Here is a 288358-nt window from a genome sequence, read left to right as displayed (position 1 = left end):
GTGCAGATCTTATGTGCAAAACCTTTCAGCCTTATTTTGTATCTGGAGGCTTTTGATGTATCTAAGTACCTCTTAAGGCTTTTTACTCCATATCACATAGGGATTAAGCGTCCCACCACCTAGATCGGATAGACTCTGCCTAGCTGGAGCTACGCATTCGCAGAGAATGTGAACCGGCGTTTCGTCATCCAGCTCACAGAAACGACAAATTTGGGTATCAGATAGATTTAATTTACTTAGGTGATATCGTAGAACGCAGTGTCCCGTATAGTACCCAGTAAGAGTTCTTAGGTCCTCCCTGCTTAGGTTAATGAGTTTGGCAGATACTTTCGTTGCCGGAAGTATAAACAGTTTGGCCTGCCTTTGCCCTGGGCAATCAATCCAGTGACGTCTGAATTGTTTAGTTTCCCAGTTACTTATAATTTTCCTGGTGTGTGCTTTTGTACCATATAAGCTCTGGACCATAGAATGCTGATGTAGCACCCTGCTTTGCTAGGTAATCTGCATGTTCATTACCCTGATGTTCCTGATGTCCGGGAACCCATCCTAATAAAACCTTGCTTTTCGGCTCCCAGGGCATTAAGGATTTCAGTGCATTCATCCACTAGCTTAGATATAACTGTGTAGGATTGCAAGGTACGCAGTGCCGCCTGGCTGTCTGACATAATGTAGATGTTCTTCGATGTTGAGCCTCTCCTCAGACATTCTCTACCACAGACTTCTATATTGCATGAATTTCTGCCTGAAATATGGTGGGGTAGCATCCCATTGGTATCGATTTTTTGAAGTTTGGCCCATAGACGCCAGCTCCCGTTCTTCCGTCATCGAATTTCGATTCATCCGTGAACCAGACCTCTGAGTCAGGGTCGTTGTAAGGATTCCCTATTTCCTATTAGTCCTGTTCACAATGGACAGTTCAAAGTTCCGTGAGATTCTGAGCTTAGGGGAAATTACGTCACGCAGATGTAATGAGGGATTTCCTATGAATTTTCTAATTACTTTCATATGCCTTATCATATTTCCTTGCTTCAACTCAGAAACATTTGGAAGTCTTATGCCAACGCAAACTAGTCGATGCAGTGTGCTTAGTTTAGCCGTTGCTTTTCTTTGTGTGGCCTTCTGCCACCAAACATAGGGAAGACTATTGGCCTTACAACTGTATTAAATGTCCAATATACCATTTTTGGACATATCCCCCATGTTTTGCCGTAGAGACGAGAACAGGCCTTGTTGAGGATAGCATCCAAATGAGCATTCCACGTGAGGGTTCTATCCAGTGTGACACCTAGATATTTAGCCTCCATTGAGAATTGTATTTTTGTACCACCCAGAGATGGTTCTGGGATGGATACTTTCCTTCTCCGGGTGAAAGCCACTATAGCAGTTTTTTTAGGATTTATAGACAATCCTTTGGTATTGCACCACGTCACTATGATGCACTATAGCAGTTTTGTTAGGATTTATAGACAATCCTTTGGTATTGCACCACGTCTCTATGATGCAGAGGGCTTTGTTGCATGCGCTCTGATATTGTATCTTCGTGCATCCCTGTGATGCAAATAACTAGGTTATCTGTATATCCTTGTGTGTCAAATCCCTTGGTTTTCATTAACTGAAGGAGGTCATCTATGACCAGGGTCCTGTTGTGGCCGCAATTGGTTCAGTTGTCCCTCCTAGTTCCAAATGGATTTTTCTACTCTTTAACATGGACAGCGCCCATCGTATTATTATAGGGCTTATGTCCTTGTCAATCATAGCTTGTTCGATAGCTTGATGTGTTGTGCTATCGAAAGCCCCTGATATATCAATAAAAGCGCAGAGGGCTATATTTTTTGACTCTAGAGCTTTGTCGATTTTTACCCTGAGACTATGAATAGCCGTCTCCGTGGATTTCCCTGACTGGTAGGCGAACTGATTCCTACACAGAGGGAGTTTATTTAGATTGACCTCCCTGATATGCTGATCTAATATTTTCTCCATACCTTTTAGGAGAAACGAGCTCAGGCTTATTGGTCAATACGACGAGGGCAGTTGCTCGGGTTTCCCTGGCTTCCCTTAACCTCTGCTCACCTGCTCGGGATATGGCCGAGCAGTAGTGATGCATTATATAAAGTGGAAAGGGCTGGTGCTATATGCTTTATCCCTTGATGTAACAGACAAGAGTAGGCCCCATGCGGCCTTGGTGACTTGAATGGGCTGAAATTAGACAGAGCCCATTGCACTCGTTTCACAGTGGTGAGCTTTGTTGCTAGGCTTTTTTCATTACCGCTGATGGTTGGCAAATCTGCCATTATGGGTGGTGATTGCTAGCCTGCTGTGCAGGCAGGAAAGTGTGTCTCGAGTAATAGTTTGCTCGTCTCTTCCATCCGCGTGGTGTAGCTCCCATCTGTTTTTTTCAAGGTGCCAATTACATTTCTGTGATCTCTAGAAAGGGCTTTTTGTAGTTGAACCGCTGCTGGAAGATCATTAATATTTTCACAGTGTTCTCCCCAGGTAGCCCTTTTAGATTTCCCAAGTTCTTTATTGTAAGATGTTAGAGCGACTTTGTATGAATACCAGTCGCCCGTAGTTCTCTCTTTATTGAACAGCTTCCTAGCCTGGCATTTTAGCTGCCCAAGCTTTTTGTTCCACCAAGGCACATCGCGTTGTGTACGTATCTTTCCTTGGGCCTAACTCTCATTGAAAGCTGTTTTAATGTCTGAGTGGAGCTGTTCAGCTTCCTTCTCAAGCTCCTGCACGGTGGTTATAGGTCGCTGTAAGCTGTTACCAGCTTCCTCAATAATAAAATGGAAAAGCTCCTAGTTCTTTTTCCTGGGATTTCTAAAAAACGGCATGTGTTCCGGAAAGTGACCAATGTCGAGTACAATGTGTTTGTGGTCCGACATGGATTCCTCTCCTGAAACATGCCAGTTAGTGACGGTGCTGGGCGAATTATGGCTGCACAGAGTAAGATCTAAAACTTCCCCTCTAATAGCATTTACAAAGGTGGATTCATTGCCCCGGTTGATAATGCTTATATTATTACTACTGATAAACTCAAGGAGGTACTCATCCCTGTTGTTGATGTTCGTACTACCCCATGTTATATGATGAGAGGATCCATGGTGTGAAACTCTTCTTACAGTATTTGATGAGGGCGGGTGATAGAAAGAGATGTAGAATGAGACCACAATAGTCAATTAAAAATCAGGTGATCGGTTCTATTTGTAATTTTGACGTGTATGCATAAGTGATAACACTTGATAAGGTATTTTTTGGATAGGTTTGTTCCAACAGGGGAAAGTGGATGCCACTTTCTCCACTTGAAAACTTAAAACTTGTACATGTACCTCACGTATGTACCTCAGTGATATTAATTGATTTTTTGTTTTCACTTTTTTCTGCTTTTCTCTTCAATAGTGTGCTTCTCGCGCTTCTAATACGATTTAGAACTGGTGTAAGACCTAATCTACATATAAAGGATACCATCTTCATTTTCGTACTTAGCTTTACGATATTATGGATCGTTCAAATTCATTTTATGGCGCTGCCATTTATGAGGTGGGTTTTGTCTAAAGCTGGGGTAACGCTCAGGAAATCCAGAGTCGAATAAAGGTCCCACAAACCCCTACTGAATAAATACACAATATTTATGTGTTACGAACACACGCACACACGGCTGGTGATATTAGGAGGGCAGCAGCTTTCCGTCGCAAGATGGCGAGGGGGCGGAGCGGCGGCTAACGGTCGTTGGAGTAGAGGAGGTTCGGTAGGGCGGTTGAACGGTCGGGTGACGGACGGATTGGTACGGCGGTACGGAAGCAGCAGCGGGATAGGAGCAGCGGCTTGACGGCGGTAGGATGGCGGGCGGCCAACGGTCGTCGTAGCAGCGGCGGGACGGATGCAGCGGCTTAACGGCGGTAGGATGGCAAGCGGCTAACGGTCGTCGTAGCAGCGGCGGGATGGATGTAGCGGCTTAACGGCGGTAGGATGACAAGCGGCCAATGGTCGTCGTAGCGGCGGCGTGACGGATGCAGCAACTTAACGGCGGTAGGATGGCAGACGGCCAACGGTCGTCGTAGCAGCGGCGTGACGGATGCAGCGGCTTAACGGCGGTAGGGTGGCGGACAGCCAACGGTCGTCGTAGCAGCGGTGGGACGGATGCAGCGGCTTAACGGCGGGAGGATGGCAGACGGCCAACGGTCGTCGTAGCAGCGGCGTGACGTATGCAACGGCCGTGGGCTACGGAGCGCGTACCAGGGCCGGGGTGAGAGGGGAGATAGGCTGGCGACGGGGTTTACCTGGACAGCGGCTGGGTGTTCCGGGCGGGATAGGAGGGCGTACCAGCGGGCTTGTGTTGGTCGGTCGGCTTCGGCAGGATCGGGCTGATCGAACGTCTTCGGCATGCTCGGTAATCGGCGGGGTCAGTCACCTGCGGGATAAACTGCGAGGACTGAATTGCAAAAATTCAAATTCGATGTTTTTCTCTTCAATAGTGTACTTCTCGCGCTTCTAATACGATTTAGAACTGGTGTAAGACTTAATCTACATATAAAGGATACCATCTTCATTTTCGTACTTAGCTTTACGATATTATGGATCGAAACAATCCACCATCCATACCATGATAAAACGAGGCCACTTACTTACTTAATTGGCGCTTAACCGTCTAAACGGTTATGGCCGTCCAACAAGGCGCGCCAGTCGGTCACACCAAGGGAGTTTAAATCGTTTTCCACCTGGTCCTTCCAACGGAGTGGGGGCCGCCCTCTACCTCTGCTTCCATAGGCGGGTTCCGATAGAAACACTTTCTTGGCCGGAGCACAATCTTTCATTCGCATAACATGGCCTAGCCAGCGCAGCCGCTGCGTTTTAATTCGCTGGACTATGTTGATGTCTGCGTATAGCTCGTACAGATCATCATTAAATCTTCTTCGGTACTCGCCATCGCCAACGCGTAGAGGTCCATAAATCTTTCGAAGAACTTTTCTCTCGAACACTCCCAAAGCCGCTTCATCTGCTGTTGTCATGGTCCATGCTTCTGCCCCATATAGCAGGACGGGTACGATAAGTGACTTGTAGAGTATGATTTTCGTTCGCCGAGAGAGGACTTTACTTTTCAATTGCCTACCTAGTCCAAAGTAGCATTTATTGGCAAGATTGATTCTTCGCTGGATTTCAGTGCTGATGTTGTTGCTAGTGTTGATGTTGGTTCCCAAATAAACGAAGTCTTTTACTATTTCGAAATTATGGCTGCCAACAGTAGCGTGGTTGCCAAGGCGCATATGCGCTGACTCTTTGCTCGATGGCAGCAGGTACTTCGTTTTGTCCTCATTCACCATCAAACCCATCTTTACCACTTCTTTTTCCAGCTTGGAGTAAGCAGAACTAACAGCGCGGGTGTTTAGGCCGATGATATCAATGTCATCAGCATATGCCAGTAATTGCACGCTTTTATAGTATATTGTTCCAGTGCGGTTAAGTTCTGCAGCTAGTATAATTTTATCCAGCATCAAATTAAAGAAATCGCACGATAGGGGGTCACCCTGTCTGAAACCTGGTTTAGTTTCGAACGGCTCGGAGAGGTCCTTCCCAATTCTGACTGAGCTGATGGTGTTGCTCAACGTCATTTTGCACAGCCGTATAAGTTTTGCGGGTAAAAAAAATTCAGACATAGCGGCATATAGGCAGCTCCTTTTCGTGCTGTCGAAGGCGGCTTTAAAGTCGACGAAGAGGTGATGTGTGTCGATTCTCTTTTCACGGGTTTTTTCCAAGATTTGACGCATTGTGAAAATCTGGTCGATGGTAGATTTACCAGGTCTGAAGCCGCACTGATAAGGTCCAATCAGCCGGTTCACGGTGGGCTTCAATCTTTCGCGCAATACACTTGAAAGGACCTTATATGCGATATTAATAAGGCTGATTCCACGATAGTTGGTGCATTTTGCAGTATCCCCCTTCTTGTGGACTGGACAAAGAACACTTAGATTCCAACCGTCAGGCATGCTTTCGTCCGCCCATATTTTGCTAAGAAGCTGCTGCATGCGCCTTACCAACTCCTCGCCGCCGAACTTGAATAGCTCCGCAGGCAATCTATCAGCGCCCACGGCGTTGTTGTTTTTCAATCTGGTTATTGCTATTCTAACTTCGTCATAATCGGGCGGGGGGACATATATTCCATCATCATCGATTGCGGGATCGGGTTCTTCATCTCCGCGCGGTGAATTGCTGCCTCCATTTAGGAGAGCAGAGAAGTGTTCCCTCCATAATCTAAGCACTCTCTGGACATCAGTTACAAGGTCGCCGTTTTCATTCCTACAGGAGTTTGCCCCGGTCTTAAAACCTTCCGTCTGTCGGCGTATTTTTTGGTAGAATTTTCGGGCGTTATTCCTGGTGGCTAGCAGCTCAAGCTCCTCGCACTCACGCCTTTCTGCTTCTGCTTTTTTCTTCCTGAAAAGGCGTCTCGCTTCCCTTTTCAACTCACGATAGCGTTCACACACTCCTCTTGTCGCGCTCGCTTTTAACGTAGCCCTGTAGGCAGCGTCTTTTCTTTCGGTTGCAACGCGGCATTCTTCATCATACCAGTTGTTTTTTCATGGCCGCCGGTAACCAATTTTTTCCTCGGCGGCAGTATGAAGTGCTTTGGAGATATGCTCCCACTGCTCCTGTATTCCTTCAGGATGAGTTGTGCCCTCAGAGAGCAGGTGTGAGAGTCGAGTTGCGAAATCATTGGCAGTCTGTTGTGATTGAAGCTTTTCGACGTCTAGCTTTCCCTGTGTTTTTTGTTCCTTGTTTTTAGCCGCGTTGAGGCGGGTGCGTATTTTGGCTGCAACGAGATAATGGTCCGAATCGATGTAAGGTCCTCGGATCGTTCGCACATCTAAAACACTGGAGGCATGCCGTCCGTCTATCACAACGTGATCGATCTGATTGCGAGTATTTCGATCAGGAGACAGCCATGTAGCTTGATGTATCTTTTTATGCATGAACCTCGTGCTTGATATGACCATGTTTCGAGCACCGGCAAAGTCAATCAGCCTCAGTCCGTTAGGAGAAGTTTCATTGTGTAGGCTGAACTTTCCGAATGTAGGGCCAAAAACACCTTTGCCCACCCTGGCGTTAAAGTCGCCAAGCACGACTTTTATATCATGACGGGGGCAGCGATCGTATGTGCGTTCTAATTGTTCATAAAAAGTGTCTTTCACCTCATCGTCTTTCTCCTCTGTCGGCGCATGGGCGCAGATGAATGATATGAATGATATAACGAGGCCACTATTCCCCCCAAAATTGGTGAGTTTGACATGTTTTTGTTTTTGTTTATGTTTAAAATTTTATTTTTGATTAATATTTGTACAATAAAAACTGTGCAAATAACACGGGAAAATGATTTCGGTCTCTGATGGTTCACTTTTATCACAAGAAAATTGATTTTAGTTGTGTTTTTATGCACACGATTTTCAATAACAAAACAAAAATAAAGAAAAAACGGCCGAATATCAAAAAAACCTACCGAAATACAAACTGGCTCGTTTGTTTTTAATGAACTAGACTGTATTTTCCTTGTATTTCGTTAGTTGTTTGAAATATAGTTTACACACTTACACCAGTACTGAAACCGTATTAGGAGGGAGGGCGACAAAAGGTATAAGATAAAATACAAGAAAAATACAGAGAAAATAAAGTAGTGTCATATAGGTATAACAAAGGAAAAGTTATTTTGGGGATTTACAATGTCTCCTGTTCATCGTTCGTGCCATATTTCAACCAAATGTTATATTTAAAAGCCTTGAAACCAGGGGCGGAAAGTGTTATTCCTTTTATAATATAATTCCTTGCAAAACTATTAATTTTGGACTTTAAATTATATTTGGATCAAGATAAAAGTTATTTTCGGATTTTTATCTTTTGAATCCGATAGAACTAGTTAAACTCCAACTTTTAAAAATAAAAGTCCGGAAATAAAAGTTAAATCCGGACTTTTATTAAATAAAAAGTTCGGATAAGCCGTTTCTTTGTTATCAAGCCGGACTTTTATTTTGGCCTTAAAAAATAAAAGTCCGGATTTAACTTTTATTTCCGGACTTTTATTTTTAAGAGTCCGTGTTTAACTAGTCGGACTCAAAAAATTAAAATACAGATTTTACTTTTATATGTGGACTTTTATGGAAAAAGTTCGAAAAATAAAAAAGGATACATGATTCGACATGATATTGCTAGAGGGATACCTGGGAACTCAAACAGTTTCACCTAGGACAATTTTTTGACCGTCCTTTCGACTCCGAACAACAAAATAATAATTATTTTCCGTCCCTGCTTGAAACAACTAAAATATATACCTTAACAACAACAACACTCCCCTGAGCCTTCGGGGAGTGGGCTTATCGTTACAACAACAGCTTAAAGACTGCGACACTCTTGTGATTTGTCTAATTATGTTGGGAACGGAGAAAGCACTTTCGTTGTCGTTAAGAACTCATTATCGCCGGCACTTGGAGAATCACTCGACCCACAATTACTGTGGTAGGATATAGCATGCAATTGTGGTGCCGCTGCTCGAGCCCAATATTGAAAGTATTGTTCTAAAATCATGCCTATTTGCATAGTAAAAATATATCAACTTAACTTTCCACTAGCTTTGTGTAGCACAATAAACAGAAACTTATCTGTTCCAAAACTAATCTGTATTCATACAAAAAATGTGCTCCAATTACCATTGCGATGTCCTAGGAGAGGAGTATGTGATCCCACTCTGGCTTTGTTTGTGAGTATTCCATAGAGTACATACGTGAGAGTACTTTCCAAAGTACTTTCACTGTAGTACTCCATGGAGCACCCACAGAGGATCATATGCCAAAGTACTAAAGAGAAATTGTGTCGGAAAGAATTATCGGAGTGAATTTAATTTAAAATGAAATTAAATGAAGAGGGGCAAAACAACTTTTATATTTTTCATTGCGAATATTCTTATGTTATTTAGCATTTGCGTGAATAAAGAAACTAATATTTCTCTATACTATAGTATGTATAAGTATGTATACATAAAACCAGTGCGCGGTTGCATTTTATCAGAGTTGCCATAGTAAAATTTTATTATCAGTTATTTGTATGCAATATTTTACTTTTGGCAACTTTGTTCGATCGTCATCGTGTTGTGATCACGGTCGTTAAAAAACGAGCAATGATCGGCTGATGGTGCTCCGCAAACGCATTGCAAAGGAGTATTGTTAGAGCACTCCAGCATGAACAAAATGGAACACGTAATCCAACAATTTTTGCAGGGGAATCAAACTAAGTGTGATATCTTCTGCATAGACGTCAAAATTCCAAAGTCAAGACCGCGGTACAAAAGATAAAGATGCGTTTAACACAAGCTTATGCATTCCAATAACATCGCCACAATCAACCAAGTGTTAGGTTTGTAAATATGAAGGAACTTCAGACTTAGCAATTACGCCTTGCCCATTCACATACAAAATTTCGCGAAGCATTGATGTAAACATTCTCCCTATACAACAAAAATACTTGCTAACATATTTTCTGTCGTATTCGATTGTTATATTGCAGTTTTTAGTTGTGAAAAATGTTAGAAAATTTACCAACCAGTGGGAAAAAATAATTTCACTTGCAAAGTGTGGCAACACCCTTAGCCAAAGCAAATGTCAAATTCTTCTTCTTATGATTTGCTTGGAACAAAATTGGGGAGTTGGTTACTTTTCAATATCAGATGGCGCCAGTGTCGCTCATTCTACCATTCTCCATAAAAATACGTGGAATGTACTCATAATGCATAAGCTTGTGTTAAACTCATCTATATGAAAAACTGCTTATTTGTAATTGACTATCGCTGTCTCATTCTGTATCTCTTTCTATCACCCGCTGAAGATAGCCGGCCCTATGCGCCGCCATATTGAAAACCCTGTCAAAACGCTAAAAAGTAGCCATATTGAACATCCTGTCCATTGTGGATAAAAGAAGTGTGATATCTTATCCATCAACTGCCTAACAGGATGTTCAATATGGCTACTTTTAGCGTTTTGACAGGGTGTTTAATATGGCGGCGCATAGGGCCGGCTATCTTCAGCGGGTGATAGAAAGAGATACAGAATGAGACAGCGATAGTCAATTACAAATCAGGTGATCCATTCTATTTGTTATTTTGACATCTATGCAGAAGTTATCACACTTGTTTTATCCACAATGATCCTGTCAGCAGTTAAACTTAGTTTGATTCACGGCAAGGCGAATTCATACAGGTGGTGTTATCCCATCAGCTGATTGCTTCTTCTTGATAATTTTCCATACAAAGCCTTGTACAACAAAATGTCAGTTAATCGAAATCTATAAAAATTTTCTTTTGACTTGACATTCATCTTCACGGCGAATTGATTGAATTCGCTTTGCCACCACCTGGTATAGATTCGCCTTGATTCACGGCTTATGTAAACCCAAGGCGAATTCAGTACCAGGTGTTGTTATCCCAACAGCCGATTGCTTCTTCTTTATTATTTTTCATACAACGCCTTGTACTACAACATGTCAGTAAAACGGCGAATTGGTTGAATTCGCTTTGCCACCACCTGGATTCGCCTTGTGTAAACCCGAACATATGCTAAAAATATTCAAGCTTTGCTGCGTTACACGTTTCGAAAACTTTAGGTTTAAAAACATTGAACTTTGGGCCATTGGTAAAGCGTTCTATGTAACAGAGCTGTAAAAAGATTGAATCAATTGAGTGTGCATTCTCTCAGCATTCTTTTAAAAAATTGTGATTTATTGGCTGCATATTATAAATCTCCATTCCTGAATGGCTCAAAATACCTTAACTCTAATCTAAAGTGTATGTGATATTGAATGGTAAAATATAATTCAATATAGAGTGGGAATGTGGGAACCATTCCCAATCTTTAATGAATGTAAACTTGAAATGAATGCACACTTTTTTTCCATTCAGTACTAAATACTTTTGCCCTAGGGTTCTTTTTTGTATATTTTCATTGCCATCAGATATGTTAAATAAATTTAGGAGTTGGGTGCAAAAAGGGCGTTAAATGTATCAATAGAAATAATAGCCCCTTCTAATTATTCAAGTAGTTTAATATTTAAGAATTCATGAGCTTAACACCGGCTTATAGTAATTGAGTATTCAATCATTATTTACTGGCATACTGCGATTTTAACATTTCGAAAACCGCCACATAATCATCATCAGTCAATTTCGAATGTTATCAACAACTTCATTGATATTCGTACCGCGAATCACACGGTGAAACTGCAGTTGCCTTAAATCATCGAAATATGCCAATAAATTTTTCTTTCTTTTCAGTTTCTCTTTAAACTTCGCAAAGACAATCTATTGCTTTCTTGCTATATGTCAAAATGGTTCTTTATATCCTACTTATTTTGCTATTGTAGTAAAATGGATATTGTAAATGAACACATTGTGCATTGACCAAATAGAGTAAATTGTGGATATTTTTTGCTGATAATATAACAAAAACAGATACTTGAGTTTAAGTCGTTTAAATTAAAATACATCAAAGTACATAGGTCTATCAGCGATTTCGTTGGAGCTTCCTAATTCCGAGAATTTCGATAAATATATGTCTAATTCCATGGCATCATCCTACAGGGATTCAGGCTTTTTCTATTTACCTGAGTTACCTTCCCAGTTTTCCTTCATATGTGCCACGAAAAAAAGATGTTTCATTTGGGAGAAACTCTTCAGAGGTTATTAAGCTGCAGCTGATGTTATGACAGTGTTTGACGGAATATAAATATAGGACCAGAGTGATTGAGAAGGACCATTAGTCTCTCTACCTTTTTGCGTGGCATTTGTAGGTTGAATTCTATCTTACTTGAGCAAATTTGTATTTAAAGTTAATTTTCTTTGCTATCAACAAAGCTACATCTACCTATAGAGCCTACTTTAAATGACTGTACTTACAAACTATTGTGTTTAGAAGAATATTTTTCTTAGAAAATAGAGAAAAATAGTATATTGGTGTTACAATATGGAAACTCACAAACCACTATCTATACAGTATTTGACCACAAAACCGCTAGGAAGAATATATGAAGGAACTTAAGAGCTTTTATAATATATATCGTTCAATTGTTTAATCAACAAATGATGGCGTTCAAATGTAGATTAGTACTTTTTCCTGCAAGCCTCTTATATGCTACATTGGCAAAACTTATTTAGAACGATGACAATTTTCGGAACAGTGATGTTGAAATATTTGTCATTTGCTTTTTTTATTATTAAATTTTTAGAATAATTTTAGTAAAAATGCTTTTTCAGTTAACTTCTTTGTGCTTTATTACTATTTAAATAACGAAAAAATCATCACTGTCAATAACTAAATTTTTGTGTTGATATTTTGAAGTGGCTTTAATTAAATGCAACCATGTGATATTTGAGCGGATTTTGTGCTTGTACGACATTTTTCATAATTGATTGGTACTAGAAAAGTGTGTGCACACTCAGCAAAGGCTGCATTCATTTGAATGCTTATTCTGTGTTGAAAAATGTTCGTGTTTCATTCAATTACTTCATTCTTTCTTCGAAGAGTTCAAGAGTGTATTCTTTTTTTCCCACTACTGAATGAAGAGTGGGTTGACTTTTAAGCCACATTCCTTAACAAGGAATGAAAGAATAAAGAAACAGCATTTTTAAATCAATGATTTAAAATTTCAAATGATTGCACACTTTTACAGCTCTGCTCAGCTGGGCTTTAGGTCCGTAATTGCTCACAAATCACACACAGAAGATTGCGCATTCACGAGTTCAAAATTGCTTCGTTCTGCGCAGCTACGTCACACTTGACTGCTTGAGCGAATGAAAGAAAGAGAGAAAAAGAAAAGCTGAAGGAAAATTACGTAAAAATTGCCCATAAAAAACAGCTGATCTTTTGTTTACATGCGCAATCTTGTGAGTATGATTTGTCGTAATTGCTAATTGTATTGGAGTTGTTATTTAGTTCAAATTTCGAGCCCTCTCACCCACTGTACAATCAGCTGATGTTGTCGAGATACGCGGTAAAAATTCTCCATTGTTAAATTAATTCATATAATAACAAAATTTTGTTTACATCCGCCAAAATGACGGAATTAATAGCTATATTTATTAAGTTGAGTGAATATTTCGATCGTCAGCTACTTTGGGAGAATATTGAAGAAATTTATGAAAAGGATGCTGAAATAAATCAAAACCAAAAGAAAAATGCCAACGCCGGTACGGAACAACAATCAGATTCTGATGATGAACCACTAACAGCTATGACCGTTAAAAGTGGTGTAACAAATCTACCATTTGTGAAACGTGCAATTAATGATCCTCAAGTACTTTCGACATTACTAGAAGTATGCTCTACCATACGCAGTTTACGTGGAGAGTCCAGTGCTAGTTATGATAACACATACGATTGCTGGGATGAAGTGATAAAAGTATGTCCACGTGACGCCTATTTGTGTTTCATATATACATTAGCTGGGCTCGCATCAATAGACGCAGCATCTTCAGGATACACAAACCTCGCACTCGCAGCCGTGAACTCCTACTTTCTTTCGCTGACTATACCCGGCTCAAAGGGATTTCACATATTCGAACCCGATATAATAACACATTGCCTACAAGTATTTACGCTAATAGAACGCATACAGAGACCGGATGTAATGCGTCGCATGACAAAACAACAGCCATTCGAAGTATGGGTACGGTTTTCAACATTTTTAGATGATTTTAAATTGCTGCTAAGATATCTACACTTTAGTGATCATAAAGCAACGCGGGATGCACTGCTAAAGAAGCTAATTGATATATTGTATATGAACCATGAGCGCGGATACACAAACATGTGTGAGTAGAAAAACAATTGTAGTTATTAAATATTTTTAGTTAATTTTTAATTGTTAACGTTTACCAAATAGTTACCTAATACCAAACAAATAACAATCCAATTGTTATTAATATTGTTTACTAAAACTAACTTAATTTATAATAGCTAATTTTTGATTATATTCAACCCATAGCGCGCTTCATAAATATATTTTTTATCGGCGAAATACTATCGGTCAATTGCAAACCTAAGCTGCGTAATAAAACTACCGGCGTGAACGTGGTTGAGTAGAGCATGTGTAAGCCATGTACGCCTACCATAATCGGCACATTCTTGGCCAAGCTACGTTGTTCATATTTGAGGAGATACTGTTTATCACTTATTTTTGCACCATTGTATGCTGCCTCCGACAGGGCGTCGACTAACTCACGCGCATCACTGAATCCCAAGTTAACGCCCTGTCCAGCCAAAGGATGTACACGATGCGCAGCATCACCAATCAAAGCCGTGCCTGTGCACACATACGATGAGGCATGCAGAAAACCCAATGGAAACGATGCGCGTGACTTTTCAACGACACCACTCACGCCGGGTGGATATTGCCTCACCATATTCGGGTTTCGTCCAATAATCGAATTTAATGTGTTCATAGCATTAATAACAACACCGTCTTTTGGATATTCTTTGAAAAAGGCTTCATTTAATGCTATAGCAAAATCCTCATCAGACATATCTAGCAGTTGCTTAGCATGTGGTATAGTTGTACTCCATACTACCGAGCTGAGTGTATCGTTTAATGGTAATAAAGCAACAGGACCGGTGGGAAGAAAACGCTGCCATGCCACGGAATTATCGCTGGTATCTTCCAAGTTTACAGTCGCCACGATACCGCGACGTTCATAATCAACGCTAAAAACATCAATATTCATTTGTTGGCGCACCATTGAGTTTACACCATCGGCTCCAATTAGTAGCTCGCACGTCAATGTTTGGCCATCTTTCAGGTGTACTTGCGTATACGCATTACCAGTATCCACTGATAGGTTCAAGCCTTCAATGCGTGAATTATTGCGTACTGTTACATTAGTAGCACTCTTGCCATCCGACAATTGAGCGTACATTGCATCCAATATTAAATCATTTTCAACAATGCACGCCACATCATCGGAGAAATTTTTATCTTGAAACTGTATAAGTGCATCGCTGCATGCATCCCACACTTGCATTTGCTTGACATGCTTCACACGTCGCTCTTGCATATAATCCCAAGCATCAATTGATTTGAAAAGTTCTACACTATTGCTATTGATGGCCGATACGCGATTGCCATATTGTGCATCCTTATTGAAACCTTTGAATGCTGGTGCACCTTCTAGTAATAAAATGCGTTTACCACTGAGCACTTTATTTTTGGCCAGTGCCACGGCAAGAGTAGTGCCCACGAGACCACCACCACCTATAATTATATCGAAGTGTTGTGCTGAAGATTTTGAATTGTGCCCTTCCGTTTCAGTGTAGTAGCACTTAGAACCAAGACTGAAGGCACGCATTGCGGTGTGTTGTAAGATCATACGCAAAGGGTGTACGCCACAGTGCTTAACTAATGTCGTCATTTCAATGATGCCTAGTCTGAATTTGAAACAATATTAGATGATTGATTTATTATAAGTACCATTATTTTTCTTGATATAAGAAAGTTTTGGCGTATATTTCTCACCTTTTCGAAAAAAATTGTACAACTTGAAGTGAATTTCTTTCGGCTTGTTTTGAAATACAAGTTGTTGAACAGCTGATATGGGCCTTGCAGGGTTGTATTCTGTGTGAGAATAGTTTTCACTTATGTAGTAGAGAACAGTGCGGAACTGTTCCCGCATACAATTATCAGTTTTTCCGCTCCCGGTTGTTTTCAAATAAATATAAATAATAAAGGCAGACCTGTTAAATAATGATTACTATTGGTAATGATTACCCTTTGATTATTTCATTCAAAAGCCACTTAATGATTACTTACCATTATTTTCTATTTTAAATGCTTACTTTCCAAATGATCCAAAAAATAAACAAGAATCATGATTTTTTACAATTATTAAAAAAATCAAAAATAATCGAAAAAATTAGAAACAATCAAAAGTAATCAAAAAAACCTTTTTCGATTACTTTTGATTATTTTTTTCAATAATCGGAAAAAACATGATTTTTTCTAATAATCAATTAGTAATTGCTTTTTCGGAAAACCATTGAAATAATCATTGGCTATTAAAATAAGCATCTAATTAATTGATAACTAATGCTAATTCTCAAATTTAACAGGTCTGATTCAAATTTAGCAGGTCTAATTTAAAGGTATATGATTATAATGTGCTTTAAAAGGTGGAAGCCTGGATCTACTAAATTGATTATCTTGAATTTTCTCCCGGTCATGGGTTATTGCAGTGTATTGCTATTGAAATTGTTGGACTTACTCAGAAATGGTCATCCGGACCAGCTCCTTGCATGTTTCAGCATTTGATGCGGTGTGCTGCGAATCCACATACCCAACAACATCAGTTCCAGGGCTACCAAGCATGCGCCATATACCGTCGCCTTTCAAAATACTGCTACTTGATTGTAACGGCTTCAATGGGGATAGAGATAGTCGATTTTATGAAAACTCATCACATCCGAAATGATGCGCTCAATGATGATTTATAGACTTGCTATGGCTTCAGCATCCATAGAATGGTCGGGAATCTGACAGATGACATCTATATCTATTTGCCCCCGGCATCGTCAAAACGTCAACGTACTTATGTATGTTTGATCAGAAGACATTGTTAAAATTAAATCCTACCTTCATCTGCTGTCTCGTTGGCTTCTGCACTGGAATGACCCGTCAGGGACGAAAATCGCATATTTATTTCCTATTTTACGAAAGGGGGGATTTAGGGGGTTGAAAATACAGCTTCTGCAACCCAATTGTCAACTTCACCTACGCAAAGAAAATCCTTTTAAAAAAGTGAATCTATTTTAGACATGTTTATCAGGGGAGGCTCTCATGGAACTAGGGGGTAGGGGAAGGGCGTGCAGACCTAGAAGGTTCAATGTGGTCATATTAAATCATTGATGGTCCTTTGCCGGATATAGATTCGGTACGTTCCGGTAGCAAACCACCACTAAAGTGCTAGCTCGACCATCTAAGGGAACGATTAATATGACCACATTAAACCTTGTAGGCCATCCCGCCCTCCCCACCTCTTAGTGCCATAAGCAACTTAGGGCCGCCAGAGCCTTACCTGTTGTTGTTGTTGTAGCAGTGATTCGCCCCATCCAATAGGTGCGACCGAACACAAATTGTCATCAATATCCTATAACGGGAGTCCAAGGAAACTTGCAGTTTCAACAGGGGTGGACCATAATGAGAGGGGTGTTAGAGGCGTTGGTGTAGAGTTATCTACTTGTAACAAATATACTTGTTATATTTTAAATTTCTTATTATTAGATTATTTATTTTTAATTATCAAAAAATGAAAATATTTGAAGTCATCAAAAATATCTTTTAAAAAAATAAAGTTTTAAATATATTAATCAAAATTAAATAGAAAATTATTGTTTTCTATAATGGCGATCCTACCAACGGACCTAAATTTATCTAAGTGAATGTGGTGCTTTACGTATCGTAAAGCTACTGACCAATGCACTACCGCAAATAGAAGTGTAGCTAAGTGACGTGCTACCAACGAAAATTTGTGTTAGCTGCCTGAACAAATTGCAGACTATCTCTGGTTTCAGCAAATGTGCACACGATCTTGCCTCGAATCATCACATCGTTGAAGACTTTTTAATATTACTTTCATAGAAATTTTAAAATTTTATTCAATGCGTTTTCATACAACTAGAAGAACCAATAAAATTTAAATAAAAAAGTGCTAATACTAAAAACTAAATTAAATTTTGTGAAATTTACAATTATTTGATTTGTACAATCTATTACAAACAAAAATCCAAATTAACAAGATAAAATACTACTAAGAACATTGTGTTTGTGCCATAATTTTAATCATAATTAAAATAAAAGAAATTTTTCAATATGGAAATGACATCCAATAGCAGTGATGAAGACATAGTTCCAACGAATTATCATTGGGTGCGATTCAAATGGATGGTTATGGGTGGATTATTGAAAACATTGGAATAAACGTAGACAATTTCTATTTGCAATACTAATGCCTACCATTTTGAGTCCCATTGTTATTCTTATGCGAGTCGAAATATCAGCCGAACATATTACAACTACAACGTATCCAACTTCTGATCTTGAAACAGCATGGAGAAAATTACTATATGTAATCAAAGACCGTCAAAATATACTTGAGGATTATTTTGGAACAACATTTTCTTCTATTCAAAATAACAGCATTCAAACCCAATTTCAATTTATGTTTTAACGCCAGCATCTATCTACCCTCAACTTTTGGTGAGCTATTTTGTTCAAAATTTCCATTTTTTTTTTTAAATAGTACGTATTTTTTCAATAAAAGTTCGTTGTCTAAATCTTTCGTTGAACCAATTTACAAACAAAATACTAAATTTATATTTTAATACAAATGAATGATAAAATTATTAAATATATAAAAAAAGTGTTTATTAATTTTTCTAAATTATAGTTTAATTAATTACATTTGAATTATGTACACTTCCTCTCCAGTTTATATTCAAGAATATTTATCATCTACACATATAAGATATTTTACAACAACAGACATACATACTCCGCAATACAAATAAGTTCATTTTCAATTCGAAAGTAACACAATACTCTACAAAAAAAAGAAGAAACTATGATTTTTAAAAATCAAGCAAATTTCTACAATTTTAAAAAATCTATAAAGATTTTTTAAAATAGTTTTTAACGAAATATTTTCCTAAATACCAATATTTCACATTGAAATGTAAATCATGTTAAAAACGCAACATATACCTATTAACATGAGTCAATTAATGATAAATTCATATCACCCATGAACGAATAAAATATCCAACTTTTCATTCCTTATCAACAACTTGGACATACATTATGCAGTGTACAATTATAAATTGAACATATATTCTGCATAATACAAGTTTTTAAGTTTTGAGTGATTGTGCACACAAAGTTGCCATCTACTATCATTCAACCTCATTCTAGGTTCTTCAAACGCATCATTATAATTGACAATATTTCACAAACAACTATTAAGATATTTTAAGCCTCAACAACATAAAAATAACACAACAAAATATTAATATACATAAATATATAAATAATAACAACACCTACCAAAAATTAAAAAATAAAAATAAACTATTAAGTACATCGAATCATCAAAAGATTGAGTACTTACATCAATACCAACGTAAACTTAACACAATTACATAAACACAATATATTTACAACACAAAATTCAAACATTTTTCAAACTACAACAAAAAATTCTTACAGTAATCAATATACACTGTAAATTAACATTAAAAAAATAAAACCGTTTAATAAATTTTTCGTTTCACTGGAGGGGGAGTATATGTAGAGTTATCTACTTGTAACAAATATACTTGTTATATTTTAAATTTCTTATTATTAGATTATTTATTTTTTATTATCAAAAAATGAAAATTTTTGAAGTCAGCAAAAATATCTTTTAAAAAATAAAGTTTTAAATATATTAGTCAAAATTAAATAGAAAATTATTATTTTCTATAGTTGGTTCCACATTACAATTAAAGAGATGGTTGGTGTCATGTGGGGACACATTGCAAGCGGCATACATTTGTATGTCGGGGTTGATTCTGGATAGGTAAGAGTTGAACCTGTTACATTATCCAGATCGAAGTTGAGCTAGAGTGACTCGCGTTTCCCTGAGGAGTATGCGTTCCTCTTCCGCTAGTTTTGGGTACTGTTCTTTGAGTACTGGATTCACCGGGCAATTCCTGGCATAAAGTTCCGACGCCTGTTTGTGGAATTCGCTGAGGACTTGCTTGTGTTTTTTGGCTTCATACGGCTGAGTTCTCAGGTGTCGTATTTCCTCATAATGCTTACAGAGATTACTTCTTAAGCCCCTGGGGGGTGTTGGCTCATTAATCAGACGTCTGTGGGGATGCCCAGGTTTCTGGATATTCAACGGAACTGTATGGTTAGTATCTCATTTCTCTCCCTGATGAGGAGTATTCTCGCCTCATTATGTAGGTGGTGTTCTGGGGACATAAGAAGGCAGCCCGTGGCGGTTTTGGGAGCAGTATTTTGTCAGGCCTGTAGCCTCTTCCAGTGAGTAGTTTTTAGGCTTGGCGACCATATAGGGGGCACGTAGCATGCAATCGGGTGGCCAATTGCTTTGTAAGTGGTAATGAGCGTTTCTTTGTCTTTTCCCCAAGTACTGCCAGCAAGAGATTTGAGGATTTTATTACGGCTCTGGATTTTCGGTACAATTGCGGCTGCATGCTCGCCAAAATGTAGATCCTGATCAAACGTTACACCCAAGATTTTGGGGTGTAGGACAGTCGGCAGCGTAGTGCCATCGACGTGGATGTTTAACCTCTCCAGATCCTCACCTGCTAAATATGTGTATGATACATTGGGTTGCGGAAGCTTTGAAGCTATAGTTTTGTATTGTCCTTATCAACCACCTGAATCCCTCGAAATAAGACTCCCATCGTCAATATAACAACAACAACGTAACGCTCCCCAAAAATCGTTGATTTATTTTTGCAAGCCAGACCATTTTCCACAGAAAAAAGGTTTGTTGGATGTGATTACATAATTCTAACCTATCTCAAGGTTCTCATCCTTGTTTCTATTTGTCTTCTCTCCCTTTCCGGTCTTTTTCCCACCTCATCTTCACCGTATTGTTGTTGTTGTAGTGATAAGGTTACTCCCCGAAGGCTTTGGGGAGTGTTATCGATGTGATGGTCCTTTGCCGGATAGAGATCCGGTACGCTCCGGTAACACAGCACCATTAAGGTGCTAGCCACATTAAACCTTCAGGCCGTCCCTCCCTCCCCACCCCCAATTCCCATGAGGAGCTTGGGGTCGCCAGAGCCACGTCTGTTAGTGAAACAGGATTCGCCGCGGATAGGTAAGGTTGACAATTGGGTTTGGAGAAGCTATATATTGCGCTGGCAACCTGAGGGTTGCGCTACACAGACCTTCGAATATGGTATTTTAGTCGCCTGTTACGACAGGCATACCTACCGCGGGTATATTCTGACCCCCTAACCCGCTGGGGAACTTCACCGTATTCTCCGCCTACCTTGCTAAACAATCAACTTCAATTTTGTTCCTTCTTTCCTTAGATGCTGCAAATCTACATGCTAAGTGCTTTGAGATTTTCGAAGAAATGGTTAATGCTCATAACGGCGAACCGGAGGATACCCTGATGAAACTGATGAATATGACAGTCTTCCTGCATACGTATCCACCAAAACCAAAAAGCACCAGCAGCACTACAGTTAACAGCGATTGTGAACACATTTCAGATTGGTTTATCAAATGCATTTCGAAATATCCACGTATCCTTGTCAAAGTCTTAAGTTTCTATATCGAATGCATGATCACAAATCCCATTAAATCATGGAAAACAGAACAGACACAGCGTGCATTAGAGTACGCCGCCAAATATGATGCTGCGCTCTTTACCAAATGCAATGAATCATCTGTGGAATTTTTATGCGATGCAATTTATGCTGATGAAGTGATGATACGCTCACGCACAATTGAGCTAATGTCGCGTATATTGCAATTAGAGTCAAACGTTGATTGGCAAATGTTTCGACATGAAGTATCAGATATACCACGTGAAGTGTATTTCATAAATGAGCTTATAAAAAGTTTACAGGATTGCAACAACACAATTAAGTTGAAAGCAGCACAAGCTTTACAAATCGCACTCACAAAAGGCTCACCAAATACACTTAAAATAATGAGCGAAGGTGTGCGCTATACGAAATATCTGGATATAAATGTTAGGCTACCGGATGAGCCACGCGTACGTAAAAATGAAATACGTTATGAGAAACCTTTGGCATTAGAGCCACAGTATAGTTTCGAAGGACATGCTTTGGTGGAGTTGTCATTTTTGCATTTACCTGAATATGTTTATGCAAATCTCTTTCAAAGTCCGCAATCGTACATGCGTCGTGCTGGTGTAATGTTTATGGAACAATTGGTGCGCATAAATCCCTTGATTATATTTAATACGAATTTCGTGGCGGAGACAACACGTTTGGTGGATGAACCTACCGCCTTGGTGCGTAAGCAAACTCTGCTCACTATTGATAATACACTAGGATGCTATCCAAATTGTTATCCCGTTGTGTGGGTGTGGTGTAAAATTGTTGCACCCATGTTGCGTGATGCTGATCCGAAAAATATCGAAATAGCAATGGATGTGAGTATATTCGGCTGCTACTTCACGACGTTTTACGAAACCCATAATTTGTCTTTGATCTGCTTTTACAGTGTTTTCGTTCGCGCGTATTAGTTAATATGCGTGGCATTGATCAATCGAATCAAGCCGAGCACTTTATGCCTTGGGTAATAATACGTACTATGATCTCAACACAGCCGCGTCTTTATTTGCAAGAATGCTTCCATTTGGCACTACAGCAGCGACTAATAAAGTAAGTAAATGCTTGGGAGAGAAGCATGTAAGCAACAGGGGTAGCTATCAGGGTATATATCAAAATGATCTGGTCGAAAAAAGAAATTAATTTAGCCATATCCGTCTGTCCGTCCGTCCGCTCGTCCGTAAACACGATAACTTGAGTAAATTTTGAATTTCCTGGGCACTCATCTCAGATCGCTATTTAAAATGAACGAAATCGGACTATAACCACGCCCACTTTTTTGATATCGAGAATTTCGAAAAACCGAAAAAGTGCGATAATTCATTACCAAAGACGGATAAAACGGTGAAACTTGGTAGGTGGGTTGACCTTATGACGGTGAATAGAAAATTAGCAAAATTTTGGACAATGGGCTTGGTAGCGCCCAGTTTTAAAAGAAGGTAATTTAAAAGTTTTGCAAGCTGTAATTGGGCAGGAACGTTACTCCTATTGCTATATGTGTTCTAAATAAGAATTAGCAAAATCGGATGATGAACACGCCCACTCTTTAAAAAAAATTGTTAGTCATATTTTTACAAAAATTAAAAATCTTTACAGTATATAAGTAAATTATGTCAACATTCAGCGGCAACAAAATATAAAAATAAAAGAAAAATTTTAAAATGGGCGTAGCTCCGCCCTTTTTCATTTAATTTGTCTAGAATACTTTTAATGCCTTAAGTCGAACAAAAATTTACCATTCCATGTGAAATTTGGTAAGCGCATTGCTTCTATGATGATAACTGTTTTCTATGAAAATGGACGAAATCGGTTGAAGCCACGCCCAATTTTTATACACAGTCGACCGTCTGGCCTTCCGCTCGGCCGTTAACACGATAACTTGAACGAAAGTGGATATATCTTTACTAAACTTAGTTCACGTACTTATCTGAACGCACTTTATCTTGGTATTAAAAATGGGCGAAATCCGACTAAGGCCACGCCCACTTTTTCGATATCGAAAATTTCGAAAAATTAAAAAAATGCCATATTCCTATACCAACTATGAAAAAAGGGATGAAACACGGTGATTGGATTGGTTTTTGACGCAAAATATAACTTTAGAAAAAACTTGGTAAAATGGGTGTGACACCTACCATATTAAGTAGAAGAAAATGAAAAAGTTCTGCAGGGCGAAATCAAAAGCCCTTGGAATCATGGCAGGAATACTGTTCGTGGTATTACATATATAAATAAATTAGCGGTACCCGACAGATGATGTTCTAGGTTAGCCTGGTCCACATTTTGGTCGATATCTCGAAAACGCCTTCACATATAGCCCTAAGGGCCACTTGCTTTTAAAACCCTCATTAATACCTTTAATTTGATACCCATATCGTACAAACACATTCTAGAGTCACCCCTGGTCCACCTTTATGGCGATATCTCGAAAAGGCGTCCACCTATAGAACTAAGGCCCACTCCCTTTTAAAATACTCTTTAATACCTTCCATTTGATACTTATGTCATATAAACACATTCCAGTTTTACCCTATGTTCATTTTCCTACATGGCGATTTTCCCTTTTTTGTCTCTAAAGCTCTCAGCTGAGTGCGTAATGTTCGGTTACACCCGAACTTAGCCTTCCTTACTTGTTTTACTGTTATTACATTATTTCTGAAAATTAAATTGACAAAAAAGTATTAACGGATCTATTTCAGCTCACAAATTCTCGGCATAATCGAATCACACCTACTCACTTCTAACTCAACTGAAGCATGGAGCGTACTTAATTTCATTTCTGGAAAAATTAAAAGTAAAGAGCCCGATGCGCTTATACATCTTTTCACCTCATTAAAATCGGTATTAAGTGTTATAATATAAAAGGATCGAGCAGACAAATTTTCCAATAAAAAAATGAGTCAAGTTTAGTCTTAAGCTCGCTACTAAGACATTTCGCCTCATGCAAGGATTAATATTTTGGAAAATCTGGGCTTTTCAATCCTTCAATATTGAACATTTTCATTTGTACTTTTTCAGTCTGCTCATTACACTATTTTATTTTTTTACTCTCATAGTGGAACAAAGAACAAAATATGCTTATCGCTCTGGAAGTGATCGCCAATTGTATACAGGACTTTTCACATACTGCATTAAATCATGCCTTCAATCATATATTAACTCAAATACGCGACGGCCAAATAATACCTGTCCTTATTGGCAAAGCATTCGATTTGCTCATACACATCGATAACTGTTCACAATCACAGGCTTGTAAAAGTAAAAAAGTGAAAGTCAATCCTCTGGAGTTAACCGAAAAGCCTTGGTTACTCGAATTGCATGACTTACTGGAAGTCAATATCCTTACTGGTATTGCCGATTTTCCCGATAATCGCATCACATTTATGTCACATCTATATTCTTATTCGGAAGTTAATCTACAGACACGTTTGCGTCCAAGTCGTACTATTATAGCATTTGTTCATAAATATATGAGTGTTTGTTTAAGACTGCATGAATCAGAATTGGATTTAGATAATGAACGCCTGTTTAATTCAATGATATTGATCGCAGGTCGTTTATCACTGCGTGATGCTATGTCGGCAAGTACCAGTTGTACGTTGTATGGTTCAATTTTGAAAAATATTGATCGTCCACCAATTGTAAATACAATAATTATAACCCTTACCGATCTGTGTAAGAAGCATACGCAAATTGTTGAACGTATTATTGACAATGTGTTGGCCAAACTTGCATCGCCATATGTGGTGAACCGTATTGAGACTTTCAAATGCTTTGAAAGGTTAGTGTTGCAGGATCAATTAAAGCTGCGCGGTTCGCTATTATTGGCGCTCATGGCTGCTATTTTGGATGAAAATACCGGGCTGGCTAGACGTGCTTGTGACTTTTTTGAGGAGTTTCTTAGCAAAAAAAATTCGACGCTTTTTCAAAAATGTCTTATTGAATGTCCTTTCGTCTTTAATGAATATGAGGTGGCTTTACTCTTAATAAGTATTTAAAATTAAATATAAAAAAAGCTACTTTGGTTTTCTGTATCTTCCAGAATTTCGATGGTTTGGATAGTTTTTCAGATACAGGTATTAAATCACCATTGAAAGGTGAAGGAAAGCGTAAAAGCCGACAATTGCTGTACAATCATTTAATGGCGTCAGTTGATGAAGTAAATTTAATACTTTATTTTGGACAGCTAAAACTCATTTCTGGTAAGACTCTGTTCCTAAAAATTATAGATTTTATTTTCGTAGCCGATTTTGAAAAGCCACTACTTAAATGTTTTTCAAATTAAGAGTGGAATGTTGTCCCTATATTACTTACTTACTTAATTGGCGCTTAACCGTTTAAAAGATTATGGCCTACAACAAGGCGCGCCAACTGCGCCCACCTGATATACATATTACGCTTTCGTTCCTGCTAAACATTGAAAGCTATTCAAAATAGCGCCTTCGTATTATCTCGTCCAGTAAAAGCTAAGTGCGTATATTGTCATATTTTTTTATTTTTAGAAAAGTCACAACGTGATTGCAGTATGAAAAGTCCTGAAGGTGTCGCCTTGCTTAAAGATATCCTCTTTATTTTAAGACGCGTCTGTCAGTTAACTAAAGAACAAAAGCTTAACGCTGAAGGCAAAGATGGCGAAACGGAAACTGACAAAGTAGATGATGCCCTAGCAGAGTTGAACGAAGCAGCTGCATCTACAGAAACTACAGCTGGAAAAGCTGGTGCGCCTGCTACGACAGCAAGTTCGGGACGTGGACGTGGTCGTAGACGCGACATAGTCACGATGCCCGATGCGGTAAGTGTTATAATATTAAACTTAACGATTTCAACAATTTCATCAAATACATATTTCAAATTTTCAATACAGCTCAATCTCCTCGAAAAATCTTTAATTTTTATACCAACAATACATAAATGCTTCAATAATTATACAGATGATTCATTACAAAAATCATTCGATGATTTGGGCCATGCATTGGCGAAGCGATTCCCGCATCTAATACAATACGCGCAACCAACGGAATTTTGGCGCAAATATCACAACAGTATAACAACTGGAGCGAAACAAAAGATAAAAGCCAAACGAGTAAAAGGGAAAAACACTAAAGTGCCAGAAAAGTCTAAAGCAAATTCAACACAAAATGACGATGCTTTGAATTGTGATGAAAATGAGGTGGAAGTAGACGAAGATTTGGAGTATGATTCAGCTGCAGAAAGTGATTATTGTTCTGATGATGAGCTGCCGTTAGCGAGCAGAGCGATTCGCGGCGCTTCGCCTCAGAAGCGATTACGACTAAGCGGTGCCGAATTGCCGATGGAATATTTGTTTAATCCGAAAATATGAGAATTACAGTATTGTACTGGTACTAGCATACAAGCCGGGATATAATAACAAGCTGCTGGCGATAATTAAAGTTTAATTGAATATTTAACTATTTCAGTAATGCCCTAACAAAATATTTTGAGAACATAGTTTTTGAACGAAAGTATTGTGCTTATTAGCTGATGTTATTTGCATAAGTAGGGACAAAATTATTTATTCTAAAAATTGCGAAAGACTTGATAGCAAAAAGGAAAAAAACAGTACTAGTTTAGTTATTGTATATTAAGCTCAGATACAAAATAATCGATGTATTCCAGTTTTACATAAGTTTGTACTGAACAGGTTTGACACCGAGAATATAGATTTAAAAATATGTTTAGAGAAATTTCACTCTGTGAGTAAACAATTTTTGAAGAAAATAAAGCGAGAAGAACGTCTATTAAGAATGAATCATTTTTCGTATACTTTATTAATCCCGGAAACTGTAGTGAAAGAACTTGTTTCAATGGATGATGCTGGAGTAAAACGCAAATTCAGAAGTGGAATATTTATGTGTTTGCATTAAAATAACTGGTATTAATTATAAATTTATCAGGTGTAGAGAAAAATAGAGAATATAAATAAGTAGAGTAAAATTTTAAAAAGACCAGAAAAATTAGTAAGCCTTGCTGCTGTGACTACTTTTGGAACATAATTGGTCTTGGATTAGAGAAAATTTATGCTTTGACGTAGGAAATAGATATACAACCAAATTATATATATATATATACATAGTGAACTATATTAATATACTAATACACTTTCTGTCTTTCAACGTAGGCACCTAAATGATATTTCGCTCTCTTCTCGTTATATGTACAAAATGAGATGATTCAAATCTCTTAACGGCTTTTTCTGTAATGTATGTTCAAGCGTTTGGATTTAACACAATTAACATTACTATGACTGGCATCACGTGCGTTTCGTAAAATGTAACACATGTAGAGTATGCAACATATTCCAGAGTGTAATGGTGTTTTCTTTTCTGGAAATCTGGAAAAAAAAATTAACCCTCCTGTTGCACTCTTTAAGTCTAACATTTGAACAGTGTTACCTGGAGCTATGGAAAATGACTCTACTTATAGGTAATATTTACCCGACAACCTGCCATAGCTGCGCAGATAGATCCATTTCGAAGGGTGCTAAGCCTTCATCATCAGTACGCTTTGGGCACGCTGCGCTAACCATTTAGCTATACAGCGGTGGTTTGTTTGACTGGCAAATTTGCTACTTCTATTCCTTTTACCAACTATATTTATTCAGTGTTGTGCCATCTGGTGCAAATCACTGATAATGCTGGATTTTTGTTTATAGTCAATTACTTTGCTTGATGTATATTGGCACGATTTTCCGTCATCCCTTGTCAAATTTGGTTTTGAGACAAACCGGTTTCGGCGTTGTGCCATCATCAGTGTCGATTTTCGTTCTCTGATGATGGCACAACGCCGAAACCGGTTTGTCTCAAAACCAAATTTGACAAGGGATGACGGAAAATCGTTCCAATATACATCATTTATCCACCCTGTCGGAAAATCAACCAAACAAGATAAGTTACTTTGTTTGACATTCCCAAGTGCATAAAGAGTACTGATGATGAAGGAATGGATCTATCTGCGCAGCTATGGCGGGTTGTCTGAAAAATTGTCTAATTACTGTTCCAAAAACAAAATACAATTTCTCAAATTTAGAAAAATTAAAAAATAACAATAATTATCATTAGAAAAAAATTATTTTTCTGGTCTTGACCTCGAATCGAACCTTGAATCATTTATCAATAGGCCGATAAAAACAAAAACAATTGGTAATATTTACCTTTTCGCAATTCGCTTATTGTTCAGATTCGTACACATGACAAATGTGACACCTGATTGGAGTCTTTGCCGGCTAACAAAATAAAGCGATATACATTCGTACTTTGCAAATGTAAAACCAAATGCAAATAGAATGTACAAATACCAAACTAATTGGATTAAGCGGTATTTTCCATGTCAAGTTCTACAAAACGGAAAATATTGTGTGCAATGCATTTGAAATACAAAACGAATTCAAATTAGTACGAGATGGACTTTACTTAAATACGGACACGCTTGAGCGGCACATTGTTGTAATAAAAAATCGAATAACCATTATTGTGTTATGTAAAAAGTCGTTTGAATATTTGACAGAATTATAGAAAATTAAAATGAGCAACAGTGATGAAGTGCATACAAAATATAACGAAATTGGACGGAATTTTGATAGCGATTCGAAATTAAGTCCAGATAATTACGAAAGTGCTAGTGAAAATCTACTTACCGATTATGAAGTTGTGAGCAATGAGGAAGTAGATGATAATGATGGGTTCGAAGGAGCCTATCAAAAAATTCGTAGAGAAAAAACAGAAAATTCGGGTTTTTTGGAAACATTTCCTCATACAGGAAGTGCTTGCAAGTGTGAAAGTAATAACTTTCATATCAGTTTGAGTGCAGAAAAGATATCGTTAAAATCACAGCGGCCAAAAATCGATAAAACAAACGCGTCGCTAAAAACGGAAATTGCACAGCATAAAGAAAACGTTACAAGTGGCGAGCGTTGCAGGCGAAATACGAAGACTGTAATTGCGAATGCCACTTGCCCGCGACATAAACGACAGAGCGAACATTCACATGAAACGGAAAAGTGTAAACAAAAACCATATACTCCACTAAATTTCACTATAGTACCAATTAATGTGGCGGCTCATAGAAATCGAAATGAGCGTGGGCGTTTTGAAGATGAGCGTGATTTACCGGAAATTGTGCTGACATCATTCGAACAACACCAGCAGTACCAAAACCAAGGGGAAGGAGTGCTCAATATGACCACCACAAAGACAACGGGGAAAGCGATCACATCACCCGAACGTGAAGAAGCTGTACTTCACTATACAGCGACTCAAGGCAGTAGCAGAGAATATTTGCAGCAAAAGCAACAACATCAACATTATCACGGTGTTATGCTATCAAGAAAGGCAAAACCAGTTATGCCTCCCACACCACCACCACTACCCGCGCCACCATTGTCGCGATTACCCTTCCCCCCGCCAACAACTTCGTCCCAAACAAAAATAAAGAAAGTTACAAGGTTTTCCCGTGCGCCAGAATTTACTTCCTCAGATCGCTTTGAGATATTGCCATGTTCAAAAATAAAAACATCCACTCTTACAGCGAATGTATCGGTTAAGACAACAAAGAAATTACCCGAAACAGAGGACACAAGCATTAGAGAAATGAATTCACAGCCTGGAAGCTCTACCTCACCAGAATCGCTAATGGATAATGTGTTGAGCGCGGCTTCTTCTGTATCGGTGCGTAGCAGCAGTTTGAGCAGTGGTGGGGGCAGTGGTAGTGGTGGCAGTGAAATACGAAGTATTTTCAATGGAAAACAAAATCTTAATATGATACGTAGTTCTCTACCAACGCAGAAATCAAAAGAACTGAACGATCATCGTTCATTGAACTTAATATCGCCCTTATCAAGAGGCTTGTCACCAATTTCTCCGGCAGCGGCGACAACGACAACCAATAATGCAACCGCTACCATGGCACCCACACCGATTCTTACACTGCCATCCACATCGTTACAAATATTGTCGCCAGCGCGCACATTAGCACCTTCCCCTTCCTCTGTTCGCGCTTTAGGATCTTCAGTACCACGTTCAAATGAAGCGCACGCACTTCAACCACCCGAAACAATCGAAGGGACAGCAAATAGTTCAAGGTGCGTTAAAACGTTTACACTCACGATTTCAAACATAAGATAGGCTAAGGTCAACGCGACATACTACATATATATATAGCTATGACTGAGCATGACAAAAATAAAAAAAAAAGAAGGGAAAACCTTTGAGCTACTCGTAAAAATAGACCCATAATTCTTGAGCGAAATAGAAATATTTGTTGGCCTTAACCTCTGTTTAGATTAAGCATCGATAAAATAGCTTTTGATATCACAAACTTTTGTTTATTACCATACAGAAGTCCGTCACCCTCTAATAATATTTTAAATCATGACGCACTGGATACCTCCTTATTCCCTGATGAATTAAAATGTGCCATTTGCAACGAAGTTTTTCGTGATCCACGCACTTTGAACTGCTTACATTCGTTCTGCTTTGAATGCTTGGTTGATGAAAATTTCAAGCAGGACTCAAGTATACCGTTTTGGTCGCAACCAGGAGCCGAGGAACATTATTGGAAAGGTTAGTGATCAATAAGAATATTTCCCAGAATTTTTATAAATTATTTATATATTCAACAAAAAATAATAGTTTTTTTTAGTCATAACAATATTTTTACTTATCCATATCAAATTGGCATCAGTTATTGGTGCCTTAACCTAAAAATCGTGAAAATTTCATAAAAATGAAGAAAACGCAAAAAGTTACAAACATATACACGTATCCAAAACAATGAATAAAATCTACAAAAGGCTAATAAATTCGCCAACTCATATATGTTTAGGTTATGGATATGGCGATAAACCAAAAACCAATTGGTTGGCTATGGTATGGTTGTGGCTTTAGCGTTATGGTATGGCACCATTAATTGATTACATTGATTTCCATAAGGTTGGTTCGATCTGCTGTTTTATCTGGTTATCTCACCATTAACTGGCCCTTAATACATGTCCTGCATGCACCACAAGTCACACCTCAAGATTGCGCATTGCGCACGTAAACAAAAGATCAGCTGTTTTTTATGGGCAATTTTTATGTCATTTTCCTTTAGCTCTTGTTTTTTTTCTCGCTTTATTTCATTCGCTCAAGCAGTCAAGTGTGACGTAGATGCGCAGAACGAGGCAATTTTAAACTCGTGAATGCACAATTGAAATGTGGAACCTAACCCTCGAACAGAAACTTCGCTATGGTCCACCCCTGTTGAAGCTGGTAGTTTCCTTGGGCGTCCTTTAGAGATCTGTGATGATAATTTGTGAGCGATCGCACCGATTGAATGGGGCGAAGCCCTCTTACCACAACAACAGGAGCTGAATGGTTTAAGCAGTGTTTTGTGTTAGTTTCATAGAAAACAAATGCATGATTGCGAATGGCTTGGAAGTTCTTCCTGAGATGGTCGGGCTAGTACCATAATGGTGCTTTGTTACCGGAACTTACCGGATCTGTATCCGGCAAAGGACCATCAACATCGATAACACTCCCCAAAGCCTTCGGGGAGTGCCTTTATCGTTGATACAACAACAACAACAACAGGTTCTTCCCAGCTGGTGGTGTTGCTCATCGTCATTTGGCAGAGCCTTATTCACTTTTCAGGGCACTTAAATTCAGACATAAATACAAGCCTACAAGCAACTTCTTTTGTCGCTGTTATTGTTGTTTTTGCTGCGATAAAGTCATGGGGAAGCTATAAACTGCGCTGGCAAGCCCGTTAAAGGGTTACTCTACACACCCCCTTGAATCATCGCTTTCAAAGGCTGCTTTGAAGTCTAGTGAATATCTGGTCGATAGCGGTTTATTTTTGGACTGTTATGCAATACATTTGTATACTTCCGGTTTGTCGTATCGGACTGACCCACTATAACCACGGCGGACGCCAACTAACAACTTATTTCGTCCAAAGTTTGAATAACTCTCCCCCAACATTTAAGTATAGTCGATTTTCAGTCGTTTTCGTAAAATTGAGTTTATTAGTATTTCATTCGCGCTACGTAATTTAAAGCTATTTTTATATATATGTAAATATGTATGTATGTATATGTGAGTGAACATTTTAGTATATGTATATTCATAATTAGTATAAAGTAATAAAGTTTTATAAGTCTATATGATTTGTTTTAAGATATCAATCTTGTAATTAACTACGTAGTTAGTATATATGAAAATAATCCGAGTTGCTTGATAACTATCATTTCTTTATCTAAATATTGTTGCGTGTGAATGAGAATCCACTAAGTGGATTTTAATCTCGTATAACAAGTGATAATACTATTTGTATCATGGCTGGGCACAGTGCATTATATTTTTATTTCCATTTAAATTAAAAACTGAATGCCGTTGAAGTAGTTCGCTACAATTACTAAGCTTTTTAGGTATAATAAAATGCTTAGTACACCATGCCTTACCATGACTTTTACTTTAGAGAATTTTTTAATAAAAATTTAGAACTTAAATGCCGAAAATTCATTTTTAAATATGGTGAGAGTAAAAAGTTTTAGTTGTTACCTAATATCTAGTAGTTTTTTATTAGAGTAGCTAAAAAATTGGCATTATTGGAGTTATATTTTCGCAAATATCGACATTTTTGTTAAATATTTTATGACCGTTATACAGTATTTGTAAATGTATCTTTATGTTTATTTTGAAACGAAAAGATCAAGAAGAATTCACTTTAAAAAAAATTTTTGATATCATTACAAATGATAATTGTTTTTGTTTTATCGGCCTATTTATAAAGGATTCAAGGTTCGATTCGAGCTCAAGGCCAAAACAATAATTTTTTCTTTAATGATAATTATTGTTTTTTTAATTTTTCTATAATTGAAAAATTGCTTAAACGAGCTTTGTTTTTCACGAAAAGGTTTTGCAGTAGGGGATGTCATGGCGTATGAGTGACATAAATATTTGACTTAATTTGAATAATGTAATACGAATTATTTTATTTATTCATGCAGTTTGCACTACCTCCGGTCACATACCGAATCGAAAAAATTTTCAGAAAACGATATAAAAACTCGTTTTCATGACTTAAGTTAGGATAATTTAACTTAACTAGATTCTCCCGAGGTCGGAAATTCTATCAATCTAATTCCATAGATACGGGATATCAAACTTGTACTTTGTATGAAGATTTCTAGACGTTGGAAATACAAATTTCTCTTTATTTGAGATGTGCCACACACAGCCCTTTTCCCATAATTTCTACTCCTCTGTAAAACACGGTGTTTATATTCAGCCCAACTCTAAATATTCCCTCGGAATTTTGTTCTCGTGGGTTTTTTTATTCCGGCGGAAAAGTTCCTCCAATTCTTTTCTCCTAGGAAGAACAATAATTGGGGAATAGGAATTTCGAATCTTCGAAGTCAGCTGTTTGTCAATTGGAATTTCGTTGCGCATTTCTCATTTCGTGTAAAAAATAGAAACATTTAATTATTGTTGCGAATTTGTTTGAAAATAAGAAATAAAATATAAACAATTCACAGTATTGCATCTCATGTGGTGTTCACTGAAATGAGTAATGAATTGTTGCCACAGCAACATCAACAGAGAAGCATAAGAAGAAGAAGACGGCGGGATAACACAAATCCGCCGGAGTTGCCTGCTTCCATTCAGCAAAGCAATTTTCTAGCGGCCAAGTCTCCTTTCGCCATATGCCCAAATCTATTTAAGCCTTCTTAAAAAATCCTTGCGCAAATTCTGGATGGCTGCATCAAATATACCACGAGCTATTCCGCTGCTTATGATATACTTTTCGACTTAGAATGTATGTATGTACATATTTTAGCACAAATTTGTACAAGTAAGTGTTCTTTCTTAAAAGAACCAATTTCCCTTAACTATTTTGCTGCATTCCTTTCAATTTAACTAGTGAAAAAACTCCTATGAAATGGCAGAGAAATCTCCCTCTCCCTCACATTCATAATACCTACTTTTCTCCCATAACCGGTTGAAAAAACTCGCGCGGAATATTTGTTTAGAATTGGGCCGATTGAGTAGTTGTAAAACAAATTTCTTTACCAGGCGATGTATCGTTTTCGATATGTTAGCTCTTTGTACAGCATTTTCTTGAGGGGCGAATTAATGGTGACTTATAACCATAAAGCCATAACCAGATAAAACAGCTGATCGAAACTACCTTAAGGAAATCAATGTAATCGAGTTAGCGTTATGGTATGGCACCATTAATCGATTACATTGATTTCCATAAAGCGCCAAATACACGACACGAACATTTCCGCGAACATTCCGCAATCTTGTTCGCAGCTTTGGCCATACACCATACGAACTTTTGGCCGAACATTAGTTCTCTTTCAGACAGCGATGAATACGGACAACAATTTTATAACTGCATCCTTTGTGGCATCAGGATCTACTTCTTTTAATTTTTCGATTAAAGTCGCATAATCATTATTCTTTTTAATTCTATTACAATAATCTTTGCTTTTTACTTGCCACAATGATGGCAAAGATTTATACATTTCAATAAATTCACTCAGAAATGTTTTATTGTCCATTTTACTTTTCCGCGCACGTCTGTTCCGTTCAGAAATTACTACGATTATGAGCTATTCCGCCATACACGCACGAACATTTTAATTTTTGGCGAACATTTGCGCGAACTGGCAAACACCACCATACACGACAGAAAAGGTCGCAGAAACATGACATAACGGGAATGTTCGCGGAAATGTTCGTGTCGTGTATTTGGCGCTTAATGTAGGTTCGATCAGCTGTTTTATCTGGTTATGGCTTTATGGTTATAAGTCACCATTAATTCGGCCTTGAAATCGGCGAATAACTTAACCGTAAACAGAATAGGAAAACTGGCATAATATAAGTTGTTTGCACGCATTTCTTCGTTGAAGAATTAAAGTTGTCCGAAAATGAGCAAATATGAGCAAAAGTTTTCGAATGCGAATCTAATTTGAAATTAACAAAAAAAATATTGGATCGAATTTGGTCACTAATCAAATGCAAACAACTAGTCGATAAATGTTAATGGTCTATTTTACTATTTTACTAAACAACTTGTTATTCGACAAATCGATCTTTCTACTGCTGAGTGACCCTATAGGAAAAGAAAAAAATTATTTGTTATTTAGCGAGACATGCTCATATTGCTTTATACAATTGCTTTTGTTATGGATATAAGAGAAAAATTACAAAGTTTACAAACGGCGATGTTTACTAGGACATGTTTCTGAATCTCACTTCTTCAGCTAGCTTTTAGCCAGCCGAGTATTGAACTCGAAATCTCCAACATTCATACTTTATACTGGTGTAAAGGCAGATACCTTTATCCACTCAGCCATAAGAATGCCCCGTTGCTTTCTTTGCAATTGGTCTCTAGGTGTTGCCTTTTTGTTGCTATTCTTTTAGTCACCATTTATGTGCTTATTAGCCGTGTTTTTTTACACGTATATACGTCCACGTTTACGGGTAAAAAAAAAACACTTATCCTCACTTAGATAATGTTTAGGAGACCCATATAGCGACAGTAGTTAAATAACTCGCTACAGAATATGTTGTGCCGAGACACAAAGTGTAAAACCTATAGCTGAATCGGTTGAGTTGAATGGTGGACACACACCATTTGTAGAGATAAAACATAGACCCACATTTCAGTTGTATATGAGTATGATGCGTATTGAAATTTAGGAGTACCAATTTTCTGTGCAGCAATTTCAGAAGTGTAGATAAAGTTTAACGTTTAGCGGTCCATATAAAGTTTAAGCGTATATGTATATGGATGTAAAAACACAGCTATTGTATTTGCTATTTAATCCTAATTGAGTGGAATACATATAGGCGCGCTCCAAGAGCTTAGTAACATTATTCCACACAATTAGGATTAAAAAGCATATAGAATAAGCATGTACCTAAATGGTGAATAGCAACAAAGATGCAATAAGCATCATTGTGGATAAGACAAGTGTGATAACTTCTGCATAGACGTCAAAATTACAAATAGAACCGATCACCTGATTTTTATTTAACTATCGTGGTCTCATTCTATATCTCTTCTATCACCCGCTGAAGATAGCCGTTCCTATGCGCCGCCATATTGAACATGCTATCAAAACGCTAAAAAGTAGCCATCTTGAACATCCTGTCAGGCAGTTGACGGATAAGATATCACACTTATGTGCTTAGCATATTCTTCTTATACCTTTAAAATTAATATTTACATTTTTCTGCATATAAATTTATGTCAAACTTTTAAAATCTTAAGTAAAACTCTTTGTTTTTTTTGGATATTCATATATGAACAAGAAGTAAACTGCCAAACTGAAAAAAACTGCACATAGACACTGAAAACTTTAGTAACTTAATGAAAAGATCCTAACAGAAACTGGGGCAAATTACATATACAAAAATTCCGTGTGAGTTTTTTCCCTTCTTCCATTCCTCGTATTCTAAATAAAAATTCCTTGTAAGTTTTTTCACTTCTCCCTTTCCTCCTATTCTGAACAATGTTCGAAAAAGCGGAAACCGGTTATGGGAGAAAAGTAGGTATTATAAATGTGAGTGAGTGCCATTTCATTGGAGTTTTTTCACTTGTTAAATTAAAGGGAAAGCATCAAAATAATTAAAGAAAATTGGTTCTTTTAAGAAAGAACACTGAAGAAAGAACACTTTGTACAAATTTGTGCTAAAAAATTTACATTCTACCGCAATATTATTTGTTTTAAGTCGAAAAGTATATCATAAACAACGGAAGAGCTCTTGGTATATTTGATGCAGCCGTCCAGGAATGGCGCAAGGATTTTTTAAGAAGGCTCAAATAGATTTTGGCAACTGATGGAAGACGAATTAAACTCTACTTGGCCGCCAGAAAATTGCTTTGCTGAATGGAAGCAGGCAACTCCGGCGGATTTGTGTTATCCCGCCGTCTTCTTCTTATGCTCCTCTGTTGATGTTGCAGTGGCACCAATTTATTACTCATTTCAGTGAATAACACATGAAATGCAATGCTGTGCATTGTTTATGTTTTATTTCTTAATTTCAAACAAATTTGCAACAATAATTAAAATTTTAATTTTTTAAACAAATGCATTTCTTATGCGCAACGAAATTTCAATGGACAAAACAGTTGACTTCGAAAATTCGAAATTCCTATTCCCCAATTATTGTTCTCCCTAGGAGAAAAGAATTGGAGGAATTTTTCCGCGGGAATAAAAAAATCCGCGAGAACAAAATTCCGAGGGAATATTTAGAATTGGGCTGATAAACTTTTAGCCGCATTTCAAACACCATATTATATCTTCCTCGAACAGCGACAATTATTTTTACGACCAGTTGCAACTTCGAACAATCCTATGTCAGGAGCACTAAGAAAGGAAGACTTGAAACTTCCTAAGATTGTAGGTTCAAATTTTGCCTTAATTCATCATTTTGGGAACTACTTCCCAGAATTTGAAAAAATTTAAATTTCAATTAATTTGCTTTAAACCTAAGTAATTGATTAGTGCAATGGTATACAATTTTAATATAATTACAATTAGCAATCTGTGGCCATAAATATATACCTATGTAGATTATACTTAGTTACAAATATAATAAAGTTGTTTCATGCACAGCAAAATGTTTTATGGCGTTGACCTCTTTAAAATGACTTTAATAGAGCTATTCTACTTTTGTTAGATAAATAAATATATGTATGTATGTTCTTAAATAATTTTTATAATAAAGTAACCCCACCAATGTTCCATTATTGATTTCTCGTAGCGTTTTCAGGCATTTAGCCTGCGATATAAATTTTGCTAATGTTTTTTTTTTTTTTTTTTTTTAATATTTAGTTACAAGCTTAATTAATATACCACTTTACTTACGTATTGTTTTGTTTTTATATCCTTTGAGTTTTTTTTATAAGACAATTTTAATGTATAAATACCTATGTATGTGTGCGTTTTGTAATTAACAAATTGTATTATTTAAGAATTCATAACAATTCGTCTGACCGGGAACAGCAACAGCGGTCGCCTCATGACGCGTCTTTAAGAAATTTCCAACCCAATGTGTTGTTAAGTCTATATATTTTGTTTTACTGCCCGGATTATAATCCAGAAATCCAGCTTTTGGTATAACTTCTTCAATTTGACTACCATCCGGCCAGTTATTGTAGCTGGCTATGTTTATAAAGCCAACGTGATTTAGAATGGCCGTACGCCAAGCGACGCCGTAATACTACAAGTAGAGATGTAAGAGACGGTATGCGTTTTGGATTTAAGCGGTATTGATAACACTGTACAACAACAGATTAGCAATAAAGTAACCACGGTATTATTCCGAAAAGTGCCATCGTACTGAACAAACTTATAATCCAGCATGCCTACTTTATTATACTCAGCTGAGCAGAGCTCACAGAGCTGTCCGTGAACACGATAACTTGAGTAAATTTTGAGGGTATCTTAATGAAATTTGGTATGTAAGTTCCTAGACACTCATCTCAGATCGCTATTTACAATGAACGATATCGGACTATAACCACGCCCAGTTTCTCGATATCGAAAATTTCGAAAAACCGAAAAAGTGTGATAATTCATTACCAAAGACGGATAAAGCGATGAAGCTTGGCAGGTGGGTTGACCTTATGACGCAGAATAGAAAATTAGTAAAATTTTGGACAATGTGTATGGCGCCACTTTTAATAGAAGGTAATTTACAAGTTTTGCAAGCTGAAATTTGGCAGTCGTTTAAGATATCATGATGAAATTTGGCGGGATCATTACTCCTATTACTATATGTGTTTTAAATAAAAATTAGCAAAATCGGATGACGAACACTTTAAGTCAAATTTTAACAAACAATTGAATATCTTTACAGTATAAAAGTAAATTTTGTCAGCATTCAACTCCAGTAATGATATGGTGCAACAAAATAAAAAAAAAAAATAAAAGAAAATTTCAAAATGGGCGTGGCTCCGCCCCTTTTCATTTAATTTTTCTAGAATACTTTTAATGCCATAAGTCGAATAAAAATTTACCAATCCTTGTGAAATATGGCAAGGGCTTAGCTTCTACGACGATAACTGTTTTCTGTGAAAATGGGCGAAACCGGTTGAAGCCACGCCTAGTTTTTATACACAGTCGACCGTCTGTCCTTCCGCTCGGCCGTTAACACGACAACTTGACCAAAAATCGATATATCTTTACTGAGCTTAGTTCACGTACTTATTTGAACTCACTTTATCTTGGTATTAAAAATAGGCGAAATTCAACTATGACCACGCCCACTTTTTCGATATCGAAAATTTCGAAAAATGAAAAAAACCATAATTCTATACCAAATACGAAAAAAGGGATAAAACATGATGATTGCATTAGTTTTTTTTCGCAAAATATAACTTTAGGAAAAACTTTGTAAAATGGGTGTGACACATACCATATTAAGTAGAAGAAAATGAAAAAGCTCCACAGGGCGAAATCAAAAGCCCTTGGAGTCATGGCAGGAATACTGTTCGTGGTATTACATGTATAAATAAGTTAGAGATACCCGACAGATGATGTTCTGGGTCACCCCTGGTCCACCTTTATGGCGATTTCTCGAAAAAGCGTCCACCTATAGAACTATGACTCCCTTTTAAAATACTCTTTAATATCTTCCATTTCATACTCATGTCATACAAATACATTCCAGGGTTACCCTAGGTTCAATTTCCTGCAAGGTTATTTTCCCTTATTTTGTCTCCGAAGCTCTCAGCTGAGTATGTTATGTTCGGTTACACCCGAACTTAGCCTTCCTTACTTGTTTTTAATTTGTATTTATAGGTTAATCTACCCCCAAATTCCAACCTTCGCCAATATTAAGGCCCGGCTTTTCAGTAGTTGGTTAAGCTAAGCTTAAACTAAGCTTGCTTAAACTCTAAACAAATCTAAACTCCAGTTAAACTACTGAGCAGTTTTTCAGTCTCAGTTTAAGGTCGCCCTTGGGGTATGCATTTTTGTGCGGCATCATTGGTTTTTTCATTATCTAGATAATTTGGAGATACGGCAACAGCTGGATTTTGTTTACCCAACAAACATGGAAAACAACTATCCAGCAAAACATCTAGTTCCGGAAGTGATATCCAACATCATTATTTAATTATTTTTAAACCAGATACTTCGCGAGTTGATATCCAACTTCATTCTCCAATCACTATCCAACCTTTGAGAAATTTTGTAAAATTAAAAGTTTCCGAGTTGATCTCCAACACCATTAAATTTTCCAATTATTATCCTAATTACGAGAGATTTTGAGAACAGTTCTCAAATGAATATTCAACACATTTCTCCAGTTGATATCCTACATTGCATATCGAGTTGAGATGGAGTTGAAAAAAATCCCCAAGGTGGTACCACCAAAACCAACAGCTGTTTATTGTGAGAAATAAACACGAGGTTGATAGCAGTAATGAAGCGTAATTTATCAAAAATAAATTATATAGGCGGCCACCGTGGTGTGATGGTAGCGTGCTCTACCTACGCAGGTTTTTCAATTAGTACACAATTTTTCTAAGCGAGATCGCCCCTCGGCAGTGTTTGGCAAGCACTCCAAGTGTATTTCTGCCATGAAAAGCTACCACTGAAAACTCACCTGCCTTGCAGATGCCTTTCGGAGTCGGAATAAAACAAGTAGGTCCCGTCCCGTCAGCTTAAACTTCAGTTAAAGTAGACTGAAAAACTACAGAATAAGTTTAAGCGTAGTTTAGCTGACAAACTGAGTTCAACTTGTACTAAAACACCGGGCCTAAAACTGCATCGCCAAAAATATCTAAAATAGTAACAACCACACGGAAAAGTATGCAACATTTAGTACCATATGATCACCAGGAATAACAGTCTAACTCTTATACCTTTAAAACTCCATTGCTAAAAATATCTAAAACAATATCAAGTGCGCAGAAAAGTATGCAATTTTTAGTATCATATGGCCATAAAGAATAACCGCCTAAGTCCTATGTAAAAGTATTGTGTATTGATATTTTCTAGGATACCAAAGTTGTAACTCTTTCTAAACCTTTAAGTGCAAAAAAACGAACTATAAGTATCTTCAGGGAAAATAATATGGACGAAATCTCTTTTTTGCAAAATACCCTAGTCATTCTGTTGCAATGGAAGGTTGTTAATTTGTTGTACTGTGTAATTTTTCCAAACTTACCCTTCCATTACTTCGATGCCGTTGTATATCACCATGCCTTGGGAATTTATTACGCTCTGCAAAGCCTGGCCCCACTGTTGGGACAAATAGCATCTTATATGTTAAGGCGAATGATTTTAAATATGACCAATTTTTCCATGTGCTCGCAAATGTGGCACCATTGCTCGGTAATTTATTGTAGAAGCCCTCAAAGCAAAGTCGTTTCATGATATCAACGTGATTTTTGAGTCTGCAAAAGAAAGTAATAACAACCATCGTTCCCGTTATAACGGTGTATTTGTTTCGTCCAGCATTATTTTGATCATGACACCAAGCCGCCTCGCTACAAATCTACATCTTTCAGTAAACCTCTGCTCAGATTGCTCAAACACTTCATCTCTTGGCACACTAACACTACTACCGTCATCTTTCTGGTTTGCAGCTTTCAAAGTTCAAATATCTTCGCTATTGCGAGCCCCTAGTTTGTCACTTTGTACGAAAACATCAAATTTTGCTGCTCATCTCAGCTTAAGCGGCCGAGTTGTGGCAGAGTTAAATTCTAGTCAACTTTAACTGGCACTGAAAAATTGCAAGCTTCTTCTTTCCGGCCGGTGTTTCTTTCTCCTCAATCGAGAGTTATTCGCAGCAAAGTTCTTGCAGGACAACTGTCTTCGACCATGAAACACCCACGCTTTCACGGTCAACCTTTAGAAAATTCTCAATGCTGGTTGGTATTGTGGAAAAGCTTTCCCATCTCTGTCTTCTTCTAAAATCTAGTGGACGCTTTCTAAAATACAAATGAAAATGATGTGGTCTCCGTAGCCTGCTTGGCTGGCGCACTGCTGTCCCTGCTTGCTACACTATTTTTCTTCTCTCCTCAATCGTATCGTATCTAAAAGTTTTAGATTTAATCATCTTGGTCGTACGACCTGCCCGGCAAGTCGGTCTAAGTAGATTATAATGAAATATGGTCACCGCCCCCGTAGCAATACCATCTTTTCAAATAAGGCTAAATACATCGCTTGGCTGCAAATCAACCGCTTAACACCCTGGGTAGGGTTAGTTGGCAGTTTTTGGTCACCGACATCACGCTACCTTATTGACTCTACTATCAATCTTTTTTTACTGTGAATAATATACTGCAACTAAATCGTAAATGCATATTTCACAATAAAATCAATTTACCTAATGTGCCCAATATAGTAGGCATCGAAAATGTGTCGCAAACTCTTAGGATGTGTTTGGCATAGCGCACAGCCAGCTGGCGTTTCACTGAGCTTATAAGCATTACTCACATAAACCAGCGGAACCAATTGTTTGCGCGACAACGAATACACGCGATAAAATCCATCCGCCGTAGAGTAGCGACGCAGTGCCTCCAATTGCTGTTGTAAATATTCTGCACTCTGATTACCCGCCACGCTAATCTCAAATGTGATACTCAAATTATAACTAGGAGCCAACGACAACAGCTGTTGTGTAAGTTCGACATCATCTGCTTTAACGCTACAACAGCTGAGTATAAGTACACCAATACCGCAATTGCGAATATTATCGAAATGTTTCTGCAGCAGATTTGTGGTGGGCCTGTAAAGACCCAACGCCGGATAAAATGCTGTATTAAGTATACGCACCGGTTTCACAGTTGTTGTTGTGGTCGCTTGTAACGACGTTTGATAGACGGTATCTGAAACATCATTCAATAGCTCTTTGGCTGCACCACGCAATTGAAGTTGCGGCACAATTCGTTGCTGAAGATTTTGTGATTTTTTAGTTTTGTACCAAGCGACAGGCGCACAATAAAAGATATGTACGGCCGTTGTAACTGTATCCAGTGCAGTGTGCTCTTCGCCCGGTTCAACGTTGTTACGTTGCTGCTGCTGCCTCTGTTCCTGCCTTAGCTGCTGGACTCGCTCCTGTGCTATTCGCGCTTTCACTTTGTGCTCATCGTATTTCTCTGGCATAATAACACCATTCTGGCGCGGTGACTTTAGTGGTGGTTGTTCCAAGCGACCAGCACCACCAGCAACACCATTTCCATAAATACGTGCAATAAAACGCCCGTCGAGTACACGTTCAGTGGAGCTCACATTTGGTGAAATATTCAGAATTACCACAGTTAGCACAATCAGCACAATGACCATAAGCAAAAAGAGAATTTTTAATTTTCTACGATTTTTCACATATTTCTTGAGAAGCATTTTTTAAGCTGCCCACTTAATTGTTGCAGCATTTTATAAGCGTTTACTATTTGGTAAAAAAGCGTTCCGCATACGCTACGTATGACCGGTTGGCAAAGACTGCGTGTCGATTTTGTGTTTTGTCCTTCGTCCTTGTGGTGGCGCTGAAGATTTTTATACTCAGCTGAGCAGAGCTCACAAAGTATATTAATTTTGTTCGCATAACGGTACCCCGTAACGGCATAAACTAATCCAGATAGATATAGACTTCTATATATCAAAATGATCTGGGTGAAAAAAGAAATTCATTTAGCCCTGTCCGTCCGTCCGTCCGTAAACACGATAACTTGAGTAAATTTTGAGGTATCTTGATGAAATTTGGTATGTACGTTCCTGGGCACTCATCTCACATCGCTATTTAAAATGAACGAAATCGGACTATAGCCATGCCCACTTTTTCGATATCGAAAATTTGGAAAAACTGCGTTAATTCATTACCAAGGACGGATAAAGCGATGAAACTTGGTAGGTGGGTTGACCTTATGACGCAGACTAGAAAATTAGCACAATTTTGGACAATGGGCATGGCACCGCCCACTTTTAAAAGGTGATGAAATTAGGCAGGAACGTTACTTCTATTACTATATGTGTGCTGAATAAAAATTAGCAAAATCGGATGAAGAACACGTCACCCTTAAAAAAAATTTTTTAAAGTCAAATTTTAACAAAAAATTTAATATCTTTACAGTATATATGTAAGTAAATTATGTCAACATTCAACTCCAGTAATGATATGGTTCAACAAAATACAAAAATAAAAGAAAATTTCAAAATGGGCGTGGCTCCGCCCTGTTTAATTTAATTTGTCTAGACTACTTTTAATGCCATAAGTCGAACAAAAATTTACCAATCCTTGTTAAATTTGGTAAGGGCATAGCTTTTATGACGTTAACTGTTTTCTGTGAAAATAGGCGAAATCGGTTGAAGCCACACCCAGTTTTTATACACAGTCGACCGTCTGTCCTTTCGCTCGGGCGTTAACACGATAACTTGAGCAAAAATCGATATATCTTTACTAAACTTAGTTACGTACTTATCTGAACTCACTTTGTCTTAGTATTAAAAATGGGTAAAATCCGACTATGATCACGACCACTTTTTCGATATCGAAAATTCGAAAAATGGAAAAAATGCCATAATTCTATACCTATACTATACGAAAAAAGGAATGAAACATGATGATTGGGTTGGTTTTTTGACGCAAAATATTACTTTAGAAAAAACTTTGTAAAATGGGTGTGACACGTACCATAGTTCGTGGTATTACATATATAAATAAATTAGCAGTACCCGACAGATGATGTTCTGGGTCACCCTGTTCCACATTTTGGTCGATATCTCGAAAACGCCTTCACATATACAACTAAGGGCTACCCCCTTTTAAAACCCTCATTAATACTTTTAATTTGATACCCATATCGTACAAACACATTCTTAAGTCACCCCTGGTCCACCTTTATGGCGATATCTCGAAAAGGCGACCACCTATACAACTATCACCACTCCCTTTTAAAACCCTCATTAATACTTTTAATTTGATACCCATATCGTACAAACACATTCTTAAGTCACCCCTGGTCCACCTTTATGGCGATTTCTCGAAAAGGCGTCCACCTATAGAACTATGACCCACTCCCTTTTAAAATACTCTTTAATACCTTCCATTTGATTCCCATGTCATACAAACACATTCCAAGATTACCCTAGGTTCATTTTCCTACATGGTGATTTTCTCTTATTTTGCTCCAAAGCTCTCAGCTGAGTATGTAATGTTCGGTTACACCCGAACTCAGCCTTCCTTACTTGTCAAATTTAGTGCAACGCTATGTGCACTTGAATGTGTGTTTGTATGTATTTGCCTGCAAAAGCTGGTGCAAATCACTCGAGCGTTTTATTTTTAATGTACGGCGTTTTATGGTAGCAAGCTTCTTCTTCTCTTTCCACATTTAACCCTAATTATGTCGGCTTCCTCTTTTTTTCTATTTATGTTTTCGTCTTATCTTATCGTTTCCTTTCTTAGCACAACCCCATTACATCTATTTTTACCTGTGTTGGTGTTTGTTGCTTTATGTGTATTAGTGTATGCCATGTGCTTCCTGTTTGTATTTTTATTCTGTTTCTGTATACGAAGAATTGCGGTTCACGACCGGTTGGAATTGTTTACATGCAGTGCACATGCGCGCTTTAAGTGTGAGAAATTTTAATGGACATAATTGAGAGCGTTATCGCCTGAAAGTATTCTATCCGAGACGGGATAAAAACAAGAAATTAACCGATTCCATTTTTAAAAGCGAAACCGAAACCAATGCTTCGATTCGAGAACGGACCAAAACGAAATCATTCCAATCACAGGAGCCGAATCCAGGCAGTGCGAAGTCGGTCTGAAACATGTAGGGGAAATTAAGAAGGAGCAAGTATCTACTTTTTTATACTCAGCGTGCTTTGCACACAGAGTACATTAACTTTGATTGGATAACGGTTGGTTGTACAGCTATAAAGGAATCGAGATAGATATAGACTTCCATATATCAAAATCATCAGTATCGAAAAAAAAAATTGATTGGACCATGTCCGTCCGTCTGTCCACCCGTCCGTCCATACGTCCGTCCATCCGTCTGTCCGTTAACACGATAACTTTAGTAAATATTGAGATATCTTCACCAAATTTGGTACACGAGCTTATATGGACCCAGAATAGATTGGTATAATGAGCGAAATCTGGTGATAACCACGCCCACTTTTTATATATATAACCTTTTGGAAAACACAAAAAACCTGATTATTTACTAAATTATACACCTAGAATGTTGAAATTTGACGCGTGGACTGATATTGAGACTCTTGATAAAAATTTGAAAAAAAAAAATTTTAAATGGGCGTGGCACCGCCCACTTGTGATAAAATCAATTTTACATATATTATTAACCATAAATAAAAAATCGTTAAACGTATCGTAACAAAATTCGACAGAGAGGTTGCCTTTACTATAAGGAATGCTTTCAAAAAAATTTACGAAATCTGTTAAGGACCACGCCCACTTTTATATAAAGGATTTTTAAAAGGGTCGTGGACGAATAAAATAAGCCATATCTTTGCAAAAAAGAGCTTTATATCAATGGTATTTCATTTCCCAAGTGGATTTATAACATTAAATAGGAAAAACTTCAAATTTAAAAAAATGGGCGTGGTACCGCCCCTTTTATGACTGGGCAATTTTCTATGTTTTGTGAGCCATAACTCGAAGAAAAATTAACGGATCATAATAAAATTGGGTACACATATTTTCCTTATAGCAGAAAATATTTCTAGTAAAAATGGACGGCATCGGTTGAATACCACGGCAATTTAGATATAAAACCAGTTTAAAAGAGTCGTAGACTAGAATTATAAGCTATAACTTAAAAAAAATAGTTTTGAATCAATGATATTTCACTTATTAAGTTTTATTGTAAGAGCAAATGGGGAGACAGTTTTTTTTTTAAATGGGCGGTGCCACGTATTATGTAGAAAAGTAATTTATCTGAAATGAAATGTACAATTGAAGTTCACGCTGAGTATATAATGTTCGTTTACACCCGAACTTAGACACCTTTACTTGTTATTTTTATTTTTTGTATAAAAATAACCGCATGCCAGTGAGTTGCAGGAAAATTGTGCCGGACGAGATCTGTACCCACTGATCCCGCTTTGTCGGGCAGACTAACGTCTTACGACTAAAATAAATATCTCAGCAAATTATAACGAAGATAAAAGTAGGATGATAAAGGGAGAATGAAGGCGCAAGCCAGGGAAGATAAAAGTACTACATGCGATGAGTTAGACTTGGGGAGGGAAGGTGCTAGAACTTAAGTGAGCTCCACGCGGGGGCGCCCGGCAACTCCAAATACAGGAGAAGAGTGGAGAAGAGTACGAAGTAGAGGAGTAGCATACCCATCTCACAGTACCAGACAATATAAAGACTTGTTCAGAGTTTGACATCCGTTGTCGACCCAATCATCATACATATTATTTCTAATTGCTGTTTTTATGTACGGGTGCCTTTTTCGCTCTTATTTGGAATTAAAATCTGTAAATAAAGTTTTGGTTGTAAAGATGGAAATTCGGGCTATTAGCGAGCTTTGGGCAATTTTGGTCGTATTACTTTTCTTTAGCTATATTTTATTAAAATAATTTGTTAAAAATAAACGATTGTGAGCACACAAACAATTCTATTTGTACTATGGCACTATTGTGAATACTTTCACTGCATTATCGGCAGCTACTACCATACGCTAGATGGCAGCGCAATTTTTAAGTTTTAATTGATTGATAAAACAGCTGATTTTTGTTGATATTCTATACGAAACTTTTATATTGGTTGCGCAAGATGCGCATGGGTCCGGCTCGTATATGTAAGGGAAGTGAGCGCTTACACCGTAGAAGAAGGTCTAAGGCAGTTCCGAAACAAGACTTCGGGCAGACGTGTGAGGCAGCGATAGGCTAGATGCGATGAACGTGCTTTCATACGGCAGATAGCACCAATTTCCAGGACTGAGATACAGGCTAGAAACAGCGAAAAGACATGTAGGTCGAAAGCTGTAAGACATAAAGCTGCCACTAGCGATAAAGCAACATATCTAGCACGCTACAAGTGAGGAAGGCGAGATACAGAGATAACGGTTGAAGTTAATGATAAGAAAAAGTACATATGTAACATAAAAAAATTAAACCTGCAAAGGCACACAATCGCACGGTTTGAGGTTGGGGAAAGAGCGGAGATACCCACGATACCAGTGCCCAAGGTATGGTTGATATTCCATGTGGTTAAGTTAGAAGACTCGCTGTTCGTTCTGCAACGCTAAAACGTGAATATACCGACACAAAATTGATTGGTTTGGCAGACCGTCTGACACACACTTCTGATCAACAGGCTCTCGCTATTCTGCTCAGCGTTTACTTAGTTGACTCAAGACACTGTAAACAAGGAAACTACAAGTGGCCAGCGGTGCTCCCGTCTCCCACAGGCCGCCAAGTCTGGTCCACGAGTACACATCCGTACGAGATATTGCAAGGCATTACTGTCTACAGATGGTGCCCGCACTTAGATAAGCATGTTCTTGCATAGCCAAGCAGTTTAGGATTCGCAACGATAACATCGTGTCCGGTAGGAAATTCTAGGCAGTGGCATCAAAGCGGTACGAAAGAAGTCCTTTCCCAATTGGGACTGAGCAAGAGGCGTATCTGTAAACACTTGAGAAGCTTTAAGAGACTAGGTAGCGAGTGTACGATCATCAGTCGTTTGTCATTCCCAGGATGAATAAAAATGTCAAAAACTGCGATTAGTTTTATTACTCAACGAGTACTGAACTTTTATGGTTGATTGGAAACCGTAGAGATTTCGAATCGCCCTCTTTTGTCTATCTCAACTCAAAACCCTAAAGCACAGAAAATTTATAGAAATATGCATGAAAAAATTTGCATAAGCTTTGAAAAAAAAAGAAGTAGACGCAATCGAATAGTTCGAGAGATAGCAATTGGTGACACGAGAAAAATTAGAAAATATGCAATAGCGTATTGTCGAGCAAAACGGTTCAATTTTACCGTGTAAATCTCTTTAAAGCCCTTTCGCCTGAGAGTCGAACTCCAACTAACTGGTCCATGTATGTTTTACTTATTTATTTTCGCTCACTTTATGCTCTCATTGATCTTTCTATTTTCAAGCTTCCCGCAAATCGAGTTATAGTATACTATCGTCTTCTCCTGATATGTCGGCGCGCAGCAGTTCTTCTTCACCCTCACGACAGCGGCATTCATCCTTCAGCTTCAGGCGTAAAAAGTCGATTGAACGGATTTTATTCAAAGTGAGGGTAGGTAAAATTAAACACTAACACGATTAACGATGGCCCTCAGGCTGGTTGTCGACCTTGCTTTGAGTTGACTACTGACAGCCTGCCATCTCCCTACCTCAGAATTATGCACCTAGAAACAAATTCTGATAGGGTCTACACACAGTGAATCAGAGTCAAGAGTCAGTTTCGATGTATTAGTGCAAATATTTTAGTATTAGTCACACAGACATTACTCTGGTTGACACGTGAAAATCAAAATGAGTTGGATTTTGACGTCGAGTCGAGTTGCTGACTCGCGAGTCAGACGCACCGTGTGTAGACTCTAAAGGAGAACTCATTTTAAATCGTTTACTGAGATAGGGAGTTTTTCAATCGGCAGCCGAGATAAGATGATCTCTCACTCGGCTGACGATATAGGCCACTATAAAGGGAGGGCGATCGGAATCTGTTGTCATGAAATTGTATACAAAACTTTAAACTTTCTTCCTCTCAGTCCAAATCTGATGGCAAGAGCTCGGAGAGTTCTTCTTCCATGCGTATGAACGCAGCGCCCGAAGAACGTATGCGTTACATTTGCTGTAAGGTATGTAAATATGCTACGCCTATACCTGTGGGGGGAATACGACAGTTACCGCAGAATTTTTTGCTTGTACGCAAAGTCGAAGCAATCAAATTGGAAATAGGTGATGACGTGCTAACAAAAGTTTGGTGCAGCTTATGCTTCGAAGAAATAAATGTGAGAGGATATATGTTTTATTGAATTTGAAATGTGTTTCCTCTAAACTTAAGTATATTTATTATAGGCGACATATCACTGCATCAGCTGTACGTTGAATCTCTGCACGCTCTGCAAAGAGTCACATGAACGTCAACGTAATACAGCCGATCATCATATTCGAAATATTTTGGAACTGCGTCGTGCACGCAAAAAACAACAAACTGTATTTGATGATAACACAAAATTTACGTTGAAGTGTGGCATGCATCTGGGCTTTGAGATGAAATCGTTCTGTAATAATTGTTTGCAGGTTAGTTATATCACGGCTGTTCGTGTCTTTAGCGGTTGTAGAAGAAAGCATGGCGAGTAAAGAAGTTGAGATCGATTTTCGAGTACTCTTACTCTATGCTAGTCGCTTTCTATCGACATGCCGCCTTTAGAGACGCAAGTTGGCATGAAAAGAGTCCTCCCCTCGGAGCCGCTTACCAATTTACTTGAACAAAGTGTTTTCTCTACGTTAGATCGCCTGTGCCGATTGTCTTGTTCTACTGCATAAAGGTCATAGGCATGAATCGATTACAAAAGCTTTCAGCAATTATTCTAATTTACTACAAGACGCTATGGATCATACGCGTCCACTCTGCAACTATGCCGAGCGTGCGATCGAGCGTATGAGCGGAATTACAAAAGAAATAAATTCGAAATGCGACAATATTCAAACTCAAATTGAGACATTTATACGTCAATATTCCGAAGCGGTTGAAGTACATCGTAAAACATTATTACAGCAGGTGCATCGAGCGCGAGAGACCAAATTAGAGATGATCGTCGACCAGCAGTTGGATTTGGGTATGTATAATGGTGTTTCTTTTCTCAACTCCACTTATTTAATTCGCAAATTTCCCGATTTTTTTTAGAAAAACGCAATAACGAGTTTATTGAGGCATTACGCTTTGCTCAGGAGCTTTCCGACTACGGTTCCAACGTTGAAGTTCTCTCGTTCCTAAACATTTTGCTGAAGAGATTTGAATACTGTCAGAAATTTAAGATGCCAGCTGACCCTAAGGTACTGTTACGTATCTAATATATGAAATTGTATCCATACATTTATCGCTTGCTTTATTGTAAACAGATATAATTCAAAATTTCAACTCGTTGTGCAAACGCAGTTTTATTTTTTTATACAACTTCATTACAAAAATTTGTTTCGAAGTCCCTATCATCTTTGCCTCCCGTAAAACTAAAATTTTATATTACATCTGTTTACAATGAGCATATATACATATTCTAACGAATTTTGGGAAATTCCGCTTATTTGCAACCTTCTGATAACCTTCGAATGGCTAAACTGTTGAATAAATCACTCCAATATTCTGTATTGCAAACTGGGCTTTATTTAGATTACTTTGGGTGTAGTACAATTATACTGCACTTCGCAACTACTAGCGTGCTTTTATACTCTCTGTTGTCTTGGCCGCGTATTTATCCAAAGGTCTAGACTTTTCACCTTCTAGAACTCTTGTAGCTCATGCTTGGTTACTAGCTATATACGTGTATTTTGTAGTTTATAGCCATATGCGTGTGTATGTGTGAGTAACTATTTCGGCTGATTACTACATGTGTGTGTGAGAGATATATCTTCGTCGCCTTCTACATAAGTGTTGCTAGCTTTAATGTGGACATGTATATAAGAGTAGCTGCTATATATTTTTGTTGTTGCGTGATTATTTACTAACAGCCTAGTCATGTCAACATTCGCCACAATACATATGTATATTGTGCTTTGCAATGAAACTTTTAAATGAACCGCTTACCATCATCATTTAACGCTAATGGGCAGCTTATTTTACAGTAATCGTTTGTTGATCTGTCAGATAAAATGCCAGTTAGCGTTAACTGTAAATTCTCAAAACGGTCTTTATACATAACTAAGTCTACCTTTTATTTGTGTGCAAATTTTCTACCCGAATGTTGAATGCTTTGTGAGAATCCTCAGATAATGAATAAAAATGAACGGGAAATATGAGGAGAGGAAGACAGAAAGTGAGAAGGGAATTTAGCGAGGGAGTGTTCCCAAATTTTAAATTTATGAAAAAAACAAAACTTAAAAGACTCAGCCAACGACTGCTTGATCTAGACCCGCCTAAACCACCTTCGATAGTTCGCGCCGGTGAGCCCCGTTATCAGTATATACTATCCAACCTTTGCAGAGAAGTAAGCACTACCAAGGGAGACACGAGTCACCCTTAGACCAACTACGCTCTTGTGTCCCTATATGACACCAACCATCCTTTCAATTATAATGTGAAACCTAAGCCTCTAACAGCACCATCCCTAAGTCTACCACCGTTGAAATTGCTAGATTTATTTGAGCTCCGCTATAGGAGTTTGGGGACAATTTGTGAGTGGTCGCACCTGTTAACACAACAACAGAAGGTCCGCAGGTAGCCCCAACATGCATATTATTTTGAAATAGTTACGAAATTATCCAGAGCACAGTTTCGAAACCATCCGAGATAATTCTAAAACAATCCCAAAATGATAAGTATTATTTTTAAAAAGGACGGGAATTGCTCAAAATCCTCAAAAATGCGATCCCTAATGCAAAATCCCGAAACTAAATATCACCAACTATAAAAACTCCAAAATAGCAATCCCCAAGGTAGGAGTCAGTCTATTTCCACAATAACAGAGTGCCCCTGCAGAACGGTGTACCACACAGAAATGCTGTGGATGCCGTAGCTGGTGTTGAATCGGCTTAGGGTTCTTTTTTTGAAGTGCGGCCGAGGCCACCTACGCAAAAAGGTGTTCTACTAAGAAATACTCTTGTTCAAACATGAAATATAGTTTTAGAACAAACAAAAGTAATATTGGGGATTTTGAGATCTCGATCCCATCCCAAATGCACCTAAATTGATCACGAAATTATCAGGAGTTAGTTGCGGAACGATCCGAAAGTGATACGGTGATTCAGTTGGAAGCTGCAGATTTCCAAAAATGCTTTAACCTCAATCTATATTACCAACTTATCAAATATCATTGGTTCCGGTCCGATTTAAAAAAAAAAACTAGTTTAAGGGTCGAAGAGATATTGCATTTCCAAGAGCTATAACGATCAAGGAAATTATATAATAGTAAATGTTTCCAGGAGCGCAGGACCCTTCTGCATTCAAAAGCCATATCCAAATTATTGGCTATCTGAGTGTTTAATGTCATACAAATCCGCCCAGGCGTGATTGAGCCACAAAGGAAAACATTTGAACAACCAAAAAATCTCAAACTTTGAAATTTATACTAATATCAAGATTGAGCTACTCACAATGAAAATGATTTCGAAGGTGTTTTAAAATTACAAATATATTGTTCTACTTTTAGATTTCAGACACTCTACACTTTCTTCCTCATATACGTGCACCTGCTATGAAAGCGCAAAACGGTATACCTCTTTTTGGCATCATTACGATGCAACTTGTCGAACCTTCGCTGTGTACCCTACAATCTGAAGGTGAGAACGCGAATTTTCGTATACGAATGTATTATCATAAAGGCTTTGAAAGTCACATTTTCCAATTTCAGGCTTTTCAGAATTACGTCTTCATAAACGTGTTGAACTTTTGTTGCAATCACGTGATGTTGATGGTGTAGGTTTATGTCATGGCGGCTTAGAAATTCAGGCCATTATAAAGTACAAAGAATTAGATTCCAAGTTTCTGCCAGTTGAGGTAAGAAGGTGATTTTACTTTAATCTACATTAATATATAAATCGCTCATTTACTTCCATTTCGGGTAAAATAAGACAGGATTGGAAATTAACCTCATTAAAAAAAAAAAATTTGTAAATGGTCGACTCGATATTTCTAGCATTGTGGATAAGACACGTGTGATAACTTCTGCATATATGTACGTCGAAATTACAAATAGAACCGATCACCTGATTTTTAATTCACTATCGTGGTATAATTCTGCATCTCTTTCTATCACCCGCCATATTGAACATCCTGTCAAAACGCTGTAAAAAAGCTAAAAAGTAGCCATATTGAACATCCTGTTAGGCAGTTGACGGATAATATATTTGTATCTCTTTCTATCACCCGCCATATGGAACATCCTGTCAAAACGCTGCCAAAACGCTAAAAAGTAGCCATCTTGAACATCCTGTTAGGCAGTTGACGGATAAGATATTACACTTGTTTTATCCACAATGATTTTAGGCCCGGATTTAAAGTAGTTGGTTAAGCTAAGCTTAAACGAAGTTTGCTTAAACTCCAGTTAAACTAGTGAGCAGTTTTTCAGTCACAGTTTAATGCCGCATTTGGGGTATCCTTTTTATGCGGCAACATTGTTTTTTTTATTATCTAGATAATTTGTAGATACGCCAACAGCTGAATTTTGTTTACCCAACAAACATGGAAAAAAATTCTCCAGCGAAATATATATCTAGTTCCGGAAGTGATATCCAACATCATTATCTAATTATTTTTAAACCAAATACTTAGTTCTCGAGTTGATATGCAACTTCATTCTCCAGTCACTATCCAGCCTTTGAGAAATTTTGTAAAATTAAAAGTTTCCGAGTTGATCTCCAACGTCATTAATATTTCCAATTATCATCCAACCTTTGGGAGATTTTGAGAACAGTTCTCAACTGAATATTCAACACATTTCTCCAGTTGATATCCTACATTGGATATCGAGTTGAGGTGAAGTTGAAAAAAAATCTCCAAGGTGGTACCACCAAAGCTAACAGTTATTTATTAGCCGTGTTTTTTAACACGCGTATATCCGTTTACGCTTCAACTTTATATGGACTGCTAAGAGACAAACTATAAATACACCTCTGAAATTGCTGCGCATAAATTTTGTCCTACTAAATTTCAATACGCATTATACTCAGATGTAACTGAAATATGTGTCTTTGTTTCACCCTGTACACTAATTCTATGTATTATATGTGTGTCCACAATTCATCGCAACTGATTCAGCTATATGTTATACCCTATGGCCATCAGAGCGTTGCGTCTCCGCTTTTCGGTACACCCTGTTGCTGTAGCTAGTTGTTTTACCACAGCCGCTAGATGGGTCTCCTAAGGATTATCCAAGCGAAGATAGGCGTTTTTTAACACGCGCAAACGAAACGTATACGCGCGTGTTAAAAAACACGGCTAATATATTGTTATATTTTTATAATGCTCATGTACCGATGCGCACAGTTCAGCGAAAATCTCGATCGTGCCCATGGTTCAACAAAACTGCTCGTGACATAATATGTAAACGTAACAAAGCCTATGCAGTATGGAAACGGAATCGCACTGATATAAACTGGCTTTCATATACGAATATACGGAATGTAGCTACTGCTACTATAAAACATGAGAAGCAGGCATACTTTCGAAAAATGTTAAATTGTGAACTTCCTAATAATGTTAACATGTTAAAGACAATCCTGATTGCTCGCTCGACCCTGAAGATCTGAATGCAGTATTCGTTAATTATGCTACCTCTTCCAATGTCCCAATCACCCACCCGATACATTGTCCTGTGAGTTTTTCCCAGAAATTTGAATTTTGTGCTGTGTCGGAGCATGATGTGGTTAGATGCATTTATAAGGTACGCTCAAGTGCTATTGGTGAGGATGGTATTCCTGTAAAATTTATAAAAATTGTTCTTCCACAGATACTGCCAGCCCTGACCCACATTATCAACCACTGCATCACAACCTCGTGCATTCCTGATGTCTGGAAGATCACATCTGTCCTTCCTGTAGCTAAAAATAAGTCCGCCTGCCGCCTAAGTGATTTTCGTCCCATAAGCATCCTTCCTGCGTTGTCGAAGACCTTTGAGAGCTTGTTATCAGAACAGATCCATGCTTATATTGACAAGTTCAATCTACTTTCCCCATTTCAGTCTGGATTTAGAGCAAAGCATAGCTGTTCAACTGCAATTCTCAAAATCTTGGATGATATTCGGGCGCCCTATGATAGTAACAAGATAACTATGTTGTGTCTGCTCGACTTTTCCAAAGCGTTTGATTCTGTCAACCACACGTTGTTGTGCATGAAGCTAAAGTCTTATTTTGGTTTTGGGGACTCTGCATTAGGTCTCAAGAGGAGTTACTTGGGTGGTAGAGCGCAACGAGTGAAGGTGGGATCGCAAGTCTCTAGTCTTAAGAGGTTATCAAATGGTGTCCCCCAAGGTTCTATACTTGGACCGTTATTATTTAGCCTATTTATTAGCCGTGTTTTTTAACACGCGTATATCCGTTTACGCTTAAACTTTATATTGACTGCTAGTCGACAAACTATAAATACACCTCTGAAATTGCTGCGCATAAATTTTGTCCTACTAAATTTCAATACGCATTATACTCAGATGTAACTGAAATATGTGTCTTTGTTTCACCCTGTACACTAATTCTATGTATTATATGTGTGTCCACAATTCATCGCAACTGATTCAGCTATATGTTATACCCTATGGCCATCAGAGCGTTGCGTCTCCGCTTTTCGGTACACCCTGTTGCTGTAGCTAGTTGTTTTACCACAGCCGCTAGATGGGTCTCCTAAGGATTATCTAAGCGAAGATAGGCGTTTTTTAACACGCGCAAACGAAACGTATACGCGCGTGTTAAAAAACACGGCTAATATATTGTTATATTTTTATAATGCTCATGTACCGATGCGCACAGTTCAGCGAAAATCTCGATCGTGCCCATGGTTCAACAAAACTGCTCGTGACATAATATGTAAACGTAACAAAGCCTATGCAGTATGGAAACGGAATCGCACTGATATAAACTGGCTTTCATATACGAATATACGGAATGTAGCTACTGCTACTATAAAACATGAGAAGCAGGCATACTTTCGAAAAATGTTAAATTGTGAACTTCCTAATAATGTTAACATGTTAAAGACAATCCTGATTGCTCGCTCGACCCTGAAGATCTGAATGCAGTATTCGTTAATTATGCTACCTCTTCCAATGTCCCAATCACCCACCCGATACATTGTCCTGTGAGTTTTTCCCAGAAATTTGAATTTTGTGCTGTGTCGGAGCATGATGTGGTTAGATGCATTTATAAGGTACGCTCAAGTGCTATTGGTGAGGATGGTATTCCTGTAAAATTTATAAAAATTGTTCTTCCACAGATACTGCCAGCCCTGACCCACATTATCAACCACTGCATCACAACCTCGTGCATTCCTGATGTCTGGAAGATCGCATCTGTCCTTCCTGTAGCTAAAAATAAGTCCGCCTGCCGCCTAAGTGATTTTCGTCCCATAAGCATCCTTCCTGCGTTGTCGAAGACCTTTGAGAGCTTGTTATCAGAACAGATCCATGCTTATATTGACAAGTTCAATCTACTTTCCCCATTTCAGTCTGGATTTAGAGCAAAGCATAGCTGTTCAACTGCAATACTCAAAATCTTGGATGATATTCGGGCGCCCTATGATAGTAACAAGATAACTATGTTGTGTCTGCTCGACTTTTCCAAAGCGTTTGATTCTGTCAACCACACGTTGTTGTGCATGAAGCTAAAGTCTTATTTTGGTTTTGGGGACTCTGCATTAGGTCTCAAGAGGAGTTACTTGGGTTGTAGAGCGCAACGAGTGAAGGTGGGATCGCAAGTCTCTAGTCTTAAGAGGTTATCAAATGGTGTCCCCCAAGGTTCTATACTTGGACCGTTATTATTTAGCCTATTTATTAGCCGTGTTTTTTAACACGCGTATATCCGTGTACGCTTAAACTTTATATTGACTGCTAGTCGACAAACTATAAATACACCTCTGAAATTGCTGCGCATAAATTTTGTCCTACTAAATTTCAATACGCATTATACTCAGATGTAACTGAAATATGTGTCTTTGTTTCACCCTCTACACTAATTCTATGTATTCTATGTGTGTCCACAATTCATCGCAACTGATTCAGCTATATGTTATACCCTATGGCCATCAGAGCGTTGCGTCTCCGCTTTTCGGTACACCCTGTTGCTGTAGCTAGTTGTTTAACCACAGCCGCTAGATGGGTCTCCTAAGCATTATCTAAGCGAAGATAGGCGTTTTTTAACACGCGCAAACGAAACGTATATGCGCGTGTTAAAAAACACGGCTATTATCTGAAATAAACACCTGATTGATCGTGAAAATAATGTAGTATTGGAATCTTACACTTGAGTCCAGTCAAATAAGCACAAGTTGGGCACTATCATTTTTAAGTAATAGCATTTTTCGCCTTTTTAAAAAATTCCCTCTTTTGCTGAGTACACTATGATCCTCAAGTTCAGCCACTGTTTCGTAACAACTCTTGATATTTTAGAGGTATGCTAGTTATCAACAAGAGCTCTAATGGTACTTAAGCCCAAATGCTTGTTGGTTATATTCGACGCCATTTCGAACGAACGCAAATAACTGATAGGTTAACTAGAGTTTAACTCTGCCAGATCGGCGCTTAAGCTCAGCTTAAACTTCAGTTAAAGTATACTGAAAAACTGCAGAATAAGTTTAAACGTAGTTTAACTGACCAACTGAGTTGACCTTGTACTGAAAAATCAGGCCTTTGTATAACTAAAGTAAACAAGCCATTCTTTAATTAAAAAATCGAGTCTTAGAAAATGCTAAATTTTTTTGCGTGCTCAGTGTCATGATCGATAAAATAATAAATTTTTTAGTTAGGGTCATTAAGGGTCAAGGTAACGGTATGTATGAAAATGTTTAAATTTTTTTTAAATTCAGATTGCTGATAATCGCGATGGCACTTATGGTATTGGTTTTACGCCGGACGCTGAAGGCACTTTAGTCCTATTGATCAATATTAATGGCAAGCCTATACAGGTGAGATGAAAATCGAAAAAACTTTGAGAAAACTTAGATAATGAAAACAAAGTTGCGAAATAAATCTCTATACTTTCAGGGCAGTCCGTTCGTATTCCTCGCATGCAATGTACGTCCACATGGTGGCATTTATCATTGTTGCACCTTTTGCTCCAGCAAAGGTAACAAACTAGTGAAATGTTCCTGTGCAGGGCGTATGCCGGGCTATAATGGTTGTGGGCATGGACATGATGGACATCCGGGTAGTCGTCATTGGTCGTGTTGTGGTAATGTCTTAAAGAATTCCGAATGTACTGCGACAAATAAGTTATTGAATCCTTGAAAAATTTGCATAGACGTTGTACAAAAAAATTACGTTACAAATTAGGAATTATTTAAATAAACAACGAATGCTAAGAATAAACCTATTTTAATACGTACAGCTAAACAAAATATAATGAAATTAGAATTTATAATAAATAAAGTAAAAAAACTTGTTTTTCTTTAACAGCATATATGAACAAGCCACGTTAACATTAACATCTCTTAGAGTTTTACGTAAGAGCATGCCCTTTAGAGCTGGGTTTCGATTCGATTTTTAATTGATTTAATCGATCTTTTTCTAAGAAATGAAGAATCGATTTTCTTTTTAGAATCGTTTGATTTTTTTAGCCTTCGAAGTATTTATCATTTTTCAGCAACTGTGCCTATTTCATATTTATTGATAAGAACGTGCAGAAAATATATTTGTTGTATTTTTTTATAAATTTAGCTTTATTGGCGCATATTCACAGACCAAATAAAATAGTGTTTACATTTTCAGAAAGCTCGACTTTTTTAAAAACCATGAACTATGACTATGATGAGAGATTAATAGAGGGTTATAGCCAAAAGTTTTTCTCCTTGTGATTTCTAAGCTAACATTGCAGAGAATGCAGAACTAACTGAAGAAATGTCTGCGCACAAAATTGGAATATGTGGAAAAAACACAGAAAGCATGATATTTAGGTATCGAATACACTAGCAATCTCACTCCGATGGGAGGAACAAGTGAATTACCCTGTACTACTCCTTGATGTTGCCAAAGGGCCTCAGTCAACGAAACGAGAAAGAATTAGGCGAGATTTTTTACCGGTACAACCTTGGTAAACAACTGAGCAGCAACCAACTATTTTCAGCTCGATTTAATCAATTAAATCAATTTTTTTTGAGGATCAAATCGAAAAAATCGATTCTACAAAATATCAAATCGAATCCAGCTCTAATGCCCTTACCATTATAACCACAAGTGCTCAGATTTCAAACAAAAAATAGTACAGTCTTGGTTAACATCCCATTTTGCAGACAAGTAGTAACAATTGTGGTATCCTGCGATTTGTTGGGAAAACCAATCACCCAGCATCAAACTAATGAAATCGCACGACAGGGTGTCTGAAACATCGGCAGCGTCCCTTATTTCGGTTGCAAACGAAGCATCGTATTTAATATCTTATATCGTATATATCATGATCGCCGCTAACCAAATATTTTTTTGGCGGTATCGCGAAGTGCATTAAGGATTTGCTTCCACTCCTAAAAACTTTCCAATTACATTACAAGGAACGCCAAAAGTACTTAGAAATTTCTCGTTGCTTAAAGGTATGGCAAAATTACTAAGACACTCTCAGGCCCACCTGCGCACGGCAAGTTAACTTTTTAACTTAAAGTTAACCTGACTTGAAGGATTGACTCACACATTTTTGAAAACATTTTTAAATGAACTCTGAGCTAAAAAACTAATAAATGCCGTCTGCAAGTGGGTCTTAGTGTCTAAAACAGGGATGAAAAATAATAATTATTTTTTTTTTTCGGAGTTGAAAAAGTCCTGGTCAAAAAATTGTCCTAGGTGAAAATGTTTGAGTTCCAAGGTATCCCTATAGCAATATCATGTCTCCTTCCTTTTTATTTTTCGAACATTTTCCACAAAAGTCCATATATAAAAGTAAAATCTGTATTTTTATTTTTTGAGTCCGATAGAACTACTTAAACTCGGACTTTTAAAAATAAAAGTCCGGAAATAAAAGTTAAATCCGGACTTTTATTTTTTTATTTTTTTAATTCGGCTATGCCATTTCTTTGTTATCAAGCCGGACTTTTATTTTGGCCTTAAAAAATAAAAGTCTTGATTTAAGTTTTATTTCCGGATGTTTATTTTTAAAAGTCCGAGTTTAACTAGTACTATCGGACCCAGCTAATAAAAATGCAAAAATAACTTTTTATCTTAATCCAAATATATTAAAAGTCCAAAATTAATAGTTTTGCAAGGAATTATATTATAAAAGGAATAACAGTTTCCGCCCCTGGTCTAAAACATTTTTACGATTCAAAATTTGCTATAAAATTTTTATATGTATTTTTATATGTATGTATGTAATACTGGCAACATCCATATATCAGGGGAGGTGTGGTAAGATTATACCTTCACCGTTTTCATTTGCTGCTTTCAAGTATTTTTTCCAGAATAAAGTTAATAAGATCTCACTAGAGACGTCGGAGTCATCTTGCTCTAAACCGTATTAAATCTAGAATCTATAAGCGTTTCAAAAGATCTGGAAAAGCTATGGATATTTCGAAATATTTAGTGGCGCGCTCCAACTTTCATCGTCTTAACCAACAAAGCTGTGTTTTCTTTTCACGTCTATATACGTTTACGCTTAAAGTTAATATGGACTGCTAAGCGGCAAACTTTAAATACACATCTGAAATTGCTACGCATAAAATTATAAATGTAAAAATGTAAGGCGCGACAACCTCCGAAGAGATCTAAGGCCGAGCTTCTCTTCCAATTTGCGTCATGCTCCTCTTGATTTTCCCTACAAATTGGCCGGACGGGACATACATGATTTTATGCCGACAGGCAGATGAGTTTTCAATGAGAGCTTTTCGTGGCAGAAATACACCCGGAGCGCTTGCCAAACACTGCCGAGGGGGGAAAAATTTTCTTCTAATTGAAAAACCTTATTTCTAAAATGTTTGATGTTGCTTTGCCCAGGGTTGGAACCTAGGGCATCCGGTGTGGTAGGCGGAGCACGCTACCATCACACCACCGTGGCTACTAAATTTCAATACCCATTATACTCAGATGTAACTGAAATATGTGTCCATGTTTCACCCTCTGCACTAATTCCATGTATTCTATGCGCGTCCACTATCTATCACAACTGATTCAGCTATATGTTATACACAGAAATACAACAGAGGGCTGTGTCTCCGCTTTTCGGTACACCCTGTAGCTGTAGCTAGTTGTTTAACCACTGCCGCTAGATGGGTTTCCTAAGCATTATCCGAATTAAAAAAAACACAGCTAATGTTATAAAGGTTCCTTATCATGCTGCAAATTCCAATTTATTAATAACCCAAAACTATTTTACAATTTTGTTAATTCTAAAAGGAAAACTTCTGATTTTATGTTCTACTTTTATTTATGGGTGCAAAAACGCTAATTCCGATCATGAAATAGCAGATTTATTTGTTGAATTCTTTAAATCAACCTATTCATCCCAATGTGTCCAGTCCGATGTTTATCCATATAGCTTGGAAAGTTCTTATAGTATTTTGAACCCATTTATTGATAAAGATACTGTTCTTCAGAGTCGACTTGCATTGAAACGGATATCTTCACCGGGTCCAGACGGTGTTCCCGGTTGCGTACTGTGCTGTCAGCCTATCTGAACCTATCTTAAAGTTATTTAACACTTATCCTGTATAAGTGGGTCAAAATTGCCCAATAGTAAAAGGAGTATGTGTAACATACTCATATGTTTGTAAGTACATATGCCCGTGCACATTACGAACAATATCAATGAACCTCACGGCTGCCTGACATGTATGGATGTATGTACATATGTATGTGAATAAAAGTGTGAAAGTTCATGTTTATCTTGCAGCAATGTACCGCTAACTTGTTCGTGCGTGATGATGCGATGTTTACAATCTTCTGCGCAGTCGTAAAAAGTTCTTGAATTGTCAGGTTGCTTTTTTTCAAAGAATAAAGTAAGTGTAAAAAAGTGAAATCTATACTATTTTGTGAATTAGTAAGAAGTGTTTTTAGTGCGGTTGTGTCTTATTTATGTTTCATTATGAATAGAGAAGAAATTGAAGCCCTTCTAGAGAACTCCGATTTGGATGATGAAGCACCAAACGATACCGAAAGTGATGATGAAGAAGACCAGATATCAGAAGTCGAATCCCTTTACGATCTCAATTTATCTGATGAAACGGACGAAGAGGACAATTCTGCCCGACAGCATGATGTTTCAGGAGCTTCTCCGTCGAAGGATGGAAAATATATGTGGTATAACCAATCAGTTGCAAGCGGGCTGCAGAAAATGTTATTACCACCGCGCCAGGTCCTACACGGTAGGCCATTGCCCAGACCGATTGTATAAAATCTTCATTTATGTTATATATGCCGCCGGATATTGTGAAAATAGTCATTGAGATGACTAATATAGAAGGTAAGTGACTTGCAATTGAAAGATATAATTATTTAGAAGTATGTACCTGCATGTAAAGTAATACCTGGGTATTTGTTTCAGGTCAATCAGTGTCTGGAAATAATTGGGTCGAAATAGATAGTATTAGTTTGGAAGCATATTTTGGCCTTTTGCTCTTAGCAGGTGTATTTCGATCACATGGAGAAGCACTCGAATGTTTGTGGGATGATTGTAAGGGCCGTCCTTTTTTCAAATCGACAATGACTTTACGCAGATTTCAGAATATCACCAGAGTTCTGAGGTTCAACAAGAAATCTAACCGGAATGAGAGGCGAGCTCAAGATAAACTGGCACCAATGAGGGATGTTTGTAATCGCTTGGAATGTAACATACAAAAGATGTATAACCCTGGAGAGTTCGCCACAGTCGATGAACAATTGGTTACATTTCGCGGACGTTGTCCTTTCAAACAATATATCGCATCGAAGCCTGGAAAATACGGAATTATAATTTGGGCCTTTTGCGATAGCCGAACAAGTTTTGCATGGTCGCTGCAGGTATATACAGGTAAAGATCGAAGTTATAAGCCTGAGAAAGAGCAGGGGCGTCGTGTTTTACTCGATCTGGTGAAGGATATACAAGGTCGTACTATCACGTGCGATAATTTGTTTACATCTCACGAGTTGGGGATAGAGCGTTTGAAACGCAGGATGACCTTAGTTGGTACTGTTCGAAAGAATAAAATGTTTTTGCCTGTGGAAATTACAAAGTTAAAAAATAAACCGGAAAATTATTCACATTTCTTTTTTGATAACAAGAACAAAACCACATTAGTTGGATATGTGCCTAAAAAGAATCGAGCTGTATATCTACTCAGTACTCTTCACAATAATGTTGAAATCAATCCCAACACTGAAAAGCCTGAAATCATAGACTCTTACAATAAAACCAAATCCGGGGTTGACATACTAGACCAAGTTATCAGGACATACACCTGCAAGCGAAGGACAAATCGGTGGCCCAGTCCTTGTTTTACAATATGCTGGATATAAGTGCATACAATGCGTTTGTAATTTTTAGAGAAATAAACCCTGAATGAAACAACAATAAAAAACTTAAACGCCGTTTGTTCCTTGAAGAGCTCGGAAACGAACTTATTTTTCAGGAAATATCGCATAGAAGATCTTTTTGTACTTACTTAACTGAGTCGAATGAATTCCTAACAAGGACGCTTATGACTGCGTATAACAAAGCTTGCCCTCTAAGAAGATTCAGAGGAAAAGCAAAGCCGCCATGGTGGAGCAATAAGCTGAGTCTTCTAAGAAGACAGGTAAAAGAAATGTTTAAACTCGCAAAGACCGCGGAAAGCGAAGCGTGTCGGGACGAGTACAGGGATCTACTGAGGATCTACAAGCGTGAAATTACCAGGGCGAAGAGAAACTCATGGAAAAGTTTCTGTACGGACATAGAGTGCTCCAGTGAAACAGCACGGTTGAAAAAAGTCATAGCTAAGGGAAACATAGTCCAGGGACTAATAAAGAAAGAGAACGGGGAATGGTCACGTGATAGTGAGGAATCCCTTGAGGTGCTTCTCGATACACATTTCCCATCGGGAGACGGTTTAGAAGAACCAGCAGACATCACTCACACTTCGATCACGGAGCTAGTGGTGCCGGGCTTGGTGACCGATACCAAGATCGCCGGGCCCAGATGGTATATTCCCGGCCATGCTACAAGTCTCAAGTAGGGCGGTCGTGGAATGGCTTAAAATAATATTCGATGGGTGCATAAGACTGAATCATGTACCGCACTCTTGGAGAACTGCTCGTGTACCTTTTCTACCAAAGGCGGGGAAGATCGGTCACGTGTATCCCAAAGACTATAGACCCATTAGCTTAACATCATTTCTGCTCAAAACCTTTGAGAGGCTGATAGATGTGTACATAAAGTCCAACGTGGATGAAAAGCTGCTCTCCACAACACAGCATGCGTACACCAAAGGCAAGTCGGTAGACACCGCATTGCATAGGGTGGTAATAAGCATAGAGAAATCCCTGGAATATAAGGAGTATGCTCTAGGAGTCTTCTTGGACATTGCCGGGGCTTTCAATAATGTTGCAAAATGGGCGATTATGGATGGTCTTAATTACATTAAAGTACATCCTGCCTTAATCAGATGGATCGGCTGCATGTTAAATTGCAGAAAGATTACATCACAATGGAGATTGTACGAGGCCACGAAATCAGTGGACAGGGGCACGCCGCAGGGAGGGGTGCTATCACCTCTGCTGTGGACAATTCGATGCTCAGGCAATTCGATGAGGGACCCGTAAAACTTACGGCTTACGCAGATGACGTTGCAATTGTCATAAGTGGAAAATGCCTTCCAACGATTAGTTCTTTGATGGATCGGGCGCTTCGGGATATTCATACCTGGGCATCTAATGTCGGGCTGAAAGTCAATGCGGAGAAGACGGATATGGTCTTGTTTACAAAGAGGTACAAGGTCCCAAATTGGACCAGGCCTAAGTTAGGAGCGGTGACCTTACAGGAGAAACCTTGCACAAAATATCTAGGAATCATCCTAGACAGTAAGCTGTCATGGAAGCTCAACGTGGAGGAGAGGGTCAAGAAGGCCTCAACGGCACTCTATGCATGTAAAAGAATGCTGGGGTGTACGTGGGGCCTATCGCCCTCTCTTTCTCATTGGGTTTTTACAGCGATTGTAAGCCCTATTCTATACTATGGAGTTCTTGTTTGGTGGAAAGCCACACAAAAAACAACATACCTCAAAAAATTAGAGGGGGTATGCAGACTATCGATGCTTTGCATTACGGGAGCCCTGAAAACAACCCCGACGGCTGCACTGTATGCCATTCTGCACATTCCACCTGTAGACCTGGTAGCAAAGCGTTAACGACCGCAACCAGGCTCGATGCTTCGGGGCAGCTTGAGCGCCGACCATATGGCCATAGTAGTATAGCGTCCTCAGTCACAAGACGAACAGACTACATGATTCCCTACCTGCACTTTGAGGGAGATCTTAAGGCCACAATAGAGGTGGACGGTTGGCGCAAGGGTGCGCAAATGGCGGACGAGGCGATACATGTGTACACCGATGGTTCCAAAATAGTGGAAGGAGTAGGGTCTGCGGTATGCTGCGCTGATCTGGAATTAAGCAGATCCTACAGGCTGCCGGATTACTGTAGCGTTTTCCAAGCGGAAATATTAGCCGTAACCAAAGCAGTAGAAACCCTGGAAGAGAATAGCTTAAGCTGCAACCGTGTTAATTTTTATATTGACAGTCAAGCAGCAATTAAGGCAATAATCTCGCATAGCACAGCATCTAAATGCGTGTTAGAGTGTAAGCAGTCTCTGGAGAGAATCGGGACAGGGAGAAGCATACATCTATATTGGGTCCCAGGGCATATGGGAATAGATGGGAATGAAAAAGCGGACGAATTAGCTAAAAAGGGCGCATCCCTTGAAGCTTGCTCTGTAGACGTCCCAATTAGATTGGGCGAGATTAAGCGAAGGCGAGAGGTGCACATGATCGACCAAGCAGAAAAGGCGTGGGTTCAAGCACGGGGCTGTAAAGTGTCGAAGATTATGTGTAGGTCTTACAACCTTAGACTAACACAGTTGCTTCTATCATTAAAAAGAGAGGACTGTAGACTCATGACGGGTATTCTGACTGGACACTGCCTTCTGGCGTCACATGCCTTTAAATTAGGCTTGGTCAGTGATAGCAGGTGTAGGAAGTGCGGGTTGGAGGAGGAAACGATCGAGCACGTTCTGTGCTCGTGCCCTGCACTTGCCAGGTTAAGACTCCAGCTATTAGAAGTGATACAGCTGTCAGATCTAGAAGCAGCAAGTGGCTTAAGTCCTAGGAAGCTTCTAGTATTTGCCAAGAGGACGGAGTTATTTTATAACATAGGTCCTGGTTTTTGATAGGGTTTTTCAGTTTGGTCGTTAAACAAACTTCTGGTAACACTACGGACTCAATCAGTCTATGTGAGGTCCTAATGGACCGGCCAGTTCAACCTACCTACCTACTTAACTGAATTTTATTATTTATTGAATAAAAAAATACTTTAAAGCTTGAAATAAAATCAAAATCTATTCATTCCTCCGTTGGGCAAAATTGACCCATTTATGTCACGTACGTTACTTTTTTTGAATACAGGATAAGTGTTAAGCTGTCTCTGGATTATTCCCATCTATTTGGAAACAATCGTTTATCATACCTTTGCATAAAAAAGTAGTAGGTCTAATATTGAGGACTACAGAGGCATATGTAGCTAAGCTCTCAGCTATCCTAAAACTTTTGAGCAGATAATTACATACCAGCTTCAATATCTGTGTAGCTCTTTAATATCACCTTGCCAACATGGCTTTGTGCGTCGAAGATCAACAACTACCAACTTGCTTGAATTTACGTCTTTTGTTATAAATGGTTTTTTAATAAATAAATAAATAAATACGCAGCCAGCATTTTTTGAAAATTTTGATCAAATAATATTTAAATATCATACCCCAAGATGATTAAAAACGTTCAAATTTAAAAGCATTTTCTGTTAGAAAATTAACGTATCGTCGGGAGAAAAATGTACCATAAATGTGATTATTCTTGAATAATCATTTATGATTCATATTTCGAAACGCTTTTTGTTCATATTTGATATCATTGTAAAATTTAGCTTTAGTTGTTTTAGAGTAATATTTTAATGCTTTTCACAGTCATTTTCTGATCATATTCGTGAACATATTTCAATCGTTTTGGTTGAGATTTTTGAATCATTTTTGAATGCGATTATCATGCATTTATTCTTCATATCTCATACAAAATAAGATACTACATGATAATCTTATTTCATCAGGGGAAGAAAGCATGCGAAAGTGAGCTATTTGAAATAAGGTAATTCGCAAACAAACTAGACCGATATACACCTGCGACTACAACATCCAACATCAGCATTATCGTCTGCATCTTAAAATACCGATACGATATGGGATGTTGAAGCCGTATCCAGGTATGTCAAGATAGTTTCACTTACCTGGGATTCAAATAGCTCACAACCCATGTATTGTCCAATCATTACGTATATAAAATTTTTAATGAAAAGTAAAATTTCAACAAGTATAAAATTCATTATTCAGTCAACAAATATATTCATAAAAGTTCAGAAAGCTGAATGAAAAATAAAATTAAAGAAAAGAAAAACTTTTTTAAAAATAAGCTTTTATTATTTTGGTTAATAAAATTAACTAAAAAGTAAACAATAAATTGACTCTAAAGAAATATAACACTTTATAAGTTCATTGTAAGCTTAAACGATAATTAGGCTTTTTCGTCTGCGACAAAAAAATTCTATATCGTACATAATTATATATTTTTAACATTAAAACTTTACACCTAAATTATTAAAGCTTACAGTTTATATCACAGTCCAAATTGTTCTAATAAAAACGTGTTAAATTTTGATGGTATAATTAAGAACATTATGATCTCATTTTCTTGCTATCGCAATGTAACACGCTTTTATTAGAACAATTTGGACTGTGATATAAACTGTAAGCTTTAATAATTTAGGTGTAAAGTTTTAATGTTAAAAATATATAATTATGTACGATATAGAATTTTTTTGTCGCAGACGAAAAAGCCTAATTATCGTTTAAGCTTACAATGAACTTATAAAGTGTTATATTTCTTTAGTCAATTTATTGTTTACTTTTTAGTTAATTTTATTAACCAAAATAATAAAAGCTTATTTTTAAAAAAGTTTTTTTTTCTTTAATTTTATTTTTTACTTTTTAGTTCGTTTTATTAACAAGTAATAGAAGCTTGTTCTTAGAAAATCCTTTTTCTTAAATTTAATTTAAATATGAATTTTTTTTTTTAATTTTTAGTAGGGTAAAATATTGTTTAAATTAGTTACGTAAACTTTACTTAGTTATTTGTAACGTTCCTCATTCTATCCATTTCTTTTAATGCATCAACATTACAGGGTTTCTTCGAAGTCAACTTTGAACAGTCAAGTTCTTCGATTCGAATACCTGCTAAAGACCTAACTCGGCTTTTGACAGAGAGCACATATAAAATTGTGTCAAACAGTGTTAACTAACTTAAAATCATATTTTATTGTGACTTGGCCTATGTGGCTTTCAGTTTACAACTACTCATTGCAGATCTCTGCTCTGTGTGTTAAATCTGTTTTAAAATAATAGCCATATTTTTTTTTACACGTAAACGTCTATACGCTTATAATTTATATGGACTGCTAAGCGCCAAACTTTAAATACACCTCTGAAGTTGCTGCGCATAAAATGTGTACTAATAAATTCCAATACGCAGATGTAACTGAAATATGTGTTTTTGTTTCACCCTCTACACTAATTCTATGTATTCTATGTGTGTCCACAATTCATCGCAACTGATTTAGCTATATGTTATACACATGCATACAACAGAGGGTCGTGTCTCCGCTTTTCGGTACACGCTGTAGCTGGAGCTAGTTGTTTAACCACTGCCGCTAGATGGGTCTCCTAAGCATTATGTAAGCGAGGATAGGCGTTTTTTTCACGCGCAAACGTAAACCTATACGCGTGTATAAAAAAACACGGCTAATATTCCAACTTTCGCTTAGCTAAAATTCTATCGCCAAAAATCTGTAAAACAAAATCAAGTGCGCAGAAAAGTATGCAACACTTACCGATAAGAGCCTAACCGCGTTAGCATTCGTTGTACCACAGAATTTTTACACTTTGAAAATGACGGCTGTTGTTTGCAAGGTTGCATTCCTTTGAGTGTTCGTTTTCACTATCTGGATTAACAAAGTCATGAGCCTGGGCATTCGCGCAATTTTAGTGATGTAAATTGCATGGCGCCAGCGCCAATGCGGTGCCAGCTCAATGGTAGCTTATTGACGAAATGACTCCAAGCGAATTTTTGACTCTACTTAGTAGTGAGTGCGTAGTACATTTTACTTGCGCTATTGAGTGAAACGACTTTTGTGTGTCAGGCACGAGTTTGATGTTATTGGCGCTACTGGCAATGATGACACTGAGCTGTTGACGGTAGCGCTGGTAGTTCAGATTTTGAATCAGAGAAAGAATTGATGACCAGTGTAAATTATTATGGCTTTGGCCGTGTAAATTATTATGGTGTATTTGTATATTTTAGATTTAATGCACAATTACTATGTGTGTGTTTGAGCGGTCAAATAATAATAGTAGTATTGCTAAAGTGCTGCTTAGTTCATGGAATGTCGCTAATTGCCTAGCGATGATCATCAGATTGTCAATATTTCGTTCAACAAACGCGCGAAATTGCCACATCTGCTCAAATTTTCCAAGATTTTCCATTCTTGATTTAACTTAAGCTGTTATGCCAATATTTTTCAGCCAGCTTTTTTCAAATAGGTAATTTTTCCAAAAGCAAAATATATTACAGATAAGATTACAGAGTTAAACAGCCTTAAAAATTCAACTATGTTGGTTATACACAGAAATACAACAGAGGGTTGTGTCTCTGCTTTTCGCAAGCGTTGAGATTCACCACGCGTGATACGCGTGATTCACCACGTCCAAATATCACAATCCACGGATAGGTACCGGCGGGTTTGTATTGGACTTAGGCTGTTATGCCAAAGTAAATACAAATCTTTACCGATAACTGTGTTATCGATTAATTTATCGAATTCTAACAAAGTAATATTGCATTGTCATCGGAGTTATACATGTGTGCAAAATTTCAGCTCAATCGGACACCGGGAAGTGTATCAAATTTAACTTGCAAGATTCCATTACAGACAACAAAAGTGAAACTAAATAAAAGCTTATAATGATTATAAATTTTTGATCACCAAAAAAAAAACACATTTGATTCAAATATGATTCCAAAATGTGATTGAAAAACTATATTCAGTTTTTGATCATCAAAGGTAAGCATATTTGATTATTCTTTTTGTTGGTTTTTATCATATATGTGGAATATCATCATATGTGACCCGGCCTATGAAAAGGTGGCTTATGACTCAAAAAAGAAACAGTTGTTAAAGATAAACAATGCATTTCTTCAGTTTCTTAGTAGTTTTTCTTTTGCATTATTTTTTTTAGTCATAAGCCACCTTTTCATAGGCCGGGTCACATATGATGATATTCCACGTGCAAATAGGGCTTCATCCTAGTCTTCTTTGCGGTTTTTTGTAATGAGTCCCACATCCAGCGCACAACCCATGTTGAGCTACTTGTTTGCATAGCCGGCAGGTTTGCCATTTACAGGCACTGCCAATGAAATCCGCCAGCTAGCCCATAAATGGATTGTTTCTGCGTGGTCTGGCTAGACTGCCGTCTCATCGTATTGGCTCACCACGAGATTGAGGTTAAGTGCCTACCCACAAAACTCCGGAAGTAGGGGAATCGCTCTTGCCATTGAGTGCCAGTGAATGGCAATCAGAAGCTTTCTCCACTCTCGTAGACTTCTACCAGTTCCATCCACCAATGAAGCAACTTTGCTCAAATATCTAATAGTTGCCAAAGTTTAAGAATTTAGCGAAGTCTTATCTGACACCTGTTTTAGCAAACCTATTTAGGCACGGCATTTAGGGGAATTCCAACTAATTTTGTTGCTTAACTCATTATAGAGGCCCTCAAGTTTGCTCAATTGGGGTACTGAAATCGAGCGAATGTTAACGATTTTATTGGTAGAAATTTTCTCAACCACTCTCTGCTTTAAACAACAAATAATGTTGTTTTTATCGCTGCCAGGTGTACTCGATACTAATTGAGTATACACGAAAGAATGGACTGTGAAATAATTGCCCTGACGATATAAAAAAACCAAAATAGAAAATATCAGTCGTTTGTGAGCAATAAAAGTTAACGGTTGTGTGATGGGCACAACGAATTGACTATAAACAACAACAAATCGCGTTCAATTATAACAAAGTCTATATTTGTAGCTTTAAGTAATTAGAAAGTATTAATTTACAGAATTCAAAAAGTGCATAAATAAAATTTGTAAACGATTATGTAAAACACAAAAAAGCAAAGAAAACTAAAAAAATTAAATTGAAAATCTGGATGCCTAAAAAAATCAATGGAAAAGCGAGAATTCGCACCTGATGTGTGTGCAAATATGTGCTTAAATATGTAAATATGTACATACAAAGGTACATAGTACCAGATAAGAATGAAAGAAATACACTCCCTCAACGGCACCAAGTAACAAACGCCCGCATATCTCCACGGATATGAAATCAGTTTTGATTTAAAGCGGATAAAAACTAACAATGCCTACATACACGTGTATGTCAAAACATACATTTAGTTTTGCCTTAAGTATATACATGTGTATGTATTAGGGTGTGCCATAAAATGACGATATTTTTTTCGCTCGCACCCAAAAATATTAGAGAATATGTCCAGAAAAAAGTTCAGCCCGATTCTAAATATTCCCTCGGAATTTTCTTCTTGCGCATTTTTTTATTTCCGCGGAAAAATTCCTTCAATTCTTTTCTCCTAGGGAGAACAATAATTGGGAATAGGAATTTCGAAGTCAGCTGTTTTGTCAATTGAAATTTTTTTACTCATTTCTTATTTTGTTTAAAAAATTTAAATGTTTACTTATTTTTGTGAATTTATTTGAAATACAGAAATTAAATATAAACAATTGTCCACATATAAACAATTAATGCACAGTATTGCATTTCATGTGATATTCACTGAAATAAATAATGAATTAGTGCCACAGCAACATCAACAGAGGAGCATAATAAGAAGAAGACGGTGGGATAACACAATTCCGCCGGAGTTGCCTGCTTCCATTCAACAACGCAAATTTCCGGCGACCAAGTCGAGTTGAATTCGTCATATACTAAAATCTATTTAAGCCTTCTTAAAATATCCTTGCGCAATTTCTGGATGGCTGGACCAAATATACCAAAAGCTTTTCCGTTGCTTATGATATACTTTTCGACTTAAAAGAATATTGTAGTAGAATCTACATATTTTAGCACTAATTTGTATAAATAAGTGTTCTTTCTTAAAAGAACCAATTTCCTTTAACTATTTGTATGTATTCCCTTTAATTTAACAAGTGAAAAAGCTCCAAAGAAATGGCAGAGAAATCTCCCTCTCACTCACATTCATAATACATACTTTTCTCCCATAACCGGTTTCCGCTTTTTCGAATAGGAGGAAAGAGAGAAGTGAAAAATCTCACAAGGAATTTTTATTTAGAATACGAGGAATGGGAGAAGAGAAAACCTCGCACGCGTAGCTCTTAATTTTAACTTTTAGAGTTCCTCCGCAGAACTCGAAAGTTTTGCCATTTAATTAACAGGGGAAGTAGTAATTTTAACATTATTTTATGGTTAACCTTCTAAACGGTTATGGCCATCCAACAAGGCGCTCCAGTTGCTTCTTCGCTTTGTGTTTAAATCGTTTTCCACCTGGTCCTTCCAGCGGAGTGGAGGTCGTCCTCTTCCTTTGCTTCCATGGGCGGGTTCCGATAAAAATACTTTCTTAGCAGGAGCGTCATCTTTCATTCGCATAACATGGCCTAGTCAGTGTAGCCGCTGCGAAAATTGTTTTGTCCTGCAGCACTAAATTCTGATAAAAAATATTGTACGTGCCAAATTTTCATCGTCAATATTGAAGTTTCTACAGATCTTAAGATAAGAACAAAAATACACGAAAATGCTATTTTGTGAGCCTGTAACATTGTTTTCTGTGATTATACGAAACATTTATATGGGAATATTGTTTCAGCCGCCAATTAAACTACAAATCTGCTATTTATCCTTTTTTTCTATTTTCAATAGTTTAATTGGAAAATGCAAAAAAAAAAAAAATTATTTTCAGGATCTATAGAAACTTCAATAAAGACGATAAAAATATGGCTCGATAGATTTTTTAGTCCGAGTATAGTCCTGAATATAATTCATGTATTCATTTTATCAAAAAGAAAAAATAATTTAAAATAAATTCTTCGTATTTTGCAGGACAAAAGAATGTTTAAACTCCCAGTCCATTGTTATTTACCTTACCTTGAAAGCTCAGACTGTGGAACAATTTTTGTTTGGACATATTCTGAAATGTTCGGGCTAGAGCGAAAAAAAAATATCATAGTTTTTCGGTACACCCTAGTAATATATACCTGGTGGAAACTCTGGTAGTATTTTAAAGCCACCTTAATATTTCTTGATTGCAAATAAATAATTTAATATGGAGCAAAAAACATCTGCAATAGCAAGTGCATTAGCTAAATATTTAGCTAATTCTATTCTAAAATTAAATAAAAATGTAAAAAAATGTATATCATTGCAAAATAGAACGTGGGCGCTCGATGATGGCTAATGTAACTATTAGTGTAAAAAATTTATTTTCCTTCTTAATCATCATAATTTTTTTTTTTTTTCAAATAAGTCAAAATATTAACCTTAGTAAAAATGCTACCTTTCGAATACCGAATAGTGAGTAAAAAGTAAGTGCCAGGCTATTCAAAAGAAAAAAATCAGTAGGTATTCTTCCCGCTTCAGTAAAACCTTTGACTCTATCAATCATGAACTTTTAATTCTTAAACTTGATGTACCATGTTTTCCGAGGCATTTATTTGTTCGGCTCGCAAGTTATTTGGCTAACAGGACTCAACAAGTTTTGTTCAAAAATTTTCTCTCTGATATGTTTAATGCAACGTCCGCAGCTCATCAGGGTAGTCGTTTGGGGTTTAACGAAATCCACAGCTGGATACATAATGCCCGGTTCCGCCCCTAATTTCCTTAGTTGCTATAAATAATTAATATTTTCTTTATCGCCTTTTATTTTTTGTGAACTGAATTAAAAATGTCACCAGGCTTAAGTGGATGTGCCAAATGCATCAAAACATGGTGCACAAAATTATATTTAGCTTATCTTAAGAAGGTTTTGTAAAAGAAATACAAAAGTAATTTAAGTGAAAGTAAACAAAAGTAAAGTCAGCTAATGGACATTCGCAAATCAGATAACAGTAAAAAGCTTCAACACATTCAATTACCTACAAATTTAAACAAGCAAACAGCGATTTCTTTTGCTCTCAGGCACTTTCAACGTGTTTTACATGTCAAATTGACCACGCTGGTCAGTAATCTCTAATCGATATACAAAGCTACATAGTAACCTGAAATAACAAAAATTTAAATACGGTAAATACAAGTTATTTACTTTTGCCGGTGGCTTAACCGTTTTTGTCCTAAAAAACGCGCACGTCCGGCGTTTATGACATAAATTAAAGGGTAATTGTTTTGGTAAAATTATATCTATGTACGTTAGGGTGGTCCCATAAAAATTAAATTTACGACATATTTCAGTCTCACCCACTTCACACTACCACCGTTGATACTCTCATACTCTGTTCAGTGTGTCTCGTGTAAGGGATGGTTGCATCGGACAGGTTGTTCTGGGCTTGATCCCAAAACCCGACGACCACGTAACTTTTATAAATCTTTTTTGGCTCCTTGCTGTTCACGTCCAAGGGCGTCCCGTAGTCTACGCCTTAACGCCCCCCACTACCATCCAGCAGCCCAGCTGCTCAGCAAGCCACAACTAGTACCCGCTGCTGCTCGCGCCCCACTCATAACTACTATATTCGTAGTAGAGTCGGTAGCAATGCTGAGCATCAGCCCCTGCCCCCGTCTTCTCCCCCCCCCCCCCCCCCCCCATCTTTTCCGGCAGCAATCGGGTAGATCAGGGAAACAGACTCTTAGGTCCTAACCCCGTTTGCACCGTTTGCCAGCACAGAATATATATGTTTGCGCCATCCGCCCAATGCAGCTCCTGCCTTGGGCAGTGCGACTTTCCTAGATGTTCTGGTCTCCGCCACGGCAACTCCCCGACGGTTTTCATTGCGCCATGTTGCCAAGTCGGAAACCACAATCTACCGGGTACCCCAATGCTTGCCCAGTCCCAGGGCCACAACAGCAGTTGCGTCCTGGCCTTCCTCAACCCAGGCGTAGTCACCCGTCACTTACCCCAAGAGTGGCGATGTCTCCCCCTATGCAGTTCAGAATTCTGCAGTTAAACTGTAAAGGACTAACTGGGAAGATCACGGAGATAGTCGATTTCATGAAGCGGCACAACATCCGCATTGCTGCGATTCAAGAGACTAAAATCACAGCAAGATCTGCACTGCAAACCTGGTCTGGGTATAATGTCCACAGAAAAGATCGCATGAGCGGAAATGGAGGCGGCCTCGCGTTTATCATACACCACTCTGTGCAATATCATATATTTGAACCTGACATCGACCGCAGGGACAATGTCTTAGAACGTCAAGTCCTATCTGTCCAGTCAGGCGATGCAAACCTAGAAATCATCAACATCTACATCCCTCCTGCCACCTGTTGCCCCAGTGGATGCCGCCCTAATATTAGCGCATTACTCACTGGCAACAATCGCATTATCTTAACCGACTTTAATGCCCAATACGATCTATGGCATTCAAACTTGCGGCCGGATAGTAGAGGTGAGATGTTGGCGGATCAAATAGAAGAAACGACGTTCTGCACAATACACGGAGACGCCCCCACACGTATGGCAGGAAGCTGTCACAGTTCGCCGGATATCTCAATCGTGAACGCAGAACTCGTAAACTGCGTCAACTGGCAGCCGATGGTAACACTGGCATCCGACCACCTGCCTATACTTATTTCGTTCGAGCGTACCGCCGACTTCATAGTTACAGAAAAACGCACTTTCATAAATTTTAAAAAGGAAAGTGGGACGAATACAAATCTTTTACAGACAACCTCTTTGCTGCCCTCCCTATCCCGACTGATGCCCGCCAAGGGGAGCGTGCTTTCCGCAAGGTCGTTGAATCCGCCTCGGCACGTTTCATTCCCGCCGGGAGAATTCCCGAAATTCGGCCCCACTTCCCGGCGGAGGCCACAAATTTAGCGAGAGAACGTGACCTTGTAAGACAGATCGACCCAGGGACCCCCAAATAAGGGATATAAACCAACGCATCAGATTGCTTGTGGATGAACACAAGCGGGCAAAATGGGAGGAGCACCTAAGAGGTTGTAACTTCTCTGCCGGTGTGGGTAAACTTTGGTCCACCGTAAAGTCCCTGTCGAATCCGTCTAAGCACAATGACAAAGTTTCCATCGCCTTCGGCGATAAAGAGCTGTCGGATTCGAAAAAATGCGCGAGCGCTTTCTGCCGTCAATATGTAATGCATTCTACGGTCGACAAAGGTAGACGGAGAGCCAACAGACACGCACATAAACATAAATTCAGCGCGTCACCAATTACCATCACCGCCAGAGAGGTTGAAGATGCTATTGGTCACGCTAAGCCATCCAAAGCAGTGGGCCCAGACGGCATAGCCATGCCGCTGCTTAAAAGCCTAGGGAAAGAGGGTTTCAAATACTTAGCGCATGTCTTCAATCTGTCTCTTTCCACCTTTGTCATACCCGAAAAATGGAAAATGGCCAAGGTGGTCCCGCTACTAAAGCCTGGGAAACCAGTTAACATAGGAGAGTCGTATCGTCCCATATCTCTCCTATCGCCAGTAGCAAAGACGCTTGAAGCCATTTTGCTCCCCTACTTCCAAGCAAATTTGCAGCTAGCCTGTCATCAGCATGGCTTCAGAAAACTCCATAGCACCACCACCGCGCTAAATGCCGTCAGCACCCAGATAAATTGCGGTTTAAATCAAAACCCCCACAATAGAACAGTACTCGTAGCGCTAGACCTATCAAAAGCTTTTGATACGGTCAACCATGGCACGTTACTGCAAGACCTGGAAGGGTCTACCCTTCCCCCATGTCTTAAAAGGTGGCCCGCAAATTATCTGGGTGGTCGGCAGGCATCGGTGCAATTTAGAAACAAAACATCAAAACCAAGAAGAATTAAACAAGGGGTGCCACAGGGTGGTGTCCTATCCCCACTTTTGTTTAATTTCTACATATCTAAGCTACCTTCACCACCAGAAGGTGTCACTATCGTTTCATACGCCGATGACTGCACAATAATGGCCACAGGCCCAGGCCCACAGATCGATGAGCACTGCAACAGAATAAACGGCTACCTCCCTGATCTTTCCAGTTTTTTCGCCTCGCGAAACCTGGCATTATCACCCACTAAATCTTCCGCGACCTTATTTACATAGACGTCCCAAATGTCGACCATTTTAAACATCCACGTCGATGTCACTACGCTTCCGACTGTCCTACACCCCAAAATCTTGGGTGTGACGTTTGATCACGATCTACATTTTGGTGAGCACGCAGCCGCAATTGTTCCGAAAATCCAGAGCCGTAATAAAATCCTCAAATCCCTTGCTGGCAGTACCTGGGGAAAAGATAAAGAAACGCTCATTACTACATAAAAAGCAATTGGCCAGCCGACGCGTAGCACCGTCACCCGTATGGTCGCCAAGCCTAAAAATTAACCACAGAAAGAAGCTACAGGCCTGCCAAAATACCGCTCTCAGAATCGCCACGGGCTGTCTTCTTATGTCCCCAGAACACCATCTACATAATGAGGCGAGAATACTCCCCATCAGGGAGAGAAATGAGATGCTAACCAAACAGTTCCTGTTGAATACCCAGAAACCTGGGCATCCAAACAGACATCTGATTGATGAGCCAACACCGCCTAGGGGCTTAAGGAGTCATCTCCGTAAGCATTTTGAGGAAATACGGCACCTGATAACCCAGCCGTATGAAGCAAAAAAACACAAGCAGGTCCTTGGTGAACTCCACAAACAGGCGTCGGACCTTAATGTCAGGAATTGCCCGGTGAATCCTGTACTCAAAGAAAAGTACCCAAAACTTGTGGAAGAGGAACGCATACTCCCCAGGGAAACGCGTGTCACTCTTGCTCAACTTCGTTCTGGATACTGTAACAGGTTAAACTCTTACCTATCCAGAATCAACCCCGACATACAAAATGTATGCCCGCTTGCAATGTGTCCCCACATGACACCAACCATCTCTTTAATTGTAATGTGGAACCAACGCCTCTAACACCCCTTTCATTATGGTCCACCCCTGTTGAAACAGCAAGTTTCCTTGGACTCCTGTTAGAGGATATTGATGACAATTTATGATTGGTCGCGGCTGTTAGGTGGGGCGAAGCACTGCTACAACAACAGCAACAACAACAACCGTTGATCCTTTGATGAAAGACATAACACATACATTTTGGTTGCTATTGGACAGAGCTAAGCCATCAATTATCACATTTCACTACGGGGACCGAAAACATCATAACAGATGTAAAATTTGTTCTCGTCTTTACCTATGAGGACAGCAGGAGTTAAAGTTGAATTTTTTTTATCTGATATTCCAAACCGATATTACTAATTGCCGGTCTACTAAAGATTGTGACTATCTAATTTTTTTTCAAAAATGAGATATTTACAATGGGAACTTGAAAATGCGGATTTAAAAACACTTTCGTAATTGTAAAAAGCTGAAGTGGTTTCAAATTCACACTTTTGCAGTATCTACACATATTTTCCTCAAATTCTATTGAACAATGATTGCTAATTGTAATTATATCAAAATTGTATACCATTGCACTAATCAATTACTTAGTTTTAAAACAAATTAATTGAAATTTTTTCAAATTCCGGGAAGTAGTTCCAAAAATGGTGAATTAAGGCAAAATTTTAACTTAAAATCTTAGGAAGTTTCAAGTCTTCCTTTCTTAGTGCTCGTAACGTAGGATTGTTCGAAGTTGCAACTGGTCGTAAAAAAAATAATTAAAAAATTGTTTTAAGTTAAATGGTTTTATTGAAAGCAATACTTACATGAAGTAATTATAATACAAAAAGCTAGAAAATAAATAGGTAGGTCCTAGGTAATAGTCATCACACAAAAGCGCTGGACGCGTGAAATTTCTAAAAATGTGAGGCGCAGCATAATCTTATTAAGGTTAATTTGGTCCTACTTATGACTATCAAGAGAAATTTGATGCGTCCAATGCTTTTATTTAAATGTCTGATCAACGCCCTAGATTGATGAGGAGTGTGATGACTAGTACCTAGGATCTAACTAATTATTTTCTAGCTTTTAGTATTATTACTACTTCATGTAAGTATTGTTTTCAATAAAACCGTTTAACTTAAAACATTCTTTTTAATTATTTTATTTTCAAGTTTTTAGTCTTTATTTAATTGCCTTTTATTTCTTATTCTATTTAGTTCATTTAGTGACTCATTATTACACGGACTCTTTCCTAACAATTTGTTACAATCTAAGTCCTCAATACATAATCCTTCCAAAGACTTTACTCGACTCTGTGCCACGTATACAAATACGATTTTTTTGAATATCTCGATCCTTGCGCCATCTAGCGGCGATTTTTTTTTTCATAGCTCGATTTCTATTCATGTATGTATTATATGTTCCAAATATGAACCAAATCGAACCACAAATACGATTTTTTGAAATATTTCGATCCATGCACCACCTATCGGAGTTTTTATTTCTTATTATTACATTGTCATCGGTTTCTGAACTATATTCCAAATTTCAAGCTTGTAGCTTATCGGGAAGTTACTTAAATTTCAATTACAAAATTCGTTCACAACGGCCGTGCGGCCGGCCTGTCAAGTCAAGCTAAATAAAACCGTTTAAAAATAGCATATGTCGAAAAGAACAGGTGCAAACACAGGTGTGTAGTATCTCAGTTTCAGAGAAAACTGAATTTTTGAATAAAAAAAGGCTTAATAATCGTGATATTTAAATTACGCGTTAGATGAACACTGCAATAAAAACTTGATTTAAAATATAATTTGTTTGTTTGTTAAGTCCTTCCGAAACATCTTACTATGCTTTCCTTAAAATACCCATAATATCAAAAGTTATAGTCCAGTCAGGCCCTTGAGAAATTCTAGTTGAACTTTCTTGACAGGAAATGAAATACACAACACGCTTTAATCGTCTTCAGCGGAACTAAAATATATATGTATAAGATATCTTTAGCCGTAGCATTGCCGTTTCAGGGGCTGATACTTAAAATAAACTTTCAATTCCTTTGTAAGGACCACCCTAATATATGTACATGCAAATGTGCAGTGGTCAATCAATACCGCGAATGCAACTCCCTCTTACGCGTTCGCGCGCTTTTATAACTTACCATTCGCATTCGAATACTGGAAGGGCGCTGTAGATCTTAGTTGCATACTCAAAATGAAGATAAAACAGTAATGTTTGAGTTACATGTATTGAGGACTACCAAATCAGGAAAACATTGTCCTTTCTGAAAATTGGATTGCTTACGTTTGAAAATTTCCCTTCCTTACGCTCAGCCGACACTTCCTCTTTTTTCCACCTCCTTATTACTTCGTCAATAACTAGCCTTTTCCCTCTTCCTTTCTCTTTTCCTCTCCAACACTCACTTCTTTTCCATCTCTCTCTTCCTCGCCCTGTCCAAATTCCTATCTCCCAACCCAGCATACATGAAGATACCAACTATTGATAGCTGCCAGCGTAGTCAGAACCTACAGCATCCGCTCACTATAGGAAGTCGACTTGCATAAAATGTAGTATGAGGCATCTTAACTCTCATCTGAATTAGTTCTAAAATATGAATCATATAATCATAAAGTGCATTATTGTTTAAAAGGCAAAAAAGTGAAATATGTTGAAAAAAGTGTAAAAGACGAAATGGATCCAACCAAATAGTGAAAACTGAAAACCGTACCAAAAGTCTGAAGTGTACTTACAAAAATATTTAGCTTAAGTAAATAAATTGTGATAATAATTTAAATAAAAAATGTACAACACATCAAAGCGGAAATATACAAGGAGTATTCCGGGATTAATGCTGGTCTTATGGATTACAGGTAATTAAACCAAATATATTGTAACGAATTTCGGAGGAATTCCGCATATTCCAACCCACTGCTAACGTTCGAATCGCTAAACTGTTGAATAAATAACTCCAACATTCTGTATTGCAAAATGGTCTTTATTAGACTACGTTGGGAGTAGTACAATTATACTTCACTTCCAATTGATAGCGTGTTTAAATCAAACTGCTTACTGACTACTCAGCTTTCGCTGCTTTTATACTCTCTGTTGTCTCGTCCACCCATTTCTCCTAAGGTCTATTAACTTCGCGAAATTCATGCTTGGTTACCAGCCATATACATATGCCATGTATATTTGTAGTTTATAGTCTCTCGCATAGCCATATGCGTGTGTATATGTGAGTACTTTTTTGGCTGATGATTACATCTGTGTGTGAGTTATCTCTTCGTTGCCTTGTATGTATTTGGTAAATGATGATTAATGTGTTTATGTAGCTTGCTTTAATGTTGTTGTGCCTTTATTTAATAACCTTAGGGATGTGAGATCAATTAGTGATGCTAATATTCGTCACAATATACAAGCCACGGAGTACCTCCGAGGAGATTTAAGACAAGCTTCTCTTCCAATTGGTATAGTGCCACTTTTTAATATTTCTAATTGGCGGCGGAGGGAGACCTACATGTTTTATGACGACTCCGAGTTTGATGAATTTCGGATGAGAAGCTTTTCTTCGCAGAAATACACTCGGAGAGTTTGCCAAAATAAACTGGCGAGGGGCGACCCCGTTTGAAAGCATTTTTTCTATACAACAAAACGTTTTATTAAGATTTTGATGTTGCTTTACCCGGGTCATAAACCCCGGACTTTTAGTGTGGTAGGCGAAAAGGCTACCATCACGTCACGGCTGCTGGTTCAACGTGGTTGTTGTTGTTGTTATAACAGTACTTCGCCCCATCCAATCGGTGTGAACGATCACAAATTGTCATCAATATCCTCTAACGGGAGTCCAAGGAAACTTGCTGTTTCAACAGGGGTGGACCATAATGAGAGGGGTGTTAGAGGCGTTGTGGTTCCACATTACAAATGAAGAGATGGTTGGTGTCATGTGGGGACACATTGCAAGCAGGGCGTACATTTTGTATGTCGGGGTTGATTCTGGATAGGTAAGAGTTTAACCTGTTACAGTATCCAGATCGAAGTTGAGCTAGAGTGACTCGCGTTTCCCTAGGGAGTGTGCGTTCCTCTTCTGCAAGTTTTGGGTATTGTTCTTTGAGTAAAGGATTCACCTGTAAATTCCTGACATATGTAGAGATCCGACGCCTGTTTGTGGAGTTCACTGAGGACCTGCTTGTGTTTTTGGCTTCATACGGCTGTGTTCTCAGGTGCCGTATTTCCTCATAATGCTTACGGAGATGACTTCTTAATCCTCCGGGGGGTTTTGGCTCATCAATCATATGTCTGTTGTGATACCCAGGTTTCTGGGCATTCAACAGGAACTGTTTGGTTAGCATTTCATTTCTCCCCTGATGGGGAGTATTCTCGCCTCATTATGTAGATAGTGTGCTGGGGACATGAGACGACTACCCGTGGCGGTTCTGAGGGCAGTATTTTGACAAGGTTCAACGTGGTCATATACATTCGTTTCAGATAATCGGGAAAGTGCCTTAATTGCAGTGGTTACCAGAGGATACTGGATCAACATACCACAATGGCCCATTAACAAAATGTCTTTATCTTTCAAACAATAACAAAAACAGCACTCTAGGTCTCTCTTATTCCCTTAAATAGAAATAATTAATTAGCAAGTTGAAGCCGAAAGTAGGAGAAAATGTGTTAGAACCAAAGTCTTAACACTAAATAATTGCCTATTTTATTGGAGACCATATAGTCTTGGTCGCAAGAACGAACAGAAAATGCCTCAGCTGGCTGGGATTTCGTCATTCTTCTATATATATATAAAGAAGTGTACATTTTGATTGTCACTCCATAATTCGAGAACGGATAGAAAGATTGCCATGAAATTTTTAGGAAAATACAGGAAGGAGAGATGATGGTTAGTTGATTTTGAAATCCCAAATCGGTTTAGCCATTCTTGAGTTATGATTTTTTTTAGAAAAAATTCAATCTAATATATAAAATTCTTCTGTCACGGTTTTAGAGGCTTAACTCCTCCGAAACGGCTGAACCGATTCTCATGAAATTTTGTGAGCATATTGGGTAGGTCTGAGAATCGGTCAACGTCTACCTTTTTTTCGCTACGTGCCTAGGGTCTTGAGATGAAAACGTGGACCCGGGTACCCCTAGAATGTGTTTATACAATATGGATATCAAATGAAAGCTGTTGATGTGTGCTATAGTACAGGATAATTTTCATACCCCTGGGTGACTAAGGTCGCGAGATATAGCCCAAAACGTGGACCCGGGTACCCCTAGAATGTGTTTATACAATATGGATATCAAATGAAAGGATAATTTTCATACATCTGGGAGGCTAGGGTTTCGAGATATAGCCAAAAACGTGGACCCGGATACACCTAGAATGTGTTTTTACATTATGAGTATCAAATTGAAGCTGTTGATGTGTGCTATAATACTGAGTAAGTTTTACACCGCTGAGTGACTAGGGTCTCGAGATATAGGCCAAAACATGGACCCCTAGAATGTGTGTGTATTATGGATATCAAATGAAAGCTGTTGCTGAGAGCTCTAAAGTTCATTGTGATATTCGATTTAGTCGCATCAACCTGGCAAAACTGACAAATATACAAAGACAAAAATTAATAATACCCACACACCTATTTACATACATCCTATTAAATTTGCCTGAAGTTTCGTATATAAATTTGCCTATATTAGTATTTACGATGCTTTTTTCCGGGAAGTATACCAGAGATGAGACTGAGACTCGGAGTGGGACTGGGACTGAGACTCGGAATGGGACTGGAACAAAATACATACCACCCTCTGGGACTGGCAATAAGAGATGAAGAAGAAGGAGAAAAACTTGATAGAAGAGAAATGAGAGAAGGAGACTGAGAAAGACAGAATGAGACGAAGATGGAGATGAAGCGAAAAAGACGGAGGGAGGAGTGAATAAAAAGATTAGGAAAAAGTGTAGAGGGATAAGGCAGAGTTAGACAGAAAAAGCTTATTAAAATGTATGCAGATAGGCCAAATTTAGGGCAGAACAACGTCTGCCGGGTCTGCTAGTAGTTATATAAAACTAAAAGAAAGGGATAGCTATGACAAGGCTGAACATCAGGAGCAACTTCAGTGTACCAAATACGACTATGTTAGTGTAGCGTAATCTTTCATCTGACGAAAAGGCCACCTTGTACAAGGTTTTCGCTGACTTCAGGTACTTTATCGGTACATAGGCAACTCATTCCACATAGAAGGGCCGTATAAAGACATATGCAGGAAATGTAGACGAAAACTGTTTAACTTCTTTTTGTCTCTGCATCCATCTTTTTTTCACAAATTTGTACGGAATAGCTGATATGTTTCCACTCATCTTAGCCGCTCAGCATTTTTGCTATAGCATTATCGACAGAGATTTGGCTGGTCTGGCTTCATCGACAAAAGGTCCTCATGTATATCCCCATATCGCGTTGTTGAAAGCTTATCTTAAATCTAAGGTTGCAACTTGCCTGGATTTGGTTTTACCTTGCTGTGATACCTGGACGTTAGTAGTCCATCACTGAATGCCGCAGATCTCTTAATGAGATGGCCCAGCAATTCAGAATTAGCCTTGTATGGGTACCTGTAGCTGACGAGCTGGCCAGGAAAGGTACGACCGCCCACATCCTTCGTGAAAATGACTCGATAGGTATACCAATGACCTCTTTTAAGTTGCGTGTGAGCACGAGCACTATAGGTAGTGCGAATATGCTGTGGTCAGCGCTTCCTACATGCGAGGCACCAAAGTTGGTATGGCAATCCTATGATAAGGGTCGCGCTAACACTCTCTTGACCCTGAATAAATCAGGATTTCGACCCTGATAAGGGTTCTTACCGGTCACTGCTTGATAGGTACTCACGTCGCTAGAATGGACGTCGTATCGCACGATTATTGCCGCAGCTGCAGATGTATTGAGGAGGGAGAAAGCGTGCAGCACCTGCTGTGCCACTGTCCGGCACTGAGCAAAGGAAGGAGAGAAGGCTCGACATTAGGGCGTTAGCAAAATTTATTGATTCCACAAAGTGGTTTGAACCGCAGTAGCTGGTAGAGCAAGGGTTGATTAAACCGTTTCTATGGCATCACAATGGCCCCATTGGTGGCTTAAGTGTTGGACTGGGAAGCAGTCTTCTTGCCCCGGTCCTTTTAACCTAACCTAACCTAAGGTCGTCTGCGTTTGCGCCGTTTCTAGTCAAATAAACTGAAACGCAACTAATATTTTAAGTATGAAACGGGGCATTAATCACGCTTCTTACGGAGGAGCTAAAAAAAAATTCCATTTATCAAAACTTTTCATATTCATATATAAAGAAACTACAACTGCCTCCGAATGTTATATTGGAGATCTAATGGTTGCTTTCTTTCACAGGCTATGCTCTACTACCCAATTGCCATGCCAAATCATTTTTAAATTATGGCCAACATGTCAACCCGCGTGAACCATCCACTACGCAATCCCCATCTACAACAAGTGCGCCAGAAATGCGCGATATAGTAATTGGACCCTGTCGTTGGGTTACTGGACGGAAATGCCCCGACCACGATATACGCTTTTATTTGTATACGCGACGTAATCCAGTGGATCGACAATGCTTAGTAATAGATGAAACACTGGACAAATCGAACTTAACGAACTCTAACTTTAATCCACGTTCTCCAACAAAAATTATTATACATGGCTATAATGCGGATATGTTTATGAATTCATTGCAACGATTGCGTCAAGGTGAGGGGACTTTTAGAGAGTTTGGAATATATTGCGTATACAACTAATCTGTTTCCCCTTTCTACCTTCCTTAGAATACTTGATGCGTGATGAATACAACATCATCTATGTGGATTGGGCTATTTTGGCACCAGGTCCATGCTATTTGAGCGCAGTACATAATACAAAACACGTGGGAGCCTGTGTGGCACAATTGGTGGAGCGTATTCTGGAAATGGGCAGTTCCGATATGCATGTTATAGGTTTCTCTTTGGGTGCGCAGTTGGCTAATTATATTGCAAGAAATTTGGGGTCTTTTCAGCTACCTAGAATAACGGGTGAGTAACGATGAAAAAGCTTAGCAGGTGGGGGGTATTTATTATTGTTTTTTTTTTCAACTAATTTTAGGGCTTGATCCTGCCATGCCACTCTTCATCACCGCCGGAGTGAATGATAAATTGGACCCTAGCGACGCTACTTTTGTCGATGTTATGCACACCAATGCGTTTGTTCAGGGCAAAATAGAACGCTGTGGCCATGCAGACTTTTATATGAATGGTGGCATCATGCAACCTGGCTGCAATAAAGGGGGCTCAAGTAAGTTTAACATGAAAAGATTCGGCCTAGTTTCTTTATACATACATATCTGCTAGCGATTTACCTGTATTGACAGATCAATATTCTAATTTTATCTACCAAAAAAATCTAGTAAACGTTAACCATATACATTAGATTGGGTCGATTTATAAGCCGATATCGCGCCATCGATTTTTCGAAAGGATTTGGGCTCAGAAAAAAAATGTCCACTACGCATACCAAAAATAATAATTTTCGAGCCTGCGAAATTTTATTTTTTTTTTACTTTTTTTCGACTTTGATTTTTAAGGTTTTTTTCATGACCTACTAAAAAAAATTTCATTTGATTGTAAAATTTTCATGTATACCCTGTCCGACCCAAAAATGTCCGCTAAAAACGTTGTCGATAACAGTTTTTTTTTCAATCGTTGGCGCGACATCGGTAACTCTCGTCCATACAAATCGACCCACCCTAATATACATATTGAAGAAATTACTTCAAGTATCTAAACATTCAAATAAAAACGTCTTTTTCCAAATGTAGATCCATTTGCGTGCAGCCATCAACGTTCCGTGGAGTATTTTCAAGAATCAATACGTTCGCGCAAAGGCTTCTGGGGGTGGGCTTGCAGTTCATATATCTCATATTTGCTTGGCATGTGTCCACCTACCAATTACTTACTCGAAGCTGGCGAAGATATAAAACCCAATACAAAGGGTATGTTTTTAGTTGAGACCAATGATACAGCACCTTATGCTTTGGGTAAGTGGACCGATTTGCCCATACTTGGCAAACCGGCATCCAAGAATGCACCAATCACAATCACTGCGCCGCCAACGGTAACATTCCAAGATCCTTTGCTACGTCAAATTGATAAATGGAATAAATTGGACATGAATTTTAACAACATAGAACGGCCACCAATGGAGTTCTCACAATCTTCTACAGACGAAGATTGGACATACTTTAGTGTAGCTGTTACGCGAGATATAACAAATAACAATGGTTATGTGCGAAATTCTGTGGAAGATGATCAAAGTGAAGAGAAAGCCGAAAAAGGCCATGACACAGCTGTGGAATGGCAGGAATATCGTCGTAATTTGACAAATGGTCACATTGAAGATGATATCTTTAAAGTGCCTCATATTGTACGAGAAGAGCCGGAGAAGAAAAACTCAAGTAGGCAACCACGATTAAATGAAATAAACTAGTGAAAGCAAGCTTTTGTATGAGTTTTAAAGGAAATAGAAAGAACGTATTGGGTTAAAAATCGTTGAAAATTCGAGAAAAAACGGCAAATTATGGTTAAACCTTACATTGTGTTAGCTTAGGCTGAACCAAAGACCCACTGGCCGCATTCGTTAAGGCTTAAAATGGAACTTGGGGTTGGAACTGATATTTTCGTCTGCAATCCCAATTACTGTAATGTAGGGTTTCCGCGCTTCGGCGGGGATAGTGGGGCATTTGTTTTCGATTTCAGATGATCTGACGTTGTCGGGATGGTACACGTAGAATTTCAAAACCAATTTTGAGAATATATCTTGTTTTTACTGTATTTTTACTTTATTTACAACCCCAATGGGTAGAAAGTTTCTACTATAAACCATTAATATTACTCCACTTCTGCATTATACAATAAATTTTACTTTAAATACTTTTCATTTACAGTTAAATGCGCAATGCCGACAAAGAAAATGTATCTATTATTCCTTGAGTCTAATTTTCGGAAAACCACTCCGCGAAGGCTTTGGGGAGTGTTATCGATGTTGATGGTCCCTCCGGTAACAAGCACCATCAAGGTACTAGCCCTACCATCTTGGGAATGATTAAGTGTGACCACATGAAACCTTCAAGGTCATAACACCCTCCCACCCCCTAGATGCATGAGGGACTTGGGGTCGGCAGAGCCTCGGCTGTGGAAGAAACAGGATTCACCACGGGTAGGTGAGGTTGACAATTGGGTGAAGCTATATATTGCGCTGCCAACCCCTTGAGAGGGTTGCGCTACACAACCCCTTGAATCAATTTGGTGTTTTAGTCATCTTTTACGACAGGCATACCTGCCACGGGTATATTCCAAGCCCCCTAACCCGCTTACTTTTTCACTATTTTTGTACAATTTTTATTTTTAAGTCTTCTGCTATTTACTTTGGTTCGGAAGTGTTCACTCTATCAGGAAACTGTGAATGCGTTAAACATTCAATTACAGTAGCCATTGAAATACAAAACATAAAATAAACATCCAATTATTAAAACGATTAGCATTTTTCAGGATACTCATTGAAGTAAAATTCTTAATACACTTTTTTAATATGCACATATAGTTGCGCGTGAATATAACCTAGTATTGAATTAAAAACATTAAATTTTTTTAGTAAATTATCATTAAGTTAAGAATACGCGTAAACGCACGTTCTGTGAATAGTGCCTCTTACTTATTTTTTCCTAAAGCATTGGCCTTTTGTGCTGTACCTTTCGCTGGTGTTTTCACATTGCCAAGAGTTTTAGTGGCAGCTTTAGTAGCATCTTTCTGTAATTTCTTTTCTACATCAACTTTTTCAATTGATGGCGTCACTACATTTGGTTCTGTTTCAATGTCAATATCAATCTTCGAATCATCATTTGGTTCGGGTGAAGGTGTATCACGCGTTGCATCCAAATCCTCATCCTCTTCATCATGTTCTGTGGATTTTTTTGGATCTTCAATAATAGCTAAATGATAAAGTGCCTTCTCCTCATCCGAAATAGGTACAGGCGCTTTTGAGAGTGGATCGCGACCATTCAATGATTTGGGGAATGCAATAACATCTCGCATTGACCTTGCACGACAAATAATCGATATTAAACGATCAAGTCCAAGTGCAATGCCGCCATGTGGGGGACAGCCCGATTCTAATGCGCTTAACAAATGACTTAAATGATCATGTGGTATTTTAAGAATTTGTTCTAAAACAAAATGTTGCATGTCACGATCGTGTATACGTATTGAACCACCACCAATTTCCTGACCATTTAATACTAAATCGTAAGCTTGCGAGCGAATTGTAATCAATTCATCATCTTTGGCATTCATGAATTTGTCAATATCATCAAGATGAGGAGCAGTGAAGGGATGGTGGACACTCTCTAATACCTTTGTTTCAGGATTACGCTCAAACAGCGGGAAATCAATAACCCAAAGGAATTTATTTTCTCTTTTCTCTTTTTTTATAATCTCTGTATTCAAGCTATGATAATCAAGGCGTATGCGACCCAAGAGTGTTTGCTAAAATGAGAAATAATGTTAAGCTAAATGGTTTTTAACATACGTTTATATGGGTATATATACCGTTTCACGCTTTTCGCCAATACCGAGGAAAATCAAATCATTCTCTTCCAAGTCATATTTTTCGATTAGTTCACTTGCCACATCATTTGTTAGTAAATTCGTTAAACGATCGAGCACATCTTTATAATTCTAATAGGAAATTAAAATATAAAAACAATTATTTATTAACAGAAACACAAAATAGGTATTTCTATGTGCTTGCTTACCAAAAACTTACGCACAAACAATATGCCGTTGAAATCTTTGCTAAGACTTTCATAATGTTTACGGGCATGACTATTCCAAATAACCTCCGCGCCACGAACAATGATAGCATAAGCGCCAAAATTATTGTACTTATTTGAAATGCTCTCATTTTTCTGTATTATATTAGTAACATTGATCAACTATATTTGGGAACATAAGAAATATTATACATTAAAATGTAAAAAATAAAGTATGAATTCATACTCACAGTGTAATCAAATCGTGTATCTGGTTTATCTGTGCCATATTTTTCCATTGCTTCTTTATAGGTTATACATGGGAACTTGTTTTGAATTGGTGGAAATTGTTTTGGCCATGAATAACGCAACAACTCCTCAACTAATTGCATGATATCCTCACGAGTTGTAAATGACAATTCTATATCGAGCTGTGTGAATTCCGGTTGTCGATCGGGACGTGTCGCCTCGTCACGATAACAACGTGCAACTTGAAAGTAGCGATCTATGGCGCCAGCCATAAGCATTTGTTTAAATTGTTGAGGGCTTTGCACCAGTGAATAGAAGTGTCCAGGCTTACGTGTGGGTACAACAAATTCTTGTGCTCCGCCTGGTGTGCGACAAAATAGAGTCGGTGTTTCGACTTCAACGAAACCCAAATAATTTATAAGATACTCTCTCATATGCATAATAACTGTAGAGCGCATGCGTAGATTATTTTGCATATCTCTGAATCTGTCGTAGAATTTCAAGCAAAAAGGAAGTCAAAAGTTAATTAATTTTTGTAAGCGAACAATACCAAATTCAATAAAAACTCACCTCAAATCTACATAACGATGTGTTAACCGCAATCGTTCACCTGCACGATTATGAGTTCTTACAACAAAGGGCAAATTTTTTATAGCTGCATTTAAAAGTTCAATATTCTCGGCCTCTACTTCAATATGACCCGTTTTCATGTTAGGATTAACGGTGGCCGAAGGTCGCGGTATAACTGTACCTTCAACACGTAAAATTGATTCTAATGAGAAACCATCGTCATAGTTCTCTAGTCCTTTAACTTTATCCGTAATTAAAATTTGAGTTTGCCCATAACCATCGCGCAATACGAAGAATTTACCCATACGTTGAAATTCTAGCCAACCGCAAATTGTTACTTTTTCGCCAATATTGTCTAGACCCAATTCATTACATGTATGTGTACGCCCAGAAAATTTATTCAAATCGGCTATTTTTGACTTTTCATTTTTCGGTCGTTGGCCGCCACTGCTACCTTCAGTGTTATTGCCATTTTTATCGGCAGCATCATCTTCGGCCACCATATCATCGATTGACATCTTTTGCAACTTCTCTTTGATTTTAATGGGCCCATCGTAAGGATCATCTGGATTTAAAATTTTTATATCTTCAACTATTACTTCCACTTCGCCTGTGTCATATTTCTAAAATTTTCAACAAACGTTGGGTTTATTAAGTTAATATTTTGTTATATAAGTTGAAGTTACCAAATTTATATTTTGGCGTGGTCGACCTAAAACCTTGCCTTTCACCTGAAAAACAGTGCCCTCGGGTGCACTAACGAATGTGTCTTGCATCTACAACCAAAGGTATACCAATCAATTATTTTAGTAAAAAAAGTTTTACTAATGCAACCTACAGCTTGTTCTTCAACAATCATTTGCGTCTGACCATAACCATCTTTTAGCTGTAAAAATTTTGAGACTCTAATTGGCGGTACCCAACCGACCAGAGTAACCACCTTGCCAATATCATCGCGCCGTAGGTCGTTACAAGTTATATCACGGTTTTCGAAGTACTTAAGTATGTTCTCAGTTTCTGCGATAGGAAAGAATATACAATTTTAGTTAAACGCGGTTACATAACGGTTACAACGCTACATTGCTCCCAGACATGCCAACGCTACGAACCGACTGTAGTCGGAAATTATAATTCAAATTTAAATGTCTGGATATCTTACTGGAAATCTTGTATTCGGTGCTGGTAATACCGCAATTGTTTTTATTAGACATTGTACTATAACTACGTTTGTTACCACCCATCCCTTTGCCATTACTGGGAAAATCAATATTAATGATATCTTGTAGTTCGACTTCGACTTCACCTGTTGGTACTGTCTGGTTGTATGAATTACGCGGACGTCGGTTGACTACGCCTACTATAGTAATTAAAGCGTTTTCCGGCATATTTTGCACGCGTCGGGCCAGACGTGGATACTGCAAGAAAAATCAACCATTTTATCTTCTTTAAAATAAACCCATTTCTTTCATTTCACCTTATCTTCCAAAATAACTAGCTGTGCTGGAATACCATTACGATCACGCAATTCAACAAAACGTGATATACGTTTTTTATATAAACGTCCACTTAATTCGACTAGCATGCCGCAATGGTCGCCACGCAATTCGCCACACATCATACGCACAGGTGGAGGAGGAGGTGGATTCATATTAAAATTACTAGCCATTGCAGTCATTATTTGCATTAGGTCATTGGGTCCTGAACCTGTAGAACAATAAGATGCTATTATAACATGCATGTACACATGAGTGTAATTGCATAGTAAAATAATTTTGTTTTACTAACCGGCGAAGGGATTTACGTTACCAGCTCGACCATTATTACCATTGAAGGCGTTAGTGTTGTAGCCAGCATTTCCGCCGCCACCACCCCCACCCCCATAGTGGTGGTTATTGCCATAACCACCTCCACCGTATCCGCCGCCACCACCACCGCCCCCACTTCGGTATCCGCCACCACTCCCTCCATAGTTGCGCCCACTCATTATCTGTAGTAATTAATCATATAATCAATTTAATGAATCATAATTAGATTCACTAAAAAAGTTAGCCTTACATTGTTCACCGGCTGTGTTATTGCTGCCTCTTGAATATTATGTGCAAGTACAACTGCTGTAAGCTTAGCGGTCAATGGCTCGAATGCTGTTAATCTGTATAATTGTGTAATTTGTTGAGTACGCCAAACGCTCCTGGAAATTAGAAGCATTTTCTTACACAAAGTCTATAAAGTAGAGTTTCTTTTAGAATTTTCCTTCCCAATCACATGGGAAATAATTGCACATCAGTCAGCGCTGAAATAAATAAATCTTTCGCTCCTCTGTGGGGTTTACAAAGAAGTGAAAGAAAATTTTTTCCAGCGCAGCGCCGGCAGCGACAAACTATGCCAATAAACACACCTTAAAAGCAAATATACTTCGCTTTTTTGATGATTTTTTTGTCTGCTGTTTTTACTTCAATAAATCCATGAATTTTTACAAAAAAAAATTGTATTTAACTTGGTAGAACATATCTTGAAAAAATGCGGAGACAGACCAATTGACGCATTTGAAGTTATGAAGTTGGCTGTGGTTGGTTAACAAAAAAAAAAAAAAATTTGTAGCGTTTTTAACAGAGCTCTTGCATTTACATAGGCAATAATGTTACTTCAACAAAGCGCTCTGTATTTACATAGGGAATAATGTTAAAGTTTCGCGCTGTGTAAACTGTCAAAGGAAAAAATAAATATAAAAATTCGCGGACGCGCGTTTCTGGCCGATTTAAAGATTTACGCCAGCAACAACAGCTAGGCGTTGGCATTGCTGCTGCTGGTGGACCAAACCTTAGTAACCCCATTTAATTTGTTGCGTCCCTCCTACAAATTTTCATTCTCCCAGCAGCTCCTTGCAGCGGGACTACCCTATACTATCCTGCTCCGGGAAGGTATCTAACCCAATCCGGGTCCGTCTCCTGACACCGAGCGCCTGAGAGGTTTTGCTGCGTTTGTCGGAAAATAAACTTTTTAGAACGGTCTTACTCTTGTCAGTGTGTTACGTGCAAGGGATGGTTGCATCGGACAGGTGGTTCTGTCCCAAAACCCGACGTCCTCGTAACTTTTATAAATCGTTTGTGGCTCCTTGCTGACCCTACGGCGCCACCAGCTCATAATCCCGCTCCCACTCATAACTACAATCTCCTTAGTAGAGTCGGTAGCAATGCCGAACACCAGCCCCCCCCCCCCCCCCCGCCGTCTTCTTCCCCCCTCCTTTCCGGCAGCAATAGTGTTGGTCATGGAAACAGACTCTTAGTCCCTACCATCTCTTGCACCGTTTGCCAGCACAGAAGATATATGTTTGCGTCATCAGCCCAATGCAGCTCCTGCCTTGGATGGTGCCACTTTCCTAGATGTTATGGTCTCCGCGACGGCAACTCCCCGACGGGCTTCATTGCGCCATGTTGCCAGGCCATCAGCCGCAGGTACAGTGTCATAGAAATATATCCTCCTGCCAACTGTTGCCCCAGTGCAGGGATGCACCTTAACGTTAAGCTAATCGTTTATCAAAAAATTTCCACCGTTTCCGTTGAAACACTTCGAAATATTATCGATAAAGAAATTATCAAGATAAATTGTGTCTCGTTTTTAACCGAACCGAAAAGCTTTCGTTAACGTTAAAAACGTTAACAAAAACGTGATACTTTATGTTTGAATTGTGCTGGCAATGCTGTAGCCATGGCGAGGCCGTAAGGTGGTAACAGCGAGCGGACATACACGCAAACTCCATGTAATTTGTTTGTGTAATTCGTTGGTGGTAATGTCAAAAATACTCTGAGAAATGTTCGTACTGTCAAAATTAATGAGAAAAGTTGCAATCAGCTTGGCTAATGCTTTCACCTTTAATGACTCCGCCATCAATTAGCTTTGCCAGCATAGTTTGAAATTAATAATCAACATAAACGATTTGATTTCGTTTTGATATGGCAGAAAACGAAACAAAATCATTTCGTTAATTTGACGTTCTTAACGTTAATAAACGAAACGAACTGACTTTGTTTCCTTTATTAACGGTAATTATCGTAACGAAATGATATCGGTTCGTTGGTTAAGCATGCCTGCCCCAGTGGATACCGCCCTAATATCAGAGCCATACACACTGGCGATAATCGCATTATCTTAGGCGATTTCAATGCCCATGACGATCTATGGCATTCAAACCTGCAGGCGGATAGCAGGGGTGACATGTTGGCGGATCAAATAGAAGAAACGACGTTCTGCACAATAAACGGATACGCCCCCACTCGTATGGTACGAAGCTGTCACAGTTCGACAGATATATCAATCGTGAGCGCAGGACTAGTAAACTTCGTCAAATGGCAGCCGATGGTAACATTGGAATCCGACCACCTGCCTATACTTATTTCGCTCGAGCGAACCGCCGTCTTTATCGTCACCGAAAAATGCACTTTCATAAACTTTAAAAAAGAAAAGTGGGATGAGTACAAATCCTTTACAGACAGCCGCTTTGCTGCCCTCCCTATCCCGACTGATGCTCGCCAAGGGGAGCGTGCTTTCCGCAAGGTCATTGAATCCGCCTCGGCTCGCTTTCTTCCCGCCGGAAGAATTCCCGAAATTCGGTCTCATTTTCCGGCGGAGGCCGCAAATTTAGCGAGAGAACGTGACCTTATAAGACAGCTCGATCCCGGCGACCCTCAAATAAGGGATATAAACCAAGGCATCAGATTGCTTGTGGATGAACACAAGCGGGCGAAATGGGAGGACCTTCTAAGTGATTGTAACCTCTTTGCCGGTGTGGGTAAGCTTTGGTCCACCGTAAAGTCCCTATCGAATCCTTCTAAGCACAATGACAAAATTTCCATCGGCTTTGGCGATAAAGTGCTGTCAGATGCGAAAAAATGCGCGAGCGCTTTTTGCCGACAATATATAATGCATTCTACGGTTGACAAAGTTAGACGGCGGGCCAACAGACGCGCACATAAACATATGTGACCCGGCCTATGAAAAGGTGGCTTATGACTCAAGAAAGAAACAGCTGTTAAAGATAAAAAATGAATTTCTTCGATTTCTTAGTAGTTTTTCTTTTGCATTATATTTTTTGTGTCATAAGCCACCTTTTCATAGGCCGGGTCACATATGTAAATTCAGCGCGTCCCTAATTACCATCACCACCAAAGAGGTTGAGGATGCCATTGGTCATGCTAAACCATCTAAAGCAGTGGGCCCAGACAGTATAGCCATGCCGATGCTTAAAAGCCTAGGTAAAGAGGGTTTCAAATATTTAGCACATGTCTTCGACCTGTCCTTTTCCACCTTTGTCATTCCCAAAAAATGAAAAATGGCCAAGGTGGTCCCGCTACTAAAGCCTGGAAAACCAGCTAACATAGGAGATTCATATCGCCCAATATCTCTTCTATCGCCAGTAGCCAAGACACTTGAAGCCATTTTGCTCCCCTATTTCAAAGCAAATTTGCAACTAGCCTGTCATCAGCATGGTTTCAGAAAACTCCATAGCACCACCGCCGCGCTAAATGCCATTAGCACCCAGATAAATTGCGGTTTAAATCAAAACCCCCACCAAAGAACAGTACTCGATGCGCTAGACCTATCATAAGCTTTTGATACGGTCAACCATGGCACATTACTGCAAGACCTGGAAGGGTCTACACTTCCCCCAAGTCTTAAAAGGTGGACCGCAAATTATCTGTGTGGTCGGCAGGCGTCGGTGTAATTTAGAAACGCAACATCAAAACCAAGAAGAATTAAACAAGGGGTACTTCTACATATCAAAGCTACCTTCGCCACCAGAAGAAGTTACTATCGTTTCCTACGCCGATTACTGCACAATAATGGCCACAGGCCCAGGCCCACAGATCGATGAGCCTTGCAACAAAATAAACGCCTACCTCCCTGATCTCTCCAGTTTTTTCGCCTCGCGAAACCTGACGTTATCACCGACTAAATTATCAGCGACCTTATTTAAAATATGGACGTCCCAAATGTCGACCATTTAGAACATCCACATCAATGGCACTACCCTACCGACTGTCTTACACCCCAAAATCTTGGGTGTGACGTTTGATCAGGATCTACATTTTGGTGAGCATGCAGCCGAAATTGTACCGAAAATCCAGAGCCGCAATAATATCTTCAAATCTCTTGCTGGCAGTGCTTGGGGTAAAGATAAAGAAGCGCTCATTACCACTTACAAAGCAATTGGCCAGCCGATTGCATGCTACGCGTCCCCGATATGGTCGCCAAGCCTAAGGACTGCTCAATGGAAGAGGCTACAGAACTACCAATATACTGCCCTCAGAACCGACAGGGTTGTCTTCTTATGTCTCCAGAACATCATCTACATAATGAGGCGAGAATACTCCCCATTAGGGAGAGAAATGAAATGCTAACCAAACAGTTCCTTTTGAATACCCAGAAACCTGGGCTTCCCAACAGACATCTGATTGATGAGCCAACACCGCCCAGGGGCTTATGGAGTCATTATGAGGAAATACGGCACCTGAGAACACAGCCGTATGAAGCCACAAAACATAAGCTGGTCCTCAGTAAACTCCACAAACAGGCGTCGGACCTCTATGCCAGGAATTGCCCGGTGAATCCTGTACTCAAAGAACAATACCCAAAACTTGCAGAAGAGAAACGCACACTCCCTAGGGAAACGCGAGTCAGTCTAGCTCAACTTCGATCTGGATACTGTAACAAGTTAAACTCTTACCTATCCAGAATCTACCCCGACATACAAAACATATGTCCTGTTTGTAATGTGTCTCCACATGACACCAACCATCTATTCAACTGTATTGTGGAACCAACGCCTCTAAAACCCCTCTCATTATCCACCCCTGTTGAAACAGCGAGTTTCCTTGTACTCCCATTAGAGGATATTGATGACAATTTGTGATCGGGTGCAACTATTGGATGGGGCGAAGCACTGCTACAACAACAAGCAAAATTTAGTGGGGCATATTTACCACTCACCCCAGCAAGGTTTGTTAACAGTGCGAGTTTAATCCAGCTAAAGTTGACATTGTTGCTTTGATCTATTACAGACTATTTTTTTGCCGCTCATCTCAGCTTAAACGGCCGAAATAGCGAGTTAATTTTACAAAGTTATTTCCAAAGTTATATTTTGCGTCAAAAAACCAATCCAATTACCATGTTTCATCTCTTTTTTCGTATTTGGTATAGAATTATGGTATTTTTTTCATTTTTAGAAATTGTCGATATCGAAAAAATAGTCGGATTTCGCCCATTTTTAATACCAAGATAAAGTGAGTTCAGAAAAGTACGTGAACTAAGTTTAGTAAAGATATATCGAGTTTTGCTCAAGTTATCGTGTTAACGGCCAAGAGGAAGGACAGACCGTCGACTGTGTATAAAAACTGGGCGTGGCATCAACCGATTTCGCCGATTTTCACAGAAAACAGTTACCGGCATAAAAGCTATGCCCTTACCAAATTTCACAAGGATTGGTAAATTTTTGTTCTACTCATGGCATTAAAAGTATTCTAGGCAAATTAAATGAAAAAGGGCGGAGCCAGGCCCATTTTGGAATTTTCTTTTATTTTTGTATTTTGTTGCACCATATCATTATTGGAGTTGAATTTTGACATAATTTACTTATATACCTACTGTAAAGATATTAAATTTTTTGTTAAAATTTGACTTTTAACATTTTTTTTTAAAGTGGGCTTGTTCGTCATCCAATTTTGCTGCCAAATTACAGCCTGCAAAACTTTTATATTACCTTCTTTTAAAAGTGGGCGGTGCCATGCCCATTGTCCAAAATTTTACTAATTTCCTATTCAGCGTCATAAGGTCAACCCATCTACTTAGTTTCATCGTTTTATACGTCTTTGGTAATGAATTATCGCACTTTTTCGGTTTTTCGAAATTTTCGATATCGAAGTAGTGGGCGTGGTTATGGCCCGATTTCGTTCATTTTAAATAGCGACCTGAGAATTTACATACCAAATGTCATTAAGATACCTCAAAATTGACTCAAGTTATCGTGTTTACGGACAGACGGACCGACGGACATGGCTAAATGAATTTCTTTTTTCGCTCAGATCATTTTGATATACTTATAGAAGTCTATACCTATCTCGATTAGTTTATGCCGTTATGGATTACCGTTATGCGAATAAAATTAATATACTATATGAGCTCTGCTCAGCTGAGTATAAAAATTAAATTTAAACCCTAAACAAAAACATGTCAAACTCACTAATTTTTGGGGGTAGTATCGTTTTCTCATGATAGAAATTGTTTTTGTATTTTGAAGTTCCGATAAAGTTTCATCAGTTTTTCTAGCTTGGAATCCAAGCAAAAATAAAATAGTGATTCTCGGATTCGTCTCTAGTTGGAAGAAGAAAATAAAGAAGAAACGTAAAAACACACAGATTTGATAGCTAATAATCTAGCTCTTAGGAATAGAACTTATGTGAATGGGTAAATTAACTTTTTGTGAATAAATTGTAGATTATTGCATGGGTAAATATGGCCTGAAAGTTAGTGAAATCCAATACATACCTAAACGGTGATGAGGACGAGTTTATCAGCCATTATTGAGCAGCCGTAACATATGGATCTTCGATGAACTCAAGCCTTAATTTCTATGAAAGTAGGCCGCATTAAAACGAAAAAACTTTTTCAGGATTTACATAGTTTATCACTCTTCATATTTATGTACAAAACTTAATCCAACACGTATATATTTATCCTAAGGCATGCATTTTAACTTAATAACCAAGTATTATTTTAAATGTAAACAAATTCAGTTTATATCCAAAAGTCTATCAAATATTGCTTCATAATAATATTATTATCAAATAAACTTTTTAATATTATTTCTTCATTAGGAAAATAATTTGTAAAAAACCTAATTAATCGTAAATTTGGTTATACATATTAAAATTGCAAACTATAATAACTTTTCACATCAAGTTTCTTCCGGCCTTAAGCTTTTTAAAGCATTGTATTGTACCCGGCTACCAACGGCAACAATTTACATGAAATTTGTTCAAAGTACACAATTTATGCCCTTTCCATATAAATTGATTGATCTACTATGCTTTTGTTATTATAGATTCATGATAATGCGTCACAATATAGTCGTGGTAATACATCATTATGCAAAGTGGTTGACCTAATATAATTGACGCCCATACAATAATATTGCCCATGCGAGGCCCCATTTTACGTTCAACTGCTTTCGATATCGCAGAAAGTGGAATTTGTCCAATCATACCAAGAAAAGCCCATATTTTATAGGTTTGCAATGGAACGGATACCTTATCATGAAATTGAAGAAAGTTAAAAATTAACGTCATAATTTTATGATCTTACTTACTAAGTATTCATGGAAAAAAGCGCTCAAAAGAAAAACAACTGTAGACGCTTGCTTTGATGAATATCCCATCTTAACGACAGGAACATACAGATGTCTCACGCACCACCTGCATAATATTCAAAGATTAAAATATTAACAAAATGATAACGTAACGACTAAAAGTTAATCGTGCTTACCGATGCACCGGCATATTCCATGTACGCCAAAAAGTATCAGTATTGTTGGCATTCCACCAATCGTTATAGAAATTACGATCAGCGAAGTGCAGCAACTCGCCAGTAGCATTTAGAAATGAATGGAAGAGCAAGTAAAAGAAACAGAGCCAAACTAAATGGTTGGGTAACTGTACAAAGAAGAGGAATAATTTTAAATATTTTTCTAAAACATAAAATACGTTAACTCTCACCGCCAACTTAAGCAACCTCTCAGTCGCCAACCCAATTTCCATGTTTGAAAATGGTACGAGCGAGTTACGAACTGCTGGTATGATCCATTGTTGAAAAAGACCCATAATCACATTAAATCCAAAAAGTACTTCCAACAAACGTTTAAATAAAAACCGTTTACGTACGCGTGTTGTTCTGGGGAAGTTTAGCTCATAGCATAGCGTTGGTGCAAGTAGGAAGTAGAGTAAGTCCTTATAACTTAAATTTTCGGGGTATTGAACGAGCTTGGGTATATCCTCATCGACATCCGCATCGAAAAACACATTTTCTGTGAATATTATATGTAGTCTTGTACTAAATACTTTGTATTACATTGCGGATATTTTAAAACTTACGTAAGTCTGCCACTGATATACTTGGTCGCCTCTCACGTGGATTGTACTGCTTGAGATAATATGTCTGACGACACCACATATTTGTTTGCACATAGCTCCATAGCTTTAGGAATAGTATGGAGTAAATAAAACAAACAAGTGAAGCGCCAACTGTAGAGAAAAAATTTAGATTGAGTATTAAAAATTATTCAGATGTGGTATTTTTGTCAATTACTTAAACTGAACGCTTCGCCTTTTAAGTGTATTATCACCACCGGCAATGATATGACGACTATTATGTTGATAACTTGTACAAACATTCCAAAGGTTTCAGAAAGAATTTCCTGGAAGGAAAAAATATACATTTACAAAAACCGAGGAGGACGTCCAGCAATGGGGTGGGATCATAATGAAATACGTGCAAAATTCCTTGGTACACAAAATTGTTTCCTGTGAGCAACAACATTACAACAACCACATGAAAATTGCCAACTTTATCCCACACCATTGCTGTTTTCCTCCTTCGGATAATTTATACTCAGGTCCAAGACGTGTAGTTTGACACCTCTCCCGATATTTTTAGATGCTATTGTAAATTATTACTTAACTAGCAGACCCGGCAGACGTTGTTCTGCCTAAATAAAAATAAATTTAATAAGCTTTTTCCGTCTAACTCTGCCCTTCCCCTCTTCACTTTTTCTTAATCCTTTTATTCACTCCTCCCTCCGTCTGTTTCGCTTCATCTATATCTATCTTCGTCTCATCTCTGTTCAGTCTCCTTCCCTCTTTTCTCTTCTCTCAAGTTCTTCTCATTCTTCTTCGTCCCTTATTGCCAGTCCCTGGTGGGATGTATTTTCTTCCAGTCCCATTCCGAGTCCCAGTCCCACTCCGAGTCTCAGTCCCAGTCCGTCTCTGGTCTACTTCCCGGAAAAAAGGATCGCAAATACTAATAAAGGCAAATTTATATACCAAATTTCAGGCAACTCGAATAGGACGTATGTAAATAGGTATGTGGGTATTATTAATTCATGTCTTTATTTCGGCTTCGCATGCATATTTATCAGTTGCCAGGTTGATGCGACTAAATCGAATATCACAATTAAAATTACTTTAAAGCTCCCAGCTACAGCTTACATTTGATATCCATATAACACACACATTATAGGGGTATCCGGGACTACGTTTTGGCCTATATCCCGAGACCCTAGTCACCCAGCGGTAAAAAAATTACTCTGTACTAAAGCACACATCCACAGCTTCAATTTATTCTTTATTATTTATTTCAATTAGTCAATGGACTTAAATCCTTACAGACTATGATACAAACTAAAATTAAGAGATAGTTATTTCAAATATAATAACGAGCAATGGGAGCATTACTGGAATAGTGGGTTTTAAAATTGTCACAATAAAATGGATAAAAACTGCGAAGACACCTCCGAGGAATATTAAATCGAATCCTATCCAATAAACATGGACAGTCAACGGACCCATTAATAATATCATACGTAAATGACAAGCAGAGTATTGATCTGCGATTTTCTAAAGACTTAAGGCTTAAAAGCATAAGTCGCGCAGAGTAGGCGGGTATAGGATCAGAGAAGTTTAAAGGACGAAGGGCATATTTGAGAAACATTTTTTGTATTATTTCAATTCTGGTAATAGCAGTTTGACTACTTGGTCTCCAAATAAATACCCGTATTCAGATTAGATCTAACAAAAGACGTGTAAAGTAGCTTAAACGTGTAGGGATCAGAGAATTTGGCAGCATTAAGCCGGAGTCATTGGTGCCGTATGTCGTATCGCTGTATCCGTATCCCTAACGTAATCAGCTGTTTATCGTTACGACGGTAAACCAAAACCCAATTGGTTGGCTACGATACGGTTACGACCTTAGAGGCACCAATAATCGATTGCATTGATTCTCATAAGGTTGGTCGAATCAGCTGTTATAAGGTTACCGATACGGTTACCGATAAAGCATTAATGTCTCCAGCTTTACGCCCCAAAAAGCCAAGCATAGAATATGAGGTCATGAAATTTATGTGCTTGCTAAAAGAAAACTTATTGTCAAAGACAACACCAAGGTCCCTAATCTCATTAACACATTGAAGCTCACAATTAGAAATACTATAATTTGTAGTTAGAAGATTAATTGACTTCGAGTAGGTCATTTGAAAGCATTTGGACGAATTCAAAGAGATACCGGAGTTCAGGCACCATTGGTGCAACTAATTAATATCAGTATGCAACATTAAGGCATCATCTGGCGTCTTAATAGCAGAAAATAGCTTTAAGTCATCGGCGTATAGCAAACACTTCGCGAATGAAAAGCAACTACTTACGTCATAAATAAATAACATAAATAAAAGTGGACCTAATATACTCCCTTGGGGAACCCCAGAAGTGGCTACAAACGGACTAGACGATTGTCCATCAATGGAAACAACACACTGTCTGTTACTTAAATAAGACTTTATCCACAAAAGAAACGAAGTGTGGAAACCAAGGCTACCTAATTTTTTAATTAAAACACTATGATGGATTTTGTCAAAAGCTTTTGAAAAGTCAGTATAAATGCAATCAACCTGAAAACCTGCAGAAAAAGATTCAACACAATATTCACTAAAAACAGCAAGATTAGAAACTGTTGATCTACCAGCGACAAAACAATGCTGGAAGGGAGATATTAAAGACTTAACCGCAAAACTCAACTTGGCATTAACACCATGCTCAAAAATTTTGGAAATGGTAGAAAGCTTTGAAATAGGTCTGTAATTACGGACATCATTTTTGTTACCACTTTTAAAGACGGGGGTAATGGAGGTGAGCTTCCACTCGTCAGTGAACGTACCGGACGATAGAGATTTATTAAAAATTATTCTTAAAGGAAGAACTAGAGTCGGGCAGTTTTTTAACAGGACTGAAGAAAACCAATCAACGTCTGTTTGAGACGAAGATTTAAGTTTGAGAATAGTATTACTAATATCATCAGAAGAGAGACACAGGGCACCAAAGTTTAGAGCAGTGTTAAGATTCGAGGAGGCATCAAACGATTGATAGCTATCGTCGGCAGAAAAATTTGATTTAAAAACCTCCGCAAATAAGTTGGCTGTATCACCTGGTGTTCGCGCTGAGTGGCCATCAAGGGACACTCCAGACGGTATACTCGAGCAACCTTTTTTGGACTTGATATAGCTCCAAAATGTTTTCGGATTCAATTTAATATTAGACTCGATTTTATGAATATAGTTGGTGTACAGAAGCTTATCCAAATAATTAAATTTCTTCAAGTATTGCTTGTATTTAGTGAAGAACAAATGGTTCTTCGTAAGTTTAAACTTACGCATATATTTATTTCTGAGATTCCTCAATTTTTTCAACTCTTTCGTATACCACGGAAGTTTGTAAGGCCTTATTCTTCTCATAGGAATTTTATGCAGGCAATGATTTAATAGAATAGATTTGAAAGTTAGGAAACGATTAGAAGTATCCAGTCCCTCAAGTACCACTTCCCAGTCTATTTCAGATAAAAAACTATTAAAACTGGGAAAATCAAACGAATTAAAGTTAAAAGTAAATCTGCTTTCAGAAGTATCCTGTGCATAACTATAAAAACTAAAATTAATAACCAAGGGTAGGTGATGCCTGTCCTTGTGAGTGATTGGATTTGTACATTCACTGATTTCACAATTAATATTATCACTAATAATTATGAGATCGAGTAATCTATTTAAAGTATTAACACATTTGTTGATTTGCAATAAATTAAGACTAAGTAAATTATCAATGAAATATAATTCGTGATTTGCAGAGAGATTATTAGGTGTAGGACCAAAATTACAAACATTACAAATCGCCGCGATTTTAAACCTAATTTTAATGTTTTTCACACAAAAAATGTGGATTTCGTGTTGGGGATTTTGATTATGGGATTTCGATTTTGGGGATTTAGATTTTGGGAAAAAGGCGGTAACCCGCACTAAAGCACTCATCAACAGCTTCAATTTGATACCCATAATGTAAAAACACATCTAGTGTTACCCTGGTCCACGTTTTGGCATATATCTCGAGATCCTGGTCACCAATAGGTATGGAAACTACCCTGTACTAAAGCACTCATCAACAGCTTCAATTTGATACCCATAATGTAAAAACACATCCTAGTGTTACCATGGTCCACGTTTTGGCCTATATCTAGAGACCCTAGTCACCAATAGGTATGAAAACTACCCTGTACTAAAGCACTCATCAACAGCTTCAATTTGATACCCATAATGTAAAAACACATCTAGTGTTACCATGGTCCACGTTTTGGCATATATCTCGAGATCCTGGTCACCAATAGGTATGGAAACTACTCTGTACTAAAGCACTCATCAACAGCTTCAATTTGATACCCATAATGTAAAAACACATCCTAGTGTTACCATGGTCCACGTTTTGGCCTATATCTAGAGACCCTAGTCACCAATAGGTATGAAAACTACCCTGTACTAAAGCACTCATCAACAGCTTCAATTTGATACCCATAATGTAAAAACACATCTAGTGTTACCCTGGTCCACGTTTTGGCATATATCTCGAGACCCTAGTCACCAATAGGTATGGAAACTACCCTGTACTAAAGCACTCATCAACAGCTTCAATTTGATACCCATAATGTAAAAACACATTCTAGTGTTACCCTGGTCCACGTTTTGGCTTATATCTAGAGACCCTAGTCACCAATAGGTATGAAAATTACCCTGTACTAAAGCACTCATCAACAGCTGCAATTTGATACCCATAATGTAAAAACACACCGTAATGTAAAAACACATCCTAGTGTTACGCTGATCCACGTTTTGGCCTATATCTCGAGACCCTAGTCACAAATAGGTATGAAAATTACCCTGTACTAAAGCACTCATCAACAGCTTCAATTTGATACCCATAATGTAAAAACACATCCTAGTGTTACCCTGATCCACGTTTTGGCCTATATCTGGAGACCCTAGTCACCAATAGGTATGAAAACTACCCTGTACTAAAGCACTCATCAACAGCTTCAATTTTATACCCATAATGTAAAAACACATCCTAGTGTTACCCTGGTCCACGTTTTGGCCTATATCTGGAGACCCTAGTCACCAATAGGTATGAAAACTACCCTGTACTAAAGCACTCATCAACAGCTTCAATTTTATACCCATAATGTAAAAACACATCCTAGTGTTATCCTGGTCCACGTTTTGGCCTATATCTCGAGACCCTAGTCACCAATAGGTATGAAAATTATCCTGTACTAAAGCACTCATCAACAGCTTCAATTTGATACTCATAATGTAAAAGCACATCCTAGTGTTACCCTGGTCCACGTTTTGGCCTATATCTCGAGACCTTAGTCACCAATAGGTATGAAAACTACCCTGTACTAAAGCACTCATCAACAGCTTTCATTTGTTATCCATATTCTATAAACACATTATAGGGGTACCCGGGTCCACGTTTTCGCCTATATCTCGAGACCCTAGTTACGCAGGAGTACGATAAATACCCTGTGCTCCAGCGGGTTAGTGGGTCAGAATATACCCGCGGTAGGTATGCCTGGTGTAAGAGGCGACTAAATTGCCAGATTCAAGGGGCTGTGTAGAACAACCCTTCAGGTTGCCAGGGCAATATAAAGCTTCTCCAAACCCAATTGCCAACCTCACCTATCCGCGGCGAATCCTGTTTCACTAACAGACGAGGCTCTGAGGACCCCTAGCTCCTCATGGAACTTGGGGGTGGGGAGGGAGGGAATGGCCTGAAGGAAGTATAAATCCTCACGATAGTGAGGTGTCGTCAAAATATGTATGTTTTAAGGACTTGGGGGCTCTTCCCACACTAGAGCTAAAAACCTAAGCCATCTGAAAACACTTCAGTGAGCTTGTATACGAAAAAACGTCGCGTTAGATTAAATTCAACGCGGCATCATTTTCGATATTCCGGTTTTCAGGAGAAGAAAATTTGTTTGTTAAAAAAGGAAATTAAAGAACTTAGATTACAAAATCGGGACTTACGTCGTCGGTCTATAATTGCTGCCAAAGATGCCATTGCAAATGCGGTCACATTTGCGAAAATGATTGTACAAACTGACAAACGAGCATTTTATACCGACGACGAAAAGATAATTTCGCAAAATATAAATTTTATATCAACTAAAGCGTTTAATTTTAAGCGCGAAGAGTTGGGTTTCGCTTTGCTACCTAAAACTTCTCTTTTGCGATGGCGGCCCATTCGAGTTGTTGTACCCGGTATCAACGAGAACGTGTGTAAGAATTTAAAAGACATTGTAAAAAATATGTCCAGAATCGAACGTCATTGCATGGTACTTTTTGTCGAGATGCATATAAAATCAGATTTATGTTATAATAAGGCAAGAGACTTAATTGATGGCTTCGAAGATCTCGGTGGAGGCCATCGTACTTTGCAACTTGGAAGCAAATTCCTTTTTTTTATGATTAAAGGTATTACATCAAATTGGAAATACGTTTTTTCATATTATATCACGGATGGCTCTATGAATGTCAAAACCTTAAATTTCATACTTCGAGACAATCTTTCCAATTTGACAGATATCGGTTTAAATGTTAAATCTATCGTTTGCGACGAAGCAGGTATTAACCACTCGTTGTATGACAGTTATTTGGGTATCCAGATATCAAAACTATACTTCATGCATAAGAATACAAAGGTGTATGCCTTCTACGACTATTGCCATCTAATTAAGTCTATACGTAACACCATGCTTTTCTACCAAATTGAGACTGTTGATGGTATTGCGAGCTTCGATGTCATACGTGCTCTGTATGACATCGACAAGCAAAACTCCCAACTTCAAAATTTGTCCGAAACATACAGAGGGTCACGTTTACCCGTCAAATTTTGATCGTTCAAATGTTTTAAAGGCGGTACAAATACTAAGTAATTCGGTCGCGGCCGGCATTGATCTGGCATATAACCAAAATTTATTTGGTAAAAATGAGTATGTGAAAAGCCTTGCGAAGTCGACACAAAAGTTTGTAAAAAAGTGTAACGACATATTTGACGATCTGATGCTAAAACGTTGACCTCTACAAATCCATTAAAATGTGCAATCACCGGGATAGCACGAAGAAGATCCAAAGGCTGAAAGGTTACGTTGAACATTTGCTTTCCTGGAAGGTCTTGCAAATAGACTCTGAAGGTGAGAAAAAGTACAAGTTAGTTCACTGCATTGATGGTCTGCGACAGACAATTACTGCAATGTTGATGCTAAATGAAGACCTTTTCGAAACACAAAAAGAAATAAAGTTTATTTTACCGGGAAAGTTAAACTAAGATGATTTGGAAAATATATTTTTCAGTATAAGTGAAAGCCAAGGGATTAACACCAACCCTTCGGCGAATGAAATGCAATATATTGTAGCTCGGTTGATTTCTATGAAAATTCTGAGGCATCCATTCAAAACGAAAGACGGTAATTGTGAAGACGACCAGTACAACTGTCTAGATTGGACTCAAGAAGACAGTCGTCTTGAGACCGAAGAAGACGATAGACTTAAATTAACAAATGTGTCTGAAGATGATAAGAGTATGCTAGCCTTGAACGATTTTAATGTACCGAACGAAAGTTTCGTCAGGGCTCAGAACAAAGTAGAGGTACAGGTGCAGCGGTATTACACAGGTTACTGTTATAATAAGGTACTGTGTAAACTGAAATGCGAAAAATGCACCAAGTCATTGACAAAGACTCAAAGCGAGCTGACCCATAACTCGGAAGCGATGATCAAAGCCAAAAATGATAAGGATTCGAGTGATTTGAGGATTGTTAATCCTACCGATAGGGGGTTCGAGGTGTGTCATTTGCAAATTAAATGGTTTACTCAGCTTTTTCCTCTTCATGCACATAGGGTTGGTTTAAAAAGTTTGTTGGTGTCAATAATTCAAAATAAAACCGAAACCGCCTTTCCTGGATGGTTTTCCGATGAAGATGGATGTTTAAATCACCGACTGCAATTATTGGATTTCCTTATTACTGATCTACTCTTTAAATATGCAAAGTGGATTTGTCATGAAATATTGGATCTCTCATGAAACATTGGCTTGTAAGAGGAAACTCTAGGTCTAGGTCAGGGTACGGGTATACGCGAGGTTTTTTATTTCAATTTTTGCTTTACAGCTTTCGTAATTTAATATGTATACGTATATACTAATTCTTCTTTTTAGTTTACAGGAATTCTGGACTTGAGTCTAGATCTCATTTCAGACATTGTAAGTTTACTTAATCAAATTAGATTAAGCCATGTTTAAGATGAGAACGGGTGAATGGACTTAATTTAAACAAATTAAGTCTTGTGAGAAATGAAAAACAATTTCGCAATTCTTGTTCCAGTTATATTATATTTCATTTTGGTTGAACAATTTATAATATTTTTTCTATTCCAGATTGATCCTTTTCTTCTATTTTCAGTTTTTATTTCATTCCTCTCAGAAATATATTTATAATAGAATTATTTGTTGTTCTATTTCAGATTTTATATTCATTTAATTGTGCTATATTTCATGTTTTCTTATGCTATGTTTATTTTAATGTAATTAATATTTTTCTTCTATTTCAGATTTTATTAAATCATTCTATACATATTTCATGTTTTTATCTTATGTTTATTTTAATAATATTAATATTTTTTTAAATAAATGACTATTTACTAAATAAATTTATGATTTGTTATTTTTTATGCTTAAATTCTTGGTAAACCTGAAGTAAGCATCTTGGAAATATTTAAATCCGAGTAATGTAGACATGGTAGTGCAGTTGTTGTAGCGAAAAGGACACTCCCCGAAGGTCTTGGGGAGTGCAGTCATATTATTGGTAGTGCAGTCAGTTCATATTTTCTCTACGAAATAGGTGCATAAATCTTTAATTTCGCAACGTACCATAGTTCAACGATTCGATGTGAAGTCCAAATGATCAGAACCTTACCTCCCGATTGATTATCTGGCGAACTGTGACAGCTTCCTACCATAGTGGGGGCGTCTCCATTTATTGTGCAGAACGTCGTTTCTTCTATTTGATCCGGCAACATCTCACCTCTGTTGTCCGCCTGCAAGTTTGAATTCCATAAAAAAGCATTGAAATCGCCAAGATAATGCGATTGTCGCCAGTGATTAACGCACTAATATTAGGGCGGTATCCACTGGGGCAGCAGGTGGGATGTAGATGTTGATGATTTCTAGGTTTAAATCACCTGACCGGACAGATAAGCTATGACGTTCCAGGACATTGTCCCTGCGGCCGATGTCGGGATCAAATATATTGCACCGCCATTGAGCGGATGGTGCAAACATATATATTCTGTGCTGGCAAACGGTGCGAAAGGTGGTAGGGACTAAGAGTCTGTGTCCCTGACCTACACTATTGCTGCCGGAAAAGAGGGGGAAAGAAGACGTGGGCGGGGGCTGATGCTCGGCATTGCTCCCAGCTGTGATACGAAGATTGTAGCTGTGAGTGGGTGCGGCCGTGGAAGCTGGTGGCGCCGTGGAGCGTAAGCAGCAGCGGTAACCCCATTTAACCCCGTTTAGAATGCATATAAATGGCGGATGCACGTCCTTCCGTTCCAGCCTCAACCAATCGATAGTGGCAAAGAAACAATTCGCTTTTATATCAAGTATGCGATTTGGACCAGCACCCAAACGATTTTGTGGATTTCGTTTGAAGAGAGCGCGGAGGAGTGATTGTGCTTCAGGTGATAGATTTTCTGGCATACCTAACTTGGAACACAATATTTGATTTAATATCTCTTGTTGTGTTTCCCCATGAAATGGTAAATTGCATCGTACATAAGCACACCAAAGGACCACCAAATTACCCACTGGAAGAAGCTACAGGCCTACCAAAATACTGCTCTCAGAATTGCCACGGGCTGTCTTCTTATGTCCCCAGAACACCATCTGCATAATGAGGCGAGAATACTCCCCGTCAGGGAGAGAAATGAGATGCTGACCAAACAGTTCCTGTTGAATACCCAGAAACCTGAGCATCCCAACAGACATCTGATTGATGAACCAGCACCGCCCAGGGGCTTAAGGAGTCATCTCCGTAAGCATTTTGAGGAAATAGGGCCCCTGAGAACCCAGCCGTATGAAGCGAAAAAGCACAAGCAGGTCCTTGGTTAACTCCATAAACAGGCGTCGGACCTTTATGCCGGGAATTTCCCGGTGAATCCAGTACTCAAAGAAAAGTATCCAAAGCTCGCGGAAGAGGAACGCATACTCCCCAGGGAAACGCGTGTCACTCTTGCTGAACTTCGTTCTGGATACTGTAACAGGTTAAACTCTTACCTATCCAGAATCAACCCCGGCATACAAAATGTATGCCCCGCCTGCAATGTGTCCCCACATGACACCAACCATCTCTTTAACTGTAATGTGGAACCAACGCCTCTAACACCCCTTTCCTTATGGTCCACCCCTGTTGAAACAGCCAGTTTCCTTGGACTCCCGTTAGAGGATATTGATGACAATTTGTGATCGGTCGCGGCTGTTAGGTGGGGCGAAGCATTGCTACAACAACAACAACAACCACCAGAGTCCGCAACAAAGTCGTGTCCTTTACGATTAACTATCTCAGGCGCCATTTACACGACGGTTCCACAAAAACTGTATGTTTTTGAACCATCCAATGGTTGTTTCGATATCCCAAAATATGTAAGCGCTATGTGTCCGTGTTCGTCCAGCATAATATTTTCTGGCTTCAAATCCCTATAGATTATACCTAAAGAATGCAGATAATTCAACGCTAAAGCGCTAAAGCCGGCAATTAAAATTCGAATGCGATGATGTTCTAAGCTGCTTGCAATGCTGTTTGTTGCAGTTGTTGTTGCTGTGGTACTGTGGCACCGCCACTCTCTTACTGTGTGTGTCCATTGGCGTTACGCGGCTGGGCTACTGTATCCCGACGATGTGATGTGCACACGTTGACACAACTGTTGTTGGATTGTTTGTTAGGCATGCCATTGGCATTTTCCAAATGGGCTTAGCTCCACCAGCAGCAGCAATGCCAACGCCTAGCTGTTGTTGCTGGCGTAAATCTTTTTTTTTTTTGGATTATTAGTTTAATGGTTAAAGCTTAAGCTTAATAAAACACCAGGTTATCCCTCCATTGGTGTTAATCCATAACACCAGGTTATATATTCCGAAGTTTGCTGTCTTTAAATTGTACAGTTGCTACACCAACACACAGGTAATACACTAAGGCCAGAACCATGTGCGTAGGTTTCTGCGTAATTGAGGTTATTATATATTTAGATATATTCTGATTTAATGGTTTACTCCAAGTACGATAATTTTTTAGTTATTTAAATGTTTTTAATTTAATTTTTTGTCATTTTGATTCCCGCACTATCCGCCATTTTGTTCTCTACCGCATGAATAGCGTCCTTTTATAGCACGCAATTAAGTTGTGGGGAAAACGAACTTGACGCGACGACGTCAGAAAACTAAGTGCGTAAATCTTTGAATCGGCAGAAACGCGCGTCCGCGAATTTTTATATTTATTTTTTCCCTTGACAGTTCGAAAACGCAGTACTGCCACACAGCGAGAAACTTTAACTTTATTCTATGTAAGTACCAAGAGCTCTGTTGAAGTAACATTATTTTATTAGCTATGTCAATACCAGAGCTCTGTTAAAAACGCTACAAATTTTTTGTTCAGCAACCACAGCCAACTTCATAACTTCAAATCGTCAACGGCGGCGGCAGCGTTTTGCACGTTCATTCGTTGATTGCTCTTTTCTGATTGTGCGATTTGCAAAGTTAATATTTTCTTGTTTGTGTATAATTTGGTGAAGTTGTCGAAAAGAATAAATAGTCTCGAATAAAGTAGCGTTATCTTTTTATTTGTGTGTCCAATTTAACGAATAGTAATGGAGATTAATGAGACGAATTTGCAGCAATTAGCCGGCTATTTGCAGCAAACACTCAGCCCCGATCCAAATGTGCGACGACCAGGTAAGCAAGAACGCATTTATTATAGACCCCAAAATAGTGAATACTAGAATACTATTAATTTCTGCTTGATAACAGTGGAAAAATTATTAGAAAATATTGAAGTACAGCGAAACTATGCTGTGTTGTTGTTGCATCTCATCGACAAGCAAGAAATTGACATGACATTACGTGTTGCCGGCGCCATTGCATTTAAAAACTATATCAAGCGCAATTGGGCAGCACATGAGGTAAGCTTAATTTGTAAAACATATGCTGCACATTTCCATCTATGTAATGTTTTAATAGGACACAGATGGACCAGATAAAATTCATGAGGATGATCGCAACGCCATAAAAACGTTAATTGTTACGCTTATGTTGCGCTCCCCCACCGCACTACAAAAACAACTTAGCGATGCTGTTAGCATAATTGGCAAACATGATTTTCCAAAAAAATGGCCACAACTTATTGATGAAATGGTAGAGAAATTTGCCACTGGCGATTTTAATGTAATCAATGGGGTTTTGCAAACAGCACATTCACTGTTCAAACGTTATCGTTATGAGTTCAAATCACAGGCCTTATGGGAAGAAATCAAATTAGTACTGGACCGTATGGCCAAACCCTTAACCGACTTGTTACTTGCTACAATGCAGCTAACAAAAGTGCACGAGAACAATACTGAGGCATTAAAGGTTATCTATGGCTCTTTGGTGCTAGTATGCAAAGTTTTTTTGTCACTGAACTCGCAGGATTTACCCGAGTTCTTCGAGGATAACATGCCCACATGGATGAAGGCATTCCATGAATTGCTTACTGTTGATGTGCAATGCTTGCATACTGGCGAAGATGAAGATGCGGGGGTATTAGAACATTTGCGTTCCCAAATCTGTGAAAATATTTGTTTATATGCGCAAAAGTATGATGAAGAATTTGGTACATACATGGAAACATTTGTAACGGCCGTATGGGAGCTACTCGTGAAAACGGGGACTCAGACAAAATATGATGCGGTATGTTTTGAAGAAATTTACTTTTAAGTTGTATCACTTATAAAAAAATATTATTATTTTTTACTTATTTTCATCCAACAGCTTGTCTCCAATGCTTTGCAGTTTCTGTCTGTAGTTGCTGAGCGCAATCATTACCGCAAAATATTTGAAAATCCTGAAATACTTGCAAATATTTGCGAAAAAGTCGTCATACCCAATTTGGACTTCCGTCAATCGGATGAAGAATTGTTCGAAGATAGTCCCGAAGAGTATATACGTCGTGATATACAGGGTTCTGATATTGATACACGTCGACGTGCAGCCTGTGATCTTGTCAAGACTTTGAGTCAAAATTTCGAAGGCAAAATATTTGCCATATTTGGGCAATATTTGGAAATATTGTTGGCAAAGTATAAAGAAAATCCTGCAACTAATTGGCGCGCTAAAGATACGGCGATTTATTTGGTTACATCACTAGCTTCGCGCGGTGGCACCCAAAAACATGGCATAACACATGCCTCGGAATTAGTTCCATTGCCACAGTTTTGTGCACAGCATATTATACCCGAATTAGAGCGTCCAAATAGTAAGTACATGCATTTCAATTTTTCTATTTGCAAAAAGATGTTAACTAATTACGTTGTTCAATTGAAGTAAATGAGCTGCCGGTTCTAAAGTCTGCTGCCATTAAGTTTGTCATGGTTTTTCGCAGCCTTTTGGGTGCACAGACTTTACTCGCTTGCATTCCTCACTTGATACGTCATCTGCCGGCAGAAAGCGTCGTAGTACACAGCTATTCAGCTTGTGCTATAGACAAAGTGCTGGTAATGCGCGATAGCAATCAGCAATTGGTGATAACAGCACAGCACTTGGCGCCTTTTTCAAATGAGTTGCTTGGTGGTCTCTTTGCCACATTGTCCTTGGCTGGCTCCAGCGAGAATGAATATGTGATGAAAGGTTTTAATAACAAAATATCTATGAAATTTATATGTACTAACTGTGAATATATGATTTTTATTTTGCAGCTATTATGCGCAGTTTTTCTACACTGCAAGAAGCTACAATGCCATATATGGCTGTTGCCTTGCCACGTTTAACTGAAATTCTTACTTTGGTTGCAAAAAATCCATCACGACCGCATTTTAATCACTATCTCTTTGAAACGCTATCACTGGCAATAAAGTAAGTACTATTCAAACAGCAGGTAGATTAAAGTTGCATACAATTCTTAAATTTTTATAGAATCGTGTGCAAAACAGAGCCAGCAGCCGTTAGTTCCTTTGAAGAAGCATTATTTCCTGTTTTCCAAGGCATATTGCAACAAGACATATTGGAATTTATGCCTTATGTTTTTCAAATGCTTTCGCTATTGTTAGAAATACGCGAGGGCAGCGGCACTATACCCGAGCCATACTGGGCACTTTTCCCTTGTTTGTTGGTGCCAGCTTTGTGGGATCGTCCAGGCAATGTTACGCCACTTATACGTCTTATAACTGCGTTTATTAGGCAAGGTTCTTCGCAAATTTTAGCACTTGGGAAATTGGTAATTAATATTTTTATATCTTAAACGCATTCAATATGCTTAAAATCATGTTCACTTATAATTTGCAGAATGCTGTCCTAGGCATTTTCCAAAAAATGATTGCCTCAAAATCGAATGATCATGAGGGTTTCTATCTTATGCAAAATTTGCTCGCCTATTATCCCGCCGACCAATTACAACCTAATATGCGCCAGATATTTGCATTGCTCTTTCAACGCCTATCGTTATCAAAGACTACTAAATATGTACGTGGTATTATAGTATTCCTCTGTTACTTCGCCGCCAAAATGGGTGCACCAGCTTTGGTAGAATTAATCGACCAAATACAAGCGAATATGTTCGGTATGCTTATTGAGCGTGTGTTTATCCCGGATATGGCAAAGGTCACAACAGAAATGGATCGTAAGATTGTAGCTGTTGGTGTAGCCAAAATACTCACCGATTGTCCCGTTATGCTCACCCCACCCTACACTCAACGTTGGGCTCCATTACTACAAGCATTGGTTGAACTCTTCGAGCTACCACCTGATCAGACTACTTTAGATGGTGATCACTTTGTCGAAGTCGACGATGCGCCAGGGTATCAAGCAGTTTTTTCACAGCTTAGTTATGCTCAACCTAAATCACAAGACTTTCTTGCTGAAATAACTGATGGACGTAAATATTTAGCAGAATCATTGGCAAAATTAGCACAAACACGTCCGGGCGAACTGCCTACATTAATAGCTACCATTGGTGATAACCACAAACAGGCATTGCAAAAATATTGCGACCAAGCTGGCGTTCGCATAGTTTAAGAAAATACTTAGTAAAGTGATCATTTGTTATCATTAAAATTAAGTTGTAGTAAAACATGATGACATTGTGTTTGATTGGTCTATAACGATTCGATTTTATACATGCACATGCACGCAAGTTTTTTTGGCCAAAAAAATGCAGAAAAATCCTTCATTGTTATACTTTATTGTTCTAAGTGTGATGTTTTTGACACAAATAAGATATATTACAACTTTTATTGTCATCATTTGTCCGCTTCTAAAATATGAATAAATACCAATACTGTACTTTAAAAATTACTACGAAATTCATGGCTCAATGAAATAATGTTAACATAATTCGCAACCGTTACCGCAATTCTTTTGGTTTACTTGTCTTTGACATTTCTGATACGCAATTTACCAAGCATTGAAATATTTTTCCAGTATGTCAAACAAGAAACTTTTAACGATATTTATATTTCTCCGAAAAATTCTCCATTCATGTTAGAATAACAAATTAAAAAAAAAAACTCAAAAACCTTTTTCGGCAAAACAAAACTACGCAAAAATTAAAAAAAGTACACAAATTTGAAGTGAAGACTCAATGCAAATATATATATAAAGTCCTACTAATCTGCTATAGAGGAAAATGTATAAACGTTGGCAAAGAATTCTTCTATATAAGTCAAAATATATATCAATGCGGCGCGCATCGTGCTTGAGAAATGGAAAAGGTAAGTGCATGTTTCGTAACTTATGAGTAAATACGAAATAAAATATTTTATTGATTACTTCGAGACAACATCGGGATCATATCGGAACTGTAGATATAGAGATAGTTTCGGAACATTTTCCAAGAGAATATTACGCTTCAAGATTATTTCGTTATTGTTTTCCGTACGATTTGGGAAATATTTAAGAACCGCTTCGGGAATACTTTAGGGACTAGGATTGCTTTCGAAATAAATTTCAAAGCCGTTTCGGTTTTATATTCGGGATCATGTCAGGAATTTCGGTATTGTTCAAGACCTAATTCGGGCCTACCTCTAGATCGATTCGGGATTTTTTTGAATCATTTCCGGTACATGTACAGATCATTCCCGTTCGATTTTCGAGATAATGTCAGTTATATTCCGGCCTATCTGCAGATGACCTGAGGATTATTTTCGGGATCATAACAGGGCTATTTCGTGAATTATTTTCAGGATCATTTCGGGACTTTAAGGGGAGACTACTCATACATATGTATCTTTAAATCTATTGGCAAATCAGCAGAAAAAGATATTTGCGAACTCACCATTGCTAGAGCTTTTTCCACCAACAGACATAACGAGATGTGGACGAATGAGTCTGAAAATGAAAATAAGTATAAAAAATTTATGAGCTGAATGTAAAGATACATGTAAAATATGCAGTTGCGATGGAAAAAAGCTCCAAAATTTAAAAGGACATTGAAATTTTTGTGAAAAAAAAAAATTTTTTTGTTCGTCAGCAGAACGTAAGTCTTTCATTTTTTTTTTTTGGGATGCTTTGACATGATCGTTGTGTTACCTATGGATTGAGAACATAGCAACTAATGGCCGAGCCACAATCAACTTTTTCATATACATAGATGTGTTCAACGCAATCTTATGCATAATGAGTAGATTGCACGTCCATATTTTTATAAAGACACTAGCGCCATCTGACACACAAAAGTTGACAAAGTTCAACTTTGACATTTGCTTTGGCAAGTGAAAACATTCTTCTTTGGTACGTTTCCAACGTTTTTCACAATTAAAAACTGCATTTTAACAAAATAATAGGAGACAAAATATGTTAGCAAGTATTGTTCTTATACATATAATGAGAGTGTTTATAACAGTGTTTTGCAAAATTTTTTATGTGAATGAATAAGTCGAAATAAGTTTCATTTGATAAGTCTGAAGTTCCTTTATATTAACAAACGCAACATCTTGCGTGATTATGGCGACGCCTATGCTTAAGATTGCGTTGAACGCATCTATGTATATCTATAAATCTTATAAAATAAAGTCGCTAAATGTCGTTGTACGCACATCATTTCACACAGAATGCTCCGATTTTAAAACGGTATTTTGCATTTGAAAGCTTAGCTACGTGAGATGGATATTTTCAATATAATTTGTAGGTACTATTATAGGGGCGTGGAAAATTGCCAAAATGCAGTAAAAAATCATAAAATTTTTGTTTACACAGCTGTAACTCATAAGCGGATGGATGGATTTAAAAAATTTTACTTTGCCGTAAAACCTTGAAATATTTACCAGGGTTCTGCTTAAAAAGATTCCTTTCTTATATCAGCCTAATGTTTAAACAAAAGTAACATTTTTACCAAAATATGCGTGCGTGTGGTTGTTCGCTGTAAACTGTGCGCGCAAATTGGTTTTCGTACATACATAGCATTAGCTGCTATCTTATTAACTTCGGAAGTACATTTATATGTTTGGATGTATGTACATATGCATTTTCATATCATATCAGCTTGACATATGTATTAATGCAACATAAATAGTTAAAAATGCATACATCTCTTGAAAAATACTCTTTCGTTAAAAATATTGAACATTTCCTTAAAAATCTTAAACAAAAGTTTTATTTTTTGGTATGTTTGCATTCAATGAGTATCTATTTTTAATGTTTTTTATGGCAGCCCTAAAGGAGTTATTTTAGAGAGAACAGTTAGTTTTCACGAATTTTCTTATTAAAATTCCTACGTAAGTTGTTTAGGCTGTGCGTAGGATATAAAATGAAAGCAAAGGAAGGGAGAAGACAGGACCGGACCACGAACGAAAGGACAGGAAATGAAAGAAAATTAAAGGAAACGAAAGAAAAGGAACGGATGGAGAAAAGAGAGAAATTAAAGGATAGGAAAGGAAGTCAAAAGAAAGGAAGGGAAAGAAGGAAATAAAAGGAAAGGAAATTAAAAAAGGAAAAGAGAAAGGGAAAAGAAAGGAAATGATATGAATTATCTTTATTTTTTAATTAAACCATTAATTCAAAATGCAACAAAAAATTACCACTTCTAGATATTGCAACCTGTGTGAAACAAGTAAGTGAAGCTAGTATAAGCGTGTTAAAAAAAAGTGGTTCTAGCTCGTCCATAAAACATGCACGATAAAAACACCTACCAAGTATAACCGTTTCTGACAATATTGCCGTTTTTCCATAACGAAAAAAGTTTAAAATTTCTCAACTGCACACTTTTGTTTTGCCCTGAAGAATAGGCACAGACATATGCCCTCACATATAAATTCGATTCATATGAAAGTACCTGAATTTCATATGAAAGTGCAAAGAAAAAGCACTTCCATATGAAGCCAAGGCACTTCGGTATGATATTCAAATTTACACTAACAAATTGACAACAACAAATTTTTGAAAAAATATTGTAGCACTGGAAAAAATTTTAATACAAATTTTTTTTTTGTTTTCAGTTCAAAAAAGTTTCAGTGTTCATATAGTTTTGTATATGTATTGTGCACTTCAATATAAACATATTTTCTCAAACAAAAACAAATTTGAATACTTTACTTTGTATATTTTTTGATTTCCTTTTGTGCTGAGATCATATATGTAATACAATATACTATATTGCTACAAAAGGCTAGGTACATTCCCAAACATCAGAGTGTCGATATACTGCTGTTTAAACGTTTTTGTTTTTGTATTCAATAATCGAATGTACCAAAATTTAAATTTTTTCTTGTCACACTTATGCTGCTACAATCACAAAAATTTTATAGACTGTCTTGTTTTGATTTCGAATTCAAAACACATTGCGAGTATTTTCTATTAGCAATATAGGAGTATTACATATATGGCTGAGATTGACTTTTAAATATTATATCTCACAAAGACTTCAAAAAAATCAGTACATACCAGAAGAGAAAACGGTTATACCTTGTAAGTATTTTTATCATGAAAACATGTGAAGGGCACAGAACCAAAAGGATCTAAGTGACATTTTTTTTAAAATTGAGTTATACCCATATTTGTATATTTAATATAGTGTCTACATTTTGGACATTTTAGTGCCTTATATTTGCCAGGCCAAAATCGTACTAAATTTTATTGCATTAATGATTGGAGCCAAAAGGATCTAAGTGCGCTCCTCCAAGAAATAAAATTTAATTGCTCGGCCAAAAGAACGTAGAATTTTTTCGAGTATGCAGTCTTGTAGCCCGTTTAATTTTAGTATAATAAAGTGCTAAACTTAAGTTCGTAGGAAGTCTCGTTGATTTGAAAGAGTCTGTGCCGCAGAATTACCATACATCCATACATCATCGTATAGCAGTGACAAAATAAAATAAAATGAAGCTGACGTTTAGAAAGTCAGCTGTTATTACAAAAAATTGTCATCTAATTCGTGGTATCAAATTTACATATTTTGTGTGCTTACGACATTTTTGCTCAAATTAAAGTAATTTGAAATGATTGAACTAAATAACATTATTTCCCAAAAATCTACGAGACTTCCTACGAACTTAAGTTTCACACTTTATTATACTAAAATTAAAAAATTTTAAATGTTATTTTGGCCGAGCAATCAACGTTCGAAATTTTATTGCAACAATTTTTGGAGCCAAAAGGGTCTAAGTGCGCTTGGATCCAGAAAAAAATTGCCAAAAATCAGCGAGACTTCCAACGAACTTAAGTTTAGCACTTCTTATACTAAAATTAAACGGGCTACAAAACTGCATACTCGAAAAAATTGTAAATGTTATTTTGGCCGAGCAATCAACGTTCGAAATTTTATTGCAACAATTTTTGAAGCAAAAGGGTCTAAGTGCGCTTGGATCCAGAAAAAAAATTGCCAAAAATCAGCGAAACTTCCTACGAACTTAAGTTTAGCACTTTATTGTACTAAATTAAACGGGCTACAAAACTGCATACTCGAAAAAGTATTAAATGTTATTTTGGCCGAGCAATCAACGTTCGAAATTTTATTGCAACAATTTTTGGAAATTTTTGCAATAATTTTTGGAAATTTACAGTTATTTTCCATCTGCAGTAAACATCCTTTGAATTAGTTGACTAACCTGCATTTATTTAGACAGGAATCATTTCAAACGCATTTACCCAGAATTTACAATAAGTAATTTACATTAACCTTAATTATCTCAATTCAACGTCGATGTTACTTAGATCCTTTTGGTTCTAAGCCCCTCATGGGTGTTTCCAGTTAGCTGTTGACGCAATTGAGCGCCAAAACGACGTGCTTGTACCTCAATAGATGGCGCAAAAATAAATATAGCATTAACCCATAAAGGTTCACTTTAACAAAATACCAATTATTGAATTGTTTAAAGAAAACTAGACCAATCTCAAAAACGTTTCCGAAAAATTTTTTTTAAATTTTGTGTTTTTAAAAACTTATTGAAGTTTTAAATATTTTTAAAATGTTTTTGCAATTCGTGTACATTGATTTCGTTATACATTGCAATAAATAACCAAAAATCTCCATAAAGATCTTGAAATAATTGTTTTCGAAGTTTTTGAAATTGGCTCACATAATTTTCATAATACATTTCAATAAAGCTCATTTTTAAGTTAACGAAGATAAAAGACGACAAAAGAGAATATTCGATGACCGGGAACCATTTTGAATCCCCAAAGTGGTTTACCAAATGTCAGACTGGTGGAGCGTTCTCCCAGGGTATTTATCCATTTGAGAAATTTATAGAAAAATTAGATTTGATTTGATTTAGAATTTTAAGAAATTTTTTATTCTATAAAAACTATTTTTTTCATTGTGAAAAAAAAACGAAAAAAATTTGATGAAGATTTTTTTATTTAAAAAATATTTTTTTTTTATTCTTTGACTTTTTCCAAATTTCAAAAAAAAAACGATCATAGATAGCTTTGGGAGTTTCCACACTCGTCTGCCGCTAGCTCATTTTTAAGTTAACGAAGACAAAAGAGAATATTCGATGACCGGGTAATCATTTTGAATCCCCAAACTGGTTTTTCAAATGTCAGACTCGTGGAGCGTTCTCAGCGTTCTCCCGGGGTATTTATCCATTTGAGAAATTTATAGAAAAATTAGATTTGCCTGACACTTATGGACACCAAATAATTTACTTTCAGTTGCTGATTATTTTTAAGAAATTTTTTTCCTAAAAAAACAATTTTTTTCATTGTGAGAAAAAAAAATTTGATCGAAAATTTTTTTATTTAAAAAATATTTTTTTTGGTTCTTCGATTTTTTCCAAATTTCAAAAAAACCAACCATAGAAATCTAATTAAATTTGGGAGTTTCCACTCGTTTGCCGATAGCGAGCCCAAATCGACGCCTTATGAGCAAAAAAAAAAAAAAAACTACTTAGAAAGGAACGGAGACCCTAATGTATATATAGTTTAAAGTGATAAGCTCAATGGAAAAATCAGATTATTAGATTGATTTAAAGCGTATGTATATAAACAATTCACGTGATCTGTGCGTAGGTTCAAAAGATGTAACTTTTAAAAATCGTTCATGATTTCCCTTGCTGAATATGACTTTGTGGGTTTATTTCTTGAGCTACTCCCTGAGTGCCCTTACTGCTTTTAAATAAAGCTTTATAAAACAGATTGTAATACTCACATAAAATTAACCAAAGCGAAGCATGACCCTCTTGCCCTTCACTTCCGCCGCTCAGAAAGTAATACCAATCCAAAGGATTTATCCTGATGCCATATCTATAAAAATACAAGAAAAAAATATATGAACCTTCTTCGAATTTTCGTGATATTTCGAAGGTTTTGAGGCATTTTTTAAGTATAAATAAATGCAAAGCGCTATAACCTCCGAAGAGATTTTAGGCTGTGCTTCTCTTTTATATGCACAGAATAAACTTGTACACAAAAATTACTTACTTTAAAAGATTTTCTAAACATAACCGGAAACCGCCAATGCTTAGCAGCAGGAAACCCCAATTTACAAGACCCGTAAAATTACTAAATCCCGAACTCCATGAAAAAAGAGAGTCGCGCGGGCGATGGCAACTGTAGAAAAAACAAAAAAAAAAGTTATTTAATAAAAATAAATATGTGAGAAAATAAAAAGTATTCTGGCAAGCTGCATAAACACATTAATCATCATTTACTCACATACATACAACGGAGAGATACGCACAAACACATGTAATCATCAGCCTAAATAGTTCTCACATATACACTCGCATATGGCTATGCGAGAAGCTATAAACTACAAATCACAAGCATTATAGCTGGTAACCAAGTAGGAGATGCTAGAAGAAGAAACGTCTACACATTTGGAGAAATATGCGGACAAGGCAACAGAGAGTATAAAAGCAGGCGAGCTGAGTAGTCAGTAGTCAGTTTGATTTAAACACGCTTTTAGTTGCGAAATATAATTGTGAAGTATAATTGTACTACTCCCAAAGTTGTCTAATAAAGCCCATTTTGCATTATTGAATATTGGAGTTATTTATTCAACAGTTTAGCGACTCGAACGTTAGCAGAAGGTTTGGAATAAGCGGAATTCCCCAAAAATTCATTACAGTATGTTAGCAGATATTGATGATTAATGGGAATCGTTTATTATTAAAAGGGCATATGTCTACATTTTCAAATTGTTCAGAAGACACAAAAAACAGCCAATTTTAAAGTAAACGCAAAGTTCCATCGGCAATAAAATCGTATAGGGTAAAGGTGGATATTTTGTATGGCGTTTCAACAATAAAAAGGTGTTGATAAAAAGTATACATTGCAACCAAAATGTGATTTTTGCTAAAAGGTCGACATGTGCTTTAATAATAAACGATTCAAATGTAGAACGCGCTCTCTTAGTAAAGGATTAAAAAATACAATATTTGAGAATTTGGCTAAAAACACTGCATCAACATGCACCAACTAAATATAAATACGACTGTAAACACGAAATTATCAGTTTCGAACGCGGACTCAATTTAAAACTGAGATATATGAAGCTATTTTAAACGACATTCGAAGTTAGGAAGATGGAGTGTATTTCAACTTAATTCTTAGATATGACAAATTTTTTGGGAATTTCTGAAATTTGAATATTAGATCGTGTTATGATCTCAGTCTGTTTCGAACAAAAACCTCATACTCCCATAAAACTATTTTTGAAAATATTACTCACGACTTATCTGGCTGTTCTTTTCTTTGTTTCTCTTCTTTGCTTTGTATCTCTTCTGCCCGTGTAACACTTTGCGTTCGTCGATATTTCTGTTTCTTATCTGCATTGCCGTTATCGTCTTTGTCAGGCCGAAATCTATTAAGATCTATGGGTATACCGTTTGGATCCAGCAACGCTGTACTGGATCGTCTTTTATGTAATTCGCTGACATTGAAAAACGACGCTGAAGCTGAACGTGTTATCTTTTTTACGATGCCAATGCCGCCATTTTTTTCGCGATGCGACATAACTTGCTGGTTGTAGGTACGATGGGATGCGGGGTGGGTGTTGTAGAACCTTTGAAAGAAAAGATAAACGTATTGATATTAATAAAAGTGCTTGTTGTATTTCTTTGGGTTTATTGCAACATGTCAAGGGTTTTTAAAAATATGTAGGGAAGGACCGAACAAAATCCACACGTTACGAAATCTAAAAAAGCCTTCTAGATAACGTTATTTAAAGCTAGAACCTTCTACGTTACATTAGTTCCAAACCGAGCTGATACACAATTTGTTTCGTTTGTTTGAAGTTATCTGAGTTTTAGTCAGTCAAAGATATCGGCGCAGTCGACACAAATTTATAGGATATCCTTAGTTGTTTGGTTGCTAGGTCGCACCGTAAAATAAACTGCTGTTGTTATTTGATGCACGTTCAGTTCAAATTTTGACAAAGAGCCCTTTTTTTGCTTTTCTTGATCGCAGGTTGACTTCAAATCCAGCAGTATGCAAAGCACGTCATGAAAAGCCCCGTCCCATAAGCAGTTTTTCATATAGATGCGTTTTACTGAATCCTATGCATTATGAGCAGACTGCACGTATTTTTTATGGAGAACGGTAGATTGAGCGACTCTGGCGTCATCTGACATGGAAAAGTAGCCAACTCCCAAATTTTGTTGCAAGCAAAGCATAAGAAGAAGAATTTCACATTTAAGTTGGCTAAGGGTGCTTTCACTTTCGTGTGAAATTTTTTGCGTTTTCTTCATTTTTATGAAATTTTCACGATTTTTAGGTTAAGGTACTATTAATCGATCAAATTGGAGATGGTTATGGATATCGGTATGGTTACGACTATGGCGTTAGGGTTAAAAAAGTTTAATTAACCCTTAAGCCTAAGATTGCGTTGAACGCATCTATATGAAAAACTTAATTGTGACTCGGCCATAACCTGCTAAGAAGTTGATGGATGCCATTCTTGAACACCTTTGCGGGCATCCCATCATTTCTCAGCGCCTTGTTATTATTTAGATATTGTTTTTCTTATCGGGTTAATCATCTCCCTCGCTATGAAGCAAAAGGTAAAAGTGTTGTCTTCCTAATTTAAGCATACTCTGTACGCCGGCTATAATGGCGCCATTATTATTTCTGCAAGTATCGTCCTGGTCTTAAAACCTTTCGTCATCCGCCGGGTTTTTTTGCGTATCTGGCTGCTATAAGAAAATGTAAGAAAATCTTACAATACTAGAATGTTTTCGAAAAAGAAAGATATATGCCGATCTTCCTGAACCTGCTGCCGAGATAGGGTGTTATTCCAATCAGCTGTCGATATCATCACAGCGGCGATGCATTGGCCTTAAATTTAATTTAAAAAAATATGTTATTCAATTTTCGTTATTTATATTAGAGACGAATTACTAGATGTTTCTGACATTCACTTCTTCATCAGTTAGCTTTTGAGGTGCTTAGCTTTGAACTCGAGTTCACCGGCATTCATTTATTTCACTAACCAAACACATTAAATATTCCGTTTACTTTTTCAGTAAAAAAAAAAAACAAGTCATAAACAAGTAAGGAACTCTAAGTTCGGATGAAACCGAACATTACATACCCAGCTGTACGCTTGAAATGCTGTTGTTGTTTGTTTTGTGTGCTTAATAGTGTTATAAGGACGCGCAATAAATACATATACATACATATGGTTCTATTCTGAACTAATTTTTTTTCGAGTTATGGCTCCCGAAACAGAAAATTGCTTAGTAATAAAAGGGGTGGTGCAACGCCTATTTTTTAAAATTTGAAGTTTTTACTATTTATTGTTATAAATCCACTTGGGAAATGAAATACTATTGATATAAAACTAATTTTTGGAAGGATATAGCTTATTTTATTCGTCCACGACCCTTTTTTTCTTTATTAATTGTGTATACGTATAATATAATACATATCCATTCTCAAAAAAAATTACATTTTTGTGCGAGAATCTACTTCATCTAATTTACAGTTTCCGCGTATACAGTTGTGCTGATGAGCTTATCAAAGATAGTAAAAGAATAATACATTAATTATAATAAATAAAAATAAATTGTTCAATTAAAAATTAAGAGAAAAAGAAAGGGTCTTATATGTGGCGCGAAACGCATAACAGAAATTTCGTTTAAGTATTCTTTCCAATCGGTAGAAAAGGAATTTATTAAAATTGAGGAAGTTATTAAAATAGGTCGATGCCGAAATCATAGCTTTGAAGTATGAGCATTATCACATTTTTCTTAAAGGCATTAATATTTAGACATGCTCTGACCTCTTCTGGCAATTTATTGAACAGTCTAACACCATAATTGCGAATGGAGTTGGCATTTTTCCAGGTTCAGAAGAAAGTTGTCCTAATATTTGTAACACATCGCAGACTATATACCGATCGATCTATTATATTGAGTTCTATCCCTGCAAAAATTGCGAGTACTACATGCATGCATGTATGGAGTACTCGGTATGGACCAACCGAGTGATCCAAAATTAACCACAATTCATACAAAAAATATGGTCCAATTAACATTGCAATGTCCTAGGACTGGACCATATACTCCAGCTCCGCATTACATCAGAGTAATCCATGGAGTACCCACAGTCCAATAAACATCGTGTAGTGATTACAATCGTTAAAAACGAGCAATGATCCGCTTACAATATGTTCGTGTAGAAACAGGAGTTGGTCCATTGCTGCATTACAAGTACTCCAGTATGACACAAGTGAACCACATGATCCAACGACTTTTGCAGGGAAATAGCTGATCTGCGACATGAAATACGCGTTGTATAAAAGCCACAGTTGTTTTCGGGGAATAATGTTTCTATTTTTGTATAATTAGTTTCAGTTTTAAGTTATTTATTTGCTCGCTCCAGTTTAAGTTGGAGTCGAACCAAATGCCTAAGTATTTAAGCTTTTCTACCCTACGAATCTAAACATTGTTAAACATGATCCCGGAAAATTCATTAATATCCGGCACTGGTTTGAAATTTTTAAAAATTTGTTTTGAAAGATTTATTTTAAGCATGTTTGTGTCGAACCACCGTCTAATTTTTTCTAAGTCTTGTGATATACTTGTGACTACACCTTTTCCAGTTTAAGTTCAGAAAATTACAATTCAAGTTCAGAAAATTACAATCCAAGCTCAGAATTTCCAATTTAAATTCAGAAATTTACAATTCAAGTTCAGAAAATTACAATTTAAATTCAGAAAATTACAATTCAAGTTCAGAATTTTCAATTCAAGTTCAGAAAATTTGTCGGCTATTTTTTTTGATCCAATGGAAATAAATGTATGTAAGATGGTATCTATGTGTTAAGGAAGCATTGGACATCTCAACTCCTTTAAATCAATTTTGCGAGATAGTGAAGTAAAAAACTCTCGTTCATAAGAAGCAATTGCAATGCCATCCAGCTATATTCTTAGCGTCACAACCATTGATTTGCACTGAGTACGACAGCAGTGATGACGAATATCTCAACTTATCCGCCATCATCATCATGCATCATGAATTGCCACTTAATCGCGATTTTGGCAGTTTCGTAACAAATCATTCCAGCTTTCCCTGTTTCGCGGTAACTGACGGCGATTGGGAGCACCAAGAGAGGTCAAGTCCTCCTCCACCTTCGCAACTCTGTGGAGGTTTCTGCCTTCCTCTGCTTCCAAACTGTTGTTTCGACTGAAGTACTTTCTTGGCCGTAGCGTCATCATGCACTTGTTGGAAAGAATTATCCTCCATTTGATTTCAAGGTTCGGGATGTACACACCTTGAGGAAAACTTGGGGTGCACTATACCCAAGCCACCATTTTGGCAACATGGTTAATGAAGCATCAGTACTTCCGCAAGTAAGATATAAGTATAAAATTAATTAATTGAAATAACTTTTGAAAATTAACACCCTACTTATAAATTTCTGAATTCGAACTGTAATTTTCTGAACTTGAAATGTAACTTTCTGAACTTGAAATGAAAATTCCGAACTTGAATTGTAATTTTCTGAACTCGAATTATAGTTTTCTGAATTTGAATTGGAATTTCTGAACTTGAATTGTAATTTTCTGAACTTGAATTGGAAAATATGAACTTGAATTGTAAATTTCTGAACTTGAATTGTACATTTCTGAATTTAAATTGGAGATTCTGAACTTTAATTGCAATTTTCTGAACTTAAACTGGAAAAGGTGTAGTTGTTCAAACGATTCTTCTGCATACATAAAGCCACCGTCATCTGCGTAGAACTGCGGCGTACCGTAAAGATTAAGTTTCATTACGTTGTTTATGTATATAAGAAACAAAGTAGCTGCCAATTTATAGCCTTGTGGAACTCCTGTTTTGATTTTCTTTTTCACACTTTTTACGTTCTTTACCTCGACATATTGTTCCCTGTCTACTAAAAAACTTTCAAATATTTTAATTCCAATTTGATCTATACGTAATTCGGCTAGTTTTCGGGTCATTATGTACAGGTTTACGATAGGTCAATTACCAAAAGTGCTACGTACTTCTTATTATCTAAGTTTTCGTATATAAATTCTGTACAGGATATACATGCAGACAAGGTACTTGAAGTTTCAACGAAACCAAATTGGTGTTTATCAATGATTTGATTTTCAATTAGAAAAGACTTCAACCTATTTAGCAAAATGCTTTCAAAAATTTTGTCTAACGTGCTTAGCTTAGAGATAGGTCTGTAGTTAGAGCACAATTCTTTGCTTCCGGTTTTGTGTATTGGCACCAGTGCACCTATTTTCAATTCCTGTGGATATTCACCATTTCGAAAACTGTCATTGATAAGGCGGGACAAAGGTTCACTTATAAATTCCCTTTATTTATTCAATAAACGTGCAGAAAAAAATCTTTTATATAAAAATGGGGGTGGGCCTTAAACGATTTCGTTAATTTTTCTTCAAAGCATTCTTTATAGTAAAGGCAAGCTCTGCCGAATTTTGTTAGGATATGTGTAACGATTTTTGATTTGTCACAAGTGGGCGGTGCCACGCCCATTTCAATTTTTATTTTTTTTTATTTTTATCAAGAGTCAATATCAGTCCAAATTTCAATATTCTAGGTGTATTATTTACTAAATAATCAGGTTTTTTGTGTGTTTCTAAATTATATATATATAAAAAGTGGGTGTGGTTATCATTCCAATCTATTCTGGGTGCAGATAAGCTGGTGTACCAAATTTGGTGAAGATATCTCCATATTTACTCAAGTTATCGAGTTAACGGACAGACGGACATGGTTCAATCAAATTTTTTTTCGATACGGATGATTTTGATATATGGAAGTCTATATCTATCTCGATTCCTTTATACCTGTACAACCAACCGTTATCCAATCAAAGTTAGTATACTCTGTGTGCAAGTACAGCTGGGTATAACAAGCGTAGACAGTTGTTTTAATAAAAAAAAAAATATTGCAAGAAAAAAGTGATGATCTATAGATTTGAATAGATTATTTATTCGGTCCAATTTAAGACTCCTCGAATTCCAGATAAGAATTTTATGTTATATGTGATATTGTTGGTAAATATAATTATGTATATAAAACAATTTTCAGAACATTTCAGACATTTACTTTACGCTTTAATTTTTCATTATCGCCAGTATATTTAATGCTTTTTTATGGTTTTTCTGCGATAAGGGCCTAGAACTAAAATCACAATAAATTTGTTTGCAAATTATTATCATTATTTAGCGATCTTATGTATAGATGTGAATACTAAACTGCTTAAGTTCATTAAAATCGAAAGCTATAAAATGCTATAACCACAATTCACTTTCTAATTATGCGTTGAAAGTTAGGAGCATTCCACGGTTGGTACTCGACAAATCGTACGCATTTTTGCAGTTTTCTTCCTTAACCATAGACAAACCATAACTTTATAAAAGAGACTAATTGGCACATTAATATAGCGTCGTACATAAAATAAAAAAATAAATGTAAGGCGCGATAACCTCCGAAGAGATCTAAGGCCGAGCTTCTCTTCCAATTTGCGTCGTGCTCTTCTTGATTTTCCCTACAAATTAGGCGGACGGGACCTACATGTTTTATGCCGACTCCGAACGGTATCTGCAAGGCAGATGAGTTTTCACTGAGAGCTTTTCATGGCAGAAATACACTCGGAGCGCTTGCCAGTCACTGCCGAGGGGCGACCCCGCTTAGAAAAATTTTCTTTTAATTGAAAACCCTTATTTCTAAAATTTTGATGTTGCTTTGCCCGGGAGTTGAACCCAGGGCATACGGTGTGATAGGCGGAGCACGCTACCATCACACCACGATGGCCGCCAGCGTTGTACATGCCCAAACAAATAAAGAAATTTGAAATTGAAATATTTGTTTATTAAGCAGTGGTTACCTAAAGTATTCCTAATCAGGCTTCGTATTCACACACACACGTGCAAGACATTTGTATATTTTTCGCTCTTGCACATGAGCTGTGTGCTTTGTATATAAAATATTTATGCACATATCCATGTGCTGTGTAAAAAATAAAATTTGAGTTTTGTGAGCATTTTTCAAAATCAGCATCTCCTACGTTTACCTTTCAATGCTATGCTTTTTTAACTTATGGTTCAATCTCATGTGCATCGTTTTAGCTGCACTCGGCACATTTACATGAGTGAGTGTTTTGAATTCAAAGGCACATATACGAAGGTGTGCATAAATTTTTCGAATTAAAGAGCAAACTCGTGCGCATGTGCTTTATTTCATGTGCCACACACACGAGTTGTGTGCTCAATATTTTTTCAATTTTGGACAGCTCATGTGTATGAGCATTGAATTTATGTGTGAAGCAAGTGTGTGCAACTACTAACCCTGTTTTTAATGCACATTCTGAATTTTTTCAGTAATTTTATATTTTGAAACAAACAAGTGATACTAATCGCCCTCATAAAGTATTTATACTTGATTTTCTGCAATATTGAATTTTTTCAGTATCTTAAAAAATAAAAATTCATGCCATTCTGAAATGTGAAACACGTTCAGGAAAATAATGCTAGCGGTCTGTATTTCCTTTTGTTTTTGAAATAAGGCCCCCGGCTTAACATCCATTTTTCAGGCGCTAATTCCGCACTATTTAATTTCACCAAAATTACGGAGATAATAATAAACCCAACGGATTAATACCCTCCAAAGCCCGCCCATCCGACACGAGGGGCGCATCCGCATGACGCACGGATTTGTTTTTGTTTTTGCCGAGTTGTTGATAGCATTTCTCTACGACTAGCGAGAGTTGGAAGATTGAAAAGCTTTAACCGACTAGTATAAGGTGGAAAATTCCTTAAAGAAAAAAGTAAAAATTGCTTCTGTATTGACTCAAGCCTATCTGCATGAACTTGATATCGCGGATTCCAGACTATTGATCCGTATTCTAGTATCGGTCTAACTAATGTGCTAAAGAGGGCTTTGGTTACATAAGGGTCACTAAATTCTTTAGACCACCTCTTCACGAATGATAGAACACCTCTAGCCTTATTGGCAGTAGTCATAATATGAAGGTTGAAACTGAGTTTAGCATCCATAGTGACTCCCAAGTCAACAAAATAATTTACTGATACAAGACAAAAATTATCAATTACGTAAGAGGCTGCTGGGAAAGATCTCCGAGAGAGGCACATGAACTTACATTTATTGATGTTCGGCGGCATTGAATTCGCGTTGCGCCAAGCACTAAGCAGTTTAAATCCGCTTGAAGCAAGGGACGTTCTTCAATAAACGCATAGGACCTAAAAAGTTTTATATCATCAGCATAATTAAAATTTTGGAATATTTTATTATGGTACAGATATCATTAATAAATAGCAAGAAAAGAACTGGACCGAGATGACTGCCCTGTGGGACGCCAGAGGGAACAGTAATGACATCTGAAAGAGTTTTTTTTTAAATTACTTGTTGCGTTCTACCGCAGAGATGCGACGAGATCCACCGGGTGAGACCAGGTAGGAAGTCAAGTCGATCCAGCTTGTGGATAAGCAAGGAGTGGGAAACTTTGTCAAATGATTTACTGAAATCAGTGTAAATAACATCGGTGTGAAGTTTTTGTCTAATTCCATTAAAAACATGAGTTGTGAATTCAAGTAGGTTGGTAATGGTAGATATTTGCCTTTACAGAATCCATGTTGAGAGTCTGAGAGGAAATAAAAAAACATTTTTTGTTTTTATATCGAGTTCAAGGCTTAAATTAGAAGAAAGAAAAAATGTAGACCACTGCCAACGCTCGTTGTATAGATCCATTTCGGGAACTACCAAAGATTATCGAAAATAAAGATGTTGCAGGCGCAAACTTCGGTGGAAAACAGCGGAGCGTAACAAAATTCTTGTAGGTCACTTTCATAACACCAAAAACTTTAACACAATTTTTAACATAATTTAAGCACAGAAATACACTGATTGGAGTTTTAGAGAGTAAAAGTTAAAATTCTGAATTCATTAGCTGAATAAAAAGTGTACAAATGAGCCGTTTATTTTGAAATTGGCATAAGTCATTTCATGTCGTTTAGGTTCAGTGATAATTTGTTTGTATCTCTCCTCGCCTCCAGTTTGTTAGATTCCAATATCCAAAAGATGCAATTCTTATTATTATTTTATAATTGTAGAACCATCTATATATGCATTCGTTCAAAAATAACAATGCATTTAAGACCATGAGTTGGAAATGACTTATGCCACTTTCAAAATAAACGGCTCAAATAATTGTGGTAAGTGGTGAATGTGACCTACTAGAATTTTGTGAAGCTTGCTTCACACGATTTTTCGTCCCTGCAACATCTTTATTTTCGATAATCTTTGTTGCCAATTGATTTTCACAGCGCTGCGACATCTGCTGCAGAAACGATGTGAAAATTGGACTTGTTTTATGGCAATGATGTCATAGTGTCAAATTCATTGACACTTTTCCCCGTGTCTGGGATGTACAAACAGTTTGAAATGGAAAGATATTAGTCAACAGAACTTAATTAATCCAGCCATTCTACAACAACTAATGTATATGGAAACAGACTTTTGACGTCAATGAGATGATTGGCGATCTGAAACAATATCGTAAAGTTACCGATGAGTATATGGTAGTATTGTAAGACGAAAGCTCGGGTTTGTCGGTATACGGTCCCAAGACCCAACATTTATCTATGTAAACCATGCATTAAAAGGGAGGCTAATTCAGCAGAAAATGGTTGATGGTGTAAAAATATATATCAGCAGAGGTTTAACAGCAACGATGCTAAAAAAATCAGGGCTTATACATTTACTTGATGGCAAAAAGAAGTCTTGGGCTTATCAGATCTTGATTTCAAACAGTTCTGGCTAACCCTAGAAATGGTTAGACAAACTTGAAATACTCCCAACCGTATGATCATCTGACTTTATCTATCCCACTGCCTCACCTCTGTCTCACTCTCTTCTCCCTCTTTCATTTAATCTCCCCGTTCTGCGTTTTCCTTTTATTTATTTTTTTTCTTACTTCTGCTCTTGCCCTTGTCTAAGTCTTACTCTCTCTATTGCTCTTAATCGAATCCTCATGTTATTACTTGCTCTTGTTAAACTCTTTATACTACTATTTCTTAAATCATTGCCCTTATTCTTGCTTTTAAATTGTTCTCCCTTTGTACCTACCTTAAGATGTGATATGCTTAAAATATATTGGCATTAAAAATGAATCAGAATATTGCTCGGCAGAAAGTTTCGAATTTCCATGGAATGCTCGATAAGCATATCGAAATAAATATGAAGGAAGTCGGTCGTATTTTGTTTTCTTTAATATATCATTTGCACACCTTTGGTGATTGATTTCATATAACCACAAATCAGCTGTGCATGTTACATGAACATTCACGTGTAACTGATAATAGATCGCAGCGTTTATTTGGATGAGTCATGAGAAGCTGGCAGCCGCCGCATAATAGTTGGCTGGAAAAAGAAGCCAAAGTATAATTTGTCGATGTTCTATAAATTTTTTGTTTGGTTTTATACTATAGTTTCTTTGTCGATTTATAGATTTTACAGATATCGCACACCAACTACAAAAGAGTCACAACTTGAAAAAATGTAAATGTTCAGGAGAAAAGAAAAACGGTTTATGTGAGAACGTCTGTAATGTTATACTGAAATCCAGTTTTACAAAGAAGGATACCTTCATTATAAAATGAATTTACGAAATTTTATTGTAATTATTTGTTTACGGAAAAAATATATAACAATTTTGAATTATGACTATATCTAAGAAAACTTACTACTCGTACATTCACAATTATTTCATCAAAAAAGGCACATTTCACAATAATACAAGCAACTTTACTCACTCTTTTCGTATAAAAAGACACAATTTTAATTAATACACAACAAAGTTAAAAGTTTTTTGCAACAAGATAGTCAGAATTTAAAATAATACACTTTATGCGTAAAAAAACTGTTCACTTGTTCTTAAGCACATTGACACAACTAAAAATAGTAGGGGGACTCATGATAGCATATAAACTTATAAGGTGTAAAATTATATCTATTTACACACGCTGTTATATGAACGCACCTAGTAATACTCTTGATAAACTTGATTGTTTATCAGCTGTATTATTGCCGAACAACATTTTTTGATTGTTATACAAATTAAAAAATGCCAAGACTAAGTGAAAAATCAAAACTAAAACGCCTTTACTTGCTGATGTTGGAGATTTTTGATGAAAATGCCTGCTGTAATGTCTGCAAGGTTGCATTCCTTTGAGTTTACCGCGTTTACACAATGAAATGTGCGCGTAAATTTATACAAATTGTGTAAATGATTTTTCATACAAAATTTGACAGCTCGTGCGTAAACTAGATAAATTTATACGTTTACACACTTTATAAGGCATTAATACGGTTACATGAGTCCCCCTAGTACTCTTTATGCGGCAGTTACTCACGAACGTACGTACCAAAAACGTGTCAGCTGACGCGACTTCTCTTATGAGTGTGCAATGTAAACGAAAACTCACCGACGTGCAACGCCCGTACGTACGTAGCCCGGAACGTAGAAATCAAAACAATTCATACGGGCTTGAGGGTTCGGACGTTTGTCGTACGAAACACGTTTGACCGAACCCTCAAGCCCGTAGGAATCAATGTGTGCGTCTGTGTACATGTACATAACATATTTGTGTGTGTATTGTTTACAAATAAGCACTGTTGCCATTGACCATTTTGCATGCATGCTTATGGAAACATCAACTTTTTACAATTTAATTTTTGATGTTGTAAAAGGCTGAAATTATTAAATAAATATAAATAGATTACATAATTATTTCGAATTATTTTCACAGTTTTTCAAACTTTAATTAGGTGTTTTTGCATAAAACTGCAGACGGTCAAAAATTAGCGCACAAAAGTTTACTAGGCAACTCTGTCTAGTGAGAGAGCCATCAGCTGACACGTTCTTACGGAAAAAATCAAAATTGTTTTCATTTCTACGTTCCGGGCTGCGTACTTACGGGCGTTTTCGTTTACATTGCACACTCATAAGATAGGTCGTGTCAGCTGACACGTTTTTGGTACGTACGTTCACCAAAACTGGCATAACGGTAATTTTCCCGTTAAAGAAGAAAATAGTGACAACGAAATTTAAGGGGCAGTTAGAGATGTGTTTATGGAAAAAAACCGATTTTGAAAAATTTTAAGTTGTGACTCTTTTGTAGTTGTGTGCGATATGATCATATATATTATTTCTAATTGCTGTTTTTATGTACGGGTCCCTTTTTCGCTCTTATTTGGAATCCAAATCTATAAATAAAGTTTTGATTATAATGATGGAGATTCAGGCTATTAGCGAGCTTAGGAAAATTTTGGTCGTAGTGCTTTTGTTTAACTATATTTTACTAAAATAATTTGTTAAAAATTTACGATTGTGAGCACACAAAGAAATCTATTTGTAATATGTCACTATTGTGAATATTTGCACTGCATTACCGGCAGTTGTTACCATACGCCAGATGGCAGCGCAAGCTGTAAGTTTTAATTGATTGATAGAATAGCTGATTTCTGTTGATATTTGATAAGATATTGGTTGCGCAAGATGCGCACGGGTCCGGATCCTATTCTTTAAATCGGCTTTTGAATGTTAAAGAAAATAAGAAATGCATAACTTTACTAAAAATTATACTTTGTGGCACCAAAAAATACCTTGAAATAATAACATTTTGCTAGCAGCTTTTGAAGATCTAAGTATGACTGTATACAAGATTTTTCCTGAACACACCCAAAATCGTTTGTTACGGAAAAATCCGGATTTTCGTACCTTTGGACTCTTTGTTGGTTATAAACCAATTTCTTTTGGTATCTTGTAGGAAGGGATTGTAATTGGATAGTCGGTTCTATACTTCAGTTCGATGTCGAACGCTCAATGAGCCCTTTTTGGTTTCCGTATACTGATATGAGTTCTTTAGTATTCATATATCAAAATGAGTTCAGAAGCATTTTTGTACAGTACAAAACATCAATCGAAATGTTGATACATAAAACCCACTATAGTAAATGCTTACATATGTATGTCATTTACCGAGTTCGCAATAACTATGCCATTTTTGAACCGATTTGTTGATTGTTTGAACAAATATGATCTAGAATTGCCAAACATCATCAAACTTAAGGCGAAATACTTCCTACTTGTTGAGTTATTTTGCAATATACTATACGAATAAAAATTCTGCCCACATATTTCCCACATAAACGCACGAATATCTCTTAAGCTATTTGTCTGATTGAAAAACAATATAAGGCGGAATGTTAGGGCGAAAGAAGGTCTTTAACGGGGTGAAAATCGTTTACGCAGCTCTATACAAAAAACACAAAATTTTTAGAATATTACGAAAGTGGCGTTTTCTTGTGTTTCTCAAAATCTCAAGCCGAGTAAACTTTTACTGTTTTTAACCTACATACCCCATAATCTAATTCTATGAAATTTTTCACGTAGTAAATGTTAAAAGAATTATTCGTTTGAAATTTCCCACAGCTTACAAAAGCGAGTTGTGCTCAATAGCGGAGAGACGAACCTCTACTACGGCGTGTTTTTTAAACTATATTTATGTTATTTTTAGATCATGATTCATTATATTCTGCCCGGCAAAGCAAACAATTTTTTTTAATGGACAACTTAGTGAACAGTGTATGTTTTTTTACCTTTTCATTAAAAAAGTAGCATTAAATAAATATTTCAAAAGCATAAGTTTTCAACTTACAAATATGCAATTCGATAGCTAATAACTATTTCATTCCTTCTTCTTCGATAGCGATTTACGGAAAGCCACCTCTGAATTGAATTATATATGTATGTATATTTCTTATATATGTATGTATATTGAAAACTGAATTAGTTATTAAAATTTTGAAAAAACAAAATTTTGAAAAAAACAAAATTTTGAAAAAAAACATAAAATTGTATAGCAAGGACTCAGAAATGTTTACTGCTTTCATTGTTGTCTAAATTAAGAACCACCCTTTGCAGTCTTATATGACCGTAATAGATATCAATTATATCGATTGGGAAGATCTAAATCTCTGCTTAAAAGATCCTGAAAGGAACTGAAAATCTGTTTATAACAAAGTTATAGGGCCGTTTGTGTTCAAACTACGAAGAAACGATTTTTTACACGTAACTTACGATTTGAAGTCATTCTTAGATCTTTACTTCCAAGAAATTATAAGAGTTCGGAAAAATGTGATAACTTAATTTTTCAAGGATCCCTTAGCTCATTCACCCGGTTAAATAACGTCACAGAATCAATGTCGAACGTCACAATGACACATAAAAGCTTTCTAAAGTGCTGTGCTGACAATTTGTTGCCAAACAAATAAAAGATAAATAAATACTTATTGTTGCATATAAATTTATCTCAATGTAAAGCATGAACGTTGGTAAAAGTAAACAAAAAACCAAATGATATAATTTTTATCAATACAAAGTAGGTAGTGCAATGAACTTTAAAACGCGTTTCTATAGATACTTCGCAAATATTAATATGTAAATACAATTTTAATAAATAAGGAAAGATATAACAAATATAAATGTGAAAATATTAGTAGGACGCAGCTTGCGATGTAAATTTGTCCACTTTTGATGGTCCCGGGATTTTCGGGTTTTTTTCTCGAATTGTTTTTCAACAATATAATATTCTGTAGTGTTCATATTTTCTTCATAACTTTTTCAACTTAAAACTTGTTAAAAATGTATAAAATAATTTAGAAGTTATCTGTTAAAAATCAAATTGTTAAAGAAGAAAATTTTTATAAATAAAATAAATTTTGAATTGAAAAGATATATTTTATTGACCTTCAGTTCTTTTCAATTCGCCATAAATGACAGTTTAGTACAAATTTCATCTAGTTTGTAAGAAAATAAAGCACAAAAATGTCAAGAATGTCATGTAAATGGTGGATTTCCGGGATTTGTAATTCCGGTATTTGTAATTCCTGGACCGGAATTGACATCCCAGTAAGTACACATTGTAATATTATAAATATGTAAAAGCTATGAACAGATTTTGTATCCTCACATTGAAAAATATATACCACAAATATTTTACTGATCATCATACAAATGACATACATATTTTTCATAGTTGCTCAAGGTGGAATGCATTTTTAGTGCATACTGGAACGCATATCACTAAATTGTGTTATGTTAAAACTTTATTTTGCTTAAAATCTGCACTTACGTAAAGTGGGCGATAAAAACCTTTTGAGCGGTTAAAAGCTAATTAAGGGCCAGATTATGTATGACGCCATGACACTTTGCATCGCAGTGACTCACATTCACAGTCACCACTCTATGCCAAAAACTTCATAAAGGCATTCAAGTTTACTGTCACTCGCTGAGGTGAATAAATGCTCTTATATGATAGGAATTTTGGTTCACACGGTAAAAAATGTCTCCCTGCTTTCTCCATATTTCTACCCTAAGTAACTAAAATAAAGGATTAATTTTCCAATAAAACACATTTTTTTATTTTATAGCGTTTTCCTTTTTAACAATTTTTTGTTGTTATATCGGCCTACTGATTTGTAAGATCGCGGGTTTGAATCGATCAAGGCCTAACAATAATTATTTTATCATTCTTCTATTCTAATTTAAAATTTTTTCAATTAAGAAAAAATGTATCATAACAATAATAATGATAAAATAATTATTGTTAGGCCTTGAGCTCGATTCAAACCCGCGATCTTTTCCTTTTTGATAAAAACTGTTGCCTAAATTATTGGTAGAACCCTAATAGAGTTACTCCTACCCCAGAAAAGTGTCAACTCTTTTTCTTCGCTAAAAATGTGTGAAGTTACGAAAATAAATTACCACCATCAGCTGGTTTAGCACTGTCATTTAATACAGAGTAAAAGTGTAACGGTTTTACTTTGCGAGCAGGCAACAATTTTCACAAAAGAACTAAACACCTCATAAAAGCGTTGTCCGCTTTTTAGAATAGAACAAAATATATTTACAAAGCGTTACACTTTTTCCAAAAAAGAAATCGCTATTAGTGTAAACAAATGTGCACTGTGCCCAACTATGGAAAACACGAGTGTCAATGAAAGTTGTATTATCTCGCAAACCAAACAAACATTTTCATAGCTCCCCCGCATGATGACGCATTTGAATAAACGCGAAATCCATCGTGAATGACTTTCAAAAGTAGGGATTCCGTGGAAATGTTATCGTTGTAGAATTTATATACAGATGTACGACTCTTTTACTTACATATGTACATTGTCTAGCAATTGAAATGTGAGTCAGCATAAAAACTATTAATTCTGCAGACGGTTTTATAGATATTTCTGAACTAGCGCGCAATTCTTTTAATGCTTTGGTGTTTGATAAAAATTTACTTTGTGTTATGAAGCGAATGAGCAGACAAGTTTGTTTAGCTCTAGTTGTTTGTTTGTAGTTGTAGTTATCTGAAAATAGGTCTATTCCGGGTTTGTCTAAAATAAAAGTTATTCGAAAGTAATCAAAGTCATCGTCATATATATTGCATATATATCCCTGCTCCATATCCTTGTAGCTTTACTCCTGTTCTTCTTTAAGTTCCTTTTTATTCTCCACATTATTCACTGCCTTGCCCTCTGCCCCGTTCTCCTCTCTTTCGTTCGTCCCTTCTGTATTTTTCTATTCATTCGTTTCCTCACTTCTCTCTTCCCCTATCCCTTTAACTGCTTTAATTTTCGACTTCCTTTCTGATCTGTCTATTTTTTACTTTTCCTTCCTCTTTGCTGTCTTCTTATTCCCCTCTCATTTTTTTTTGTGTTTTGTGAAACGAGGTCCATACTTTAAAGGGCTACTACTCGAAGAAAGATCAATTATTATCAAATTTCGTCAATAATTTATTTTTATTTTGGATAATTTAAGAAGATAGTTTTGTGAATTTTTTAACTGAAGCTATGCAAACAAATCTCAAAAACGATTTCGAAAAATTTTAGACTTCGTGCAAATTTTGAAACTGTTATGTAGAGTTCTCTGAATTTTGTAGCAGAATTAATCTTAGTGTTTTTTCATATGGGTGTTTCCATGAAATGGTCCACCGTGACATAAAACATCAAAACGCTCGCAGAATTTTTATAGACACAGAAAATAGAAGAAAAATGTTGATATTTTACTATGCAAAAAAATTTTCAGCTCTTTATAATTTTAAGTTCCAAAGAATTGTATGCAAAACTTATAACTCTTTTATTCACTTTAAAAGCTGTAGAATGTATTACTTTTAATTGCTGCTGACGAAATAAATATATATGTAATATCGCAGTTTGATATGTAAGTAATTGATACAACTACAAATGAATATAAAAATGAGAGAACAGATCACACTGTGCATCAATAACGGTGTTTTTTCATTTCTATTTTGGCAACATTCGTATGTCACGTGCCTAATGCAAAAAAACTACACAGTACCATAATTAGCGCAATATCAGTTTAAGTGTCTTATTATTTTGTTTGTTAAGCAAATTTATTGTTTACTAAAATAATATATTAATATAAATAGCCATCTGCAAAAATTAATTTTTTTTTTTACTTTGAACTTTGTCACGTGCGTAATGGTAAGTACGAAAAATTTAATGCTCTTAATTAAAGTCCATTTGATAAATATTATTTTACTTTTAAAATAAATATTAGATATCAAGTAATGCTAAAAATCAAAATCGGTGGAGGGAGAGGCTTAAGCAAGATGAAAATAAGCTTAAAGAACATGCTGAAAGAATGCGTGAATATCGCAAGAGAAAGGCATGTGAGGCCAAAAATAATTCAAATATATTGAAAGAAAAAAGGAATACCCTGCAAAAATCGTTGGATCATGTGGTCCACTGGAGTACTTACCATTATACTCCACTGTAATGCAGCAATGGACCAACTCCTGTTTCTACACGAACACACTGTAAGCCGATCATTGCTCGTTTTTAACGATTGTAATCACTACACGATGTTTATTGGACTGTGGGTACTCTATGGATTACTCTGATGTAATGCGAAGCTGGAGTATATGGTCCAGTCCTAGGGCACCGCAATGTTAATTTGACCATATTTTTTGTATGAATTGTGGTTAATTTTGGAGTACTCGGTTGGTCCATAACGAGTACTCCATACATGCATGCATGGAGTACTCGCGATTTTGCAGGGTAGCGATTGCGTTCGACAAAAAAGTGTACAGCAACCAAGAAAAATTCAAATGCCCAATTCAAAAGTGGTCACAAGTGTAAACAAATACTATGCAAAGCTATAAAGAAGATAGAGAGGGCGTTACCAAAGAACGCAATGAAGAGAGATGAAGTTCTACCAGCTTTGTATAAAAAGTATCCCAAACTTTCGAATAATGAAGCTGAGATACCAGTATGTTCAAACGATAATATGTTGGAAAACATTAAAGCAGTCCACGAATTTTATATCCGAGATGACATAAGTGTTCAAGCTCCCGGCCGGAAGGATACCTTAATCTGCAATAAGCAAGTACCCTGCAAAAATCGCGAGTACTCCATGCATGTATGTATGGAGTACTCGCTATGGACCAACCGAGTGCTCCAAAATTAACCACAATTCATACAAAAAATATGGTCCAATTAACATTGCGATGTCCTAGGACTGGACCATATACTCCAGCTCCGCATAACATCAGAGTAATCCATGGAGTACCCACAGTACAATAAACATCGTGTAGTGATTACAATCGTTAAAAACGAGCAATGATCGGCTTACAACATGGTCGTGTAGAAACATGAGTTGGTCCATTACTGCATTACTGTGGAGTATAATGGTAAGTACTCCAGTGGACCACATTATCCAACGATTTTTGCAGGGTAGTTGCAAAGCGCTTTATAATTGTATCTGTATCAGAAGCTGATCAACTGTACAGAAGCGAGGTCACTTTAGAATATCTTTGTAAATCCCAATTTTTTCACCATAGACCCAAACACGTTAAATTAATGGACAAACTTTCGCACAATATGTGTGTATGTAAATATCATGCGAACTTCGCACTTTTGCTAGAGGGATGTCATAAAGCTATGCTTCAGTTTCCATCTCATTTTGAAGATTTTCGGAAAGCAACGTGCTGCAATGTATTGGACGAAAAAATGCATGATTAGTGACTGTGAGAATTTTTTTGTCAAAAACTTCTGAAAATATATGTAAAATTACTAAAATATGTATGAAGGTAAAAAGTGTCTTTTTTGTGTGTTTTTTTGTTAGCCAACCCATGATCAGTTGTTTTCGAAGTAAACATGATTATGAAGCTCCATTATTAACCTTTACAATTCGCTTACTTTCGCATTTTCTAAAAGCAACTTCCATTTTTTTCATGTGCGTAAGTCAACTTTGATTGACTGGAACTTGGAAAAAACCCATCACATGCAATGCAGCGATCCTAAAAGATGTGACTTCTTCCCATTATATTTCTATTTTTACAACATTCAAACGCAATTAAACGTGTACAAATGTCGCGTGCATAACCATGGAAACGCCCTTCGGAAAAAAATTGTCAGAAATAAATTCGAATTTTGAGAGATCTACAACTTGTATTTTGTGAGACTAAAATTGTATAATGGCGACCGCCGTGGTGTGATGGTAGCGTGCTCTGCCTACCACACCGAAAGTCCTGGGTTGAATTCCCGGGCAAAGCATACAACGTGTAGGTCCCGTCCCGTCAATTTGTAGGGAAGGTTAAAAGGAGCACGACGCGAATCGGAAGAGAAGCTCGGATGAGTCTCCTTGGAGGTAAATCTCGCCAAGTATTTTTATTATCTTTTTTTTATAATGACTGGGGTACAAAACCTGCATATTAAAAAAATGAGAGAACTCCAAATAAAAACTTTGAAAATTTCGTAAAATTTTCTCGAATTTTTTCGAAAATGTTTGTGAGTTTTAATTGGGGAAATTTGAAAAAAATTAAAATTGTCACTACTATTTTTCTGATCGCTGTTGTACAAGGACGATACTCTCAACACAAGCTTCAAATTAGGAGCTGTCTTTTTCTTCCACCCAGGATTTTTTTTATTAAAAAACTTAGTTTTTGGAAATACTTTTCGAAAGATCCTGCGAATTGTGAGTTTTGCAGACAGTGCACGTTGCGGACTCCGCTGTTTGTATGGGATGTAAACATTGAAGTTGTAGAAATATACATATACATGTATGTAAATACATATTTACAACCTGATCTGGAAATATAAAATTTAATTACATACCATTTACATACATACGTAAACAATGTCGTCTGGCACAATTTTGGTAATTTTCATGAAAGTAGCTCACCAATACAAGTACAGCGATTGTAATTAAATGCCAAGACTGATTTTTCTATGGACACACAAATATGTGCTCCTCCGCTTGATTGCTTTGTAGACACCTGTGACCCAGGCATGTCCAAACTAGAGCTGGATGCAATTCGATTTTTGAAGAATCGATTGTTTCGATGCGATTCTCAAAAAAAAAACATCGATTTAATCGAGTCGAAAACACAATTTTTACCATTTAATAAATTTCGCCAGTTTCTTCTTCGCTTGGCCCTCACATTGGAGTGGGACTATTGGTGTATTCGATACTGAAATATACTTTCTTTTTTTTTCAAATTTATAGTAAAGAAATCGACCTCGGGTACCATTATTATTTTTCTTTTTAAATATTCCAACTTTGTGCGCAGCAATTTCTTGCGTAATTTCTGCCTTCTCTGCAATGTTTGCTTGGAATTCAAACGGCGAATCCTCTTGTCAATAACCATCCATAAATACTTCAGCATAGCTGCCTTTATGTGTGGGTCGGAATCATGGACCGTGTCGAGAGTCGATGGGGCCCTTTGGAGTGCTCGAGAGAAAAGTCCTGCCCACGATTTTATGGTCGTCTCCATTATGCCAACCGAAAGATCATGTTATCGCAGTGCATGAAGACGCTTCGGCACAGAAACTATTCCTATCGGCACCCCTATTTGGAAACAGACCTCCGCCAAGGAGACTTGATCTCCCTTGATGTTCGCAATTGATGTCAGTTGTGTTTAAACAGAGATAGCTAGCCTGACTTGTTACGCAACGCAAAATATACAAGAAATACATTTACTGACCGTTTTTTTAGTAAAATGATCAAAACTTCTAAAGCTAAACAAATCGAAGATACTAAAAAAAAAATTCGATTCTTCATTCCATAAAAAAGATCGATTGAATCGATTAAAAAACGAATCGAAATCCGGCTCTAACCAGGACCATGAAATACTGCTTTACAAAATAATTTATTTTACTCGATAAATGAAGTTAAGTTTACTGCGAATTAGATCAGCAGTATAAGGCTACGCTGCAATGGAAATTGACTAATTTAGAACTAGTAACATTTATAAATAAACTCATTTTGCTAAGACTGATCTTTGAGCTGTTGTTATATAAATAAATTATTCTTAATAGCACGGGATGGGATAGCTTTGCATATAAAAATTTATATCTTCGTAGAATTGTAAGAAGGATCTAAAAAAGCATCCAAAAGAGTAATATAAAAAGTTTGTTTATTAAAGCACCCTCCTCCTGAGTGAAATGTGAAGATGGAGAACCATCCCTCAGATTTACATAGGTACAGCTTAGGTTCCAACAATTGTAAAAAATTAAAAGCAGTGCATCGCAAATTAAAGAGGATTGGCTCTATTTCCATTTGATTGCACACCACTCTACTTGTACTTATTCATACATATATATATGTATGTACACATGTTTGTTCTATGTTACGCTACATTAGCTGATTGAAAAAAAAAACATAAAACCGGCTTTTTTGCTTTCCTCTGGAGCTGTTTACATGAGCGTTTAACATTGCGCATGTAATGTTGGACGATCTGATCCAATTGTTGTTGACACATGTACATTAGAGTGGGTCGATTTGTATGGATGAAAGTTAACCGATATCGCGCCATCGATTTTTCGATAGGATTTAAGCTCAGGAAAAACGTTCCACTACGCATACCCAAAACAATAATTTTCGAGCCTGCGAAATTTAATTTTTTTTTTACTTTTTTTCGACTTTGATTTTCAGGTTTTTTTCATGACCTACTAAATAATTTTCATAAATTTCATGGCGCGATATCGGTTAATAAATCGACCCAGTCTAATGTAGATAGTTACTACGTGCCGGCTCTTAAGTGCTTATCTGCCAATGACATGCGATACGAGTACTTTTTATACTCAGTTGAGCAGAGCTCACAGAGTATATTAAGTTTGATTGGATAACGGTTGGTTGTACAGGTATAAAGGAATCGAGATAGATATAGACTTCCATATATCAAAATAATCAGGATCGAAAAAAAATTTGATTGAGCCATGTCCGTCCGTCCGTCCGTCCGTTAACACGATAACTTGAGTAAATTTTGAGGTATCTTGATGAAATTTAGTATGTAGGTTCCTGAGCACTCATCTCAGATCGCTATTTAAAATGAACGATATCGGACTATAACCACGCCCACTTTTTCGATATCGAAAATTTCGAAAAACCGAAAAAGTGCAATAATTCATTACCAAAGACAGATAAAGCGATGAAACTTAGTAGGCGAGTTGAACTTATGACGCAGAATAGAAAATTAGTAAAATTTTGGACAACGGGCGTGGCTCCGCCCACTTTTAAAAGAAGGTAATTTAAAACTTTTGCAAGCTGTAATTTTACAGTCGTTGAAGATATCGTGATGAAATTTGGCAGGAACGTTACTCCTATTACTATATGTACGCTTAATAAAAATTAGCAAAATCGGAGAAGGACCACGCCCACTTTAAAAAAAAAATTTTTTTTTAAGTACAATTTTAACAAAAAATTTAATATCTTTACAGTATATAAGTAAATTATGTCAACATTCAACTCCAGTAATGATATGGTGCAACAAAATACAAAAATAAAAGAAAATTTCAAAACGGGCGTGGCTCCGCCCTTTTTCATTTAACAAAATTAACCAATCCTTTTGAAATTTGGTAGGGGCATAGATTTTATGACGTTAACTCTTTTCTGTGAAAATGGGGAAATCGGTTGATGGCACGCCTAGTTTTTATACACAGTCGTCCGTCTGTCCTTCCGCATGGCCGTTAACACGATAACTTGAGCAAAAATCGACATATCTTTACTGAACTTAGTTCACGTACTTATCTGAGCTCACTTTATCTTGGTATGAAAAATGAACGAAATCCGACTATGACCACGCCCACTTTTTCGATATCGAAAATTACGAAAAATGAAAAAAATGCCATAATTCTATACCAAATACGAAAAAAGGGATGAAACATGGTAAGGTAATTGGATTGGTTTATTGACGCGAAATATAACTTTAGGAAAAGCTTTGTAAAATGGTTGTGATATCTACCATATTAAGTAGAAGAAAATGAAAAAGTTCTGCAGGGCGAAATAAAAAACCCTTAAAATCTTGGCAGGTATTACATATATAAATAAATTAGCGGTATTCAACAGATGATGTTCTGGGTCACCCTGGTCCACATTTTGGTAGATATCTGGAAAACACCTTCACATATACAACTACCACCACTCCCTTTTAAAACTCTCATTAATACCTTTAATTTGAGACCCATATCGTACAAACACATTATAGAGTCACCCCTGGTCCACCTTTATGGCGATATCTCGAAAAGGCGCCCACCTATAGAACTAAGCCCCACGCCCTTTTAAAATACTTATTAACACCTTTCATTTGATAACCATATCGTACAAACGCATTCTAGAGTCACCCCTGGTCAACCTTTATGGTGATATCTCGAAAAGACGACCACCTATACAACTACCACCACTCCCTTTTAAAACCCTCATTAATACCTTTAATTTGATACCCATATCCTACAAACAAATTCTAGAGTCAACCCTGATCCACCTTTATGGCTATATCCCTAAATGGCGTCCACCTATAGAACTATGGCCCACTTCCTCATCAAATACTGTTTAATGCCTTTCATTTGATACACATGTCATACAAACACATTCCAGGGTTTCCCTCGGTTCATTTTCTTACATGGTTATTTTCCCTTATGTTGTCACCATAGCTCTCAACTGAGTATGTAATGTTCGGTTACACCCGAACTTAACCTTCCTTACTTGTTTATACTCAGTTGAGCAGAGCCCACAGAGTATATTAACTTTGATTGGATAACGGTTGGTTGTACAGGTATAAAGGAATCGAGATAGATATGGACTTCCGTATATCAAAATCATCAGTATCGAAAAAAAATTTCATTGAGCCATGTCCGTCCGTCCGTCCGTCTGTCCGTTAACACGATAACTTGAGTAAATTTAGAGGTATCTTGATGAAATTTGGTATGTAGGTTCCTGGGCACTCATCTCAGATCGCTATTTAAAATGAACGATATCGGACTATAACCACGCCCACTTTTTCGATATTGAAAATTTCGAAAAACCGAAAAAGTGCCATAATTCATTGCCAAAGACGGATAAAGCGATAAAACTTGGTAGGTGAGTTGAACTTATGACGTAGAATAGGAAATTAGTAAAAGTTTGGACAATGGGCGTGGCACCGCCCACTTTTAAAAGAAGTTAATTTGAAAGTTTTGCAAAACGTAATTTGGCAGTCGTTGAAGATATCATGCTGAAATTTGACAGGAACGTTACTCCTATTACTATATGTATGCTTAAAAAAACAAGCAAAATCGGAGAACGACCACGCCCACTTTAAAAAAAAATTTTTTAAAGTCAAAATTTAACAAAAAATTTTATATCTTTACAGTATATAAGTAAATTATATCAACATTCGACTCCAGTAATGATATGGTGGAATAAAATACAAAAATAAAAGAAAATTTCAAAACGGGCGTGGCTCCGACCTTTCTCATTTAATTTGTTTAGGATACTTTTAATGCCATAAGTCGAACAAAAATTTACCAATCCTTGTGAAATTTGGTAGGGGCTTAGATTATAGGACAATAACTTTTTTCTGTGAAAAAGGGCGAAATCGGTTGAAACCACGCACATTTTTTATACACAGTCGACCGTCTGTCCTTCCGCTCCGCCGTTAACACGATAACTTGAGCAAAAATCGATATATATTTACTAAACTCAGTTCACGTACTTATCTGAACTCACGATGTATTGGTGTAAAAAAATGGCCGAAATCCGAATATGACCACGCCCACTTTTTCGATATCGAAAGTTACGAAAAATGAAAAAAATGCCATAATTCTATACCAAAGACGAAAAAAGGGATAAAACATGGCAATTGGATTGGTTTATTGACGCAAAATATAACTTAAGAAAAAAACTTTGCAAAATGGTAGTGACACCTACCATATTAAGTAGAAGAATATGAAAAAGTTCTGCAGGGCGAAATCAAAAGCCCTTGGAATCTTGGCAGGAATACTGTTCGTGGTATTACATAAATAAAATAAATGTAAGGCGCGATAACCTCCGAAGAGATCTAAGGCCGAAGTTGTCTTCCAATTTGCGTCGTGCTCCTCTTGATTTTCCCTACAAATTAGCCGGACGGGACCTACATGTTTTATTCCGACTCCGAACGGCATCTGCAAGGCAGATGAGTTTTCACTGAGAGCTTTTCATGGCAGAAATACACCCGGAGCGCTTGCCAAACACTGACGAGGGGCGACCCCGCTTAGAAAAATTGTCTTCTAATTTAAAAACCTTATTTCTAAAATTTTGATGTTGCTTTGTCCGGGTTGCGAACCCAGGGCATACGGTGTGGTAGGCGGAGCACACTACCAACACACCACGGTGGCCGCGGTATTACATATATAAATAAATTAGCGTTACCCGACAGATGATGTTCTGAGTCACCCTGGTCCACGTTTTAGTCAATATCTCGAAAACGCCTTCACATATACAACTACCACCACTCCCTTTTAAAATACTCATTAACACTTTTCATTTGATACCCATATCGTACAAACAAATTCTAGAGTCACCCTTGGTCCACCTTTATGGCGATGTCTCGAAAAGGCGTCCACCTATAGAACTTAGGCCAACGCCCTTTTAAAATACTCATTAGCACCTTTCATTTCATACCCATATCGTACAAACAAATTCTAGAGTTCCCTGGTCCACCATTATGGCGATATCTCGAAAAGGCGTCCACCTATAGAACTAAGGCCCACTCCCTTTTAAAATACTCATTAGCATCTTTCATTTGATACCCATATCGTACAAACAAATTCTAGAGTCATCCCTGGTCCACCTTTATGGCGATTTCTCGAAAAGGCGTCCACCTATAGAACTAAGGCCCACTCCCTTTTAAAATACTCATTAGCACCTTTCATTTCATACCCATATCGTACAAACAAATTCTAGAGTCACCCCTGGTCCACCTTTATGGCGATATCTCGAAAAGGAATCCACCTATAGAACTAAGGCCCACACCCTTTTAAAATACTCATTAACACCTTTCATTTGATACCCATATCGTACAAACAAATTCTAGAGTCACCCCTGGTCCACCTTTATGGAGATATCTCGAAAAGGCGTCCACATATAGAACTAAGGCCCACGCCCTTTTAAAATACTCATTAGCACCTTTCATTTCATACCCATATCGTGCAAACAAATTCTAGAGTCCGCCTGGTCCACCATTATGGCGATATCTCGAAAAGGCGTCCACCCATAGAACTAAGGCCCACTCCCTTTTAAAATACTCATTAGCACCTTTCATTTGATACCCATATCGTACAAACAAATTCTAGAGTCATCCCTGGTCCACCTTTATGGCGATATCTCGAAAAGGCGTCCACCTATAGAACTAAGGCCCACTCCCTTTTAAAATACTCATTAACACCTATCATTTGATACCCATATCGTACAAACAAATTCTAGAGTCACCCCTGGTCCACCTTTATGGCGATATCTCGAAAAGGCGTCCACCTATAGAACTAAGGCCCACGCCCTTTTAAAATACTCATTAACACCTTTCATTTGATACCCATATCGTACAAACAGATTCTAGAGTCACCCCTGGTCAACCTTTATGGCGATATCTCGAAAAGGCGTCCACCTATAGAACTAAGGCCCACGCCCTTTTAAAATACTCATCAACACCTTTCATTGTTCATCTCATACAAACACATTCCAGGGTTACCCTAGGTTCATTTTGCTACATGGTGATTTTCCCTTATTTTGTCTCCATAGCTCTCAGCTGAGTATGTAATGGTCGGTTACACCCGAACTTAGCCTTCCTTACTTGTTGTGTACTATTTTCAAGTGTACAAGTACAAAAGTCATAAAATTTCACCAGAACTATCTTAAAGTGATAAAAGGTCACAGAAGATATGAAAACCAAAATGGCGATTTTCCGTTATACATTTGTACATGAAATCCTGAAGACTTAATTTTCAATGCAGCTAATATTTCGTTTATTTTTTTTCGAGTGGATTTGTCTGCGCAACCATTTCTGATTATTGACCGTAATCCCGTAATCTACATATGTACATATCTACAAACATTCTTATCAGTATCTTTTAATTGTTTTTAAGTGGGATATGATTTTCTATATGGAGGTATGAGATTATTGAGGAGCATTATTATTTTACTATCGCATTCGAGGAATTGTGGTCATATGTCAATTGTACAATGCTTTCGGATTTTCTTATCAAATTGACTTGTGAGGAGTGCAAACCAGTGAAATTGGAGAGAAGTAATGAGTAGGATAGATACAGAAGTAGGAGAATGAATATTTGGTGAGGGAATATTAAGGCCGAACATAAAATTGGTTCTATAAACATTTCAAAAGCTTCACCTAGAGTTCAGTACGCTTATTATTTTAAACCCCTGTGAGAAAAAAAGGCGTGAGTAGCAAGTACTCATGAAATTCGATGTGTAAACATACATTTCTGGTCGAATCAGCTCCGATAATAAATCAGTAAACTTTAGATAACAAATCCATGACTTTTTAATAACATATCCATAACTTTTGGATAATTTATCGATAACTTTTCTATAATTAATCGGTATTTTTCGAAAGCAAAACGATAACTCATTGGCATAAGTACTTAAAATCAAAACCAAATTTATAACACTTTCATAACAAATTGATAACTCGTTTATACCTCTTTGATAGCACATCTGTTACAAACCTTTTCTTCTCTATCTTATTTTTCTTTTCCTCTTTTCCTATACGGCCTTTGCATTTGCTACGTCATGGCAAATACGCAACCTCAAAAACCGTAGTTTATTTTTGTTGATGCGTTGCAAACATGTGATATAAGTTATATATATGACCGATCTCTATGATGTTTTAGACAACATTTTTTGTAATATATGTAAGCATTGTTTGAAATTCGAAGCTTCTATCTGTTAAAATGTGGCAGAAATTACGTAAAGTTTCTTAGTTCAGGGAGTTCTACCCCTTGATGTGATAGTGATGGCCCTACAAACAAAACATAGCTCTGCTGTATATTTCGAAAATTGGAAAGTGATTTACTGCTTTTTTGGTTGGGAGATTTAAAATTTTGATAGCTCAATTGTATCACATTACCTGCTTAGTATAATCCACAGCAGGACTATTCAAAAATTTCTACATTGTAGTGCAAATCATATTTTTGGAAATTTGTTTGTTGTCAATTTTTTAGTGTAAATTTGAATATCATACCGAAGTACCTTGGCTTCATATGGAAGTGCTTTTTCTTTGCACTTTCATACGAAATTTTTTTTATGATTAAATACTGATTTATCATACAGTTACATAAAAGGATAAACAAATATGATCTCTTTATTTGATCAAAAATTGAAAATCATTTCTTAGTCACTTTTTGGAATCATTTTTGGACAGATTTTCCGATTAAATTTTACGCGTTCATAAAAATTAACAAAGAAAAATAATAAAATATCCTTATCACATTTGCAATCATTTTCGAATAAAATTTGTTTACGTTAGGTGATCAAAAATGAAAATCATTTTTCAGTACACTTTTTAGATCTTTTGCGGACTACCTTTGTTGGCTAAATGATGATTTTATACTTGTTAAAATTATACTTTTCCTTGAAAATCTTCTTATTTTCAATCATAAAATTCAGAAAAATATTAAATATAGAGAAGATTTTTGTAACGAGAAATTATCTAAATGCTACTACAGACAGAAAATAACCCCTACTATTTTCCCTCATGCGGGTTTCCAGAAAAGCAGATACTGGATGGAACCTACGGAAATTTTGAGCTGTTTGAACCGCAAGTAAGTGAAACTTGCTCGGCATACATATGGACGTGGACACGGCTTCAACATACCCCATCAATTACGATCGTCAAATACGTCCTGTTATAATTAAATAATGGTATTAAATGTGGTAAAATTATGATATGTATTTGTTTGGACTTCTTTAAGTTACCATAATCGATATCATAATTTAAGACGCTGATGAGCATAGCTTACGTTGGCCGTTGTAGTCGTGTGCGTATATCGATCAAGTTTGTTATTACCAATAAAACAGCTCATTTAAGGATGCTTTTAATGCCTGATGAAAGGGTTCGGCATAAAAACTTAATTTTGTTTAAATGTGTACATAAATATTTTGTGTTTGGTGTTTTGCGTTTGACGTTTCAGAGCACGCTGGCGCGAACAAAAGCGATAACTGATAAGAAATTTTCCTCAAACACTTTTTTCTATTAATTCGATCCAATTGGAACCACGAGACCCAGACAGTGTAAGTAGACAGTTGATAAGAGTCCGTTCAGTCGATCAAATATACAATGTTGGGAAAAAATTACTTTTAAGGAATAACATTTTTATTTTGCATTACACTTTGCCACCCTTTAAACAGTGTACTCATAGTTGGTGTAAGTTTACTTATTTTGATTTTTAATATTTTTTGCTATTATTCTTTTTTCGGACGTAAAAATATTCAGCATTTACAAAGTGCCCATCTATGCTTCTAACTTAACACTTTACTTCTGTACTTGCTGCTCAATACCTTTTGATCGCTTCATGAACGACGTGCATCAGAAAAGCATTATTTTTATTGTAAACTGGAGAGAAAACATTTGTTTGCTTTAGATTACTCATAAGAAACGATAAAACCGAACACAAAAAGAACTTCAAAATACATACAAATCTGTTGTTTACCGGCATTTTATTCGTTAAACAGATTTAGATTGAAGTCCAACTTCCTCTATTTGTAATTGCTTTAAAACTCATAAATAAGGTTGTATATTAGGGTGGGTCGATTTGTATGGACGAAAGTTAACCGATATCGCGCCACCGATTTTTCGATAGGATTTGGACTCAGGAAAAAAAGTTCCACTACGCATATACAAAAAAAATAATTTTCGAGCCTGCGAAATTTAATTTTTTTGACTTTTTTTCGACTTTGATTTTTAAGGTTTTTTTCATGACCTACTAAAAAAATTTTCATATGTATATTTTGTATATTATATAAAATATTTGTTTTTCTTTTTTTCAAAAAACTGTTACCGATAAAGTTTTTAGCGGACATTTTTGGGTCGGACAGGGTATACATGAAAGTTTTACAATCAAAAGAAACATTTTTTAGTAGGTCATGGAAAAAGCCTTAAAAATCAAAGTCAAAAAAATGAAACTTGGCAGGCTCGAAAATTGTTTTTTGGGTATGCGTAGTGGAACTTTTTTTCCTGAGCCCAAATCCTATCGAAAAGTCGATGGCGCGATATCGGTTAATAAATCGACCCAGTCTAATGTATATACATATATATTATGAATCTACATTAGGGAGAATCATCTAAAATTTTAGCATGGAGTTTAAAATTGTACTGCCAAAATCTAAAATCATACGCGTAGTTCGGGGAAGTATGTATGTAAATTTTACAAAAGTAGCACAGAGTACAGGGTGCCAAAGCTAAACGCAATAGTGGCCTACAGTTTTTGATCAGCTTTAATTTGCGTTTCCTTACTATTAACTATGACAAAAGAAGGAAACTAATTCATTCCGTGTAGTTAGCGGTTTTGAGAGGGAGTTAAAATTGTACAAAGCTAATTCAAAAGCCAAATGCATTGCTTTATTTCATCAGATAAATTTTTGTCTGTTATACTGGGTTGGAAAAAAAGTTGCGAAAGTCCGCGCCTAAGTTCGAAGCTTGTGTTTAGAAATTCTCAAAAAAATTTTTTAAAATTGTGTTGTTCCTTGCATTTTTGTTGTAACATGGTTATTCGACATACGGATTTTAAATTTAACTAGCAGACCCGGCAGACGTTTTTCTGCCTGCATACATTTTAATAAGCTTTTTCCGTCTAACTCTGCCCTACCCCTCTACACTTTTTTTTTATTCTCTCCTCCCTCCGTCTTTTTCGCTTCATCTCCATCTTCGTCTCATTCTATCTCTTTCTCAGTCTCCTTCTCTCTTTTCTCTTCTTTCAAGTTTTTCTCCTTCTTCTTCATCTCTTATTGCCAGTCCCACAGGGTGGTATGTATTTTGTTCCAGTCCCATTCCGAGTCTCAGTCTCAGTCCCAGTCCTAGTCCTAATCCCAGTCCCAGTCCGCCTCTGGTATACTTCCCGGAAAAAAGCATCGTAAATACTAATATAGGCAAATTTATATACGAAATTTCAGGCAAATCGAATAGGACGAATGTAAATAGGTATGTGGGTTTTATGAATTCTTGTCTTTATTTCGGCTTCGCATGCATATTTATCAGTTTTGCCAGGTTGATGCGACTAAATCGAATATCACAATCAACTTTAGAGCTCTCCGCAACAGCTTTCATTTGATATCCATATTGTATAAACACATTCTAGGGGTAGCCGGGTCCACGTTTAGGGCTATATATTGAAACCCTAGCCTCCCAGTTGTATGAAAATTATGCTGTACTATAGCACTCATCAACAGTTTTCATTTGATATCCATATTGTATAAACACATTCTAGGGGTACCCGGGTCCACGTTTTGGGCTATATCTCGAGACCCTAGCCCCCCAGTTGTTTGAAAATTATCCTGTACTATAGCACTCATCAACAGCTTTCATTTGATATCCATATTCTATAAACACATTCTAGGGGTACACGGGTCCACGTTTTGGGCTATATCTAGGGACCCTAGCCTCCCAGTTGTATGAAAATTATCCTGTACTATAGCACTCATCAACAGCTTTCATTTGATATCCATATTCTATAAACACATTCTAGGGGTACACGGGTCCACGTTTTGGGCTATATCTCGGGACCTTAGCCTCCCAGTTGTATGAACATTATCCTGTACTATAGCACTCATCAACAGCTTTCATTTGATATCCATATTCTATAAACACATTCTAGGGGTACCCGGGTCCACGTTTTGGTCTCTAGACCCTAGGCACGTAGCGAAAAAAAAGGTAGACGTTGGCCGATTCTCAGACCTACCCAATATGCTCACAAAATTTCATGAGAATCAGTTCAGCCGTTTCGGAGGAGTTAAGCCTCTAACACCGTGACAGAAGAATTTTATATATTAGATATGTATATCAAAATTTTTCATTGAAATCATTGCCATTGAAATCTGTTAAACCTGCTGCTCTTTTTTATTTTGTTGTGCCACCCATTTTCACAACAAATCCCGAGCCCCCAGCGGGTAAGGGGGTAAGAATATACCCGCGGTAGGTATGCCTGTCGTAAGAGGCGACTAAAATACCAGATTCAAGGGGTGTGTAGCGCAACCCTTCAGGTTGCCAGCGCAATATATAGCTTCTCCAATCCTAATTGTCAACCTCACCTATCCGCGGCGAATCCTGTTTCACTAACAGACGAAGCTCTGGCGACCCCAAGCTCCTCATGGAACTTTGGGGTGGGGAGGGAGGGGATGGCCTGAAGGTTTAATGTGGCCACATAAATCGTTCCCGAGATGGTCGGGCTAGCACCTTAATGGTGCTGTGGTACCGGAGCGTACCGGATCTGTATCCGGCAAAGGACCATCACATCGATAACACTCCCCAAAGCCTTCGGGGAGCAACCTTATCGCTACAACAACAACAACAACAACAAATCCGATTCTTTTCTTGCACTCAATTTTCCTCTTGAAATTTGAATCTAGTTTTTTGAGTGTTGTTCGCGTTGTTTAATATTTCAATTTAGCAGATTTACGCTCGTTAATTTGATTGCTTTACTTTTTATTGTTCCGTTATTGTATATATTCTTTAAACAAAGTACGTTGTATGTATGTATGTTTATTATCTTTGTATGATTATCAGTTGTATCTGGTATGCGGGCATTCATCTCCATATGTTGAATGTATGAGACCCAGTTATTGAAATGATTAGTTAAATTGACAATTACTTCACGTAAGAACACCACATAACAGACGTTATTTAACAGCTGGAGTGACGAATTAGTTAACTTTCTAGAGTATTCCATACATACATATATGACTAATCAGTCTATTTTCAACTCAAAAAAGTATTTGAAATGCACAACATCTTGAATTCCTTACGCCGTGGTAGAAACTAGAATTTCTCCTGACTAAACTTAACTATAGATACATATTAGGGTGATTGAAGTGCTTTATGCAAATCGCTATTTTGGACTTCTTCTACCACTAAGTGGACGGCTTTTTAAATCTAAATTGTTTCTTCACTTCACTTCTTCACTTCAATTCACTTAAATACGCAATGATTTGGGTGGGTGGCTTGGAAACACGTATTTTCCAACCATCCACACATCGCAGCCTTACTTATCGTGTGTTAAATATACATCAGCTGCTCGAAATTACGTCCACTCTGACAGCACTAATAAACAATTCCCGGTTGTTCGGATGGGTAGCTTGTAATCACGACCTTTGCAACTTCGCAGACAACGCAGTAATAATTAATTCCCGTTGCTCGGCATCACATTCCATCCCGACAACTGATTTTATAATATATGTACATACATATTCTATAATATAAATTTGTTCACCATGTAGTCTGGTTAATTGTTAAATTTGTAGACTAATGAATAAATAAATAGTATCAAAGACATTTCCAAAAAGGGGCCTAGATATCAAATCAAACCAACTCAAAAGGAAAAAATTCCAATGGCGAGTTTAAAAAATATGCGTGCACTCGAACACCCTAACACCCACCCTACTATTATCTATTATTTACAAACACCCTTGTCCACCTTGAACAAGACAATTTCTGACTTTTTGTAGAATATTCGCAAACAATATAAAAGTGCCATGATTAGGCTTAGCATGTTTGGATGCGGAAATTAGATAAAAACAAGTGGATATTATTTATTATATTTTTATTATTTATATATTACATATTAGAACGGAACAATCAAATATCTTTGCTATTTCGTTAACGACGCACATCGGTAACAGGGGAACAATAATACTACCCCTTCCCAGCCATCGCATACCTGGCGTTAGCTGTCAAGTAATCGGAATTTAGCTATTTCTGAAACGCGTGTTATGGTTTCTTTTTTTTTAACCTATGTGAAATCGCATGTTTTAACGTGAATATTTTAAGTTTTAAGACAATTAAATTGAGTAATTGTAATAGATTCTGATATTTCAGGTAAATACTAACATTATTAATGGTGTTTGTGATTTTTAAAAATTATACATTGATAAAGAACCTATTTTATTAAGGATGTTAAACATTTTTTTTTTGTTTTGATTTTTGGTGTTCAAAACCAGTTTTGTTATGTTTCCAAGTCCGTCCAAGTGAAAATTAGTTTTGGACATGGTACTTGGCACAATTAGCTTGCCAACTGCATTAAATTTAGCTGCAGATACTTGCAGATAGGGGTTAAGAATACAGGGTTTGATACACTCTTGTTGCTGTACAACATGAAAAATAGCCTCACTGCGCAGGTATTTTTTAGTGTTACACAGTGTAATATCTATTCTAATATAACCGATTAGTTACACAAATTATTATTATTTTTCATAACACCAATTAAAAATTTACCCTAGATAAAGACAGAACTAAGCTATTACACTTCTTGCCGTACAACAAGAAAAATAGTCTAGTGGAATATCTATTTTTTTAATATAACCGATAAATTACACAAATTATTATAATTTTGCATTTATTAAACAGTTTTAAGAAGATATAGACAATAAAATATTTTTGGCCGTCTAAAACTTGAAAATCTACCTATGTGCGACGTCTGAAAGCGATAAAGAGTTTATCAGTCAATTATATCTATCAACAATCGATTATAGGGTTGAATATTTATTCTGTGTTAATCCACGAAAACACGGTATTCTTTTAAAAACAAAATAAGAATAAGAAAACAAAAAAAAAACGACGTCTTATCGCTCTCTGTTCGAAATATTTTGAGGTGCTCTTTCTGAATTAGTTTGAAAAACTAGCGATATCTCAGATTTTAAATCTTCTAGATATACGGCTTTATGCCCAAGCCCAACTTGAGTGCTTTACAGATGCACTGTTCTTTAATAAGTTGGACTAAGATTTGATAACGGCATTTGACAAAGTTGGTGGGGTATAGGGGTCTTTATAATCGACTATTCGAAAAATCGATAAAAGGATTGATGGTACTTTTTAATATGATTTGAGACTTAAACTTCCCGCGAAGTACGATTTTGATATTAGTTCAACCAATTAAACAAGTAAGGAAGGCTAAGTTCCGGTGTAACCGAACATTACATACTCAGCTGAGAGCTTTGTGGACAAAATAAGGGAAATTCACCATGTAGGAGAAAGAACCTAGGGTAGATAACCCTGGAATGTGTTTGTATGACATGGGTATGAAATGGAAGGTATTAAAGAGTATTTTAGAAGGGAGTGGGCCATAGTTCTATAGGTGGACGCCATTTCGAAATATCGCCATAAAGGTGGACCAGGGGTGACTCTATAATGTGTTTGTACGATATGGGTATCAAATTAAAAGTATTAAAGGGGGTTTTAAAAGGGAGTGGCCCTTAGTTGTATATGTGAAGACGTTTTCGAGATATCGACTAAAATGTGGACCAAGGTTACCCAGAACATTATCTGTCGGGTACCGCTAATTTATTTATATATGTAATACCACCAACAGTATTCCTGCCATGATTCTAAGGGATTTTGATTTCGCCCTGTAGAACTTTTTCATTTTCTTCTACTTAATGTGGTAGGTGTCGCACCCATTTTACAAAGTTTTTTCCAAACTTATATTTTGCGTCAAAAAACCAATGCAATCACCTCATTTTTCGAAATTTTCGATATCGAAAAAGTGGGCGTGGTCAGTCGGATTTCGCCCATTTTTAATACCAAGATAAAGTGAGTTCAGATAAGTACGTGAACTGAGTTTAGTAAAGATATATTGATTTTTGCTCAAGTTATCGTGTTAACGGCGGCCGCCGTGGTGTGATGGTAGCGTGCTCCGCCTACCACACCGAAGATCGTGGGAAACAAGATTTTTCAATTAGAAGAAAATTTTTCTAAGCGATGTCGCCCCTCGGCAGTGTTTGGCAAGCATTCCGAGTGTATTTCTGCCATGAAAAGCTCTCAGTGAAAACTCATCTGCCTTGCAGATGCCGTTCGGAAAACTTAAAAAGGAGCACGACGTAAATTGGAGGAGAAGCTCGGCCTAAAATCTCTTAGGAGGTTGTCGTGCCTTAATTTTTTTTTTTTTTTTTTATATCTTGTCAAGAGGAAGGACTGTGGACTGTGTATAAAAACTGTGCGTGGCTTCAACCGATTTTGCCCATTTTCACAAACAGTTATCGCCATAGAAGCTATGCCTTTACCAAATTTCACAAGGATTGGTAAATTTTTGTTTGACTTATGGCATTAAAAGCATTCTAGATAAATTTAATGAAAAAGGGCGGAGCCACGCTCATTTTGAAATTTTCTTTTATTTTCGTATTTTGTTGCACCATATCATTACTGGAGTTGAATGTTGACATAATTTACTTATATACTGTAAAGATATTCAATTTTTTGTAAAAATTTGACTTATAAATTACAGCTTGCAAAACTTTTAAATTACCTTCCATTGTCCAAAAATTGACTAATTTTCTATTCTGTGTCATAAGGTCAACCCCCCTACAAAGTTTCATCGCTTTATCCGTCTTTGGTTATGAATTATCGCACTTTTTCGGTTTTTCGAAATTTTCCATATCGAAAAAGTGCGCTATAACAGTGCGACTTCGTTCATTTTAAATAGCGATCTGAGATGAGTACCCAGGAACTTACATACCAAATTTCATTAAGGTAACTCAAAATTTACCGAAGTTATCGTGTTTACGGACTGACAGTCGGACGGACGGACATGGCTAAATGAATTTCTTTTTTCGCCCAAATCATTTTATGATATAGAAGTCTATATCTATCTCGATTGGTTTATGCCGTTACGGATTACCGTTATGCGAACAAAATTAATATACTCTGTGAGCTCTGCTCAGCTGAGTATAAAAACAAAGTACATGGAATTCTTAAATATGTTTGTATGCATGTCGCGCGGCAGCCACTTTGTATTCCGCCATGATTATCACTAATCGACTAGTTGTTTGCATTCGAATATTCGAAATTTTTTTTGGCGTTTTTTACTGATTACTATCATACCTGGGCATCTAATGTCGGGTAGAAATTCAATGCGGAGAAGACGGATATGGCCTTGTTTACAAAGAGGTACAAGGTCCCAAAATGGACCAGGCCTAAGTTAGGAGGGGTGACCTTACAGGAGAAACCTTGCACAAAATATCTAGGATTCATTCTAGACAGTAAGCTGTCATGGAGGCTCAACGTGGAGGAGAGGGTGAAGAAGGCCTCAACGGCACTTTATGCATGTAAAAGAATGCTGGGGTGTATGTGGGGCTTTCTCATTGGGCTTTTACAGCGACTGTAAGCCCTATTTTATACTATGGAGTTCTTGTTTGGTGGAAAGCCTCACAAAAAACAACATACCTCAAAAAATTAGAGGGGGTATGCAAACTATCAATTCTTAGCATTACGGGAGCCCTGAAAACAACCCCGACGGCTGCACTGTATGCCATTCTGCACATTCCACCTGTAGACCTGGTAGCAAAGAACATAGCATTAACAACTGCAACCAGGCTCAGTGCCTCGGGGCAGCTTGAGCGCCGGCCATAGTAGTATAGCGTCATCAATCACAAGACGAATAGACTATCTCATTCCCTATCTGCGCTTCGAGGGAGATCTTAAGGCCACAATAGAGGTGGACGGTTGGCGCAAGGGTGGGCAAATGGCGGACGAGGCGATACATGTGTACACAGATGGCTCCAAAGTAGTGGAAGGAGTAGGGTCTGCGGTATACTGTGCTGATCCGGAAATAAGCAGATCATACAGGCTGCCGGATTACTGTAGTGTTTTCCAAGCGGAAATATTAGCCTTCACCAAAGCAGTAGAAACCCGGGAAGAGAATAGCTTAAGCTGTAACCGTGTTAACTTTTATATTGAGAGTCAAGCAGCAATTAAGGCAATAATCTCGCATAGCACAGCATCTAAATGCGTGGAGTGTAAGCAGTCTCTGGAGAGAATCGGGACAGGGAGAAGCATACATCTATATTGGGTCCCAGGGCATATGGGAATAGATGGGAATGAAAAAGCGGATGAACTAGCTAAAAAGGGCGCATCCCTTGAAGCTTGCTCCGTAGACGTCCCAATTAGACCGGGGGAGATTAAGCGAAGGCGAGAGGTGCACATGATCGACCAAGCGGGAAAGGCGTGGGGTCAAGCGCGGGGCTGTAAAGTGTCGAAGATTATGTGTAGGTCCTACAACCTTAGACTAACAAAGTTCCTTCTATCATTAAAAAGAGGACTGTAAACTCATGACGGGTATTCTATTTCAATCCGTACGCAGCTGCACTTTCTTTCTACAATTCAGTATTATTTTTAAATTATATTTTTTAATGACAAAAATTTGATTTAATGATATCGTCAGTATTCGAAAAGTTAGTTAAAACTTGGTTTTCTCCTCCGTAGAGGAGTTGGAGGAGTGCAACAACTTCTTATCCAAGGCGCTGACAACTGCGTACAACAGAGCTTGTCCTCTGAATAGATTCAAGGAGAAAGCAAATCCACCATCGTGGAGTAAGGAGCTGAATCTTCTTAGAGGGCAGGTAGAAAAGATTTTTAAGCTGGCTCTATAAACGTGAAATCAACAGGTCAGAGCGGGTTTCATGGAAGAATTTCTGTGCCGACATAGAATACTCCAGCGAAACGGCGAGACTGAGGAAAGTCCTATCTAAAGAAGACCACGTCTAGGTACTGATAAAAAAAAGGACGACAGGGAGTGGTCACACAATAGTTAAGAGACCCTTAAACCACTACTTAACACGCACTTCCCATCAGGAGATGATGCAGAAGAGTTATGTAACGCCGTCTACAGTCCTAATACAGAGCGAGAGGTGCCAATATTGCTGACCAATACCAAAATTGAATGGGCAATAAAAACGTTTGATATGTTCAAATCGCCGGGTCCAGATTATAGAATGGCTAAGAATAATCTTTGAGGGTTGCATAAAACTGACCAACGTCTCGCACGCTTGGAAAACGACTCGAGCACACGAAAGACTCCAGGTCTACTATGTTGACATTTTTTCTGCTCCAAACCCTAGAAAGATTAATAGATGTGTATGTAAAATCAAATATGAACTAGGAATTATTCTCTTCAGCACAACATGCTTACACCAAAGGCAAGTCAGTCGATAATGCATTGCATAGGGTGGTTATGAATATAAAGAAGGCCCTGGAATACCAGGAATATGCCCTTAAATCTTAAAAGAGAAAATAAAGATTCTGTTTGACAAGGGAGCGGAACAAAACGCTCCAGAGGTAAAATACCAAACACTAAATTTATAAATATCTAAAACTATAATAAACTTATGTGCGTGGGAGACTACACCAGTTAACAAAATTAAAAAAATTTTGATTTATTTTGTTTTGTTGATTTTTCGATAAGTTATATAACTGGAATGATTTTCCGTCATTTCTGATCAACGACGAAACCAAGTTGCCTTCAACACAAATTTGACAAGGGATGAAGGAAACTCGTTCCAACATACTACATACATTAGTAAAATTGTTTGAACCACTTAAAAGAATTATACGTTTTTTCGCTGGAGTCAAGTTTTTTGAAAGACAAGTTTTCTAGATATTGAAAAACTTTAGGATTGTGAGTTCTGAAAATATATAGTTCACGATAACTTTTGAATAAGCAAGGAAATTCTTAAAATTTCCCAATATTCAAGACAACAAACCACAACAATCTTATTTATATTTTTTTCTTCTTTTTAGTCGCCAAAGCTTTAAAACGTGAAACTTTGTCATATCAACACTTAACCTATTTTCTTACATTATGACTTAATATTCAGCTTGAGAGTTACACTTTACATAGTAAATGGAGGAGATATGTCAGATTTGTTGTCAACTGGTGTTTTTAAATATGTAACATGGCTGGCATACAAAATATAATGAAAATCAGCTGTGTTTATTTTTTTTCTAAGAGGCTTTCCGTGCGATACGATTTGAATAAGGACTTGCGGCAAGCACGCAAACACCGGCACATGCAACCAAAGATGCATGCAACTGAATGTGTTCGCGCACAAGCCAAGCGGGTTTGAGAAAAAAAAATATTAAGAGGGTTGCTTCTGAAGTTTTGAGTAACAAAATGTTCTTGACGATATAAGTGGCCGTTTTCAAACATTGTACACAAGTTCTGATCACAATTAGACACAGTTTGAGTGTGAAGTTTGTTTGCTTTTCATGTTATCTTCTGCTACCACATTTATATTTATTTGTATACATTTTTTTCAACTTCTTCAAATTTAGCAATTTGGCTCGGTTTTGCATTTTTTTGACAGCTTAAAATAAACCATATTTATTTTGCTACAAAAAATGTACGGCGTGCAGTTATTGTTTGTTTCAATGGCATCATAGGAACTAGAAAAAAAAAACTCCATACCCTGCTTTTTTTTCGGAGACCCGTTTTTTTATAGTTTTTTTTATTAATATTAAAGAAATGTATAATTTTTTTTTTTTTTGACAAAAAATTTAATTAAATATTTTATCTTTTAATGTTATGTCAATAGTAGGTTTGATATTTTTGTAAAATTGTTATATATAAAAAATTATTAAATTAAAAAAAAACATGAGCCTTCAATGTGTTTTGGAATAGTCGGCTATACGGTCTATGAACTTTGCTTTTTTTCTAATTTACTCATTTTCTATATATAATAATTTAATATACAATAACTTGGAAAATGTCCATTTTGCAAAAATAATAAACGTGGTCTTGAAAGCTAAAATTTAACATAATGGTTTATTGTATAATGACAAAAAAATTTTTACGACCCGTGATCGAAACCCATATTTTAAATCATAAGAAGTAGTTCGGGAATGAAGATTAATGTAATTGTGAACTATTGGCCATGCACGCTCATTAGGTCCATACTTGATTGTTATTGTTATAAAGAGTTTGAAAATTTCATATATATCCTTTGAGTGAAACTGGTTTTCGATATGTGATCGTATAGCTCGATACCGCCACAGGTCACGATTGAGTGCCCTTTATTGCTTTTAATGTATGGAAACGTTTTACAAAACAATTTATTCTTTTTATTTGCTTAATAATTTGGAAAAAATTTAAACAACTTGAAATCAGGACGGATAAGGCGGCAGCTGTTTCCAATATACCTTATCGATGCCCGATCCATATTATTTAAAACTGCAAAACTCAGGGGTTGAAAAAATTAATTCAATTAACAAAAACTTAAAAAACTGTTTATTATATTTTAGTTACGAAAAAAAAACAAATATCATCTAAAATATTGTTGTACCCAGAAGTTGGTTGGGCTAAATATTTATCGAAAATAATCTCAAGAATCTTGAGACCCATCGCAACACGTCTATATTTCGGTTCTTCCATTCACCCAGTTAATGTACGCTATAATAACATTGCCATCAACTTTTATGCATATTAGAGATAACAAGTTTTTCTAGAGAGGGCTTTTGACGTGGTCATGGCTATCGTCCGATTTTGCTCATTTTAAATAGCGTTGGCAGGAATCCTACGAACCAAATATCAATAAGATATCTCAGATTTACTCAAATCATCGTGCTCACAGACAAAGGAATGGACTGTCGGTTATGGCTTAATGAAATGTCATTGTATACAAATTCCGGACAGAGTTTTTTTTTCTTGTTCGTCCGGAATAATTTTATTTTTTTTCTATTACCATTGCTCTTGTTGCAAATAGCTTAGGCTCAACTGGCAGGTCCGTGAATGAGTTCGACCAAACTGAAAAAAAAAACGCTATTAGAAATCAGGATCGATGTTATAAAATAACTCCGTGCTTCTGGCAAATTCTAGAAGCTTTCTGGACTATGCTACTTGATACTTCTAGATAGCTGTGTCATTCCTAATAGCTAGAGCCTTAGCCTGGCGAACGCATGGCATGAGCACAAACTTGCTCCATCGTTGCACAACATTCACTTCCTACATCCGCTATGACTGACACTAGAAGGCAGTGTCCAGTCAGAATGCCCATCATGGGACTACAGTCCAGTCCCTCTTTTCAATAATAAGAGTAATTTTTTTTAGTCTAAAGTTGTAATACCTGCACATGATCATCGAAACTTTACGCGCTTACTTCCACGCCTTTCCTGCTTGGTCGACCAAGTGCAACTCTCGCCTGCTTTTAAGCTTGCCCAATCTGATTGATACGTCTACGGTACAAGCTTTGAGGGATGCGCCCTGTTAAGCTAGCTCATCCGATTTTTCATTTCCATATATTCTCATATGCCCAAAGACCCAATAAAGGTGTGCTATGACAGATTATAGCCTTAATAGCTGCTTGGAATTTAGTTTAAGCTATTTTCATCCAGTATTTCTGCTGCCTCAGTCTCGGTTTCTACCACCTCCTGAAAAATACTACACAGTAATCTGGCAGCTTGCACGATCTGTTTATTCCGGTCCAGCGCAGTATATCGCAGACCCTACTCTTTCCACTACTTTGCAACCATCGGTATACACGTGTATCGCCATCACCCAGCGGGTTAGGGGGTTAGAATATACCCGAGGTAGGTATGCCTGTCGTAAGAGGCGACTAAAATACCAAATAGATTTAAGGGGTTGTGTAGCGAAACCCTTTCACATTGCCAGTGCAATATATAGCTTCTCCAAACCCAATTGTCAACCTCACCTATCCGTGGCGAATCCTGTTTCATTAACAGCCGAGGCTCTGGCGACTCCGAACTACTCATGGATCTAGGGGGTGGGAGGACGGTATGGCTTAGAAGGTCGCATGTGGTCATAACAGATCGATCCCGAGATGGTCGGGCCTGGTACCGGAACGTACCGGATCTGCATCCGGCAAAGGACCATCAACATCGATAACACTCCCCAAGGCTTTCGGGGAGTGTCCTTATCGCTACAACAACAACGTGTATCGCCATTTGAGCCCTTGCTGTAACCTTTCACCTCTATTGTGACCCATCAAAGAGTAGGTAGGGAAGTACATAGGTATTCTGTTCGTTCACTATTTGATGACGCTATGCTTCTATGGCCGTATGAAATTGTTGTCGCATATAGTTTCACAACAAATCTGAAAAAGATTTTTCGTCCGAAGTTTTCGTATAAATTGGATCTAACTTTTGAAAAAAAAAAAATATTTAGTCTATTCACGTCATCATGATTACCAATTTATCTGTTTAAAAATTGTTTCTGTTAAGTGTATTTTGTTTATGTAATTGAATAAAAATTTCATGCACATAGCCACGTAAACTGACTAGCACGCCTACGTGAATAGCCCAATAATTTTTGTTTCCTAGAACCATGTTCTTATCAAAGATTTTTCTGAAACTAAAAAAGAGACCATTTAATATATCAAGAACTATGAAAGACGTGGAAAGTTTTCTTATTTCCAATTTTAATAGCTACGACACCGATAAGTAGTTTTATGTGGGTAATTAATCCGTACGGCTAGCGACGTCAAAACAACCACTGTGCCACAGTCATCTTTGAGATATGGATAGACCACGATTCTTTGTCACAGCACTTTTCAAAAGCTTCGAGAAGTTTTTTTGATAAGTTAAGTCAGACTTTGCGATGACGATTTTTTGCTATTTTGAAGGTCTTTAAACATACGCCCTTGTATGGTAATAAACAGCGAGGGTGGCAAGGGAATGACACTACCTTCTAACTTTTATGAATGTCAAATTCTTCACTTCATTGTATTTAAATTTAGTCTTGCTTAACTTAACATATCTGATATTAATCCAAATATTTTTAATACTTTTATTTGAATTTCCTTTTTTTTTTAACATATGGACGTTTGCTTTTTTTAAACAAAATTTGTGCACGCGCTAAAAATAATTGGCAATGTATATCAAAGAACAGTGGCAAAAGTAAACAGTAAAACTATCAAAAGAGAAAAAACAAAAAAAAAAAAATCGGCAAATTGACCAATTGAACGAGAGTCAGCGCCACGATCGTCGCGATCAAAACACTTTTACTTCAACAAGAACTAATTGCTAAGATTTTTTTTATCACTTCACGCGTGTTGATATCACTCAAATGATACGTACTTTTATTTGGTAGATTATTTATGATTTCACTAGTTTATTTGGTATTTTAAGTTACTCCACAAATCAGCTGTCACCACACCACGAACCGCATGCAATGCAAGCCGCAAACAAAAGGAATTGCACTTAAATAAAGGAAAGTCAAGATGCTACGAGATCATCTAAAACATAACCAATTTATCTACCAACGAACGAACGAATTAGTTCATAAACGAACTGCAATCGACGACGCTTTAAAAACAACTGAATTCATAAACGGTGCACGTCTCCTAGTGCTTGACAAACAGCTTGTGGAGCTCGTGGAGGGCTGTGCGACGACGAAATCAGCGTCACAGGCCGTGTAGTAATGCCAAATTCTTTGCTGGTCTGGTTGGTTGTAGTGATTCATAGAACCGTGGAACCGGTTACTATAGAGACCCGAGTGAGTTAAAGATCCCGATCCCGATAGTGCGAGTTTTCATATGAAGTTTTGAAAGTGTTAGTTCTTGTACGACCCGTCAATATGACCCATTACCAAGTATATTATTGAACCCGATGAAGAGTCTCAGAGTTATAACGAATTAAAACAGTTCCCAAGAAGAAAGAACAATAGGTTATAACGCCTAAAAACCATCCCGAAATCTTTCCCTAATAATCCCTAACAGTCGCAACGAAATCAATCGCGAAATGTTTTAAAGCTAGCTCGAAAACGATCCCGAAACAGTCTTTCTGTAATAATCCAAAAATATTCTTGAAAATAATCCTAAATGTTATCGAAATAGTCCCGCTATGATCCCTAAAACAATCTCATAATAGTCCTGAAACGATCGTGAAAGTTATCCTGAAGTAATCCTGAAATATATCCGAAATAATCAACAAAAAATTTCATAAATAGTCTCTGAAACATTCAAAAAATGGTCTCTAAATTATTCCTAAAATCCAAAACTTTTCGAAAAAGTCCGAAATTACCCCGAAAACCCGCCGAAGTAGTAGCAAAATGATTTTTCAGACAATCCTAAAATTTGGGGCTCATCCTTAAAAACGGTTATCGAATGATTCGAAACAGCTCGGAACTGCTTGAAAGCAATCACGAAACGATGCCAAATAGTGTCGATGTTATCCCGAAAAAATCCCGCAAATAATACCAGAATAACTTCAAAATCGTCCAGAAATCATTTCGAAAACAATCCCTAAATTAACCCGAAATAACTCCAAAATAGTCCTATCACGATTCTGACAATAATTCCGAAATAACTGTCGTCGGATCCTGAACTAATTTTCAAATATCTTCCTTAATAGAAAGAACGATTCCAAATTTCGTCGGACGCAGCGAATTTTTTGTATTGCTTTGTAATCGATGTTTTAAACTATGATTAAAGTTCCAGTCCTTAAGCTTGGAAGCGGTTGTGGTAACAGTACTTTGCTTAATCGCAATTGTCCTTATCTTCTGCTAGCCAGACCATATCGCTAACGATTTCATAAGATCCCGCTGAATCTTCCAGCTCATCCTACTTCATTTCGTGAGTTACTTGGATTCGCCAGAGCCACGCAGCAGTTTCAGAAACGTTGAACCAAAGCAAGATTGTTGTTTAAAGAGCTCCATCCACAGAACCGTTATGCAGGTCACACACCGTTGCGGCGGATTTGTGTCAAAGCAGTTGTCGTCCGGGGTATTCTGGTTTAAATGTAGGTAATTTTTTTTCTTTATCATTGAGTAATTTCACCTCACTATGTAAATGATTTTGATTCGTTTTAAGGAGACATACTGTACCAGTTTTGAGTTCGGTGTTTTATCAGGTCGTCAGCTTCCTCGAGTGCCAATATCATACTGTCATCTGCATAAAGAGCTATCTACTTCTGGTGGGAAGGAGGGTTTTGAATTCCATTTACGCCTTTCGATCCAGAACTTTATAGGATTTACCGTGCCAAAGGCTTTCGACAGGGGAGATACCGCGAATACTGTCTTGCGCAAAGCGCCGTTTCTTTGTCCTACAAAATAGATGCGCCAACATCCATATTGCTTTCCACTAAACTCGACCGAACCAGTTCTTCAAGTAGTTGGAACCGCATATCACTAGTTGATTTTCTTGCTGCTAAGATCATCTGGCAGTCGGTGCCTCTTCAAAACATCTCACTCCTCCATTGCCATTGTGCACACATGAGTATTTATTTTTTATTGTCGCTTATGGGTTTCTTTCTACTTTTGTCGTTACTAAGAGATATGATGGAACTATTTATATACAAAACACATGGACAAATACATATGTATTTGTGTACGTATATATTACATACAGTTACAACAAACGTCTTTAGGTTATCTATAATATAGATTCTATATCATATCATAGCGGAACGATACAAGGTGGCAGCATGTTGACATACCTACAAACATAAATAAAAATTTCATGTACTTTGTTTTTGTAAATTCGATGGACAAATGTAAAAATCGTACTGCGCCGTATTTTGATGTATCAAATCAAATAAAAAAAGCTTAAAATCAGCTGTCCCATGCTGCCACCTTGTATCGTTGCGCCATGTATCATATATAGCCGGTTAGCTCACGAGAGCCTAAATGAGTGGAAAAAGACACAGAGAGCGAAAGGCCGGTCGTTGATTTCGTTTTGCGTTCACTATTCGTTCAAAAAGTCAACAAATTGATATAGAGATCAAAAGGCAGACAGGCAGGCGGGTCAGAGATTGGTTTTTGTGATAGGCATGAATGCGGTAGAAAAATGCATAAACGGGATGTTATGTTTTATTAAAAAAATTAAACACAATTCTTCTCAAACTAAACATAATTAAAAACACCCTTATCGCGAGTTTTATTTTCACCCGAAAATATTCACAGTTTTTGTTCACCCTGTCGCAGAGGATGGCGAAAGAATTTTTTGTGTTCGAAAAAGATTTCACCTTATCGGCAACTCTTTGTTCGGGCGAAATGAAGAGCGGGGAAACGCAAATTTGTTCACTTATATTTTACAGGCGAACGAGAGGAAAACAAAATGTAAGTAATATTTTGTTTTGAAATTTGATACTCTTATAATTACATATATGTACTTTTATTATTGGAAATAAATCAATAGATAATGCACAATTGGAAGCTGAATGGAAAAAAGTGAAATTCCTGTATTGCTAAGTATTTAAATTCTATTTTTTATGACAATGTATCAGTCGGCCAAGTTATCCATTGTGGTCAAAAGAACGGTTCCAAAATGTGGAGCACCTCGCTGAAACAAGATTGGCTAAGCCGCACTCCTTTGTCCTTTAGAACGCCTTTCCCTATGCGAAAAAACGAACACATGTACTCAACGTTACAATTGGTGAAACTCCAAATTTGTGTTTCAATGGGGGGCAAGGAGTTGGTAAGATATCTAGCAAATATTAGAATGCCGGCTTGTTTACCCTGTAATATTGGCGAAAGCGAATTGAAAAAAATATAACTTGGTATTCAAAAGTGATGAAAATAGTAATTTTTAGCTTACAGTGAATCATTTAGCTTCAAAGGGTTAGAACTGTCCCTTAATTGCCCCCGAATCACTTTCACATTTATATTCTCCTCGCGCCCAATTTTACATTTTTTATTTCAATTTTTGTTGTATTTTAAGGAAATATATGCTTTACAAAATTTACACAATTGCAAGTAAATTATTTGTTCACTGCTAGTTCACAATAGAGCGTCAGCTGTTTCGGAGTGAACTTTTGTTCGCCAGAAATTGCCGATAGGCGGAAAAAGTTCACCCGAACAAAAAAAGTGAGGGCGAACACTTTTCCGCGTGAACTTCGCGATAAGGGTGAATAACAAAACGTCACTTGGGAAAAAAGGAGTTGAATTTATAAAAATCGTTCAATTGACTTAGTGGCCATTCGAACTGAACTTATGTCACCCCGCTTTTTTATCTCCCATTTTAAAAATTTGTTATCTACCTAATTATTTTCTAGATTTTAGTATTATTATTACTTCATGTAAGTATTGTTTTCAATAAAACCGTTTAACTTAAAAAATTTTTTGAATTATTTTATTTTAGTCTAAAGTTGTAATACCTCCACATGATCTTCGAAACTTTACATCCCCGCGCTTGGTTCCACGCTTTTCCTGCTTGGTCGACCAAGTGCAACTCGCCTGCTTTTAAGCTTGCCCAATCTGATTGAGACGTCTACGGTACAAGCTTTGAGGAATGCACCCTGTTAAGATAGCTCATCCGATTTTTCATTTCCATATATGTGATCCGGTCTATGAAAAGGTGGCTTATGACTCAAAAAAAACACAGCTGCTAACAGCTGTTTCACGCAACTTCTTTTTTGAGTCATAAGCCACCTTTTCATAGACCGGTTCACATATTCTCATATGCCCAAATACCCAATAAAGATGTGCTATGTGAGATTATAGCCTTAATAGCTGCTTGGATTTCAATGAAAAAATTGACGCGACTGCAGTTTAAGCAATTTTATCCAGTAATTCCAGAAACGATATAATAGAGAGACATTGCATAGACGAAAAATAGTGTGAGGCAAGCTTCACAAAATTCTAGTAGGTCACATTCACCACTTACCACAGCAGAATTTGTTAAACTACCACTGTCTGTATTTGTTATTTAATAATTATTTGTACACTTTTTATTCAGCTAATGTGTTTAGAATTTTAAGTTTTACTCACTAAAACTCCAATCAGTGTATTTCTGTGCTTAAATTATGTTAAAAATTGTGTTAAAGTTTTTGGTGTGGTGAAAGTGACCTACTAGAATTTTGTTACGCTCCGCTGCTTTCCACCGAAGTTCGCGCATGCAATATCTTTATATTCCAAAATTTTTGGTAATTCTGCTGCCTCAGTCACGGCTTCTACTACCTCCTGAAAAACACTACATAGTAATCTGGCAGCTTGTAGCATCTGTTTGTTCCGGACCAGCGCAGTATACCGCAGACCCTACTCCTTCCACTACTTTGCAACCATCGGTTTACACGTGTATCGCCATTTGAGAGCCCTTGCCGTAACCTTTCACCTCTATTGTGACCCATCAAAGAGCAGGTAGGGAAGCAGGTAGTATGTTCGTTCATGATTGATGACGCTATGTTCAGGGCCGGCTCTACCATATACGCGAACTATGCCACCGCCTAGGGCACCACATTTTAGGGGGCACCAAATTCGATAAACACTTTTGTACTAAAAATCCTTTTTGCAAAAAAGAAGATTTTTGTAGGGGCCCTATATTTAGTTTCATAAAAAAAATTTTATTTTCACCTTAGTTATATTTTACAACACAACTTGTTTGGTCTCGTGCCCAATTTATTATTTTGTTGACGATACCTATGTCGGTTGCGAGTGGCGAGCGTAGCTTTTCGAAACTGAAATTAATCAAAACGGACTCAAGAAAGGCTTGTCGGTTTATCATTGCTATCAATAGAGCAGGAAATTGCGCAAAAATTGGATTTAAGTAGAATTATATCAACTTTCTCTGAGTTGTAGGCGCGGAAAATGAAGTTTTAGTAAACTCTAATAGCGTTTTCTTTTCTGAAATGAATTGTTGCCTAAGTAAATGGTAGAGCCTTAATAGAGTTACTCCTACCCCTAAAAATTTTCAACATTTATAGTCATACAAAGAACATTTCATCTCACCATATTCGCTCATATCACAAATCACACTAGAAGATTGCGCATTGGGCATGTAAACATTATATTATTTCTTTTTTATGGGCAATTCTTACATCATTTTCCTTTAGCTCTTGTTTTTTTCTCTCATTTTTTCATTCGCTCAAACAGTCAACTGTGACGTAGATGCGCAGAACGAAGCAATTTTGAACTCGTGAATGCGCAATCTGGTAGGTGATCTCACATTAACAGAGTATATGTGGAACTCAAGAGCGAATTGAGCGTTTCACAGAGTTGCACTGCCACACCTCCATTTTATACAGGGTAAAAGTGTAACGCTTTTGCGTTGCGAGCAGGTAACAATTTTCACAAAAGAACGAAATACCCCGTAAAGGCATTGCCTGTTTTTTAGAATAGAACAACAACCCTTGCGCAGCGTACAAAAAGCGTAACACTATAGCCAGAAAAGAAAACGCTATAAGATTAAAAATACTTTTGTGTGTTATATTTTCGTTCTTTTGTTGAAAAAAATATATATATATTTAATATGCAAAAGAAATATTTTTTTGTTTTATTGACACTAAGTTTGAATTTAATATTTCTGATCTCCAATTTCTTTCTATAAATACGGGAGAAAGGGGCCGCAAATAATAACTCGCCTAGGGCCCCAAATTCTCTTGAGCGGCCCTGGCTATGCTTCTATGGCCGTATGAAATTGTTGTTGCGAATAATTTCACAACAAATCGGAAAAAGATTTTTCGTCCGAAGTTTTCGTATAAACTGGATCTAACTTTTGGGAAAAAAATAATAAAATTTAGTCTATTCACGTCATCATGATACCAATTTACAGGACAATTTTTAAGTAATACGAACGTGGCCAAATGGCCACGTAGTAGTCCGCCGTGGCCACGTAGTAATCATAATCTGGCCACACCTAAATTTCGAAATGCGTGAACAACAATTAACTAAAATAATGTCACAAATTTTCTGAATATACATGATTTCCCCAAAATGTCAAAAAATATATAACTTGCTAATTCTTATGAAGTTTTTTGGTGCTAATCGAAAAAATTTATCAACGAATGAATGATAGTTCATCAAATATTTGTATTGTATTGTATTTGTATTTTATTAAACATTTTCTAGATGCATACTTATTAACCTAAGATTAGAATATTACATTAAATAATTTCAAATCACTATGCAGCATAGAAAAAGTATATGGCATTTTTTATATTAAAGTTTAACATAGTTCTAATTGCCAGTCCTAGCTTTGATATATTGATTTGTGTGGGGTGTACAAAAATAAAATATCATGAAGAGTTTAAGTTATACATTAAATTAAATCATCAAGGATATGAAAGAGAATCAATATTAAATATTTGCAGCTTCCTAAGGTAGGTACGTCGTCCTCAGCCGCGTTTCTAATTCAAAGTGATTATAACCAAAAAGATACAGCTTAACTTCTTTTTTAAATAAGTTGACATTTCTTATTACCTGTACAGTGGCAGGAAGGGAGTTGAAAAATTTGCACGACGTGTATGTGTAAAAACTTCTAAAGTGCGACGTCCTGTCAGTGAAGATTTATATGGAAAAGAATATAGGTACTCACGACTTTCGTGACATATATAAATTCTACAAATTCTGCACGTGCTCGAGGATTTTTGTCAGCATATAATAAAAAAATTTTGGGCAAGTATATAATAAGTTGGATATGGAAAATAACTATTCCTGGGATTACTTGTTTTTTTGCAAATGTTTTGGTATGAGTGAGTCACAACCACGGTTGTCACAGCAATACGATACAATACCCTGCTAGACACCTGCCAGTCAATTGATTAATCAACTGACTGGCATGGCTGCTATTTACATCATGATTTACCATCATGTTCTTAATGGCAATATTCAAAAGCTGACCGGTATGGTCAGTCAGGTGTTCGAGGAGATATTTTGCTTTTGGCCACCTAGTGAAAAATCCTTAAAAAATGCCCTGCCAATTTATGTATCTGTTTAAAAATTGTTTCTGTTAAGTGTATTTTGTTTTTGTAATTGAATAAAAATTTCAAGACATAGCCACATAAATTGATAAGCACGCCTACGTGAATAGCCCAATAATTTTTGTTTTCTTGAACCATTTTCTTATCAAAGATTTTTCTGAAACGACCATTTAATATATCAAGAACTATGAAAGACGTCGAAAGTTTTCTTATTTCGAATTTTAATAGCTCCGACACCGATAAGTATTTTTATGTGGGTAATTAATCCGTACGGCTAGCGACGTCAAAACAACCACTGTGCCACAGTCATCTTTGAGCTATGGAAAGACCACGATTATTTGTCTGCATAGGACTCAGCAGATTTTGAAAAGATCTTCTAGAAGTTTTTTTGATAAGTTAAGTCAAACTTTGCAATGGCGATTTTTTGCTATTTTGAAGGTCTTTGAACATACGCGGCTGCCCTTGTATGGTAATAAACAGCGAGGGTGGCAGGGGAATGGCACTACCTTCTAACTTTTATGAATGTCAAATTCTTCACATCATTGTATTTAAATTTAATCCAAATATTTTCAATAAGAGATTTCTTTTTAAACGCTCTGTTACCAGTGGCTGCCAAACTGTTATGCGCCTGCTGTACCACGCCTGGAAATATGCAGTCTTTATTTGAAAAGTACTTATGAACATATGTACTGTACCCGTTAGGAATATTTGGTCATTAGATTGACACGTTTAAACTTTTGCTTCATTTCTGCAATAAATGTTACACTCATGTTGTAGTCTTAAATACTAACTTTTGAACTAGGAGCTCTGTGAAAAAGCTGAATTTGTAGGTAATGGCACCCTTTTTCTTATTCAGAGGGAAATATTTTGTGTAAGGAGCATACTAACTTACGAGAGAGCTGAGAAGAACCAACTGGGCGACATTTTCAGGAAAGAAAACGACATTAGGTTAGTTTGAACTGGCTGGTCCGTGAGGACCTTACATGACTGAATGAGTTCATAGTGTTACCAGAAGTTTGCCAAACGGCCAAACTGAAAAACCAGAAAGCAGAAGTTATGTTATAAAATCACTCCCGTCCTCTTGGCAAATATTAGAAGCTTTCTGGATATGCAAAGCATTGATAGTCTACATACCCCTCTAATTTGAGATACGTTATCTTCTGAGTGGCCCCTCACTACTCCATAGCATAGGATGGGCTTTACAATTGCTGTAAATATGATATGAGGCAGCGGGCGATAGAAAAACGCCATTGGATAGGCAGTAAACTTATATGTATGTAAACGGCCAACCTTGCTTAGAGCCATATTTTCTACATTATTTTTGATGTTACCTGTTCTGTAACTTGAAAAGACCTACGATACGTTAGGCTAGCACACTACCTCCACACAAAGATGGTCGCCGTTAAAGTATTGTCAAAGTAGACATAAAAATAGTTGTCAAATAACAATAGTTCCGACAGCTATGGGGACACCGAGTACCAGTTCTTGAATCGTATAACTCTTAATAAATCCTCTGGCATTTATATTTCTTGGTTTGTTTCAAGGTTAGGTTAGGTTAGGTTGAACTGGCCGGTCCATGAGGATCTCACATAGACTGATTAAGTCCGTAGTATTACCAGAAGTTTGTTTTAACTGGTTTGTTTCAAACTTTTGCGGAAAAAGTCTAAAGACTTTTCCGTCTTCCGCACCTTTATCTTTGCGTATTAGTTAAAAACTGCTTATTTATTTTTATTAAAATTTTTTTAGTTTGGTAAAATTAAGTTTATTTCGTTTTTATTAAGACTTAACACTAATATTTCGAGATGACAGCATTGAATACACGAAAATTAGCTTAGTAACATATATAATCACAAAATAAACGTGACGAAACTTAAGCGTAGTAAGTACATAAATCTTTGTCATATATAAATAAATAATTTAAATAAATACAAATAAAATACATAAATAAAGCCCTGTAGTATTTACACATATTCAAATTTATTTGAGCTACACCTTTTTCAGTTTAAAATCAGAATGCTTGGAAATTTGTTTTGCAGTTTTCAAAAATTAAAATGGAAATTCTGAGCTTGAGTAGTAATTTTCTAAACTTAAATTGGAAATTCGGATAAAGTTCTAAATTTCTGCGCTTAAATTAGAATTTCTGAACCTGAGTTGTGATATTCTGAACTTGAACTGTAATTTTCTCAATAATAATGTGGCGAATGTTGACATCACTAGGCAGTTAGTAAATAATCACGCGACAACAAAAACACGAAGCAGCCACACTTGTGTACATGAATACATCAGTCATCATTTACACACATACCTATCACAAACACACATGTGGTCATCAGCCGAAGTAGTTACTCACACATGCGCACGCATATGGCTATGGGAGAGTCGTGGACTACAGATATACATATGTATATGTAGCTGTTTACCAAGCAGGAGATACAAGAGTTCTAGAAGGTGAAACGTCTAGACCTTTGAAGAAATATGCGTGCGAAGCAACGGATAGTATAAAAGCAGCGCAAGCTGAGTAATCAGTATTCGGTTTGAATTAAAAACGCTATCAGTTGCGTAGTGAAGTATAATTGTGAAGTATTAATTGTACTACTCCCAAAGTCTAATAAACTTTGCTAAACTTAAGTTCGTAGGAAGTCTCGCTGAATTGAAAGGGTGAAGAAGCCTCTCCCCTCTCTCGTCTGTGCCGCAGACTTGGGTTCAATACTTGACTAATGTAAAAGCCGGCTTACATGTATGTTGTATTTTATGTTGTATATTTTCTGTAAATACTTACTATAATGTCACTATGCCGAATGTATGCCAAATTCGCGAAAATTTGCCGAATTTAACTTTTTTCTCAAGGTTTTTAGAACTCATTTGAGTAAGCAGTTTTTAAGGCAGTAAGTAAGTTAATCTTAGTTTTGTAAAAAATTTCCCTAATTTTCGGCAATTTTTTCTTGAGTTATACCCCATAGGAATTTTTTAACGTAATTTTTTTTATAGGGAAAAAAGTCCTTATCCTCGTAAAAAAAAAAAAATTGCCGCGAGACTTCTTACGAACTTAAGTTTAGCACTTTATTATACTAAAATTAAACGGGCTACAAAACTGCATACTTGAAAAAATTCTGCATGTTCTTTTGGCCGAGCAATCAACGTTCGAAATTTTATTGCAACAATTTTTGGAGCCAAAAGGGTCTAAGTGCGCTTGGATCCAGAAAAAAAATTGCCAAAAATCAGCGAGACTTCCTACGAACTTAAGTTTAGCACTTTATTATACTAAAATTAAACGGGCTACAAACTGCATACTTGAAAAAATTCTGCATGTTCTTTTGGCCGAGCAATCAACGTTCGAAATTTTATTGCAACAATTTTTGGAGCCAAAAGGGTCGAAGCGCGCTTGGATCCAGAAAAAAAATTGCCAAAAATCAGCGAGACATCCTACGAACTTAAGTTTAGCACTTTATTATATTAAAATTAAACGGGCTACAAAACTGCATACTCGAAAAAATTCTACATGTTCTTTTGGCCGAGCACTCAACGTTCGAAATTTTATTGCAATAATTTTTGGAACTTTTTGCAATAATTTTTGGAAATTTACAGTTATTTCCCATCTGCAGTAAACAACCTTTGAATTAGTTGACCAACGTGCATTCATTTAGACAGGATTCATTTCAAACTCATTTACCCAGAATTTACAATAAGTAATTTACATTAACCTTAATTATCTCAATTCAACGTCGATGTTACTTAGATCCTTTTGGTTCTAAGCCCTTCAATTATTATTTTCTTGACTTTCTTAACTTGGGTTTTAATTTAATGGACTTGAATTAAGTTTTTTGAATATCATTTAACAATTTCTGAATTCAAGCTGAAAAGGGCGTAAAATAAAAATGCTTAGACTGTGTTCACACGCGCCAAATTTACTTACTTACTTGATTGGCCGGCCATAACCGTTAAAACGGTTCAACGGTCCAACAAGGCTTCTTCATCGGGCTAACTGGCGCCAATTGGCAACACAAAGGGAATATCAATCATTTTCCACCAGGTTTTTCCAGCAGAGTGGGTGCCCTCTTTCTCTGCTTCTATATGCGGATGGCGACAAGCATACTTTTTTGGATGGAGCACAAATTTGGTTGTTAATATTTTGCTTCCATTTTATAAAGTTAGCTGCCAAATTCTTGTAGAGCAATTTTTAAAACTTAAAACTTTTCATATTTTTGCGAAATATTTAAAATTTTTGACATATATGTATACTAAATAACAACAGATAAATGAGAAATTAAAGCGAGCACCTGAGCAGGAATGATTTTTCGACTGCCTCTGTTTTTTCATATTTTTCGTTATGAGTTGTCGCATGTAAACACGGCCTTAGTAAGTAAAAAAAAATATATATATTAGGGTGGGTCGATTTATTAACCGATATTGTGCCATCGATTTTTCGATGGGATTTGGGCTCAGGAAAAAAAGTTCCACTACGCATACCAAAAAAATTATTTTCGAGCCTGCGAAATTTCATTTTTTTGACTTTTTCCGACTTTGATTTTTTTCATGACCTACTAAAAAAATTTTCATTTGATTGTAAACTTTTCATACATACCTTGTCCGACCCAAAAATGTCCGCTAAACAAATATTTTTTTTTTTTTCAAAAAACTGTTATCGACTACGTTTTAGCGGACATTTTTGGGTCGGACAGGGTCTACATATGAAAATTTTTTTAGAAAGTCCTGAAAAAAACCTTAAAAATCAAAGTCCAAAAAAAGCCAAAAAAAGAAATATAGCAGGCTCGCAAATTATTTTTTGGGTATGCATAGTGGAGCTTTTTTTCCTGAGCCCAATTCCTATCGAAAAACCGATGGCACGATATCGGTTAACTTTTGTCCATACAAATCGACCCACCCTAATATATATATAGTCCATAAAATAAAAGTTTTTTAAGTTTAGATTTGGTGTAGAGGCAGTACATGAATAGAGTGTAAATATTTTAATTGCAGTTGTAAATTACAATACAAATTGGCAATAAATTAAAATTTTTTGACTGAAACTATTTAACTGATGGGTAAGCGAGCTAGGCTGGGCTGTGCAACGCTGCTATGCCGAATTTTATTTGAACGCTGCCAGCGTCTATGAAATGTAACCTTGTCTATTTGGCTTTGGGTCTTTTATGGTAGTTCGAAGTTCAGTTAAGGCGCATATTTAAACACCTGCCATTATTTCTATGCCAATTACGCCAACTTCGTTTGCATGCGCACATCGCCCATATTCATCCCAAATTCCGTCAGCTTCACATCCTCATAATCGCCCACAAATTCACCCTCCCCCTCACCATCATAAATCAATTTATCATAGCGTTTGATTTGCGCTGCACTACCATTACCACCAACATCATCATCATCATTGTTATTCTCATCTTCATACTCATCAAATTCATCTTCATAGAAAGCGGGTGCACCCTCATCCGACGATACAACCGCCGCCGCCCGCACGCCATCTACGACGCTGTTAACTACAAAATCCTTAAGACGTATTTCCGGATGTTGATCATAATCAAATACCTGACGCACCTCGCGTGGTGGCACATCTGTGGTATAGCTGACCTCCGTTGACCCATCTGCATCGGCGACTGTTAAAATGTGATTAGCATTCGTACCGATACGCGCATTAGCTGCCACAGGTACTAAAGCAGTTTGTGACTGTGTTATGACGTTGTGCAAAGGTGTTGATGAGTTTAGTGCTTGTAAAATTGTACTGGGTGTAGTTAAATGAGCAGGCATTTCAGATAAATCTAATGTTGATTCAGCAAATAAGTTGCCCAGCGATGAGTCAAGCAAACTTAGTAGGCCTTGCATTCCAGTTGGCGGTTCATTGGGCAGTTCGAGCTTTAGTAGCGGCACTGCGGTTGTTGGCTTTGCAGTTGTGGTAAGAAGTTTAGTGTTTTCTGCTGCTGATTTCACAGTTGCATTGTTGGTAGCAGCGGTGCTATTGATTTTTGGAGTTGCAGTGGTAGCTGCTAGGCGTAGGGTTGTTGTTGTTGTGGCAGCTGCTTTTAGTTTTAAAGTGGTTTGAGTGGTGCTGCTCTTAGCGTCGAGCTTGCTAGTCAATGGAGCTTTCACAGTTGTCGAGGTTTTTGCTGTAGTTGCGGGCGTTTTCGGTTTCTCGGTTGTGATAGTGCTTGGTTTTGCCGTCGTGGAAGTACTTATTGTTGTTGAGAATTTCGGTGTTGCTGTCGAGCTTTTCACATGCAGGTGCTCTACCTGGAAAGTCTCTGGTGTACCACGTTTCTCTTCACCGGGTTCCGCCACTCGTACAACTGGCTCACGTTTGGGTACCACGGGCACTATTTTTGGAAGATTTAAGTTGATACCATTTTTTCCATACTTTTTAACTTTTGAGTGACCTTCAATGATCAGATACATCGGTCCTCTCATTGGCGCTTCAGGTTGTTTGTAATGTGAGAAAAGCGAGTCTGTGGTCATTTGCATTGATGTGACTGTTGGACGAGATGCCAAATTACTGGTTGTCGGTATTAGCAGACGTGACGATGTCGTAGTAGTTGGCGTACGAGGTGTTGTTGTTATTGTTGGTGTATAAATTACGTGCTTTGTTGTTCTTGTAGTAAAAGGAGTCAAAGTTGAGCTCATTAGCGGTTGGTAAGTACTCGATGAGCTGAGCGGTACAAATGCAGGTTGCGGTGCATGCGTTGTAGTTGTTGTTGTAGCTATCGTTGGTGGTGCTGGTACGTGTGTAACTGGTGTATAGGGAGTGAAACCACTGTGGTTATTAGTTTTCGTGGACGGCATGTGATCGTGAAATGGCTTTGTTGTCTCGTAAACGGGTTTTGTTGTTTCGAAAACAATTTTATTGGTTGAAGTCGCATAACTGGGATTTGCTGATGTTTTCACAACTTCCTTTCTTAGGAGCTCCTGTAACCAGGGCTTACGTCCTAGCCCACTTTGTTTCATATAACTAGAGCTGTGATGTAAAGAGTTCGGAGAATAGGGTTCTTGCGGCGCACGCGAACTCATGCTATTCATACTTGGACGCATAAAGCTGACGTAGTGATGTGTGTCTTGTGCATATGAGTCGTAAGGCGAATGAGTACGTAGTACGCTTGAGGTTTGCTGAGTTTTGGGCTTTGAGGTAACAGGCGCACCACTGCTGCTCGGCATAAAGTAATGATGATTTTGTTGTAGCTGTTGCTGCGAATGCTGCATAGCCGGCGGTGAGTTATATATCCACGACATTGAAGAAGGTGTCGACATTCCATTATAGTGTTGCGGCGCTTTCATATGAGACGCCGCTGATGCCGATTGCGCTCCCGTACTCAGAGGCGCCGGTCCCGACATGCTATGACGATATTCCATATTCACTTGTGTCTCAGGTGATGGTTTCATAGGTACATTGAACGTATTAATCGGAGGTGAGTTCATTTGCATGGGCGGTGGCATCAAACGTGTGGGCAACTGTTGTGCATAATAACTTCGACGCACCGATTGATATTTTGGCTGTAACAGCGGAGTTTCGCCCTTTGCATTTTTCATTACATACGGCTGGTGCGGCATGGCATATTGGTTTGGATGTGGATGTGGATGCTGTTGATACGCAAGGCTGCCGCTGCGTAAGTGCTCATTCGGTTTGACCAGCAGTGAATTGTGCTGTTTGTTGGGACGTGTGAAATGTATGTTGTTTGTTGCATCCTGTTTTCTTGCCAACTCCTCTTTACTGTTGCTCTCTTTTGTGGTCTCCGCCCAGTAGCGCACATGTTCTAACGTTGGCGGACTGTAGTCGAATGTTGGATCATTTTTGAGTGGATCACCACGGCCCACGGGACGCCATTCATTGCTGTAATCCAAACGCGGACTAAATGCGTGCACTGTGTGCGAGCATCACACGCAACCAAGTGAAGTGTGTGCGAGATGGAGAATTTGATGAAAAGGAATAAAAAGAAAACAAAAAATATATTAAAAATGGCATTAACTAGTTTTTGCATAATAATCTAATGCTTAGATGCCTTTAGTTGTGGCTCTAGAGCAATTTTTTGTTACTGAGGAGACTTAGAAGATATGTTAAGATAATGAAAGAATCGAACTGCAGACACTTAAGGAAAATATAATTTTATTTATCGAAGATTAAGAATAAGATAATTGCATTTCCTGCCGTATTTCCCAAATAGCAGGTTAACTAAAGTTCCTTTTTCTTTAGTAGCCTTGCTTCAGCGACGCTATTCCGACAATGCGCCTTATGTTTCGAAACTAGTATAGTATATCCATCAGAAGATGCAGTTGGTCCGTAAGGACCTCACATAAGTATGTAGATTGCATATGTCCAAACTGAAAAACATTTTCATGAACTAGGACCTATGTCATACAATAACTTTGTGCCCTTCGCAAATAGTACAAATAAGGAAAAGCTAAGTTCGGGTGTAATCGAACATTACATACTCAGCTGCCAAATTACACCTTGCAAATTTTAAAATTACCTTCTTTTAAAAGTGGGCGGTGCCACGCCCGTTGTCCAAAATTTTACTAATTTTCTATTCTGCGTTATAAGGTCAACCCACTTACCAAATTTCATCCCTTTATCCACTTTGGTAATGAATTATAGCACCTTTCCGGTTTTTCGAAATTTTCGATATCGAAAAAGTGGGCGTGGTTATAGTCCGATTTCGTTCAATTTATATATACAATAGCGATCTGAGATGAGTGCCCAGGAACTTACATACCAAATTTCATATAGATACCTCAAAATTTACTCAAGTTATCGTGTTTACGGACAGACGGACTAAATGAATTTCTTTTTTCGCCCAGATCATTTTGATGTATAGAATTCTATATTTATCTCGATTAGTTTATGATGTTATGGGGTACCGTTATGCGAACAAAATTTATATACTCTGTGAGCTCTGCTCAGCTGAGTATAAAAATATGTCTAAGACCTACCGTACTTCTGCAAAACTATCCCATTATGTATATTGAAGCGTTCCCCAATCACTAAGAAATCCAATGAATCCCACTAAAAGTTGAAGTGTCTGTCCCACATTTGCTTAGCGAACTTGATGTCCATCTGTTTAAAGTAGACTACTCTTGGTGTTCCGCATGTTGTGCAGGCAATGATACCGGCGTGACAGTTTCGTGGGATATTGCTATGCATCGGACCCAGATGATCATAAAATAATTCGGGACTACCTTCGATCGCACCACAGTCCAGCTCAGAGCCTGGATTTCCGCTTAGTTATATGAGCATATATTTAATTCTATAGCCGTATTAGCACTAACTAGCGTCACAGCCACTATGTCTTTAATCGCGGCGATTTCCGGGCAGCTTACAACTATGTCGCAAATCGAAATACTGACACAAAACCCTGCTGCCAACACCCTACTTTCCAATTTACTCCTCTCTCGAAGGGATGAGAGTGTTTAGGCCTGCACAGAGATCAGTTGTAAGTACACATATATGTAATACTCCTATATTGCTAATAGAAAATGCTCGCAATGTGTTTTGAATTTGAAATCAAAACAAGACAGCCTATAAAATTTTTGTGATTGTAGCAGCATAAAAGTGTGACAAGAAAAAATTTTTATTTACATTCGATTAAAAAAAAAATGTAAGGCGCGATAACCTCCGAAGAGATATAAGGCCGAGCTTCTCTTTCAATTTGCGTCGTGCTCCTCTTGATTTTCCCTACAAATAGGCCGGACGGACCTATATGTTTTATACCGACTCCAAACGGCATCTGCAAGGCAGATGCGTTTTCACTGAGAGCTTTTCATGGCAGAAATACACCCGGAGCGCTTGTCAAACACTGCCAAGGGGCGACCGCGCTTAGAAAAATTGTCTTCTGATTGAAAAACTTTATATCTAAAATTTTGATGTTGCTTTGCCCGGGGTGTGAACCTAGGGCATACGGTGTGGTAGGCGGAGCACGCTACCATCACACCACGGTGGCCGCCATTCATTTACATTCGATTACTCAATACAAAAAAAACACATTTAAACATCAATATATCGGCACTCTGATGTTTGGGAATGTACCTAGCCTTTTGTAGCATTATAGGAGTATTACATACATATATGTCAGTATATAATAATCTGCCCTGCTTTGAATAAAGTCGAAGTTGGTAAGAATGCTGGGGAGCAAGAAGTCAAAGGTCATTGCAAAAAGGCAGTAAAGTTCACTTAATGGATTTTTTAATCATTTTTGAATGCGATTACGATGCATTTATTCTTCATATCTCATTTTAAATATATACTACATAATAATCTTATTTCATCAGGGGAATAAAGCATGCAGAAGTGAGCTATACGAACCACTAACTCGCAAACAAACTTGACTGATATAAACCTGCGACTACAACATCCAACATCAGCATTATCGTCTACATCTTAAAATACGGATACGACACGGGATGTTGAAGCCGTATACAGTTATGTCAAGATAGTTTCACTTACCTGGGGTTCAAATAGCTCACAACCTTTGTATTGTCCAACCACTATGTATTTTCTAGGACACCGAAGATGGAGAAATGGTTGGGGAAATCTTCGGTCACATTTACATTATTTACATCTTGAAGAATATCTTTTGTAAAAATAATAAAATTTTTATATATTTTTTCTTAGCTTCATGATTGAAAAATATGTGTATGTAAGAAAAACAAGATTTTTAATGAAAAGTAAAATATAAATAAGTATAAAATTCATAATTGGGTCAACAAATATATTCATAAAAGATTCAAAAAGCTGAATTAAAAATGATTATAAATTTTTCATCACCTAAAGCAAACACATTTGATTCAAATATGATTCCAAAACGTAATTGAAAAACTATATTCAGTTTTTGTTCATCAAAAGTGTTCATATTTGATTATTTGTTTTGTTCAATTGTATGATAACTCATTATTTAGTCAGAAAGAGTAATCAAATTTTATTGATATATAGTGAAATTCAAAATTTATTCACCTAAATGCTGAGAGGGATGTTTGCAGCGCATCAACAAAAATAAACTACGGTTTTTGAGGTTGCGTATTTGCCATGACGTAGCAAATGCAAAGCCGTATCAGACAAGTAAAGGTGTCTAATTATATACTCAGCGTAAGCTTCAATTGTACATTTCATTTCAGATATATTACTTTTCTACATAACAAGTGGCACCGCCCGTTTAAAAAAATGTCTCCCCATTTCCTCTTACAATAAAACTTGATAAGTGAGATATCAAGGATTCAAAACTACAAAGGATTCAAAACTATTTTTTGCTAAGTTACAGCTTATTATTCTAGTCTACGGCCCTTTTAAACTTGTTTTATATCTAAGTTGCCGTTGTGTTTTACCGATCCCGTACATTTTTACTAGAAATATTTTGTGCTATAAGGAAAATATGTGTACAAAATTTCATTACGATCCGTTAATTTTTCTTCGAGTTATGGCTCCCGAAACATTCAAAATTGCTTAGACAAAAAAGGGGCGGAGCTACGCCCATTTTTTAAAATTTGAAGTTTTTCCTTTTTACTGTTATAAATCCACTTGGGAAATGAAATACCATTGATAGGAAGCTCTTTTTTCAAAGATATATGTTATTTTATTCGTCCACGACTCTTTTAAAAATCTTGTATATAAAAATGGGCGCGGTCCTTAACCGATTTCGTTAATTTTTCTTCAAAGCGTTCCTTTTAGTAAAGGTAACCTCTCTGCCGAATTTGTTTACGATAGGTCTAACGATTTTTGATTTATGATTAATAATATTTGCAAAATTGATTTTATCACAAGTGGGCGGTGCCACGCCCATTTTATAAAATTTTTCAAAATTTTTATCGACAGTGTCAATATCAGTCCACATGTCAAATTTCAACATTCTAGGTGTATTATTTACTAAATAATCAGGATTTTTGTGTTTTCCAAAATGTTATATATATAAAAAATGTTATATATATAAAAAGTTGGCGTGGTTATCATTAGATTTCGCTCATTTTCAGATAAGTGCGCGTATCAAATTTGGTGGAGATATCTCAAAATTTACTCAAGTTATCGTGTTAACGGACGGACGGAGGGACGGATATGGCTCAATCAAATATTTTTCGATACTGATGATTTTGATATATGGAAGTCTATATCTATCTCGATTCCTTTATACCTGTACAACCAACCGTTATCCAATCAAAGTTAATATACTCTGTGTGCAAAGGACGCTGAGTATAAAAACACAAAAATGCATCTGTCAGAAACTTTACAGAATGCAATGCATTGCTTCTGAAATGCAACGCTTTTGAAATTCAACGCTTTTGAAATTCAACGCTTCGAACAACTGATATTCCCTGCAAGAACACTTTCGGTTAGATAGCCAGTGCTCGCACTGAGGCTTTTTTTGAGTTAAAAAAATTAAATAAATAAATACATACATATATTCTACGTGTACGTATTCACTTTTGAGCTTCTCTCATTTTTTAATCTTGAACATATCTTAATAGTCATCCCTGTAGTCTTGTCTTGCAGGGCTGTTTCTGTTTGTTGGTTACTATGGTATTTGCTATGGTGATTTATTTAGATTGCTCACGAGATGGTGCATTTTCATGCAATTGCAAAACTTTGTAACCTCATATGCAATTAATTGTGACTTTCCGTTGACTTACCCTTGCAACAGGCATGCTGCACTGCCGATAGTAGCCTACGAGGAATCATGCCCTAAGTGTTCAGATCTATCAAATACTTCACCGTTTTTAGGAATGAAGATAAACTGATTACCTCGAAGTCCTTGGGATACACATGATAACTCTTTCCGGCCTATGGAAAGTAAGTGATCTTCTAAACGCTTAAATGCCAATTAAGAAGCAGATCAGTTTTCTCTTCCATCCTTCTTAATTACATTCAATGTACATACTTCAACTCACTTTTAATGGATTTATTATTGTTTCCAATTCGTTTATTATTGTATTGCATGAGTGTTATAATTGCCCATGCTAATGCGTACAACGTTGAAAACATTGAAAAACATCAACGCCGTCAAAACGTGCAAGTTTGAAAAGTAGCCAAGCGAGGTGGGCTTGTGTGGGTAATGCCACAATGTCAATCGGGCGGTATAGCTACTTGGGTTTAACATATCGCCGTTGGCCTCTCTCAACACCACACACTGACATTGCATCTGGTCAATTGACAATTGGCATTAGTTTTCTGCTTGTTCACTTGCTTACACTAGTTTTGAGTCAGTGCCCCCATGTGATGCTCCATCACCTCATCTATTTTATTAATTTGCCGCCGTGCTTTGTGCTGCTGGTCATGTTTTTTGTTGCGATCGTCTGTTATGCTTTAATATCAGATCGTATTTTTTTGCTTACTGAGCAATGGGGCATTGGTTATTGAATGGGTTTTATACCTGGTTGCGCTCGGGATAGGATATGAAAGGATTGAACAGGTATAAATCATATCTTCGTGATACAGAAAGGTTAGGTTAGGTTTGGTGATAGCTACCCTGATAGGAGAAGCTCACTTGGACAACATGAAGGTCCGTTGTGAAACCACATACAATAAAATAAAATAAAGTAACGGTGACATAGATAAAGCTACTTAGAGAATCGTTGGGTAGCAACGATAAAGTTACGAATGATACCGATCTCAACCTTGGATAAATCCTCGGCAGATCCAAGTGAGTCGCGACTAAAGTACCTTCGCCTTGTTCTGGCAAAATCTGGGCAATGAAGCATAAAGTGATGTGATGATTCCACCTCATCATCCTCCATAAAGCGGCAGCATGATGATGTTTGCAGTATATTGAGACGTACCGCATGGATACCCATGGGACAGGGCCCTGTCAGAACCCGAATGACCCCTGATAGGTGAGCCTTAGTGAACCCACTTATTTCAGCAGACCTCCTGCCATCCACTTTCGGCCAGAAAGATCTTCCTACCCTGCAAGACGTGGTGTCCGCCCAACGTTTGCAGAGCTGACCGAGGCCCAGGCATGGAGGAGCAATACACGGGTGATCAGCGGAATCCCGAAAATCCTACAACTACTTTCATCCGGTTCAGTTGTACCGATGCGGGCTAAGAGATCCGATTGACAGTTACCCGGGATATCACTATGGCCCGGGATCCAGATAATCCTAATTTTAAATTAATTCGATGCAATCGCAAGCGAGTTAGGCGCTCCCAGACCACCCTCGATCGCACTATGGTTGAGCTCAAGGCCTTGATCGCCGCTTGGCTATCAGAGTAGATCTAAAATTCCCTAACCGTAGTAGCACAGGATAGCATTTCATCCACCGCATCCTTAATCGCAGCAACTTCCGCTTGGAATACACTGCAGTGATCCGCCAACTTAAACTTGCGGCTTACTTTTAGCTCTTGACAAAAGACCCCCACCTTTCCGTTCAACTTTGACCCATCCGTCCGTCCGTATGGTTAGCCGGTTTTACCAGCAAATGGTGTAATCGGCGGCCTAGCAATCCCCTTACTCAGCTATTACCAACACATAATTATGTATTTATTAGAAACTCGACTCTGGATTAGCATAGTTATATTACAACCTCCGAAGAAATCTATCTTTGTAATGCCGCCCGAGTATGCGCAGACGACATGCCAAAAGCAACAAAGAGCACTAGTATGAGTGGGCTTTCCGAACACACCCGCAAAAAAAGACGTTACTTTGGTCAACGCTCAAAGCACCAACATGCTAAATATGAACTCTTAGTTAGACCGTTAAACTGAACTTTTTGCAGAATGCAAGCGGTATCAAATTTTCGCCCATCTGCGTAACGCATTAAAGGCTAATGTCTAATGCGAAAGGAACCAAAAGCCAAAATGATAAAGGTTTTGGAAATGAAAGATGAGTCCGCCGTATTGCATAATAGCTGACGCCATTTGCGAACACCAGGGGAGCTTTGCTCAAGCTTTCGCTCCGAACTCAGTGATGGTTTTTTTCATGCGCATAATATGACCAAGGCAGGATTCCCTTTGGGCTATTATTCGTTGTCATTAAACCTCCTTCTATATACGTACGCCATTGGCGTCATGGACAGTACCCATCTGCTCACTACGCCTTCGGTTAGGAGCTATAAATGACGATAGGTAGGATGAGAGATGGATAACGAGTGATTTTTATAAGTCGAGATAGGTCTTAAGTTATAGATTCTTTGTTTGGATTCGTACACTGAGAAAATTCGGCTCACCTATTGCGACTCTCAATTGAGGTTTGTAAACGGCACTGAATTTCAGAGAAAGGGTACACAATAGTCTATTTATGCAGTGCAATTAGAACATTGTCCTATCCAAAAGGAAACGAAATTCAAATAGTTTTTTGAACTTATTATCTCTTTTCCAAATTTAGCAAAACTTCTACTATTTACAAACTGGTATAATATTTTCCTCGAGTACGTGCAGAAATATAAGTTCAGTAAGCAGGCTTGGCATCGCCCTTACAACCAATTATTAATTTTCAGATCACGGTACGCAATATATCCCTTTAGTATTGAAAATAAAAATAAAATGTGTTAAGCTGCACTTAGGATTGCCACATTCAAAAAATTCACCTCACATGGCGACTGAGCAGGGACCTGTCTTGCGTATACACAAACAGAATTACGACGTAAGAAAATGAACACAACGAAACGTCGATTTCCTCAGTTGGGGGAATGCCTATATCAGCAGTGCATGGAGGCCACCATCACATTCAAAAGGAACTGATATTAAAATAAAGGTTCGGATCCATTTTTTCAACAAATCTTTGTAATGCATTTATTGTTACGAAAGATCACAACAGGATATATAATATTTAATTTCAACCGAACTCAGAAGAGCTTACCCTATTTTTTGTTAAGTCCTCGCCTACTACGCAATAATAGATATTCGTTGTAGTATAATCATAACTTGTTAAAGTGTTAACAAATGTTTGTGCTACCACCTCACCTTGCACCCAGTACTAGCACAGGCGCATCCTAGCATCCACTTACCAGCCGTATCGGGTACCTTTAATGGCTATCTGTCTGTCTCATTGCCTCACTTGCTGACACATTATTGCTCGCTGTGGGTGCCTGTTTGTGTCCACCTGCCAACTTGACTGCCTACCCGGCCGGCTTGCTTGCCTACCTCCCTGCCACTCTATTAGTTCAGCCCAGTTATTGCCACTAAGATCACTGTTGCGCTTAACAGCTCTACTAACCACTTTTGTTATTGTTGGTATCAAATGTCGTCTTCGTTTTCAACGTTTGTTCACTTTGCTGTGCAATCAGCCTAGCTTTGCTTTGCGCCTCATCCAGTGTGGTGTTTAGTTTTGAGGCGTCGATGCGAAAAAATTGTGCAAATTATTTTATGATGTATCTACAATTGCCACAACAATGTTGATTACCACTTTTAGTGCGTTAATAATGCCAGTCAATGAAATTGCTGGTTGGTTGGTGGTTTGGCTGCTTTTGTTGTTCTCTAGTTGTTGCTCGATCAGTTGGTGTTTGAGTTGATTGTTTGGTTACTCTACGCTATTTTTTGTTAATTTTTTTTTTTTTTTCATCCAATAGCTTGAATGTCTTCTTTGTTGTTGTTTTTGTAAGAGTTGCGAAAAAAGTATTGTTGTTGTGTTGATTAGTATTTGCAAGAAAATGACGATTGTTGGTTTTACGAGAGTTGGATTTTGAGAAATGTTAATAGTTGTCTTTATTGAATTTCTTTCATGAAATTACATGTAGTCCAATATGATTATAGGCTTGTGTAAGAGGGGTGGGTGAAGCTGGGGCACGTAAGGGGCATTTGGCTCCCCGCTCACTCCCTAGCCATTAAGAAGAAAACTGCACTCTTAGTTAAATTATTATTTATGAAATTCGGCGTTTGACTGTGTTCATTGACCTGTGACGTATTTTCACTTGTGTGTATGTGTGGTGGCGCTCATTAGCGCCAGTGTCCCTGCTCGGTCGCCATAAGTAAGATGGACTTTAGAGTGTATCGATACAGGTAGTTTTTCAGACGATATCATCTCCTGCCTGTCAGAAGATTGGATCTCTAACAAAAGCTGGTATGGAGATAACGACGTTTCTTTGAATTCCCTTAGTATCGCACACTATTCACTCAAAGTCGTTTAGTTAAAAGGTTTAAATTTTTTTAATTATTGATAGTAAAAAGCGGTGATTTTCGATAATTTGTCAAAGCTAATCGAAATGCTGTTCCCAGTAACACCCCTATCTCAGACTTCTATTTGTATTGGCAGTACGTAGATTAGGTAGGTTGAACTGGCCGGTAAATTGAAACCTCACTAAATGTGTCCATAGTGTTTTTAGAATTTGTTTGACGACCATTACATATAAAACCCCAACTAGGTACCAGGACTTGTTATAAAATAACTTCGTCTTTTGGCAAATTTTAAAAGTTTTTTAGGACCTAGCTTAATAGCCGACTTGAGATGTGACAACTTCGCCTCTCCTAGTAGATGGAGCCTTGACCTGGCGAGCGCAGGACATGAACACATAACGTGCTAAATCGTTTCCTCAGCTCGCACTTCCTACATCTGCTGTTACTCACGAGGCCTAACTTATAAGCATGTGATGCCAGAAGGCAGTGAGCAGTTAATATGCCCATCGTGAGATATAAGCAACTTTTTCAGTCTAACGTTGAAGGATTTGCACATGATGTTAGAAATGTTACAGCACTGCGCTTATGTCCACGCCTTTCCTGCTTGATGGATCATATGCAATCCCTGTCTTCTTTTGATTTCTCCCAAAACGGATGGGGACATCCACCGTCGACTCATTGAGTCCTCCTTTTCCAACTCATCCGCCTTTTCGTTACCTTCTATCCCTTTATAGCCGGGAACCCAGTAAAGATGTATCGTCTAAACAGAGCGAAGTCTCTCTAATGCTTCTTTGCATTCCAGGACACTTGTTGATGAACTACTGTGTGAGATTATTGCCGTGAGCGCCGCCTGACTATCAATATATAAATTGACGCGACTGCAGCTTAAGTACGCTCCCTCCAGAACGTCTGCTGCTTTTTTCGCGGCTACAATTTTCGCTTGAAAGACACTTATGTGATCTGTCAGCCTGTAGAATCTACTTATTTCTAGATCGACACTGATCTGCACCCTTGCGTCAACTCTACGGCTCTATTGTGGCACCATGATGTCCTTCGAAGCTCAAGAAGGACGTAGGCTTCAATAAATATCCTGACTAGGACACATCGATTCATACAAAAAACAGGGACTCCATATTTTTTTTCACAAGAAGTGGACAAACCAAATCATTTAACGAAAGATCGACTCATTATGAAGGGGATGGAATTGTACTGTATATTTCGGGCCAGTGCAATTTTGAGGTAATTTCAGTTTATATCTGTACTATTCAAATCAAATCAGGAAGGATTTATTTTGGTTATTACTTTGGGACAACTTCAGGATCATTCGAGACTATTTCGAAATCATTTAAGGAATGTTATTGGATAACCTCGGGATCATTTTAGGTAAGTTTATTCACTCGTAATACAAACTCCCGATTTATCGCCGACTGTTAACTTAGTCGTGTGTTTGGATGAATAAATGGATTCATTCATTGAAAAATTGCGAATTTGCGGGTTGGTAAAAAGCATATTGTAACGAATTTAGGGAAATTCCGCTTATTTGAAACCTTCTGCTAATGTTCGAATCGCTAAACTGTTGAATAAATCACTCCAATATTCTGTATTGCAAAGTGGCCTTTGGCCTTTATTAGACTACGTTGGGAGTAGTACAATTATACTTCAAAACTATACTTTCAAACTAAAAGAGTATTTAAATCAAACTGTTTTGTCATGCCTCAGCTTGCGCTGCTTTTATACTCTCTGTTGCCTCGTCTGCATATTTCTACTAAGGTCTGGAGGTTTCGCCTTCTAGAATAGTTGTATCTCCTACTTGGTAATTTCTATATACATGTATATTTGTAGTTTATGTTTATCTTATAGCCATATGCGGGTGTATGCGTGATTGTGAGTATCTCTTGTTGCCTTGTATCTATGTGTGTAAATGATGATTGCTGTGTTCATGTATATATGAGTGGCTGGTTTTTTTTTATTGTTGCGTGATTATTTATTTAGTATCAGCTTAGTGATGCTAATATTCGTCACAATATTTTACGGGATTCGAAGAACTGTTTAGGTTCATCGTTTAATGAGGAAGCAGTACACTCGCACATGTGCAGGGTACTGCTCAAGAAATTGGTGTTGGGGAGTGATATCGATGTTTACGGTTCTCTTCCGGATATAGATTCGGTACGTTCCGGTTACAATTAACCATTAAGGTACCAGCCCGACCATCTCGGGCACTATTTAATATGTCCACGTTGAACTTTATCGGGATGACCTGGAACGATGACCAAAGTGACGCAAAAGTCGAATGTGCTTGGACCTTAATACAAGAAAATGCCGATACCAACATTCTTTATAATGACGGCAGTATACATCAATTATCCCCATTGTTGGGAAATGAACAAAATTTTAAGATCTGCTCTCTGCCCTGTGGAGGTGTCGTCGAACTGAAGAGGGACCGAAAAAGCAGAATCCGATCATCAGCTTCCCGGACATTCTATACTATCAAACATGTTGGTACCGACAAGATAACTTCTGAGAGCATCTAACGTTTTTTTGTTTTACTCCGTGACAAATTCATAAATATGACGCCTGACCAAGTGCTAATGGCATAACAATAATAAGTATTAATAAAAAGAAACGAAGGACTCCACAAGTAAAACAGTGTAAATAAAAACAAAAATAAAATAGAACAAGTAAGGAAGGCTAAGTTCGGGTGTAACCGAACGTTACATACTCAGTTGAGAGCTGCGGAGGCAAAATAAGGGAAAATCACCATGTAGTAAAAAGAACCTAGGGTAGATAACCCTGGAATGTGTTTGTATGACATGTGTATCAAATGGAAGGTATTAAAGAGTATTTTAAGAGGGAGTGGGCCATAGTTCTATAGATGGACGCCATTTAGGGATATCGCCATAAAGGTGGACCAGGGGTGACTCTAGAATTTGTTTGTACGATATGGGTATCAAATGAAAGGTGTTAATGAGTATTTTAAAAGGGAGTGGGCCTTAGTTCTATAGGTGGACGCCTTTTCGAGATATCGCCATAAAGGTGGGCCAGGGGTGACTCTAGAATTTTTTTGTACGATATGGGCATCAAATGAAAGGTACTAATGAGGGTTTTAAAAGGGAGTGGCCCTTAGTTGTATATGTGAAGGCGTTTTCGAGATGTCGACCAAAATGTGGACCAGAGTGATCCAGAACATCATCTGTCGGGTACCGCTAATTTATTTATATATGTAATACCACGAACAGTATTCCTTCCAAGATTCCAAGGGCTTTTGATTTCGCCCTGCAGAACTTTTTCATATTCTTCTACTTAATATGGTAGGTGTCACTCCCATTTTGCAAAGTTTTTTTCTTAAGTTATATTTTGCGTCAATAAACCATTCCAATTGCCATTCCTGCCAAGATTCCAAGGGCTTTTGATTTCGCCCTGCAGAACTTTTTCATATTCTTCTACTTAATATGGCAGGTGTCACTCCCATTTTGCAAAGTTTTTTTCTTAAGTTATATTTTGCGTCAATAAACCAATCCAATTACCATGCTTCATCTCTTTTTTCGTATTTGGTATATAATTATGGCATTTTTTTCGTTTTTCGTAATTTTCGATATCGAAAAAGTGGGCGTGGTCATAGTCGGATTTCGGCCATTTTTTACACCAATACAAAGTGAGTTCAGATAAGTACGTGAACTGAGTTTAGTACAGATATATCGATTTTTGCTCAAGTTATCGTGTTAACGGCTGAGCGGAAGGACAGACGGTCGACTGTGTATAAAAACTGGGCGTGGCTTCAACCGATTTCGCCCTTTTTCACAGAAAACAGTTATCGTCCTAGAATCTAAGCCTCTACCAAATTTCACAAAGATTGGTAAATTTTTGTTCGACTTATGGCATTAAACGTATTCTAGACAAATTAAATGAAAAAGGGCGGAGCCACGCCCATTTTGAAATTTTCTTTTATTTTTGTATTTTGTTGCACCGTATCATTACTGGAGTTGAATGTTGACATAATTTACTTATATGCTTTAAAGATATTAACTTTTCTTTTAAAATTTGAATTAAAAAAAATTTTTTTTTAAAAAGTGGGCGTGGTCGTTCACCGATTTTGCTAATTTCATCATTAAGCAGACATATAGTAATAAGAGTAACGTTCCTGCCAAATTTCATCATGATATCTTCAACGACTGCCAAATTACAGCTTGCAAAACTTCTAAATTACCTTCTTTTAAAAGTGGGCGGTGCCACGCCCATTGTCCAAAATTTTTCTAGTTTTGTATTCTGCGTCATAAGTTCAACTCACCTACCAAGTTTCATCGCTTAATCCTTATTTGGTAATGAATTATCGCACTTTTTCGATTTTTCGAAATTTTCGATATCGAAAAAGTGGGCGTGGTTATAGTCCGATATCGTTCATTTTAAATAGCGATCTGAGATGAGTGCCCAGGAACCTACATACCAAATTTCATCAAGATACCTCAAAATTTACTCAAGCTATCGTGTTAACGGACAGACGGACGGACATGGCTCGATCGAATTTTTTTTCGATACTGATGATGTTGATATATGGAAGTCTATGTCTATCTCGATTCCTTTATACCTGTACAACCAACCGTTATCCAATCAAAGTTAATATACTCTGTGAGCTTTGCTCAACTGAGTATAAAAACAAAGCAAAGAAAATATAGAAACTGAACAAAAAAACTTCAAAACAAATAATTTCAAAAACTAGGTAAACAAGCTCCTGCCGTGCGACTTCACTTGAACTTGAACCAACAACAATGGCCACAAAAGACGCGCCGGCAAAAAGCGTTCAGAATTAAAGAGCTTGAAACAGCTTGGAATAAAAAAAGATGTTTGAAAACAACAACAGTAACATACAAAGGTACCAAAGCAAACGACTTTTTTCAAATTAAAAAAAAAAAACGTTAAACAATATTTGAAAGACAAAGATTAGTGCATCGCATCGCAAAACCATATTGGCCAATCACGATGAATTGGCCAATGATGGTGGCTGTAACTTCGTTTGTATGTGTGAGTGTTTATGCGTGCTAGGTGGCTTTTTGCCGCATTTGTGGCAATGTGGTTGTAATTGTGGCAATGCTATGATGAGAAACGAAAAATTACGCAGAACTCATAAAATGACAAATGAAATAAATGCAAAAAAATAAAAGCAGCCGTGCGCAGAAATGTTTATAGCTCGGGTCGGCTGATCGTCAGTCACTCATTCACATAAGAAACATAGCCGCGAATAATGCTGTGCATTACATTTTAGTGACAGTGGAGAGTCGCAGATTTGTGATACACTTTTGACCCACTGCGTAGCACAGTGTAATAACAACAGTCAAGTATCTTGCGTTCTCACTTTCAAGTGCCCAAAAATAACTGTCGTTATGTATTCAAAAACTGTAAAAATTGAAACCGAAAAAAAATTTCATTGAATAACATTTCAAGTCCCGAAAAAGAAATCAGACGCAAAAAAGTAATTGGTTTGAAACAAATATTTGGTTTCAAAAATTTACCCGGTTCCAAAAAGTGATTCGTTCCCAATAAATTCAAAAACAGTGGTTCTACAAAAGTAGTTGGTTCCAGAAAAGTAACCAGTTCTTTCAAAAAAAATTAATCAACTTCCAAAAATGAAGCATTTCCAAAAAAGAAGCCGGCAGCAAAAAAAACGGGTTCCACAAAAGTTTTCGTTTCCAAAAAGTGACTGCTTCCAGAAAAGGAACCGGTTCCCAACAAGTAATCAGTTCGTAAACAGCAACCAGCTCCAAAAAAGTAGGTTAGATTAGGTTGAAGGTGCTGCCCGAGGGCACACTTGGGCCAGTGAAATTAGGCCCATTGTGGTAATACGAAAATACACCATTTCCTTCCCTCTTCCAACCAGCAACAGATGAATGTCATACTCCATGACTTGCGCAGATTATCTAGAAAGGGAGCTCCCAGAAGGCTCTGCTTGCGCCATTTAGCGCTGGGCATTTGCAGATGAGGTGAACCACTGTTTCCTCCGCTTCATCCTTTTTACAACTGCTGCAGCAATGATGATAAGGCGCTCATAACCTTTTGATGCGTAGCTACCCACGAGACAGTACCCAGTAAGTACTTCTACAAGGATGGAAATTTCATACCTACTTAGGGTTTAAACGTGACGTGATATTTTAGAATCACATTTTGGCCAGGTTTCCTTCGATGTTCGACACCCCGGTGTTTGTAGTCATATTTCGTCGGCTTGACGGCAGGTGTGCTCTTATAGCATCAACTTGCATGTGACAAGGGTCGTATTCATCCTTCCTAATGAGGTCGTCTGCAAGATGTCCAGCGTTAGTTCGGAATTGAAGGAGTAAGAGCCAAGTAATTTGATAGCAGCCTGGCTTTCGCTAAAAATAAAGATTTAGTTGCCGATGTTGTGTGTTCATATCACAACTGCAATTTCCATGATGGCTGAGGCATATGCCTGGGGACACTACATTGATCGCGTAGTCTGAAGGAGAGTTGGACTTCTAAGTCCACCAACTCTGTCGTTTAGCTTAAAACCGTTGGTGTATAGGAAACTGCGCCCATCAGTAGCCGCCTAATTATTCCTTTTAGGGATGTTTACCGTAAAGTTGATATTCGCAAATGTTGTGTTCGCACAGCGATCTGTGCTAGGAGGAAGAAAACTGTATTTGCATAGTATGTTAGAGTGGCTTTATTTTACCAATTGGACAACTATCTTAAACGCAGGACTGTCGTTAGCGCTGCTCGATAACCTGCTAGATCTAATGGCAGTATGTCAATAATGATCTGAAGAGCTTTGATTGATGTTGTTCTTAGAGCACTGCCAGATCTGTGAATTTTACTCAACAAGTTTAGGTTTGACGCATTGCTCAAGGCTGGCTACCAAAAGACTATCCGATGAATGTGCAAGGTGAGCTGGCACGAACATTCGAGATGCCAAACCAACCCCCTCTCGCTGAAGTCGTTATAGTACTAGATCATGTACCAGATTCATATAAGTTACAAACCTCCGTTATGCGAACAAAGTTATATGAACTCTGTGTAACATTGCTACTCGATATAAAAAAGCCAACTCTTAAAAAAAGAGAAGGAAAAAAGTTAGGAAAACTGCTTTTATCTATGCCTGTACGCTAGGGTGTAGAGAGGAAAATAGAATGCGGCTTATGCTTGTATGGTTGGTCTTAGAAGTAAGATCAGAGAAAAGTAATTGTTGTGGTGTGTGCGTTTGCACTTGCTATGACCATCACAAGTACTTTACACAACAACAAAAACACACATGTGCTGAGCAGGCTGATAAATTATTTGGTAAAACCTGACAAATCGCTTTCCATTTTAATACGACAAATACACAAAAGATGCACAACTACACACTCCACTTCAATACCTGAAACACACACAAACATACACACACACACGCGCAAAAAGCTTGCACACAAATCATCGCTGAATTGACGAGTAAACGTATACTTGTACAATAAACTTAAAAAAAAGTATAAAATCCAAAAATACAAAAGACTTAAGACACGAACTCGCTTGTTAATATTGAGCGTGAGCGCATGCCAAAGTATAATACAAAATATGTAAAATACTAAGATAACAGAGCTTTGGCAGCACCAATCATAACACAAATTTGTCATTACAGAAGCAGACTTCATAATAGTCAACCGAAGCGACTTAATAGTCGTCAAATGACGGCAGCAGCTCAGCGTACAAGAAGGATCTTCAAGTATTAGATGATGGTTGGTGAGTTGTAGCAGCCGGCTTGTTGGCATTGCTTGCTTGCTCATTGGCATTTTGTTTTGAGTCACTGATACATGTGACATGCAAATCATTCGATTGCAACATCTCTTTAGATATTTTAGTATTCGCTGGCATGAGGAAAACAAATAGCAGCTGTTGTGCTGAGACTTAGTTCCAATAGCAAAAACAACAATGTACAGCAAATGCGCACATTCACATGAAATATGTAAACAATGAATTTTATTGTATTTATACAGTTAGTATTTGTGTGCATATGTATGTATGTACGAAGATAAATTCGTTGTGCTTTCTGCGCATGCGCAAAGTGTATGACAAACTCGACTAATGTCACACACAAAATGACGAAAAAATGTGTTTACCCCATGCCAAAAACAACACGAGCACTTACTCAGCGGCTAACAGTATTTGGCTGGGTACTCACACAAACCACCGACTGATGGTAAAGCTGATCTTTGACAGTCCGTAATACCTTAGTCGGTGTGACTATGTTTGCTGTCATAGACGGTCATTGGTGGCATTTGGTCTGCATCACTTTCGATTTTTATTGCGCCGGAACTGTTTTGCTTCTTTAAAAAAAAAGTGCTGCAAACAACGCCGCTAGCCTCGAAACGAAAGATGCGCCTACAATTTTAATAAACTTGCTAAGAATCGTAAGCTCGAATTTGGCTTTGAAGAATTCTTATATATATATACTTCAAGGTATTACTTAACAGAGAAAAAGCTCAGACGTGCTACAACTAATCTGCTCACTACGTTTGCAAGAAAATCGGGTATTCTATTCTCTTTAGAAGCAAGAAGAGACCATAAGAGAGTTTGGGATGATCGTGCAAGTCTTGGGGATACAATGGCGGCAGTTTTTAAAGAAGGGATGATAAAACCGAGTGTGCCTAATCTAAACTTTGAAACGACTTGGCTTCATATATGGTACAAAAACTATCACACCCCAGGAACTTCGAGGTCAAACCGACCAAATACAAGTTAAATTATAAAAGAGGCATGAGCTCGAGAAAGAATTTCATCGGACCAAAGATCTGAAAATTAACTAAAAAATAGTTAACTCTGCGCTATGTCTGACTTTGCTTCGAAACTACAGATAAGCTAGAGTAATCAGGAACATGTGGCGAATAACGGGAAGTGCAATTAAAGAAGTTGTGTTCCGCAACCTTCTCCAGGGGCCGACAGTGCCATTTATAGCTTCTCTAACTCATTTGTTAACCTCACGTATACATGGCGAATTCTGCTAATCTAGTAGACGAAGCTCTGGCGACTCTCAAGTTTCACGCGAAAGAAGGGGGTTGAATGACCTAAATGGTTCATCATAGTGCTGAGCTACCAAAATACGGGGGCAATAAGTTGGCAATAGGAAAGTTATGTTCAGTTCTCTTCTGGGTCCCAAAATATTACGATCTGTCCGCACTGTGTGGGGTGAGTGCGAAGGGCTTCAAGTTGAGGATCAGTCCTTTAAAACTTTTTACCTGGTATAGGAACCGACCTAGTATAATGTGGAAAGCAGCCACACTTATTTACCTGTACACAATAAAGCAAGTAGCTACACTTATGCACAAGGCAAAGAAGAATATTCTACACACATAACCAGCAGCTCGAAGCGAAGGAATTCTTTCACATTCACATATGTAGTCAGCAGATAAGAGCAGAAGCTGGTACTCACACATACACATGCATATAGCTAGAAGAAAAACATAAACTACAGATATACTAAATAAGCAAGGCATGAGATACACCTGTTCTAGAAGGCATGTTCGTGAAAGGTCTAGAGCTTAGGAGAAATGGGCGAACGAGGTAACCGAGAGTATAAAAGCCGCGCAAGCGGAGTAGTCAGTAATCAGTTGGATTTAAACACGCTATTAAAGTAGTATTATTGTGAAGTACTACTCCCAAAGTAGTCTAAATAAAGATCATTTTCCAATATTGAATACTTTAGTTATTTATTCGACAGTTCAGCGATTCGAACGTTAGCAGAAGGTGCATAGTAATCAAATATTCCCACAATTCATGACAATAATATTCCTCCATCCGGCAGCCATTAAGGGCATTCATAATGAACAGTGCGCATAGTTAGGTCCATAAGAAGCGCTTTCACCCTAGGTTGACTAACTTTTTCAGGAACTCACTCGTTTTGTGCTTTGTTTTATGTAAATAATTTCAGAAAACTTTGAACAACTTTTTTCTGCAGTCGAACTTCATGCGTAGTCTACATTAAATTGATTGCGGCAATTTTAAATTTGCAAATGAAAGAAGCTCGTCTTCTAAAGAAACATACTTAAACCAAATTGGTGGCAAAAATTGTCATTATCATGCTGAATAAATAAAATAAATTGCTATTGCTGTTGTTAATTATTATTGTACATACCCACTTCATTCGTCTGCTCATTTATGATCGCATTCGTTGCCTCTTCTTTATCTTTATTGTCGACAACTGATATCGTTGCGATTATCGCCTGTTTTTGTTTTTGTTGTTGTTGATGTTGTTCATTTGATTCCTGCTGCGTACTGCTCGTTGCTTGCGCTAGCGAAACGCTCGCAGTGGTAAGCAGGACGCATAAACCAAGACATATCGTAACAAAACTAAATTTGTTGCGATCGGTAATCATTGCTGTCAGGGGATCTGCAATGGAATAGATTTTAAAATTATTCATAAATTTAGATAAGTCGAATTAGCTGTGAGATATTTTGTAATTAGTTGAGTGCGTACTAAATTTATAGTCATTTATCTTAATAGTTGTGGCCCAATGAATTTAAGGAGTTAAAATAAATTGATATTTACTGAATATGTGGATCGAATAAATTGGTTGAAATAGAGAGCCAAAAAAAGAAAAGGATATTATTTATTTGTAGCAGCTCTTAGTAAGTGAGCATCTCATTATCAAATTGTCATCGTTTAGATCTACTATGCTCAGTTTTGTTTAGCTATGAGATGTTAGGGCTTAACCGAATTCCACAGCACAATACTGTTGGGCTGCTTCCACTTGAGGTTTTATGTTCGGCCTTCGGAAATTATGCTGAGCGAAGACTGCCAACCCCTTAATCGAATTTGTTATGCATACTATAAGATGATTTGCAGCCAGGGAGAATATTCTGCTATACATGAACGAGGCCGCCTTTGGAGTAAGGGAAGCCTTACCACAGTAAGGGGGGCTGCTGTGGCGGACGGTTCTTTAAGAGCACGCGCCTCATCAGACAGGTATGGCCAAGATGAATTGTGTAAAATATACTTAATAAGAATGATAAAAAGCACGAATAGAGCCCTATAAATAGAGATTTCGACCCGCAGAGCGACGATCACGATAATAAATTACCTTGGTGGGGAATCGGTGATGTTGACTTGCACGCATAAGCAGAGAGAGGTAAGAACGGAACGTAATAGAGAAGGGAAGACAACACTATTGTAGCACAAGGCAGCGCTAAAGATTGTCAAGTGCTTTGGAGCCGCGTTTGATAACCGATGTACGAGTGGATTGTGGAGGTAATAAAGAAACTCCAACTTACTGAAAGATATTAGGCATATCATAGCACACAGAGGAGGGACAGCACACGGAGTAGAGTCAGCAGACAGAGGAGGGTCACCACTACATCCTCCTAGTCAACAAGAAAGCACTGGTGCACCCGCCGCCATTGTAACTTCGGGCCATGGCCAGCGAATAAATTCGAATTTTGTTTACCAATTGATCCTTTATTTTTGTGTAATAGAAACAGAGAGGTACATGCAAACTACGATTCGCAGACAGTTGCGGCCGCCGCCACTTAGACATCGATTCACCGATCCACCGGCTCTTTTCTCTATTCGGTATACCATTGCTTCATCGGCCCTTTTGATTATCGACGAATAGGTAATCGATCCACGGCTTTTTTTATATAGATTCGCACATTTATCGATTATTCAACATCGCCTTACAGTTCGCAGATTTCCCCACCATCTTCTTCTTGTAGCAGTAAAGACACTCCCAAGGTTTTGGGATCTCGATGGCTTTTTTCCGCATATTGATATTTTATTAAGCCCGACCAACTGGGGAACGACTTGAAATGACTACGTCGAAAATTCTAGGTCTTCTCGTCACCTCCTTTCTAAATTTCTGTATACAAATTTTTTTTTTTTAAATACTTTGTGCAATTTACTTCCGAGGAGATTTAGGCCGAGCTTCTTTTCCCTTTTGCGTCGTGCTCCCTTTAGTACTTCCTAAAAATTTGCGAAAAGCTTTTCATGGCAGAAATACACTCCGAGTGTCGGCCAAATCACTGCCGGGGGGCGATCCCACTTAGAACAACTTTTTTCTAATAGAATAATTTTTCATGTTGATTTGCCCGGGACTTGAATCCTGTACCTACGGTGTAGTAAGCGGAGCAGGCTACCATCACACCACGGAGGCCGCCATAGGTGAGACTGACAATTGGATTGGTAAAGCTAGAAATTGCGCTGCACAGCCCCTTAAATCGCCAACCACCTTGTCTGATATAGCTTTTTACCTGTAAAACCACCGTTCACCAATCCCATCGAACTATTACCCACCTGTAACCTCCAACCAGTCACATATTCTGCCGTCATAGATCCCACAGATCGGTTCGACACCATTTAGTTGCCCAGCCAGTCACTTTTTATCGTCTCCACCGTCGACGATGTCAACCTCACATTACGGTTATGATTCAAACTGCTGGTTTATCTATGTTCAAGTATGACTTTTGACCAGGATCGATTTGAGATTATTGGGCCTCTGGAGCGGGTGATGAGTGGGAATGCCTAGCACGAAACTGACAACTGTTTAAAAGCGTATAAGCCTAAAAAATTTCAGAGCTTCCAAAAACATATATCATAATTAGGAGGCCTTTGATCCGCGGCCCATTCGGCCCACCCCTTTCTTCGGCCCTGCTTGTGACGCATGATGTGCTCCGCTGCCCGTGTCTTTTCTTATCGATAATGTACCGACATACAAATGAACATATACATACACATCTTTGAGCAATTCTTGGCAGGACCAACATGTATGACAACTTTATTAAAATTTATTACGATATCTAGAGAGTTGCCAACGAAGAAGATGAGATATTGCAGGGAAAGGTTGACAATAAAAATAAAAGGCGGCGTCTGATATGGGGGTCGAATAGCATACATACTCCTACATACATATAGCTGACCTCAGTAAATAATTGCTTATGGCAGTCAAACAGGGAAATGGACAGTCAAATAGTCTGCCACACACGTTTATTCAAAAGATGCGTATCTCATTTTGATTTTCTCGTTTATTGCGATAAATTGCAAGTAAATATTATAATCAGCTGTGTAGCAGGCATGCAAGCACTTTGTTGTAGTTATTGTTGTCGTTGCTGACGAAGATGCTGGGAAAGAAGATAAAGAAGCGCCAAAAAAGTGCTCACTTCGAAAACAGAAAAAACCGAAAAAAAATTGCGAATTTGACTTAAAAGCCACCGCAAGCTCCGTCGTAATGAAAAGTATTGTTGCAAATTGCTGAAGATCATCGTTGGTGGTGGCGTACGTGGTAATGGACAACTTTTTCGGTTGTCTCTGTTTTTGATTTTTATTTTTATTTTCATTAAAGCTTTGATATTATACAGCGAACCATTTATGTTGCGTCATTAAGTAGCTACACGTTTTCATTACGATACAATGCGAATCAAAAGAAAATTTGAATTGCTTTCTGACATTAACTGACATATTAAAGTACAAGGCACTGTATGGAAAATAATCACGGAGAAGCAATCAGCTGTTGGGATAACAACTCCTGGTACTGAATTCGCCTTGTTACGATAACATAGCACATCGGTACCTTCTACACTCAATAACATAACGAGCGCATTACAATAAACAGAAAAACCGTAGAACTTTTTATTACTTGCTCAATACCCCATTTCCAGTCTAAATGAAAAAACGACACTCGTAAAGTTCGATGTTTAAACATACAGGCGTACGTCTAGAAAACTTATATTTCAAGTTGCCCAGGTATTCCAATAAAAACACAATTTGACAACAAAAAATTTTTTTGAGAAGAGCTTTATCGGCTCCTTATTGGTAACAACCGATACCGACAGGTTGTTGTTTTATTATCGGCTTATTATCGATAGCGAATTATTATCGTCGAGTCGTCGGCTTGTTATCGCCCTTTCATCGGCTTGTAATTGGTTTCTTATCGGCTTGCTATCGATGGGTCACAAATTTGTCATTGCTTTTATATTGGAGTTTTATCGGTGTCTGTTTCATAAGAAACCGATGAGTCGTCGATAACATGTCAATAATACGCAGATAACAAATTGGTAACACCCCGATAAGAAATTGATAAATTTTCAGTAGCGAATCGAAAACTTTTTGGTAAAAAGCTGATAACTTTTCGATAACAAATTGGTAATATTCCGATACCAAATCGATAACTTGTTGATGGTATGGATAACTTCTCAACCAATAATAAATAAGTTTTCGATAACGCACCAATAAATTTTTGATAAAAAAATCGATAACTTTTCGATAGCTTATCGATAACATATCGATAAATAAACGTTAAAATTTCGATAATAAATCGATAACTTGTCGATAAAGAAACCAATAACGGTTATTTGACTATCCCGCATTTACAATTCACTATTCTTATTTCCATATGACTCCAAGTTTCATTTAACCCTTTCCCATGTAAAAGTAACTGTTCTCATATCGAAATAATGCCTTTTTCTCATTTACAGTTTTGAATGGTTTAAGCTTATCGTTAGCTTAAAGTGAAAATGTCCTAAGTCACTTTTTACGAATTTTACAGGAGACGAAAAAAACTGAATAATTTTTGAAATAACCTTTTTTTTCAAAACTGAGGATACCTTAGTTGCAATACTTTTGAGTGTAAAAGCTTTGAAAAAGATAAATAAAAATCATGTATGCTAACCCAGCAGCTATTTTATGACTTAGCACAATTTCCCCACTCAAAACAAATTTTTTCTCCTGACTTAGCACTTTTTACTCAATATGTTTCCCCATCACTCCTCCCCTTTAGGGATTGAAATATAACATTAAAACCATATATTTGACAAAAAATACTATTTATTTGTCAAACTAATTCTGTTCTGATCTGGACTCTTTTGCCGGATGGTGCGCAGACAATAACTTATTTTTAAATTCAAACAAATGCTGTTTTGTGTCTTATTCCATAAAGAAAACTGCCACAAACTATACCTACAAACGAAATGCTAAATCTCTTAATATTTGTCAAGAGAGTAAAGACTTGGGTGTAATTTTTGACTCCAAACTCTCTTTTTCTAGTCACATTGACTTTGTTGTTTCAAAATTTGTTGCAACGGTTTGGTTCAGCAGACGTAACAGTGACTTTAAGGAGCCTATGACGTTGAAGGCATTTTATATATACTTGGTCAGAAGTGGTCTTGAATATTGCTCAATAATATGGTATCCTTTCTATGAATCTAACTCCTATAAAATTGAGAAAGTTCAAAAAATGTTTACAAAAATTGCTTTACGTATGCTTCAATGGCCAGACGGCCTCCCATCATATACCAGCAGTCACAAATTGCTTGGTCTTCAGGCTTTGCATGACAAAAGAACTTTTATCTCACTCATGCTTGCCTATAATGTAATAAACTTTAGCACGAATTGCACTGATTTATCTACTTTGTTCATTCCATATATTCCACTGCGTGATCTTCGGCATAATAGATTATTTATCGAAATAACTCATAAAACGAATTATGATATGAACGAACATATAACTAGGACTATACATCTAGCAAATCGAGTCAGTAAGTTTAAGCTTGAATTGTTTTCTATTTTTAGCTAGTCTCTAAGAAAGCATGTAGTTATCGACATGTAAGAATTGAAATTGATTATGGTCAGCGCAAAGCATTTATCAAACACCAAAAACATGTCTTAATTTGGTGAATCCAATTTCAAGGGGTTGTGTTCGCAACCCTCTCCATTGTCAACCTCACCTAACCGTGGCGAATCTTGTTTCATTAACGTGGCGACCCCAAGTTCCTCATGCAGCTAGGGGGTGGAGAGGGCGGTATGGCCTAGAAGGTTTAATGTGGTCATATAAATCGTTCCCGAGATGGTCAGACTAGTACCTTAATAGTGCTTTGTTACCGGAACGTACCGGATCTATATCCGGCAAAGGACCATCAAAGCCTTCGGGAGTGTCTTTATCGTTAATGCAACGACAACAACAAAGCATGTACTTTAGACGGAATGAATTAACCAAGTAAATAAAATGCGCGCACAAAGAAATGACTAGTAATTCAGATTGATATTATTGACAGGTTGACTTAGCACTTTTTTTTAACAGCTGACGACTTAGCACATTTACACAACATTGCACACAGCACCTAAAAATGAAAAATGAAAATATTTTTTTTTTGTGATAGGTGTATTTTGAATTCAGTTATAAAACTGCATTAAAATAAAAATTTTCAAAAAAAGTGACTTAGCACATTTTCACATTAAGCTAACGTTATATTATTAACATCATAAATGTGAACGTTTAGATGTTAAGAAGACTTTGTCTTTGTCATTCAATCACACCAGAACGACTGGATGGCATTTGTTTGAAAGTGGCTCCAATAGACCGGAAAAAGGATTCTCTAATAAATAGGTATAACGACATCTCTTCAGCCTACACCATTGATGTCTTGATGTATGTGTCATATACAAAACTGGAGGTCTAAGCAGTTTTAGAAAAGTGCTCGCCTTCCATTTAGGGTCTACTTCGTGCGCATTTCAGGATTCATCTATACTAAATACTGCGTAATCCTTTTAGGACGATTTCGAGATTGTTTTAAGAATCATATCGGAACTATTTCTGGAATGTATGTTTGTTTAATGGTGTGTTCAGTTTATACTTATATTTTTAAGAATTCATGAGTTTAACACCGGCTTATAATAATTGAATTTCAATTATTATGTTTTCTAAGAGAAACTGAAAAGAAAGAAACATTTACTGGCATATTGCGATGGAACCATTTCGAAAACCGCCAACGTAATCATCATCAGGCAATTTTGTAATGTTGTCAAAGGTTTCACCGGGATTCGAACCGTGAATCACATGGTGAAACTGCAGTTGCCTTTAACTACTAGGCTATCCTGCTGGTATTTGTTTTCATGCTTAATTCAGTTTTTCTCATTTCTACACTAACAACACAATTGAAACATTTTGTCTCTATATTAATTTGTGTGCCATGTAGATTTGTTTTTGTAAAGTTCTTCTTCGTTGCTAATGAGAAGCTTTTCGAGACTGTATCCGTTTCATTTCGAGACTATTTCAGCATAATTCCGGATAATCTTCTACACCAATTCAGGATTATGCTTGGATGATTTCACGATAGTTTCAGGGAAGATTTAGCAACTATTTTGTGATTATTTTTGGAACAATTTCGATATAAGTTTATGATTAGTTCGGGAATGTTTTCGAAATAACTTTAAAATCGTTTGGAAACCATTTCGGGCCTAATTTGATTACCTTCGGGATCAATTCGGGACTATTTCAGCATGACTTCAGGATTATTTTTGGAACCATTTCGTGGTTATTTTGAGATACTTTCAAAAATGTTTTCAAATTTTTCCTTGGAACTATTTCGGGTTAAGATGAAACGGCTCTGGGAGTGTTGGAAAGAAAAGTTCTTCGAAAGATTTATGGACCTCTACGCGTTGGCGATGGCGAGTACCAAAGAAGGTTTAACGATGAGCTGTAGGAGAGCTATACGCAGATATAAACATAGTCCAGCGAATTAAAACGCAGCAGCTGCGCTGGCTAGGCCATGTTATGCGAATGAAAGATGACACTCCGGCCCAGAAAGTGTTTATATCGGAACCCGGCAATGGAAGCAAAGGTAAAGGGCGGCTCCCACTCCTTTGGAAGGACGAGGTGGAAAACGTTTTAAACTCCCTTGGTGTGGCCAATTGGCGCCGGTTGGCAGAGAGAAGGAGCGACAGGCGCGCCTTGTTGGACAGCCATAACCGTTTAAACGGTTAAGCGACAATTAAGTAAGTATATCTGGTTAAAGTTTTTTGAGGTTAACTGGGTTATGTACGTACAGCATGCAACAACTTTATTGGCGCTCGGTCATACACAATTCGTGCACTTCATTTGTTTTACACAGGTGGGCTGTCGGTTGTCAAGTTATTTCAACGAACAATTCATTCTGTTTCCTGCTGTAGTTAAGGCGCTTTTTCTCTTTCTTCTTCTTGATTTTACCGTTTCTTTACTTATTGTCTCTTATGTTTTGGTTTTTGTTGATGCATGATTACAGTTTTTTTCTTCACCCACATTGCGTGTGGCATTATGCGAAATTGTGTGTGTTGCTGTGCAAATTCACTTATCAATATTTCAACCAATTTTTTTCCTTTGTTGTGCGTCCTCCTTTAGTTGAATTTTTAATCAAGATCAAGTGTGGTCCGTATATCCTTAGTGCAAGTGAGTACAACGACTCATGTAGCCGGCGCCATTCGACAATGCCAATGTCTGACTTGGTCGAAAACTTAAGTTTGTGCATTTGTTGTTGGAACCTGTAGGTACATTTTTTCGGATATTGTTTTTTGACTTGTCCACATTTGCAAGATGGCCATTACTTCACTACTTTTCACACTCTTCCCTTTCCTCTTCTTCCCTATCTTACGTTTATGCTTCCCATTTTTTTAACTTTATTCATACGTTTTTCCATTTCCTCTCTCTCTCTCTTCCATTCCCACTATCCCTCACCATCTTAAGCCCATCTTTTAATCTCTCCGAATTAAGACCTTTCCTGGTAAGGGATGCGGCCCAGCTCTCTCTTTCCAACAACTTATTTAGGCTTTCAATTGTCTTTGTCTCAGAATATTTCTACAGGGTACCTGCTTTACACCATGCCTTTGTACTTATAGCATCACACGCATCATCATTTTACTTCCTTTATATGAGGTCGGTTAAATGTTTGTCCGCTTTTAATACAAATCTTGCAACCGATTTTAAGTAACTTCTCATTGAAAGGAAAAAAATCCGTTAGGTGGCGCACGGATCGAAATAATTAGATAGGAATTTGAAAATTTTCAAACCAGTTCGCTGAGCTAGAGACTTGACATTTCAAACTTAATTAAGAGGTCGATGACAGCCGATGACACGATACAAAAAGATTTGTTAGGGGGCGCACGGGATGAGATATTTAGAAAAATCATCCGAAAGGGAGGGAATTTTGGGATTGATTTTTATATAAGTTCTCATTGAGCTACAAGCATAAAACTTCACAGATAGGTTAAGACGCCGTGACAAAGGAACAAAAGGAGAAAATAAAAATAAAATAAAAAATGTTAAGCACTTCCTTTATATAAATGGACAAAAATCAGCGAAAAATGTCTCCTTATATAAAGACATATTCTTGCTAAACTTGGAATTTTAAATTTTGACATAGAAATTGCAAAAATATTTATGAGAAGTAAAAATATAAAGGTGGAGCGCAATTGATTGACTAATAATATCTCCTTTCCTACCAACTTTCCAATCCAAGTAATGTGCGCTCCACTTTTATATTTTTACTTCTCATAAATATTTTTGCAATTTCTATGTCAAAATTTAAAAATCAAAGTTTAGAAAGAATATGTCTTTATATAAGGAGACATTTTTCGCTGATTTTTGTCCATTTATATAAAGGAAGTGCTTAAAATTTTTTTATTATTTTTTTTTTCTTTCAGTTGTAATTTTTCCTTACTGAAAGTGAAAACATTTCCTTTTCACCGAACGTTCCCCAAATTAATTTTGTCTGTGCTTTCCTGGTTCCATTTTGATCGCGATGGGAACTGGTAAAAACAAACTCATGGTTGTTGGGCGCCCAGCATGCAAGAGTTTGTATGTATGGTTGTATGTGTGTCTGACTTGGTGTTTTATGATTTATGTTCGCTTTGTGTGCTGGCACTTACAACATTGATACAAAGTTGTTGTTCTCTTGTTTTTGACTGCGGCTTTGACTCATTACAGATTTTGTGAGTTCTTGCTGTCAAGCCAACAATTAAAAAAAATCTTAAACACGCAAAAATTTTAAAATTTTAATTACAAGTATTTTATACTTTGTATTTATGTAGATTTATGTGCGAAGCTCATGCAATTTGCGGAGATAATAAATCCTGCGTTGAAGTAGTTAAAAATATTTTAATACGAATATTAAAATTTCACATACAGCCATACAAGAGCATACTTCGATATATACATGGATGAAGTGCGGTACTTTGTGGCAAATCTAGCAAGAAAGTAAGCGCCTATGTGAAAATTTTTACTAGATAATACCTTACTATTTTCCTCCAAATTATTTTTGTATTTTATTTACTGCCATGTAATTAATAGTTTCTCTAAAAATTATGCGTATTTGACTAGCTGTGGTTTAATGTGAAAATTTCGTACAGAGACCTTATACGAAAGACTTAGGATACGAACTTGTTTTAAGGCGAAAAATAAGAATTATGTAGAGATGGGAAAGGGGTAAATACCCAAATGGTAAATACTCGGTAAATTGGTTGTATATGGTCAAAATAAATACCCAAAGAAGGATAAAATAATCTTTTGGAAAATGAGGGAAACAATCACACAAATTCAATCCAAAATGTACCCATTTTGTCCTATATTGGTGGGTAGTTATCCATTACGCTATCGATTGAATTTGTTTTAATCTGTAATTCAGGGTTTTTCAGAAATATTTAGCCAATAACGCTTGCCGTTGCAAAAATTGTAAGTTTACCCAGTAAACATTTTAAGACAAAAAAGAGTCGGAAAAAATATCTAAATTGGAGCGTTTACAGTCTGTATTGTATTTCCTTTTTGTAATGGTCCTTCTATATGAGCCTATTAAATCATATCATTTGAGCCTAAATAAGAGTCCGACATAAGTTTAAAAGGTGTTTAAGCATCTCATATTATACTCTACTGGAATTCTCCGGCGTCATTTTTAACTCTAATAAACTCTGATTATCTGACACCTATATGGCCTATTTATTAGGCATATTGTTGATGTTGTTGTTGTTGTAGCGGTAAGGTTACTCCCCGAAGGCTTTGGGGAGTGTTATCGATGTGATGGTCCTTTGCCGGATACAGATCCGGTACGCTCCGGTAACACAGCACCATTAAGGTGCTAGCCCGAACATATCGGGAATGATTTATATCGCCACATTAAACCTTCAGGCCATCCCTCCCTCCCCACCGCTAAGTTCCATGAGCGCCGTGAGCATGTTTGAGGGGTAGCTTTGTTTGCGTAAATATGTGTACCCTATAAACATTCTCTTACAGTTCTGGAGTTCAATATGGTTCCGAAAAATATCAGCTTCAAAAATCACCTTAGAGCCTTTTATGACTCCAATTTGATGAAATTATGAGCAAGCGAAAAATATTAAAATCAGTAAACGAGGCAACTCCGGAATTAAACCTCAGAAATTTTTCTGTGACAATTTATTCTAAATAAATAATTAATTCAACTAATACTTATTTCATTTCTATCTTATCCTCATGGGAGTTTTATCACAACAATTTTCTCCCCTGTGTTTTCCGCTTCGGATATATGTCAAAAATTCTTCCTTAAAGCCCTGAAGTAGTGTCATTAAAATACTCAAAATTAGCAGTATATGACGCCAATAAGGCTCATATATGATATCGGAAGGAGGCCTGTAAAAGACTTATGTTAGAGGACAATTCGCTTCAGGCTCCTAAATGAGTTCATAACGAGTGCAAACAATCCAAAGTTTGGACTCCTTTCAGACTAATTGTTGTCTCCAAGTGTTTGCTGGGTTGATTGTTTAAAATCAAAACGAAAATTTTTTAATTTGAAATGACGTATAAATTTAATTGCTGAATTGTCATTCCAAACTCTAATTACAATTTTTTAAATACCCAAAAAAGATACAAAAAAGGAATATTCCGGGTATTTTCCTGGTATTTACCCATAAAAATGGTAAATACCCGGTAGAATCACAACTCTAGAAATATGTGCACAGTACGGAAGTCACCTTGTGGAGAATATCTTTAGTTGAAAACTGGTCTACTTCTAGTGCATTTGGAACTTTTACTGTTTCGCCCTCTATCTATTTTACATGCTTTCAGCTGGCAAATTTAGCTTGGCGATTTTCTTGGCGGGTTGGTTTATTAGCATTATTTCGATATTTTCGAAAAATTTTACGGCTTAAATCTAGTTTTTTTTTTTGGTAGTACTTTTTTGGTTCCCAATGGGACCGAAACTCTACATGTTACTTCCAGTATGATATTATCCCCTTTTGAGAAGGCGTACTCATTGTCGAAACTCCTTGCAGCTGATAGTCGTTCTTTGATGGATTGACCATTTTGCAAATGTACGTATGTATAACGTTTTCTTTTCTGAAAAAAATTGTTGCCTAAATAAATGGTAAAACCTTAATAGAGAGAACATAAATGGCTACCCTATGTATCAGCTGATTTTCGCAAACGCGCTGTCAATAATAATAAAAATTCATTAGCAATTATTGCTTCTTTTTCAATTTTCTTCGCTTAAAATTTGTGAAGTTACGAAAATAAATTGTCACGATCAGCTGGTTTAACAGAGTTACACTGCCACACCATCATTTTATGCAGGGTAAAAGTGTAACGCTTTTGCGTTGCGAGCAGGCAACAATTTTCATAAATGAACGAAATACCCCGTAAAGGCGTTACCTGCTTTTTAGAATAGAACAAAATATATTTACAACCCTTGCGCGGCGTACAGAAAGCGTAACAGTTTTTCCAGAAAAGAAAACGCTATTAAATATGAAACATAAAAGCTTAAACTGTCTATATTATAACTGGAGAAAATTCAGTTATTATCTAACTAGAACTTATTTGCCATCTTAGGTTCACTGCCGTCCTTAGCGAAAAGAGAGTAAAGGTCACTTACTGTCATTTACGATTTTCGATGCCAATATATTACTGACGACCGCCGTGGTGTGGCGATAGCCTGCTCCGTTTACCACTCCGAAGAACCTGAGGTTCCGGGCTAAGCAACATAAAAAATTAAGAAACAAGTTTTTTTTAAGCGGAATCGCCCATCAGCAGTGACTTGGCGAGCACTCCGAGTGTATTTTTGCCATGAAAAGTTTACATCTCATTGCTCCGAATTACGAGAACTAAAGAGACCGCATAGCTCTGAAGAGAATGCTTTATTTTAAACTTCTAGAGCTGAAGAGACAATGAACGCTCCTCGCAGTTGCGGTGAAACCACAGCCCTCGCGATTCGCTCAGTTGAGGTCCAACCCAGGGACAGGAGATGAGACCTGTATACAAGTATCAATGGTACTGTAATGATTTTTGGGGGGATTATTATACACCTTCTGCTAACGTTCGAATCGCTGAACTCTCGAATAAATAACCCCAATGTTCAGTATTGAAAAATTGTCTTTATTTATACTACATTGGGAGTAGTACTTCACAATTATACTTCAGTAATAGCGTGTTTAAATCAAACTGATTACTGATTCCTCAGCTTGCGCTGCTTTCATACTCTCGTTTACCTCGTTCGCCCATTTCTCCTTAGGTCTAGACGTTTCACGCAATGGTCTTCTAGGACAGTTGTATCTCATGCTTGGTTATTTAGCTATATACATGTATATCTGCAGTTTATGTTTTTCTTCTAACCATATGCGTGGATATGTGTGACTAATAACTTCTGCTCTTACCTGTCGGCTACATATGTGTATGTGAAATAATCTCTATGCACCAGGCTGCTGATTATGTGGTTGTGATTATTTAATAACAGCATAGTGAGGCTAATATTCGCCACAATACAATATATAAAGACTACAACTGTGATGTACTAGTGATACACCGCGTCCACATTGTTCGCATTCGAGTAGAACCACGCTCATAGATTGGGTAAGCCATGGTATTATAATCGCCTTTTACGATCGGTACATCTACCGCGAGCATATTCTAACCCCCAACTGCAGGGGGAACACCAATATGAATGTAGTAGATTTCGAGCAGATTAAGAAGTGAAATTCAGAAACATTGTCGGGTAACCATCGCTGATAGTCAATCTTGCAACTTTTCTCTAATATCAATAATTTTTGAAAATATTTAAAGAAGCATTTTCGTGCTTGCGTTGCACTTTTATAAAAATTTTTGCTTATTGCGTTTTGTATAGTAAAGTATGTATAAGTTATGACATTATTCTCAAATATTTCTTGAGCTTTTTTTTCATTTCAACTGCAAAGTAGCCTCAAGATATATGTAATCAAAGTGAAAAATACAACTGTGAAGAAAACAAATATTTAGAAAAGTTATTTGATAAAAACGCATTTAGTAGACAAAGAAAAAATCTTGATCAAAAGGAAAAGCAACTGAAAGTAAAAAATAATAACTAGAAAAATCAATAAAAGCAGCATAAAACCACATTCGCCACATTTGATGCATTTGTCACTTGACGAGTGAGATGCTTTAACCACAAAACAGTTAACTGTTAACTATAATTCACATAAAGTGCAAGTGCAACGCACAACAGCATTTAACAACAAACACATGCACACGTACATAAATAACTACACATATACAAAACTATTAGCGCTTAAATGCAATTGACCAACTGTTGATGGTAGCTAATTTCATTTGAAGAATGTCATCTTCACTTTAAGTGAAAGAAGTTAGCACATGACAGTTGTCGCCACCGTAAAGGGAGTGGTGGTGTTTGTTCGTTTGAGCTTCTTCGTGCTATTGAAAGATAAAATGGCTATAACCACCACTACAAGCGCAAGGCAACAAAATTGAAATACAAAAAAATACCCTGAAGGGAAGTCAGTAAATAGTGATACAAAATTTCTGGATCAGAACTAGATCTAATGCACTAAATAGGTACTAGTGCGATTGTAACTGACGCCTCTATAAGTCTGGGGATTGCAGGGATTAACCGCAAAAAGAGCTCTAAGACTAAGAAAATCCAACATGTGGAAATCACCTAAGCATGGACTCGCGACGATTCTGGACGATATGACAAAGGGACAATTAAACGGAATAATAACCGACCTAACATCCAAAACCGACCATATCACAGCGGTTTTGGACTTTCAGGTTCAGAACATACGATATCCTTCAAGGGAGAAATGGGAAGAAGGCCTAGATAATGGCAGGTGCATTACATTCTACACCGACGGCTCGAAAATGGAAAAGGGAACTGGCAGAGATTAGGAAGGTGGACGTCTCTCTTCTTCTTGGGTTCATCTGGGAAAGCAAGTCGTTCATTGAGGACCACTAGGACTTACTGAGGGCACTCACAATGGATAAAAAACGCTCCGAGTGAAAGTGTGGGTAATACCCACGCACACCCTCTTAAACTAATCTAACTAGTTCCAAAATCGATAGTTTGGGTTTTTATTTTTCATATCTAACATATACTCGATAAATAGGCTATCCACAAAAAACCAAACTGCTACTAGCTTTAAGGAGATTCGACTAAAAGTATGCCCTTTTTCCTACACTTTAAACCATTTACCACTGATGCTCTCACTGGCTCTGAACTATTAAAAAGGGAATATAATCATACTACAAGCAACATGTAGAATTTTTTTATAGTTGGGGACCAACGAAATATTACCAATAAAAGAACTAGATCTAAACTATAAATTACAGTTCGGAAATATCGTAATAATGCCAATGAGCCAACCAGGTCTAAAGTGTATCTAGTTCAGAAAAGGGTGATGCAACGAGGACATCGCCATATTAAATTCGCCAGTTGAAAGCGTGTAAAAGAGATAGAGGACGAACTAGTAGTGTACTAGAAGTGCACCAGTTTTGAACTAGAGATTTTTCTTATAGGAAATATATATCTGTATGTATGTACAGGTATATTTAAGTTAATTTTCCGTATTGCACTCGGTAGATATCATTATTTGTATTCTTTTGTAAACGACTTGCAGAATTAGCAACAAATTATTGTTTTGGTGTGCGTTTCTATATAACTTTTAAGGGCATTTTTGTATACTAATTTTTTAGGGTGCGTTCATGTTATAGATAGCCCATATATCCCACAATCTTCCTCACAATATTGATTTAATTTAGCTAAATTTTTAGATTCAATGAGATAATGCTGCATTAAATGGCTTTTGATGTATCACGTTACTGGAAGATTTGGAAGGGAAGAAGGGTGGACTTCGCAGTATAAAAAGGTATATTGCATATTATCTGTGTGGTCGGCAGGCATTAGTGCAGTTCAGGAAAGTGATGTGGTATCCCCACTTTCGTTTAAATTCTACATAACGAAGCTCACTTCCCCAACGAAAGGAGTAACCATTGCGTCCTACGCCAATGACTGCACAATAATGGCAACAGGTCCCGGCCCATCCATCGATGAGCTATGCTACAAAATCAACGACTATATTCCTAGTATTTTCGTCGCGAAATCGGACTCTGTCACAAACCAAATCCTCGGCGACTTTATTTACAACGTGATCATGGCAAATATCGACCATATTATACATCCACGTCGATGGCTGCCGACTGTCTTACATCCAAAAATACTGGGTGCGATGTTCGATCAGCATCTGTATTTTGGCGAGCATGCAGCCGCAACGGTACCTATAGTCCAGGCCATTACAAAATCGTTAGGTCTCTTTCCGGCAACATTTGGGGCGTACCGAATTTGGTTTCCGAGGCTTAAATACGCACACTGGAGGAAACTACTTATGTCTCCAGGACTTTAAAGAGTTGCTACACAAACAGTTTCTGCTGAGTCCCCAAAAAATCTGGTCATCCCAACATACATCTGATTGAAGAGACCCCGACGCGCAGAAACTTAAGAAGTCATCTCCTTAAGCACTATGAAGAAATGCCGCACTTAACCATTCAGCATAAAAAGGCTCTCAGAGAAAAAAGCCGTCGGACTATGCCACGGACTACGCGGTGAACTCCGTTGTTAATGATAAATACCCGGAACTCGCAGTTGAGGAATCTAACCAGGGCAGACGCACGTCACTCTAGCGCAACTTCGATCTAGATATTAATTGTCCAGAATCAACCCCGTCATACCCAATGTATGTCCCGTTTGTAATGTGTTCCCACATGACACAAACCATCTTTTCAATTGCAATGTGGAACCAACGTTTCTAACACCTTGGTAAAAGTGTAAGCTTTCTCGAACTCCGATTAGAGGATATTGATGACAATTTGTTATTTTACGCACGTACCGAATGGGGCGAAGCACTGCTGCAACACAACAACAACATGGCTTTCGATATTTTAACGATTGTTATTTTGCAGCTCGTTTACAAAAGAATACAGCAACTATTGCACTGAGCATTATTTATTGCATTTCATGCACTCTTACGCTTTATTATTTTCCATTACTGCTAATATCAAGGTTACTTTTGGTTGCATTGCGGCTGTTTATAATTTTATTTGTTTTTGCGGCTGACTTTTTTTTGTTGTTGTTGCAAAAGCGCGTTGGCGCTTCCTCAATTCAATAAAATGTATAAAATGCTAACAAAATGATTGAGCCTTACTGGCTTTTGCTTTGCTTCTCAGGTTAGTTGGTGGTACGGACAGTCGTGACTTTCTGGACGGAAAGTATGTCAGTTTGTTGAATTGTCACTCTGTTTGTTGGCAAAGTCTTTCGGCGCGACTAAGTGAAACTAATGTTAATCACATTGACAATCGTATGTCGAGTTAGCTGAATGACAATCATTCGACGAGCAGACGCGATTAAATAGTTAGGTGTGGATGCATTTAAGTTCAGCGTTTGGGAAATTTTTTTCTTTGAATATGTGCCTTTTCTGGCTTATATACATTTGATAAGAGTTTAGGAAGATGGTTACATAATGCCATTTGCCGAAATAGAAAAGATAAATAAAAGGAAGGATAGTAAAAAAATTTAAAATTAAAAAAAAATGTTAAAGTCAAAATAAAATTCAATTTCAAAAATGAAATGAAATGAAATAATTAAAACGTTTGATTTTAATTAACCTGGGAAATCTTTAAATTGATTACTAGCCTATGATTATCTCCCTATTATCCCACAGCAATAAAGAAGAAAACATTTTGTTATGTAGAAACATCAGAAAAAAAATCAATTTCGACTTCTGAGTGGAACCTCGCCAACGGCTGCCGTCCGTCGTGCCTCAAAAAATGCCCTGTTTCGGAACGTTTGAAGAACGCCATATTCAGAATTCTATTCAAAAAAGTCGAATCAAAATTTTTTCTTTTCAAAAATGCCCCATCTGACTATAGATTTATTAGATTCTGACGTGAGACAAAGCTTTTATGACATTAATTCTAAGGTAGGGCGTTATTCAACCGATAAAACGTTTTCGAAACAAATCCCAAGTTTCGTTTTCGAGGAATATTATGGCGAATATTAGCATCACTTTGCTGTTAATAAATAATTACAACAACAAAAAAAGAAAGCAGCTACACTTATGTATAAGGCAACGAAGAATATTGCATACACATAACTAGCAGCTTGAAGCAGAGATATAATATCACATACATATATGTACCCGACAGCTAAGAGCAGAAGTTGTTACTCACACATACACACGCATATGGCTAGAAGAAAAGCATAAACTAAAGACATACATGTATATAGCTAAATAACCAAGCATGAGATACAACTGTTCTAGAGGGCATGTGTGTGAAACATCTAGACCTAAGGAGAAGTGGGCGAACGAGGTAACCGAGAGTATAAAAGCAGCGCAAGCTGAGTAATCAGTAATCAGTTTTCAGTTAAGTACGCTATTAGTTGTGAATTACAATTGTGTACCAAAGTAGTCTAAATAAAGACAATTTTGCAATACTGAACATTTGAGTTATTTATTCGACAGCTCAGCGATTCGAACGTTAGAAGAAGGTTTAAAATAAGCGTAAGTTTCCAAAATTCATAACAATATTCTGAGTTAGGACTCGCTTTGCTCGAGTTTGTTTTTATTTCCGTCCTTTTCTCAATGCCTTGTCAACAGAATGGTTATTTTTTGGGTGCGGGCTCGATCCTCACTTCCGAATAAAGAGATCTGCCATTTTCAATATCGAAAGTCTGATATCAAGTTTTATAATTCGAAAATCCACAACTGATAAGTTTCAAACAAATTTGCTAACTACTAGTTTTGTTTGCAGCTAACCAATGGTCAAACTTAGCACCTGTGAACATAACTTAAGCACAAAGTGTAAATAGACTTGCTGTTTTTGCACTTTAAGCACTTTCTCAGCAGGTAGTATGGAGGAAATTTAGTATTCATGCTTATCAGAGTCATCGGTAGTTATATACTTAGATTTGTAATAAGTTCACACCTGTCAATGGCACTTACCATAAACTTCTTAATCAACGAAACAAATTTCCTTTAGTCTCAGTTTCTTTATTCGGTAAGCAATTGTACACATTTACACAGACACCTTTCAAAAACTTTGCTTATCTCTTTTGGATTTTTATTTTATTTTCTGCTTATGTGTAGCACTAGCATTTCTACACTTATGCACTTTTAATAATTAATAACCTTAACACGTTGTGTCATTTTTTTTGTTTAATAAATATTCTTTCTTTGTCACTTATATAGACATTTATAATATTTATTTACTATGTGGCTAATATATTTTTAACCATGTTTAATGCTTTGAAATTATTGCGATTGTTAAAAAGTAATTTTATTTTTATTTATAAGCAAAAATTCATTGAGTAAAATTTCACTTTTGTTGTGTTGTTTTTTATGTGCAAACGCACCAACAAACAACTGACTACCGTCACATAGCCGCTCAGAGCCTGTCTGTTGTACGTCAAGCATAAGGCGACGAAGTGGGAGGAGCAGCATGCGCAACGTCTATCAGCAGTTGTTGCTGTTGTTGTGTATTAGAGTGCGTAGTCCGCGTTTGCGCTTTAATTGGTTTATGGGGTTTGATCGTCTTCCTTCGCTATTGCGGCTCTTTTTTTGTAATATTATTTTATGTGCAGTATTTTTTTAGTCACGTTGTGGTTTCGATATTTTTATTTTTTTCTTATTTGAATTAAATCGCTTAGATTTCCGCTAAAACAGCCGATTCAAGCGGTGTTCATTCGATAACTGATTTCGCGGTGTTTCCTCACACGGCCAACAACTTGTCGCGCGAAAATCAGCATAACGAAGAAGCAGCAACAAAGCAGAGCAGCAGCGCCACAGCGTCAACAGCAAGGTGCAAATCGATATGTTGTTGTTGTTGACGATGACAACAAATGAAGCGCTAAAGCAAGATGGTTTGCAACATAAACGCGCTTAAATCATCGTCATCATCGTCACACATACATGCATGCATATCAGGGATCGTTACAATTTTATCTAAAAAAAAGTAAGGAAGTCTAAGTTCGGGTGAAACCGAACATTACATACCCAGCTGTACACTTGAAATGCTGTTGTCGTTTGTTTTGTGTGTTTAATAGTGTTAAAAAGCTGCGCAGTAATATATGTACATATGGTTCTATTCTGAACTAATTTTCGTTAAAAAGAAGCAAAAACGATACAGAAACTAACACCAATGACCTTGAGCAGGTAATAATGCAGTTTTCCTTCAGATATGGGGATTTCCCTACTATTTATTTTAAAATAAAGATATAACAGAACAATAAAAATACGATTGGTACAAAACTATTTGTCGCTAAGATTTAACTTATTATTTTTGCCAAGACCCTTTTTAAAGTCATTTGTATAAAAGTGGGCGTGGTCCTCAACCAATCCATTAACCATTTTTACTAGAAATATTTCTTGCTCTAAGGAAAATATGTGTACCCAATTTTGTTACGATATGTAAAATTTTCTTCGAGTTATGGCTCCCGAAACATTGAAAATTGCTTAGACAAAAAAGGGGCAGCGCCACACCCATTTTTTTAAATTTTAGGTTTTTCCTATTTATTGTTATAAATCCACTTGGGAAATGAAATACCATTGATGTAAAGCTCTTTTTTGCAAAGATATAGCTTATTTTATTCGTCCACGACCCTTTTAAAAATCTTTTATATAAAAGTGGGCGTGGTCCTTAACCGATTTCGTTAATTTTTCTTCAAAACATTCCTTATAGTAAAGGCCACCTTTCTGCCGAATTTTGTTACGATAGTTTTAACGATTTTTGATTTATGATTAAAAATATTTGTAAAATTGATTTTATCACAAGTGGGCGGTGTCACGCTCATTTTAAAATTTGTTTTTATCTTTTTATCAAGAGCCTCAGTATCAGTCCACACGTCAAATTTCAACATTCTAGGTGTATTATTTACTAAATAATCAGGTTTTTTGTGTTTTCCAAAATGTTATATTTATAAAAAGTGAGCGCGGTTATTATCCGATTTCGCTCATATTCAATACCAATCTATTCTGGGTCCAGATAAGCTCGTGTACCAAATTTGGCGAAGATATCTCAATATTTACTCAAGTTATCGTGTTAACGGACAGAAGGATGTACGCACGGACATGGCTCAATCAAATTTGTTTTCGATACTGATGATTTATCTATATCTATATCGATTCCTTTATACCTGTACAAACAACCGTTATCCAATCAAAGTTATAATACCCTGTGTACAAGTACAGCGGGTATAAAAAAACGCTTCTAACAGTTTTTGAGTGTTTTCCTATTATTTTAGTTATTCTTTTAATATTTTCTTTTTTTTTTCTCAGGGCCTCTTTCAACAAGTCCATGTTTTGATCTATTTTTGACGTTCAATAAACTGGTATTAAACCCAACACCGGTCCAATAATATACACCTACTGCATTTGCCGTAAAAGATTTATATTGTGCGTTGGTATTCGGCTCAACATAACAGTTAGGCTGACGAAAGAGTGCACGCTAAAAGCTATGCTAGGCGATAAGCAATTTTTATTTTCATATATTTTACAAGCTTTAAACGTTTCTAGCACTCTGAGATCTTTTTGAATTTTACATAAGTAATAATTTTCATAGCTTTCTATCTTTATATTAATACAATGCTTCTCGCTTCCACTCTGTCGTCAGCCTAAAGTGCTAATTAATGGTGACTTATAACCATAAAACCATAACCAGATAAAACAGCTGATCGAACCAACCTTATGGAAATCAATGTAATCGATTAATGTTGCCATACCATAACGCTAACGCCATAACCATACCATAGCCAACCAATTGGTTTTTGGTTTTTCGCCATATCCATAACCTAAAAATGTTTGAGTTGGTGAATTTATTAGCTTTCTGTATATTTTATTTATTGTTTTGGATACGTTTTGACTAAGAGACTTATTCTTTGTGGAATATGTTTGTAATTTTTTGCGTATTCTTCATGTTTGTGAAATTTTCACGATTTTTAGGTTAAGGCACCATTAATCGATCACATTGGAGATGGATATGGATATGGGTATGGTTACGACTATGGCATTAGGGTTAAGGAGGTTTAATTTGGCCTTGACGTCGAGCTTCACCATACGGCAAACATACATCATAGTTTTCTTTTTCGACTATTGGATCTTAGGCATTGCTAGGGCAGGCAGCTTATCACTAGTGTGGGGCTTAGCCGCAGAAGAATACATTTCGCGGTACGAGGCTTCTTTGCATAGTAACCCTTACGGGTGCAGCTGTCACGAATTGCTAAATAAGCTGAAAGCAGGTAATAAAGAGACTCCGGTTTACTCACAGCTTCTAAAAGGAGCAAACGCTGCGACCCCGGTTGTCACCAAGAACATAAACAAAGCGACGAAGCAATTTCTCAGTTCCTGACTGATTTCTATCACGACTTGAAACTATGAAGATCTTTTTTTTAGCAAAGGTGGCTTAATGTCATGGTCAGAATGTTGCGGGGCGAACCAAATAAATCGTTACCTCTCTTCGATTCATGAGGTATACAGTGGAATTAAGTTGATACAACTGAATATTAGCACCTTAAAATAGTTATAGGGAGAGGCAAGAACTGAATCGCATGTGTCGTAAAGTCGGGAGATAGGCGAAAAATTGTATATCTGATAACTAACACAGTTTATGTCAAATACGCTTGAATCAAGGGGTTGCCAGCGCTATATATACCTTCTCCAACCCAATTGTTAACCTCACCTACCCGTGGCGAATCTTGTTTCTTTAACAGCCGAGACTCTGGCGACCCCAAATTCCTTATGAATCTAGGGGGTGGGAGGGCGGTATGACCTAGAAGGTTTCATGTGGTCATACGAAATCGTTTTTGAGAAGGTCGGGCTATCTCTCAAGGCCATCGGGGAGTATGCTTATCACTACAACAGCAACAACAACAACATGTCAAATACGTCAAAGTGGAATTACTTTGATGTATCATGGAATGAAAAATTACACTGATGATGGCACAACACCGAAACTGGTATGTGTCCAAATCAAATGGACACGGGATGAGGGAAAATCGTTCCAATCGGCAATTCAACAAAAAACTAAATGAAGCATCAATCCATTTATCGATTGACTGTCTAAAAAGAAAATTTGATCAACAAGGATTATTTGCAATCCCTGATCCATATTCATCAAAGCGAAAGCAACAACAAAGTAAAGCCAAAGCTCAAAACAAAGCAAAAGCAGTCACACTAACATCATTGACAAAAGCAACAAAAAACATAACGCAACTTATGCGCGCGTGCGCAACAACAAAAGCTTTGCAGTCGTCTTCAGCTGCTGCCGAGGCCATTGCGCCTACCTGCTGCCACAACATTGATCATCGCCAATCGATTGGTCGACATTGAGCAGGCAAACAAAATCGTCAGTAATGGCATGCGCAGTGCCAGGGGCGCTCACAAAAAAGTTGTTAAAAGCAGAAGCAACAACAACACCAATAAGTACATACCCACCACTCTTAACGACGACCACATTTTGGTGTTTTAAACTACACTGACAACAACGTCGTAGCGCCTCACAAGCTAAGCCAACATTGATGGCAGTGACTGCAGCTGCTGTTGTGACTTTGATTGCTGTTGTTGTAGGGGCAGCAGCATTGTTAAAATATACTTTACACGTTTTTTTTGTTGTTGTTATTAACGAATTTTCAATGCTTGTTGTGCGCTTCATGCGTGTCGTTTTGAGTTTTAGCTGCATCTTCTCACATAGTCATAAACGAATACTGTCATTGATGAGCTAGCTAACGGTACTCATAGTAGGTACTAACGTATTGTAAATGTTTTTTTGCTCTTACTAATAAAGTGTTTATAAAAATTATGAATTTGAAAGACAGATCTTTGGGATTCAGTGAGCATTAAATCATGGCTCTAGATAGGGGGTAGTAGTCCCTCATGGTGACAAATAATTTACGTAATATTCGCATCAGTATAGCACCAACATACACCTCTACATATCCTATTGAGATTCTTGGATTTTGTTCTGCTCAAACTTGGTTTCTCATATATTAAAAAACTTAGTGGCTATTCTACAGGGCATTATGGAAAACAGAAAAAAATAGGAATAAAAAAACACAAAAAAATTGCTTACCGAACTTTCCGGACGATTAGGGTCAGCCCAAAAACGTTCCTCAACCTCGTCTCCTCCTCCCGCTTCTATATTCCTTGATTCTTTTTGTTTCGTTAATTCTCCGTTATTATACCTTTCATGAACATGAAATGGTATATTAACTTTGGTCCGAGGTTTGTAACGTTGAGAAATATAGAAGATAGACCCACCATTAAGTATACCGAATTGATCAGGGCGACGTACTGAGTTGATATAGCCATGTCCGTCTGTCCGTCCGTCCGTCTGTCTGTTTGAACGCAAACTAGTCCCTCAAATTTTGAGACATCTCAATGAAATTTGGCACAAGGATGTATTTTTGTATTGTATTAGACATTTGTCGGATCCGGTAGGATAACATATATCTCCCATACAACCGATCGTTCAGATAAGACGATTTTGGTCATTCCTGCCGCAATTTAGAAAGTATAAACGTGAAACTCGGTGATATGTATTCTAATATATCATGGAAGATACCCTGAAAAAATCACTTTGATCGGAGCTATATCTAATATCTAATATATATTATAAATGGGAAAGTTTGGATGTTAAGATGTTTGGATGTTTGGATGTTTAGATGTTTGGATGTTTGGATGTTTGGATGTTTGGATGTTTGGATGTTTGGATGTTTGGATGTTTGGATGTTTGTCCAGACGTTTGTCTTTGTGACTCAATAACGCAAGAACGGCTGGACCGATTTGGATGAAATTTTGCACACATATAGCCAATAGTCTAGAAGGATCTACTAGCTATATATTTTTCAAAAGGGGCGTGGTCCCCGCCCCCTAGGAACAGTTATAATTTAATTATTATATTTTTTCGTCTTTGCGACTGAATCACGCCAGAATGGCTGCACGGATTTTGATGAAATTTGGGACACAGACAGTAGTCTACTAGCGAAATTTTGTTCGAACATGGAAAGAGGGGTGGGGGTCCCACGACCATTCGAGAAATTATTTTTCATAATTTTTACACATTATAACTTTACGTATACTGGCCTTCACCAATATCACAGACTCAAGGGGTCAAATAAGTCGAGGGCTTACAAAGTAAGCAGTGACACCCTCCGCCCACCCCCCTTTATCTCCCCCTCTGGTGTAAAATCCATAAATTGTTATAACTCAATCTAAATTTTCTCCTAAATCAATAGTTTTTGGTATCTGGTACATACAGAACGAGATCTAGACAATTTTGGAGGAACGATCAGTGGTCCTCTCCTCTACTCCCGCCATCCGCCCTCCATCAATTGTTTTTATTAGCACGCTTTTATTAGCTTTACCTGTATGTTTCTATCTAACTTTTTATTCGCTCCAATGCGCCTGCTGCCTTATTAACATGGTTTTATAATTAGCTTCACCTTATTTGTAATCCCGTAAGGGTCATATCGAGACCCTTCCGGGATCATTTCTGGATGGTTTTCGGGATCGGTCCGGGATTACGCCGGGGTAATTTCGGGACTTTTTCGGGACTATTTCGGGATCATTTTGGGACCCTTCCGGGATCATTTCTGTATAGTTTACGGGATCCGCCCGGGATCCCGTCGGGGTTATTTTGGAACATTTTCGGGACTATTCCGGAATCATTTCGGGACTATTTCGCGATCATTTGGGGACCCTTCCGGCATCATTTCTGGATGGTTTTCGGGATCCGTGCGGGATCTCGTCGGGGTAATATGGGGACTTTTTCGGGATCATTTGAGGGCTCTTCCGGCATCATTTCTGGATGGTTTTCGGGATCCGTCCGGGATATCGTCGGGGTCATTTGGGGACTTTTTCGGGATCATTTGGGGGCTCTTCCGGCATCATTTCTGGATGGTTTTCGGGATCCGTCCGGGATCTCGTCGGGGTCATTTGGGGAATTTTTCGGGATCATTTTGGGGCTCATCCGGCATCATTTCTGGATGGTTTTCGGGATCCGTCCGGGATCCCGTCGGGGTCATTTCGGGACTTTTTCGCGACTAATACGGGATCATTTGGGAACCCTTTCGGCATCATTTCTGGATGGTTTTCGGGATCCGTCCGGGATCCCGTCGGGGTCATTTCGGGACTTTTTCGCGACTAATACGGGATCATTTGGGAACCCTTTCGGCATCATTTCTGGATGGTTTTCGGGATCCGTCCGGGATCCCATTAGGGTAATTTCGGGACTATTAGGGGATCATTTGAGAACCTTTCCGGCATCATTTCTGGATAATTTTCGGGATCCGTCCGGGATGCCGACGAGGTCATTTCGGGACTATTTCGGGATCATTTGGGATACGTACCGGCATCATTTCTGGATGGTTTTTGGGATTCGTCCGGGATCCCGTCGTGGTCCTTTCGGGACTTTTTTCGACTAATACGGGATCATTTGCGGACCCTTTCGGCATCATTTCTGGATAGTTGTCGGGATCCCGTCACGGTCATTTCGGGACTATTAGGGGATCATTTGAGGACCTTTCCGGCATCATTTCTGTATTGTTTTCGGAATCCTTTCGGGATCCCGTCAGGGTCATTTTGGGACTTTTTTGGGGCTAATACGGGATCATTTGGGGATCCTCTAGGGGTCGTTTCGTGACTTTTTCTGTTTTATTTCGGGATCATTTGGGGACCCTTCCGGCATAATTTCTTGATGGTTTGCCGGATCCATCAGGGTCATTTCGGGACCATTTTGGGATCATTTGGGGACCCTTCCGAGATCATTTCTGGATCCGTCCGGAATGCCGTAGGAGCCATTTCGGGATTTTTTGTTACTTTTCCGGGATAGTTTTTGGACCCTTCCGGGATCATTTCTGGATCTGTGCGGGATCCCATCTGGGTCATTTCCGGACTATTTCGGGATCATTTTGGGATCCTTCCGGAATCATTTCTGTATGATTTTCGCGATCCGCCGTTGATTCCCTCGGAGCCATTTCGGAACCTTTTCTGGAGTATGTCGGGGTCATTTGCGGACTTTTTCGGGATCATTTGGGGCTCTTCCGGCATCATTTCTGGATGGTTTTCGGGATCCGTGCGGGATCTCGTCGGGGTCATTTGGGGACTTTTTCGGGATCATTTGGGGGCTCTTCCGGCATCATTTCTGGATGGTTTTCGGGATCCGTCCGGGATATCGTCGGGGTCATTTGGGGACTTTTTCGGGATCATTTGGGGGCTCTTCCGGCATCATTTCTGGATGGTTTTCGGCATCCGTCCGGGATCCCATCAGGGTAATTTCGGGACTATTAGGGGATCATTTGTGGATCTTTCCGGCATCATTTCTGGATAATTTTCGGTATCCGTCCGGGATGCCGACGAGGTCATTTCGGGATTATTTCGGGATCATTTGGGATACCTACCGGCATCATTTCTGGATGGTTTTTGGGATTCGTCCGGGATCTCGTCGGGGTCATTTCGGGACTTTTTCTCGACTAATACGGGATCATTTGCGGACCCTTTCGGCATAATTTCTGGATAGTTGTCGGGATCCGTTCGGGATCCCGTCACGGTCATTTCGGAACTATTAGGGGATCATTTGAGGACCTTTCCGGCATCATTTCTGGATAGTTTTTGGAATCCTTTCGGGATCCCGTCAGGGTCATTTCGGGGCTTTTTCGGGATCATTTAAGGATGGCTTTCAGGATTCGTCCGGGAACCCGTCAGGGTAATTTCTGGACTTTTCCGAGACTATTTCGGGATCATTTTGGGACCTTTCCAAGATCATTTCTGGATGGATTTCGGGATTTGTCCGGGATGCCCTCAGGGTCATTTTGGGACTATTAGGTGAGCATTTGAGGACCGTTCCGGCATCACTTCTGGATGGTTTTCGGTATCCGTTCAGATTCCCGTCGGAATAATTGCGGGACTTTTTCGGGATCATTGGGGTCCCTTCCAAAATCATTTCTGGATGGTTTTTGGGATTCGTCCGGCATCCCGTCGGGGTCATTTCGGGACTTTTTCTCGACTAATACGGGATCATTTGCGGGCCCTTTCGGTATCATTTCTGGATAGTTGTCGGGATCCGTTCGGGATCCCGTCAGGGTCTTTTCGGAACTATTGGGAGATCATTTGAGGACCTTTCCGGCATCATTTCTGGTTAGTTTTCGGGATCCTTTCCGGGTCCCTTAAGGGTCATTTCGGGACTTTTCGGCATCATTTAAGATTGGTTTTCAGGATTCGTCCGGTATCCGTCAGGGTAATTTCTGGACTTTTCCCAGACTATTTCGGGATAATTTTGGGACCCTCCCAAGATCATTTCTGGATGGATTTCGGGATCTGTCCGGGATGCCGTCAGGGTCATTTTGGGACTATTAGGTGATCATTTGAGGACCTTTTCGGCATCACTTCTGGATGGTTTTCGGTATCCGCTCAGGATCCCGTCGGAATTATTGCGGGACTTTTTCGGGATCATTTGGTGTCCCTTCCGGCATCATTTCTGGCTGGTTTTTGGGATTCGTCCGGCATCCCGTCGGTTTCATTTCGGGACTTTTTCTCGACTAATACGGGATCATTTGCGGGCCCTTTCGGCATCATTTCTAGATAGTTGTCGGGATCCGTTCGGGATCCCGTCAGGGTCTTTTCGGAACTATTAGGTGATCATTTGAGGACATTTCCGGCATCATTTCTGGATAGTTTTCGGGATTCTTTCGGGGTCCAGTCAGCATTTCGGGACTTTTTCGGGATCATTTAGAGATGGCTTTCAGGATTCGTCCGGGAACCCGTCAGGGTAATTTCTGAACTTTTCCGAGACTATTTCGGGATAATTTTGGGACCTTCCCAAGATCATTTCTGGATGGATTTCGGGATCTGTCCGGGATCCCGTCAGGGTCATTTAGGGGTGCGTTCGAGATCCCGTCAGGGTCATTTCGGGACTTCTTCGGGAATATATCGGGATCATTTCTGGATGGTTTATGGGATCCGTCCATGACCCCTTAAGGGTCATTTCGGGACTATTAGGTGATCATTTGAGGACCTTTCCGGCGTCACTTCTGGATGATTTTCGGTATCCGTTCGGGATCCCGTCGGAATCAATGCGGGACTTTTACGGAATCATTTGGGATTCCTTCCGGCATCATTTCTGGATGGTTTTCGGGATTTGTCCGGGATCCCGTCGGGGTTATTTCGGGACCTTTTCGGGTCTAATACGGGATCATTTGGGGATCCTCTAGGGGTCGTTTCGTGACTTTTTCTGTATTATTTCGGGATCATTTTGGGACCCTTTCGGCATAATTTCTTGATGGTTTGCCGGATCCATCAGGGTCATTTCGGGACCATTTTGGGATCATTTGGGGACCCTTCCGAGATCATTTCTGGATCCGTCCGGGATGCCGTAGGAGCCATTTCGGGATTTTTTGTTACTTTTCCGGGATAGTTTTTGCACCCTTCCGGGATCATTTCTGGATCTGTGCGGGATCCCATCTGGGTCAATTCGGACTATTTCGGGATCATTTTGGAATCCTTCCGGAATCATTTCTGTATGGTTTTCGCGATCCATCGTGGATCCCCTCGGAGCCATTTCGGAACTTTTTCTGGAGTTAGTCGGGATAATTTAGGGACCCTTCCTGGATATTTTCTGGATGGTTTCTGAGATCCGTCCGGGAGCCCGTCAGGGTAATTTCGGAACTTTTTCGGGATCAATTTGGTACCCTTCAGGCATCATTTCTGTGTGGTTATCTGGATAAGTCTAGAATCGTGTCGTTGTCATTTCGGGTTTTTTTGGGACTACTTCGGGAACTTTTGGAAACACTTCCGGGGCGTTTCTGGATGGTTTTCGGGATCCGTCCGCGATAGCGTCGGGGTCATTTCGTGGCTTTTTCTGGATAATTTCGTTATCATTTTGGGATCCTATCAGGTTATCAGCTCATAAAGTTCTTTTTTTTACTCAATTACAAAAATAAAATGCATTAGACAGAAAAAAAATTTTAAACAGATAACTTTATAAGCAGGCTAACGTGAATAGCCCACATATTTCATTTTCTCCTTGCGGACGGGGCCGCGGGTAAAGGCTAGTATATTATAAATGGGAAAGTTTGGATGTTAAGATGTTTGGATGTTTAGATGTTTGGATGTTTGGATGTTTGGATGTTTGTCCAGACGTTTGTCTTTGTGACTCAATAACGCAAGAACGGCTGGACCGATTTGGATGAAATTTTGCACACGTATAGCCAATAGTCTAGAAGGATCTACTAGCTATATATTTTTCAAAAGGGGCGTGGTCCCCGCCCCCTAGGAACAGTTATAATTTAATTATTATATTTTTTCGTCTTTGCGACTGAATCACGCCAGAATGGCTACACGGATTTTGATGAAATTTGGGACACTGACAGTAGTCTACTAGCGAAATTTTTTCGAACATGGAAAGAGGGGTGGGGGTCCCACGACCCTTCGAGAAATTATTTTTCATAATTTTTACACATTATAACTTTACGTATACTGGCCTTCACCAATATCACAGACTCAAGGGGTCAAATAAGTCGAGGGCTTACAAAGTAAGCAGTGACACCCTCCGCCCGCCCCCCTTTATCACCCCCTCTGGTGTAAAATCCATAAATTGTTATAACTCAATCTAAATTTTCTCCTAAATCAATAGTTTTTGGTATCTGGTACATACAGAACGAGATCTAGACAATTTTGGAGGAACGATCAGTGGTCCTCTCCTCTACTCCCGCCATCCGCCCTCCATCAATTGTTTTTATTAGCACGCTTTTATTAGCTTTACCTGTATGTTTCTATCTAACTTTTTATTCGCTCCAATGCGCCTGCTGCCTTATTAACATGGTTTTATAATTAGCTTCACCTTATTTGTAATCCCGTAAGGGTCATATCGAGACCCTTCCGAGATCATTTCTGGATGGTTTTCGGGATCGGTCCGGGATTACGCCGGGGTAATTTCGGGACTTTTTCGGGACTATTTCGGGATCATTTTGGGACCCTTCCGGGATCATTTCTGTATAGTTTACGGGATCCGTCCGGGATCCCGTCGGGGTTATTTTGGAACATTTTCAGGACTATTCCGGAATCATTTCGGGACTATTTCGCGATCATTTGGGGACCCTTCCGGCATCATTTCTGGATGGTTTTCGGGATCCGTGCGGGATCTCGTCGGGGTCATATGGGGACTTTTTCGGGATCATTTGAGGGCTCTTCCGGCATCATTTCTGGATGGTTTTCGGGATCCGTCCGGGATATCGTCGGGGTCATTTGGGGACTTTTTCGGGATCATTTGGGGGCTCTTCCGGCATCATTTCTGGATGGTTTTCGGGATCCGTCCGGGATCTCGTCGGGGTCATTTGGGGACTTTTTCGGGATCATTTTGGGGCTCATCCGGCATCATTTCTGGATGGTTTTCGGGATCCGTCCGGGATCCCATCGGGGTCATTTCGGCTCTTTTTCGCGACTAATACGGGATCATTTGGGAACCCTTTCGGCATCATTTCTGGATGGTTTTCGGGATCCGTCCGGGATCCCGTCGGGGTCATTTCGGGACTTTTTCGCGACTAATACGGGATCATTTGGGAACCCTTTCGGCATCATTTCTGGATGGTTTTCGGGATCCGTTCGGGATCCCATTAGGGTAATTTCGGGACTATTAGGGGATCATTTGGGAACCTTTCCGGCATCATTTCTGGATAATTTTCGGGATCCGTCCGGGATGCCGACGAGGTCATTTCGGGACTATTTCGGGATCATTTGGGATACCTACCGGCATCATTTCTGGATGGTTTTTGGGATTCGTCCGGGATCCCGTCGTGGTCCTTTCGGGACTTTTTTCGACTAATACGGGATCATTTGCGGACCCTTTCGGCATCATTTCTGTATTGTTTTCGGAATCCTTTCGGGATCCCGTCAGGGTCATTTTGGGACTTTTTTGGGGCTAATACGGGATCATTTGGGGATCCTCTAGGGGTCGTTTCGTGACTTTTTCTGTTTTATTTCGGGATCATTTGGGGACCCTTCCGGCATAATTTCTTGATGGTTTGCCGGATCCATCAGGGTCATTTCGGGACCATTTTGGGATCATTTGGGGACCCTTCCGAGATCATTTCTGGATCCGTCCGGGATGCCGTAGGAGCCATTTCGGGATTTTTTGTTACTTTTCCGGGATAGCTTTTGGACCCTTCCGGGATCATTTCTGGATCTGTGCGGGATCCCATCTGGGTCATTTCCGGACTATTTCGGGATCATTTTGGGATCCTTCCGGAATCATTTCTGTATGGTTTTCGCGATCCGTCGTTGATTCCCTCGGAGCCATTTCGGAACCTTTTCTGGAGTATGTCGGGGTCATTTGGGGAATTTTTCGGGATCATTTGGGGCTCTTCCGGCATCATTTCTGGATGGTTTTCGGGATCCGTGCGGGATCTCGTCGGGGTCATTTGGGGACTTTTTCGGGATCATTTGGGGGCTCTTCCGGCATCATTTCTGGATGGCTTTCGGGATCCGTCCGGGATATCGTCGGGGTCATTTGGGGACTTTTTCGGGATCGTTTGGGGGCTCTTCCGGCATCATTTCTGGATGGTTTTCGGGATCCGTCCGGGATCCCATCAGGGTAATTTCGGGACTATTAGGGGATCATTTGTGGACCTTTCCGACATCATTTCTGGATAATTTTCGGTATCCGTCCGGGATGCCGACGAGGTCATTTCGGGATTATTTCGGGATCATTTGGGATACCTACCGGCATCATTTCTGGATGGTTTTTGGGATTCGTCCGGGATCCCGTCGGGGTCATTTCGGGACTTTTTCTCGACTAATACGGGATCATTTGCGGACCCTTTCGGCATAATTTCTGGATAGTTGTCGGGATCCGTTCGGGATCCCGTCACGGTCATTTCGGAACTATTAGGGGATCATTTGAGGACCTTTCCGGCATCATTTCTGGATAGTTTTTGGAATCCTTGCGGGATCCCGTCAGGGTCATTTCGGGGCTTTTTCGGGATCATTTAAGGATGGCTTTCAGGATTCGTCCGGGAACCCGTCAGGGTAATTTCTGGACTTTTCCGAGACTATTTCGAGATCATTTTGGGACCTTCCCAAGATCATTTCTGGATGGATTTCGGGATTTGTCCGGGATGCCCTCAGGGTCATTTTGGGACTATTAGGTGAGCATTTGAGGACCGTTCCGGCATCACTTCTGGATGGTTTTCGGTATCCGTTCAGATTCCCGTCGGAATAATTGCGGGACTTTTTCGGGATCATTGGGGTCCCTTCCAAAATCATTTCTGGATGGTTTTTGGGATTCGTCCGGCATCCCGTCCGGGTCATTTCGGGACTTTTTCTCGACTAATACGGGATCATTTGCGGCCCTTTCGGTATCATTTCTGGATAGTTGTCGGGATCCGTTCGGGATCCCGTCAGGTTCTTTTCGGAACTATTGGGAGATCATTTGAGGACCTTTCCGGCATTATTTCTGGTTAGTTTTCGGAATCCTTTCCGGGTCCCTTCAGGGTCATTTCGGGACTTTTTCGGCATCATTTAAGATTGGTTTTCAGGATTCGTCCGGTATCCGTCAGGGTAATTTCTGGACTTTTCCCAGACTATTTCGGGATAATTTTGGGACCCTCCCGAGATTATTTCTGGATGGATTTCGGGATCTGTCCGGGATGCCGTCATGGTCATTTTGGGACTATTAGGTGATCATTTGAGGACCTTTTCGGCATCACTTCTGGATGGTTTTCGGTATCCGCTCAGGATCCCGTCGGAATTATTGCGGGACTTTTTCGGGATCATTTGGTGTCCCTTCCGGCATCATTTCTGGCTGGTTTTTGGGATTCGTCCGGCATCCCGTCGGGTTCATTTCGGGACTTTTTCTCGACTAATACGGGATCATTTGCGGGCCCTTTCGGCATAATTTCTAGATAGTTGTCGGGATCCGTTCGGGATCCCGTCAGGGTCTTTTCGGAACTATTAAGTGATCATTTGAGGACATTTCCGGCATCATTTCTGGATAGTTTTCGGGATTCTTTCGGGGTCCAGTCAGGGTCATTTCGGGACTTTTTCGGGATCATTTAGAGATGGCTTTCAGGATTCGTCCGGGAACCCGTCAGGGTAATTTCTGAACTTTTCCGAGACTATTTCGGGATAATTTTGGGACCTTCCCAAGATCATTTCTGGATGGATTTCGGGATCTGTCCGGGATCCCGTCAGGGTCATTTAGGGGTGCGTTCGAGATCCCGTCAGGGTCATTTCGGGACTTCTTCGGGAATATATCGGGATCATTTCTGGATGGTTTATGGGATCCGTCCATGACCCCTTAAGGGTCATTTCGGGACTATTAGGTGATCATTTGAGGACCTTTCCGGCGTCACTTCTGGATGATTTTCGGTATCCGTTCGGGATCCCGTCGGAATCAATGCGGGACTTTTACGGAATCATTTGGGATTCCTTCCGGCATCATTTCTGGATGGTTTTCGGGATTTGTCCGGGATATCGTCGGGGTTATTTCGGGACCTTTTCGGGGCTAATACGGGATCATTTGGGGATCCTCTAGAGTTCGTTTCGTGACTTTTTCTGTATTATTTCGGGATCATTTTGGGACCCTTTCGGCATAATTTCTTGATGGTTTGCCGGATCCATCAGAGTCATTTCGGGACCATTTTGGGATCATTTGGGGACCCTTCCGAGATCATTTCTGGATCCGTCCGGGATGCCGTAGGAGCCATTTCGGAATTTTTTGTTACTTTTCCGGGATAGTTTTTGCACCCTTCCGGGATCATTTCTGGATCTGTGCGGGATCCCATCTGGGTCAATTCCGGACTTTTTCGGGATCATTTTGGAATCCTTCCGGAATCATTTCTTTATGGTTTTCGCGATCCATCGTGGATCCCCTCGGAGCCATTTCGGAACTTTTTCTGGAGTTAGTCGGGATAATTTAGGGACCCTTCCTGGATATTTTCTGGATGGTTTCTGAGATCCGTCCGGGAGCCCGTCAGGGTAATTTCGGAACTTCTTCGGGACTATTTCGGGATCAATTTGGTACCCTTCAGGCATCATTTCTGTGTGGTTATCTGGATAAGTCTAGAATCGTGTCGTTGTCATTTCGGGTTTTTTTGGGACTACTTCGGGAACTTTTGGAAACACTTCCGGGGCTTTTGTGGATGGTTTTCGGGATCCGTCCGCGATAGCGTCGGGGTCATTTCGTGGCTTTTCCTGGATAATTTCGTTATCATTTTGGGATCCTATCAGGTTATCAGCTCATAAAGTTCTTTTTTTTACTCAATTACAAAAACAAAATGCATTAGACAGAAAAAAAATTTTAAACAGATAACTTTATAAGCAGGCTAACGTGAATAGCCCACATATTTCATTTTCTCCTTGCGGACGGGGCCGCGGGTAAAGGCTAGTATAGTATATATCCCATACAACTGATCGTTGAGATAGAAATATTTTTGGCAATTTCTCCTTTAATTTCCAATATAAAAATGTTAAACTTGGTGATGTTTATTCTAATATACCATAGAAGATTTTCTGTAAAAATCATTTCGATCGGAGCTATATATAATATATATCCCATACAACCGATCGTTCAGATAAGGGGGTTTTTTGACATTTTTATACTCAGTTGAGCAGAGCTCACAGAGTATATTAAGTTTGATTGGATAACGGTTGGTTGTACATATATAAAGGAATCGAGATAGATATAGACTTCCATATATCAAAATAATCAGGATCGAAAAAAAATTCGATTAAGCCATGTCCGTCCGTCCGTCCGTCCACCCGTTAACACGATAACTTGAGTAAATTTTGAGGTATCTTGATGAAATTTGGTATGTAGGTTCCTGAGCACTCATCTCAGATCGCTATTTAAAATGAACGATATCGGACTATAACCACGCCCACTTTTTCGATATCGAAAATTTCGAAAAACCGAAAAAGTGAGATAATTCATTACCAAAGACAGATAAAGCGACGAAACTTGGTAGATGAGTTGAACTTATGACGCAGAATAGAAAATTAGTAAAATTTTGGACAATGGGCGTGGTACCGCCCACTTTTAAAAGAAGGTAATTTAAAACTTTTGCAAGCTATAATTTGGCAGTCGTTGAAGATATCATGATGAAATTTGGCAGGGACGTTACCTCTATTAATATATGTATGCTCAATAAAAATTAGCAAAATCGGAGAAGGCCACGCCCACTTTTAAAAAAAAATTTTTTTTAAAGTAATATTTTAACAAAAAAATTAATATCTTTACAGTATATAAGTAAATTATGTCAACATTCAACTCCAGTAATGATATGGTGCAATAAAATACAAAAATAAAAGAAAATTTCAAAATGGGCGTGGCTCCGCCCTTTTTCATTTAATTTGTCTAGGATACTTTTAACGCCATAAGTCGAACAAAAATTAACCAATCCTTTTGAAATTTGGTAGGGGTATAGATTTTATGATGTTAACTGTTTTCTGTGAAAACGGGCGAAATCGGTTGATGCCACGCCCAGTTTTTATACACAGTCGTTCGTCTGTCCTTCCGCATGGCCGTTAACACGATAACTTGAGCAAAAATCGGCATATCTTTAATGAACTTAGTTCACGTACTTACTTGAACTCACTTTATCTTGGTTTGAAAAATGAACTAAATCCGACAATGACCACGCCCACTTTTTCGATATCGAAAATTACGAAAAATTTAAAAAATGCCATAATTCTATACCAAATACGAAAAAAGGGATGAAACATGGTGAGGTAATTGGATTGGTTTATTGACGCGAAATATAACTTTAGAAAAAACTTTATAAAATGGTTGTGACACATACCATATTAAGTAGAAGAAAATGAAAAAGTTCTGCAGGGCGAAATAAAAAACCCTTAAAATCTTGGCAGGTATTACATATATAAATAAATTAACGGTATCCAACAGATGATGTTCTGGGTCACCCTGGTCCACATTTTGGTCGATATCTGGAAAACGCCTTCACATATATAACTACCACCACTCCCTTTTAAAACTCTCATTAATACCTTTAATTTGATACCCATATCGTACAAACACATTCTAGTCACCCCTGGTCCACCTTTATGGCGATATCTCGAAACGGCGTCCACCTGGGGAACTAAGCATTACTCCCTTTTAAAATACTCATTAACACCTTTCATTTGATACCCATATCGTACAAACGCATTCTAGAGTCACCCCTGGTCCACCTTTATGGCGATATCTCGAAAAGGCGTCCACCTATACAACAACCACCACTCCCTTTTAAAACCCTCATTAATACCTTTAATTTGATACCCATATCGTACAAACACATTCTAGTCACCCCTGGTCCACCTTTATGGCGATATCTCGAAACGGCGTCCACCTGGGGAACTAAGCATTACTCCCTTTTAAAATACTCATTAACACCTTTCTTTTGATACCCATATTGTACAAGCAAATTCTAGGGTCACCCCTGGTCCACCTTTATGGCGATATCTCAAAACGGCGTCCACCTATGGAACTAAGCATTACTCCTTTTTAAAATACTCATTAACATCTTTCGGTTGATACCCATATTGTAGAAACAAATTCTAGGGTCTCCCCTGGTCTACCTTTTTGGCGATATTTCGAAACGGCGTCCACCTATGGAACTAAGGATTACTCCCTTTTAAAATACTCATTCACACCTTTCATTTGATACCCATATCGTACAAACGCATTCTAGAGTCAACCCTGATCCACCTTTATGGCTATATCCCACTCCTTCATAAAATACTCTTTAATGCCTTTCATTTGATACACATTTCATACAAACACATTCCAGGGTTTCCCTCGGTTCATTTTCCTACATGGTTATTTTCCCTTATGTTGTCACCATAGCTCTCAACTGAGTATGTAATGTTCGGTTACACCCGAACTTAACCTTCCTTACTTGTTTATTTTATATTTATCTTAAAAATCGTTTAGGTATGTACATCAGTTCACTATATATTTCTTATCTTATACATCCGATTATTTGGAAATTACGAACGGGATAAGATTATTGTTCAGCACCATTCATGAAAGGTATGAAGTCTTCGGCACAGCCGAAGACAGTCCCGTCCTTACTTGTTTTTTTTTAAGTTTTACGCTAACTAGTGGCACTTAAGGTGGCACAGCATGTTGTCCAAAGTACTAAATGGACATTGTGCCGTAAAGACACTATTAAGTATCTAGGGGTTATTTTCGACTCTAAGCTGTCCTTTTCCAACCATGTAGACTATATGGTGTCGAAGTGTTTTTTATGATGGGTTTTATACGCAGAAACACTGTCGATTTTGTTGACCCACTTACTCTCAAAGCGTTGTATATATCTTTAGTGCGTAGTCATTTGGACTATTGCTGTAATTTGGAACCCTTACCATCAGAATCATACTTTTATAATTGAAAAGGTGCAAAGGGTGTTTACTAGAATGGCTTTGTGTCCTCTGTCATGGCCTAATGGGCTTCCAAACTATATTGGCAGACACAAGTTGCTAGGTCTACAAAACTTGGAAGAGAGAAGGGCTTATTTTTTTCTATTAGTTTTGTGTATAATGTGATGAATTCTAGAATCAACTGCAAACTCATTTCTAATTTAATACATGTTCACTCATCAAGTCTTAATTTAAGGACAACTAGTTGATTCAATGTATTTTCTCATGCAACAAATTATGGTTTCAATGAGCTACTCACAAGGTGCGTTCGAATATGTAATACATATGCTAAAAATTTGAATTTCAGCTTAGAGATAAGTAGCTTTAAGACTAGTCTCTTTATACTTTTTAATTAATGAGTCTGTTAGAACTATTCGGTAGACAGTAAATAAATAAATAAATAAACTGACTCACTCTAGGAGATCTTCACCTCTCTCCTTCTCTGCCTTCAAATTCTGATGTCGATAGGAGAGCGTTTTTATCCCTTCTCCTAACATGATGTAGCCAGCGAACCCTGTGAGCCATCATTGCATTCTTGCACGCTGGCATCAGCTGAAGGACCATAAATGTTTCCGAAAATGTTCCTCCTGAATACACCAAGGTCACCCCATCTTCCTACGACACGGCCATACATCAGAACAGGTACAATTAAAAGGTACAAAAGCGTTTCTTTCGTTCGGCCAGAAAAGGAATTAGATTTTCAATTTACATAGTGTTGAAAAAAATCATATGGTGACCTGAGGTGGATATGATGGCTTCAAAAAAAATTTTTCTAACAAAAATGTATTCAAATGTACTTATGTAACTTGTATGTATTCTACTTCATCGTCTCATAAAACAAGAACTCGAAACTGGACTACTTGACCTCTGGAGACGCGTGTCACTATAGCTTGTAACGTGTCTTCTTATCTCTTTGGTCCAACTTTGGTGGAACTACAATGCGAGAGGCCATGATGTAAGAAATTTGTGTATTTGAATGAGGTCAAACAATAATGAACTGAATCAATACTGCTTTTTGTTTATATAAGCAAAAATAAAATTCACAAATTTTACTTCTTTCTTACAATTAATTGCAAATAAAGAAAAATACAATAGATAAAATTCGCATCCATTATAACTAACATCATTTGTAAACACACCTCATATAGCAAACAAAAGAAATTTAAGAAAGAAGAAAAAGAAGAAAACAAAGTTATTGCTTTCCTAAAAATAATTTGCTTGCACATTTATGTATGTATGTACTCGTATGTATGTTTATAGAATATTGTCACCTGTTACTTGTCACATGAACATTATAACATCGCCTTTCGGCATACATGAAAATAAAATCAGCTAATGAAAAAATCATTACCCAGGCACTCGACGGTGATGGCAATGTCGATTACGACGATGGTGATGACGACGTCCGTTAGTTTTGCCTTGCGCTGGGTAAAGCTTGATTATTGTGCATGTTGGTTTAGTTGGTATTGTTATTTTTTATCGTTGTAATATTACTCAAAAGTGTTACTGTAGCTACTGACTACCTAACTAAGTCAATGAACATTCGCGATTACGTTTACGATGCACATTATCAGTAAAAAGATTTTATTAACTTTCAATTTCTTTTATTTCGCTTCGACGTGATTTGATTGGCTTCGTTTCGGTTTAGCGAGCAAGGCATGGGAATGTTTGAAGGCATGGGAATAGCACAGAGGTCAATCAGTGTTTTTTTTTGCACGTTTTACAAATATAGCGTAATTTTCGGTGAGATAATTAAATTGCAACAAGAGGAGTTTGAAAAGTTTAGATCGATAGTTCGTATGTATGTTGTATGATATATCGGCAGATTTGAGTACATTTATGATTTCGGATATAAAAAGCAAAACAAAGAAAAACGAATGAAATTATGCTGCCTATGACGTAAGCTTTGTTATACAAATTTTTGGGTAGAGATGAAGAGAGAAAAGGCAGTTGTAGGCGCAAACACTTTTTTTGGTATCTAATAAGGATACTGCCTTACAAAGATAAAGTAACGAATAGGGCAGATATTGACCTTGGTTATTCCCTACGGAGAGCCAAATGCGTTTTGCCTCTATTACGGTTTACAACTCAACTTAGTTGGGTTGTAATTGAAACAACTCAACTTTAAGACAATTCAACTCCTGTTTGGTATTACGAATTACAACTTATATCAGTTGAAGTTGAATTGATGTTGCCAACCTAAAAAAGTGATGATTTGACAGATAAAGGAACAGCTGATAAATTTGTGGCGGAAATTCAAGCATTTTCAAAAGTGATTTTTTATTAATAGTTAATAGCAAAATAGATATCAATAAAATAATATTAAATTTTTTTATAACGACGAAAATTTTGGTGACAAAATTGACATGTCGCGAAAACGGAAATAATTCGCATGATCACTCCAATCCCTTGGAACTACCAAGCACGAAGTAAGAAAACGTTTAAGTGACGAATGATGACCTTCTAATAAAGTTATTTTGCGGATTTGTAAGTTATTTTCGGTTAAGTAAGGACGAATATTGCCCGAGGGACGGCTGTACCCCTATTTTAAAGCTACATTCCTTGCTGATGGCAGCTATCGAAAATGCTATGGAAATGATTTTACTGTTGGACTGGAGAGCATCTACAGTTAATAAAGAGGTTTTAGATATTGCGGAGTATATTTGTGCGAAGTGGATTAAAACCCAAATGACTCCAGAGCAAAGCGCTACAAAAACCGCATTTTACTCTAAAATAGGATTCCCAGCAGTAGTGGGCAGTATCGATGGGACTCACGTTCGCATTATTTCACCTATTTTGGCAACATCCGAACTGCACCCTGCCTCGTCCAACTTCGGGATGTCGCTCCAGAAGGTCAAAAAGTTGTTCAATGTATCCTTGGTTGAAAATATGTTTTTTCTATAAATTTGTACAAAATTGCTGATTATGTCTAAAGTTTGTTTAAATTAATTTAAAAAAGGTTTAATTACTCGCTTTCCATTTTTATACTCAGCTGAGCAGAGCTCACAGAGTATATTAACTTTGTTCGCATAACAGCAATCCGTAACGGCATAAACTAATCGAGATAGATATAGACTTCTATATATCAAAACGATCTGGGCGAAAAAAGAAATGTATTTAGCCATGTCCGTCCGTCCGTCCGTCCGTCCGTAAACACGATAACATGAGTAAATTTTGAGGTATCTTGATGAAATTTGGTATGTAGGTTCCTGGGCACTCATCTCATATCGAGATCGGACTATAACCACGCCTACTTTTTCGATATCGAAAATTTCGAAAAATCCAAAAAGTGCGATAATTCATTACCAAAGACGGATAAAGTGATGAAACTTGGTACGTGGGTTGAGCTTATGACGCAGAATAGAAAATTAGTAAAGTTTTGGACAATGGGCGTGGCACCGCCCACTTTTGAAAGAAGGTAATTTGAAAGTTTCGCAAGCCGTAATTTGGGAGTCGTTGAAGATAACATGATGAAATTTGGCAGGAACGTTACTACTATTACTATATATGTCCTAAATAAAAATTAGCACAAGCGGATAAAGAACACGCCAACTTAAAAAAAAAAATTTTTTTAAGTCAAATTTTAACAAAAAGTTGATTATCTTTACAGTATATAAGTAATTTATGGCAACATTCAACTCCAGTAATTATATGGTGCAACAAAATACAAAAATAAAAGCAAATTTCAAAATGGGCGTGGCTCCGCCCTTTTTCACTTAATTCGTCTAGAATACTTTTAATGCCATAAGTCGAACAAAAATTTACCAATCTTTGTGAAATTTGGTAGGGACATAGATTCTATGACGATAACTGTTTTCTGTGAAAATCGGTCAAAATCGGTTGAAACCACGCCCAGTTTTTATACACAGTCGACCATCTGTCCTTCCGCTCGGCCGTTAACACGATAACTTGAGCAAAAATCGATGTATCTTTACTAAACTCAGTTCACGTACTTATCTGAACTCACTTTATATTGGTATAAAAAATGGCCGAAATCCGACTATGGCCACGCCCACTTTTTCGATATCGAAAATTACGAAAAATGAGAAAAAATGCCATAATTCTATACCAAATATGAAAAAAGGGATGAAACATTGTAATTCGATTGGTTTATTGACGCAAAATATAACTTTAGAAAAAACTTTGTAAAATGGGTGTGACACCTCCCATATTAAGTAGAATAAAATGAAAAAGTTCTGCAGGACGAAATCAAAAGCCCTTGCTATCTTGGCAGGAATATTGTTCGTGGTATTGCATATATAAATAAATTAGCGGTACCCGATAGATGATGTTCTGGGTCACCCTGGTCCACATTTTGGTCGATATCTCGAAAACGCTTTCAAATGTACAACTAAGGGTCACTCTCTTTTAAAACCCTCATTAGTACCTTTAATTTGATCCCTTTTAAAACCCTCATTAGTACCTTTAATTTGATACCCATAACGTATGAACATATTCTGGAGTCACCCCTGGTCCGCCTTTATGGCGATATCCCTAAATGGCGTCCACTCATAGAACTATGGCCCACTCCCTATTAACTACTCTTTAATACCTTCCATTTGATACCAATGTCACACAAACACATTCCAGGTTACCCTAGGTTCTTTTTCCTACATGGTGATTTTCCCTTATTTTGTCTCCAAAGCTCTCAGCTGAGTATGTAATGTTCGGTTACACCCGAACTTAGCCTTCCTTACTTGTTTCTTTTTTTTTAATTTTTTTCCGGCAACGTTTTACAAGAAGGTGCCTCATCTAATTTTTTTCAAAAAGTATCAAATGTGGTATCAAAAGACACGTTTCGACATCCGTTTTAAGAATCCGAAAGCGGAAATTAAAAATTTTATTTCTATCGAAAGATATTTATAAAAAACCCATAAAATGGCCCCGAGAGGGTCAGAAATATGAGACCCGATCCATAGGTTTTTTTGCACAGAACACTTTTCTGCGTTGGGGGCCTTCGGCCGCGATTTGTAAAAATAACCATAGTTGGTTCAACGCCTTTCTGCATTGGTGTGTACAAAAAATCTGGCAAAATACAAAAACTACATGAAAATTTTAACCGAAATGATATGACAGAAATGAAATTTTTGCTTTCAGATTCTAAAAACGGAGGTCGAAACGTGTCTTTTGATACCAATTTTGAAAATGTGTGTTAAAAATTAGGTGGTGAACCGTCTTGTAAAACGGTACCTTTTTCCAAACAACTGCAAAATTTTATGAGATTTTTTTGATGCCTTTGACAACTACACCAACACAAAGTTGTAAACGGCAATGCCACAAAAATTTGTACGACTAAAAACTTCAGCCGACATTTTTTTTGACAGGTTGAGTTGTAATCTGTAAGACCAAATTGCAAAATTTCAACTGAAACTGTGTTGAGTTGTAAACGGCAATAGGGGCACATACATATATCGTCCTCCTCGTAAGACCATATTGATGACAATGTGTGAGTTGACACACCTATTGGATCGGGCGAAGCACTGCTACAACAACAACAACAATCTCGTCATTTTCCATGAAATTAACGTAGCTGGTGCTGTGCCGGATTTAGCCCCGCAACGCCATGAGCTCCCATCAGGCAATGGCTTCTTAACAATCTAGTTATAACGGATAATCGAACCTCAGTAAACTCTATTCGCTCCGCAGAGCGCTTTTATTCAAAAACTAGCCAGTAAGTCCTCTACACCTAGCAAGTGGCAGTGTGAATCCTGTGCTTATTTAGCGAACTCAAGGCGCACCTGTCTGTCACAATGTGTACCACGGAGTTAGAAAACGCAGAACACGTCATGTTCCACTGCCCCCATTTCAACGAGGAAAGACTTGCCTTGCAAAGAGTCTTTGGAGAGGAACTTACCACATGAAATTTAGTATCACAAATGTACAACAGGAAAGAGTGCTGGAGTGCAGTGAGCAAAATGGCATTTATAGTCATGACACGCCTGATGGATGCTAAGAGGGAGCGCAGAGCAATGTATATGCGAAGCAGTGGCGATTAAATCGACATTCAGAGCAAATAGCGGGAACCTGGGCGCAGGGACGACAGTAGGCTCTTAAAAAATTAGAAATATGGAACGCCACCCTAAAGTAATGCGAAAGTGGTACCGCGACGCTTCCAAAACGGTGCTGTTTTTTAGTCTACGGACACACGATTGCTGCGACGGCGGCAATTATGGTGCATTAGGCATTTTTCAGCCCTCCCGAAAAAAAAGGCCCACCTGTCTAGAAGCAGAGAGCAAATGATCAGTGGAGTCCCAAAGTGTCTATTGTCAGCCACGCTATATTCGCAATTGCTTCTTCAGTCTAAGAGTGAAGCATAGCAGGTTCTAGGGATATCCGAACGCCGAGGCACCCACCTACCAATTGACCTTGGATTCAGCTGTTAAAAGGTTCGCCAGACTTCCACCCATTTTAAAGTTTTTTGTATGCTACTTTTACATATCTATATACAAATATTTATGCATCAATATGTGTCAAAGTAATACATATTGATATTTGTAGTGAAATCAGTAAAAGGTTATGAGTTAATGTAACTTTCTTTAGCTAAATATTCGGTAGAAAAGTTGGCAGTCAATCAAAGGCAAAAATATATTGAACGCATTCTATTAATGTACATATGTGTTAGACACATACACACATGCATATATATGAACATGCTAGATAATATGCACCCGTGGAAAGTAAAATTATAATTTAACACAAATGTTTTGTTTGCAAATGCAGTTAAATAGTTTAACCAATAAATGAAATGCAAGCAAATATGTAAACAAATGTCTCAAGAGGGCTAGTCGTTGCAGGCCATTCATCTGTATTCGAAATCTGCAAGTTTGTGTGTAGTTAGAGCAGCAGCAACTTCACACTTCTAACTTAAATCCCTGTCACCTCGGGCATTCCATCACGTGTTTAATGTGTTAAGTGCGTATGCATACTTAAGGCCGCTGCACAATGAAATTTTTCATATAGATGAGTTTAACACAAGCTTATGCATTCCAATAACATCACCACAATCAACCAAGATGTTGCGTTTGTAAATATGAAGCAACTTCAGACTTGGCAATTGAAGTTTACTACGCCTTGCCCATTCACATACAAAATTTCACGAAGCACTTTTGTAAACATTCTCCCTATACAAAAAAAATATTTGCTACCATATTTTGTGTCGTATTCGATTGTTATATTGCAGTTTTCAATTGCGAAAAATGTTAGAAATTTTACCAACCAGTGGGAAAAATAATTTCACTTGCAAAGTGTGCCAACACCCTTAGCCAAAGCAAATGTCAAATTCTTCTCCTTATGATTTGCTTGGAACAAAATTGGGGAGTTAGCTCTTTTCAATATCAGATGGCGCCAGTGTCGCTCATTCTACCGATCTTCATAAAAAGACGTGCAATCTACTCCTAATGCATAAGCTTGTGTTAAACTCATCTATATGAAAAACTGATTATGTTTCGGACCTATTAGGGCCACTGCATAATGAAATTTTTCATATAGATGCGTTTAACACAAGCTTATGCATTCCAGTAACATCACCACAATCAACCAAGATGTTGCGTTTATAAATATGAAGGAACTTTAGACTTAGCAGTTTATTTCGCCTTGCCCAATCACATACAAAATTTCGCGAAGCACTGTTATAAACATTCTCCCTATACAACAAAAATACTTGCTAATATGTTTTGTGCGTTACTGATTTGTTAAATTGCAGTTTTTAACTATGAAAAATGTACCAACGAGTGGGAAAAATAATTTCACTTGCGTGCCAGCACCCTTAGCTAAAACAAATGTCAAATTCTTCTTCTTATGCTTTGCTCGCAAAAATGTTGCAAGTTGGTTACTTTTTCATGTCAGATGACGCCACACAGTGGTATTTTTGCATGATTTAGACGCGAAAAATTTATAACTCACTGAAAAATGAATATATTTCATTCAAACCAAGTGTATATGTTTGTATGCCTCACCCCCCATCAGTGAGGATAGGCGAAGTGGGGGTCGGCGGGCCCCTGTCCAAAAATTTTGAATTTACCCCAAACAAAAACTTTCTTATAGCCTTATTTTGTTCTTTTGTTCACAATTGAACATATCTATATTTAAATTTCTTATCTTCTTCAAACCATGAAGCAAACTTTCGAAGAAAATTAACTTTGGTGTAATTCACTTGAATCTATCTCATACCTAGTTTGATAAAAAAATTCGAACTTTACTGCAGCATTCATCATACAATCCCTCGTCTCTATTTACTCCCTCCCTAAAACAGTCACACGTGGTATAAAACGGCTTTATCTTTTTGATTTTGGCCACGTTCTGCAAACCACACCTCACTTTGTTATCGTCATTATATCAAAAGGGGTACGAAGAATCATTTGAGTTATAGGCAATAATATTGAGTTATTGTAGAAATTTAAAAATTATTGTGGTACAAACTTTTGGCAGGCTTTTCTTTCCACGGTTTTATATATTTACAGCACAAATATAATACACATTAAAAACTCAAAATTATGTAAAAAAATACTCAACCAAAAATTTTTTGAACACTTGTAAAAAAATATAATTACGTGTAGATTTGAAATAACCAAAAATATTTTAGCTTTGAAAGTTTTATTTAATATTAAACCATGCGTTATTTCACTTTTGTAAATTGCACTACTTAGCGCCTTATCAACAACTCACAGTTTGACAGCAGATTATTCAATGAAGAAGAATAATTATAAGAAATTATAATCTAATATATATTATAAATGGGAAAGTTTGGATGTTAAGATGTTTGGATGTTTGGATGTTTGGATGTTTAGATGTTTGGATGTTTGGATGTTTGGATGTTTGGATGTTTGGATGTTTGGATGTTTGTCCAGACGTTTGTCTTTGTGACTCAATAACGCAAGAACGGCTGGACCGATTTGGATGAAATTTTGCACACATATAGCCAATAGTCTAGAAGGATCTACTAGCTATATATTTTTCAAAAGGGGCGTGGTCCCCGCCCCCTAGGGTCAGTTATAATTTAATTATTATATTTTTTCGTTTTTGCGACTGAATCACGCCAAAATGGCTACACGGATTTTGATGAAATTTGGGACACAGACAGTAGTCTACTAGCGAAATTTTTTTCGAACATGGAAAGAGGGGTGGGGGTCCCACGACCCTTCGAGAAATTATTTTTCATAATTTTTACACATTATAACTTTACGTATACTGGCCTTCACCTATATCACAGACTCAAGGGGTCAAATAAGTCGAGGGCTTACAAAGTAAGCAGTGACACCCTCCGCCCGCCCCCCTTTATATCCCCCTCTGGTGTAAAATCCATAAATTGTTATAACTCAATCTAAATTTTCTCCTAAATCAATAGTTTTTGGTATCTGGTACATACAGAACGAGATCTAGACAATTTTGGAGGAACGATCAGTGGTCCTCTCCTCTACTCCCGCCATCCGCCCTCCATCAATTGTTTTTATTAGCACGCTTTTATTAGCTTTACCTGTATGTTTCTATCTAACTTTTGATTCGCTCCAATGCGCCTGCTGCCTTATTAACATGGTTTTATAATTAGCTTCACCTTATTTGTAATCCCGTAAGGGTCATATCGAGACCCTTCCGGGATCATTTCTGGATGGTTTTCGGGATCGGTCCGGGATTACGCCGGGGTAATTTCGGGACTTTTTCGGGACTATTTCGGGATCATTTTGGGACCCTTCCGGGATCATTTCTGTATAGTTTACGGGATCCGTCCGGGATCCCGTCGGGGTTATTTTGGAACATTTTCGGGACTATTCCGGAATCATTTCGGGACTATTTCGCGATCATTTGGGGACCCTTCCGGCATCATTTCTGGATGGTTTTCGGGATCCGTGCGGGATCTCGTCGGGGTCATATGGGGACTTTTTCGGGATCATTTGGGGGCTCTTCCGGCATCATTTCTGGATGGTTTTCGGGATCCGTCCGGGACCTCGTCGGGGTCATTTGGGGACTTTTTCGGGATCATTTTGGGGCTCATCCGGCATCATTTATGGATGGTTTTCGGGATCCGTCCGGGATCCCGTCGGGGTCATTTCGGGACTTTTTCGCGACTAATACGGGATCATTTGGGAACCCTTTCGGCATCATTTCTGGATGGTTTTTGGGATCCGTCCGGGATCCCGTCGGGGTCATTTCGGGACTTTTTCGCGACTAATACGGGATCATTTGGGAACCCTTTCGGCATCATTTCTGGATGGTTTTCGGGATCCGTCCGGGATCCCATTAGGGTAATTTCGGGACTATTAGGGGATCATTTGGGAACCTTTCCGGCATCATTTCTGGATAATTTTCGGGATCCGTCCGGGATGCCGACGAGTTCATTTCGGGACTATTTCGGGATCATTTGGGATACCTACCGGCATCATTTCTGGATGGTTTTTGGGATTCGTCCGGGATCCCGTCGTGGTCCTTTCGGGACTTTTTTTCGATTAATACGGGATCATTTGCGGACCCTTTTGGCATCATTTCTGGATAGTTGTCGGGATCCCGTCACGGTCATTTCGGGACTATTAGGGGATCATTTGAGGACCTTTCCGGCATCATTTCTGTATTGTTTTCGGAATCCTTTCGGGATCCGTCAGGGCCATTTTGGAACTTTTTTGGGGCTAATACGGGATCATTTGGGGATCCTCTAGGGGTCGTTTCGTGACTTTTTCTGTTTTATTTCGGGATCATTTGGGGACCCTTCCGGCATAATTTCTTGATGGTTTGCCGGATCCATCAGGGTCATTTCGGGACCATTTTGGGATCATTTGGGGACCCTTCCGAGATCATTTCTGGATCCGTCCGGGATGCCGTAGGAGCCATTTCGGGATTTTTTGTTACTTTTCCGGGATAGTTTTCGGACCCTTCCGGGATCATTTCTGGATCTGTGCGGGATCCCATCTGGGTCATTTCCGGACTATTTCGGGATCATTTTGGGATCCTTCCGGAATCATTTCTGTATGGTTTTCGCGATCCGTCGTTGATTCCCTCGGAGCCATTTCGGAACCTTTTCTGGAGTATGTCGGGGTCATTTGGGGACTTTTTCGGGATCATTTGGGGCTCTTCCGGCATCATTTCTGGATGGTTTTCGGGATCCGTGCGGGATCTCGTCGGGGTCATTTGGGGACTTTTTTGGGATCATTTGGGGGCTCTTCCGGCATCATTTCTGGATGGTTTTCGGGATCCGTCCGGGATATCGTCGGGGTTATTTAGGGACTTTTTCGGGATCATTTGGGGGCTCTTCCGGCATTATTTCTGGATGGTTTTCGGGATCCGTCCGGGATCCCATCAGGGTAATTTCGGGACTATTAGGGGATCATTTGTGGACCTTTCCGGCATCATTTCTGGATAAGTTTCGGTATCCGTCCGGGATGCCGACGAGGTCATTTCGGGATTATTTCGGGATCATTTGGGATACCTACCGGCATCATTTCTGGATGGTTTTTGGGGTTCGTCCGGGATCCCGTCGGGGTCATTTCGGGACTTTTTCTCGACTAATACGGGATCATTTGCGGACCCTTTCGGCATAATTTCTGGATAGTTGTCGGGATCCGTTCGGGATCCCGCCACGGTCATTTCGGAACTATTAGGGGATCATTTGAGGACCTTTCCGGCATCATTTCTGGATAGTTTTTGGAATCCTTTCGGGATCCCGTCAGGGTCATTTCGGGGCTTTTTCGGGATCATTTAAGGATGGCTTTCAGGATTCGTCCGGGAACCCGTCAGGGTAATTTCTGAACTTTTCCGAGACTATTTCTGGATCATTTTGGGACCTTCTCAAGATCATTTATGGATGGATTTCGGGATTTGTCCGGGATGCCCTCAGGGTCATTTTGGGACTATTAGGTGAGCATTTGAGGACCGTTCCGGCATCACTTCTGGATGGTTTTCGGTATCCGTTCAGATTCCCGTCGGAATAATTGCGGGACTTTTTCGGGATCATTGGGGTCCCTTCCAAAATCATTTCTGGATGGTTTTTGGGATTCGTCCGGCATCCCGTCGGGGTCATTTCGGGACTTTTTCTCGACTAATACGGGATCATTTGCGGACCCTTTCGGTATCATTTCTGGATAGTTGTCGGGATACGTTCGGGATCCCGTCAGGGTCTTTTCGGAACTATTGGGAGATCATTTGAGGACCTTTCCGGCATCATTTCTGGTTAGTTTTCGGGATCCTTTCCGGGTCCCATCAGGGTCATTTCGGGACTTTTTCGGCATCATTTAAGATTGGTTTTCAGGATTCGTCCGGTATCCGTCAGGGTAATTTCTGGACTTTTCCCAGACTATTTCGGGATAATTTTGGGACCCTCCCAAGATCATTTCTGGATGGATTTCGGGATCTGTCCGGGATGCCGTCAGGGTCATTTTGGGACTATTAGGTGATCATTTGAGGACATTTTCGGCACCACTTCTGGATGGTTTTCGGTATCCGCTCAGGATCCCGTCGGAATTATTGCGGGACTTTTTCGGGATCATTTGGTGTCCCTTCCGGCATCATTTCTGGCTGGTTTTTGGGATTCGTCCGGCATCCCGTCGGGTTCATTTCGGGACTTTTTCTCGACTAATACGGGATCATTTGCGGCCCTTTCGGCATCATTTCTAGATAGTTGTTGGGATCCGTTCGGGATCCCGTCAGGGTCTTTTCGGAACTATTAGGTGATCATTTGAGGACATTTCCGGCATCATTTCTGGATAGTTTTCGGGATCCTTTCGGGGTCCAGTCAGGGTCATTTCGGGACTTTTTCGGGATCATTTAGAGATGGCTTTCAGGATTCTTCCGGGAACCCGTCAGGGTATTTTCTGAACTTTTCCGAGACTATTTCGGGATAATTTTGGGACCTTCCCAAGATCATTTCTGGATGGATTTTGGGATCAGTCCGGGATGCCGTCAGGGTCATTTTGGTATTAGGTGATCATTTGAGGGCCTTTCCGGCATCACTTCTGGATGGTTATCGGTATCCGATCAGGATCCCCTCGGAATCATTGCGGGACTTTTTCGGGATCATTTGGGGTCCCTCCCAAGATCATTTCTGGATGGATTTCGGGATCTGTCCGGGATCCCGTCAGGGTCATTTAGGGGTGCGTTCGAGATCCCGTCAGGGTCATTTCGGGAATATATCGGGATCATTTCTGGATGGTTTATGGGATCCGTCCATGACCCATTAAGGGTCATTTCGGGACTATTAGGTGATCATTTGAGGACCTTTCCGGCATCACTTCTGGATGATTTTCGGTATCCGTTCGGGATCCCGTCGGAATCAATGCGGGACTTTTACGGAATCATTTGGGATTCCTTCCGGCATCATTTCTGGATGGTTTTCGGGATTTGTCCGGGATCACGTCGGGGTTATTTCGGGACCTTTTCGGGGATAATACGCGATCATTTGGGGATCCTCTAGGGGTCGTTTCGTGACTTTTTCTGTATTATTTCGGGATCATTTTGGGACCCTTTCGGCATAATTTCTTGATGGTTTGCCGGATTCATCAGGGTCATTTCGGGACCATTTTGGGATCATTTGGGGACCCTTCCGAGATCATTTCTGGATCCGTCCGGGATGCCGTAGGAGCCATTTCGGGATTTTTTGTTACTTTTCCGGGATAGTTTTGCACCCTTCCGGGATCATTTCTGGATCTGTGCGGGATCCCATCTGGGTCAATTCCGGACTATTTCGGGATCATTTTGGAATCCTTCCGGAATCATTTCTGTATGGTTTTCGCGATCCATCGTGGATCCCCTCGGAGCCATTTCGGAACTTTTTCTGGAGTTAGTCGGGATAATTTAGGGACCCTTCCTGGATATTTTCTGGATGGTTTCTGAGATCCGTCCGGGAGCCCGTCAGGGTAATTTCGGAACTTTTTCGGGACTATTTCGGGATCAATTTGGTACCCTTCAGACATCATTTCTGTGTGGTTATCTGGATAAGTCTAGAATCGTGTCGTTGTCATTTCGGGTTTTTTTGGGACTACTTCGGGAACTTTTGGAAACACTTCCGGGGCGTTTCCGGGTGGTTTTCGGGATCCGTCCGCGATAGCGTCGGGGTCATTTCGCGGCTTTTTCTGGATAATTTCGTTATCATTTTGGGATCCTATCAGATTATCAGCTCATAAAGTTCTTTTTTTTACTCAATTACAAAAATAAAATGCATTAGACAGAAAAAAAATTTTAAACAGATAACTTTATAAGCAGGCTAACGTGAATAGCCCACATATTTCATTTTCTCCTTGCGGACGGGGCCGCGGGTAAAGGCTAGTTATTGTTATATACTGTGGACATTTTAAAAACAAACTGCATTCAAATTTAAAAAAAAATTACTTGAAAATTTTTACTTTTTCGCGTCTAAACCAAGCAAAAATATTTGCAATCTACTCATAATGCATAAGATAGTGTTAAACGCATCTATATGAAAAACTGCTTATGTGACGGGGCTTTTATGGCGCTACCCAGCAAAAACTGACATAAGCGGTTGTAAGAAAAAAGAATGGAATACTGGTTTCACTCCTGATAGATAATCCTTAGAATAAAGTAAATAAATTACATGAAACGCCTTTTAATAACGCCTGTTTAAAGGCTTAAGTTGAAAAATAAACGTTGCCAAAAATTAAACGGAATACTTAATAGTAGAGCTTACGATTTCTCGAACATGTTCGAGAAGAGATTTCTCGCGAGTCTCGCCTTCTCGCAAAATTCTCGAATCTCGAATTACTCGTAAGGCTCGCGAGACTCTCGAATCTCGAATTACTCGTAAGGCTCCTGAGATTCTCGAATCTCGAATTACTCGTAAGGCTCGCGAGCTTCTCAACATTCAACTTAATCGATTCATTTTATTCAATTACTCATTTATATTGTAACGAATTCTGGGAAATTCCTGATAATGATACACCTTCTGCTAACGTTCGAATCGCTGAACTATCAAATAAATAACTCTAATATTCAGTATTGCAAAATGGTATTTATTAGACTACTTTGGGAGTAGTACTTCGCAATTATAATTATTCTTACTAATATCATGTTTAATTCAAACTGATTACTGATTCCTTAGCTTGTGCTGCTTTATGCTCTCGGTTACCTCGTTCGCCCATTTCTCTTAAGGTCTAAACGTTTCACGAACATGCATTCTAGAATAGTTGTATCTCATGCTTGGTTATTTAGCTAAATACATGTATATCTGTAAGTAACAACTTCTGTACTTAGCTGCCAGCTACATATATGTATGTGAAATAATCTCTCTGCTTTAAGCTGCTGGGTTATGTGTATGAAATATTCTTCGTTGCTTTGTACATAAGTGTGGCTGCTTGCTTTAATGTGTACATGTTAATAAATGTGGCTGCTGGCAGTTTTTGTTGTTGTGGTTATTTACTAATAGCATAGTGATGCTAATATTCGCCATAATATTTAATTAACGATTAATAGTTAAGTACGAAAATACAGAAAATCCCGTTATATATAGGTCGTATTTCAAAAACGTTTTCAAAAAAGTTAGAAAATTTTACGAAAAATTTGTATTTGAAATTTTTAGACTATGCAGTTTTGTAGCCCAATCATATATATTATTTCTAATTGCTGTTTTTATGTACGGGTCCCTAAAGTTTTGTTTGTAAAGATGGAGATTCGGGCTATTAGCGAGCTTTGGGCAATTTTCGTCGTAGTTCTTTTGTTTAGCTATATTTTATTTAAATAATTTGTTAAAAATAAACGATTGTGAGCATACAAAGAAATCTATTTGTACTATGGCACTATTGTGAATATTTGCACTGCATTACCGGTAGTTGCTATTATACGCTAGATCGCAGCGTAAGCTGTTGTAAGTTAATAGAACAGCTGATTTCTGTTGATATTTGATAAGAGACATATTGGTTGCGCAAGATGCGCATGCGTCAGGCTCGTGAATTTTATTTTAACAAGGTACAAGTTAAAGATCTCTCCAGATTGGCATTGATTTTTAAAAAATTTTGTTACGTAGGTGGTTTAGGATTATCTTTCGTATAAAAAAAATGTTGAAAATTTGTATATCTTGTAGTTTCGTATCAAACATCATCGATAAATATAAATAATTTCTATCTACCTCCAAGGAGATTTAGGCCGAGCTTATTTTCCAAATTGCGTCGTGCTCCTATTTAATTTGTCTTTCAAATTGGTGGGACGCGATCTATGAGTACATGGCAAGGGAGGTGAATTTTCAATGAGAAGCTTTTCAGGGCAGAAATACACTCACGGTGTTTACCATACCACTGCTTAAAGCAGCCCCGCTACTAAAATTTTGATTCTAATTGAAAAATTTGTTTCCTAAATTGCTTAAAATTTAATTTTAAAAATTTTGCTTTTTATTTTGATAGTAACTGCGACAAATACAGTGGGTAATTGTTGTTGTTGCAAATTTGGTAGAAAAGAAAGTACGGTCGTAGATAAATGAAGCTAGCAAGTGATATATTGCAGCTAAGGCAGGTCTTTTGCTACTCAGAGTTGCACTATTTAACAAAAGACTGAAGCAACGAACTTGGATATTTAATTTGGGAATGAACAAATTAGTCAAATTATCAAATAAGTTAAATTCAAATAATTAGAGAAAACTTTGGTGGCAAAAATGTGTAATTACGTCATAGCACTTTTATTTTCTCCACCAGAGAAAAAAAAAAAACACAAAAATTGCTAAGTTTGAAATTCATTCATCTACACATGCGCAACAAATTTCCAAGAATTGGCGAAATTGCGGGTGTTGCTATTGACAATTTCCGAACGATAACTAAACAACAATATTCAAGCGCAGTAGCGAATATCACCAAGAGGCGATTTACGCACATATGTATGTATATATGTATGTACATACGTAAATGCGTACATAGTAGATCTGTAGATATGTACTATCTATGTGCCGACTAAACATTTGAGGATTGTTAATAGCGCATGAATGATGCTGTGATGAATGAAGTTGAATTTTATGTGGGCACCAGAAGCAGATGCAAGCTTGGATGTATATTTTCTTGTGCATATGTGCACATGTGAATGAATGGAGTGTGTATATGAACATTAGGGTGTCACATTCTTGATGCAACTTCATACCTTTTTCAACGAAATATTAAATTTGGGATACTTTTATTCAACCAACGGCAATGTACGCGGCACTCTTATTCCCTTTAGGGTATCCAGTCAGAGCATGTATATCAAAATTCTGCATAGTGTCCTGCATAACCACAGTCTTAACCTATTCTTTGATATATTAAATTAAGGCCTCCCAACAAGAGCTTTGATTGTCGAGGACCCGTCATCTGTCGCCAATTGGCCTAATTGTGTTTCCTTTCTTCTTTCTTGAGCAGTAGTTGTTGAGATAGTTACGAACCTATTGTAAAACGTGGTTCAGTTACGATGGTCTTTTTAGCCGCTGCTTTTCCTGCTAGACTATCTGTCATTGCATTACACATTTTTATGACCTGGTACCCAATTAAGTAGAACAAAATTGCAGACATATAGTCATTTTAGCACATCCTCCACACATTTCAGGTGTAGTGATGATTCAATTTTAAATGAAGATAGTGCACTGAGTGACGCAAGACTGTATTGCTATTCTTTGATAGAAGTAGCCCAGATGCAAATTAAGTTCTTCAAACTTACTGATGACGCACATCTCTGCTTGAAATATACTTAGAAAACTGCTTTAGAAGACGGTGAAGCCTGCCCAAATGCCCCAAATATGGGTTTAAGAGGTTATTTTCTGCTGTGGGTGGTGTACCAAGATGCTTTGCCTCCCAATTGCGTTTAGAAAGTTCTCTCAAATTTAGTTTTTTTGTGTACGTCATCAATGTTAGGAGCTTGAATCTAAGTTTAAAAATTTTCCGGGTTGATACTTTACCTCTTCCAAAGCCATCCTTGCTATATTTAAAAGCGTACGCTAAGCAGCCTGCTCTATGGGATAAGGCAAGGTTGCTTGGTTAAGTGTTAGCTACACTGGTAGGGGGAATCTCTCTTGTACAGCATGAAGCTCTGTTGTTTTACTATTTAAGATATCGGTGATACCAAGATAAAAAATCTTTGCGTAGCGAATAAGACTGATCTCAACCTTGCATGAATTCCCAAAGCTCCAATTGAGCTGAGACTGAAATACTTTCGCATAGTTCTGACAAAGTCTGGACAGTGAAACTTGTATTGATTCGAAAATTGAAGGTCATCATCCTTAATTTAGCTGCAGCAGGAAGGGGTTTTCAGTATATTAAGACGTAACGCATAGAAAGGACCCGGCGAAACACCATTCTGCATGGATAGCTGAGCCTTGGTGAACCAAAAAATATCATTCCAATGGTGCTGCGATCCAAGAGCCACAGGGAGCTCATTGGGAGAAAAAATGTTTCAGCGTAGCCCGCGCGGATTTGGCGTTTGCTACGCCACGGAAGGAAATAGCTACGCTCATATATGCTGCTTGAGTACACCTCTGATGACCTCGCAGTGATGGCCGTTGATACGGAGCCACCACCAGAGGAGTGCAGGAGACAAGTGGAAGAGGCAGGATGCCAAGAGCAGTTGATCATAGGCACGGATGTAAATGCGCACCATTATGCGTGGGAAATAGGCGAATAAAATGGAGGCAAGTCTCGATTTTGTTTCATTCTGTAAAGTAATTTGCAGATAGCCAACAGGAATCGTGTCCCTACATATGCTGGTCCAATATCCAGCAATATTCTTGATATCACATTGAATTCGGTACAGGATATATCAAGGTAAGGAAGAAAGTCCTTGCTAGGTCATCCTTCTCAGATCATGCGTATATCCTTAAAACCCTAGGCCTCGAACTGGACCGAATTCCAAAAACATTTAATTCTATTTTGTTGTTGTTGTAGCAACTGGCTACGTTTAACAGAGCCTATCACCTAAGAAGATTCAAGGAAAACCGTAGTCGCCACTGTGTCGCAATGAGCTGGCAAAGGTCGAGGAAAGCGAAGAATGCAGGAATGAGTAAAAGGATCTGTTGAGGTTCTACAAGCCTCAACTGATACCAAGATCGAATGAGCGGTGAGGGTTTTCTCTAAGTTTAAATCGCCGGGCCTAAGTGGTATATTCCCTGTCATGCTACAACTGTCGAGCAGAGCGATTTTGTTACCCTACAGAATAAAGTGCCCGATCAGCTTGTACCAAATTAACTTAATGAACATCTATATAGGAGCAGAAAAGAGGTGGCAGGCGCAACTCCGCATACCATTTACACACGTTAAGTTACAGCAATGAGGGTTAAGAAATGAGTTCACTTACACGCATGGGAGTTAAGAGATTCGCGTGACAGTTGCCCGGAATTATTATATGATCATGGGCACAAATGCAATCGCTAGCGATGTAAGTCACTCCCAGCTTACCCCCAAATTCACCATAGACTTTAATAGCTGCTTGGTTATACAAGTAGATGGTTAATTCTATCACCGTAGAGGCACTGAACGGCATGTTATCCAACACCAACTTCCTACTTGAAAGGCGCTACATTGATCGAACTTGAACTTGCGTTTTACTTGGAGCTACCGACAGAAAACTACTCCATCAATCTTTCCGTCCAACTTCGACCCATCCGTTAACCAGTTAAGTAATCCACTGCTACTAACAAATCCCCTCTCGAGAGAACGATTGTGGTGAAGTTTGCACAGTGGGCAGTTGTCGGCACATAATGGTATTGGCAGTGGAAATTCTCAAATCACAGCCTCAAACCGACTTTACGATGCTGTATCTTTTGATATGCTGGGCGCATGCATTGGTCCTTTTGCTTCATTTTTAAAGCTGCCACCAGCTTGTCCCATAATAAGTCATATTTACTTTGGTGGGGGGGGGGGGGGGGGGGGGGGGGGAACTTCAGGTGCACATCCAGTTTCTGAATCTGTGGGTCATACTGAGTAATATTGTCCATGGGACCATAGGTCTGCAATGAATTTCGAGCCTCCCTAATTTTGTTAGAAAATATTATATCCCAATCCGAATCCGAATTTGATATTTATTTTCATGTATTTTATTTATGAGAGCCGCTATTCAGATTGTGATATAAAATTTTCTAACAAAATTAGGGAGGCTAGAAATTCATTTCAGACCTATGGTCCCATGGACAATATTACTCAGTATGACCCATAGATTCAGAAACTGGATGTGCCCTTTCAACAATAAATTTGACCCGCCCTAATGAGCGTACATCAAACGGCAAAAATATAAGTATGTACATTAAAACAAAACGTAAATCATCTTCAGAAAATACAATTATTTAGATTAAATCTGCAATTGCATCGCATTTCCTATCGAATAAGCTGTTTTGGTGCTAGGATTTTTGGTTAATTTGCTATAATGAGCTGCGCCTGCGCAGTAAAAGCTGCTTTTTGAGTTGTCTTCTTTTGCGTATACAAATGTGCACGTATAAACAATGCTTTCACTTTCAGTTAGCAAAATTGTTAAAAGCAGCGGGTATAAATTGGTAGAACAAAGTATAAGCGTTCTTTTTAGGCAAATAAATAATTTTTTTCTAAGTACGTGCATGTGTGTGAACTTTCGTTGATTTTATTTTCTATTACCATCTTCAACACCCTTGCGCCTTTTTCTTCACTTTCCAACATTTTCTAAATTTCAAAAAAAAAAATGTTTAATTTTAATTTTAACTTTAATATGCGAGAAGCTAAAAACAAAAGCTTTCATTCAATTTGGTTGGTCACTTTCGTTATTCGTTTGCCAAAAAAACCATAAAAAATATAATTTCTTAAATTGTACGTGCTTTCTTCTTTACTTTTTCTACGAAACATTCCTCCAAATAAATAATAAAAAATTACGCATTCTTGTCAGCTAAATTGTGGCGCATATTTTCACTTGTCGCCCATTCGTACTTTTACAGCTTGCTGTCGGTTTTCGCTTATTTTTTATGCATTTCGCCCAATAGACCAAATTTATAAAAATAACAAGTAAGGAAGGCTAAGTTCGGTTGTAACCGAACATTACATAATCAGCTGAGAGCTTAGCAGCGTTGGTTTCGTAGGATTTCGTAGATGGTTTATAAATGGTTTCTAATTCCATATCACACACATTTGGGAAATATCGACCAAATTGTAGACCAAGGGTGACGTTTTTTGGAACGATTTTCCTTCATCCCTTGTCAAATAAGTGAAAATCACCATGTAGGAAAATGAACCTAGGGTAACCCTGGAATGTGTTTGTATGATATGGATATCAAATGGAAGGTATTAAAGAGTATTTTAGAAAGTAGCATAGTTCTATAGGTGGACGTCTTTTCGAGATATCGCCATAAAAATGGACCAGGGGTGACTCTATAATGTACGATATGGGTATCAAATTAAAGGTATTAATGAGGGTTTTAAAAGGGAGTGGTGGTAGTTGTATATGTGAACGCGTTTTCGAGATATCTGCCAAAATGTGGACTAGGGTGACCCAGAACATCATCTGTCGGGTACCGCTAATATTATTTATATATGTAATACCACGAACAGTATTACTGCAATGATTCCAAGGCCTTTTTATTTCGCCCTGCAGAACTTTTTCATTTTCTTCTACTTAATATGGCAGGTTTCACACCCATTTTACAAAGTTTTTTATTTAAGTTATATTTTGCGTCAATGAACCAACCCAATTACCATGTTTCATTCCTTTTTTCGTATTTGGTATAGAATTATGGCATTTTTCGAAATTTTCGATATCGAATAAGTGGGCGTTGTCATAGTCGCATTTCGCCCATTTTTAATACCAAGATAAAGTGAGTGCAGATAAGTACGTGAACTGAGTTTAGTAAAGATATATTGATTTTTACTCAAGTTATCGTGTTATCGGCCGAGCCGGAAGGACAGGCGGTCGACTGTGTATAAAAACTGGGCGTGGCTTCAACCGCTTTCGCCCATTTTCACAGAAAGCAGTTATCGTCATAGAAGCGATAACCTTATCAAATTTTACAAGGATTGGTAAATTTTTGTTCGACTTATGGCATTAAAATTATTCTAGACAAATTAAATGAAAAGGGCGGAGCCACGCCCATTTTGAAATTTCCTTTTATTTTTGTATTTTGTTGCACCATATCATTACTGGAGTTGAATGTTGACATAATTTTTATATTCAGTTTATTCAGTTTATGATTTACATCTTACAGACTAGATATAGAAATTATAAAAAAAAAAGTAAAAAATTACAATATGCATTGATAATAGCTAAAGAAAGTATATGCATAATAATAGAAAAAAGTTAAACTAAATATCAAAATGTAAATGCAAAAGTATTTGGGACTTGAAAACATCCCTCGACTGAGAGAAATCAATATTTAGCCATCTCGAAAGTTTATTGAATTCTGCTAGAGAGCGAAGAATAGGATCGAAAAGGACATAGCTCATTCTGAAAGAGGCCACATAAAAATGTAGGGAAAAACGAAGTAATCTACTGGGCACAATGAACGTGATTTTCCCGAGCAGGTCAGGGCAGTTTACCAAACCTTCCACGAGATTAAACACGAACATAAGCCCATGCAGGATTCTTCTAGAGTACAGGGGTTGTAGGTTAATCAACGTACACCGAGACACATAAGAAGGCAGCGGATCCTCGAAATGAAGAGATCCAAGCCCAAACCGAACAAATTTCCTTTGAACCCTTTCAATTCTAGCCGCATGACAGCTGTAAATGGGGTTCCAAATAATAGAAGCATACTCGAGCTTTGAGCGAATCAAGGAAATATATAAAGTCTTCCTGGTATAGGGATCCTTAAAGTCCGTATCATAACGACGCAGAAAAGCAAGGTTCCTATAAGCTTTCGGAAGAACATAAAGATATGATTAACAAAAGAAAAATTAGTATCAAATACAACACCAAGATCAACAAATTCATTGACTGCATTCAAGAGACTACTTTCTTAATAGAAATGTGAAACAAAATTATTACTGGACTTCGAGAAAGACATGTGAAAACATTTTTTAACGTTTAGGTAGAGCATGTTAGTATTACACCAATCAACTAGATTATTCAGGTCACGCTGCAAAAGGAAAACATCTGAAGGACTATCAATCCTACGAAAGATCTTCAGGTCATCAGCATAAAGTAGAAATTTAGAAAACTGAAAGCAAGCACCAATGTCATTGATAAAGAGAACGAACAACAGCGGCCCAAGGATACTATCCTGAGGAACCCCAGATGTTGCCACAAAAGTGTGCGACTTACAATTCTCAATATCAACACAAAGGGATCTATTAGACAGATAAGACTTCAACCAACTCAAGAATACCGAGTGGAAGCCAATGAACTCCAATTTCTTCAGTAGAAGCTGATGAGACACCTTGTCAAATGCCTTGGAAAAGTTTGTATATATGGTATCCACCTGCGAACCGACCTTAAAGGCTGATATGCAAAAGTTCGAAAAGGAAGTCAAATTAGTGACTGTAGAGCGACCAGAAACAAACCCATGCGGATCTATAATGCTCTTAACAACAAAGAAAAGTTTTTCCTTAATAATTATTTCGAAAAGCTTAGAGCAAACTGAAAGCTTGGCAATGGGTCTGTAATTAGAGACATCATTCTTATTTCCAGACTTAAAGATCGGCCTGATTGACGCGGACTTCCACCTGTCAATAAATAAGCCAGAAGATAGAGAAAAATAAAATATGTAGCAAAGAGGAATGCATAAAGTTGAGCTACAATGCTTCAGAACAAATGCACAAAGTCCATCAGGATCACATTTTAGCGAAGGCTTTAACATGCACATAGCTTTACTGACATCCTGCACAGATGACAGTGAACCGAAATCTATGCGATCAAATAAGTATGAGCTAGAGTGGAGGGTATCCTGAATAGTAAATTCATCTTCGAAATTAGATTTGAAAAATTCTGCAAAAAATTCAAAAGTATCATTTAAAGACTGTGAGCAATTGTCATTGTACTTCATGCAAATAGGAATATTGGAAGAACCACTCCGATTCTACCTTACTCATATACCGATTATATAAAAATTTATCAAGAACATTGAACTCCTTCACACTGTTTAAATACTGATCTCTAAGAGCAGGATTCGTAGAATCAGCCTTGTACAATTTTTCATATTTATTACGTTTGTTTTTCAGCTTTTTGAGAGTAATATTGTACCAGGGTAATTTATGCATTTTGGGGACTCGCCGAGGCACCTTATCAGAAAAACCTGAACCAACGTCCTCAAGAAAATCTTATATACTGTAAAGATATTAAATTTTTTGTTAAAATTTGACTTTTTAAATTTTTTTTTTTGAAAGTGGACGTGTTCATCATCCGATTTTGCTAATTTTTATTTGGCACACATATAGTTATAGGGGTAACGTACCTGCCGAATCTCATCATTATATCTTTAACGACTGCCAAATTACAGCTTGCAAAATTTTTAAATAACCTTCTTTTAAAAGTGGACGGTGCCCATTGTCCAAAATTTTACTAATTTTCTATTCTGCGTCATAAGGTTACGTCAGCTTTCATCGCTCTATCCGTCTTTGGTAATGAATTATCGCACTTTTTCGGTTTTTCGAAAATTTCGATATCGAAAAAGTGGGCGGTGGTTATAGTCCGATTTCGTTCATGTTAAATAGCGATCTGAGATTGTGCTCAGGAACTAACATACCAAATTTCATTAAGATACCTCAAAATATACTCAAGTTATCGTGTTTGCGGACGGACGGACAGACGGACGGACGGACATGGCTAAATGAATTTCTTTCTTCGCCCAGATCATTTTGATATATAGAAGTCTAAATCTATTTCGATTAGTTTTTGCCGTTACGGGGTACCGTTATACTAACAAAATTAATATACTCGGTGAGCTCTGCTCAGCTAAGTATAAAAAAACGAAGGGCAAATGGGTGAGGTTGATGGACGGTGACAAATGGCGGGCAACTTACTTATGTTACTAACTTTAAACAATTTGGTGTTATTGTTGTTTTAGCAGCGAATTTAGCATACCTTTTGAGGTTATGTGAAAATGTTCAATTACACCTCACTTCGCACAGAATGTTAATGAAGTAATTAATCAAGTTTTAAAAATTTGATTTTTTCAACAAAAAATAATATGGCTTTTTAAAAAATATACATTCATTTTATATTGATTGTCTTTTTAATAAAGGAGGAAACGGCTGCTATTCATTCTAACTACCATTTTAAAAAGCGTAATATTTTGGGGCTGCTGACGGATGTTTGTTAATGTAGCAATTGGCCCTGACTGCAGCTCCGACCCTGCCTTCTGATTTCACGTAGTAAACGGCGAATTCACGCGGGCTACCTACCCTGCAGATGAAAGCCAAGGCTCCTGGTCATCATCATCAGGGCTGCCACTCACATATTTTTTTTTTTCGTACCAAAAACGTATCAAAAGGCTTTTGAGCGTACCAAATAAAATTTTTCCCAGTAATAAAAGACAAATGGTTTTTACTTCCTTTATATTAGGTCGGTTGTATGTTTGTTCGCTTTCCATACAAGTCTTGCAATCGATTTTTAAGTAACTTCTCATTGAGCTACAAGCGTGAAACTTTACACGTAGGTTAGAAAACCGTGACAATGCAACAAAAGAAAAAAAATCCGTTAGTTGGCGTACGGATCGAAATAATTAGATAAGAGTTTGAAAATTTTCAAACCAGCTTTTAAGTAACTTCTCGATGAGCTAGAGACTTGAAATTTCAAACTTAATTCAGAGACGATGACACGATACAAAAAGATTCGCTAGGGGGCGCACGGTAACTTCTCATTAAGCTACAAACGTGAAACTTTACACGTAGATTAGAAAACCGTGACAATGCAACAAAGGAAAAAAATCCGTTAGTTGGCGTACGGATCGAAATAATTAGATAAGAATTTGAAAATTTTCAAACCAGCTTTTAAGTAACTTCTCGATGAGCTAGAGACTTGAAATTTCAAACTTAATTCAGAGGTCGATGACAGACGATGACACGATACAAAAAGATTCGCTAGGGGGCGCACGGGATGAGATATTTAGAAAAAATCGTACGAAACGGAGGGAATTTTGGGATTGATTTTTATGTAAGTTCTCATTGAGCTACAACTGTAAAACTTCACAGATAGGATAAGACGCCGAGAAAATTTAAGAAAAGGAGAAACAAATTCCGTTACCTGGCGCACGGATCGAAATATTAAGATAAGAATTTGGAAGTTTGGTGTTTTGAGATCGATTTTAAAATAACTTCTCATTGAGCTACAAACATGAAACCTCAGAGACAGGTTAATACACCGTGACAAAGGAACAAAAGGAGAAAAAATTCCGTTAGGTGGCGCACGGATAGAAAAAATTAGATAATAATTTGGAAATTTGAAACCGGGTTTTAAGTAACTTCTCGATGAGCTAGAGGCTAAAAAATGTTGAGCTTAATTCAGAGGTCTATGACAGCCGATGACACGATACAAGAAGATGAAATATTTAGAAAAATCAAACGGAACGGAGGGAATTTTGGGATTGATTTTTATGTAAGTTCTCATTGAACTACAAGCGTAAACTTAACAGATAGGTTAAGACCGAGAAAATGTAAGAAAAGGAGAAAATAAAAATAAATACAAAAATTTCAAGCAGTTCCTTTATATAAATGGACAAAAATCAGCGAAAAATATTCGTGCTAAACTTTGACTTTTAAATTTTGACATAGAAATTGCAAAAAATATTTATGAGAAGTAAAAATATAAAGGTGGAGCGCAATTGATTGACTAATAATATCTCCTTTCCTACCAACTTTCCAATACAAGTAATATGCGCTCCACTTTTATATTTTATTATAAGCTTTTATTTACTTTCACTTTTGTTGTCTGTAATGGAATCTTGCAAGTTAAATTTGATATACTTCCCGGTGTCCGATTGAGCTGAAATTTTGCACACATGTATAACTCCGATGACAATGCAATATTACTTTGTTAGAATTCGATAAATTAATCGATAACACAGTTATCGGTAAAGATTTGTATTTACTTTGGCATAACAGCCTAAGTCCCATACAAACACGCCGGTACCTATCCGTGGATTGTGATATTTGGACGTGGTGAATCACGTGTCACGCGTGGTGAATCTCATCGCTTGCGAAAAGCGGAGACACAACCCTCTGTTGTATTTCTGTGTATAACCAACATAGCTGAATTTTTAAGGCTGTTTAACCCTGTAATCTTTTCTGTAATTTATTTTGCTTTTGGAAAAATTACCTATTTGAAAAAAGCTGGCTGAAAAATATTGGCATAACAGCTTAAGTTAAATCAAGAATGGAAAATCTGGAAAATTTGAGCAGATGTGGCAATTTCGCGCGTCCGTTGAACGAAATATTGACAATCTGCTGATCATCGCTAAGAAATTAGCGGCATTCCATCAACTAAGCAGCACTTTAGCAATACTACTGTTATTATTTGGCCGCTCAAACACACAAATATTAATTGTGCATTAAATCTAAAATATACAAATACACCATAATAATCTACACGGCCAAAGCCATAATAATTCACACGGGTCATCAATTCTTTCTCTGATTCAAAATCTGAACTACCAGCGCTACCGTCAACAGCTCAGTGTCATCACTGCCAGTAGCGCCAATAACACCAAACTCGTGCCTGACACACAAAAGTCGTTTCACTCAATAGCGCAAGTAAAATGTACTACGCACTCACTACTAAGAAGCGTCAAAAATTCGCTTGGAGTAATTTCGTCAATGAGCTACCATTGAGCTGGCACCGCATTGGCGCTGGCGCCATGCAATTTACATCACTAAAATTGCGCGAATGCCCAGGCTCATGACTTCCAATACTTATATTTACAATGCTTTAAACTTTAAATACACCTCTGAAGTTGCTGCGCATAAAATGTGTACTAATAAATTCCAATACGCATTATACGCAGATGTAACTGATATATGTGTTTTTGTTTCACCCCCTATACTTATATTTAAAGGTTTTATAAGAACAAGCTTCTATTACTTGTTAATAAAACGAACTAAAAAGTAAAAAATAAAATTAAAGAAAAAAAAACTTTTTTAAAAATAAGCTTTTATTATTTTGGTTAATAAAATTAACTAAAAAGTAAACAATAAATTGACTCTAAAGAAATATAACACTTTATAAGTTCATTGTAAGCTTAAACGATAATTAGGTTTTTTCGTCTGCGACAAAAAAATTCTATATTGTACATAATTATATATTTTTAACATTAAAACTTTACACCTAAATTATTAAATCTTACAGTTTATATCACAGTCCTAATTGTTCTAGTAAAAGCGTGTTACATTGCGATAGCAAGAAAAGGAGATCCTAAATGTTCTTAATTATATTGTAATTATACCATCAAAATTTAACACGTTTTTTATTAGAACAATTAGGACTGTGATATAAACTGTAAGATTTAATAATTTAGGTGTAAAGTTTTAATGTTAAAAATATATAATTATGTACAATATAGAAATTTTTTGTCGCAGACGAAAAAGCCTAATTATCGTTTAAACTTACAATGAACTTATAAAGTGTTATATTTCTTTAGAGTCAATTTATTGTTTACTTTTTAGTTAATTTTATTAACCAAAATAATAAAAGCTTATTTTTAAAAAAGTTTTTTTTTCTTTAATTTTATTTATTTCTCATAAATATTTTTGCAACTTCTATATCAAAATTTAAAAATCAAAGTTTAACACGAATATGTCTTTATATAAGGAGACATTTTTCGCTGATTTTTCTCCATTTATATAAAGGAAGTGCGTAAAATTTTTTTTGTTTTATTTTATCATTTATTATTTTCAATAAAGAAATAAAACATATACAACTTAAATTAACTTCATTAAATATATGTATATATAATTTAAAGAAAAATTGTTTAGCATATTAAAACTTGAAATGCAATAATTAAAAGTAACTATAATTTCAAAAATGAACATTTTCTTACATATATCAGATATTTTAACGTTTCTTTCTTGTAGCATGAACTAACTATTTTATATGTTTATATTCTCTTTCAGCAGACCATACATATTGCATTTCATTTCTAACTAACTCCTTACAAACCATAATATTATGGATGGTCTTAACCAGGGACGGAAAATAATAATTTTTTTTTTCGGAGTCGAAAAAGTGCTAGTCAAAAAATTGTCCTAGGTGAAAATATTTGAGTTCCCAGGTATCCCTATAGCAATATCATGTCAAATCATGCATCCTTTTTATTTTTCGAACTTTTTCCATAAAAGTCCACATATAAAAGTATATATAATCTGTATTTTCAGTCCGGTAGAACTAGTTAAACTCGGACTTTTAAAAATAAAAGTCGCGAAAAAAAGTTAAATGCGGACTTTTATTTTTTAAGGCCAAAATAAAAGTCCCGCTTGATAACAACGAAACGGCTTATACGAATTTCTTTGTTATCAAGCAGGACTTTTATTTTGGCCTTAAAAAATAAAAGTCCGGATTTAACTTTTATTTTATTAATAATAAAATAGTCCGAGTTTAACTAGTTCTATCGGAATACAAAAATAAAAATCCGAAAAAAATTTTTATCTTAATCCAAATATATTTAAAGTCCAAAATTAATAGTTTTACAAGGAATTATATTATAAAAGGAATAACAGTTTCAGCCCCTGGTCTTAACTCCTAAATTATTTCTAAGTTTTGTTTTTATAAGGTTAAGCGATGAAAACTTTCTTTCTGCAGCTGCAGAGCTATACGGCAAAGATAATAAATTAAAAATAAACTTAGTCAATTCCGGGAACTTTAGCTCTCCCAATCCATTTTTAAAGCTCCCTACCCTTTGCCAAAAAGAGATCAAAGGGAGTTCTCCAAGATCCAAATCGCTTTTCAAATTATGGTCACTTAACTTAAGCAAAGCCCATTGGCGACATCACTTAAATGTTGAAATTTTAAAATGAAATAAAATATACAGCTATCACCATCAGACAAAACTTCTGGAGGTGTTATAATCTTCTAGGAAAAGTACCAAAATCAAAAACAACGTACCAACGTATCAACTCGTTTTTAAAGTACCAGTTTTGGTACGAAAGTACCAATTCCGGCAACCCTGATCATCATGTCGAACGAAGTATACTCAATGGTCAAGAGCTCGCACTGCAACACTTTACTGTATTGATCTGATTGTCGGACCGGCAGTTTCAATGGACTGTTTGTTTCCTTCCAACGCCTTAATCGTTACGTCTATGCCTTCTTCTAGCCCCCTTGATTTCAGAATTTCGTGGCTCTTTTCTACCTAGGCACAACATGTCTATTTATAATTTATTATTACCATTACTTTTTTCTTTCTTTTTTAACCAGTATGCTCATGTCGTGAGGTAAAACCAGCCGATCCAGCATCCACTGGAAACCCAAAGCCTTTACGTTGGGGTATGGCACCAGTCAGCTTGATAGCTGATGATTTTGTTACCGCATTGAAAGTATTGCCAGGAGATCATCATAAGGTGATCGCCTGCACCTCCCACTATAAATCAGTGGCTGAAGCGTTCGCTGCCAAACACAACATACCATATATTTACAGTAGCTTTCAGGATTTAGCGCGCAGCAAAAATGTTGGTGAGTCAAAATAAAATTGAGAAGTTCAATATAGATTTTTGGTTTAAATGTATTTTCACATTGCACTTCAGCTAGATTTCTAGATGATAAGAGAATAAAATCGCTTTCACAGTCCAAAAAAAAAAAAACATAGTAAAGCCAAAAGGCAGTGCATACGGCCTAAAAATGCTCCATCATGTTGTTGTTGTTGTTGTAGCGATAAGGTTGCTCCCCAAAGGCTTTGGGGAGTGTTATCGATGTGATGGTCCTTTGCCGGATACAGATCCGGTACGCTCCGGTACCACAGCACCATTAAGGTGCTAGCCCGACCATCTCGGGAACGAATGCTCCATCATCTCATTCTCCTATCAGTCTATTCAGGTCGGGAGTAGTAGTAAAGAAATAAAACTTCCCGTCTTATGGACATTTCACTGTACAAAGAACGCATTCCATCCAAGTAAACTGAACTACTATGCTTCTTTGCTGCTTTGTGAGCTTAGTAATTTAAGTAGACATATTTGCCAATTTTTCTCCTCAGATCAGCAGGAATGGCTTCTTCGGGTATTGGCCGCTGTTCTTGTTGTTGCAGAAGTGCTTCGCTCCATCCAATAGGTGCGACCGATCACAAATTGTCATCAATATCCTCTAACGGAAGTCCAAGGAAACTTGCTGTTTCAACAGGGCAGGACCATAATGAGAGGGGTGTTAGAGGCGTTGGTTCCACATTGCAATTAAAGAGATGGTTGGTGTCATGTGGGGACACATTGCAAGCGGGGCATACATTTTGTATGTCGGGGTTGATTATGGATAGGTAAGAGTTTAACCTGTTACAGTATCCAGATCGAAGTTGAGCTAGAGTAACTCGCGTTTCCCTGGGGAGTATGCGTTCCTCTTCCGCAAGTTTTGGGTACTGTTCATTGAGTACTGGATTCACCGAGCAATTCCTGGCATAAAGATCCGACGCCTGTTTGTGGAGTTCGCTGAGGACCTGCTTGTGTTTTTTGGCTTCATACGGCTGAGTTCTCAGGTGCCGTATTTCCTCATAATGCTTACGGAGATGACTTCTTAAGCCCCTGGGCGGTGTTGGCTCATCAATCAGAGGTCTGTTGGGACAACTGCTTTGCTGCCCTCCCTGACAACCGCTTTGCTGCCCTCCCTATCCCGACTGATGCCCACCAAGGGGAGTGTGCTTTCCGCAAGGTCATTGAATCCGCCTCGGCTCGCTTCATTCCCGCCGGTAGAATTCCCGAAATTCGGCCCCCCTTTCCGGCGGAGGCCGCTAATTTAGCGAGAGAACGTGACCTTATAAGACAGCTCGATCCCGGCGACCCCCAAATAAGGGATATAAACCAACGCATCAGATTGCTTGTGGATGAACACAAGCGGGCGAAATGGGAGGAGCACCTAAGCGGTTGTAAAGTGCTGTCAATTGCGAAAAAATGTGCGAGCGTTTTTTGCCGACAATATATAATGCATTATACGGTCGACAAAGATAGACGTAGGGCCAACAGACACGCACATAAACATAAATTCAGCGCGTCACCAATTACCATCACCGCCATAGAGGTTGAGGATGCCATCGGTCATACTAAACCATCCAACGCAGTTGGCCCAGACGGCATAGCCATGCCGATGCTTAAAAGCCTAGGGAAAGAGGGTTTCAAATATTTAGCACATGTCTTCAACCTGTCTCTTTCCACCTTTGTCATTCCCGAAAAATGAAAATGGCCAAGGTGGTCCCGCTACTAAAGCCTGGGAAACCAGCTAACATAGGAGAGTCATATCGCACGATATCTCTCCTATCGCCAGTAGCCAAGACGCTTGAAGCCATTTTGCTCCCCTACTTCAAAGCAAATTTGCAACTAGCCTGTCATCAGCATGGCGGTTTAAATCAAAACCCCCACCCAGTATTCGTTGCGCTAGACCTTTCAAAAGCTTTTGACACGGTCAACCATGGCACGTTACTGCAAAACCTGGAAGGGTCTACCCTTCCCCATGTCTTAAAAGGTGGACCGCAAATTATCTAGGTGGTCGGCAGGTATCGGTGCAATTTAGAAACGAAACATCAAAACCAAGAATAATTAAACAAGGGGTGCCACAGGGTGGTGTCCTATCCCCACTTTTGTTTAATTTCTCCATATCTAAGCTACCTTCACCACCAGAAGGAGTTACTATCGTTTCCTTCGCCGATGACTGCAAAATAATGGCCTCAGACCCAAAGCTCACAGATCAATGAGCTTTGCAACAGAATAAACGGCTACCTCCCTGATCTCTCCAGTTTTGTCCATAAGCCGCAATTGTACCGAAAATCCAGAGCCGTAATAAATCCTCTAATCCCTCGCCGGCAATACTTGGGGAAAAGACAAAGAAACGCTCATTACCACATACAAAGAAATTCGCCAGCCGATTGCATGCTCGTCCCCTATATGGTCGCCAAGCCTAAAAACTACTCACTGGAAGAAGCTACAGGCCTGCCAAAATACTGCTCTCAGAACCGCCACGGGCAGAACACCATCTACATAATAAGGCGAGAATACTCCCCATCAGGGAGAGAAATGAGATGCTAACCAAACAGTTCCTGTTGAATACCCAGAAACCTGGGCATCCCTACAGACATCTGATTGATGAGCGAATACCGCCTAGGGGCTTAAGGAGTCATCTCCGTAAGCATTATGAGGAAATACAGCACCTGACAACTCAGCCGTATGAAGAAAAAAAACACAAGCAGGTCCTCAGTGAACTCCACAAACAGGCGTCGGACCTTTATGCCAGGAATTGCCCGGTGAATCCAGTACTCAAAGAACAGTACCCAAAACTTGCGGAAGAGGAACGCATACTCCCCAGGGAAACGCGAGTCACTCTAGCTCAACTTCGTTCTGGATACTGTAACAGGTTAAACTCTTACCTATACAGAATCAACCCCGACATACAAAATGTATGCCCTGCTTGCAATGTGTCCCCACATGACACCAACCATATCTTCAATTGTAATGTGGAACCACAACGCCTCTAACACCCCTCTCGTCATATTGATGACAATTTGTGATCGGTCCACCTATTTGGTGGGGCGAAGCACTGCTACAACAGCAACAACAACAACATGTTTGTTGGGATGCCCAGGTTTCTGGGAATTCAACAGGAACTGTTTGGTTAACATCTCATTTCTCCCTAATGGGGAGTATTCTCGCCTCATTATGTAGATGGTGTTCTGGGGACATAAGAGGACAGCCCGTGACGGTTCTGAGAGCAGTATTTTGGTATTGGCCGCTCGCTTGTGCTACCTCAGCTTTCGAAGAAATTCATGTCATAAACGTCTGGAGAACTCCTTTTAAACTGCCTTCTAACCTCACGACTTTCTTATGTCTCAACGTCGTGTGGTGTTGGATGTTTCAAATTCCTACGAATGTGCATTTTAACATAAAGAACATCTCGATAGGCCTGAAGTTTTGTTTATGCTTGATCGTTCTTCCCAGTTTGTGAGAACTCATTATCCTGAAATTTCAATAAAAATTTGGAAGCAACCTCTCAGAGACCTTTTCCTTTCCTCCCCCACTTAATTTAACTAAAATCTTGGCCGAGTGATTTAGGCGCTTTTCATTTGACACTTAAACTAACGATTTCTGTCAGATAAATTTCCGGTTAACGTAAACGAAGCATTGAACAAAAGCGGTGTGGTCACAAAAAGATGCATGTCAGAAACCTCTTCCCGTTGTTTATCTTCATGTATCAACTGTAGTTTCTTTTATTCTAGATGTTGTCTATATTTCATCACTAAACCCCTTTCACTTGGAAATAAGTCGTATGATGCTGGACCATGGCAAACACGTACTCTGTGAGAAACCACTTTGTATGAATGAGGATCAAACGTTGCAATTGATAGGGCATTCGCATAGCAAAGGCTGTTTCCTTATGGAGGGAATTTGGTCACGTTGTGTACCCGCATATCAATACATACGCAAACAGATCGAGAGCAATGCTCTTGGTGAGGTGGTCGATGTTAATTGCACATTCGGTTTGCCAATGGAAAAAGTTGGTCGTGTAATGTAAGTGATGTATGAGTGGATGAGTAAATCATTTCAGCGAATTACTTATCTCTGAATTTGTATTTCCTCTTAGGCGGCGCAGTCTTGGTGGTGGTGTAACACTTGAATTGGGTGTCTATGCTTTACAATTCGCATTGTGGATATTTGGCTATTCTCCACAAAATGTCGTGGCTAATGGTACATTGAATAAGGATGGTGTTGATGAAGAAGCTAATATTGTGCTACATTATGGGCATGATCGGAAAGCTGAAATAATGCTTAGCAGTCTTAAACGATTCGATAATAAAGCAATTATAAAAGGAACCAATGGCACTATGACTGTTAGTATAATTTGTAGTCTAAACATATCGTCGGTGAAAGTTCCAAACAACAGTTCTTGGTCATGTGTTCTTTGAAGATTTGAAGTGGTTGTAACAATTCGCCTCCAAGACTGTCGGCTTACTACCGGGCGCATGGGATTTCTTCCACTTTTTGGTATTAAGACCCCACTATAGTGGAAACCGTTTTATATGTGGTTTGAACCAGGCATGCTTAACGAACGAAACGATATCATTTCGTTACGATAATCAACCCTAATAAACGAAACGAAGTCATTTCGTCACGTTAATTTGACGATCTTAACGTTAATAAACGAAACGAAGTGACTTCGTTCCGTTTATTAGCGTTGATTATCGTAACGAAATGATATCGTTTCGTTCGTTAAGCATGCCTGGTTTGAACTTTCAAAGACGATATAAAAAACGTATGTATATAAATGAATATGTGCTATGGAAAACTTCATTATTTCCCTTTCAATAAAACTAGGTGCCGGATTATTGGTGTCCTGTGAAAATAATAGACGTAAATGGTGAAGAAAAAGAATTTCCATTGCCAAAAAGTGATTTATCAACATATTTTCCCAACCGCTTGGCGCTGAGTTTTGAAGCAGAAGAGGTACGTCATTGCATTTTAGAGCACAAAACACAAAGTGATTTACTTGATCATAAAGAAAGTTTGGCATTGTCATATATTGAGGATCAAATTCGTAGACAATTGGGCGTTACTTACGCGGAGGATAAAACAAATTTGTACAAATCGTTCGAATAAGAAATTCACATCAGAATTTTAAAACAATTGTTTTTAAATTAAATTAATATATGTGACATGTAACTAACAAAATTATCTACGAGCTTTTCAATGCTTTTTATACCCGCGTCCTAGCTGCATATCCTCATCTTCGTATTCAGCATCCTGTTTTCGTTTCAATTCCCTTGCGTACAACTCTTTAAATGCTTCAAATTCAGCAAGTGTAACATGGCACACCTTAGTTGCAAATGCATTGTCCGATGTATTGGTTATTTGATATAAACGTGGATTCTTAGTTGGCTCATCTGGATCTACTTTAAGTGGTCTTGGTTTGAATAGACCAAGCCTTTCAAGAAAAACATGGCGGCAACGTATCTCCTCTAATGGCTTAGATAACGCTTCTGATTTTATTATTTCAGGTATTTCCACACGCATTACCTCTTTCAAGTACGTCACCTTTTCTTCGACACGTCGCTCCGATTGTTCAAGTAAATCCGGACAATTCATTAACAATTTCCAAACATTTTTGCTAGTGCCAGCAAATGATTTCAAATAACCAACATGTTTACGTAAACGCATATTTTCGTTCACATCTAAAAGTTCTGGATATTTTGTTAGCAGTAAAAACATTAGCTTCTCGGTGAATTGAAAGCTGCGCCAAAATTCCATTGCATCAACTAGACGTTGTGTTGGACGTGCAAACACCTCCGGATTACCGGTTGCGATGCGCAGGAAATTGTTCGTATTGAGACCGTGATTCCTGAATGTTTCATGTACATTACGCCATTGTGCCGGGGACACTCTAGCCAACAAAGGATTCACTCTCACAGCTTCGTCTATGTGCGCTTGATCCAATAGTGTTTCATCATCGGGCACTGTGCTAACCGTACTTGGTGTTGATAGCTGTTGGTAATGTATGAACTAAATTAAAAATATTCAGTAACTCGTTAATTTTAATCTTACTTGCTGTCTTCTGTGAAGCAACGGCAAATATTTATTGGAATTTGTTAAAAATTTCCGCAACATTACGGAAGCTATAGGAACCATTATTTACTATATAGTTTGGCAGGTTAAATAGAGCTTATGTTGCGAATAGAGTGGAAGGCAGTGGACTAGGCAGTCGAATGTCATATAATGAAGGAATTGATGTTCGGAGTTTTTTCAAAATTTGCCGGAAATCCTGAATCACAAAAGGGGGTGTAGTTACGTACGAAAATGAAAAAATGTAGTTAGGTTTTGCTCCTTTTTTAGCAGGAGATTTTCATTCTAAAAATGTAATATACAAACCAATGTTCATTCTATTACTTTTTTAGCAGGAGATTTTCACTTTAAAAATGTAATACATAAACCAATGTTCCTTCTATTACTCTTTTTATCTATGGAGCTTCACATGGACTTTATAAAACGTGCTTTTCATTTTTACGAACATATTCCTCAATGAAAATAAATGGAACACGTTTTGTTGTAAGCATTAATCATGTTTCTTAATTCTTAAGTGTTCTTCTTAAATATTATAAATGTGTTAAAAGTATCAAGACTAAAATAATTATTTTATTAATTATTTGTGTTTTGCTTTGACGTTGGCGGTACGTTGCTTATAGATTGAAGCAATTAAAGCGCGTGCGTTCAAAGTCAGATGTAGACGCAACGCAAGTGCCAAAACGACTCAAAAGTCACCTTAAGCTTAGTTGCTTCACGTGTTATTTATCATTATTAATTAAAAGTGTTGGATCCCGTAAGAAGCTAAACTTAGGCAAGATACACACGAGACATAAAGCTGGAGTCATTGGTGCCGTATGTCGTATCGCTGTATCCGTATCCCTAACGTAATCAGCTGTTTATCGTTACGACGGTAAACCAAAACCCAATTGGTTGGCTACGATACGGTTACGACTTTAGCGGCACCAATAATCGATTGCATTGATTCTCATAAGGTTGGTCGAATCAGCTGTTAAAAGGTTACCGATACGGTTACCGATAAAGCACCAATGTCTCCAGCTTAACTTCGTAAACGCGCACAAAATATGGAATGCAGCTACGATTTTCTACGCCTCAAGATTTCTTATGCTGTACATAATACGCGTCTATGAAGATACGCCTCGCGTGCATTTTCCCTTAGATTATTTTCAAAGAAAAAATGCTTTGTTTTTTAAACTTTCCTAATATTCACATACATGTCTACTACTATGGCTGTCGCTTCCATACTACTATTTCATTATTAAAAAAAAAAATTTGTTCTGAAAAATGCAACCTTGTCACATGCGTTTTCAAACACGGTTGCCGCACCATGTTTTCATTTAGGACCAAAATGCATCGAAAAAAAGACCAGATCTCAAAAAAAAAAGGACCAAATTTTAGGATTTTTATTGGTATACAAACAATTGGATTGTTTCAATGGTTTAATATATAAAATTTTAATAAAGTAGAAACTTGGTTTTAATTCAAACTGCACAAACAAAAATAAAGTGCACCTTTAGGTATTATATGTTCACATTTCTAGGATTAGTCTATGTCTTTCACCAACCAAACGTTGTGAACCTAGTTTAGCTTGATTACAGTGGAATAAAGTGCATAGCGCATTTAGGTTTTATTAAAGAACGGTTAAAAAATTTGCGTTGTGGCAAATTCACTAAATCGTAAATAAAACTTAGCAGTGGTGTTAACGCTATTTTTATAGATATTTACTTTTTCCCTAACGTTTAAACTTCATACCAGAGCCTAAATTCAGTAAGTGTGAGTTGGAACTCATACTAAAAAGCGTCTTAAAAGTTTCTAATAACTTACGCTACTGTACATAATGCGTTAACAGAAGTAAATTGAAAATTATGTGTGGGTAATAGATTTGCCGAAAATTTTATTAGCAGTATTTTGAATTTTTGTTTCAGTGAAAAAGAAATAAAAGTACCAAATCCGTGCCGAACAAGAACCAAAATTGTGAAAAGGACCAGCGGACAATATGGGGTTGAAAAGGGCCATTTTTTATCCAAATGGACTGAGGTGGCAACCGTGCTCTCAAATGCAAGCTTTCACATCAAATACATACACATTTAAGTACTTCGACATTAAGAAATACATTGTCGCGTTGTAAGCCAAAGTATTTTTGCATAAAACCTTTTTGACCACCACAATACCACAGATGAAGTGTAAAATTTCATAAAAATAATACATTTACTCGAAAAATCACACCGAATAACTGCAGTCCTTGTTTACGAATTTAGAAACAATGAGAATGGCGAATACGAACGTGTAATGTCAAAACGTATATGCACATGGTTGTATTTATATGCACGAAAATGCTTTAAAAACGCATGAAATTGTTAAATTAAAGTTGTCAAAAGAATGTTAAAAACTTTAATATAAATAAAAAGCTTCTTTTAATAACAACAAATACGCCTTATATATTCTATTTATACATCAATTGGTAAGGTTTATCTCCCTTTAAAATTTAAGCTAAATAATCTAGTTTTTTTTTGAAATTGAGTCGAGAACTGTGCGAGTGAATGTGCGAATTTCACTGATCAGCTGTTAGTTGCGCTACTTGGTAAAATTTACAAAGATAGGAACCATTGCAAATTTTACCAAGTAGCGCAACTAACAGCTGATCGGTGAAAATTCGCACATTCACACGCACAGTTCTCTACTCAGTTTCAAAAAAAACTTTAGGTTATTTAATTCAAATTTTAAAGTGAGATAATCCTTACAAATTTATGTATACAGAATATATATAGCGTTTTTGTTGTTATTAAATCAATAGTTTTATTTATTATTTAGGCTTTTATAATTTTTTTTTAACTTTGAAAAAACTCCGAACACCATTCCTTCATTATATGACATTAGACTGCCTAGTCCACTGCCTTCCATTCTATTCGCAACATAACCAATACTTAAGCTGCCAAACTATATAGTAAACAATGATAGGAACCTCGGTTCAAAACAAATAGTACAGCTGATTGCGGTGATGTGATGCTGTACTGTAAATAGCCGCGTCACACCGGAGCTTTCAGGAAACTTGTGTTGAGCAACAATGCAAAGAGGATAAATAAAATAAGAGCCAGCCTACGAGTGGCGAGTAACTCACAGAAATCAATAAATATATGCCGAATTTTTTCTAAGAGGGGCATTTTTGAATTGCCTCGCATTTATTCCTACAGTGTAGGCACTTTATGCAACTGTGATTTTTGGAAGGAGAATTAATCAGTTAATTAAATACAGGCGGAAAAATAACCGCAAGTACCCCACGAAAATGTATAGAAGAAATTTTATGCCCATCTTGCCCAAAAAAACCAGCGACTACCTCTTTGAAAACATTGAGCAAATGGCTGCGAGTAACGAGCGACGTCTCTTCATAATTTATCCTCTTTGCTTTGGCCTTTTTCGTTTATCGCGTCAACTAAAGCGTCGCTCATGATCAGCGGTGGGCTATACTACATATACTCGGTTACCAAAGTGAGAGTGTGTTTGTATACACGAACGCGTCGTACGCCCGAAATCAAAATCAATTATCTATTTAGTAGAGTTGTGCTTTTTCGTTCATTTCAGAGATTCGGTTCTTTCGTTCTTTTTCTGATGAACGAACAAGTTGTTCTTTTTGTTCATCTGTTCCTTTTTTTTTCAAGCAAATTTGTTCACTGCTGCTTGCACCCGCGAAAAAAGCCAACAAGTATAGATAGGGGTGTGTATGCAGCGATGCTTTATGTAGGTATATTTAAATGTGTTATAATATATTCATATATACATGTTTAATTAACTTCAAAAAAAGTTACAAATTTCGAAAGATCCAGGAAATTGAAGGAGTACAGACACAAATTGTAAATATGAACTTTTCAAGTTTAATAAATGTAGTTAGTTTCTTACAAAAGATGTTTTTCATAAATAGTCTATACATATATTGTTGTAGCAGCAAAGAAGATAAATATAATAAGAGCCGTCACTCGTTATTTTTTAGGCATTTACTCGATGTAAACTATGAGGTAGTCGCCACTTTTTTTTTGGGCAAGATGTTTATAAATGTCTTCTATACATTTTCATGGGGTATTTGTGTTTATTTTTCCGACTGTATTTAATTAATTATTTAATTCTCTTTCCAAAAAATACGTTTGCATAAAGTGACAACACCGCATAGAAAGGCAATTCAAAAATGTCCCTCATAAAACAAAAGTAGCGACTACCTCACAGTTTACATCGAGTAAATGCCTAAAAAATAACGAGTGACGTTTCTTATTATATTTATCCTCTTTGGTAGCAGTGCCACACACAAAGAGACCACACATATCTTTAGTGTAAGTGGCATCATCGACATTCGTGCTCAGAATCATTGTGAATGATAACTAAGTGTGATGTCTCTCTGTCAACTGCCTGACAGGATGTTCACTATGGCTACTTTTTAGCGTTTTGACAGGGTGTTAAATATGGCGGCGCATATCTTCAGCGGGTGATAGAAAGAGATGGAGAATGAGATAGCGATAGTCAATTACAAATCAGGTGATCTAATCATTTTGGAATTTTGACGTCTATGCAGAAGATATCACAGTTATCATTCACAATGCTCAGAATTTCTGTGTATGTATGTATGAATTTACAATGTTCGCGAACGAGAAGAGCGAAAGAATAACATTAGATAAAACGAACTAAAGGAACAAATGACCCAAAAGAACAAATAGAACTGAAATCGAAATTCTAGTTTACTTTTTCAGTTGAGAGACCCGGTCAGTTGAACAAGTTCAGATCGAAACGACCCAACTCTGCTATGTAGCATTGTGAATGATGACTAAGTGTGATATCTTATCTGTCAACCATTGTGAATGATAACTAAGTGTGATATCTTATCTGTCAACTGTCTGACAGGATGTTCAATATGGCAACTTTTTAGCGTTTTGACAGGGTGTTCAATATGGCGGCGCATATCTTCAGCGGGTGATAGAAAGAGATTTATTTATTTATTTATTTATTATTACGGTCTTTAAGACCTAGTTTAGGTTAAAATAAGAAATTAAACATAACTACTCATGTCACATTTAGTGACGTACAATATAAAAACAATTTTTCTTTGAACTTACTAATATTTTCACAGTCTTTCAAATCAGAAGGTAACTCATTATACATTTTATACCCTAAATATTCAAGAGACCTTTTGGCGAACTCAGTTCTTATTCTAGGCAGTCTTATATTATTGCAATTTCTTGTTCCATAATTGTGGATTTCATGATTATAATGTATTTTACTACTCAGGTAATTCGGTAACATTCCTAACCTAAGTTGGTGTATAAATTTCAATGTGAAATAACTAACTGACTGTTTAATACTAAGCCAGTTTAATCTATTGAGCATTACAATTTTTGGCGTTCTTGGAGGACATTTTAAAATAAATCGCATTGCCTTGTTTTGCTGTATTTGAAGTTTCTTAATATATATATCATTACTTAATAGCAGAATAGTAGGACAATAAATAAAGTGTGGTTCAATAATTGAACGATATACCAATATTTTATGACTTTGACTGATATGTTTACATGTTCTATACATGAAGCCTATTTTCTGTGCAATTTTCCTTTCCAGATAAGTTACATGCTCTCCAAAATTTAGATTATCATCAATCAAAACTCCTAAATACTTAATTTTGTCTACTCTTTGGATTTCCATGTTTTTTACCTTCAGCGTAATATTATTTAAACTATTGTTACTTATGATATTGGTGTTTTTACAAAATATCATGAACTTAGTTTTTTCGACATTTAATTTCAGTTTTCTAAGGCATAACCATTTGTATAGCGAGTCCAGGTCTTCTTGTACTTTCAGCATGGCACATTCTGCATATTTTTCACTTATGATAAGCAATGCATCATCCGCAAATAGACGTATTTTACAATATTTTAAGCATCTTTTGATATCATTGATATACAATGTAAACAATATTGGCGCCAAGACCGAGCCTTGTGGTAAACCAATGTTAACATCCACCACTGATGAAACCTCCTTTCCAATTATCGTTCTCTGTTTTCTGTCACCCAAATAACTCCGGAACCATTCCAAAGCCTTTCCTCTTATACCAATTTTAAACATAACGTCCAATAGCTCAGATCTATCGACAGTTTCAAAAGCCCGTTTTAAATCCAAGAAGACAGACACCGTAAATTTTTTGTCCGCCATGTCTTCTTTCCAATCTGCAATTACCATATTCAAGGCTGTTTCACAAGAATGGCTCTTCCTGAATCCCGATTGTTCTGGGATAATCACATTGTGCTTCTCTAAGTATGCCACAAGTTGATCCTTCACCACTGTCTCCATAATTTTTTCATCTGTAGGTAACGTGTTAATTGGACGTAGTTCCTCAGGTTTCATTGTATTTTTTACTTTTTCAACAGGTATTATTGTTGAAATTTTCCAGTAACTAGGTACAATACCGCTGTTTAAGGATTCGTTAATTATGTCTTTGTAGAAATTAGCAGTATATGTCATGGCATCTTTAACGACACCCTCCGATAAAAGCTTGTCGCCGCCATATTTGTTTTTAAGTGATTTTGTGATAATAATAATATCGTCCACTACAATGTCAGTAATTTTAAATGTTTCAAATGGATTACTATGATTTGCGCTTATTTCATCCCCATTTACAATTTCTTCGATGCTATCATTAATTTCAACAATACTTTGTATAAAAAAGTTATTTAGGGCATTAGCTATATCATATTCATTTTCCAGGCATTCACCGTTAATTACAATTTTAGTGATATGTTTTTTAACATCATTAAGCTCGACGAGGTCTTTTAGACACTTCCACATACGTTTCATATCGCCATTGTTATGATTTACTCTATCTTCCATGCATTTCTTTTTTTTATAAATTATGGTTCTTTTATATATTTTCTTAATGACGTTATATTCGTCCCAAAATCCAGTATTTCGAGCAGTTTTATAAGATTCTATTTTTCTTTTATGCAGGTTTGTTAATTCTCGGTCGTACCAGTTATTTCTTATCTGTATTTGGGTCCTCTTTATATAAGTCAGTGCTTGCATAGCCACAGTTACAACTTCGTTTAGGGCTTTAGTTTTAGTTTCTACTCCGGAAATTGACATAAAGCTGAAATCGCATGTTCGTAGCAAAGTTAAAAGATTTTCAGCACTATAGTACTCCCAACATGTAACAGTAGCATACCTTCTCATTTTACAAAGCTTTGTTGTTGGCACTTCGAAATGGATTGTCTCATGGTCAGAAATGCGATGTTCACCTATATTTACTGCTTTAACTTTATCATTGTTACTGAATAGCAAATCAATTCTTGTAGACGAGTACTCTGTTATCCTTGTGTCGAAGTTTATCCTTTGTATCATTGCCATTTGTGCAAATAAACTTGTTAGCTGATTTGAGTATGTTGACGATACATTTACATTGATATTAAAATCACCAATTATTAAATTATTATCCGCCTCCTTGAGATGTTCAGTGATGATTTCATTTAGATAAGTAATAAAGGTGGAGTCACTGCTACTTGGTGAGTGATATAGTACACCGATTTTCCATTTTAACGCGCATTTGTTTATTTTTACAATAATGCACCACACATTCATGTTGATAGCTTTATTACAAACTATGCTAAATTGTATATTTTCATTCACATACATGACAACACCGCCAGTGTGCCTACTTTGAGAGTCGCAACGAATGCATTTGTATGTCGGAATACTAAGTTCAGAATCTAAGATATGTTCTGTTGTACACGTTTCCGTACATAACACAATACTTGGTCTTCTTATTTCAATAAGACGTTCCAGCTCGATTTTATTCGCTATGATACTACTAATATTAAGATAAATGCATTCCAAGTTGTATATATTGCTATCTCGATTTAAATAATATTTTGACTTTTGCGCTGCTGTAAGGATTTTCTTTGGTTGCTAATAAACAACTTTCCTTTTCCTTGCATCTAGCTTTTGTTGGTATACGGGACAAGTTCTATCCAGAGTATCATGGTTTTCGTCAAGTCCTAGATTCAGCTCCTTGTTTGCTCGTATGCAGTTAATGCACTTGTTTACTGCATCCTTTATGCATTGTGTATGTTTATGCTCACCCAAGCATTTTGTGCATACTTCCTTTTCCTTGCAGTCAGCCGCTTTGTGATTGAAGAGATGGAGAATGAGATAGCGATAGTCAATTAAAAATCAGGTGATCCAATCATTTTGGAATTTTGACGTCTATGCAGAAGATATCACACTTAGTTATCATTCACAATGTCTGTCAACTGCCTGACAGGATGTTCAATATGGCTACTTTTTAGCGTTTTGACAGGGTGTTCAATATGGCGGCGCCTATCTTCAGCGGGTGATAGAAGAAAAAACAGAATGAGACAGCGATAGTCAATTACAAATCAGTTGATTCAATCACTTTGGAATTTTGACGTATATGCAGAAGATATCACACTTAGTTATCATTCACAATGCTATTTAGTTTGATTTCAGCCATAGTGTACCTGGTACGCTATGGTTATGGCGTTAGCGTTATGGTATGGCACCATTAATCGATTACATTGATTTCCATAATGTAGGTTCGATCAGGTGTTTTATCTGGTTATGGTTTTATGGTCATAAGGCACCATTAATTGGCCCTTTAATTGCCTCATGAAACTGTAATCGTATCGCAATTTATCGATTTGCAAAATTTAGACATAGATTTTTGAATCGGTAGATTTTTTTTACCAATTTGAAAAGAATAGAAAAATACTTTTCTCTTTAAATACAAACCTAGCATCACAGACAGAGATACATATATGCATCCCTCGAATCCAAAAAATCGTATAAAAATGTACGAG

At 37.7% G+C, this 288358-nt stretch overlaps 11 protein-coding genes across 28 annotated transcripts; 5 read left to right on the top strand and 6 right to left on the bottom strand.

The window, feature by feature from the left end:
• Positions 1-13012: 13012 nt before the first annotated feature.
• Cap-D3 (Chromosome associated protein D3) lies at positions 13013-27136 on the top strand. The gene is made up of 8 exons (XM_067768735.1): positions 13013-13837; positions 21120-22213; positions 22285-22445; positions 24092-24233; positions 24449-25363; positions 25435-25594; positions 25895-26184; positions 26257-27136. Exons 1-8 carry the CDS (start codon positions 13081-13083, stop codon positions 26731-26733), a joined length of 3996 nt encoding a protein of 1331 aa, XP_067624836.1. The 5' UTR covers positions 13013-13080; the 3' UTR covers positions 26734-27136.
• On the bottom strand, positions 13860-16308 carry Coq6 (ubiquinone biosynthesis protein COQ6, mitochondrial). Its single transcript, XM_067768736.1, has 3 exons — positions 16280-16308; positions 15535-15633; positions 13860-15446 (listed from the first exon to the last, which is right to left on the bottom strand). The coding sequence occupies exons 1-3, from the start codon at positions 16291-16293 to the stop codon at positions 14000-14002; spliced, it is 1560 nt and encodes a 519-aa protein (XP_067624837.1). The 5' UTR covers positions 16294-16308; the 3' UTR covers positions 13860-13999.
• Positions 27137-28817: 1681 nt separating the features above from the next.
• On the top strand, positions 28818-59629 carry LOC137241281 (uncharacterized). Its single transcript, XM_067768732.1, has 11 exons — positions 28818-30489; positions 30747-30970; positions 49504-49649; positions 50125-50367; positions 50435-50659; positions 50871-51198; positions 51267-51415; positions 53725-53854; positions 53926-54071; positions 59085-59183; positions 59263-59629. The coding sequence occupies exons 1-11, from the start codon at positions 28934-28936 to the stop codon at positions 59503-59505; spliced, it is 3489 nt and encodes a 1162-aa protein (XP_067624833.1). The 5' UTR covers positions 28818-28933; the 3' UTR covers positions 59506-59629.
• Positions 38303-43844, bottom strand: LOC137241282 (glycoprotein endo-alpha-1,2-mannosidase-like protein). 2 transcript variants are annotated; one of them, XM_067768733.1, is made up of 3 exons: positions 42749-43844; positions 41585-41813; positions 38303-38629 (listed from the first exon to the last, which is right to left on the bottom strand). In XM_067768733.1, the coding sequence occupies exons 1-3, from the start codon at positions 43762-43764 to the stop codon at positions 38360-38362; spliced, it is 1515 nt and encodes a 504-aa protein (XP_067624834.1). In that variant the 5' UTR covers positions 43765-43844; the 3' UTR covers positions 38303-38359. The 2 variants fall into 2 exon arrangements, with proteins under 2 accessions (XP_067624834.1, XP_067624835.1); XM_067768734.1 differs by having other exon boundaries at positions 38303-38571.
• A 12813-nt stretch (positions 59630-72442) lies between the features above and the next one.
• LOC137241280 (lipase member H) lies at positions 72443-90893 on the top strand. Of its 9 annotated transcripts, none has more exons than XM_067768730.1 (6): positions 72443-72586; positions 82256-82475; positions 86991-87347; positions 87422-87664; positions 87735-87923; positions 88447-90893. In XM_067768730.1, exons 2-6 carry the CDS (start codon positions 82406-82408, stop codon positions 89112-89114), a joined length of 1527 nt encoding a protein of 508 aa, XP_067624831.1. In that variant the 5' UTR covers positions 72443-72586; positions 82256-82405; the 3' UTR covers positions 89115-90893. The 9 variants fall into 9 exon arrangements, with proteins under 9 accessions (XP_067624831.1, XP_067624830.1, XP_067624827.1 ...); XM_067768729.1 differs by having other exon boundaries at positions 72478-72764; XM_067768726.1 differs by having other exon boundaries at positions 72478-72790.
• On the bottom strand, positions 90145-94154 carry AspRS-m (aspartyl-tRNA synthetase, mitochondrial). The gene is made up of 10 exons (XM_067768722.1): positions 94039-94154; positions 93728-93957; positions 93413-93668; positions 93092-93270; positions 92940-93029; positions 92254-92876; positions 91686-92169; positions 91438-91617; positions 91232-91360; positions 90145-91168 (listed from the first exon to the last, which is right to left on the bottom strand). The coding sequence occupies exons 2-10, from the start codon at positions 93935-93937 to the stop codon at positions 90335-90337; spliced, it is 2985 nt and encodes a 994-aa protein (XP_067624823.1). The 5' UTR covers positions 93938-93957; positions 94039-94154; the 3' UTR covers positions 90145-90334.
• Positions 94155-100907: 6753 nt separating this feature from the next.
• On the bottom strand, positions 100908-170202 carry mdy (midway). Of its 3 annotated transcripts, none has more exons than XM_067768713.1 (11): positions 169955-170202; positions 125788-126120; positions 124536-124664; positions 124264-124358; positions 118957-119009; positions 102607-102715; positions 102393-102542; positions 102018-102325; positions 101788-101954; positions 101612-101717; positions 100908-101552 (listed from the first exon to the last, which is right to left on the bottom strand). In XM_067768713.1, the coding sequence occupies exons 2-11, from the start codon at positions 126069-126071 to the stop codon at positions 101328-101330; spliced, it is 1626 nt and encodes a 541-aa protein (XP_067624814.1). In that variant the 5' UTR covers positions 126072-126120; positions 169955-170202; the 3' UTR covers positions 100908-101327. The 3 variants fall into 3 exon arrangements, with proteins under 3 accessions (XP_067624814.1, XP_067624815.1, XP_067624813.1); XM_067768714.1 differs by lacking the exon at positions 169955-170202 and adding an exon at positions 169663-169793; XM_067768712.1 differs by lacking the exon at positions 169955-170202 and adding an exon at positions 169563-169708.
• On the top strand, positions 114104-117974 carry Cse1 (chromosome segregation 1). The gene is made up of 8 exons (XM_067768708.1): positions 114104-114386; positions 114462-114613; positions 114672-115379; positions 115461-115944; positions 116013-116315; positions 116384-116540; positions 116601-116901; positions 116970-117974. The coding sequence occupies exons 1-8, from the start codon at positions 114302-114304 to the stop codon at positions 117696-117698; spliced, it is 2919 nt and encodes a 972-aa protein (XP_067624809.1). The 5' UTR covers positions 114104-114301; the 3' UTR covers positions 117699-117974.
• On the top strand, positions 118015-279991 carry LOC137241276 (trans-1,2-dihydrobenzene-1,2-diol dehydrogenase-like). 6 transcript variants are annotated; one of them, XM_067768718.1, is made up of 6 exons: positions 118028-118393; positions 273214-273468; positions 277199-277490; positions 277564-277810; positions 278295-278423; positions 279872-279916. In XM_067768718.1, the coding sequence occupies exons 1-6, from the start codon at positions 118309-118311 to the stop codon at positions 279893-279895; spliced, it is 1032 nt and encodes a 343-aa protein (XP_067624819.1). In that variant the 5' UTR covers positions 118028-118308; the 3' UTR covers positions 279896-279916. The 6 variants fall into 6 exon arrangements, with proteins under 6 accessions (XP_067624821.1, XP_067624819.1, XP_067624818.1 ...); XM_067768717.1 differs by having other exon boundaries at positions 118029-118393; positions 279869-279991; XM_067768715.1 differs by lacking the exon at positions 279872-279916 and having other exon boundaries at positions 118032-118393; positions 278295-278634.
• On the bottom strand, positions 179253-244794 carry LOC137241274 (uncharacterized). Of its 2 annotated transcripts, none has more exons than XM_067768710.1 (3): positions 244337-244794; positions 204643-204897; positions 179253-185367 (listed from the first exon to the last, which is right to left on the bottom strand). In XM_067768710.1, exons 2-3 carry the CDS (start codon positions 204881-204883, stop codon positions 182720-182722), a joined length of 2889 nt encoding a protein of 962 aa, XP_067624811.1. In that variant the 5' UTR covers positions 204884-204897; positions 244337-244794; the 3' UTR covers positions 179253-182719. The 2 variants fall into 2 exon arrangements, with proteins under 2 accessions (XP_067624811.1, XP_067624810.1); XM_067768709.1 differs by lacking the exon at positions 244337-244794 and adding an exon at positions 223528-224256.
• Positions 278593-279668, bottom strand: LOC137241277 (transcription termination factor 4, mitochondrial). The gene is made up of 2 exons (XM_067768721.1): positions 279519-279668; positions 278593-279458 (listed from the first exon to the last, which is right to left on the bottom strand). The coding sequence occupies exons 1-2, from the start codon at positions 279600-279602 to the stop codon at positions 278664-278666; spliced, it is 879 nt and encodes a 292-aa protein (XP_067624822.1). The 5' UTR covers positions 279603-279668; the 3' UTR covers positions 278593-278663.
• Positions 279992-288358: the final 8367 nt, after the last annotated feature.

Source organism: Eurosta solidaginis, chromosome 2, assembly GCF_040869045.1.
Source record: "Eurosta solidaginis isolate ZX-2024a chromosome 2, ASM4086904v1, whole genome shotgun sequence".
In the NCBI taxonomy this organism is placed as follows: domain Eukaryota; kingdom Metazoa; phylum Arthropoda; class Insecta; order Diptera; family Tephritidae; genus Eurosta; species Eurosta solidaginis.
Note: the sequence above shows the minus strand (reverse complement) of the source record. Positions and strands in the feature narration are given on the sequence as shown.

Bases quoted from the DNA above. Each gene is read 5' to 3' on its own strand.
- mdy (XM_067768712.1), bottom strand. From the start codon at position 169,693: ATGTTAAAAAAAAAAGGAAATTCAAATAAAAGTATTAAAAATATTTGG. The intron at 124,359-124,535 runs GTAAGTAATTTT...GTATTTTTATAG, and splicing joins TGTTTAGAAAATCTTTTAAA to ATATGGCATCAGGATAAATC. The intron at 101,718-101,787 runs GTAAGCACGATT...AATATTATGCAG, and splicing joins TGGAATATGCCGGTGCATCG to GTGGTGCGTGAGACATCTGT.
- LOC137241280 (XM_067768730.1), top strand. From the start codon at position 82,406: ATGTACAACACATCAAAGCGGAAATATACAAGGAGTATTCCGGGATTA. The intron at 87,348-87,421 runs GTGAGGGGACTT...TACCTTCCTTAG, and splicing joins ATTGCAACGATTGCGTCAAG to AATACTTGATGCGTGATGAA. The intron at 87,924-88,446 runs GTAAGTTTAACA...TTCCAAATGTAG, and splicing joins CTGCAATAAAGGGGGCTCAA to ATCCATTTGCGTGCAGCCAT.
- LOC137241274 (XM_067768710.1), bottom strand. From the start codon at position 204,883: ATGATTACCGATCGCAACAAATTTAGTTTTGTTACGATATGTCTTGGT. The intron at 185,368-204,642 runs GTATGTACAATA...GCTCGCACACAG, and splicing joins TGAGCAGACGAATGAAGTGG to TGCACGCATTTAGTCCGCGT.
- Cap-D3 (XM_067768735.1), top strand. From the start codon at position 13,081: ATGACGGAATTAATAGCTATATTTATTAAGTTGAGTGAATATTTCGAT. The intron at 13,838-21,119 runs GTGAGTAGAAAA...TTCTTTCCTTAG, and splicing joins GCGCGGATACACAAACATGT to ATGCTGCAAATCTACATGCT. The intron at 22,446-24,091 runs GTAAGTAAATGC...GATCTATTTCAG, and splicing joins CTACAGCAGCGACTAATAAA to CTCACAAATTCTCGGCATAA.
- Cse1 (XM_067768708.1), top strand. From the start codon at position 114,302: ATGGAGATTAATGAGACGAATTTGCAGCAATTAGCCGGCTATTTGCAG. The intron at 115,380-115,460 runs GTATGTTTTGAA...TTCATCCAACAG, and splicing joins CTCAGACAAAATATGATGCG to CTTGTCTCCAATGCTTTGCA. The intron at 115,945-116,012 runs GTAAGTACATGC...GTTCAATTGAAG, and splicing joins CGAATTAGAGCGTCCAAATA to TAAATGAGCTGCCGGTTCTA.
- LOC137241277 (XM_067768721.1), bottom strand. From the start codon at position 279,602: ATGGTTCCTATAGCTTCCGTAATGTTGCGGAAATTTTTAACAAATTCC. The intron at 279,459-279,518 runs GTAAGATTAAAA...CATTACCAACAG, and splicing joins TGCTTCACAGAAGACAGCAA to CTATCAACACCAAGTACGGT.
- LOC137241282 (XM_067768733.1), bottom strand. From the start codon at position 43,764: ATGCTTCTCAAGAAATATGTGAAAAATCGTAGAAAATTAAAAATTCTC. The intron at 41,814-42,748 runs GTAAATTGATTT...TTTCTTTTGCAG, and splicing joins TACTATATTGGGCACATTAG to ACTCAAAAATCACGTTGATA. The intron at 38,630-41,584 runs GTAAGTTTGGAA...CTCTACTTGTAG, and splicing joins GGCATCGAAGTAATGGAAGG to TATTACGGCGTCGCTTGGCG.
- LOC137241281 (XM_067768732.1), top strand. From the start codon at position 28,934: ATGAGCAACAGTGATGAAGTGCATACAAAATATAACGAAATTGGACGG. The intron at 51,199-51,266 runs GTATGTATAATG...GATTTTTTTTAG, and splicing joins CGACCAGCAGTTGGATTTGG to AAAAACGCAATAACGAGTTT. The intron at 51,416-53,724 runs GTACTGTTACGT...TTCTACTTTTAG, and splicing joins AGATGCCAGCTGACCCTAAG to ATTTCAGACACTCTACACTT.
- Coq6 (XM_067768736.1), bottom strand. The intron at 15,447-15,534 runs GTGAGAAATATA...TTTCAAATTCAG, and splicing joins GTACAATTTTTTTCGAAAAG to ACTAGGCATCATTGAAATGA.
- AspRS-m (XM_067768722.1), bottom strand. From the start codon at position 93,937: ATGCAAATAATGACTGCAATGGCTAGTAATTTTAATATGAATCCACCT. The intron at 93,030-93,091 runs GTAGGTTGCATT...CTTTGGTTGTAG, and splicing joins TGATTGTTGAAGAACAAGCT to ATGCAAGACACATTCGTTAG. The intron at 91,169-91,231 runs GTATATATACCC...TTCTCATTTTAG, and splicing joins TTGGCGAAAAGCGTGAAACG to CAAACACTCTTGGGTCGCAT.
- LOC137241276 (XM_067768715.1), top strand. From the start codon at position 118,309: ATGTATAAACGTTGGCAAAGAATTCTTCTATATAAGTCAAAATATATA. The intron at 118,394-273,213 runs GTAAGTGCATGT...TTTTTTAACCAG, and splicing joins GTGCTTGAGAAATGGAAAAG to TATGCTCATGTCGTGAGGTA. The intron at 277,491-277,563 runs GTAAGTGATGTA...ATTTCCTCTTAG, and splicing joins GAAAAAGTTGGTCGTGTAAT to GCGGCGCAGTCTTGGTGGTG.